At 39.8% G+C, this 209,261-nt stretch overlaps 2 protein-coding genes across 4 annotated transcripts; both read left to right on the forward strand.

The window, feature by feature from the left end:
- Nucleotides 1-42,857: 42,857 nt before the first annotated feature.
- Nucleotides 42,858-182,056, forward strand: BRWD1 (bromodomain and WD repeat domain containing 1). Of its 3 annotated transcripts, XM_007493084.3 has the most exons (41): nucleotides 42,858-44,807; nucleotides 44,977-45,035; nucleotides 45,219-45,248; nucleotides 45,401-45,460; nucleotides 61,881-62,031; nucleotides 66,629-66,727; nucleotides 70,015-70,175; nucleotides 71,180-71,401; nucleotides 83,940-84,040; nucleotides 84,577-84,647; nucleotides 85,423-85,523; nucleotides 86,032-86,072; nucleotides 96,586-96,684; nucleotides 109,901-110,051; nucleotides 110,356-110,490; nucleotides 118,150-118,278; nucleotides 118,780-119,005; nucleotides 120,582-120,770; nucleotides 125,665-125,848; nucleotides 127,254-127,347; nucleotides 135,441-135,572; nucleotides 140,678-140,793; nucleotides 141,656-141,845; nucleotides 143,743-143,868; nucleotides 143,969-144,076; nucleotides 144,551-144,675; nucleotides 145,118-145,200; nucleotides 148,847-148,958; nucleotides 150,660-150,721; nucleotides 155,258-155,413; nucleotides 155,736-155,856; nucleotides 156,945-157,070; nucleotides 160,599-160,680; nucleotides 163,457-163,498; nucleotides 166,094-166,240; nucleotides 168,218-168,370; nucleotides 169,080-169,243; nucleotides 172,312-172,559; nucleotides 177,274-177,402; nucleotides 177,562-178,467; nucleotides 180,300-182,056. In XM_007493084.3, the coding sequence occupies exons 1-41, from the start codon at nucleotides 44,759-44,761 to the stop codon at nucleotides 181,457-181,459; spliced, it is 6,840 nt and encodes a 2,279-aa protein (XP_007493146.2). In that variant the 5' UTR covers nucleotides 42,858-44,758; the 3' UTR covers nucleotides 181,460-182,056. The 3 variants fall into 3 exon arrangements, with proteins under 3 accessions (XP_007493146.2, XP_056681944.1, XP_056681945.1); XM_056825966.1 differs by lacking the exons at nucleotides 144,551-144,675; nucleotides 145,118-145,200; nucleotides 148,847-148,958; ... (11 more) ...; nucleotides 177,562-178,467; nucleotides 180,300-182,056 and having other exon boundaries at nucleotides 143,822-143,868; nucleotides 143,969-144,075; XM_056825967.1 differs by lacking the exons at nucleotides 109,901-110,051; nucleotides 110,356-110,490; nucleotides 118,150-118,278; ... (23 more) ...; nucleotides 177,562-178,467; nucleotides 180,300-182,056 and adding an exon at nucleotides 98,083-100,784.
- LOC103097593 (ran-specific GTPase-activating protein-like) lies at nucleotides 89,078-91,351 on the forward strand. The gene has a single exon (XM_056825969.1). The coding sequence runs from the start codon at nucleotides 90,328-90,330 to the stop codon at nucleotides 91,198-91,200; it is 873 nt and encodes a 290-aa protein (XP_056681947.1). The 5' UTR covers nucleotides 89,078-90,327; the 3' UTR covers nucleotides 91,201-91,351.
- Nucleotides 182,057-209,261: the final 27,205 nt, after the last annotated feature.

Genomic DNA, 209,261 nt, shown 5'->3' on the forward strand with positions numbered 1-209,261 from the left:
TGTATTATATTCTGATTTGCAGGGACTTACTTTCTTTTTGACTTAAGAAATTTATCATTGGGGAATTTCCTTTGATTGCTTCTTTTGATAGTGGATATTGCAGTATAGACAGAGGTAGACCACCTCTCGTTCTAATTTGAACCAGAACCGCTGATTTCAGCAAGCCTACATCTGTAGAAGGTATAGCCCATAGAGCCTCAGGTATGTCTCTTGGTATTTTGAAGGTTGGAGTTTTATCCACCTCCCGATTATCTAAAGAGTTCTAGGAACAAATTTAAAGATTCTTCAGGTAGTTCTAGTGTTGTAATATCACTGTCCTGAGTACATATTATTGTGGCTCTTAATTTACACAACAGATCTCCCTAACAAATTCCTAAGGGAGTTAGGCATTAGCAGGAACAAATGCTCCACGGATAAAGGTCCAACAGACACCATTTGTGGTGAAAGCTTTTGGACTTCTGAAGGTGTTCCAGACACTGACGATACTAATAGAACCAATAAAATTGCAATTGGGATCAGGTATACTCATTAGCACAGATCTTGATACCTCAGTATCTAGAAGACAATCATATAACATTACTTTCAGTGTTACATGTGGTTCATTGCTATCAAGGGGAGAATGGACTGGGATAAGTGGTGAAATTATTTCTGGGTGTAGGAAATCTAATGTTTCACTTATTTGATTCCAAAATCCCTTATTCCCTGGCAAACCTTCATAAAGGACCATGTACACCTCTCTGAGATTCCTCTTGATGAGGATTTACATTTTGGCTATTGTGTGGACATACCCCATTACAAATATATTGCAACAAGTCATTTGCCTCACTTTGGTTACTGTTTATAATTCCCATGATTTTCAAAATTCTTATTTTGGAAGTTGTTTCTGTTATTATTATTTCTAGTATAGTTGTTCCTAGAATAGTTATTCCTAAAGTTCCCACTATTATTTCTAAAATTGCTGAATATTTGATTCCAGCATCTGCAATTTATCATCAGGTGTCCCCTTTTTCCACACAAGTAGCACCTTGGTCTCTGGTTCATATATTCTCTTTGGGTTGTATATTCTTGCATTGGAGCCATAGCTACTCCAAAACTATATCACCTTTTTCAAGTTTTATCAATTTTTCACTTTAATGCTTTTATCTCCTTACCGCATCCACCAAATCACTATCATCAACATCTTTCATTTCATACCCATTATAAACACTCTCTTTAATTCCAGTTAGGACAACTGGTTTTGAAATAGTCCTCGACTACTTTGCAACGATTTTTTACAAACTGCCTTCTCACTTGTCTAATTGTCTCTTGTTAAGTCAGTGTCTACGTATCTTCCTTCCAGTTCTATCAGTTTGTCCATGAACTAAGAAGGATTTTCTATCACTTGCTTTAAATTTTCCATTTTTGCCAAGTACCAGGTCTATCTGAACATGCTTTCATTGCATTCAGAACTGCCTCCCTAGCATGACATAATCTCTCATAGTCTTTTTCATCATTAATGCCCAATGAGGGTCATTCTCAGGCCAGTGAGCTGCACCCCACTCCTCATTGGTTAGCTTGATAACTTTATCCTTTTCTCTTTTAGTTAGTAACTCATCTCGAAAATATTCAAAATCAATCCAGGTTGAATCAAATTACCTGCATATATCTTCTCTAGCTTTTTAATCACAGCTATGGGCTCCCTCCTCAAAGGAAGGAATGTTGCATTTAAATCCTTCCATATCCTGAGGGGTAAATGGTTTGTGGTGCCTAATATTTATGAACACCCTCTTCTTTGAATTAAAAGTTGGTACTTCTCTTAAAGGGAATAGATTAGAGTTTGTATCTTCTTTTCAGTTTTAGTTTTAGCAGTCTTGGTGGAAGAATCAGAAACATTAGGAGAGTTAGTTTGCATCAAGCGAGAGATAGTTTCATTTTGTTGTGTAATAGTTTTAGTCAATGGTGAAATACTATCTTCAACTTTAGAGATAGTTTGAGTTTGGTAGGCAGTAGTTGTAGTCAATGGTGAGATATAATCTTCACAATATACAACTCTAGTCTACACTAATCTCTCTTTTAGTTGTTTCCTTTTCTTAGTAAGGATTAAACTAAATACTTGATATAGATAGTACCCTTGAAACAATGCAGACAGCACAAATATTCCATAAGTCGTACTAACTGGAGACAATCAAAAACTGAGATTTGAAATCTCAGTGAAGGTCCCAGGAATTGGGAGTTTTCACCACCTCGTTCACTACCTGTACCATTTATGGTTATAATCCTATGCATTTCCTAATATTGGAAAGAATAGAAGATCAATAGATTAATCAAATTCCTACCTGGCTTGCCAGGCTGTGAAGGGTTAAATTTATGGGATAGGAATTTGAACCAAAGTCAGGAGAGCAGTATCTTAAACACAAAACACTTAGTTTATTATTAGGAAAATATGGATAGGAAATAAAAAGGAGGAAAGCGAGAGGAATCCTATAATAGCTTATAACTTTATCTAAGATCCCAATCTCAAATAAAATTTTTCTTAAAAAAACCTAAATCTATCTGCCTTTGTGGGCAGTGTCTTCTGCCAGAGCCAGGCTCTGGCCAACTTTTCTACTAGTTAAACCAAACATTTATTTAAATAGCACATTTTTTATTTTAAAATAATAATAGTAGGTAGCATCAATAATAACACCCAATAACCCTGAGGTAGCTTCTATTATCCTATTTTACAGATGAGGAACCTGAATGAGAAGCCAAATGACTTGCCAAAGGGATATGCTAATCCCTCCATACTCCCCTATTCCCAACTTTTCTACTTTTATGATTTGAGGTACCATCTTGTCAATAACGATAGTCCTAAGGCCTCTAATTGTAAAAATTAGTTTGATTTACTAAAAGGGAAGCTGCTCAGCATAAAGGTATAAAAAGGATGGTATGATTAAATTAAGTTTAGATAATGATTGTGGAAAAGATATTAATGATATCAGGATTAAAAGAATGTAAAAATGATATAATAATGAACTAATGTAAATAATGAAATTAATGAGGAAATAATGCAGAAAATAATATAGATAATAATGAAAATGTAAATGTGGGCAATGGAAATGTAGAGACCAATGGAAGATGGAGTGAGTCACAAAAATCCAAAATCCTGGCAAAATGATAATACTGGAGGACCAGAGGAAGACAAGGATGCAAAAGTAAATGAGGAAGTAGAAGGTGATGGACAGGAACTAGGGCTGCAGTTTTCTGATCCAGATGTGCTGGATCCTATTATTCAAACTCATTCCCCACTGAGCAACACAGAGCCTCATGTTACTCTGAAACTGGGGGAACAGATTTATGATTGTCTTATGGACACAGGGGCTTCTAAATCTGTTCTGCAAACATCCCCAGGAGAGTATAAGGCAATGGGAACTATGGAGGTGGTAGGAGACCACAAAAGGATAAAGAAGTTGCAACCAAAAATGGTATCGTTGGGGCCCAGTTCACAGGTAGCATTCTAAAACAAGTGTATGAGAACTTGGGAATCTCAGCAAAGTTTCATGTTCCATACCATCCACAAATTCAGGTCAAGTAGAAAGACTGAATAGAGAAATAAAGACTATGACAGGGAAATTTTGTAGCAAGACACATCTGAAATGGCCAGACATCTTACCCCTGGTGTTATTCTATATCCATACTAGATCAAGGACTGATATGTGTCTCCATTTGACATGTTTTATGGTCATCTACCTTTGCAAGTAAAGACTTGTACAACTGCCTATGCATCAATGTTGGGGGATGACATCCAGATAGCATCCTATATAAGTTCCTTACAACAGAGATTTAGAGAACTGAAGGATATGGAACTATTAGTTCAGAGTGGTCCTCTGGATTATTCATTACATAATATCAATCCAGATGACTCAGTTTACATAAAGAATTTTAATAAAACATCAGCACCACAACAATCATGGGTTGGTTCATTTATGTAATTTTAACTTCACCTTCCTCAATAAAAGTGTAAGAAAAAGAGTCATGGTTCCATTGCTCTCATGTTAAAAAAAATATTCCTAGAATGATAGGAGGAGAAGAATACAGAGATCTAAAAGAAGAAGAAGATGGAGAGATAGTTGAAAGATTATCATCAGACAACATGTCTGCAGGCAAAAAGATCAGGGAATAGGACAACCGATCAGATGGAGAGGGCTGAAGAAAGAAGACATCATGAAAGGATCACAGAGGAAGTAAAGCAGACTGGACATTGAAAAACTAATAGACTTTTTTAACCTAAGGATCTACTACAGAAGAGGATAATGGATTGCTCTGGTTTGATTTGTAAGAATTTGTAAAGGTTTCATATCATTTTGTACACAACACAATTTCAGTATAGTTACATGCATCAGTACATATCATAGCACTGAAAGAAGGAGGAGGAAGGAAGAGGAAGAAGATAGAGAGATAACAGACAACAAGGGAAGAGGAATATCTGAAGATGAAGCTGGTGAGTAGAGTTTCATCCAACATATACATTTTGGATACATTAATAAAAGTGATTCATATTAGTTCTATGGGGCCTTACCTGGATGAAATGTATTTGGGATATTTCACTTGGGAATAACATCAGGATACATATAAGATTATATAGATGTTTTGTTTTGTTTGGGGGTTTTATTTTTTAGTATTATCAGAGGGTAGTGATTTTCTTACACAAACATACATATTTGTAAAATATTTTTATATATTTGCAAACATTTTGTATCTAGGAATTGTATTATAGTTTAATGTAGGGTAAATGAGTGTGTAAATATGTAAATAGTATAAATGTATAAGTATAAATTATATAAATGTGTAAATAGGTGTGTAAAAGTATAGATATTATAGATTTGGTGTAAATTTTTATATATTCTTGTATATTCCTATATATTTATGTAAATTTGAGTGTTAATAGTTGTACAAGTGAAAAATTTATATTCTTATATTCTGTGTATATTTGTAAATTTGTACAGAAATTTTTTTCTACAAATCTGTAAAATAGATGTGTATAGTTACAGGTTCCAAAGATAGGATGTTAGGATAAAATATTTAGTTTATAGTTTTATGTAAACAGTTTTGTTTTCTGTATTATTATAAGGTATAGCATAAAGAAAAGTTTTATTTTGCAATTGTTTCAACTAAGAGTTTTAAGATATATTTTGTATAAGTTATTTGTATGGATAGATAGTTTTCTTTAATGTAAAAGCCTTTGTTATATTGTATTATCTGTAACTTTATCTTTTCAGTTTTTGGTTACATTCTGTTTGCTGAGTTTTGCTATTGTTGTTGTAATTTTTATATTTGTTTTCTTTTATTTAATTCTTTTTATAAATCCCTCATTCCCGAATTCTTAGTGTTAGGTAGTGTTAGAGAGGAATAGTTAGATAAGTTTTAGATAAGAACTGTTTGTTGTGGGATTAGATAAGTAAGATAGAATAGTTTAAAATAAGGGGGATTTATATAGTGGTGAGCTTATGACAAAACTGTAGATTTGGTCAGATGTTCAGAGGGCAAATGTAGGAATTAGTTAGGGTTTTCTAGGGTTATTGGAAAGAAGGGAATTTTAAGCAAAGCCCTAGGAAAAGGATTCTGAGTAGCAAGGAATTATGGGAGTCTAAAACGGAAACTTTTACTTTACTTCCTTCTTGGATATAATCTGAGCTGAGAGTGGGTTTTGTCTGTTCCTACAATTCCAAAATGAAGGAGAAGTTTTGCTCTAAGAGATTCTCCCTAGACAGTCAGAATTTTCATTGAGAAAATCTTTGGCATCCAGGGAGAGGATTTACCTGTAGAAAACTAATTTCCCTGAGACCAGTCATCTGGCAGTGATCTATCTACCACAATTCATATTGGCCAAAGTAATTCAAAGCTTTCCACCGATAACTTTGAGTGGAAAAGTAAGCTGTTTGTGATAATATGTATATGATGATATACAACATATGATGTGTATGTAAATATGATAATATGGAATGATATGATGTATATGCATATGAATGACATGTAAAAATCAATCAAGGCCTGAAAAAGCAGATCACACTGAGAGAAAAGGGAAAGGAGAGATAGAATGGAATAAATTATATAATTTAAAGAGGCAAGAAAAATCAATACAGAGAGGAGAGGATAAGGATGGCGACAGGCAATTTTTAAACTTTACTCTCATTGTAACTGGCTGAGAGAGAGAAAAACGAGTATACTCATTTGGGTATACAGTTCTATCAACCTACAGAGGAGTAGAAGGGGAATAAGACAAGGAAAGGGAATGGCAATTGAAAGGAGGGGGGATTGGTAGGGGGTGAAGCAAAACACTGGTGAGGAGAAACAGAATGAAAGGGAATAGAGCAGGATCTAAAGGGGATAATACTATCGAGGGCAATGCACAGTAGTAATCATAACATTGACTGAATGAGATGAATTCACCCATTAAATGGAAGCAGATAGCAGAGTGGATTAAAAAACAATCCTATTATATGGTATTTATAAGAAACACATTTGAGGCAGGGTGACACACAGATTCAAGATTTAATTTCAATTTCAGATTCAAGATTCAAATTTAAAAGTTTTTGTACAAACAAAACCAATGCAACCAAAATTAGAAGAAAAGCATCAAACTGGGATTACATTTTTTGTAAGAAAACTCTGACAAAGGTTTAATTTCTCAAACATATAAGGAACTAAGTCAAATTTACAACAACAACAAAAAAACCAAGCCCTTTTCCAACTGACAAATGGTCAAGGGACATGAATAGGCAGTTTTCACACAATGAAATCAAAACTATCAATAAGCACATGAAAAAGTGGCAAATTAAAACAACTCTGTGGTACCACCTTTCACCTAGTGGACTGACCAACATAACAGCAAAGGAAAGTGATAAATGTTGGAGGGGATGTGTCAAAATTGGTGCTGGTGGAGTTGTGAATTGGGGTAACCATTCTGAAGGACAATTGGAATTATGCCCAAAGGGCTTTAAAAGAATGCATGCTCTTTGACTCAGCCATATGACTATTGGGTTGTGCCCCAAAGAGATAATAAGGAAAAGAAAATTTGTATAAAAATATTTATAACTGTACTGTTTGTGGTGGCAAAAAATTGGAAAATGGGGGGAGGGTGTCCACCAATTGGAGAATGGCTAAAAAAAAATTGTGGTATGTGATGTTGATGGAATATTATTGTGTTGAAAGGAATAATGAATTGGAGCAATTCCATGTGAACTGGAAAGACCTCCAGTAATTGATGCAGAGCGAAAGGAGCAGAATCAGGAGAACATTGTACACAGATGGATACACTGTGGAACAATCAAATGTAACTGACTTTTCTTCTAGCAGCAATGCAATGACCCAGAAAAATCCAGAGGAACTTATGAGAAAGAATGCTATCCACATCCAGAGAAAGAACGGGAGCAAAAATGCAGAAGAAAAGCATATGATCGATCACATAGCTTGATATGGATATGATTAGTTGTTTTTTTCCTGAGTCCCATATATACTTTACTTTTTTAATTAATTAATTTAGTCAATTTAGAACATTATTCCTTGATTACAAGAATCACATTCTTTCCCTCCGATCACTCACCCCACCCTTCCATAGCTGCCGCACAATTTCACTGGGTATTACATGTGTCATTGATCAAAATCTATTTCCATGTTGATGTTTGCACCAGGATGATCATTTAGAGTCTACATCCCCAATCACATCCCCTCGATCCATGTAATCAAGCAGTTGTTTTTCTTCTCTGTTTCTACTCACACAGTTTTTCCTCTGAATGTGGATAGTGATCTTTCTTGTAGATCCCTCCGAGTTGTTCAGGATCACTGCATTGCCACTAATGGAGAAGTCCATTACATTCTATTGTACCACAGTATATCAGTCTCTGTACAATGTTCTCCTGGTTCTGTTCCTTTCACTCTGCATCACTTCCTGGAGGTCATTCCAGTTCACATGGAATTCCTCCACTGTATTATTCCTTTGGGCACAATAGTATTCCATCACCAACAGATACTTTTCCAATTTTTTGCCACCACAAAGGGCGCATCTATGAATAATTTTGTACATGTCTTTTTCCTTATTATCTCTGTGGGGTACAAACTCAGCAGTGCTTTGGCTGGATCAAAGGGCAGACAGTCTTTTAGCACCTTTTGGGCATAGTTCCAAATTGCCCTCCAGAATGGTTGGATCAATTCACAACTCCACCAGTAATGCATTAATGTCCTGACTTTGCCACATCCCCTCCAGCATTCATTACTTTCCTTTGCTGTCATGTTAGCCAATCTGCTAGGTGTGAGGTGATACCTCAGAGTTGTTTTGATTTGCATCTCTCTGATTATAAGAGATTTAGAACACTTTTTCATGTGCTTATTAATAGTTTTGATTTCTTTGTCTGAAAATTGCCTATTCATGTTCCTTGCCCATTTATCAATTGGAAAATGGCTTAATTTTTTTTTGTACAATTGATTTAGCTCTTTATAAATTTGAGTAATTAGACCTTTATCAGAGGTTTTTGTAATGAAGATTGTTTCCCAATTTGTTGCTTCCCTTCTAATTTTGTATGCATTAATTTTGTTTGTACAAAACCTTTTTAATTTGATATCATCAAAATTATTGATTTTACATTTTGTGATTTTTTTCTAGCTCTTCCTTGGTTTTAAAGTCTTTCCTTTCCCAAATATCTGACATGTATACTATTCTGTGTTCACTTAATTTGCTTGTAATTTCCTTCTATTATATTCAAGTCATTCACCCATTCTGGGTTTATTTTGGTGTAGGGTGTGAGATGTTGATCCAAACCTAAACTCTTTCATATTATTGCCTTCCAATTTTCCCACAAGTTTTTATCAAATAGTGCATTTTGGTCCCAAAAGCTGGGATCATTGGGCTTATCATAGACTGTCTTGCTGAGGTCAGTTACCCCAAGTCTATTCCACTGATCCTCCTTTCTGTCTCTTAGCCAGTACCAAATTGTTTTGATGACCACTGCTTTATAGTATAGTTTGAGATCTGGGACTGCAAGTCCTCCTTCCTTCTGATTTTTTTTCATGATTTTCCTGGATATCCTTGATCTTTTGTTCTTCCAAATGAACTTTGTTATGGTTTTTTTCTAATTCAGTAAAAAAGTTTCTTGGTAGTTCGACGGGTATGGCACTAAATAAATAAGTTTGGGTAGGATGGTCATTTTTATTATGTTAGCTCTTCCTACTGTAAAAGATAATGTTAGCATTGTGACTTAAAATCTATTTAATTTGGTTACCAGGGAAAATTCCAAAATGATAAAATACCCAAGTCAGCTGAAATTGTGGCGATTTAATTAATATAGAGAGAAGGAATTAAGGAAGAGAGAGAGAGAGAGAGAGAGAGAGAGAGAGAGAGAGAGAGAGAGAGAGAGAGAGAGAGAGAGAGAAGAGTTCATTTAAACTGCTCCGACTCAGGCTGAGCCAGGCAGTAGTTAAAGGCCTCGGCCAAAGTGGCCTCCCTGAGCCCAAGGGAAAGGGACTCAGTCTTATCACTCACCACGAGACAGTCTCCAGGAAGCTGTCTGAGTGAGTTCCTCCCAGCTCAGTTCCAGTCCTGAACTGCCTGAATTCAATTGCCTCAACTGACTTTTCTAGCCTCCTTTTAAAGAAATTTTTCTCTTATGTCACCTCCCCTAAATTTTCACATCTACCAATCACAGTAGATGCTTTCTCCAGGACTACCCATTCTTTAGTTCTCACCTTCTCCTGTTAGAGTATATCTTCTGAGGTACTTCACACTTCTTTGTTAAGTTCACCTTTTGTGAGTTACTTGACCTTTTGTGATTAATTTAACCTTTATAGGTACTTAACACCTTTTTTGTATTAGATCTAAAAATAGACAGTTTAAGTCTTAGCTTCACTATAAGGTATGAGTTAAGTACCTTCATTGTTCAATCAGGAGTTTACAACTTTATCTTCCCCTAAAGTATGTCTAATTAGGGTGGAGTAATTTTAAAATTCACACTACCCATGAGCAATCAATGTTTCATGGGAAATTATTCTAAATTTTAAAAAGGGGAAAAATTAGTTACAATTTCAAGATAGACCTTTGAACATCTTTGCAAAAATTCCTTTCATTGTATACCTATTTATATTAGTAATGTTATTTGTTATTACCGGAACATGAAATTGTAGTCAGCAACCTCAAGGGAATTCATGTTTAGTGATACTTTTTTCAGCACTACTCACTTCCCACTGACTGCACATAAACACTAGAATGCTCCCTTGCAAAATCTTAGTAGACACAAACCTGTTGGCTAACGATGTTGGCTTCATTGTTCTTTAGTCACTACTTCAGTCCCATGAAGTCACAGTGCAGTGATCAGAAATCTTGATTCAATGTTGTCTTTTACACTTTTGTAAGCACTAGCAAATTGCTTTTATTCTGTTTACTTAGCTCTATATCAGTTCATACAAAATCCCAAGTTTCTCTGAATTCTTTATCTTTGTCATTAACATAACACATTCATAACTAATAACTTTGTTGGGGGAACAAAATCCAAAAGCATTACTTGTCCCTGATATATCTAAACTAGCAGTTTGTATTAAATAGCTTTGAGTGGAGCAACCACGGTACTAGATTCAAATATGAACCCATTAAATGAACTCAATCGGAACTTTTTTCCTCAGTTTTTTAGACAAAAGCAAATAGCAAGAAAAAACCAGCGTTGATTGAGGGTTGTTTTTTTAAGTAACTTGTCCTCTCCATTTTAAGGTCTCCACTTAATAAATGTCCTCATTCTACACATCTACAACTGTAATACCCTACAGTGATCGTTGATGTCAGAATAATCCTCCTCTCTGGAAATGGCAAGGGCTTTCTCTTATGGAAATTATGTCGGCTGGAAATATCAAAAGGCAGCAAAACCATAAACTAGACGATACTTTAATAAGCTTATTTGAAGAAGCTCTTAGAAAGACAAGCCTTTGGGGTTCTTCCCAACTGTGACAGGCCAGTTAACACCGAGAGCCGGTTGTGCGGCTTATTTTTGTCAGTCAAAACCGTAGTGTGCCGGATCCAGCTCAAACCAGCTTTTCAGTGTCAATCCTTAAATTTTCAGTGCGAACATTTTGGGGAATGTTACAAATTGGGGTTTGATTTATTCTGTTTAGACTTGAGAAGCTGGAGATACTAGTATGAATGTGGAGCTCAGTACAATAGTGTCATGTGTACGTTCCCAGCGCACACACACGCACACACACGCACACAGCTCGTCGTTGAACACGTACCTGCACGCCCTTGAATGGGCCCTGCATGACTCGCCTCCCATGTCCGTATGCTGACTTTTTTATATAATAAAATTCAGGGCATTTGAAACTTGTTCGTATGAAGCCAGACGTGTCTGATCATCACGAGGTGTTGCTGATCTGAAATGACTTCTCAGCACAGATTATACGATCAAGCAATACACATTCAAAGGCAGGAGTAAAAGTCCTTGTCCTGGAGGAGGAGGAGAAATCCCTGAGATGAAGGTTCCTCTGTGGAGAGATAAGAAACCTTGGCAGAGGGCTGGCTGGGAGATGGGATTGGGTGGGATCCACTGAATTATTTGGGGCCAACATGCCAGGCAGCCTGGCCCAGCACGCAGATGACCGAAGTCACCGTAGCTGGGAAGCGTATTTCATTTCCAAAGGGAGAAGGTGAAGAGGGAGAGGGGGAATCCCTGACACTAATTTTACGAGCTCAGCACCCAAATCTAAAGCCTTCTCGTGGAGGATCCTCAGAGAGCTCATTTCCTGCTCCTCTCTCCCTGTAGAAGCCCAGACCCTGTTCTAGATGTCTTCTTGGTTGTGACTGGAGATGCTGGTCCACCACAAATCAGGCCAACCTCTGCTTCCTGACAGCTTGATGTTGATGCGGGATAGCGACAGGCTCGTAAGACCTCCTTCCAGGACACACAGCCCATGGACAGCAACACCGGCAGCAATAAGAGAGGGTCAGCCCCCAGGACTGGGCATCCTCGCCCCCAGGTTCAAATCCAGAGCCAGACTCCTCAACAGTCTCTGAGTTTCCAGCTTAAACCCCCTCCCCCTGCAGCATTCCAGAATCTCTCATGTCTCTGCCCTGTGCAAACCTTCATTTTCCTTAGGACAACATGCAAGCTAATCTGGGGGGAAGCTCTGGGAGCTGGCGAATTTGGGAAGGTGTCAGGAAAGGCTTCCTTTAGACGGCAGCCTTTGAAGTGAATTTTGAATGAATTAGCAATTCCAAGAAGTGAGGAAGAGAACATTGTGGATATCAGGGAAACAGATATATGTGAGGAACATTAAGGCTTATTTAGCTGGACTGGACTGTACAGGATGGAGAGTAATATAGAAAGAAGATTGAAAAGGTAGATAGATGGTGGCCAGGTTGTAGTAGGCTCTAAATGTCTGGCAGGGTTTTAGATTTAATCCTCAAGATAAAAGGAAGCCAGGGGCAGCTGGGTGGGCTCAGTGGATTGAGAGCCAGACCTAGAGATGGGAGGTCCCAAGTTCAAATCTGACCTCAGACACTTCCCAGCTGTGTGATCCTAGGCAAGTCACTTAACCCTCATTGCCTAGCCCTTACCGCTCTTCTGCCTTGGAGCCAATACACAGCATTGGTTCTAAGACAGAAGGGGAGGGGTTAAAAAAATGTTTTTAAGATAAAAGGAAGCCACTAGAATTTATTCAATAGTGATTTAAAGATCATTTAATCCAATTCTCATTTTACAGTTGGGGAAGCAGAAGTATCAGAAGTGAAGTGATTTGCCCAAGGATGTGAATCAATGCCTATTCCGTGGTACATTATCATTCTGATTTATATATGAATTGACTCAGTTTCATGTTTAAAAGGTTTTTTTATTCTGAATTTAACCCTGAACAAAAAGGGGGGATTGTACATGAAATTGTGAATTCCTATTATGTTGAGCTTAACTATACAATAAATTCATCCTATAACTTTCGAAGCTCTAGTCCTTGCTTAAGATTGTTCTGGATTTTCTTCTGTTCTAATTTTCATAATCCTGCCCCCAACCTTCCTTTCCCCTGTTTTCCTCTCTCCTAACAATGAAAAGAAAAGGAAAATCCTTGTATGTGAAGATAAAATATGGGGTTACAAAGACAAAATGGAAACAAAGAGTAGATTGTTATTGTTTGTCCTTCACTTTCAAAGAGGACCAGTGACATTACAGGGCCCAGCCTCTCTTGTCCTGCATCAGCTAAACAGGAAGGCCATTGGAAGCAGCTGTTCTCATCTACCCATTTCACATCTTCACAGACGTCTCTCCCCCTTTGTCACTGATGGGTTTGAGGCTTGTAGGACAGTCCCAACCTCGTTTAGCTTGTGATACGGATGCTACAGGCTCTTGGCACCACGGGTGAGGACTGCGTAGATACCAAAGGTGGATGCAGAGAAAAGGGCTCAGCAAGGCTCACACCAGAGGTGTCAGTCCTCCCTATACACCTCATACACCCCTAGATGATAGATAACTATACATATATGCATGTATATCCTGAGCAGCTAGGTGATGCAGTGGATGGAACACCAAGCCTAGAGTCAGGAAGACTCAGTTTTCTAAGTTCAAGTATGCCCTCAGGCACTTCTTAGTTATGTGACCTTAGACAAGTCATTTAACCCTCAGTTTCCTCAGTCTGAAAAGAAAAAGGAACTGGAAAAGGAAATGGCAAACTACTCCAGTATTTCTGCCAAGAAAACCCTAAGTGAGATCACCGGTAGTCAGCCATGACTGAGCACTGACAGTGATGATACATATCTTGGAGAGGCAAAGAAAAAGAACAGTTCAACTTCATTAAGCAAATATTTAAGTGGATGCCATGTGCAAGACTCTGCCTGATGGGTGCTGAGAATCCAAGGACAAAAACAAATCTTTACTTGCCTTTTAACACATATAGTCAAGCAAAACAAAATCTTACAATAACCATGTCCAGAATGTATGTCTCATTCTGCATCATGTGAAGATTGCATTTGGCTCTCTTGATTGTGACAATGAAGGTATTTAGCTCTTCCTGGATTGTGAAGATTGAATGGTAATTCCTGGTCTATTTTTAGATTTTAATCCCCAAAGTGTAAACACAATACTTAAAGTTGAGTATGGAGATCTGCCCATTTGGGATTTTAACCACAAAAAGGTGTGAACACCCATTTCATACATTGAGTGGGAGGTCTGTGACCCACGTGTGAAAGAGTGGGCAGTCCTGGAAAGGAGCGTCAGCTGTGATTGGTAGATGTGAAATTTAGGGGAAGTGACACAAGAGAAAAAGGTCTTTAAAAGTGAAAACAGAGACACAGAGTCACTTGGAGTGAAGAGAGACACTTGGAGTTTGAAAGAGACTCACTTGGAGTGGAGCCTGCTGGAGTTGAGGCTGATGAATGAGTCTGCTGATTGAACTGACAACGTGGTGAGTGTAAAGGCTGACTTCCTTCCTTGCCCTTTCTGGAGGCATGAGCCTCTGGGAAAGGCCCATCGCCTGAAGACTCTTTTCCCCTGGATGGTGCCTTAGAATTTCTACTTGACTCAAAGGAAGCTGGAGCACTCTCTCTCTCTCTCTCTCTCTCTCTCTCTCTCTCTCTCTCTCTCTCTCTCTCTCTCTCTCCCCCTCCCTCTCTCTCTCTCTCTCTCTCTCTCTCTCTCTCTCTCTCTCTCTCTCTCTCTCTCTCTCTCTCTCTCCCTCTCTCTCTATCTCTCTCTCTCTCCCTCTTTCGCTCCCTCTCTCTCTCTCTCCCTCTCTCTCCCTCTCTCTCTCTGTCTCTCTCCCCCCTTTTCTCTCTTCCTTAATATCTTTCTTTTATTGTAAAAATAAACTACCATAAATTCCATTTTACTTCAGTAATTAATTTTTGGGATTTAGAAATTAAATCCCTGGTGACCAATTAGATATTTCAGTTCAATCATAAATTTAACAATCATGAATCAGATTCTTCTTGTCAGGTAGTGGACAACATGCTTAATCATTGGCAGTTTACACTCATGAATGATCATTAGACCTGAGTCCTACATCTTATAGTCTCTTAAGGGCCTGCATAAAGAGCCAGCTGAAAAGCCAGGAAGACCTATACCCAATCCCTGCCTCTGACATATGTGACACAGTAATTGTGAGACCCTGGAAAAGTTACAGCAGCTTTCTAACTTGCATCAACAAAAAAGACTTTACTTACCTAGGCGGTCCCTATGCAAATGAAATATACAAGAGAAAAGTCTAGTCCTATCCCTATTCTGTTTAGTGTGCATTGTTTTTCATAGATTACTCTTTATTCAAATGATAGGATAATCTTCAACAAAAAATGAACTCTTGGGTGCCTTCTGATAACTACTGAAAATTCACATTCCATGGAGAAAACTCTGCAGAGCCATCATGTAAAAATACTTTTTTTAATTTTTAAAAATTTTATTCCAGTGACCAATTTACACACAAGTTTTCCAAGGTTACATGATTTGTGTTGTCTCACTCCCCTCTTCACTTCCCCCTCCCAGAGGTGAACACAATTCTGAGTTGCACATGTGTTATCACACAAAACCTGTTTCCATATTATTCATTTTGGTTAGAGAGTAATCTTAGAATAAACCCCTAAATCATATACTCAAATAAACAAGTGATAAATTATATATTTTCTTCTGCATTTGTACTCCCACTGTTCTTTTTGGGGAGGTGGATAGCATTACTCTTCCTCAATCCCTCAGAATTGTCCTACATCGTTGTATTGCTGTTAGTAAGTCACAAAGTCTATTACATGAAAAGACTTTTTAAAAAATGTCTCAATATTTTCAAATATTCATTTCTTTGTGACTGTTTTCACTGTGGGTTTGCCAGGCACCAACTAAGTGAGGAAATTCCTATATTGTTATCAGTCAGAAGTTTGTGCCTGGAGGGACTAATTAGACAATTTTATCAGCAATGAGTCTGGATGAGGCAGCCAGATTGTATTATGGGTTATGAAGATCAAATAAAGAAATATCTGTCAAGTGTTTTGCAAATTTTGAGGTATTGTATAAATGCTATTCTGATCATATTGAGATATGAATGATCACATTCCCTGTCCAGAGGCAAATCTTTATTAGGCATTTTAGAACTGGAGCTGCACAAAAGGTACCAAATGATTAAAATGTGTATAGCATATATCCCTAGTTTTCTTAGCTAAGATTACCTGTTACTTTTTCTACATAGTTAGAAAACTAGGGTTTGTATCCCAGCTCTTCAGTGAAATACATTGCAACACAAAAGAGATGAAATATTAAAAAAATTGAAATGGAAAACAATAAAAAATGTATATTAAATATAATACATAAATTGTTTTATAAGAGAAATCAACAAATATTTATTAAGTGCCTCCTCTGTGCCAGTCACTCTGGTAGGCCCCCAGGATATAGACAAAAAGTGAAATAGTGGAGAGTAATAAATATACATACATATCTTGGACAAGCAAAGGAAAATTTCATTCCATTCCACAAATATCATTTAAGTGGATAATATGCTGAAGATATTGTGCCAAGAGGGCACCAAGGATATGTAATTTTGAGGGGGACACACCTCTTGGATGGAGAAATGAGGGTTTAAGGCAGTGAGGAAAGGGTTGATGAAAATGGCTTCCCTCACTACTCCCTCCCAGAGTCCCTGAATTACTTGAGGGAGACAAAATGGAGATCTCCCTTGGTGAAGGCTTGCCCCTTGGTGGCTGTGCTCAAGGGCTGTGGGGAAGTCTTCTCTTCAAGGAGAGGTATGAGGGACCTCAATCTGGATAGGTGCTGCTTTAGGGCACTCACAAGCCTCCCCCTCATGTCTTCTTGAAAACTGGCAACAAGATGGAGTCTGCCAATGGGCTCACTCTCTAGCTGTAAATAAAGGAGATTGAATTAGCTGTCTGGCTGCTTGTGAGATTTCATTGTTGATTGGGGCAAAGGGTCGAGGTTAGAGGGTTCTGGTTGCCCTAAAGCAGAGAGCGCTGCTCTCCAATTTGAGTCCAGTATCTCAATAGTTCATGGAAATGAATGTCTGAAGAAATTAGGTTTCTTGACAGGACCCAGCAATGTTTAAACAGGAATCCTTGGCATTAGGATTTCTGTCTGTGACAGAAATCTCCACAGATGTCTTGAATGGCCCCAAGAAACAGCTCCTCCTGCCACTCCCTTCTGTGTCCCAGCCCTCAAGACTCAGAGAATTTCCCAGAAGTCCTTCTTCAGTTCCCAACTGTCATCCTTGCCTCATGCAACTGTGGATCCTCAATATTTCATTCAGCCCCAGAGTTCCTACTCCCCCCTCATTACAGATAGAAAGACAGAACTAAACGAATCCATGAACTTCCCGGAGATGTACAGCATATACCCAGAGAGGTAAACGCATTGTACTTTGGAGAATTAAGGAGGCAGAAGGTAGAATGGGAAGAGTAGCAACAAGGAGGACTCGGAAAAACCTAATGTAGGGAGGTGGCACCAACTTGGACCTTGAAGCAACCAAGGAATTCCAAGAGCCTGGGACAAGGAGAAAGAATATTCTGGCACAGGAAACAACCTGAAGAGATGGAAGCTGGAAGTGACTCCCTATTATCTGGGCTGAAGAAAACCATAAAAGGAAATGATATTATCTACATTTGGAAGCAGAGGCTGAAGCCAGATTGTAGAGGATGTTAAATGCTATAATGAGTAGTTTGTATTCGTCCTAGAGACAAAAAGAAGCCACCAAAGATTTTTAAATAGGGAAATAATCTATCAGGTGTTGGCTTGACTATAAATTTTATCAGCTATATGAAGGACTTTTTAAAAGTCGATTAAGAACAGAAATTACCGTTGAACCCTTAATTGCCCAATCCAACGGCCTTTTCTCAACCTTCATTCGTCTTGACATTTCTGTTTGGGTGATACCATGGACAACGTACACATGACCAACCTAAAATTGCAGCCCTGAGAGTATGGCAAGAGCAAGGATCCAAGAAAACAAAATATTGCTGCAGAAGCATTCTCTGCTTATGACCGTTTGGGGAGACTCATGAGTTAAATATTCCACGAATACATTTCTGACCTTCTACCTGTAAGAAAGAGCTGGTGGGCACCAGGTGCCCTCATACACCCCAAGTTCCTAGAGAAACCACAGGTCAAAGATGGCGGGAGGAATTCCACCCTTGAGTGCTGGCAGCCAGATGGACCAAGGATCCTTTACCTCTAAGCTTATATGTGTTTGCTCTAGTTTTAAGTTAAGGGTCTTTGCACAAGGAGAGGCCTATTTGCACCTCAAAGATCACCAGATTTCACAAAATAGGTGACCCCCACCTTTATGATCAGGATGACATAAGCGAGGTATACTTGTGCTCAGGCCCCCACCATCAGAAGCCCTTTACTATGTCTCTTGGATGTTCTCTCCGGTTGCTCCTCTTGCTCATCCAGCTCTGCTCCTTGCCCATAAATACATTCATGAGCTTAACTGTAAGAAGGATTTGGCAGACCCTCGTTTAATCGGATTTTGTTGCTATCTCAAAAGGATGCCTTTGAAGTCACCATCTGTATTGCTTCCCCTTGCCCGTCACTCACTTGTGCGCAGTGATTGACTTCCTCACATCCAACACCTAGTGCCATGCCCTGATTGTCTAATACAAGCGCGCTGCAGCCTCGCTACATCACTATCGGCCTACTCAGACTGCGCATTCGGTCCATGAGCGGTGACGAAGCTGTTCCGCTGCAGGGATCTTGCCCTGCCCCCTTCCTTGACTGCTCTGGCCATCGCATTTCTGCAGCTTTTACCACTGCAGCTTTTACTACCAGGAAGGCAGGCTTCAAGACACACACAGGGAAAGGATTTGAGCAGCGGAAAGCCGAGGAGAGCAGTTTAGAAGTGACAGTGCTAGAGTGGAACACAGCGTAAGGGTTAAAAATGAAAGGGCCCGACTAACTTTATGAGCGTGCTCACCGGAAATTATTACTCAAGTCAGAGTGACTCAATAGCCATTTATTTAGAAAATGGAGGGAAAGCGTGAAAGGCAGGAAATGAGAGACAGCAGATATTTACGCCAGCTCAGTCCAAATCAGGCAGGGCTTCAGAGGCGCCAGCGGTAAATGAAACAAGGGTTCTAGCCAGAGGCCTCCTCCAAGAAAAGGGGCTTCTCCGGTGGCAGCGGTGGCTAGTACCTCCAGAATAACCAGGAAAGGGAGGCAGCATTTGTCATGCACCCACATGCTAAGGGGAAACTGAAGAACAGTTCGAGGTCCCCAGCTGGAGCTCCTTCAAAGTCAAGTTCCAAGGTGAGAGATCTGGTCACAGGAAGTTCTTGGCACCTTTAAAGACCCTCCTTCCATCACTTCCTGTGCCTTCCTTCCACTTTACATGGACCAATTGCAGCTTTAGCTTTGCTTGGGACTGCCCAGGAGGCAGTTGGTGTGTTTCTGATTCATCACCCATGGGTCACAGACCTCCCCCACTTCAGGATGAGTGGGGTGCACATGCTTCTAAAAACAGGCAGGAGAGAGTTAATCCCATCTTCACAAGAGTTGGCCCTTCCTGTCTGCAAGGGTGGAGGAAAGGCAGCTTGTCCGAGCTTTGCTACTTCCACCTTACTGTGGAGGAGAAACCCCTAAATCATCTTTGGAGGTACCTGTTTGACTGGGGAACATCTAGAAAAGGATCTGACCAGACCTGCTAGGCTTCCCAGGAGGTTTTATCTAAAAATCCTGTGAGATCAGCTTTGAGGTTTTTTGAGGGGTCAAACTCTCCCCCACCCCCCCCCCCAGGGTGGACATAGCCATTTGAGAGCAATCATAACGGGCTTTGGAGACAGCTTTGGAACTAAATCTAACCCACTACTGAGGGTCATAGATAGGTAGCTTTTGGGGAACACCTAGATAGAAATAGGAAGCTGATAAGTCAGCTGGAAGACTCAAAGGCTCCCTCTTGTGAGGGACACAGAAGGTTGTGGGGTGAGTAGCTAGATCCCTTAGAGTTAGGGATCCCATGTTCTGATCCTCACTTTGTATGCCCTCTTATAATAAAAGATATTGGTTTTATGCATCAACTGGCCCAGTGAGAGAAAGTGATTCTGCTTCCCTCTCACTAACCTGAGGTTAGGATACCCAGAGATCACAGGGGGGTATTCAGGGAGCTCTCTAAGTGCAAAAGACTATTCACTTTGGGTCTCTCCCCCTTATGATCTTTTTTTTTAACTTTATGCCATTTCAGTTAGTGATTTTATCAATGAAAAAAATATTTGTAAAGCATTTGAGCAGTTGGCACAGAATAGTGTTAGGATAGGATTTTTGATAAGGGAAACAAGAGAAAAAAACAAAAATCTACTTTATTGTTTTGGAAGGGAAAAGAATAAGGGCTTAGGGATTTACTTCTGCTTATTCTTATTTAAAAACCTAACTAACTATGCTAACTAGGTTACTAAACTAAAAGAACTTAACAAAATACCCAAATCTCACAGCAGGGGGCCAAAGCCAGTTAGAACCAGGATCTGGTGTTGGAAGCATGATTTCTGAATCTGTGCACAACCTAAAATACTTACCAGTTACCTACACTAAGACATCTACCCAAACAACAAACCACCTACACTCAGCTATCGTCCTCTAACTTACACTAGTCTATTCTAAGGAATTGTAACAAGGGGAAAAGGAAAACAAAGTAAATGATGAACAAGCACAAAAGTCAAACAGAACAGCAAACAACATCAAACAGATGAACATAACTTCCATGCAAATAGCAAACTTAAAATACTCTCATCAGCTAAAACAGAACAATGTACTAGCATTGCAGTACATTCCCATTTAACTTAGAGAAAAACTTGAAAATCACAATAAACACAACATTGCATAAGTTTTACAATGAAAATTAAACCAAACAATAAACTCACTTATGCAAATACATGTGACAGTGAGCTATGTACACAATTTACATGTATACATAGAGTACACACATACAATATATACATGTATGCGATACACATGCACATATACACACTTATGTACACTTCATATTTATACATAGTTTACATATCTACATACACTATAATGCAATTAATTTACAATCCTATTATACACCCTATTTACATTTATTTACATATTTATTTACAATTTTGTTTGCTATGTGATGTCATATGTTGTTTGTGTTGTGTAACGTATGATGCAGTGCAAGGCAGTATCTAATTTTCTTACCTAATCTTACTTAATTTTACCTGACATCAAACTTCTTCTCCTAACTAAATTTCTATACCTAAACTAAATCTAAGTATGTAACTATATTTTGTTAGTAAATAACATATCTATAGCGAATCATAACACTGTTAGTGCCCTAACTATACATTGTTTCACTCATTTAAGTAGTGATTCAATGTAACCTAACCATGTTTATGTTTTATGTTGTTACTTTTGTTATATCATGTTGTTTTGCTATTCAAATGTCAGTGTTACTGTTATATAAGAGTTATGTTACTGTTGCATGCAACATACTTACCCCTACTTCCTTTCACTTGAATATCCTTCTGCAATTCCATAGTAGTAAATATATTTGCATTTGTATGTGAATAAATGCTATGTTACTATATACTATAATACATTACCCAAAGTATAAAATCATTAGTCCATTTATCCTGTAATCCTCTTCATTGCAAATTTCACAAAGTCTTTTAAATTTATAAGTTCTCAGTCTTTCATCAATGTCCACTAATTCCTGAATTCTCCTCTTCATCTTCGTTGTCCTCTTCTATCCTCTTCCGCAGCAATGGTCCTCCCCTTACTGATCTTTATGACTGCAGACTCAAATTGACTGATGACTCTATCTTTCTGCAATCTCTTCTTCATTTCCTTCTTCTTCAATGAGTTGTACATTTTCATTATTTATACCATGTGCTAATTTTATATGTGAACAATGACATCAAGAATCTCTACCCAAAACTTTTACTGAAGATGGAGAAACCAACACAATAGTGTGAGGACCTAACCAATTTTCCCATGTTGTTGATGTTTTAGCAAAATTTTTTACATATACCATATCTCCTGACTCAAAATTAGGAAGAGAATAATCCAAAGGACCAGTTTGAATTAATACTCCTATTTCATGTAATTCTTTTAGTCTTTGTTGTAAAGCACTTAAGTAAGAAGCAAGTTGACAATCTCCTCCTAAGAGAGATGTATAGACTGTCTTACAAGTTTTTGCTTCTAGTGGAGCATGTCCAAAGAGCATTTCATAGGATGACATATGCAAATCTGCTCTTGGCCTTATACGTAATTAAAACAAAGCCATGGGAAGAATCTCTGGCCATTTGAAATGAGTTTCAGCACAGAGCTTCCCTACCATAGTCTTTATTGACTTATTCATGTCCTCAAATTGGCCTGAACTTTGGGGATGATATGGCACATGATATTTTGGTGTTATTCCTAGATTTTCTTAGACTCTTTTCAGGATGTCATGAGTGAAATGCGATCCTTTGTCAGAGTCTATTGTTAGTGGTATTCCAAATCTAGGTATAATTTCCCTAATCAACACATTTACCACAAAGCTAGCTGTGTTTGTATTTGATGGAAAAGCTTCAAGCCATTTAGTTAATCTATCAACAATTACCAAGCAAAACTTGTATCTTCCAGCTTTTGGCATGCTGATATAATCAATCTGCAGACTCTCAAATGTCGATTACAGCTTGACTACCAAAATGACCTTTTGTGTGAATGGCTTGACACAAATAGGTATACAGTATACAGGTCTTTAGATAACAGCAGCTTTCTTTTATCTGTTAACCATATACCATGTTCTTTTCTAGCTCCAAACTTCTCTTTCCATTTTTGTATTTCTGAGTCTACATCAGCTTTTTCTAGATCATCAGATTCTATAGTTGATAACTTCATAATATACACTGGAGCATTTCTGGCTGCAAATTTTGCCAATGTATCAGCTATAGAGATTTCCTTTAGAAACAGAATCTCTTCTATTATCATGATTCTACAATGGATTACCACTAGCTGTTTAGGCTTCTGGATAGCATCCAACAACTCAGTTATTATTTCTGCATGAGCAATTGGTTTTCCCAATGCAGTAATAAAACCTCGTTGTTTCCAGATCTTTCCTATAGCATGACACACTGAAAAAGCATAATGAGAGTCTGTGTAAATGTTTGCACTTTTACCAGCTGCCAAAAGAAATGCTTGCTTTAAAGCGATTAACTCTGCAGTTGGTGCACTAAGGTTACTAGGTAACAATCCATACCACAGTGTCTCAAATTCAGTGACAACTGCAGCACCTGTACATCGAATTCCATTACACAAATATGAAGATCCATCCGTGAATAAAACCAAATCTGTATTTTCGATTGGAGTGTCTTTTAAATCCATCCTTGGCATATTCACTAGATTTACCACTTCTAAGCATTCATGTAATGGTTCACTGTTCTTTGATAAATCCGGAAGAAGTATAGCTGGGTTTAATATACTACACCTTTTCAATGTGATGTTTTCACTACCTAGAAGTATAATTTCATACTTAGATATTTGTTGGTCTGAATATACTTGAGTATGAAATTTCTTCATTAGTTCTTCTATTTGATGTGAACAGAATTCTGTCAATGGACATCCCAAAACTAATTCTGATGACTTTTGAACTAACCCAGCTGCAGCAGCTACCCCCCTTAAACAAGGAACTGTACCTGCAGCAATTGGACAATAACTTTGTCCTAAAGTCTGTGTCAGTACACCAGATGCAATACCTTTGGTTTCATGCACAAACTATTTAAAAGGTTTAGTATAGTCTGGGATTCCAAGAGCTGGTACAGATAAAATCGCTTCCTTAAGTTTACTTAAGGCTTGCAGATGTTTAGGTTTGAGTTTCAGAGGTTCTGGTTCTGTATTCCTAGTTAGATCTGTTAAACATTTAGTAATTTCACTATACCCAAGTATCCATTGTCTACAAAAACCAGTTGTTCCAAGAACAGCTCTGAGTTGCTTCTTGGTCTTAGGTGCACTCAGTTTCTGGATATCAGCTATTCTTTTCTTGGTGATACTTCTGGAACCCTCTGACAACACAAAACCAAGATATTCAACCCATGACAAAACCCACTCAAGTTTTGCTTTAGAGATTTTATGTCCACGTTCATATAATTCAATCAAAAGAATCTTGCTATCTCTCAAACACACTTTAGCAGATGGAAATTCTAGGAGGATATCATCTACAAAATGCACTATTTTACTTTCCTTGAATGATATTGTTTTAAGGTCTCTGTTCAAAATTTGAGAGAATTGGCTTGGGTTGTCACAGAATCCCCGTGGAAGATGAGTGAATGTCCACTGGGCACTGTCCCATGTGAAAGCAAAGATCTTTTGAGAATCCTTGTGAATTGGTATCGAGAAAAATGCTGAACATAAATCTATCATGGTGAAATATCTTGCTTGACTTGGTATGGATGATATTATAATAGTGGGGCTTGGTACTACAGGATGAGTCTTAATTACATGATCATTTACAGCTCTTAAATCCAGTATGAATCTATAGACAACTTTGCCTTCTTGATCAAGCTTTTGTTTCTTCATTGGCAGTATGGGAGTATTGTGGAAACCTTTCCATCCTTTATCACACACCTCACACCTATCAGATTGAGCAATCTGACAGTAAAGTATAATGATAAATGTTGAAGGGAATGTGGCAAAATTGGGACCTAATATGTTGCTAGTGGAGTTGTAAACTGATCCAACCATTCTGGAGGTCAATTTGGAATTAAGCCCAAAGGGCTATAAAAGAATGTATACCTTTTGATTCAGTAATACCACTACTGGGTCTATATACCAAGGGGATTTTTAAAAATGGGAAAGGACATATTTGTACAAAAATATTTATAACTTCTTTTTGTGGTGGCAAAGAATTGGAAACTAAAAGGATGTCCCTCAGTTGGGAAATAACTGAACAAATTCTGGTATATAATGGTGATGGAATACTATTGTGCTATAAAGAATGATGAACAGGATGTTTTCAGAAAGAGCTGGAGAAACTTACATGAACTGATGCATAGTGAAATAAGCAGAACCAGATCATTATATACAGCAAATGCAATATTGTGGAATGATCAAATGTGATAGATTTTTCTACTAATAGCAATTCAATGATCCAGGATAATTCTGAGGACTTATGAAAAAGAATGCTATCCACAACTAGATAAAAAAATTTAGAGTAGAAATGCAGATAAATGCATATGAATCATCACTTGTTCATCTAGGTATATGTTTTGGGGTTTTGGGTCTATAAGATTACTTAAAAATGAATACTATGAAAATGTGCTTTCATGATAATAGATGTGTAACCTAGAAAAAAATTAAGTAAAATAACTACAGACAATATCAAATATTTGGGAGCCCACCTGCCAAAACAAAACAAACCCAGGAACTATATGATGACAGCTACAAAGTACTTTTCACACAAATAAAGTCATATTTAAACAATTGGGAAAACATTAATTGCTCCTAGATAAGCTGAACCAATATAATAAAAATGAATATTCTCTCTAAATTGATTCGTTTTAGTGTCATACCAATTAAACTACCCAAAAATTATTTTATAAAACAAGAAAAAACAATATTAGGTGTGTGACCCTGGGCAAGTCACTTGACCCCAAATGTCTAACAGTTACCACTCTTCTGCCTTAGAAGAAAGTAGGGGTACAAAAAAAAGAAGAAAATAATAAAATTCATCTGGAAGAACAAAAGGTCAACAATATCAAGTTAATTAATGAAAAAACTTTGAAGTATGGAAGTTTAGCTGTATTAGGTCTCAAACTGTATTATAAAGTAGCAAACATCAAAATAATCTGCTACTGGCTAAGAAATAGAATAGTAGATCAGTTGAATCAATTAGGCACTCAATATGCTGTAGTAAATGGCCATGATCACAGTGTTTGACAAACTCAAAGACATAGGTTTTTGGAAAAATATCTCACTATTCAACAAAAAATACTAGGAAAACTGGTATGACAGAAACTAGGCACAGTTGAATACCTTGCACCGTAAAGTCAAAATGGATGCACGATTTAGAAATATAGAATGAAACCATAAACAAATTAAATAGTTTACCTGCTGATCTATGGATTAGGGAAAAATTTCTATCCAAAAAAGACCTGGAGAACAAAATAAGATGTGAAATAGATAACTTGGACCACATTAAATTAAAAGTTTTGCACAAACAAAAACAAAGCAACCAAGATTAGAAGGGAAACAACAAACTGGGAAAAATTTTTTTTAGAACAAGTACTTTGATAAAGGCCTCCTTTCTCTAATATATAGAGAACGGAGTCACATTTATAAGAATACAAAGTATTCCCAATTATCAAGTAGTAAAAGGATATGAACAGGTGAATCTTAGGTGAAATTAAAACTATCTTTTGCCATATGAAAAAAATGCTCCAAATCACCATTAATTAGAGAAATGCAAATTAAAACAGCTCTGAGGTACCACCTCACATCTATCAGACTGGCTAATATGATGAAAAAGTGAAATTATAAATGTTGGAGGGGATGTGGAAAAATTGGGACACTAATACAGTGTTGATGCATTTCTCAACTGATTACAACCATTATAGACAGTAATATGGAATCATGCTCAAAGGGCCATCAAACTGTGCATATCCTTTGAAATAAGTAATCTGAAATAATATATAAATATAACTACAATAATAGCTTATTTTAAGATAAAGGAAGGAGTTTCCCTTTAATACCTTTGACCCAGAAATAACTTTACTAAGTCTATATCCCAAAGAAATCAGAGATGGGAGAAAGGAATTTACTAGTACAAAAAATATTTATAGCTGCTCTTCTTGTGGTAGCAAAGAACTGTAAACTGAAAGGATGCCCATCAATTGGTGAATGACTGAACAAGTTGTGGTATATGACTGTAATGGGATACTATTGCCCTCTAAGAAATAATCAGCAAGATGATCACAAAAAAGACTATGAAAAGATTTATATGAAATTTTGCAAAGTGAAGTGAGAAGAACCAGGAGAATTTTGTACACAATAACAGCAATAAAGTGGGATGATCAACTGTGAATGACTTAACTCTTCTCCGCAAGGGAAGGATCCAGGATACCTCCAAGGGCTTCATGACAAAAAAAGGCTACCCACTGCTATGAAAAGAACTGATGGAGTCTGAATGCAGATCGAAGCATGCCTTCTTCCCTTTTATTTCCTGCATGAATTTTTCTCAAGTGTAAGTAATATGTGTCTTCTTTCGCAACATACTGAATATGAAAATAGGTATTGTAGTCACATGTGTACAACCATCCTGAGGAAGGGTGAAGTATGAGAGGGAAGGAGAGAGCATGGATCAAAAAATGTCAGAAAACAATTATTATTTTTTTAAAATTCTTACCTTCCATCTTGGAATCAATACTGTGTATTGACTCTAAGTCAGAAGAGTGGTAAGGGGTAGGCAATGGGGGTTAAGTGACTTGCCCAGGGTCACACAGCTGGGAAGTGTCTAAGGCCAGATTTAAACCCAAGACCTCCTGTCTCTGGGCCTGGCTCTCAAACCACTGAACCATCCATCTACTCCCAGAAAACAATTATTTTTAAATTGTACTGACATAATCGGGAAAAATAACAATAAAAACTTAAAAAAAAAAAGAATATTAGTGAGTCCAGCAGGCTGAAGTAAAAAGGAAGAACATCCAGACATTGGAGACTTGTTATTCAAAGGCATAGAATAAGCAGAGATCTAGAATAGCATAGGATAAGGTAGGAAAGGGTACTTTATTATTTTGGGGGGAGTAGATCAGAAAATAGGAAAAATAGAGCAATGGTAAGTTATATTTAAGTTTTGCTCCAACCTTTAATTCCAACCTTGTGAGTGTCTACTGAAATAAAGAAGGTAAATTGAGGAAATTATTTCGTATTGAAATAACAAGGTAAACTGAGGGAAACTGTTTCTTCTGCAATGACTGCTGTTCTCTGGCTTTTGACTAGAGAGAGCTGCTAAGGGAACTTAAAACTGCTTATTTGTAATGGAGGTAGGAATGAGAAATGCTGAGGGATGCTGCCACACAGGGATGCTGATACACAGGGGAACGGCTACACAAGGGAATTGCTCTGGGGTTTACTCTGGGGCTTGCCTACTAATCTGCATTGATGACTGATGTATCAGTATATCTTTCTAACCTCCTCCCCCCTTCACTCCCTCCCTTTTCCAACCGTCTCTTCCCAGTTCTTCTTGAAGCCTTTGGCTTCTTCCCTCCCCCCGAGTGAACTATAAAGATACTCTTTTCTTTTCCTCTTTCAAGTCAAGGGGTTTATTGGGATAACAGGATGGGAAACTGAGGTGAGAGGGATGAGGATGTCCCTAATCAAGGGTTTGAGAAAGTAGTCCAGTCACAAGCTGTGACTCTAAGACTTTTAGGGAGATGAAAGACAACAGCTGTTCAAAATCTTCTTTCTTCTTCACAAAATCATCAATCATCAAGGTCTCTCAGCTTAACCCCAGAGAGAAACAAAGTTAAAAATCTCTCCTTCATCCTGGCTTGTCTCCTTTCTCCGCTTCAACCCCAAAGAAAAACAAAGTTCAAAGTCTCTCAGTTTCTCCTGGTCAGCTCAACTCTTAAATAGACCACCAACTCAAAAGACAAGTTCCTCCTTCTTGTCTACTTCAACTGTCCAAAGCCAGAGAACCCCAAAACCAAGTCAGCCCCACCAGGGTCTTTCAGCCAGGTTCAACCTCCAGGTACAGTGACTCCAAGTCCAGTCCCCTCCCCCTGGTCAGCTCAACTGCCAACTCCTGGGAACATTCCATTTGGAAACTCCTTCTTGATTGACAGGCAGGATAGGTCCCCAGTTTCTTGCATCTTGGTTTACAATTTCTCTCTCTCTCCATGCCTCTATTACACTACCCACCTCAGGTGTGTTTCTTGTAGACAACATATGGTAGTATTTTGGATTCTAATCCACTCTCCTATTTGTTTTTGTTTTATGGGTGAGTTCATACCATTCATGTTCAAAGTTATGATTGTCAATTGTGTATTCCCCAGCATTTTGATATCTTCTCTTAGTTCTGTCCTTTCTTCTTTTGCTATATCCTTTTAAACCAGTGGTTTGCTTTTAATCAATCCCCCCAATCCCCTCTCTTGATATGCTTCCCTTTCTATCCCCTCCCTTTTTGTTCCCTCTGTTAAGTTCCCTCCTCCCTCTCTTTCCTTCCCTTTTTGTACTCCCTCCCCCCCTCCCCCCCCCCTGCTCCTTAGTTTTCCCTTCTCACTTTCCCTGTAGGATAAGATAGAATTCAAGACCCCAATGGATTAGATGCTCTTCCCTCTCAGAATTGATTTCACTGAGAGTAAGATTTAAGTATTACCTTTTAGCACTCTCTTCCTTTCCTTCTTATAAGAGTATTCTTCCCCTCCCCTTTCCAGGCATATCTTTGTGTGATAAAGATTATCCTATTTATTTTATTTTTTCAAGTATCTCTTGGTGCCATTTTTGATTCCCCCTTCCCTTTTTCTTTTTTTCGTTTATCATTTTATAGCACTTATTACCCCAATCTCTTCCTGTGAATGATTCTTTTAATTACTATAAAAGGGAATACAATTTTTGAGAACCACAAATAACATTGTCCCCTTATATTAATATATAATTTGATCTTATTGTAGCCCTTAAAGAAGAAAGTTTGATTTAAAAAACTTTTCCCCCCTTTTCCTCTCTTTCTTATTTACCTTTTCATGTTTCTCTTGATCTTTTTGTTTGGATATCAAACTTTCCACTTAGTTCTGGTCTTTTCTTTACAAATACTTGGAAATCTTCTATTTTGTTGAATACCCATACTTTCCACTGGAAGTATATAGTCAGTTTTGATGGATAGGTGATCCTTGGTTGAAGACCCAATTCTCTTGCCTTTCTGTATATCATATTCCAAGCCTTGTGGTCCTTTTGTGTGGAAGCTGCCAGGTGTGATCCTGATTGCTTCTCTTTGTTATCTGAATTGTCTCTTTTTGGCTTCTTGTAGAATTTTCTCCTTAGCTTGAAAGCTTTTGAATTTGGCAATTACATTCCTGGGAATTGTCTGTTGAGGAGTTAGTGTAGAGTGTGTTCTATGAATTCTTTCAATGTCTATTTTGCCCTCTTGTTCAAGAACATCAGGGCAAGGGGCAGAGTCAAGATGACGGCATAGAAGCAGCAAAAGTTCAGACCTCTGAATACCCTTCCTTACCAATTACAAACTAAATGCTCCTAGGGGACTAAAAATTAAACCTAACAACAAGGCAGAGTCAAGGAACCCTCTTGCTGGACTCAATCCAAAAGGTACACCTCCCCCCCCCAAATCCAGAATTTGAGAACACTCAGGTTTAAGGGGAAGGCAGAAGGAAGGTCCCAGGACCCCTCCCCCCACCTAGAGTGCAAAGCCGCCAGCAGCAGCAGGTACCTCTGGGTGGGCAAAGACTCTTGTCTGGAGGGTGTATCTTGCAAGCAGGGCTGTGCCATTCTCAGTGTGATGAACACAGGTGGTGGGGAAGGAGCTGGAGAGGGAGAGAAGACCAGGCATCCTGGTCACAGTGGTGGAGACCCTCCATATTGCTCCAGGCTTCCAGGAGGTTTTGGACTCAGGGCACACCTAGTCCACCCCAGCTGAACTTAATCTCATCAAAAGTCTTCAGAGGTCAGAGAAACTCAAGCTCCAACACACCTCCCCTACAGGCTGCTAGACATTAATCCAATCAAAAGCCTCCAGAGGACAAGGAAGCTCAAACTCCAACACCCCTCCCCCACAGACTTCACAGAGAGATCTTCTGTAAATGCTCCAAGAGGGGAGACTGACAGAAAACCCCCAAACAAAAAAATGAGAGGAGCAAGAGCACAGACAAATATGGGGAGTAAAGAAGGGGGTAAATATGAGCAAACAACAGAAAAATAAGAAAGAAATTAAAATAGACAGCTTCTATAAGGCAACGAACAAAGATCAAATAGAACAGAGGAGGAGGGATCATCAAATGATAAATCAGAAATCCTAGTGAATTGGATACATGCTTTGGAAGAACGCAAAGTGCAATTCAAAACACAATTAAGAGAGGCTGAAGACAATTGGGAAAAGAACTTATATACTAAGACAAGTCATCTGGTAACAGAAAATAGTGTCTTAAAATCCAAAATAAACCAGCTTGAAAATGAGGCAAAGGAGATGAAAGATGAGGCAAAGGAAATGAGAGATGAGGTAAAGAGGATGAAAGATGACCTCCAAAGAAAATCAGACCAGAAGGATAAGGATGACCAAACAGCCAGGGATGAAATCCAGTCTTAAAGAACCAGAATACAACAACTAGAATTAAGTGACCTCACAAGGCAGCAGGACACTATAAAACAAAACCAAAAGAATGAAAAAATTGAGGAAAATATGAAGCATCTCATTCACAAAACAGAAGAAAGAAAGAAAAAACATCAGGGCAGTTTTCTTGGATGATTTCTTGTAGCATGATGTCAAGATTTTTGTTTATTTCTGGCTTTTCAGGTAGGCCAATGGTTCTCAAATTGTCTCTCCTTGTTCTGTTTTCCTGATCTGTCATCTTCTCAGTGAGATATTTTATGTTTTCTTCTATTTTGTCAGTCTTTTGACATTGATTTATTAATTCTTGTTGTTTTCCAAGATCATTTTCTTCCAATTGCCTAATTCTGGATTTTAAAGACTGGTTTTCCTTTTCAGTTTGGTCTATCCTGCTTTTCATGGCTTCCAGCTGTTTCTCCAATTGGGAGTTCTTATCCTTTAAACTTTTATTTTCTCTTTGAACTATTTCCCACTTTTCTTGACAGAAGGCTCCCATCTTTTTGATAAGGTCCAATTTAAAATTTTCAAGAGCTTCTGGACAATTTCCTTTTTTTTTTTTGGAAGGTTTTGGTGCATTTATTTGAATTTCTTCTTCTATTTCCTCTGTAGCCTGGGTTTTTCCTCTGTAAAAAATTTCCAGGGTCAATCCCTTCTTGTTTTTCTTGGAGGGAGGTTGTTGTTCCTGGGCACTATTTGCCAGCACTGTGGAGGTTTTCCCTTCCCTTTTTAGTCAGAAATCTGAGTGAGATGGGCAAGGCTCTCTGTGTATGGAGTTAAGGAACAAGGATTTTGCCTGAGGAAAGCTCTTGAATCTCCACAGCTTCTGCTGTTTGCTGCCCTTCTCTGTGTAATCTTACTGTGAGAGCCCATGGTCTGAGCTCTTCAGCTTGCTGGGGTTTCAGGTCTAGCTGATCTCAGGGGTAGGTCCTTGGTGGTCTCAGTCAGCTGCCAAGGACCTAGAGGTGCCCCTCACTCACTCTAAAGGTGCCTCTTACTTACTCACTGATTCTGGCACACACTGGCTCTGAATCTGGCTTGGTAGGCGGGGTGGAGGGAGGGTAGGTCAGCTCACGTTTTGGTGGGAGCTTTTTCACACCCTTATGGTGTGGAAATGCCCAAATCCCATGTACCTTCAATGATGTGCCCTACTGTAGTGTCCCTTTGTTCTTATGAATTTGTTTTTTTGATCTTTTGAGGTAGTCTATATTGGTGGGTGCTGAGGAGAGGAAGAGCCCTGCATCTAGACTGCTGCCATGTTTACCTGCAAATTCTCTATTTCTTGATCTGCTGATTTATATATTTTATGTTTTATAAATATATATTCACTTTAATTTGTCAGTTAAATTAGATAAAATTATTTGTAACAATATTTTTACTAATTTATTATGAATTTTCCATGTTAATTTTTGATACTGGTAATTTGGCTTTCCTTTTTTCTTTTTCATTAGGGTAGTTAATGAATTATATCTTTTTAAACTGCTTTTAGTTTTATTTATCAATTCATTGGGTTTTTTGTTTTCAATTGTGTTTATCTCTTTGATTTTCAAGATTTTTACTTAGTCATTTGGGTTTTTAATTTATCTTTTCTAGTTTTAGTTGCATATTGACTTTATATATCTTTTTTCACTTTTGTTGATGAAGGTGTTTAGAGATATAAAATTTCCCTTAAGAATTGCCTTGCCTGAATGCCCAAAATTTTGGTGTATGATCTAATTATTGTCATATCCCTAATGAAATTATGTATTTTTTCTGATTTTTTCTTTGACCACTAATTTTCTAATATTAGGTTATTTTGTTGTCATTCAGTCATATCAGTTATGTCTAGCTCTTCGTGACCCCATTTGGAATTTTCTTGGAAAAGATACTGCCATTTTCTTCTCTAGCTCATTTTACATATAAGGAAATTGAGACAAACTATTCCTAAATAAATTCTCAGGGTCACACAGCTAGATTGGTCTTCCTGACTCCAGGCAGTGTACTGGCACAGTCTATACTGTGCACCTAGTTGCTCCTTAAGTTATTTAAGCCTCTGGTTGATTTTCTATCCTTTTTTCTACTGAAACACCACATAGAAGAGTAAGACAATCCCTTTTCTTAAGAAGCTCATATTCTAAAACCTTTCACATTTTATAAACTTTGGTATACTGATTATATGAAATATTAAGTTCCTTCACTTTTCCCCTTTTTCCCCCTTGAGTATTTTCTTCCCTCTCCTTTTCATTTCTTCTTTCAAGATCAAAAAACATAAAAACACTTCTAGATCTTCAAAGGTCTTATTTAACTCCCTCAGTTACCCTTAAAGACAATAGGATTTTGAGAAGACATATCATCTCTCTCCCCTCTATTAGAATATAAATAGTTTATGCTACAAAGTCCTTTTTCATTGCTCACTTATGCTTATCTTTTTATATTTCTTAATGTCCATGTTTGATTTAAACTTATCTATTTAGTTCTCATCTTTTCATCAGGAATGACTGAAAGTCCTTTATTTTCATTCAAGATCCACTTTTCCCCCATAGAATTATTATATTCAATTTTGCTATGTGATTATTTTTCATTGTGAATCTACAGAATTTGCCTTTTGAAATATATTCCAAACTCTCTAATCATATATGGGGATAGTTGTTAAATCTTGTGTTTTTCTGACTGGTGTACTTGAATTCTTTCTCTCTTGCTGCTTGCAAAATTTTTTCTTTGATCTGGAAGCTCTGTATTTTGTCTCCAATGTTTCTATGAATTTTTATTTGGGGGTTTCATCCAGAAAGTGACTGGTATATTTTTTCTTTTCTTTTTTTCCCTTTTTTCTTTTCTGTTTTGTTCTAATATGTCTCAGCAGGTTTTTTGTTTTTTTTTACTATGTAATGAAAGATCCAGGCCTTTTTTTTTTTGTCATAACTTTCAGGAAGTCCAGTGATTCTTATTTCTTCTTGATCTGGTTGTTTCCTAAGTCAGTAATTTTTGAGGTAACTCATATTTTTCTTTATCCCCCCTCCCTAATTTTTTTACTTTGTTTCAGTATTTCTTGCCTCATTGAGTCATTAACTTTTGTCTTTTCATTCTAATTTTTTGAGAATTAATTCTTTTTTCAAGTCTTCTATGTTTTCATTTCCTTTCCAATTTTTCCCTATATCACTCTCATTTCATTTATAATAAAATTTTAATGTTCCTTTTTTATAGTTCTTACATTATTTCTTCCTGGATATCTAACTAATCTTGTGCTCAAGCTGTGTTTTTCTCTGAGGCTTTGCATATAGGAGTTTGGAAACTGCTATCTTTCCCTGGCTTTTTGTCTTTGGTATTTCTTGGCATCCTAATAGCTCTTTTAAAAAAACCTTTAAAAATTTTATTGATATTTTCTGTTTCTTATATCACCTGATATTCCATGTATCTTTCCTCTATCCCTCTCTGAGAGCCATCCTATGTGACAAATAGTATTTTTTTTAGAGAGAGAAAAAGTGTTTGCACAACTGATTGATACATCAAGAAAATCTACAAAATATCTTACACATGCACAATGTATAACATCTCTGAACCATTTGCCTCCACAAAGGGGTAGGTTGAGGAAGTCCTCTCATATCTTTTCATTTGAGTCCCATTTGATCTTTTATCATTTTTTCACACATTTACATTTCTCAATGTGTTGGTTTTTTATTTAAATTATTATGGTTACTATATATATTGTTCTCTTGGCTCTGCTTATTTCATTTTGTATCAGTTCATTATAGATAAGGAATATTAATTTCTACCCTTTTCCCTTGACATCCTTTATTCCACCTGTAAGGTTAAAAATGGTTTGACTAAATTTATGAGTTAAAAAGAATTGTTGTGGTCACTGTTTATAAAATTAACTATTAAGTTAGGAGACTGATTAGTAGCTTTATTACAGCAAAATAGTGATAGTAAGAAAGGGAAATGTAGGAAGGAAGTAGAAAACACTGCCTAGCTAAATACCCTATAATTGCTGATCTGAAGAAATCCAGCTCAACCCTGACAAAGGCTCCCTCAGGTCCCCAATCGCCAACCAGGGGTTATGGTAGTCTCATCAGCAAGAGTCTTACCATGGCAGAATCAATCTCCACCGCTGAAGTTTAAGGCAGAAGAAACCCTCCAATGCAGAAACACCAACGCAGAAGTCCTCTCTCAGCAAGAGCCACCAAGGCAGCAGAATGAATGAAGAATGCCCTCTACTGGCTTTTATAAGTAGTTTTCTCCACACTTCCTGTCTCTCTGGTTTCTTCTTCCTTTCACTGTGGACTGGTCTATCACATCTCAGAAACCAATCAAAGTTTCTCAATTTGCCTAGCACTTGGGGTGGGGGAAGGCAAGGCTTGTGGTCTTTTAGACTAAAGTGTTAATGACTAAGTAAGTGTGAACTCTCTTTGTTAAGTAGGGGTACTTCAAGATCCTGATTAATTATCTTAAAACAGACAAAGGGAATAAAAAATTCCCTTTCACACATGATTTTTTTTTCATCCATAAAAGGGATGGGCTAAATTGTGCCCATCTGTACTGCAACATTTCCAATAGCTCTTATACAGGGTATCAGATAGTGTGCCTTTTGGGTGCCAAATTCAGAGTCAAAAGTGCCAATCTATATGTGCTACCAATGTGTAAAACAAAACAAATCCAAGAGTTTGAAGGAGAAAAGCACTACTTGTAAAAAGAGCTCATAATCTCCTGAACCCTAACTAGAAAGAAGCCTGGCTCTTAAATGCCTTTTTTTTTTTAATTAAAGGGGGTGATGTCCTTTAGAAACCATTCCTAAAAACTAGGAGAGGGTGGGATAGGGCTTAAGATGTTGGGGTGCAGGGGGAATGGAGAGAGAAATCTGATCATTCCTCAGTGCTACCTATTTCTGTCGTCTGTGTGGGCTGCTCAGCTATAGACAGCAGGAGAGTAAAGTACACAGAACTGTTTAAAAATGTTTCACTGTACATCATTTCTTATACTACCCTAGTATTACATTCACATACCACAATTTGTGTAGACACTCCCCAATTGCATCTACTTTTTCGCCAAATTTTTAGCCTTTACAAAAAGTGTTGCTCTGCTTTATGATACCTTCGTTGTTTTTGTTGTTGTTCATTTGTTCCAATCATGTCTAAGTCTTCATGACCTAGTATGGAATTCTCTTGGCGAAGATATTGGAGTGGTTTGCCATTTCCTTCTCAAGCTCATAGTATATAGGTACTTTTTTTCTCATTGCTTGGGTACTAACTAGATGGTCTGTATCCAAAGACATCAAAGAAAAGGAAAACAGACCCATATGTATAAAAATACTTATAGCATCCCTTTTTGTGGTGGCAAAGAATTGGAAATTGGGGGGTATGCCCATTAATTGGAGAATGGCTAAAGAAGCAGTAGAATATGACTGTGATTGAATACTATTGTGCTATAAGAACTGATGAACAAGATGCTTTCAGAAAAACCTGGAAAGATTTACATGAACTGATGTAAAGTGAAATGAACAGAACCAGGAGAACATTGTAAATATTAATAACAGTTTGTACAATGATCAGCTGTGAATGACTTAGCTATTATGAGCAATACAATGATCCAAAAAAATTCCAAAGGACCCATGATTGAAAGGGGTCCTAAGTTGATGAAGGGGATAAAGTCCCTTGCCTGAAGTCAGGAAGCCCCTTCTAGATTCAAATCTTGCCTGAGACATTGGCTAACTGTGTGAACCTGAGCAAGTCACTTAACCCTGTTTGTCTCCATTTCCTCATCTAAAAATTGAGCTTGAGAAGGAAATGGCAAACCACTCTAGTATCTCTGCCAAGAAAATCCCAAATTGGGTCAGGAAGAGTCAGACACAACGGAACAACACTACCATGATGAAAAATGCTATCCTCTGCCAGAGAGATTGAGGCAGAGTTTTTTCACTTTCTTTGAGATTTTTTTTTGGCTTTCTTTCTTCAGCATGGCTAATATGAAAATATGTGTTATGTAACTTCACATGTATAATCAATATCATATCTCTCTTGCCCTCTCAATAAGTGTGGGATGAAAAGAAGGAAGAGGATTTGAAATGGAAAAATTTGAAAAAGTGGATGTTAAAAAAAAAAGAAATGCTAGCTATAGCAATAAAGGGGGGGGGGGAAGCAAAATCAAAACCCACAATAAAATGGCTGTACCATTTCACATTTCCACCAACCCCCTCCAACATTTTCTGTTGCCATTTTTGGGTGATTTTTGCCAACTTTAAGGGTGTGAGGTGAAACATCAGATTTGTTTTGATTTGCATTTCTCTTTTTCATGAATTGGAACATTTTTTTCATATGTTTGTAAATACTTTACAGTTCCTTTGACAAGTATTTGTTCATATCTTTTGACCATGTATCTATTGGAGAATGGCTGTTAGTTTTCTATATGTTTATTAATTATTTATGTATCCTGGATCCTAAATTGGATACTTTATTAGAGAAATTTGATATACAGATTTTCCCCCATTCAACTGCTTTCTATATATACATATGTATACATACATTACATAATGCATCCTACATGCATTAATGTTGCCTGTGCAGAAGGTTTTGAATTTCAAGTAATCAAAATTTTCTATTTTGTCTTTTATAATTGCCTCCATTTCTTGTTTGGTTAAGAATACATCTCTTAGCCATAACTGTGAGAGGTGAATGATCTTTTACTCTTCTAATTTCTTAATAGTATAGTCTTTTATATTAATATTATACATCCATTTAAAATGTACTGTGAAGTGTAGTGTGAGATATTAGTCTAAACCTAATTTCTCCAAGACTACATTCTACTTTTCTCAGCAATTTATTTGTCAAAGAGGGAGTTTCTTTTCTAGGTAAGTTATGTGTTCTACTTTATTAAATTCTATTGTTTCTGAATCTCCCATATCTAATTTGTTCCACTGATCTCTCTCTATTCTTTAATCAATATGAAATAGTTTCCATGATAGCTGCTTTATAATACAGTATGAGGTTGGAAGTGCTATTCCTTCTTTATTCTCGCTTCATTTTGATCATTTTCCTTGATATTCTAGATTTGTTGTTTTCCCAAATAAATTGCTATTTCACTAAATTCTGGAAAGTATTCTCTTGGTGTAAGGGTTAAATGGTAGGAGTCTGACAAAAGTTAGGAGAGCAGTTTGATAAAATAGTTTAATTTGAGAAGTATAGATAGAAAATAGAAAGGAGGAAAGAGATTATTATTCTAATACCCTATGACTCTACCTAAATTCCCAATACTAACTAAAAATTAAAAAACCCTACTTCTGTCTTCTGAGGACAGGCGCTTCTCACCTGTCCAGACCAGGACTATCTAACCTAACTACCTAAATTTGATTCACTAACTACCTAGCTACACTAATAAATCAACAGTGACCACCCATGACCTCCTTAAATCAGGTTTTACCCTCCAACTGTCAGTAGTAAACTGCCAGTAGTAGCCCCATGCCATGCCTTAGAAACAGACCTCCTCTTCTCTTGAGATCTAAAGGTAAAAGCTTCAACTGCCAACCTGGTAACAGAATCTTCAGCTCTGGCACACAGACTCCTATCAGCTCTGCTCCATTTGGAAATCTTTCTGCTCTCTTGCCTCTTAAAGAGACAGAAGGAGAACCTTAAGAAAACCCCTTCAACTTTGGTAATTTGATTAGTATAGCATTAATAGCATAAATTGATTTTAGTACCATTGTAATTTTTGTTATATTGTCAAGGTCTAGCTATGAACACAGAATTTTCCTTCAGGTTTAGACTCTTTAATTCTTTATGGACCACTTTGTAATTGAATCTATACAAGTATTTTGTGTGCTTTGAGAGACTGATCTCTAGATACGTTATACATATTATAGTTATTCAGAATAGGATTTCCCTTCCTAGTATTGCTTCTTATGTTTTGTTAGTATTCTATAGAATTTTTATAGAATATATTTGAGGATTTCTTTTGTAGCCTACCACTTTTACTGAAGCTATTATCTCAATTTGAATCTTTGGGGTTCCCTGGGGTTTTCCAAGTAAACCATCATAGCATTAGCAAACAGGGATGATTTTATCTCCTCTTTACTGTTATAGCTAATAAATATTTATAGTCAAGCTGTTATGGGTGAACATTCTTGGTGGGAGTTCAATGAAGTTGCAAAGGGCAGTTTGGTAAACCTGTGTCCTTATTTATTTGGAGTGTGAAGATGGGATTAACTCTCTCCTTCTCATTTTAAGATTTAATCACCAGAAGTGTGTACATTCCACTTACATGAGCGGAAGAGGTCTGTGACCCATGTCTGCAAAAGTGGGTGATGAATCAGAAACCATTGACTGCCCTCTGGGCAGTCCTAATCAAAACTATAGACTATAATTTGTCCATGTAAAAAGTAGAGGAAGGCACAGGAAGTGACACAAAGAAGCGTCTTTAAAACTTGTAACTTCCTATGAGATTAATTCTTCATTCTTCAGAATTCTGAATTCAAGTTGGAGGCTGGTGGAGAATCTACTTACTAGACTTGAGACCTTGGACTTTGTGAGAAGGTTCTTAAATCTCTCCCTTTGCACTACCATGTGGGTGAGTGAAAAATGCTGACTCCTTTCTTGGATTTTCTGAAGGGACTAGCCTCAGGAGAGGCTTCCTCTCTTGAGAGAGACTTCATGACTGAAGCCCTTGCTTTATTTATCCCCAGGCCCTTGGCTCAAGGTTAAGACCTATCCTGCTGAGGGCTAATTAGCCCTGCCTGGGTTGAGCCAGAGGCTGCAGCAAAAATACTTAGTGTGTTAGGTTAGAAATCTTACCCTACCCCTCTCTCTGATTTTTTACTTTCACTTTTTCTCCTTTTGTAAATAAATTACCATAAAAAAAATCATTTGGAATTAAGTAATTAATTCCTGGTGACCATACTGTTAAATAATTTAGTCCAACCCTTTTATTTTAACCCCTTACATTCTGGCCCTTACAGGAGGAAAGCTAGGGATAGGAAATAGAAGGTAGGAAATTGAAGATTATAACTCATATCTTTATACTAAATCTAAACACAAACCCTATACTAAAATCTCTAATAACCATACTTCTAACTGCCTTTCTTGGCAGGATCTTCTTGCCTGGCAAAGCAGGCCTCTTCTGGCCTACTCTGTCTAACTTATATTAAATTCACCATCTATCTTAACTAATTGATGAACATTAAATTGATAACAAACTCCTTAAAGTAATAAATGAACTCAAACTGTCAGATAAAACGATGAGATTCTCTTGACAGAAACTGACGCAGCTCTGTTCTCTCCAAAGCCAGAGGAGACAAGCCCCTCCGATAGCTTCTTCTCCCTCTAGGACAAAAGCTCTCAGAAGTCAAACTCTTTCTCCAATTCGTATTGTGTACCTCAACCTCTCAAAAGTAACTGTAAGATCTTGTCTTCGAGAGTGACCCAGGGACCCTGCTCCCAAGGAAGTCAGAGAAAATGCTTTTTCCTTTTATAGAGGGTCTCTTGAAGAGACAGAAGGAGATTGTACAAAACTCCCAACCTGTCCTAAATAAAACTCCTAAATAAAAAGAGGGTTATTAAGAAATTTCTATTAACATTACAAATCTTTATTCCTTTCCTCTTGTCTGATTACTACTGTTAGCATTTCCACAACTATATCACATAATAGTGGGGAGAATAGATATCCTTGATTCACTCTCATATTTATTGGAAAGGATTGTACCATATCTCCATTAAATATGACACTTGCTTTTGCTTTAAGAGACACTTTATGATATGAAAACAAGATCCCTCTCTGCCTGTACACTGTAGAGTTTTTAGCATAAAACTTTTCGAAGGCTTTTTCTGTGGCTATCTGAGATGATCATGTGGTTTTGGATGTTTTGGCTTTTCATATGATTAATTATAGTGATTATTTTCCCATTACTGAATTATCCTTCCATCCCTGGTATAAATCTCACTTAATCATAACGAATGATTTCTTGGATAAATCACTGTAATCATTTCAATACGATTTTGTTTGAAATTTTTGAGTCAATGTTAATTAATGAGATTGGCCTATAGTTTTCTCTCTGTGTTTTATCTTTCCCTGGTTTAGGGATTAGGATTATATTTATCTCACAAAAGGATCCTGGTAGGTTTTTTCTCAATTTTTGAGAATAATTTGTGAAATATGGATACTGTTATATTTTTTGAAGGTTGTGCAGTTGTAAGTTTAGAAGATTTTTTTTGTGGGGATTAGTAGTTTTTTCAGTTTATTTAGGGGGAATATTAATGGGGGTTGGTTATACTGCTGCTATGTCTATGTAGGAGTATCCCGAGACTTGAATGGGAAATATTGTAGCTTTTAGTATATTATTATTTGCTTTTTTAGTGGAATTTGTATGAGATATAATGTCTGGTGAGGTTGGGGTAAGTATGGCTATTGAGTTATTTGATTCTGTGGGTTTTTTTTGTAGAAAATAACCAAATTGTGGAATTTCTCTATTTCTTTAGTGCTTTCAATTTTATTAGCCTATAACTATACCTAACATATTCTGATTATCCTTTTTTATTTCTTCTAGTTATACTGTGATTTCCTCATATTCATTTTCTATCATACTGATTTTTTGCCCTCTTATGTTATATATATTATATTATATATTAGAAGCTTATCTAAGGGTTTATAAATTTTATTAGTCTTTTCTTTTTAAAATCCTTGTCTTCTGTCTTAGAATCAATACTAAATACTAGTTCTAATGCACTCAAGTGGTAAGGCCAGGCAAATGGAGTTTCATACGATTAATTATAGTGATTTTTTTCTGGAAATCAGTTTGGAACTATGCTTGAGAACCTACCCTTTGACTAGTGAGACTGCTAGTAGAGATTAGAAAGGAAAAAGAACACTATGTACAGAAACAATTATAGCAGCTCTTTTTGTGGTGACAAAACAGTGGAAACTATAAAGGGATGTCCATTAACTGGGGAATGGCTGAACAAGTTATGTATGGTCATGAACATGATGGAATATTGTTATATAATATCATGCTATAAAAAATGATGAAGAGGCTGGACTCAGAAAAAACTAGGAAAACGTGTATGGAAGGATACAAAGAGAAGCAATCAGCACTGGGAACATGATTTACATAGTAACAGCAATACTGTAAAGATAATCTGCTGTGAAAGACAGTAACGGATCAACACAATGACCAACCACAATTTCAAAAGATTTATGTTGAATTATACTATCTACTCCCAGAGAGAGAGCTGAAATTGTACTTGGGATACATATTGAACCATTTTTATTTTTCTCTTGCTTTTCTATTTTTGGATATAACTAATTCAAGAATTTGTCTTTCATGACCATATAAGGGGTCTAAATTTTCTTGCCATCTCAATGTAGGGGATATGATTGAGGAAAAGAGACAATTTGGAACTGAAAATAGTTACTGGGAGAAAAAAATGTTTGAGTTTCCATTATGTATAGCTCTTAGTTTTAGATTGATATTTGAGTCCCACTAAGAAAGTTTTTTCAATGCATTTTAGCATCTTTATTTTTTTACCCACATATATGCTTCTTGTATTGTCAAACTTCTGCATACATTTATATTAATTCCTTTATAGTCATACTTAGTAATCACCAGAGATCTAATATATTTATGTATATATGTATAATTTTCTCAATATTCTATTCAGATTCTTAACTTCTTTCTCTTTCTTTATCTTTTTTGTTAGAATTGCCTAAGTCTGAAAGGGTTCCCTAACAAGGTTCTAAACAATATCATATTTAGAGCTGGAAGGAAATTTTAGAAATGCAGAACAGATAAAATATTTGCCTACTGTCCTAATACTAAGTATAAAACTTGAATCCGGATCCTGTTTCTAAATTTGGTGCTCTTTACAATTTATCAAGCTACCCAATGGTGCTGGTTGATCTTGTTCAAGGCTTTCCTTCCTCATGTTAATCTTTTCCATATCCTCCCCCTTTTTAGCTTCCTTTAAAGCTCAGAGAGCCATTAAAAAAAAAAATCTCTGCAGGTGACAGTGCTTCCCACATTCATACACCTTCCTTTTCCTGTAGTAGAATGGAACTCAAATACATTGAATTGGAGGGTGTCTTACTTGGTAACTTTTTAAAAAAAATAAAATCCACTCACTTCTGGGTAGAAATCAAACCTAATCAGTTTCGTTTGTACCTAGTAAATAGTGTTTGGGTGGGTTTCAAGACAATAATAGCTAATAGATAACATTCATATAGGCACTGTGCTAAGCCCTTAACAAGTATGATTTTATTTAATTTCACTTATTTCTACTATTTATCCTTAAATAATCTAAAATTTTAAATATTTGCAGGACCAAATCTAAGCAATGAATTAATTACTCCCATAAGGTAGTTTATACAGTGCTGAAGTACATTTGACAACAGCATCATTTTACAGAGAAACAAGATTTGAAACTAAAGTAGTATTCTCTCATCACCTTATTATCACAAGCATTTGTAAACCAAAGATAAGATACATAAGGCATAAATACAAAAAAAATACATAAAGCGAATCCGTGGATTTGAATTATGTAAAATCATTAACCGAATATACTGATTTTTTAAGCGAAAAAGGTTCCATTTACAGAATCTTTCATAGTGGCTTTTTAAACTTTAAAGAGCTGTCATTGACTTTGAGCCTTGACAATGAACTAAGCGGATTGTCCAGGCAGCAAGACGGTTTTCTCGGTCTTTTATATTCAGGCAACAACCAAAGTCGCACAGAGACCAAAAAGTCCAAGATAATATCACTCGATGTATTCGAATAATCAAGTCTTGGCTATAGATTCATTGGCTCATTTTTGCATTTCCCCTCACGCTCCTTCATCCAAAAGACTACTGGGTTTCTTGGAACCGAGATCAAAAATCGTAGGAAACCCATTTCACTTTTCACGGACCGGGAAGGTTTTCAATTTTGAATTTCCGTACCCATTTAGGTCAGGATAGTCACGTGGTCTGTCACGTGTCCGAAAACTTCGTTCCAATGCTCCAACTGCTTGGAGCAAGGAGCTCGGTAAGGTCAGAGTTACCCTTACAACTGCCTCCCTTCGAGAACCGAATGGAAACGACACTCTCCAGATTCCGAACACCAATTTTTCTACAAACCTCCTCTACGGCAGCTCTGGCTCAGCCCAAGCAAAAACTACAGCTAAAGAGAAGGAGGAGTCTCTTCTCGCGCGCACTGATTCCAAAATTGTCTGTGCTGCCTCCTCCCCTTCTCTCTTCCAAGGCAGGAAGCTAAAAAGAAAACTTTTCCCAAACATCCCCAAATATGCTTTTATCTCTAAAGAAGAAGTCGCTTTTACTTCCAAGTAGGGGCTTTGGTCACTGCTCTTTTCTCCCCTCAAGTACTTCAAAAGCAGAACTACTTTTTTGTCTTCTCACTCCGCTTGGACTGCGGCAGTTACGCCGTCATCAGCGTCGGAAACGTCACGACGTCGTGAGGTCGCTACGCTGCATGGCTACAGGAAAGAGTCGGAGTTAGGAGGAGGGGGAGGGCTGGACCCTAAAGTGAATATCTCCGTTAGGCCCCACCGCGGCCTAGGGCAGTCCACCTTTTGGAAGCTTTCCCTCTCGGGTTATGGCTGAACACTCGGCTTCCAGACATCCTGTGCCTCCCATTGAGTCGGGTAAGAGGAGGCGGGAGTTCCCATTTACAGCTCTAGTGGCCGGAGCTCCCTGGGCGCCTTCTTTACAGTCCCTTTCCCTGCGACTGACCGTTTTCCCTGTAATTCTACCCCCAACCGGCGCGCTCCCTGTCCGGCCCGGCTGAGCTCTGGTTTTCTCTTCTTCCCGCAGAACTCTATTTCCTCATCGCTCGGTACCTGTCTGCCGGTCCTTGCAGGAGAGCAGCCCAGGTGAGTGAAGGGGGCAGGCGGCGGATCCCTCCCCACCGTTTCCTCTCACGCTGGATGCTCGCATTTCTTGCTGCATCTCTTTCCAGTTCTTCGAGTTGGGAGGTGGCGATGTTTGGTGGAATCTGGTCTCAAATTGCCTTTTCTCCCCCCAGTTTCCTAACTTGTGTGTCTTGTTTACTTCAGGTGCTGGTACAGGAACTGGAACAGTACCAGGTTTGTACTTTTCTTCTGCCCTTTCTCTCCCTCCCCTGCTGTTTCCCCTCCCCCATTCTTGCCCGGAGAGTGCTTCATTCTCTTTTTTACTCATTTTATCCGGTTGTCCCAAGTTGAAATTTTAGTGATAGATGTGCGTTTTGTTTTTCTAGTTGTTGCCGAAGAGACTGGATTGGGAAGGCAATGAATATGACTGGAAATATGAAGACTTGGTGAGGTTTTGCGTTTTTTATGTATATTTATATATTTTACAGTTTTGTTTTGTTTTTTAAATCTTAACCCCCCGCCCCCCCCAACCTTTTTAAACAAACCGAAACTATGAAAAACTACAATTTCTCTGAAATGGGTTTCCTCTTGTTTTAGTTGAGTATTTGTTTTGGTAATTCAGTAAAGAAACTTTTGTGAGTTTGAAGTTGTGGGTGGTTTGTATGTGTATATACATGTAGGTGGTTTTATTGGCATTTTGATCATGGAACTTTGGCCATTATCTCATGTATCTTTACCTATTCTTAGCTGCTCGTTGACTAGTAGAAGTCCGGGACCTTGAAATTGTGGAATAATTAGGATATCTGTTTAACATTCTTGGCATTATTTTAACTCCTTTGTGAAGATTCTAGAAGGTGGGACCCTGAAAATTGACTTCATTGTAATGCTACATTTTATGCCTTTAATGTACAGTGCTTTTGAGCAAGACTAAAGTTCTAGGTTATATTTTCTTTTCTTCCCTTATTAAGGGACTTCAAGTCCTTATTTTGAGATAGTGGCACTTATGTAGCACTAAATTATGAAGTTTCTGTGCCTGCACAGTCTTAGGTTCACTTATTAGCGGTGTGACCCTGGGGCAAGTCATTTAAACTCTGTTGCTTTATTAGTCTACTGGAGAAGGAATTAGCAAAATACTCCTTGCATTATCCTTGCTAAGGCTATGACCACGAACACACCACCACATCATGCTTGCAAAATCTTGTTGGTGCTAAGCAGTTTGTATAGGAGACTAAGATCATTCTTGTAAAGAGTAGTCAGTCTGGGCTGGGGATATGGCTCAGGGGATGGAGAGCCAGGTCCAATCTGGCCTCTGATATTTCCTAGCCCTGTGACCCTGGGCAAATCACTTAACCCCAAATGCCTAGCCTTTACTGATCTAAGATAAAAAGTAAGGGTGGGTTTTGTTTTTTTTTCCTTTTTAAGTGTAGTCAGCTTTGGGGAGCAGCTAGGTGGTACAGTGGGTAGTGCTGGGCAGAAGGAAGACTCATCTTATTTAGTTTAAATCTAGCCTCAGACATTTACTAGTTGTGGGACCCTTGGCATATTCTTAGTATCTCTGCCAAGAAAAACCTAAATGCCCAAAGAATCAGACTTGATTAAAATGACTGAACCACAAAGTCAGCTTTATGTTGGGAAAGTGGTCAAGCTTTTTTAGGGAGTGAGGGAGAAATTCCTAGAAAATAACCTCGAATTAAATATTTAAAGGAACTATTTGGGGAAATAGATTTAATCTTTGGTCATTTCTCCCCATGTGAATCACCTATATGAAGTCTTTCTTAAAAAAATATTTCATTGATGTGTTTTTGTCTTTATATCAGTCATTTTAACTTTATACTCTTTCCAGATTGTTTCTTCCTTTAATACAAAGAAAAATTAAGAAAATACATCTGATATAATAATCATATTTGAAGATGTATACCTTATTCTGCTTTAGTAGTTTTACCTGTCTCTGCTGTTAGTGAAGTTATTTGATTATTTGTTGGTGGCTGTAGGAAGTTGTAATTGTTTAGTCTTTTTTGTTGTTTTGTTTTTTTGCTCTTCACAACACAGACTGCCAAGCAAGCTCAAATCATGGGGGAAGAGGGAATGTGTGAAGTACAATGCTAAGCTCTTTTTACGAGTATTTTCTGATTCCCACCACAATTCTTTGAAGTAGGTTTTAATATCTCCATTTCACAGTTAAGGAGACGGGATAGAAACAGGAGGTCTTAGCTGTAGCTCTGCTGTTAGGAACATGTGGTGAAGAAGTGTGCTTTGTATTGCTCGGGTATTGGGTTTGAGGCCTAACTTTTTCTTATTCCCTTTTTCAGCTCCTCACCCTCTTCCCAGTCTATTGCTTTAGAATCTTCCCTGACAGTATACCATCTGTAGTCTGACATCCTACAATAGCCAGAAAACCCAAGAAGGTTCGTTATGACCAAATCTTCCTAAGAACCTCTTTTATTCATTTCTCTATCTAGATTCCTAGAAGATTTGGACTCCAACTTCTTTCAGGGACAAAATTTGGAAGTTTTTTTTTTTTTTGGTTAGAGTTTTTGGGAGACTGTATCTTTTTTGTTCTTGAACAATGTTCTAACTAGAGGTTCTTTAACTTGAAGCTTGTGAATTTTTTTTGAAACTAATTTGATAATTGTATTTTAATAAAAATAGTATTTTAAGAGGTCCATGATTTCACAAGATTCCCCCTAAAAAAAAATCTATGACCCCAAAAGTCAAGATTCTTCTGTAATCTTTGCTACTTACCACCTCGCACCAAAGGACTAGATGTAGAAATCTTGTTCTGTCATAACTGCCACACCTGGAGGACACATCTTCCACCTTGTTCACTAAATTGTTTGAGAAAAGTAATAACACCTTGGCAGCCACCTGTCAGTCAGTTACTAGACTTCAGAAGTCTAGCAGAGAGTCAAAGTAGGAATCAAGGACGTTTTTCACAGACAGTATATTTTCTGACTAGGCATTATCTCCTGTCATTGTGGAAAAGGAAAAGAACTGGTGCTTAATGTGAGTTCATTTACGTCTCAGAGGACCTCTCTGTTTTTCCTACTGTTTGAAGGATAATCGGTTTCTTCCATACTTCCATCTCATTGGGCCCTTAAAAAATAGCCATATTCAGTTCACCCTTCCCCTTCTTGTGGCTACCAAATTTTCACTTTATCCTTCTATAAAACATTTGTTAACAACCTACTATGCGTTATGATCTGGGCTGGACACTGGGGCTATAAAAACAAAAGGGAGAGAGTCACAATCAAGGCACATGCATTCTGCTAAGGGGATAAAACTTGTTAGGTGGCAGAGACTGTAAAAAAAACTTTAGACTAGCCAGTTTCACAGAGATTGGAGGAGGACTGGCACTGAGGTGTCGTAGAAACTTCGTTAAAGAAAAGAGAATGATCCGCAGTGTTACAGTCTTCAGAGAAGCCAAGAGGGTGAGAGTAGACCGTTGGATCTGGCCGTTAAGAAATCATTGGTGACTTTGGAGATAGCAGTTTCAGGTAATTGGTGAAGTGGAAAATCAGATTGTAGAGAGTTATGAAGAGAGGGAGGAAAAAAAGGAAGAAAGGAAACAAGCATTTATTAAGCACCTCCTATAGGGCTCTGTTACGTGATTTACAGATATTTGATCCTGTGTTATTATCACCATTTTATAGTAGAGGAAACTGAGGCAGTGGGGCTTAGGTGAATTGTTCAGGTTCACACACATATAAGTTTCTGAGGCTGGATTTGACGTCTTCCCTGATACCTACTCTCTAGTATTCTATTCACCGTGCCACTTCGATGAAAGGAATCGGAGGGGAGCTGTTGTAGATAGCCTTTTCCAGGAGTTTAGACATACAAAGGAGGAAGACACATGAGATTACAGGTAGTGGAGATTTTTGAGAAGGGAGGAAACATATAATAGTAAAGTCAAGGAGAGAGAGAATGGGGATGAGGCTAGACTGGGATTTCATGCACAGAAGGAGGTTTCCCTTGCCATGGAGAAGGGCAGGTACTACTTCATGTGAGACAGGTAAAGAAGCGGATTGTAGTAGAAGGCATGGGAGATAAGGAAGGAGGGAGAAAACTATTTTAGATTTTTTTTGTCCTTTTGAGAACTTGAAGAAATTTGGTGTCTTCTAGAAGACATATCTTGTGTTCACTGAACCCATCTGACTTAGCTACTAACAAAACGACTTAAGAATAGTTTAGAGAGAGTAAAAAGTAAAGAGAATGTAGAAGAGGAGAGCATTCATCAAATCTTTACGATCACCAAACTGTAATAATTAAAATTATGAGGCTGAGAGGAGTTTAATGATTTTGTTAAAGTAATCATAGTAGTAAAGAGAGGTTAAGTTAAGAAAGAAGTAGAGAGATACTTAACTTTCTAATCTATTGGTCACCATGATGGGGCCGGGGCCAGACTCCCTTAAGGGTTCCTTCAGCTCTCCATACTCTAGCCAGAAGACCCAGACAGGCTCCTGGTCTGACCTTATAAGTGCTTTTCTTCACCCACTCACTCTCACACGTCACATCTCAGGAACCACCCATAGTTTCTTAATTTGCCTGGGTTGCTCAGGGGGGCAGGGCCTATGGAATCAGTTTCCTGTCTCGTTGGTCCCTTGGTTCTTTAACTTCTTTGTTCTGAGGGTTTATCTATACCTGAATTTATTCAGTGGTCTTTGACCTCCAGGTCACTGAGAGATGATATTAAAAAAAGCGACCGAGAGAGAAATTTGCTTCCAACAATATATTCCTTAGACATTAACATTTCCAAACCATTTGTCTGCTAGTCTTTTTTTTTTTAACCCTTACCTTTTGTCTTAGAATCAATACTGTGTATTGGTTCTAAGGCAAAAGAGTGGTAAGGGCTAGGCAATGGAGGTTAAGTGACTTGCCCAGGGTCACACAGCTGGGAGGCGTTTGAGATCAGATTTGAACCCAGGACCTCCCATCTCTAGGCCTGGCCTCTCAATCTATTGAGCTACCTAGCTTCCCCCCATTGTCTCTTTAAGATTTACTCTATTGGATGGTATCTGAATTTAGTTCCTTTTCATCTACAAGGATCCTGACCTCCCCAACCTCATTTTCCTTCCTTTTTTCAAGTCAGTACATGACCTACAATCTGTTACTGTACCCTGAATGTTGCTCTCAGATTTGGGGACTTAAGTCTAACCAATGATGACCTGTCAAACACCCTGGCCTCCTGGTTAATTAACCTCATTCCCCTACATTTATCCTCAAGGATGGTTATATCTAAACTATCTTGGAATTCTGAAATTACTCTGATCCCAGTCTCTTCTACCCTTATTTCTGCTTCCATTTTCCCCAATTCTGTTCTTCAAAACCAGTAAAATCAGCAGTCATTTTGAAGTCATCTTTCTTACTCCAACCTTTTTATTCTCTTCATTGTTTTGACCATGCAGTTAATGAACCCTCGTCTTCTAAACTGAAATTGCTTGTTCCCCAAATCAAGTTGCCTGTCTTTGACTGCCAAAAAACAGCTTGGGTTAATTTTGACCAATTTCTTTCTCCACTTGCTTACTGGTAAGTGATGTTAGAGGAAGCTACATCTGTACCACCTGGTTCCACTGAAAATTTAAAGGACCCTCACTAGAACATGGGAATGGTTTTTTTTCCCCTTGCCTGATTCTTTACAGCTACTGCTACAAAATTGTACTCTTCTGTTCTTTACTACCTATAAATTCTTTCAGGGCGTGACCTCCAAAAATTGGGGTCATTTGTTAGAGTTTTCTTTAATTCTCTGAGCTGCCTATCAAAACCCTTCAAAGCTTTCCATTCTCTCATTGCATCTAATCTCTGAGGAAGAGGAAGACGTAGGATCCTTCTTGCTAAGAACAATCCTACTTGTGTCCTTTTCCTATTCTTTCCTTCTTTTAGAAGTTTACAGTTTTTATTTCCTTTTATCATTTCTCTCCATTGGCTATAAACACGCGGCATCTCCTTCATCCTCGGGGGGAAGGACTACAGAACAACCACCCCCACATTCCCATGAGAAAGTCTGTACCACATAAGCACAGATTTGAAGAGTTGAAAGGGTCCTCGTGTACTTGATAAGTGAATCACCCCCCAACTGCTAATAGGAAGGAATCTCACTATCGTGTAATCCGTAGGTCCAGCCTTGGCGTGAAGATTTCCAATGAATTGTGAAACTCTTTCTCTTTTTTCTACTTTTGAATAGCTCGAATTGCAAGTTTTTCCTGATGTCATACCTATACTTGGGTTTTGACATCTCATTGTTTCTGTTCTTGGGCTAATCAGAACAAATCTAATTCCTCTTCCAGAAGAAAGCTCTTCAGACATTTGTGCACAGCTGTGAAACTAAATGCCCAGTTTGGCAACTGTCATTGACTCAAAGCAATCCACCATCCTAGGTACCCTCCTCTGGAAACTCCCAATTTATTAATATCCTTCATACTCTGACAAACTGAACACAATATTCCGCAGATGTGCAAAAGGCCTGGTGCAACGTGTCTCTCAGCTTCCTGTTCCTGGAACCTAGTCTCCTCAGTGCCGCCCAAGAAGGCATTAACTTTCTTGGCTGCCCCATCACCCTGCTAACTGAGACAGCTAAAATTAACTCCTAAACCTGTTTCACACAACACTTGTTCTCCATTCATAGTATCTCTCCCACTTTGTACTTGTGGAGCTATTGGTTTATGCCCAAGTGTAAAACTTTACATTTATTTCCATCGAATTTGACTTTATATCGACCTCCGTGACGTAGCGTCTCAAGATCTTTCTGCAGCCCCTTTGCCGGTGTAATAGCTCTCCCTCCCTCCCAATTCTGCCATCTGCAACTACCACAAGCCCTGTATGTTTTCATGCTTGCCAGGAAGGCTGTGACTTGCTCAAGATGACCGAACCAACCCATGTGTTCTTATGCCAGTAATGGTATCACCGAATGGAAGTGCCTTGTTAAGAGAAAATGCTAATGATTTTCTAAGTGAAAGTTAAATAATATGGGAAATTATAATAGTCAGCATTCATGAGGCCTACTTGATCTCACAACGAAACACAACTCTATAAATGTGATCCCTTGTATAATTTTGAACCTTCAAATGCTTCATTTTTTTGGAGAAATATGAGCACGGATTTGTAGTTTTTCAAGTTGTTAAACGTTTCTGATTGTTTCAAGTTGTTGAGAATCTGAAAATTGCAAAGAATTTTGTTAATAAAGTTTGTGATTTTATTAAGATTGTTACAATACATTTTTTACATTTTATTTGGATTAAATATGCCCAAAGAGGATTATTTGTAGGTTTTTATAAAAATGAAAAGTCAGGATAAAAGTTTTTATGTGAAAAGGGACAACCTTGCTTCATGAAAAAGAGCATTGCTTTACTGCTTGTAAGAGCTTCCAGTGAAGGGGAAAGTTGGCACTTTTTAAAGGTCTACTCAGCAACAACTGGCGCTTACTTGCCCAGGTGCTCTGTATGACAGCTGAGACTAGGATAGACGAGAACTTGCTTAAGTTCACCTACGTAGCCATGTAGCAGGTGGTGCCATTGCTTTCTTAAAAGTAAGGATTCATTTCAACTACTATTAAATGCCTGGGGGGGTGTATACAAGAAACAGCTCGAATAATCCATACCCTGAGAGAAGGGAAGGGGCCTTATCAGGCAAATTATTTACATGCTGTAGTGGAGGTTAGGCTTGAGTTGAGACAAGTGCAAGTGATCTGTCTGGGTATCGCTGACCATTGTGTGGCTCCATCTACTCCAAGTTATGGTCTGCTTTCACTTCCTAAGAAGGCTTTAAAAATTTTGATTGATCTTTTTTTTTCACATGTCATTTTGTGACAGCCTCCTTTCAATTGAACCCTTCCTTGCGACAGAAAAAATGATAATGCAGCCAGCCCTCCTAGTGTATGCAACATTGTGCCTTCAGTCTTCTCTTTCTCACGTGTAAAATGAGTGTTGATCTCTAAGGGGCCCTCTAATTCTAGACCTGTGACTAATTCCTTTATCCAAAACTAAGTGAATATAACTTTGTATGCATTTTCAGTCTTTCTGAGCTGTTTCTGTTGCTTCATTTTTAGTTAATTGTGAACTTCTAAGAATTGAAGGGTTGATTAACGAGATTATGAATATGTTTCTCTAACCTTTGATATTCTTATTTTTCATTTAGAATGAGTCCTTAGAAGTTTGTGTCAGCTTCGTGTTTTTATAGAGGATAGAAGAGTCTGAAGGAGATCAGAAGCAAAGAGGGTCAAGAATATTAAGTTCTGTAACTGCACTCAATAGACATTTCTGGGCACTGTACTTCAGTTTGTCATCCCTTAAAAATATTCTGTCCTTTGGGTTTTACGGGGCTATGGTTTATTAGTCAATTTATAGCTAGCATCTCATAAGCTTGGGTATGTTTTGCTATTAATTACATTCTATAGATCTTCCAGAATGCCTAATATTGAGATAATTAAGCCGTTTTAACAACAGATGTCAGTAATACCTAGTATTTATATGGGATTTTAAGGTTTGTAAAATGCCTTAAAAATATTAATCTCATTTGACCCTCACAGGAACCAATTTTACAGGTGAGCAAATTAGGCAGACAGAGGTTGAGTGATTTGCCCAGGGTCACACAGATAATAAGTTGGGATTTGAGCACCTCTTTTTGACTGGATCCAGTACTGTGTCTGCTTTTTTTTTTAATCTAGTTGCTTAGATTTAGGCGATGGGATGTATTCTTATTATTCTTTTGTGCATATTATCTATCTATCATTATCGATGTTGCTTTTCTCCTTTTAGTCATAAAATCCAGTGTTTATGGTGGTGGATTTACCTGTAAACTCTTCAAAAAACCTATCAGGATGAACCTGTCTCCTAATCCCTACTTAATTGTTGCTGAAAGCCCAAGTTCCAGCAGTTCATGGCACAGGATTTGGAGATTTCATTGTTGTTGGTCTGTGGTTTCAGTCAAGTCTGGCTCTTCATGACCCCTTTTGGGATTTTCTTGGCAAAAAACTGGAGTGGTTTCCCATTTCCTTCTCCAGCTCGCTTAATAGATGAGGAAGTTGAGGTGTACAGGGTCAAGTGATTGGCTCACAGTCATAGGGGTCTGAGGCCAGATTTGAACTCAGCAAGATTTTTTTCCTGACTCCAGGCCCAGACTTCCTATACCACCTAGTTGTCCAGGACTGGACATGTTGTTGGTCTGGAGGTCATGAAAACACTAGCATTCCATAAGAATTCACATAGTGGATCCTGATCTGCTCTCAAGTACCTGCTTTAATTAAGATTCTCTAAAATAAGGGGTTGAGATGTGAGAGCTCTGTTCTTTCTATGATCCCATTTCTATATGCAGGTTTAGTCTTCATTGTATAGAGCATATTTATTTATGGGAGGAATATAGACAAAAGCTGTACAGGATGAAAAGTTATGTGCGGGGCTTGAGCCATGCACTTGAAGAGTGTAGGGCCATTCTTTGATCAAAGCACAACTGCCTTGCGTTTTCCCTTTTAGTTTATGTTGACTCATAATGAGATGCTTACTCGGGCTTGTTCCTTGATAGTTTTAGATTAAATAGTGGATGGAAATTTAGACTTTTGTAAAAATAAGATGCTGGAAGACCCTTCTGCGGTAAAGATTTGGCTTTATTGTGCAGAGAATTGGGTCAGAGGTCTGCAGATTCCGCACTGGAGCCTGAACGACTCAACACCCCCCATTTTTATGGTTTCGTGTTGGTCTCCGAGAGGTCTTGGAGATGCTGCTAGACTCCCTGGTCTTTGAGGCCATTTCTGTGCCTCCTCATCCTCCCGACCTTTTGAAGGGCCTCCTGGTCCCTGTAAGTTCTTAAATGAATTGGTGTGATAGGAGTCCAGTGGTTCACAGCCTTGGGGTTAACAGAAGAATGTACTTGGGCTTAATGTGACAACACACACGTGGGGTCAAAATCACTCTAACAATATACTTTAAATCGCAGCGCGGTTATCCTGGGACCACATTCCTAGTCTGGTCACATGCACAGACTCTCGCTTGGGTCTGTATTACTACAATTCACAGTTACAAGCTCTCAAACTAAAGCGATTCTTAAGTTAAGACAAATGAGAGGCTGCTTAATTGAATTTTCTTCTTATACATTTTAACAGTTAACAAAAGAGATTTATTTGCCTCTAGCAGGAGAAGGATATTCTTTAAGGAGAGACATTGAGGATACCTTATATATTATCAGAGTGAAGCTCCCTCACCACTTGTGATCTACTAAACCGTATCAGCAAGCATTTATTAGTGCTTATTGTATGCCGGGTGTTTTAATAAGTGCTGGGAATACAAGTACAAACAAAAAGGAAGACAATCCTTGTCTTTAAGGAGCATATATTGGAATAGAGGAAGACCACACATCCATAAAAGCGATCTGAAGAGTCACTGGTCTAAGCCCTGCCAACAAGCAAGTCTCAAGAAATTTCTCATTACATTAAACATTTTTTTGATTGATATCTTTATTTATCATCCCATAGTTTTCTTCAGTATTTCTTCCTCTCTCCTTACAGAGCCAGTTTGTGTAAAAAATGGTATTTCTTAAGGAAGAAAAAGGAAAAGAAATAGGAAAAGTGGGAGTGGGAAGCAGCGTAATTCATGGACATATCAAAAAATCTGATATGTGTGATGTGCAATGCTTGTGGACTTCCCATCTCTAGAAAGTGGTAGGGTGGGACTTCTGGAGGCAAGATGGTAGAGTAAGGAAGGCTTGAACCTTACTCTCATTGAAATTGGCTCAAAGAGGGAATAACAACCACATTCAGTTCGATATAGAAAACTTGATCATATCCTGCTGGGAAGTAGGAGGGGAGGGATAGTTGATTGAAGAGAGGGTGGATTGGGGGAGCTGGTGGTCAGAAGCAGAACAGTGGTGGGGAAAAGGAGAGGGAGAAATAAATGGGAGACAAATGGGATGGAGAGAAATACTCAATATTCATAACAGAATGGGATGAACTCAGTCATAATGGAAGTGGATGAAAAACCAGAACCCTCTAGGATGCTAGTTATAAGGAACACGTGTGAAGTAGGGAGACACATGAAGTAGGGAGGAAAGGTAAAGGGCAGGACTAAAGTTGATTGTACTTCAGCTAGAGTAAAAAAGCAGGGGTGGCCATCATGATCTTTGACGATCTTGATCTTAAACAAAAACATCTCAAAAGACAAGTGAGGCAACTACATCTTGATAAAAGGTACCATAGACAATGAAGAAAGAGCAGTGCTAAACATACACACACACCAAATGGCATAGCATCCACATTATTAAAGAAGTTGGTTATAGGAGGAAATAGTACAATTGTACTATTGAGGGACCTCAACTTTACCCTCTTAGAATAAATAGTAAGATGGAAGTTTAGGAGATGAATGGAATTTTAGAGAAGTTGGAGATGCTAGATTCCCATTGAATGGGAATAGAAAGAAAGACTTTTTTTCTTGGTGGTGCATGACGCCTATACAAAAATTGGCTAATGTGTTGGAGCATAAAAACCTTACAATAAAATGCAGAAAAATATTAATTGCATACTTTTTAGACCACGATGTGGTCAAAATCAGTTTGCAAAAAGAGCTGAGAAAAGATATATTAAAAATTAATTGGAGAAGCAATTCTTGGTCAATGGCTTAATTTTTTTTTTTAAATGAGGCAGTCAAGTTATGTATTAGTCAAGGTTCTTAGCTGACAAGATTAAGGAGAGGTGCCATGGATAGAAAGGGTTTGGAGTAGCTGTTGTGGTGAGTATCAATTGATTAGGAAGGTATAAAAGGATTGCCTTGCTATAGTGATGGTCTGGTTGGAATTATAGAATGCAACTTTGTATTAATTTATCAATAATGCTCAGACATGGCAGCAGTTTCATGGCTTTCTCCAATTCTTTTCAGCAGCATAATTCATATCGGATATTTCAGAGTGCATGTTTTAGAGGTATCTAAAACTGAACATAGCTGAACATCAACTCTTTTTGTTCCTGCATCTCTTATCCTTGATTCCTCATCTTTACTCCATTCAGTGAATGAAATTTGTATTACTCTCTTTGCAACAGTTTTTGTGTATGCCCCTTTTTTCTCATGCAATTACTACCATAGTTCAGTACCTTTTCACCTCTCCCTTGAAGTATTGTAGTAGTAGTAGCTTTCTAATTGGTCTCCTTGCTTCAAGTCTCCCCATTTAAATCTTCATTTAGTAAATGATTTTCCTAAAGCACAGGTCTGACCCTGTCACTTCCTAAGCTCTTGTGACTCCCTACTTCCTTTAGGATCAAATGCAAATTCTGTTTATCTTTTAAAGTTGTTCATAATGTGGTCCCTTGATACGTCTCCAGTGTTTTTACTTACTCTGTGATCTAGTCAGAATGTGCAGTGGCCGTACTCCCTGAGCCTTGCCTTCCTCTGCCTCCACTACTAACCTCCCTGTTTGCCTTTACGTCTCGACTAAAATCACACCTTCCGCTTCCCAAATCATCTTGATTGTAGTGCCTTTCCTCCATTCCTGTTTCTCTTGTTTGTATAGAGCTTGTTTTGTGCATATTTGACCGTGCCTGGCACACAGTAGCAACTTAATCAGTTTCATTGAATTGATTTATATTGGCCATGTTCATATATAAACTATTGTTTGTAACTGCTTTTGCATTGACTCTTCCCGGAATATTTTTTACCTATCTAGACTGTAGAATCTCTGACATACTTAAAGAATCAACCTAAATGAGACCTTGGGCAGTAGATCTTTTCTGATTCTCCCACATTCGTGCCTTCCCCATTAAGGTCGCTTTCTGTCTATTCTTGCATCTACTAGCACATGTGTATATCTTGTTTCTTTATAGTATAAGCTTTTAGAAGTCAGGGACCATTTTTGAAGTTTTCTTTGTATCCTCAGAGCTTAGCATGGTGCTTGGCACATGATAATTGTTTAATAAATGCTTTTTAAAAAATCTTTATTGATAGCTTTTGTTTTTACATTGCCTAAAATTTTCTCCTGAAGTATTTTTAAAAGAAAAGTGGAAAAAATACCAAAACAGATCAGTAAATGAAATATATGTGTGTATCTGCATATGTATGTACAATATTCCAGATCTTCACATAGGTAAAGCTGTTGGAATGGTCTTTTCATATGTCTTCTTTTAGGCCCCAGTTGTTATTTATAATTTTGCAATATTAACTTTTGATTATTATTTTTTTTTGGTTCTTGGCTCCACCTACATCATTCTATATCAGTTCATGTAAGTCTTTCCATGCTTTTCTGTTCATCATATTAATTTTTTCTTAGAGCAATAATATTCCATTAAATTTATGTACCATAATATGTTCATAGATTCTCCAATTCATGGATATCTATTTGTTTCTAGTTTTTTGTTCCCACAAAAAGTGCTGCTTATAGATTTTAGTGTGAATCTTTCATTACCAATTCCTTGAGTTATATGCCTAATAATGGAATTTCTGGGTATGGCTATCTTCATTAATTTTTTGTCCATAATTTCAATTTGCTTTCCAAAATACTTGTACTAATTCATAGCTCCAACAGTAACTAGTGTGAAGTGTCTGTTGGTTGATTGATCTCTTCCATCCTCTTAAGTTTTCTTTTTAATTTCTGCTTTTCAAACTTGGGTGTTTCTCTGTGCCAAGTAGAATTTGTGAGTTATTTCCATATGCTGCTTTCTGCCTAATCAACTGCTGCTGCCTAGATGTCCTTGTGTGTGTTCACTACAAAATTTATTTTTTACAAAAATTAACAATGATTTTAGTCAGAACTAACAGCCTTCTAGATCCAAAAAATATTTTCACTAGCCAAAGTGTAAGTAAAACAAGGTTTTTTAAGTGTTGAGGGATAGCCTATTAGTGATGATTAATCAAATGACAGAAGAACTAGCAATATGACTGAATTATTCAAAAGTTAACAAAGCTCTTAGTACATTAGATTACTTTTTGGGCTAGTGGCTTTTAAAGATTTTCATTTTATAATTGCTCCCATACAGATGGAAATAGATAACAAAATAATCATTACAAGGGACTTTAATTTTTCCCTCAGAACTAGAAACCTAACCGAAAAATACATAGGAAAGAAATTAGGTAGATGACTAGGACCTTCAATAAATTAAATATGATACGTATCTAGAGAGTCCCCACATACCTAAATGAGGTTAGTAGTAGATCTAAGCCTGGGCATAGCCATATCCAAACAGTTTCTGGTGGGACAACATAAATATTCTGCAAAAACGTTACTTTAACACTCATACGATGAAGGTAATCCTGCTTTTCTGAGGAGTTGTGGTATTAAAACAAAAAGTTCCACTGAGTATAACTAAATTGAAAAGACTTGGTTTTGGAAAAAATGTAATCTTGGCAACTGATTGTGTCAGCTGTCTAAGGACCAATCTAGCTAAATATAGTCCTGGTAAAGCATGTTAACTGAGAACCAGATGGGTTAAGTTGATCAGATTAAGTGCTGATAGGAACATGAACAAACAGGCCCAATATTACATTATTAGAGCAACTTTGGATTTTTTTAGAAAATAAAATGGAGATATATATTAAGGGCTGAAAAGCTATTCATGCTCATTGACCTAGGGATCCCATTACTAACCATAGCAGCATTATCGAAAGGGTAAAAAGCTGTATATATGAAAATATTCATAGAAGCTTTGTTCATAATGACAATAACTGGAAATGACACAAACACAATGAATGGGAGAAATTGCAGAAGACATGATATTTGGATGTAATATGGATTGTATTAATGTTATTAGAAATAAATTGGCAATATAGGGAAAAAGTAAAAGATATAAAGAGAAGAAAAGAGAATAAGAATAATACATATTATAATTATATATGTTTTTTAAATGCCACAAAATCAAGAGGACAAAGTATCCAAGTAAAACAAATCCAAAGGGAACTCAAAAAACAGTATATTATATTAGCACATATATAATTTCCAAATTTTTTAGCAGATTGTAAACTGTGACATTTGTGATTTTGCATATTTTTAATGCATTTGTTTAGTTAGTTAAATATTTTTGTTGGTGGTAGTTATTGAGTATATAATTTTAGAAAATTGGAAAAAGACGACTCAACAGATTTTTAACAAATCAATAACTGCGCTTTCCGAATTCTTCCCCTTTCTCTAGTCTCTACTCCTTCATTTCTATGCCCTTGAGAAGAAGTTAGTAATATCCTGCATTTCAGAAATAACAAGGCTTTCCTAGGAGCTTTCACTTATTTATGAGTGGGTCAAGGGCAAGGAAGCCTCAGTAGCTAACACTAGACTTTGAGAGAAAGAGGTATTTACGAGGGAAGAAATAAGTGTTATAGTACAAGATTCTGTTCTTTGGTCTCTGAAATTTCTTACGTCAAAGAAATAATAATACTGAGTTTCAGAAACTTTAGGTTTAAAAAAAAGGTCAGCTCCATAAATCATCAGCATTCACTGCTAAACTTATATATGTATTCTTTAAAGAAATTTCCTAAAGCATGCTCTTTAAAAAAGAAGAATAACATTTATGTGGTGTATTACTTTATCATTGAATCCTTACAACAGATCTGTGAGGTAAGTGTTCCTGTTATCCTACTCTTACAAATGAGCAAGACGAAGATGTGATATTAAGTGCTTTTTGCCTAGTTTCACAGAAGTATTAAATGTCTGAGGGAGGATTTGAACTCAGGTTTTCTTGACTTGAAGTCTAGCACTCCTCCACTGCACCACAGTTTCCCATGTGTTGCATTTGGCTATAATAGAAAAGTACACATTTCGTTCCTTTTTGTTGACTGCTATAAAAATTTTCTGAGGAAGCGATTTAAAATCAGAGTTTTATATTTTGTTTTCAGTGTTCAAATAATAGAAGTATTTATATTTTGCCGTAATAATAGCATTATTGTAAAGTTTACATTCATTCTTAATAGGGTTCCCCAACCGTTTCCTCCTTAACTAGTTGCTGGGATGTCTAGATAGATACCAAGACAAGTCTTGGCCTTCATGAAGCCTACAGTACAGTAAAGGGAGAAAGTGTTCACAGAGGACTCAAGTAACCTGTAGAGGCGCACCCTAAAAGTAGGACCAGAGGCCCTTCAGTTGAGGCGCTTTTTTATGGGAGCAGCAGTGCTGCTGGGAAAACCCTGGGCGAATGGCAGAGCCGAGAGGCCGTTCTCATTCAGGGGGCCGTAGAGTTTGCGAGAACTCTGCCTGAGAGTGTGGAGCAGAAGATAGGGAAAGAAGGCTAGAGAAGGGAAGCAAGCCATAAACATGCACTTTTGTATGCCGCATGTTGTGCTAAACATTGCTTTACCTGCAAGGTAGGTGCCCTTATCCTCGATTGCCAGGGAGGACATGGAGGCAAACAGGTGAAGTGACTTGCCCAGGGTCCTACCACTCATGTGCTAAAGGCTGGATTTCAACTTGTGTCTTCTGTCTCCAGGTCCAGCATTCTATCCACTGAGCTCCCAGCTGCCCCTGGAAAGAGGAATTGAAGCCCTATTTTGGATGAACTTGAATGTTAGGCTGAGCTGTGTGTGCTTATTTGTCAGGCTATGAAAACCAGAGTTTTTTTAAAAGAAAAGTAGGATCCGTACCTTTATTTAAAACTGTGAAGACTAGATTTGAGGGAAGAGTCTCAAGGCAGTGGTCTTAGTGGTACAAATTAGGAGGCGGGATGGCTTGAAAGTAAATAGCATCAGTTCATCAAGAAGCTCATTAAGCACCAATTATCTATCATGTGCCAGACAAAGCTTCGCTGGGCGTGGGAAACAGGCAACATTAACACTTTTCTTCCCTCAAGGAGCTTACATTCTATTGTGGGGTACATGTATATCTACAGGAACTACAATATTGCATTCCAAGAAAGCTATAATTTAATAGAAATCTATTAACGTTCTCAACTTAGACTACCCTTTAAATTTTTATCCCAATTAGGTCTTGTCAAATAAGCATGTGGCACCTGATCATCTGTTGCAAATCTGTCAGCGTATTGGCCCTATACTGGATAAAGAAATTCCACCTTGTATTTCCAGAGTTACATCTTTACTTGGTGCAGGAAGGCAGTCTTTGCTACGTACTGCAAAAGGTATCTTGTTTTAAGAAGTTTGGGGTTATATTGCATAGATTTAGTAAGCTGTATAACTTGTGAAGTAACAAACATTTGTGAAGTAAATGGTTACAGATATTACGAAATAATTGTTGGTTTTTAGCTTGAACCTGAAATGACAAGTTATTGGGCCCTTTGTGATGCGCTTACGTCTTGCCTTACATTTAAAATCTATGGGATGAAAGATGACAGCGTCAGACTCCTGAAAGTGAGGTTTGATTTTGTAAAGGCGCTTTTCTGAGAACTTTATAAACTTGGGGAGCAGAAATCTAGTTTCTCCTTAAATTTTATAATTGAAGTGTTTCTTCTTTGCTATTCAAGTTCAGGTTATCCTTTGACATCTGATAACCGAATAGCATGATTACAAGATTTCAAAAAAAGTAATCTTTTAAACATTGCCAAAAGTTTATACCCTGTGTATATTTTTTTTCAAAACTAGATCATCTTTTCTAAAAACTGTTCTGGTAAAATGAATGAAATTCTTTTTCTTAGTTTGGCACAAATTATTTTTTTTTTCAAAAAAATAACCTTTACTTTCTGTCTTAGTAACAACCCTTAAGACTAAAGGGCAAGGGGTTGGAAAATGGTCTTGACTTGTCCAGATTTGAACCCATGTCCTCCCAACTCCAGACTTGGCGCTCTGTCCACTATACTACCTAGTTGCATCAGCATAAATTACTTTGCCAATCAGCTGAGTGGTTTATTAGCTATCTTCAAGTCTATTAAATAGAAATTCCACAAAAAATAACATAGATTAAAATACTTGTTGAATTTACCTTTAAGTTTTGTTTTATCTATTTAGCATCCCTGTATATGGAACTGTGTCACTGTATGCATGCTGCATATATGGCATGTCCAAAAAAGTCTTAGTGCAGTTTTAAGCTTTGATAACTTCATAAGTTTAAATACTTCTGTTGTTGTTTGGTCATTTTAAAGCCAGGTCTGACTCTTGTGCCCTTAGTTGGAGTTTTCCTGACAAAAGATGTGGAAGTGGTTTGACATTTCCTTCTCCAGCTTATTTTACAGATGAGGAAACTGAGACAAACAGGGTTAAAAGACTTGCCCATTGGGCAGCTGGGTGGCTCAGTAGATTGAGAGCCAGGCTTAGAGATGGGAAGTCCTGGGTTCAAATGTGGCCTCAGACATTTCCTAGCTGTGGGACCCTGGGGAAGTCACTTAACACCCATTGCCTAGCCCTTACTACTTTTTTGCCTCAGAACCAATGCATAGTATTGCTTCTAAGGTGGGAGGTAAAGGTTAAAAAAAAAAAAGCCTCGTCCAGGCCAGATTAGAACTCGAGAAGATGTGTCTTCTTGATTCCAGGTGTGGTACTCTATCCAGTGCACCAGTTGTAGTCTTGGGAAAAATAACATTTGCAAGGTTAATTATTTAAAGGATAATTTTTGATGTTTCTTAAAATTCAACACAATCACCGTGTTTTGCTATAGATTCATAGCTTTAGTTGATTTTCAAATTTGTAAAAACTTTACCCAGCTTCTAGGCTGTGATTGAAAGGCTGACATTTGTAGTCCTGGCCATAAGATCACCCAAAGAATGAGGCTTTTGGTGAATGTATGACAGTTGTCATATGACCAGCAAAAAGAAGTCTGTAGAGATCAGGTGACTGAGCTTAAAATGGAAAGAAATCAATTAGCTAAGCAAGAAAGTGCCTTTCAGAGGGTGTTGGAGATGCAGTGCCTGACGACAGAATTTCCTACCCAGGTTCCCAAAACAAAGAAGCACAATAAATATGAATCATTAAACTTCACAGTAATTTGGGGTAAGTTTTCAGTATCGAAGCTTAAAATGGCACTAAGACTTTTGAGGCCTTCTGTCCCTGCTAGTGCTGGGAAGGAGTGATTAGCCCGGACCCTTTCGCTGAGGTTTGAGGGATTGTTTGAATCTTTTCACACATGTTAGTGGCTGGCAAGTTAGCATCTAGCAAACAGGGTGAACAGTTGTCAGTCGTTCCTTCAGTGAGATGGTCTTTGCCATATTCTAGTTATTCCGAATCATCTGGCTTTTCTTTTTGATTCATACTCTGATTCTTTTTAACTTCGACCACTGGGTAGAGTGGGTAGTTTTCCCTCTTACTTTGTGTAGTTGCTGTGTTAAGAGTTGAGGATACAAATAGAAAAACGGGATCATCCCCCCTTTCAGGAAGCTTACGTTGGGCAGCTCGGTGGCACCATAAGTAGATCTTCAGTCTTGGAGTCGAGAGAACAGTGTTCAAATCTGGCCTCGGCCACTTCCTAGCTCTGTGGCCCCGGACAGGTCATGAATCCTTAGCCAAACCCTGCCGCCCTTTTGTCTTCGTATGGACAGAAGGTCTGCGGTTTTTAAGTTCATTTGCGGGCAGGGCAACAGTAGCCAACAGCTTTGCCCTCATTCCTTTCCTTGACCTCATTGTGAGCGTCACCGTCCCGATTTCCTTAACTGATCCTTGTGTGGCGTAATTGCTTATCAGAGACGTTACAGCTTGGCCCTAAGACAGGCTCCACTTTCCGATACCTTTCCTGAGCCGTGAGCGGCAGCGCTGGGAGAGGCCTCTGCTTGGAGGCAGCCTTGATTCCAGACCTGGCTCTGCTTTCCATTGCTCGCCCACTTTCGGTGGCCCCCTTCCCCCACCTCTCACCTGTGGTCCAAGAAGCTGGGGCTTGTCCACCAGCCACACCTGGTAGTGGCACATGGATTGAGCCGGGTCATGGACAGGCCTCAAACCCACCAGTGCTTCCGGGACTGCCGGCCTCCAGCATGTGAAGACCAGTCTGTTGGCATGCCTGAAGGTAGCTGAAGCCGCAGCCCTGGAGGACTTGGTCAGATAGCTGACATGCCAAACTCCTCCATCATAGCCTGGGTCATTACTGGTAGACTTTTGCTTTGCCGCGGACGCCTGATGACTGGAAGAGAAGGTAAGGCCGACCACCTCGGGGCAGCTGCTTCACTTAAACGTCAAGTTCACGTGCAGCTCGCGAGATCACCTCCTGACATCAAAGGATGAGCCACTTAGCCTCTCGGGGACTGTTTGATTCCGCAGTGTTACAGTCATGACCACTAACACGAGCTGCCTGCTCCTGGGTGGTGATGTCCTTGTGGAGGAAGTCGGTCAGGGATGGGTTGGATTAAGTGACCTCGGCAGTCCCTTCCAACTCAGATCTGTGACACGGAAAGATTTGAGCGGCTCAAATGATAATGTGTTTAAACTGTAATCGTTCCAGATGCCTGGCTACAGGGTTTTACAGTGGTTTTCCCCTCCTCATTTTTCAGTGTTTCTATAATTATAGCCTAAAATCACACTGAATAGTTTGTCTTACATCTTTTAGTTTCATCGATTTTTTTTAAGACAGCTAAATCCCATTTTGTATTTATACATTTTCCCCCCTTAAAAACACAGACATTTACCTTTACCCCTATTACATTTCTTCTTCTTAGATTTGGCCCATTATCTCATTTGTCAAAATGTTTTTGAATTTTGGTTCTGCCACAGTTTTAGAACTGGAAGGGACCTGGGAGATCACTGAATTTAGTACCCTTACTCAGAGAAATTAATTAATTTGCCCAGTCACATAGCTAACAAGTGTCTGAAGCTGGGCTATCTCTTGGTTTTTAGTTAATTAAAGATTTTATAATCATGGTATATATACACATTAGTGAATTATTATTTCCTGGTTTGAGCTCATTTGAATTCTTTCTTTTTCATTAGTGATTGTAATCATGTATGCTAGTTTTTGTTTGTGACATTACCTCTTAGCTTTAGGAGACATTTTAGAACAAAAAAAGAATACATTTTCCTTTTTGCTTTATGCAGAATGGCCTGCTACTACCCTGCAGTCTTTTAAAGTTGTTTCCTAGTCATCCGTAATAGTTATGTTTCCTGTATTTCTGACCCAATAAATGGTTCTTATCTACCCTTACCGCTGCTTTCCTCAATATTCCATTTCAGCTTATTATATTTTGTTGGTCTCCTGATTTCAACATAGGCCCATTCCAGTATAATTGGGTTGGATAAATATTGCTTCAAAGTCTAATAGATTGATTACATTTCAAGATGTTGGTAATTGTGTCATCTTGGGTTACTTGCTCTGTATCAGTACTGTGAAGTATATCTTGCACATAGTACATCATCATTGTGATGGCAGTAATGATTCCATTTATGTAAAACATAATTTTTCTTCTGTGTTGGGAAGAATCTAACCTCAGTGGAATTTTTTTCACCAAGCCTTTATTTTACTTTTCCTAGTTCTCAAATTGAAGTTGCTACTCTTGTCATCATGGGGTCTGTTAAAAACCTTCAGAAGAGAAATTTTTTTTTCTTTAAATATTTAGTGCTTCTTTTAAGTGTTGTTGCCCCTTCTGTATCTGGAAGAATGAGAAGGGGAATCGTTTTTAGACTAAGTCATTATGTTCTTTGTTTTGTCATAGAAAATTTAAAATTTTAAAAATGATTATAAAACATCTCTTTGATTTGTGGGTACTTTAAGCTTTTAAATACAAGAAACATTATGGAAATCTATAAAAAACTTTGGCTTAGGGAATAATTTTCATTGTCTTTTGACCTTTAAAATTAATTTTAAAGATTGCCGGGATACAGTTTGGAAGGGCTCTGCTTTTGCTGCTCTTCATAGAGGAAGACCACCTGAAATGCCGGTAAATTATGGTTCTCCACCAAACCTTGGTAAGTTTATCTTTTAGCCATTAGTTGAATTTTTAAACAAATTTAGTTACACATACATAAATAAATTGTGTGTATGTGCGCGCTAAATGCAGTATGAGATTTGTTTTTTAATAGTAGAAAATTTATATTTTAAAGAAATGGTGATTATTCTTATCTGAACTAGTCAAAAGGGGTTGAATACATACACATGTAGAAATACTTTAAATTCCATAAGAAACAGTTGAGAAAAGGTGTAAAACTAGTATCAAGAGAGGAGTGGGAATAGACAATTCAATTATAGATACATTTTACTGCCTTTTCCTGTTTAAAAAGAGAGGGGCAAAGAGAGGAATAAATAAGGAAAACAACTTTGAAAGGCTTAACTCTGACAAAAGGTAGAAGATAAGACATACACTCTTAGTCTTGGCCAGTGTATGAGTTTATTTTGCTTGATGATGGCATTTTGGTAATAGTAAGGGCTTTTTTTAGTTTTATTTTTTTGCTGTGGGGATGGGGCAGGTGGGAAGGGCCAGCCTGAAGGGGCAATAGAAGAGTAGTTGATAGTGCTGCCAAATAAAAAGACAAAGAAAAGATTAACATTGAAGTGATATGAGAATTGAAAAATGTTTGGAAGGGGACTTAGGTAGGCTAGTGTTGATGCTTCTTGTTAAATTTAACATATGTAGTTTTAAAAATATTTACTGTTATATTTGGAAATTTTTTTGATGTTAAGATTTCTAACAAAAAAGAATAAAGGTAATTATAAGAAGGCTATGATCTTATCATTAGTACTGTAGACATATTTCATGTTTTAAAATTTTTTTATTGATACCTGTAGTTTTTTACATTTCAGTCCTTGACCAATATCCTCACTTCCACCACAGACATTGCCCATCTAGAGGCCTTTGAAGCCTCAATTGCTTGATGGTAACATAGAAAAAAAAGTTACATAAAAACAGTTAATGCTCTTCAACTCTCAGATAGCATGTGTAGTATTTTACATTTGGAGTTCTCTCATTAGTTTCCTGAAAAGGAGGGCAGTGTTTCATAATTTGTTCTCTGATTCTAGTCTTAAACAAAAAGACTCAAACCCCGCTTAGTATTCTAGTGATAGTTTTATGCTGTATTTTTGTGACTTGTAAAATAATTTGTTTTCATCCCATACAACATAGTAGTTAGAAAGAAAGTCGTCTGGTTTAAGAGCTGAAAAGTTAGTGCATTTAAAAGGAGATTGATTTAAGATAAATATTTCCAATTTTGATGTTTTTCTTAAATTTTTGTATGTCACTGGAGTAAAATGAATAATATTGACCACTCAATATTTAAAAGTTTTGCACAAGTTAAACTAGTGTAGCAAAAATTAGAAGACTATCAGGAAATGGGAAAAATCCTTGCAGTGCTTTTCTCTGATAGATGTCTCATTTCTCAAATATATAAAGATGGATCCCGAAATAGAGGGAGTTTGCGGGATGGGATTGGATGCTAATTTAGGCCAGTATCAGAAGAGTAACCTGGTTTTGGGAAGGCCACCCAAGCCCAGTGCAAGCAGAATCAGATCCTGAGATGAGACACACACAGAATCCTATGTTATAAAATAACAATTGTTTAATAAAATAGGGACAGGTTAGAAGGGATTTGGATATAACTTACTCTAATCATAACACCTCCCCAGATCTACACATCTCTTCACAGAGATTGCTTCTGAGTGTCTCTTTAATTCCAAATTACTATTCTCAGCTGAGCTAACACTAAAACCCCTTTTAGATAAACTAAGGAAAAGGGTCTGTGTGCAAGGTTGACAGGGCCCCATGATGGTCTCATGATTAGCTGTCATTTGTCACAAGAGCAGCACAGGAGCTCCGCAGATGTCAAACTAGCCAACAGGGTAATAGGATAATCCAAACAGCACTAGGATGTGAAGAACAAGCAGTCCAATGCCACAGGGAAAAAGCTAATCTCCTCAGGTCCACCCAGAGAGAGAGAAAAGCCATAGCCCCAGGCTCAACTGTCTCTCTCCAACTGCAGCTGCTCTGTCCCAGAATTCCAGAACTCTGCACTCTGCTGTCCTTCTGCAAACTCACACACCTCACTTGACTTTCCTATAACAATCCAGATTTATAAGAATAAGTTATTCGTTGTTTTGTAATTGGCAAAGGGAGGAAGAAATCAAAGCTAGTATATGAAACAATGCTCTGAAGCACAGGGTGTTATTTTTTGTACTGAAAAGCCAAAAAATGACATCACTAGGTAGGGATTAATATACCATGTGTTCAGCTGTGACTCCTCAGACCATTCATTACAAGCTCAGAAGATTGTTGGGAAGAAATAGGCCCCTTTTTGCAATGGAGAAGTCTCTGAATTTAGCCACCTCACGTTTCTTTAGTGCCAGTGCGATTTTGCTTTGCTTATAGAGCACAGAGTCTTATTTAATGCAGGCAGGTTGGTTCTGTGCCAGTGTCTTCCATGTCTCACTATTGATACTGAAGTTCTTCAGTTCTTCTAAGTCCTTAATTGAATAGAGAAATGCAAATTAAACCAACTCTGCGAGTACTTCATATCCATCAGATGGGCTAAGATAGCAGAAAAAACAAAAGACAAATGCTAGAGGGGATGTGTGAAAATAGGCATACTGTCCGCTATTGACGGAGTTTCCTCAAAGGGCTATAAAAGTATGCCAACCCTTAGTAATACTCCCACTTGGTCTGTACCACAGCGAGATCAAAGAAAAAAGGGAAAGGACCCGGATCACAGCTCTACAGTGGCAAAGAATTGGAAACTGAGGGGGATGCCCATGGATTGAGGAATGGCTAAAAAAATGATAGTGTATGAATGTGAGCTGTAAAAAATGATACAGGAGATGGTTTCAGAAAGACTTGCAAACTATTCTAAGTGAGCAGAAGCAGAAGAGCAATTTATCCAATAGAAGGAGTATCATAAAAAGAATCAATTGTGTCACAGTTCTACTTAGGCACTTAGTAAACTGATCAATACAGTGATCTGTCAAATTTAGACCATTCATCATGAAACATACTATCCACTTGTAGATGGATATGGGTATGCAGATATTTTTTCCTCTTTTAATTTTTTTTGTTATCCTTTCCTTTCTCTCCCCTCAACATGGCTAAGTGGAAGTTTTCCCAACTTCATGTATGTAATAGATATTTATTTCTTGCCTTCTTAGTAGGTGGGATTGGAGGAAGGGGGAATTAAGAACTGAAAAGACCATGAATTCCGAATTGAAAATAAAATTTAATAAGATTTTGTATGTGTGACTTCTCCTTAACCATTTTAATTGTTTTATTTTGTAGTGGAGATAAATTATGCAAGACAACTTACGGGATGTGCCTCGTTTAGCATGGCATTTCCAGGAAGTATGTATCAACACATTAAAATGCACAGGAGGATTTTGGGACATCTCTCTGCTGTTTACTGTGTTGCATTTGATAGAACAGGACACAGAATCTTTACTGTGAGTTAATATTCTAAGCTTAATGTCGTATTTTCTGTAAAATTTTACTATTTAAAAATGATTGGACAAATTGAATGTAGCCATTTGGAATACTGTTCATTATCAATATTGTTAATATAGGGTTTTAAGAGAAAACTGGGTTGGGTGTGTTATGTTAAGTACTTTTTAAAAAAGTATTTGGTAGAATTTTAGGGAATAAAAGTGGCTGATCCTTTAAATTGAGGAAGAGTGGTGAACTATTTAAAATGAAATTCCATCAGTTTATAGATGAGTAATACATTTTATAGCAGGAAGGAAATTTAAGGCATCAATCATCTAGACCAGTTCCCACCTTCAGATAAGTAAAAGATACCGTAACATTTTTTTTAACAGATGAAATTACTGAAGCCAAGGGAGATTCTTTGTAATCTTTAAAGAAGATTTAGCCCCTCAATTTAAGTCTGCAGAATATGGATTTTATTTTGTTGGAAACAAACTTGGAAGTTTTTACTGGAATTTTCTATCCATTATCTGAAATAAGTGGGGCACAAAGTAGATGGAAGTCCATGAACTTAAAATGAATTAAAATCATATTTTTATTTTAACTTGTCTCTAACTGAATTTTAGCTTTTTCTTCTTTGAATGTAGGAAACACATAATACTGAGAAAGGTCCATAATATAAAAAGATTAAAAATTCTTGGCTTATGACTTGGAATTCCATGACAATAAATAAAAGTTATGCTAGCTCAAATATTTGACCTAATAATGCTACATCCTGTGCTGGATACCTTCTGAAGATATGTGATGAAGTGTTATGTAGATGAAAAATATAATGGCTCAAGTAACTTTTATTCATTGATATTAAAATTTCATTATTTGGCATGCTATTTTTAGAGGCAAAGAGGTATGGAGAAGGAAATTATTATACATTTAATTCTATAAACAAAACAATTTCTTTTAAAATTATTTAGACAAACTTAATGTGCTAATTTAAATTGATTTTGAGGGCTTTTTTTTTTTTTAGGGTTCAGATGATTGTTTGGTAAAGATATGGTCAACACATAATGGCAGGTTGTTGGCCACATTGAGAGGCCATTCCGCAGAAATTTCTGATATGGCTGTGAACTATGAAAATACTATGATCGCTGCAGGAAGTTGTGATAAAATAATTAGAGTGTGGTGCTTGAGAACTTGCGCCCCAGTTGCTGTGCTTCAGGGGCACACTGGATCAATTACATCTTTACAGGTAAAATTGATTGTCTTTGTTTTGGTGTAATAATATCCTTTTTTTGCGTGAACATAGTAGTTAAATGTGATGCTTTTACAATCTTGTGGGAATATAAAAATGTGTACTCTGTTAGGACAGGAACTCTTTCTGTTTTTATCTTTGTATTCCCAGCCCATAGTTCAATGCCTGGCCACACAGTAGACATGAATTAAAGGCTATTTGAATAAACAAATTTATCATATATATGTATATATTAAATTGAATTTATTTTATATATTAAATTTTTATAAATTTATTATAAATTATATGTGTATATATACAAATTTAAATAAAAGGTAAATTAATAAAGGTCATGAAAATAGGTAAATTTTTCTGTTCTTACGTACTTGGTTTTAGTTCATTCAGTGCTTTTTAATTATTCCTATTACTTTAAGAACTTAAGTCTTTCTAAACTAATAAAAATTGAGAATTATATTATTGAGTAAATAAACTCATCATGATTCAGAAAGGTAGGGCAGAATGGCTTAACAAAATATCTGATGTAGAGTTTGACATCTGAAATTACATCCAGATTTAATTATACTTCAGTGTTGTTTTAAGGTCATTCAAGTCTGATCCTATTTCAAAAGGAATACCCTTTTTTCTAGTTTTACGCTTTCTGGATTTGGGGGAATTGTTGGAAAACTCAAAAAGCTTGGGCAAGATTGATCAGATCCGTTTCAGTAATAGAATCGTTTTGATTCTGAATCTCTAATGGGTCATGATATTCATATTTATTGGATCCTTAGGAGGTGGTATGTATTGTGTAGAGAAGAAAAAAAGCAAATCAGAGGTTCCTGATTCCATATCAGTGCTTTTCCACTTTCTACAAATAAGACCCTGGACAAGCCTATAATGTATTTGTAAAGTAAAGGAATAGAAAATTGTTCCAATTGTAAATCTTTTTAATAATAATTCAATCATTTGGATTGTTTTTCAGACATTTTCTTCAAAAGTTGCATGCAATTTACTTATTGTGTTAATTACAAAATAAGTTTTCCTTTAAAATATGGAGATTATTCCTATTTTTGATAGGTAAAAGTTATACTTTTTAAATGTCATTAAATTGAAGAATACTAGAAAGTTTTTGCTTACTCTTAGGGAGTATAACTTTAATTACTAAAAATTTGTTATAGGGACGGAGCACATCTTTGAAGGCTCTTGTGTTTATCTTTTAATCCTAATTTTTCTCATGTCTATCCACGCTTGTTAATTGATACAGAATTGTGGCAAAACAGTTTAAAAATCAATCAGAAATCATTTACATATCTAATATTGCCATATGTCAGGGATGCACAGGTAGTATCTTTCTTCAGTGAGCTTATATTGTCCTGGATGGATTCAAAATGTACAGAGAGAAGTAAATCAAAGTTTTTACAAAGTAAATTGTCTATGGCTTGAGACTTCCAAAGACTGAGGACACATAGACTGTGACCAGAGTTGAGGCCTTTACCTCAAAGGGTCATTGTTTCTTTTGGGCTTATTCTCCTTATCCCAAGTTTTCGTTTAGTTAATTTCAGTGGTATCCAAATCTCCATGGATATTTGAGGTCTTCTTGGCAAAGATCCTGGAGTGGTCTGGCATTTCCTTTTCTAGCTCATTTTGTAGATGAGGAAACTGAGGCAAAAAAAAAAAGATTAAGTGACTTGCCTGGAGTCACATAGCTAGTAAGGGTCTGAGGTTATATTTGAAATCAGGAAGAGAGATAATCCTCCTGACTTCAGACCCTACACTATCCCCTGAGCCACCTAGCTTGTCTCTTGTCTTAAGTACTGTAGGGAAGTCTCTAATTAACTTCATGGTATAGCTTATGTCTAGATTTCTCCAGATGTTGGTTCCAGGTACCACAATTCCTGTTTAGGTAGGCATCAGACAGCCTTTTTTTTGTCTTTCACTGAGATTTAAAGAACTCCCCCATGAATTAATACTAAAATATGTCAAGAACTCAAAGTAGCTTTTTCTAGGTGGAACTGAAATTTTCGTTGCCATTAGGGAATCACTATGTTACTAGTTAGTGAAATTTCCCCCTCCCAAAGGGTTGGGTTACAATAGTCACTTTCTGTTTTAGACTCTGAAAAAGTAAATGTACTTTAGGAGCTGCTGAAACAAGAATCCCCTCCCATGACTGCCCTAATCGGTTCTCTACCTTTACATAAATTCAAAGTAATTTCACAGAGAGGAGGCATTAATAACTAGGGGATGTAGGAAGAGCCCTTTGAAGAAGGAGGCAGTTAGCATTTATGATAAAAATTGAAGGAGAATAACAAATAGAAGAAAAGTGGAAAAGATCTGCAAAGATCACATTTTGACTCAACATTACAGTTTCAGATGTGCCTATACAGTAAATAGAAATGGTAAGAGAACAAAGGCAAGAAAAGCAGCTTAATTAGACCAGAGAGAGAGAGAGAGAGAGAGAGAGAGAGAGGATACTCTATGCTGGAAATGGCAGTTGTGAGAGTATTAATAGATCAATACAGTCTTATGATTAGAGATTTAAACCTAGAAGGGGGACATTTAGTTCAGCCCCCTCATTTTACAAATGAGGAAACTGAAGCAAACCAAGGTCATGCCCAATGTACACTTCAGAAATGAGTTTGGCTCCTCTCTCTTTTGGCTATAATCCCCCATCTTCCCCTATACAATGATCAGAAGGAGGGAAAGAAACCAAAGGAATTTTAAAAATCCTTGGACCTCATATATACTGAAAGAAAGACATCCAAGAGAACATCAGTGAATCATCTGTATACCTATTTTTCCATCTCTTCAAAATATCTGCGACGGAGACAAATGTTTCCAATACATGTATTGGATTTCCTGACTCCAAGTGCAGCATTCTATTAATCGAGCCACTTACCTATCTAGGGTGGGTATTGATAGGGAACAGGACATTTCTATAATAGAACTTGACTGAAAGACTGAAAAGATGGGATGCAGCTGTGCTTATTGTTTGACAATTAAAAAAGCCATTTAACAATAACAAAAACAGTTAACCAGTAAGCTTCTCAGAGCAAGGTTTGTTTTGTTTTTTTCTTTATATCACTAATACTTAATGTTTTTTTTTTTTGGAATTTTATTTAATTAGTTAATTTAGAATATTTTTTCATGGTTATAAGATTCATGTTCTTTCCCTCCCCTCCTGTAGCTGACACCCAATTCCACTGGGTTTTACATGTGTCATTGCTCAAGGCCTATTTCCATATTATCGATATTTGTACTAGAGTGATCATTTAGAGTCTGTATCCCTAATCATATCCCCATCCACCCACGTATCACTAATACTTAGCATTAAATCCAGCACATGGTATCCATTTCATTTCCTAACCGCTTCTCTGCTTTGTTTTTAACTCCATGAACATTATTTCTCCCCTAGGATGAACTTTATCATCTCAAATCTAATATTCATGGAGATTGATTCAGCTTTAATGCTCAACACCTAAGTCACCCTCACTTGCTTCTCTGCTCTGATAGGAGGGCAGAGCAAGAAACTCCCAAAGACTCCCTATATAGTTGGTTCAGAATCTTTCTGCTTACTTCATTTCCCATCAGCGGTTCTGCTTGGTTTTGACTTGACAAACATCACGCACTGGTTACTGGTACCCTTTGGTGGCATCCCTCCTGTCCCCCCTTTCAAAAGGCTTCCTTTTGTGCACTCTTTCCCCATTAGATTGCAAGCTTCTTGAGGAGACAGAGACTATCTTTATTTGTGTGCCCAGTTCTCGGCACAATGGCTAGCACATAGTAGGTGTTTAAAAATGTTTATTGACTATTGATTAGTTAAATTGACAGAGAAGTACTACACCTCAGAGGCTTCATTCCATTGGTGTTCCATCCAGATACCTTGAAAGACCAAAGAAATAATCATATTCAATGAACCTCCAACATGTTTCCCAAATGTTTTTCAATGTGATGGAGATCAAAGGCCAGAGTCTAACTTGAAAGGGGATTTCCTATGGATGGTGAAGTCCTTCAAGTGATATTTTTGTTCCAGCACAGTGAAAATATTTGCAAAATCTCTTTCATCTGGAACCATTCAAAAGAATTTGGCCTGATAACACATGTTTTTTTTTTTTTGTAAAAGTGACATTATGATATAGTTTTCTGGACAAACAGTAGCTAGAACAGACAGTTAAAATTTTCCATAATTAAATACAGATGAAAACTGGCTGGATTGCCTTCAGAAAATTGTTAACCTACTATAATGACTCCAACCTTTTCCCAGAAACCAAAGCCCATCATATTAATGCTTGTATTCTCCTATTTTTGTATGCCTATGAGAAATGGAATTCAACAGTGTCTGAAGAATTCAAAGTAAATGTCATATAGGCTACAACATGTTACAAATAAGCGACTTCACACAACAAATTGTCTTAATTTCTTTATCTGAAAACTACCTATTCATGTTCTTACCCATTTATCAGTTGGGAATGGCTTGGATTTTTTTTTTTTTGTATAATTACTTCAACTCCTTATACATTTCAGAAATCTGACCTTAGTCAGAGGTTTTTGTTATAAAGATTTCCCCCCAATTTGTTGCTTCCCTTCTAATTTTGGTTGCATTGGTTTTGTTTGTACAAAACCTTTTTTTATTTAATGTAATCAAAATTAATTCATTTTATGTTTTGTGATATTCTTTATCTCTAATTCTTTCCTTTCTCATAGATCTGACAGGTATACTATTCCATGTTCACCTAATTTACTTGTAATTTCCTTCTTTATATTTAAGTCATGAATTTATCTTGGTATAGGGTGTGAGATGTTGATCTAAATCTAGTCTCTTCCATACTGTTTTACAGTTTTTCCAGCAGTTTTTGTCAAATGGTGGGTTCTTGTCCTAAAAGCTGGGATCTTTGGGTTTATCGTACACTATCTTGCTGAGGTCATTTACCCCAAGTCTACTGCATTCATCCTCCCTTCCGTCTCTTAGCCAGTACCATATTGTTTTGATGACCACTGCTTTATAGTACAGTTTAAGATCTGGTTAACACCTGGAAAACACCTTCACAGTGTTTTCATTATTTCCCTTGATATTCTTAATCTTTTGGTCTTCCAAATGAACTTTGTTATAATGGTTTCAACTTCAATAAAAAAAAAGTTTCTTGGTAGTTTGATAGGTATGGCACTGAATAAGTGAATTAATTTGGTTAGGATTGTCATTTTTATTTCATTAGCTCTCCTACCCACGAGCAATTAATGTTTTTCCAATTAGATCTATTTTTAATTGTGTGGAAAATATTTTGTAGTTGTGTTCATATGATTCCTGTGTTTGTCTTGGCAAATAGAATCCTAAACTATTTTATATTGTCTAGAGTGATTTTTAAAAACTTTATTTATTTAATTTAGAATATTTTTCCATGGTTACATGATTCGTATTCTTTCCTTCCCCTCCTCCCACCTCCCTCTCATAGTCAATGAGCAGTTCAACTTGGTTTTACATATATCATTGATCAAGACCTATTTCCATATTATTAATATTTGCAATAGAGTGATCATTTAGAGTCTACATCCCCAGTCATGTCTTCTTCGAACCACGTGATCAGGGGGGTGTTTTTCTTCCGTATTTCTATCCCCACAGTTCTTTTTCTGGGTGTGGATAGCATTCTTTCTCATAAGTCCCTCAGAATTGTCCTCTATCTTTGCATTGCTGGTAGTAGAGAAGTCCATTATGTTCAATTGTGCCATAGTGTATCAGTCTCTGTGTACAATGCTCTCCTGGTTTTTCTCCTTTTGCTCTGCATCAATTCCTGGAGGCCGTGGCAGTTCACATGGAATTCCTCCAGTTCATTATTACTTTTAGCACAGTAATATTCCATCACCAATAGATGCCACAATTGGTTCAGCCATTCCCCAATTGATGGACTCCCCCCCCCCCCCCCCCATTTTCCAATTTTTTGCCACCACAAAGAACGAGGCTATAAAAATTTTTGTGCATGTATTTTTTCCCATTATCTCTTTGGGATACAAATCCAGCAGAGTTATGGAGGGTGATTTTTAAATGGAATTTCTCTTAACTCTTGCTGCTGAGTTGTGTTGGAAATATATAGAAATGCTAATGATTTGTGTGGGTTTATTTTGTATGCTGCAGCTTTGCTTAAGTTGTTGATTATTTCCACTAGCTTTTTAGTTGATTCTCTAGGATTCTTTAAGTAGACCAATATATCATCTGCAAAGAGTGATGGTTTATTCTCCTCGTTGCCTATTTTAATTCCTCCAGTTCCTTTTCTTCTCTAATTGCTACTGCTAGCGTTTCTAGTACAGTGTTAAATAATAGAGGTGATAATGGGCATCCTTGCTTCACTCCTGGTCTTATTGGGAAAGCTTCTAACTTAACCCCATTGTGGATGATACTTGCTGATGGTTTTAAATATATACTGTTTATTATTTTTAGGTAAGGCTTATCTATTCCTATACTTTAGTGTTTTCAATAGGAATGAGTGCTGTATTTTGTCAGGTTTATTCTTCATCTGTTGAGATAGTCATGTGATTTCTGTTGGTTTGGTTGTCAATTTTGTGAATGGTTTTCCTAATATTAAGCCATCTTGTGTTCCTGGTATAAATCCCACCTGATCTTAGTGAATAATCCTTGTAATAACTTGCTGGAGTCTTTTTGCTAGTATTCTAAGTTTTTTGCGGCTATATTCATTAAGGAGATTGGTCTGTAACTCTCTTTCTCTGTTTTTGGTCTGCCTGGCTTTGGAATCAGTACCATATTTGCTTCATAAAAGGAATTTGGTAAAACTCCTTCTTTCCTTATTTTGTTAAATAATTTGTATAGTTTGGGGATTAGTTGTTCTTTAAATGTTTGATAGAATTCACTTGTGAATCCATCTGGCCCTGGGGATTTTTTTATTTGGAAGTTCTTTGATGTCTTGTTCAATTTCTTTTTCTGATATGGGATTATTTAAGGATTCTCTTTCTTCCTTTGTTAATCTAGGAAATTTATATATTTGTAAATCTTCACCCATTTCACCTAGATTGTCATATTTAGTGCCATATAATTGAGCAAAATAGTTCTTAATAATTACCTTGATTTCCTCTTCATTAGAGGTGAGGTCGCCCTTTTCATCCTTGCTACTGTTAATTTGATCTTCTTTCTTTTTTTATTAGATTAACCAGTACTTTATTTTATTTATTCTTTGAGAGTACCAGCTCTTCGTCTTATTTATTAGTTCAATAGTTTTTTTTTTACTTTCAGTTTTATTAGTTTCTCCTTTGATTTTAATGATTTCCAACTTAGTTTTTTTGTCTGGGGATTTTTAATTTGTTCCCTTTCTAGTTTTTTAAGTTGCATGCCCAATTCATTGACCTCTTCCCTCTCTGACTTGTTGATATGTACTCAGAGATATAAATTTTTCCCAGAGTACTGCTTTGGCTGCATCCCAAAGATTTTGATAAGTTGTTTCTTCATTGTCATTCTCTTCAATGAAATCAGTAATTGTTCCTTTGATTTGTTCTTTGATCCACCAGTTTTGAAGAATTAGCTAATTTGATTTCCAATTCATTTTCAGTTTGCCTTTCTACAATTCCTTATTGATTAAAAATTGCATTTATTATTTCTGCTTTTTTATATTTGTTTGCAATGTTTTTATGCCCCATTACATGGTTAATCTTTGTATATGTGTGCCATGTTCTGCTAAAACTTATAATCCTTTTATCCCTATTTATTTTTCTCCAGATATCTATTAGCTCCAATTTTTCTAATTTTTCATTCACTTTCCTTAGTTCTTTGTTATTTGTTTTTTTTGGTTCGATTTATCTAGTTCTGATAGAGGAAGTTTCAGGCCCTTCTCTAGTATGGTTTTATTATCTATTTCCTCCTTAAGCTCCTTTAGAAATCTGAATGCTCTACCATTTGGTGTATATATGTTGAAAAATATACTGCCTTTCATCAAGATGTAATTGCCTTCTTTTTTTCTTTTAATAAGATATTTTTGCTTTAGCTTTTTCTGAAGATCATAATTGCTACCCCTGCCTTCTTTGTCTCAGTTGCAACCCAGTAAATTTTGGTCTAACCTTTTACCTTTACCCTGTGTATGTCTAGTTCCTGTTTTTAATCCATTCTGCTATCTGCTTCCTTTTTATTAGTGGGTTCATCCCATTCATATTCACAGTTATGATTACTCTCTATGTATTCCCTTCCCTTTTGACTTGCTCCTTTTATTCTGCCTTTTCTCTTACTCTCCCCTCCAGCTTTTTGCTTTGTCAGTCTCTCTCCTTTCTCCTCCTTAATGATACTCCCCTTCCCACCCCCTCCCTTCTTATTTATTCCTCTCTTGATATAGTGCCTTTTAAATGACCCCTAACCTCTCCCCCCCTTGTATTGCTCCCCTCCCCACCAGATTATTTATTATCCTTCTGCTTCTCTGTAGGGCATGATATAATCCTCTGCTTCAATGGATCTGATCTTCCCTCTCTGAGTCAATTTCATTGAGGATAAGATTATTGGATTACCTGTCTCCAACCTCTTCCATCTTCTATTGTATTGGTCTTCTACCCCACTTCCCCCATGGGCTTCTTTATGAAATATATAATTACCCCATTTTATCTCTTTTCCCATTTCTCTTAGTATTATCCTCTTTTTTACCTCTAGGTTTTTATGTATTTTTTGACATATCATCCTCTATAGTTTGTCACTGTATCCTTAACTTTTAACTACCCTGATGATAATAACAATTATTAAGGGTTACCAAAATCATCTTTTCTTAAAGGACTATAAATCATTTGGAATTATTGGGTTCCTTTAATTATATATGTGTGTGTGTGTGTGTGTGTGTGTTTGTATTCTTCTCCCACCCCCCTTCTTAATTACTTTTTGATGATTCTCATGAGTTCTGTGTTTGGGCATCAGATTTTCTGTTTAATTCAGATCTTTTCTTTAGGAATGCTAGAAAGTCTTCTGTGTTATTAAGTGGCCATACTTTCCCTTGCAAGAATATAGTACAGTTTTCTGGGTAGTGGATTCTTGGTTGTAATCTCAGTTCCCTTGCTTTCTGGTCCTTTAGTGTGGATGCAGCTAGGTCCTGTATTATCCTAACTGTGGCTCCATGACATCTGAATGGTTTCTTTTTAGCAGTTTGTAGTATCTTTTCCTTGGTCTGGAAATTCTTGAACTTGACTATAACATTCCTGAGAGTGTTAATTGAGGATTTAATACAGGAGGTGACCTGTGGATTCTTTCAATCTCTACTTTACTCTCTTGTTCAAGAATGTCAGGGTAGTTTTCTTGGATAATTTCCTGTAAAATGATGTCCAGGCTTTTTCTTTTGTCATTATTTTCCAGTAGTTCAATAATTCTTAAGTTGTCTCTCCAGGTCTGTTGTTTTATCAATGAAGTGTTTCATATTTTTCTCAATTTATAGACTCTTGCTGCTTTCTGAAGTTATTTGCTTCTAATTGTTAAATTGTTAATTGTCAATTTCATCCCTGGCTTTTTGGTCATCCTTTTCTGTTTGGTCTGTTTTTCTTTGTAGGTCATCTTTCACTTTCTGTCTCATTTTCAATTTGGTCAATTTTTGCTTTATGACAGTATTTTCTTGTTTTAGTTCATGTGCCTCTGTTTCCAGATGACCTATTTTGCTTTTTAAGTCCTTTTCTCAATTGTCTTCAGCCTCTCTTGTATTTTTTAATTGTATTTTAAGTTTTTCCAAAGCCTGTGTCTCATTTGCTGGAGTTCCTGAGTTTTTGCTTGATGTTTGTTGGTACTTTTCCACTTGTTTTTTGTTCATTACCTGGATAGAAGCTGTTGATTGTAATTTCTTTTTTCTTTTTCTGTTATTTAATCATATTTTCTCCCCACTCCCCTTCTTGCTCCTCTGTTTATTTGCTGGATCTGTGGGTTTGGACTATTCTGTCTGGAAGGGGCTTCTTCTCTGCTCTACTGATTAATTAGATTAGGCTGATTGAGTATTAATGAGCCCTGTGGCCAGATCTTCCCCATGTAAACCTTAAAATTTCTTAGACTTATAAATGTTGGAAATTTCACCATTGGGAAATTTCATACTTGGAAAATTTCTTACTGATAGTCTATTGGAATGTGAACCCCATTGGCATGGGAGGTTCCTCCTCCTCCCTTCTTAAGATTACTTGAGGACAGAAACCTTTTGCTGAACAATGGAAAGGGCTTTGACCTATGCTTAAGCATAGAACAGGAAGTTCTTTGAGTCATGATTGATTTTAGAATTGATACAATAGAGATACTTGGAATGACAGAACCAGGTCTTGGAAATTACAATCTCCACCCTACTCAGTCCTAACAGGATTTAGGAAGGGCTGCAGCAAAGGATCAAGATTTAATTATTTGAGAATATGACCTTCAACAGACATGTGCAAAGCCACAGACCTCTGGGTGGTCCTGGGTTAAGCTAGAGCCACCATTGGCACAGGGAAGACATGGACAGTGATTGGTAGATGTGAGAACTGAGGGGAGGGAACTTGGATGGTTTCCTTAAAGATAGAGGGGTCTGAGGACTGAGGGGTGGTTGGTTGGAGAGGTTGTTCTCTGAGAAGCTTGCTCTGAAGGAAGCTGGAGGTGGAGGCCCCTGAGACTGTTTCTCCATTTTGGTCACGTGAGTGATAGGGACTGATCTCTTTTCTTTGCCTCAGCTATCTAAGGGCTTGGGCCTTTTGGCCCAGCCTAAACAGAGAGGGTATTTAAGCCCTATTCCCTTCTCTCCCCTCTCTCTCTCTCTCTCTCTCTCTCTCTCTCTCTCTCTCTCTCCCTCTCTCTCTCTATCTCTAATACCTTTCTTCCTCCTGTTTGTAATTAAACTCCATAAAAGGTTGACTGCTGACTTGAGTTTTCATTAAGGAATTACATAGCTGAATTCCTTGGCGACCTTAAATTAATATATATCAGTCTTTTAAAGTGATTTCCTTGTCACACCCAGCTGCCTGCTGAAGCTGAAGGTGTGGACGCTGAAGTTAGTTACCCATGTCCTCCTCTCTTGCTTTCTGCCTGCCATATCCCTGTCAGCTGTCAGGTCAGTGCCCTGACCTTCCTGTGGTGGTACTAATGTACTCTGTTCAGGTTGCAACCTTAGTCCTGGGTTCCTGGTCAGCCAGATTCTTACTGTGGGTCTCAGAGCAGTAGGTGGGTGAGGGGTGTTGGAGATTGAGCTAGAAGCCTTCTGAAGGCTCCTTATCTGCACTATTGATAAACTGGATTAAGCCAGTTAAGGTGATCTGCAGACCTGGATGTGCCCTGAGGCTAGAACCTGCAGAGGCAGAAGCCCAAGATGTAGGAGTGGTGACTAAAGACTGTCACCAGGCTGCCCTCCTCTTTGCCTCTCTCCTCCAGCTGCCTCCCTGCCAGCTATAGTCAAAGCCCTGAGCCTCAAGTAGCTGTGGTAGCAAGGCACTCCCTCTGGGCTAGAGCCCTCACCCTGAGATCCCAGCAATTCCTGGAGTCTCAGCACAGTAGGTGTGGGAAGGAAGGGCCCTGGAACTTTCCTTCTTTCTTTCCCTTAAGCCTGAGAATTCAGCCTTTTAAGTTGAATCGAGCAGGAGGGACCCCAGGCTCTGCCCTGTTGTTGGACTTCGTTTTGTCCCCCTCAAAACACAGACTCGACTTTTTGCTGTTTCTAAGCCACCATCTTCTCGATATTTTCTTGACCGGAGTAATTCTTAGAATAGTTTTATTTATTCAGTCCTTCCTATTTATATTACCTTCTTTCCTTTTATTCATAGCCTACGTTTCCTTCAAGCCCCAGATCAAATCTTCCGTTCTGTAGAATTTCCATGGGATTTCATCCCATATTTTGCCTTTTTTTGGTACCAGATATCTAAACTGAACAATTGTAATTTCTACCATTTATTAGTTTTACTATGTAAATATTTACTTTTCCCATTAAAAACTCTGTGTGGCTAAAGTATAATGTTATTACACTTTATCATTCTTTTACACTTAGAATTCCAGTTCTGAAGTAGGCCCTCAATTTTGGTGTTTTGTAGGTATTTCAGCTAGAAGAGTTATGGTAGTTATTAATGACTCAGTTTGATGCCTGAATAAAAGAATAAAGATGATTCTGCCTCCTACCCAGCAAAGCCACTGACCAGTCTTTTGCTCTTATCTGCCCCAGAGACTTTGGACACCCAATATGTTGTATTCGTTTGTATAAGAAAATTGCAAAAAAGAAAGCTTGAAATTACTTTGTATTTTTCTAGATAATTAAAATCATTCCATTTTGATTTATCTCTTTTTTTTAAAGCTTTCATAAGAGTCTTTGCCTCAAAGTTAATTCACTAAAGTTTTTTCATTCATTCATTCATTCATTTTTATTGATTGGAATTAGAATCTTCAACTCACTTCTACTCTACAGGTATTTATTAAACATCTGCTATGTTCAAGGCATCATGTTAGTCACTAGGGATACAAAGACAAAAACTTTGAAGAGCTGTTTTCCTTGCGGGATTTGTACGGAGGTCAACTTTGAAATGTTAATGTCTTTCAAAATAAGTTATGAAGTTTTTTTTAAGTAATAAAGTTCTAGAAACTGAATGCATCTCTTGTTGTTTATTTTAGTTTAGTCCAAAGGCTAATGGTTCTGAGAGATACATGGTGTCTACTGGTGCAGATGGAACGGTTTGCTTTTGGCAGTGGGACTTAAATTCCATGAAATTCAGGTTAGTGCCTCATTTTAAAATTAGATACATGCCTTTTTTTCTTCATCAGTATTGTCAAAAGAGGCAAGCCTGAAGAGTGGATAGAGTGCTGGACTTTGTTTGGAAGTCATGGCTTCAAAGACACTAAAAGCTGTGACTGTCAGCAAGTTCCTTTACTTTTTTGCCCCATAATTTATTTTCTCATCTTTAAATTGAGGGAGTTGGATTTATTGCCCTCCAACATCCCCATCTGTCATTAAATCAATGGTCTTATGATCCTATGATATAGTCTTAATTGATTGGAGATATTTGTAAATGGGGCAGTGTGGGTTCCCTGTTAATCCCTGAATTCTAAAATTGCAATTTGTCCTTCCATATATTCCATATACAAGCTGAATGCTCTTCTGTGTAGACTTATTGTTAGGAAATTTGGATTATAATCACATATAATTTGTCTTAGAAATACTTTTAGAATCCAGGTTTTTATTTAAGTATATTAAAGTGATTGTATGTGTCAGTTAATAATTTAATTTCTTAACATTTTTATTTTTTAAAAGTAATCGTCCTTTGAAATTCACTGAAAAACCTAGACCTGGGGTTCAAATGCTTTGTTCATCTTTTAGTGTTGGTAAGGTAACTTATTTCAATATCATTTTAAATTTACATTAAAGACAATTTCCCCCCTATTTATTGAGTGCCCCTTAGATTGTTAAACTGTGAGAAAAATGGCGGCATTTGCCTGTGTATTTATGTTTAAAATTCTTCCCTTTGTGTCCTCATGGAGATATCAAAAACTGGTGGAGGAATAAGAAATATAGCTTACCTTCTTCTCTCATAAAGCTGGAGCAACCCCAAAGGCAAATGCTCCATAGCTCTGGGTTATTAATTGAACAATATATTATGGGAAAGTTAGGTTTCATTTGATATTTTACTTGAAACTAATTGGATGAGCTACATAATTCTTTTGTAATATAATTGATTTCCTTCCACACCAAAGACTTATTTGAGTAGCTTTATTCTTTTTCTTTGCAGATTTTCTTTTTAATAATAGTCTAGAACTACTAAACAACTAGTCAGTTAAATGTGCTTAGCTTATGCAGATTAAAATTGGAACTGGTGGCTTCTCTCTTTTAATGCCAAAAATTGTAGAATAACTAAGGATGCTAAGTATTTTCATATCCCATTAAGCTTTTTTAAAGTTTGCATTGCATGATTGCCTTTTTAAAAAATGCTAGCAATTAAAACTAGCAAGAAATTTTATTTGTTGGAAACTGGATCTTAATGAAAAAGTTTTCTAAGTGTTAGGGGAATGAAGAGTTTGAGTTGGGAATTTTTGAAATGCATATTAATAAGTATTTTTAAAACTTAACTATATTTCAGCATTTTGTGATTTTGATTTTTAGGTGGCATGTTCTTAGCAACAGGTAGTACTGATCATGTAATCAGAATGTATTTTTTGGGCTTCGAAATGCCTGAAAAAATAGCAGAACTTGAAAGCCACACTGTAAGTACTATTTGTGTTTTTTAATATATGAATTTATTTATTGAAAATATTAGTAAGTATTCAAAATTTTGCTCATTTGGCTATGGAGCTGCTGTTCATTATGCATAATTTTTTTAACATTTTAAATGTTACGGTAATTTTGTTGAAGTTTAATTTTTAGAATAAGTGATTATTTCATTTTTAAAAGTCTTAGATTATTATAGTAATTATTTTAACTGATTAGAAATATTCATTCTTTATAGGTCCTGATTTAAACATTGTACGAATTGAATTTGTTTTTAGGTACTTGACATAAATGCTTTCTTTAGAAGTTATCTTGCTTTTATCGTATAATTCTTCTACTCTTTATTGTAATGAATAGACAGAATTCTTGTACTGATTAAGGAATGAAATTTGGAAAGATTCTTGCATTTTAAATTTCTCACATTGAATTATTTTGCAAATCATATCAGGAAAATAGGTGTTTGAGTAAAAGGTTGAATCATTTTAATATTTTTTCTTTTTGTAGGACAAAGTTGATAGCATCCAGTTTTCTAACAATGGTGATCGGTATGTTTTATAAAAATTAAGCTTCCAATTTATATATGTATCTGTATATCTTGTGCACATACATGCTAAAATCTTGGCTTGCCATCATGAAATTTAATGTTACTTTACTCTCTTTGTATCCCTTCTCATCTGCCTCCTTTCTCCCATAACTTCTTTCTGTCTGCTATTGGCTCCTGACAAACAAGCTTTGTGAAGGATTTATTTCCATTAATAGTTAACATTTTTAATATTTCAAATATTAAAAGGTATATTTACTTTTATAGTCACATTTTCCTAGTCTATAGACTTTTGAGACACCCTATATTTGTTTTTTAGTAGTTAGTGTTTGCATTTTTCTGTAAATAAATTTATCTTGTTCTTTTTTAATATATGTCTTGACTATTTGAACTTTAATTTTTTGTGCCATAATTTCTCTAAGGAATTGTGCTTTTCCCTGTCTTATTTGACCCTTTTTTAAAGACAAAAAAATTTACCTTCCATGTTTAAGGTATAGTATGAAATGAATCCAATGATGCCAGACCTACATATTAATATTAGAACTGTTACTTCTGTTGTGTTCTCCTGGATTTCTTTTAATTATTGGGGTTTTTTTTTTATCCCTTTCTCTCTATTCTGTTTTCTTATCCACTATTTAAGTTTGTAGTTGTTTTCACAGAACCAATTAAATATCAGCATATCCCTGGTTTTGCCCAAATGAGTACCACAAAGGGCATTTTTAGATGAACTATAACCAAGTTCATTAGAATTTTAGAAAATTTAAAGTCAGGTAGAGTTGTAATTTTATATTCTTATAGGGCATAACAGGGGGCAGCTAAGTAGCTCCGTGGATTGAGAGCCAGGCCCAGGGACGGGAGGTCCTCGGTTCACATATGATCTTGGGCACTTCATAGCCATGTATCCCTGGGCAAGTCACTCTATTGCCTAGTCCTTACCACTGTTCTGCCTTGGAACTAACACATGGTGTGTTTCTAAGATGGAAGGTAAGGGTTAGAAAAGATATAACATTCCACATGAACGAAGATGTGGTTCTTTAGTTAATGGAACATTTCTTTCCACACCAAAGAACACCTGAGTTAACTGTAAGGGGGAGAACAGGGGTTCTTATAAAGGTTTGACTGGATCTTTCTAGAGTAGGGTCCCCAGGAATTGTAATTAATTCCAAGAGACTTATTTAACAATTTATTTACAAACTATAAAAGGAGTGAAGTAAGAAAATCAGAGAGGATGGGGTAAGATATCTAGTCTACGCACTACGTATTTTGCTCCAACCCCTGGCTTAATCCAGGCAGGGGAGTTTAATCCTTAGCCGGAGAGGCCTCGGCCTTGAGCCGAGGACCTGGGAATGCAGGGAGCCTCTCTCGAGAGGGGAGGCCTCTCCTGAGGCTGGTCCCTTCAGAAGATCCAGGAAAGGCGTCAGGTCTTTTCACTCACCACATGTCAGTCCAAAGGAGAGATTCAAGGACAGTCTCACCAAGTACAGGGTCTCAGGTCCAGTCAGCAGATTCTTCACCAGCCTCCAACTCGAGCTCAGAACTCCAGAAGAAGTTTTGCAAGAAGTACCCAAAGGAAGTTGTCACTCCCTTTTAAAGACACTTTCTTTGGCGTCACTTCCTGTGCCTTTCCTCCACTTGTCTACCAATTATAGTTGAAGCTTTGCTTTGGACTCCCTAGGGGGCAGTCAGCTTTATTCTGATTCATCACCCACCAGCCCCACTATTGCACATGTGGGTTTCAGACCTCCCCCACTCAGGTGTGAATGGGGTGTTTACACTTTTGGTGATTAAATCTAAAAAATGGGCAGGGGAGTTAATTTAATCTTCACAATCAGGGAAGAGATTTAATTTAATCTTCATAATTTTGCACTATTGTGTTTGTGTTTTAGTTAAATTAATGGAAAATGTGTCGTGCTAGATGGTGGAGGCATGGAATAGATCTTAAGACTCAAGGATTATGAAATCTAGTAATGGAGAAAGACACTAAAACATTTCTAGTAGGGAAGCTAGTACTGCACCTATGCTACTTTGTGTTAGCGGTTAATACATGTAGTTGTGGGACCTGGAGTGTTAAGAAGCCACCAGTCTAATTGGGGGAGGGGAGTGTCCTGTGCTACCTTTTCAGATGTATATTCCGCACTTTTCCACAGACGCCACCATAGGATGTAGGAGGAATTAATGTAATGAAATAGAGCTACGACCTTGTTCTCCCCCCTCCCCTTTGGGAAGAGCTAGACGCTTCTGATTGTTAATTCAGTTTGTGAATACCCATGTTTTCCTTGGACTTTAGTCCATGATGATTGAGTACCAACAGGTTGCTTTCAGATCAGGTGAACCAGATAATAACCTTGGGTTAATCAGGAAAGATTTCAAGAGAAAAAGGACATTTAATGTAATTTTTGAAAGATTAGTAAGATTTTTAGCACATGATAATGGAGAACAAGGTTTTCTAGTCACAGGAAATTGTATAAATTAATATATGGATGTGGAAAAGCACAAGACTTATTTGTGGAACATTGACTAATCTAGTTTGTATTGCACAGAGAATGTGGAAGTGAAGTAGAAAGAGTATATATTGGAGCCAGCTGGCTAGTACAAAGCCAGCGCAAGATATTTATCTATGAGCAGGTAGCCAAGGGGGGAGAGCCTTTGAAGGTAGATGGAGAAGAAAGAAGAGATCAAGCAGATCAGTGAGCAGGCTGTTAGAGAGACGTAATGACAACATGTACTCTGCTTGTGGCATTGGCAGTGGGGGGGAGACATGGAGAAGAAGCTGCGTGGAGTCGATAGAGGGAATGTCCGTTATGGGAGGGGAGGATGAGTCAAGATTACTATGTTAAAAACAGCTAACAGAGAATACATGTAGTGTAGCTATGGAATCAGGAGGAAGAGAAATGTATTTAGAGTGCTTCACAAAAGTGTCCATGTGGGTCACAGGGGTGGTGCTATGCCAGTAGGGAAGAGGGTCAGATTTGTAGTCATCTACATAGAAAGTGATAGGTGAAGTCAAGAGGAAATGAACAAAAGAGGAGAGGCCAAAGACGACACCTTGGTGAATGCCTGAGCTACAAAAATAACTGGGGAGAATGAAGCAGCCGAGCTTGAAGAAATGTTCATTAGGGTTAAGACAAAATTCTCCCTGATAAAATCCATCCCCTACTCCGTCATCAGTGTGATTTTGCCTAAATCATGGGCCTGATCATGTTACCTCCCTAACTCCATAAACTCCAGAATGAAATACAAACTGCTATTTTTGGCACTTGATAGTAGTCTCTCACCCCTTCCTTCTTACTTTTCCAGGCTTCTTACACTTTACTTATTTTCATGTACCCTTCAGTCCGGTGTCTAGCCTTTGGGCTAGTCCATCTCTTGTCTCCAGTTTTCTCTGGCCATCCCTCTTGCTTGGAATGGCCTCTTTCCTCAGCTCAGCATGCTCAATTCCCTGGCTCCCTCTAAGTCCCCACTGAAGCCTGGTTTTTGACAGAAAGCCTTCCCCAACCTCTCTTTAATTCTCATACCTTCTCTCTCCTAGCTTGTTTTGTATATTTTTGCTATCTTCATTGTGTAAAGATTGAAATTTAGGGGGAGACTGAGGCAGGTAGAAATTAGTTTCTCTCTGCAAAGAGTATTATGTTTTTTATGAGGTTTATTAAGGATTAAAGAAAGTACAGGATAAGAAAACATGTGTCTAGGCCTCTGGCCTAGACACCTCCCCTACATTATGAAAAGAGCCACCTCTGCTCCAAAACGGAAGTCCGGAAGTCCAAAAGACCCCTCAGTAGGCGGAGAACTCCTTTAAATAATCATTTGTGTTCTTGCCCAGGCGAGAATTCAGTGTGGTTACAAAGCACTCTGGGGAAGTGGAGCAAAGGATTCTGGGGATTGGAGTCCTGAATCCGAGTATTTTTACAATTGGCTTGCTAGTCACTTGAGGGCGGGGACCATCTTTGACTACCTCAGCTTCACACGGGGTACCACCAAGCCTCGATCTGATGGATTTTAAGATAACGAACGAAGGGGGGTGGGAGGTGGCGGGGCCGTGTTTCCCGTCGCTGCCAGGGTCAAGGGGCTGGGGTCGCACACGCAAGCGTAGCAAGACTGAGCTAAAGTAAGCACGGGGCAAGGAGGTACCAGCACCAGATGAGGACGAATCGAGCGTCACTGCCACCGCCACCACCACCACCACCGCTGCCTTCACCTTCACATCATCGGGACCAGCCATCTCTGCCGCCTCCGTCGCATCGCGCCCCCACCCCGCTCTGATGGCGACTACTGAGGATTCTCAGGAGCATGATTCGACCAGCGAGGGCATGGATGATAGCAACCATGATCCCCAGTTTGAGCCCATTGTCTCTCTGCCGGAGCAGGAGATTAAGACGCTGGAGGAAGATGAAGAAGAGCTCTTAAAGATGCGAGCAAAGCTGTTGCGATTTGCATCTGAGAATGACCTTCCAGAGTGGAAAGAGCGAGGGACAGGTGATGTGAAGCTACTGAGACACAAGGAGAAAGGGACAATTCGCCTCCTCATGAGGCGGGACAAGACTGAAGATCTGTGCGAATCACTAAATAACCCCCTGATGGAGCGGAAGCCCAATGCAGGCAGTGACAGGGCTTGGGTTTGGAACACACATGCTGCCTTTGCCGATGAAAGTCCAAAGCCAGAGCTGCTGGCCATCCGATTCCTGAATGCAGAAAATGCCCAGAAGTTTAAGGCAGAATTCGAAGAATGCAAGGAAGAGCTAAAAAACCAAGAAAATAAAGTAAAAAATGAAGAACCAAAAATAGAACTGAAAGAAGAATCTGTAGAACCGAAAGAAGAGAAAGCAGGAATAGTTAAAGAGAGAAGTTCTGACCAAATGGCTAAGAAGTTAGAGGCACTCTCAGTGAAGGATGGTGACCCAGAGTCCAACCAAGAGATCCAGGTGCAGAAGGCGGCGCTTGAGACCCAGGAGGCCCAAGAGGAACAGAAGCCCAAGGCCCAGGATAAGGACACTGAGCAGCAATACGTCATCTCACCATGGGCCTCACATTCTTTCCTAATTTTTTCCTTTTATTTTCTTTATTTTTGTTCATTTTTTTTTTTACAAGGGACTTTATATAAAGAACTGAATTCTAGCCTCCAGGTTGTTTTCTAAGCTTTTACCCTTTTGAAGATGTCTTCTTCTTCAGCAGACCCATTCCCCAGTCCAATGTACTGCGCTCATGCCATTCTTTTCCATAGTGGAAACACTTATTTATAGTACATCCAAAAGAGTGAATAAAACATTTCAAAGCTGGAAAAAAAAAGATAACGAATGAAGAATTGGTAAGGGAGAGAGAATGCTTAGAAGAGACCTCGGGAGTGATGGACAGTAGGGATGGGATTGGTAGTTTAGCTAGGGTCAGGGGTCACCTGTGGATAGCAACAGCTCCCTTCTCACTAGAGCAGATGGTAAGTGCCATGAGGGGATTGGAGAGAGAAATGAGTCGTCCTTGCAAGTTCATACCGCATGCAAAGTGCTGTGCGGAGAGACTCCTGCTTTCCCTCCTGTGGGGATGGCCCAGGAGAGGTTGGAGGGTCCCAGCTTCTTCGCAGATGTCGGTGTCTCTTGCGGAATGCCACGACACAGGCACCATCAGGGGCTTTCGTGGCCAATCATTTGAAAGTGCTCAAGACTTCGGTGGCGAGAATCTTCAGTAGGTTAGCCCCTACACGAGCCTTGCCAAGCTGGGTAGGCCCTGGGCTTGTCGCCTCGATTAGTGACTGGAAGGCTTCGTGCCGGTCTTCAGCAGGATGGCAAAGAAGACAATGGACGGCGTTCGGGTGCCTGGCCCGCGGGTGCCTGGCCCGCACTTTTTCTTGGTTCCCCTTGTGGGTGCTTTTCTGCTGTCATCAGCAGTGGTGGCAGATAAAAAGATGGCTGAGGTTCCGCTAAGGTGGTATTGCATTGATCTAGAATCAATGAATTGAAGTATTTGTGGATATATCTTGTGGGATTCATGTGGGGAATAATAGTAGAGAGGCCAAAGGGGTGAGGGATTTGGTGGTGTTCGGACTGGAAATGATGAATTGGGATAGGTTGGGTACCAAGAGGTAAGTAAAGCAGAGTGGCGGGGACTAGGCATGGGATCTTCATACAGCCTACTTGTGCTCGTTGTTACTAGGCCAGAACTTCCTCCTTCTACCTGGCAACCCTTCTGACACCGGGAGGCAGCGCCATGTCTTTTCTTTAGGCCACACCTCCAATTGCTTCAGTTAATCCTTATATGACAAATCTTGACTTTTTCATTTGTCATTGTTGGCCTCCTCTGTCAGATGTGGCACTGAAAGCCGTACACATTACAGATCACCTCCCTAGTCCTTTTTTTAAACCCTCGCCGGCCGTCTTGGGATCAGTTTCTTTTGATTGCCGTACCAGGTGATGGGTTTAGCCTGAGTTTGTAGTTTCCTAAAACAAAACTGACCAAGGGGCTTCCTCAGTCTTTACCATCATGTGTGCGTCCCCTGGTGGTGTTTGACTTACTCGAAGGACCGCATTTGTCCCAGCAAAGTTAAGTTTCATGTTACTAGGCTCAGTTCGAGCTTTATGAAAGTCCAGGTAGACGTCAGTAATATTTCTGTGGCCAAAGAAGCCCCCTCCTCACCCTAACTATTCGCAAACCATCCCGTGAATTAATGTTCTAGAATTTTCAGGAAAGAGTTTTCAGGTTCCGATTGTACAAATGAGGAAATGAAATGGAGAGTAGAACATGATCTATTCTTGCTGCTGGCTCTGTGATACCACTTTTTCTTTTTTCTCAAATGTATGTCATACTGAAGCCAAGTGGTTGGTCACTGCAGCGCCAGAGAAGCTAGCAGTCTCTTCAGCTCAGAAAGAATTAAGTGTCAGTGTGATGGACTCCTAGTAGCTTTGGGAGCCACCAAGGAGAGAAGAAAGAAAGGGAGGAAAATGCAAGAACACGCGCAACTGAAAACAGTCCTTAAGCTATTTCCACTACGTCCTTTTGTCGTCTATGTATTTAAAAAAAAACATTTCATGGATGTTTTTCCCCATCACTATTATTTCCCCCCTCCCCCATAAAAGCCTCCTTTCTACCAATACCTTTCCCATTAACTAGAAAAACATAGCTTTTTTTACACACAATTAGTTCATCACCTCTAAGGTAAGATGTGAGAAGTATGCTTCATTACCATTCAGTCTTCGGGGGCAGCTAGGCTGCTCAGTGGATAGGGAGCCAGGCCTAGAGATGGAGGGTCCTGGGTTCAAATTTGGCCTCGGATACTTCTTGGCTGTGTGACCCTGGGCAAATCACCTAACTTTTACTATTTTTCTGCCTTGATAACAATATTCAGTATTGAATCTAAGATGGAAGATAAGGATTTTTTTTTTAAAGTGCTCAGCAGCTATGATTGATCAGAGCTTGAAATGTTTCAAATTTATTTTCCTTTATATTATGATCGTCATGTAAATTGATTGTCCTCCTGGTTCAGCTTGCTAATTTTGTATTGGTTGATATGTTGTCCCAAATCTTTTTGACTCTTAAAGTGTAATAATATTCTATTACATTTCCTATGCCAAAATTTATTGAGCCATGTCCCAATTGTTGCTCCCAGTCTTTGATAAAACAAAAGAAGCTTATTTTTGCCATTATTGCTGCATACTTCTCTGAATGTTTACTATGTCTTTACAGTATATTCTAGAATTTTTTCAGGAGTAAAAAGTCAAGCTCTGTGGACTAAATTTGTAGGCTCATGTGGAAATTGTGATTTTTTTCTTTTACCCTTCAATTTTGTAGCTTCTCTTCCTTTTTCCATTTTAAGGATCAGTGACAATAGCTCGGAAATCCCAGCCTCTAGTGTTTTAGTGTTTTTTATTATCTACAATGTGATTTTGCTCTTTACCTCTTTTTTAAACCTCTTCTGTTTTGTTTGAATAAAGCTTATTACTCTTTTTTAATCATATTCTAGTCATCAGCCCCATTCCATCAAATATAATTGATATTTGATCATATCATATAAATCCCATTGCATTAGTATCTTATTTTGTCCATTTGTATAAAGATTCTTGAGAATCTAGATTGTATTGTTGGCTCCTCTCTTGGATTTTGTCTCTTAATTTTTTACTGTTTCTTTTGCTATACGTAGGCAGCTAAGGTCTAGTGAATAGAACAACAGGCCTGGTCTTAGGAAGACCCGAGTTCAAATATGACCTCAGACGTTTAGTAGATGTGTGACCCTGGACAAGTCACTTAACCTTTTTTTACCTCAGTTTCTTCTTCTATAAAATGAGAATAATAATAGCACCTACCTTTGCGGATTGTTATGACAATCCGTTGAGATAATTGTAAATAAACACTTATCACAGTCCCTGGCACACAGTTAACACTATATAGATGTTACCTGCTGTTGTTGTTGGTACTGTTATCTATAATGACTATTGCCATATTGGTATACATAGGCAATTTCCAGTTTTCTTTTTGCTTTTTTCCATTTAGAGCCCTTTCAGTTAGATTTGCAAGGGCAGACTGGTACATTCTTACCATCCTTCAATTAGTTACACCCAGAAATTCTAATCTCCATTCTCTGACAAAATCTTCTCAACTGTATACTTCCCTTATTTACTCTGACTTTGACAACACTGTCTCTACCCTTAGCCGAGATGTAATGATTCTTATTAATGTTTTCTGAATATTTTTTGGATGTTTCATTAAACATCCTTCAGAAGGTAGCAGATCTTGCTATTGACCGTGTTAAGAGTGTGAGAAGCTAAGGAAAACTTCGTACATTTTGATGAAATTAAAGATTTGGGAGTTGATATACAGACTAGGGAATTTGAGAGTATAAACAGGATAAAGCTGTTTAGTGAAGTGGTGGACTGGAGCATGGAAGAGGTCTTGGATTCAGAATTCTGCCTCTGCTGATTAATGCCAGTATGACACTGGGTAAATCATTTAACGTGCCAGGGCTTCCGTTTCCTAATCTGTAAAATGCGGTGGTTGAACTAGAGATCCCTTTGATTTTTCTTCTTCCTCTAGTCTAGGTCTTTGATCCTAGGAAGTCCACTGTGTCCTTGCTTTATTGGCAATGGGTATTTATTATGGTAGCTCAGGATGTCAGAGATAGGTGTAAATCTGAGAAAGAGAAAGAGTGTTCCACAGAGATAACTAGATCCATGTCGGGGTGACGTTCATTATAGTATAAGCTGTATTTGTAACATTTAAAATTTTTTATTTAAACATTTTGTCGTGACTTTAATTTTTTTTTAAAAAGCATTTCCAAACAAAAACCAGGCGTCCCCCCAAAATACATTCTCCAAAACCAGTTTTTTGATTATTAACAAAAAGCACGTGTGTGTGTGCATATGTATATATTAGCCTGTAACTTTGATATGGTATTAACATTGACCATTGAATTGTATCAGTTTTGTTTGCTCTATTCTGATTATAGTTATGATGATGTCATTGTGTATGTCCTTTTTGGTTCTACTTTCTTCAATCTGCATAATTTTTATGCAAACATGTTTTTCAGAAACATGAAGTTCTTCATCTCTTCTATTATAAGGAACAATTCAGTTGTCACATTCATATACCATAATTTGTGCAGCTCTTCTTTAGTCCTTGTGTTTATTTTAGTTTTAGCTTTCTGTTTTCTCAAATAATGCTGTTATGAGTATTAGTTTATATGTTTGTGTGCGTCTTGCAGTCTGTTTAGTAATCTCCCTGGAAAATAGCCCCACCAGTTTAATTTCTGGCATGATTCTAAATTGTTTTCCAGAATGTTTGAGATACTTAAAGTTTAATAGTTTGTGGTCACTTGAATTTTTAAGGAATAGTGGTTGAGTTGCAGTACAACTTTTTATTTTGGGTGAGGTTTAATGCAATCTTGCTATCAAAAATTTTGGAGGGGATTCTTAAGATATCATATAAGGAAGGAAGATAGGCAGTATGGTATAACTGAAAGAGTGCTATATTTGGAAGTCTAGAACCTGGTTCAAACTCTAACTGTTAATTACTACTTAGGAGAACTTTGGAAAATCACTTGATTTTTCTAGTCTTTGTTTTCTCACCTCTTAAGTGCGGGTGTTGGACTGAGTGGTGTCTGTAATATCTTCCATCTCTAAACCTGTTGTCCTGTGAAAAAATTTTAACTATTTATAATACTACTTTAGAATGGTTTTTAGCAAATGTATTGGTAGGCAGGGTAGTTAGTATAGCAGAAAGAACCCTGAGACATCAACTCTTGAAAAGAGAGATCGTTTCATTTTTGTCTTTGCATTCCATTGCCTAACGTACTGTCTGGCACATGATTAATGCTTATTTTTTGTTTGGAGTGTTCTAATCATGGCCCCTTTGTAGCTTCTTTATTATGATGGTCTGGACTCTTATTCTCTCAAGGCTTATATAAAAAGGCAGTGGAATACATAGCCTTTCTAAGTTCTCTTCTAGTTCTAAATCTATATTACTAAGATCTTCAGTGTAATGAAATGAAATTTTACTCTCAAAAATGTGAGTATAATACCTTTCTTAATATTTATTTTTAGCTTCTTAAGTGGTAGCAGAGATGGAACAGCAAGAATTTGGAAATTTGAACAACCAGAATGGAAAAGTATTTTACTGGATATGGCAACAAGATTGTCACGGTAAGTTGGGGTGATTTATTGATCAGATAGGGATAAATAATTGGTTAATAGAAATTATTAATCTGTGTTTAAAGGGCTTGGTGGTATACTTCATAAGCTGTTTTATTAAATAGCTCATTATAAATTTGTCAAATACCTAGGATTCATTATAATCAGAAAGAATTGGGTATGATTATTTTAAAAGTATTTTCTTGGATCTGGCACTTTATATTTTCTGACATTTCCTCTATCAGGAGATTGCAGTATATTTCCCTGCATTCTTAGCCTCTGATTCCTGTTCATAAACTTTCAGATACCTTCCTCAAATTCCTTTTTCTTCTTGTAATCAATGAGCAAGAAATAGGATTTTGTATTTTTTTTAAAGCCTTATCTTCCATGTTGGAATCAATACTGAGAGAGAGAAGGGGGGGTGGGGCGGGGGATAGGAGAGAGAGAGAGAGAGAGAGAGAGAGAGAGAGAGAGAGAGAGAGAGAGAGAGAGAGAGAGAGAGAGAGAGAGAGAGAGAGAGAGAGAGAGAGAGAGAGAGAGAGAGAGAGAGAGAGAGAGAGAGAGAGAAAATGGGTGTTCACACCTTTTGTAGTTCGTTAATACCTCTTTCTGGTTAGTTAACACCTTTTTTGGTTAGTTAAAATGGGTAGATCTACTTTAAATACTGAGTTAACACTTTGGGGATTAAAATCTAAAAATAGACAGGGGATTACAATTTAATCTTCACAATAAAGGAAGAGCAAAGTACCTTCATTTTTACAGTCAGGAGATAGCCAAATCAAATCTTCACAAGCTTCACTGTGCCTGTAGTCCTTCATCTGTAAATAAGATAGCCCTGAGATCCTTTCCAACTCTATATCTAGGATCCTATGATACTTTTTTTTCTTCGCCACAGGAATTTCCCAGACAATAAGCTGTTTTCTTTCTTTGATTTGTATCCCTAAGCATTCAACCCATAGTAGGTGTCACAGGTTGATAACTCTGGGTCCATCTAAGATAAATATCTGAGGGCCCTTGTCAGAGGTTGAGATCTCACAGTCTGAGAACGGGTCCAAGTGCCCTTGCTTCCATCATCGTTTAGTTTCCCATAACAATATTGTTGACCATTCCATGAACCCAGGATGATTCCTGGAACCATTATCATCTTACCCCAGGTGCCCTATGTTAATTCTTGTTACACTTTCCTATGGACTTTTCTCACAGGCGATTGTTTTTTATTCCTGTGATTTTTACCTTTAAAGGTTGTTCCCAACTTGCAATAAACTGTATTCACCTGCAACCAGCAAGGTGGAACCTTTCTGACCCCACACTGCATCTGTTATCTTTTGATTCTTATCTTTTCCCCTCACCCTTATCTATAAGTGAGGCCCTTCTAACTACCTTTGTATTTCCTCTTATTATTTTCCCCAGCCTTACCTGCGGAACTCTGGTCCCAGTTCTGCCCCTTCTGGGGCCTTTTACAAGTAGGTGTTCAGTAACTTTTTATTCATTGATTGATTCTCCCAATCCCATACCTCATTCTCTTCTATTCCCTTAATCACCAAAGAAATAAAAACCAGTTAATTCACAGGCACAGCAACCATGTCTTGACTATTTTATGAATTTTCACATCTCTAGGCTCTTCTCTATTACAAAGAGTCAAGAGATGTGCTAATCCAAATTCAATTGCCTTTTAGTGTTAATTTAATTAGCATTATTTTAGTCATTGTGTATATTCATTTTCTTTTCAGTTTTCCAAGTCTTCTCATTTAAAAGATTTCTAACTATCTTTCCTTTTTAATGCCATTTTAGTATTTCATTATATTTACATATCACAATTTGTTCTTTGCTTCTAGTTTTTGCTGCAAAAAAAGTCTGCTGTGAATTGGTTGGTATATTTGGAAGTATCTCCTCCAGTTTTTTGGTTCAAAAATACTCTTGATAATCAGTCTAGGTTATTCTTATAAAGAAGAGAAATTAGATGTGTGAACCAATAAAGTTATTGGCCTTTTGGAAATAGTAATAGTAATATCTATGAATTTTTTCCATGCTTTTGGTAGCTTACCTTTCCTGAGATACAATTAAAAGCTTTCTTTGGTACTTTTTAAGATTGCATTACTTCCAGCATTGGTTTTCATGGCATTTACTTAATTTGTTCAGTTGTTCGTCCTAATGGAAGTTTTAAGTACTTGAGATTTTGACTGAGATTTTTTGGTCCAAATGAAGTGAATATCCCTTTGTTGCTGATGGTGAAAACAGGACATTATGGAAAGGATAGATTTGTTCCATCTAAAGTTTGTTATTCTCTAAATAAAGTGGCTCAGATGAGTCTTCATTCAGTCAAGTGATGCAAGTGTGCATCAGTTAGTCTAGATCTGGTTGGAGATTTCAGATGTTTCATTCTGGAAAAAGTCTGTTCACAGACATAAGTGCTGCCAAAGATGGTTGCCATTTTGAGTGCAGGGTTCCTGTGATTAGGATATGTCTCAGAGGGGAGAGATGCATAGAAATTAGGCAAGCTCTTGACTTGAATGCATCTTTCAAAGAGTCACAATTCTACAGTTCAGCCAGTTCCATTTGGTACATTGTGTCCACATTTTCAATGTCAAGAGAAAATGGGTTACAGAAAAGCTGTATACCCTGTTCATGGAGATGAAGTTCTTTAAATCTGAATTGGAACCCCTTTTGCAACTTTTCCAATGAATCCACATGTTTCTTTTGGGAATGCAATCAAAGATTTTTCCACTAACAGATTTTGAGTTAAGGGGAGATGGCAGAAATTTTCCTCCTTCATTTGTTTGATAAGGAGGCCCAATTTTACTTCAAATGCTTTCACATGTGATTGCACATCACGGATGAGCTTCCCTTTTCCTTGAAGTTGCACATTGAAACTGTTGAGTAGCTCTGTTACATCTGTCAGAAAGGCGAGGTGTCATTTCCATTCTGCATCATTGAGCTCTGGTACTTCTTTGTTTTTTGAAAGCATAAAAGCTGTAATCTGTGCAAGTAAGTCATAGAAATGTCTCAAAACTCTCCCTCAACTCAGCCAATGGACTTCTGTGTGGTACAGAACATCTTCATAGGCAACATTTAGCTCAGACAGAAATTCCTGAAATTGTCTGTGGTTTAGTGCATTAGCTCTAATGAAGTTAAAACAAGATACCACAATTTTCCTAACAGAGTCCCGCTTCAATGATTTACTACATAGCAGTGCTTGTTGGTGGATGAGGCAGTGTATGGCTATTGGATGAGAATGGTTACATTTGTCCATCTCTTGGTTAACGCGAGCAATTACTCTCCTTTCTTAGAGCCCACCATGCTAGGAGCACCATCAATTGTCACCCTGGCTAGTTTAGCTCAGTCCAGCTCCAAATCCTTCACAGTTTGGGAAAACTTTCCATAGATATCCTCTCCTGTAGTTGTTCCTTTGATGCTTTGCAGGGCAGCAAGCTCTTCTGTGACTTTGAAATTGTCATTCGTCCCACAAATAAAAATTAGAAGTTGTGCAGAATCACGAACATCATTGCTCTTGTCGAGTGCCAAGGAAAAATGGGAAAGTTTTCTTGTGGAGTTTTACAAATGTTGATGCAAATTGTCTCCCATTTCTTTAATCCTTTGTGTGACTGTAGATCCTGAAAGACTAACTGTGCTAAATAAGCCTGCCTTTTCTGGACACATCTCTTCGGCAACAGAAAGAAGGCACTCTTTAACAAAGTCTCCCTCCACGAATGGTCTGCCAGGGCACGCTATTTATTAGCTTGGCAACTTGAAAGCTTGCTCGCAGTGATGAAATATTTAGCTGCTTCTGCTTCACACAAGTATTTTGCTGACTTGTCGATGTATTTTTCAGTTTTAATATTTTCTTTTCTCACATCTCTGACCAAACAATCATATTTATCTTTATGTTGAGTTTGGTAGTGTCAATGCAAGTTGTATTCTTTGAACACAAACACTATATCTGGCCTATCAAACACACAGCTCTTTCCTTGTACTGCATGAAAAAGTAATCGTAAGTCCACTGTTCTTTGAATATCCTACAGTCCGAGTCCATTTTTCTTTCTTGACGTCATTGTTTCCTAGGGATTCCAAATTGCTACTAGTAAAGTACCAAAAGACAGACAGACAGACACACACACACACACACACACACACACACACACACACACACACACACACACACACACACACACACACACACACACCTCTACAAAAACAACATACCAACAATAATTTTGCCCACACAGAGGCATACATACTGCACTGCCCATCAATGCAGCCTTCCCAGTGCACATCATTTCAGCCTCACCAGTGGCCATATTGGTGGAACTTCACTTTTACCTCAGGCTCACACTGGTGCAGTGCAGGAACCTTTCCAGTTCACACTAGCCTGTGCGAACTGCGCTGTGATCTGTGAACTCACACAGGAATCTGATCGCTTGGGTAAGAGCCATGGAAAAAAGAAGACACCGCACTAGTGAGTGTCCTTGAGGTCCATATTTATGGATCTGTAATTATAGACTGTGATAAGAACAACGCAGCCTTACTTCCTAATGGCCCCTCTAACCTCCCTTTGCCCAAAGGTCTCTCCCCACATTACTACACAGTACAATGGCCCCTTATGTTGTGCATCTGGGGTGGATGAGGGCCATTGTACTACCATGTTTCCCCCAAAATCAGACGCTGGCTTATATTAATTGAACCTCCAAAAACAGGGGGTGTCTTATAAAACACCACTCTGTGGCAGTGGTGGGCTTCTCACAGTAGAGGCCAGATCACCGCTTTCCAATGCCTGTTTGCAGTACTGGAGGCAGTGCTGGGCCTGTGACACTGTCTGGTTGGGATAGTGGAGGCTGGCTGGGATAGCGGAGGCTGCAGAGCTGGCTGGGATGGGCCTGTCCCACCTTGCACAGGCCCATCCCCACCACCACTATACCGGGCAGCCGTAGACAGTGTGGAATCCCCTCCCCCAGATTGCCACTCACCCTGCTGACGTCTTCCATGGTGCAGCCACATAATCCTTTGTGTGGCGCCTCGTTCTCCTTCAGCTACTCTCAGAACAAGATGCCACACAAAGGATGACGTCACCGGAAGTAGTGCTGTACGTGAGCAACACCTCACTTTGAGACTCCGCCACATTCAGTGCTCCTCTCACTGATCACCAGTGAAAGAGGTGCCCTTCCGGAAGTACAGTGGGGGCCGGATACATGGCCTCAGGGGGCCACATGTGGCACGCAGGCCGTCGTTTGGGGACCCCTGTGCTAGACTCTATGCTAAGCTCTGGAAATGGAAAAAAGACAAAAGACAATCCTTGTCCTCAAGTAGTTCACAATATTATGAGACAGACAAAAAACAAATATATACCAAAAAAAGCAATATATAGGTTAAATAGGGAATAATTCACAAAAGGAAGTCACTAGAATTAAGGGTTGGGAAAGGCTTCTTATAAAAGATGGATTTTTGTTGGGACTTGGGGGAAGCCAGTAGTTGAAGATGAGAAGGGAGACCCTTGCTGGCATGGAGGACAAACAGAAAATGCCCAGATTCTGCAGATGGAGTGTCTTTTTTGTACAACAGCCAGGAGGCCAGTGACACTGGATTGAAGATTATGTGGCACAGAGTAAGGTGTTAAGAAGACTGGAAAAGTAAGAGGAGGCTAGGTTGTGAAGGGCTTTGATTTTGTTTTTGATCTAGAAGTAATGGCACATTACTTTGGGCACATTAATGAAACTGTTTCTGAAAAGTCTTGCCTTCTAAGGAGAACCTATAAATCATCCTTATATTTAGCTAAAACTTCCTCATTAATGTAATTTGGTTCATGTATTATTAAATATTATTTTATTTCCCAAAGGTTGTTTTTGATTCAGATCAGACATTTAATCCCCATTCTGTGTCAGGCACTGTTTTAGGCACTGAGGATACAACGGCAAAAAAAGACAGTACTCCCTGTTTTCATATATCTTGCATTCTTTAGGGGTTATGGAAGACAACTTATACACAGCTAAGTAAAGGAGTGCGTATGGTTTTCTAGACCTGTGATTTTGTTGGAGTTGGAAACTCCTGGTCCAGAAATATTCCCCCCTCCTGGAAATCGGCGAATGTTACCGGTTCTCAACATTAGAGTCCGTTGTAGCGGCGTGTGGTGGTGTATACACAAAAAGTCAGTTCAAACCAACTTTTGGAGGAGAATTGGTACCAACTTGTGGGGCGGCCTGGATCAGACCGTTCGGCTGGTGAAGGTAGAAATTCCAGGAAGGAGAGGTAGGGAAAGGAAACATTTCAGGATCACGAGGCTTAGGATAGCCTGTACAAATACTTGGAAGTGGGAAATAGAATAGAGTGCTTTCTGGAAGGAAATAATGTAAAGTATGCTAAAAAGTTAAGTTGATTATCAGTAGTTTGGAACTAGATTGTGAAGGGTTTTATCTATCCTTTAGGCACAGGAATTTACATGTTGCCTTTGACGAAATAGGAAGTCACTGAGCCTTTTTGGGCCGTGTAGTGGCAGAGTTATACCCGTGCTCAAGGAAAATCAGTTTGGCCTCTTCACAGAGATGAAAAGCCATTTGATTCTTGAAGTAATGGGCTCTAGAAGTAATTTTGCCATGAAGTGATGAAGACCTGACGTCGGCTAGTTAAATTCACAGAAGACGCTAGATAAAGATGGAACTGGCGGTGCCGGGCACTTGATTGTTCAGCTAGTATAAGACAGACGGAAGAGTTGAAGATGGTTTTGAGATCCGTAGTGAACTCTCAGCAGCGTTTGGCCTTGGTGATTGCGTTCTCCTATGGATAGGGCTTTTGGACTCCTGATTCCGTTCTTACCTGTCTTGCGTGCGTGCGCACTAGTTTGTAATCCACGTAATGACCATTAACTGAGTGTCTTCCAAGATTTTGTCCTTGACCCCGTTGCCTTTTCATTTGTGTTCTGTCGGTCTCCCTCTGCTTCCACGAGTTGTTATCATTCCTGTGCGGTTCTCCCAGGTCGAACATCCAGCCCTCGTCGTCTTCCTGAGCTCCAGGCCCACCCGCCCTTTGGACAGCTGTTAAAAACCAGATCCACAACAGAGCTCTGCGTTTCCCATCCAGCATCTCCTTTTCTGCACTTCCCTTTTACGAGTTAGAGAACACAGACCTCTGAATGTTCTTACTCCTGACTCGAATCCGCCATCCATATCTGCTCTTGTGCCAAATCTTTGTCATTTCTGCCTTCACAAATAAGTGGCATCTGTCCCCTCCTCTACCGCCTTGATGGCCCTGGTCATCACGCCTCTGGCAGGTGCCACAGTGAAGGGCGACGGGCCAGGAAGACTTGGATTGGAATTCTGTCTCGGCCAAGTCAGTGAATCTGTTCTTCAGTTCTCTCATCAGTCAAATGTGGATAATCCTAGAACCCACCTCAAGATGTTCTAAGGATCATGATGACATACATAACGTGCTCGGCAAACCCTAAAGCACTGTGTGCTAGCTAGTTGTCTGAAACATTCAGAGTCATTCAAGCTTACCCCACTTTTCTGTGATGCTCTGCTGCTAAGCTTGAGATGTGACAGCAACATTGATCTTAATTTCACTAGTGCCCAGGAGGTCAAAGTCAAGTGATTGTTCTTTTTTTTTTTTTAACCCTTGCCTTCCGACTTGGAGTTACTGGGTATTGGCTCCAAGGCAGAAGAGTGGTAAGGGCTAGCCCATGGGGGTCAAGTGACTTGCCCAGGGTCACCCAGCTGGGAAGTGTCTGAGGCCAGATTGGAACCCAGGACCTCCCATCTCTAGGCCTGGCTCTCCATCCACTGAGCTACCCAGCTGCTTCCTCAAGTGATTTTTCTTGAACAATTCCAGCTTCCCAGAAATTCATAGCTCTGCCAACAAATGTGGCTGTCATTATTCAAACCTCCCTCATTCCGTCCCTTTAATCTGCTTCCTCCCCAACATCCTGAAGTTGCTCACCGCTTCCAATATGCTCTGGGATGCCTGTTCAGTAACTGATAGTATTTGCTCTCCATCCTAAGCCTTCACTGAGACTTGAATCTGCCATGAGTTTCCTTGGTCATCATTTCCAATGTTGACTGCCCTTTAACTCTACATTTTTGTAACACTTTTTTCTCTTGGGACTTACCTGGCTGCTATTTTTTTCCACTCGCTGAGTGTCTCACAGGCTCTATCCTGGACTTTATTCCCTTCTGCTCCTGTATTGCTTCTGTTCGTGATCTCAAAAACTCTTCTAAATGCATTTGTTGTTTCTAAGCTAGGGATTCTGGATTTATTCATGCAGTTCTTGCCTGTCTACCGACTCCTAGAACTCATTATCTGTTCCAAACTTCCCTGTTACCGTGAAGGGTGCTATCATCCTTCTTGTCCCCTTGGCTTGTGTTTCTCTACTCTCGTTCTCCATATTTAATCATTTGTCAAATCCTGCCTTCTCTCCTCTGGGACTTGAGCGACTCTGGTTTTAGCTCTCCGCAGCAGGCTAGTTTGTGTCTCTGTTCCAAATCCCTTCGGACACTGCTCTCCAGTGACTTTCTAAAGTTCTGGTGTGACCATTGTGTGGACAGAATTTGCTCCCCAGGACTCTGTTAGCCAGCACCCCTCGTGTGAACCCTGAGTGTGTAAATATGTGGGGTGCTGGCTGACAGAGTCCTGGGGAGCAAATTCTGTCCACACACCATCGTACGCCTTCCTTTAGTACACTCCTGTGGTTCCCCTTTGCCTCCAGGATCGATTCTATCATCCTTCCTTTGTCTTTAAAGCCTTCATACCCTCACGCACGCCTTACCTTTCGAATCTTCATAAACCTTTCTCTCCTCTATGTTCTTTCCATCTGTGAGCTCCTTGAGAGCAAGGCCTTCGTCTTTTCTTTCTTTCCTTGTAGCCTCAGATCTTAGCCCAGTGCCTGGCATATAGGAGCTGCTTAAGAAATGTCACTGATACAATGTCAGTTCCTGGAGGCAAGAGACTTTTCATCTTTTTATCCTTAGCACAATGTCTGGCTCATAGTAAGCACTTAGAAATGCTTTTATTGTGTAAGAAGGATGGTTCTGAATGAGGGGAAAATGCCCTCTGCTGAAATCTCATTCATTAGGTAGGTGGGTTCTAGGAGAATGAACAAATTTAATTTTGAAGTTGTTGAAATTCCTTTGTCATAAAGACTGATTCTTAGTACACTCTACTCCTAGCCATCCGTTTCCCCTCATTTACTACTAAAGGCTTAAGAGGACTTGAGATATTGTTTGTTTCCTTGGTTACTTTGTCCATTAAGTTCCATCATGTCATGTTAGACCTTCTAATAAAGGACTTCTCAGTTTTCCTGAAAAAGGAAAGCAGAGTTTCTAGGAATATATTTGTGTCCTTTCTGTTAAGGTTCAGTGAAACCTACTGTAGCTCACACTTCCATTGTGTTTGAAGTATCAGAGTAGGATTTTTGAAGAGAAATAAAACTGATTTCCCCCCCAAGCATATATTAATTTTGTAAATGTAATTTCAATGGTGTAGGGAATTGTCAGGGGGAGATGGTGTTGCAGATAAGAAATTATAATGCACTGTACAATTTTGGTGCTTTTTCCTTGCTAGGTCTTGAAGGAAGTCTTACAAATCTATTATCTTATCTCAACTGGCTTCTTATTTTAGCAAGACCATCCTTGTGTTCCTCTGATCAATTGTTCCTAATCTGATCACATTCTGCACCAGGAGTTTTTTCAGACCTTCTTTTTTCTTCTAAATTATCTCATAACACCATCTTTGCTCTCTACCCCGTACACTCCAATCAGATGATTTTGTCTATGCTTGGCTGAGGAAATAGTTTATTTGTTGAGAGCTCCTACTTTTTCCTTATACTGTATCTCAGAAAATACTTTATGTCATTCTCCTACTTCCTCTTTCTGTATAGCATATAGAACATACAACATACAATTTGAAAATAAAATCTATAAATCACATGTATAATTAAAAAGGGTCTTTACACCAGGGCCAACTTGTACTTTTTCATTCTCTCTACTCAGCAGATTGCTCTCTAAAAGTCTTATCTTTCTAACTCTCTAATATCTCTCAAATATACCACTGGCCTCAATTTTAGAATCCTCCTTGACTTTTCAAACATTTTTGAATCTACCTATCTAATTAGTTGCCAATTTTTATTGATTGAAGCCACCACATCCTTCTCATCCATGTATGATTCTCGCCCTAGTTTAGACTTGCATCACCTTTCATCTTGACTGTTGCACTAATCTCCTAAGACATCAATTTTCTCAAATCTCTCCCCACTTCAATAAGTTCTGTACATAGTTGCCCAGTAACTTCAGGAATGCACAGATTTGACCATGTCCTCTTCTCAATAAATGACTGCTAGAGTGATTCTATTTCTTCCTAGATAATGTACAAATAATCTCTTTTTGTCATTTAATTCAGTCTTTTTGTCTGTCTATTCTGACTTTCATATTCTAAAATAAATATTTGTTGAAAGAATTTAAAAAATTAATTTAGTAAGCATTTGTTTCTGTACTGAATCCTAGGGGTACAAATAGGCAAAAAAGGTCGTTTCTGCTCTCAGAATTTGCTTTTTTAAAAAACAAACACACTCTTACATTCTATCTTAATAACAAGTCTTAAGACAGAAGGGCAAAGACCAGGCAAACAAGGTCACACAGCTAGGAAGTGTCTTGAGGCCCAATTTGAACCCAGGTCCTTCCAACTCCAGGCCTAGTACTGCCTGATAGTTCCACTTGCTGCCTCCTATCTCTTCTGGGAACACCCTGTATGTGCCAGGCGTTGTATTAGCTGTATGTAATCGTGCTCTCTTGCCTTTGCATAGATTACTTCCCTCTCTACACATGGTGTAGTCATGCTGGCTCGCCTTCCTACACTTCCCATGACATTTCCTTACTTGTCCTTAAAACTTTTTAATGGAAAAGTAATTTACAGCGAAAGATAGCCAATTAGAGCATAATAATGCCTGACCTAGTTCATAAATTGACCTGAAGGCAGTTCTTATGGAATTCCAAAGCTTGGGCAATGGAAGCATTTGTAAAGTTTTACTTCTTTAAAGGCTGGTAGTCATTTGTCAGTAACAACTGCTAGCTTCAGTGATCCCATCATCAAGCTTTTGTTTCTTTTTACTGTCTCATTTGTGTTTAACTGCCCTGAAGCCCTGCTCTTCATTGGGGGGTGCAAGCATGGCTGTCATTCCCAGAAGGTTATGTCAGCGGAGCCCACACCTGAAACACGTTTCCCCCAAGTTCTCTCCCATTTAGGCATCCAGATTGCTTTGGGTTCCTTGAAAAGTGGAATGGATTTATTTTGACATGATTCTAAAGCAGCAAGTGAAGATTGATACAGCCGTTCACTAAATGTCTTCTGCACTGTTCTGTGTGCCCTTCCCATTACACTACCCAGGACCCCTCTTGACCATCGCTTCTAGTCGCTTCTAATCTTGGCCATTGTCCAGCCTTCACTCTCTTCTTCAGGTGCCCAGGGTCAGAGCGTTATTGCCCCTTCCTTGGGAAGAAGGGGTGGTGCTGCCCCCTACAAGCAGAGGCGGCCTCATTCTAGGAGAGAAAGGGGGCCACCGCTTCGGGTGTGAGAATGTCCGTTCTTAAGAAGCAAGCATCTGGGGCCCTCAGCAGATCCCCTCCTCCTTGGGAAATGCCGGCGGCCCGCTGCTGAGTTGCCGCCTTTGCTCAGAAGTTCCGAGATCCCTGACTGTAGGAGTGTTTTCCGTTAATCAGGTCTAAGAAGAGGATTGGTGGCGCTCCCTGCCCGTCCAGCGGGGCTCCTGTGCGACTTGATGTATGGCAGAGAGAAACTTGGTGTGCGGAGAGAGTTTAGGCGGGATGTTATCTGCTAGCCTGGGATGAAAGGGAGCGCTGTTAAGTTGAGAGCTGCACCCCAGATATTATTTCATCTGGGCGGGATCTACCGTCCTGCCCTCTTCTGCTTTCCACATCCCTGAATGACAAGGCGGAGTCATCCTTATTCCTCCCTTACTCTAAGGCCCTCCAGTTTCTCGCCCGCCGACAGTTGAAGCCATAGATTGGAGACGTCCAGGCTATGATTGAACTCCACGGAGCCCATAAACTCCCCCTTTCTGAGCCTCTTGTGGTGTTCTGGCTGTTCTTCTAAGGGTTCCCAGTATGTAAGAAAGCAGAGAAGTAGCCGGGTGCTTTAGTAACAGAGTCCCTTTTGGAAACCAAATGAGTGACTGAGCTTACCGTTCATCCCTCTGGATTTATCCCTGACCCAGGAACTCCCATCATCACACAAGCTCTGTGAAATGTATGAGTTGTCTGGACAGGCTCTGTAGCCCCTTGTCATTTGTACGGTGGTAGAAGTGAGGTTCTGGAGGTAGCCCTAGAAAGAAAAGTATGATGTAATAAAGACAATTCTCTCAGAGTTGGAGGACCTGGATTTGAACGCTCCCTTTCCTACTGTTTACCAGCTTTGTGACCTTGGCCTGATAACATCTTAAAAAGGAAGACAAGGATTTGTACTGCATCCATGCCCCGTTTCCATTGTTTTGAGGACGGCACTTTATAGAAATTAGTATTAAAAGTTAGTATTAAAAGAGTATAACTTCCAAAGGTGCGGTAGATAGGAAGTTTTTAGACCAGTTTCTGTTATGACATCATCATGTTGTTGTTTTTTTAAGGTTGCCAACTAAGGAGACATTTCTTCATTAAGCCCTTTCTTGGGGAAAAGCAAAAAAGGACCAAAACCTAGAAAGGAAAAAAGGAAGATAAAATTTTTTAGGTTATGTAGTAAATAGAGTCTTGGATCTGGAGTCAGGAAGACCTGAATTCAAATTTTAACTGTAGTAAACCGGGGAAGTCACCTAACCTCTATAAGATAGAGATGATAATAATAGTACCTACCTTACAGGGTTGTGAAGACTATTGAAATGATATTTGTAAAGTGCTGAGCAGGCACTTTATTATTATTTATTTTTTTTTATAAAATAAAATATTATTTATTATATATATAATACTTTTATTATATTATATAAATAAAATATTATTTATTAAAGTGCTCCATGAATGCCGGCTCTTCTTATTAATCGTCCCTTTCTATCATCTCTTTAAAGGACTTGCTTCTTCAGGACTTTTGCCCAGCCATGATGATTGATAGTTGATAAAATGAGTTTTCTACAATACTGTATTGTTATATTGTATATCCTGAATTTCTTTAGCTATTTGACTGCTAGTTTAAGAGCACAGAATATCGTATTACTTTACCATCTGAATGAATATTTGAATTTAATTTTTCTTAGCGACTTATGTTCTGAGGAAGAGAAATTTATGAAACCTAAAGTAACAATGATAGCTTGGAACCGGAATGATACCCTTGTTGTCACTGCTGTAAACGACCATGTACTCAAAGTATGGGATTCTCATACTGGACAGCTACTTCATAACTTGGTGGTATGTGAATTTTGAATCTCATTTTAAAATGTCAAAGTAATCTAATATAGATCAACTATTTAGATTTAATAATATCAACTATGTGAATTAGAGGAAATGTATGGTGCAAGCCGAATAGTTTAGTTGGAATTTTTGTTTTAACATACATGTTATAGGAATTATGTTCTATAACGAAAGTTTAAATTTATATTTTCTTAATACCTGCTTTTAAAAACAACACAGAAATTAACACTATTAAAATCTTTGTTAAAAAAATCTTTGGTCTTAAAAAACTTTTTAACCTTGCTTTGAATATTCAATAAAGGGACATACAGATGAAGTATTTGTTTTGGAGACACATCCCTTTGATTCCCGGATTATGCTATCTGCAGGTCATGATGGAAATATATTTATATGGGATATTACAAAAGGCATTAAGACAAAGCATTACTTCAATATGGTAAGTTTTTTTTTAACCATCCATGACAAAAAAAACAAGTTCATAAACTACCGTCAGAGCTGTGTGTTTTGGTATCATCTTAATTAAGATAATAAGCCAAATAAATAATTTCCTTAAAATAACTATTCAAATACTTCTTCCCATCCAAATAACTTCTGTATATGTTTCCCTCCCCAATTCCTAATTTCATTTTGATGAAAACTTCATTGTGCGTTTAGTTAAACATTTTCTTTCCTGTCATATCTGTATTTTAATCATCTGTATTCTTTACCATACAGATAGTTGATTCCATTTTTAGATTATGACCCAAAACTAGTCAACTACTGATGCATATTGTATTTAGTGTCTTAAGAGTAAATTTCTTGTTAGAATTTTCCTTTTCTGTTTTTATTACCATATTCTTTCTCTTCTTATCATCATCACCCTCATCAGCAACCACCACAATAGTAGTAACAATAATGGTAGTTGTTGTCATAATAGTAAGTATAATAATAAAACCATTTATATGGTACTTACTATGTACCAGCCATTGTGCTAAGCACTTTATAGTTGTTTTGTTTGATCCTCAGAATAACCTTAGCAGGTTAAGTTCTATTATTATCCCCATTTTGCAAATGAGGAAGCCGAAGCAAACAAGTGAATTGTCCCAGGTCTCACAGTTAGTAAGTTTCTGAATCCAGATTTGAATTCAAAATTTTCTGATGCTAGGCCTAGAGCTCTAACCTTTTATATGGGTAAATTTATAACTTTCCTTACATTAACACTGTAATCTCCAATTAATAAATGTATATTTATCCTTAATTTAAAATAATTTTAATAGTTTCTTTTGTCTATTATGTAGTCATTCTGTATATCTCTATCTTGCATATTTTTTCCTATTTCTCCTGTGTTTATTTTGCTTTGTCACAGTTAAATGACACCCAAATAGTAAAATAACATTAGCACACTACAAACTTACATTGTCTTAAAGTATTGGTCATATCATTGCAATATTTTTTTTATTTTCAGTAATACAGTAAGATCTAGTCTGAGTAATGGTTTTAGGTCAGAAGATATTATTAATTCTACAATCAATTTGCCAGATTTCTCTTCAAAAAGTTATACCAATAAATACTTCCATATACAACATTTTTTTATTTTTTTACAGCCCTTCCAAAAATACAATCTTATGTTGTTAACTATTTTAGTTTTAGTTTGCATTTTTCTTTTTATTAGAACAGCTCATCAGTTTTTCAGTAATTATTGTTTCCTCCAAAAATTGTTTTATTTTTAGGTTTTTTTTCCTGTTGCAAATAATTTTAATTTTTATCAAAAGGCCAAATTCAGCCCTGTCCCTGTTTTTTTTTGTTTTTAGCCTTTAAGCTGAATGGTTTTTACATACGTAAATACAATAAAACTTTGTTTTAAAGAGTAAAATTTATTCTTTGCTCACAGATCATACAAAAACAATTGGTAGATTAACTCCATTGATTTTTGTCTGAAAAATTTTCAGTTTGTTTGAGAATTTCTGTAGATTAATTATTTAAATACTTTTTGCATATGCCAATTATGGAAAATAGCAAGTTTTATTATCCTCTTTTTTTTCTCCTCTTAACACTAATATGTTCCTCCTTTTAACTTCTCTTTCCTCTCAAAACCCTAGAATAGAACCAAACAATTCTGGGATGATTACTTTTCTTTATACTTTATTCTAGAAGCATGGTGCAGTTAATTTGATTGAGTAACCTCAGTCATAATTAGATCTGGATTTGGGCAGCAAGGTGTAGGATTGACAATGGTGGAGAGAAATTTATCAAGGAGACCTATCAGGAGGTTGTAACAGTTAACCTAGGTAGGTAAGAGGTGATGAAGCTCTGAATTAAGTCTGGTAGCTATGTGAGAGAAGAGAAGAGGTCAGATGTGAGAGAGATTGTAAAGGCAGAAATGGCAAAATTTTGGCAATTGATTGGATATATGGAGTGAAGGGGATTAAGGGAAAGTATGGAGCTAAACCGAGACTGATGTTGGTGCCTTTGTCGTTTCATTTGAAAAAGTTAGAAGCCAGACTGCAAGAGGGCTTAAAAGATAGTGAGGGGAGGTCAAATGGAGCTACCAGTTATCGGTATCTTTCAATCTCGAGTAACTTAGGCAAGAGATATGTAAGATGATAGCTAGTTGGGATGGTTCTATCAAGTGAGAATTTTTCATGGGTAAAAGATATGAGCATATTTGTAAGTAGAAGAAAAGAAGTTAGTGGAAAGAGAGAGATTGTTAAACATCATTGAGAGATTGGAGATGAAGAGGGGGACAGTCTCCTAGACACCATAAGATGGAATAGCATCACATGGGTATTTAGAGGGGAGGGGTTTATCTTTTTTTTTTTTTTTAGGTCATTTTCAAACATTATTCATTGGAAACAAAGATCATTTTTTTTCCTCCCCCACCCTCCCACCACCCCTCCCATAGCCAGCACGTGATTCTTCTGGGTATTCCATGTGTCCTTGATCTGAACCCATTTCCATGTTGTGGGTATTTGCATTAGGGTGTTCATTTAGAGTTTCTCCTCAGTCATTTCCCCTCAACCCCTGTAGTCAAGCAGTCACTTTTGCTCATTGTTTTTATTCCCACTGTTTGTCCTCTGCTTGTGGGTAGTGTTTTTCTCCTAGATCCCTGCAGATTGTTCAGGATCACTGCATTGCCACTAATGGAGAAGTCCATTACATTCGATTGTACCACAGGGTATCAGTCTCTGAGTACAATGTTCTCCTGGTTCTGCTCCTCTCGCTCTGCATCAGTTCCTGGAGGTTGTTCCAGTCTCCGTGGAATTCCTCCACTTTATTATTCCTTTGAGCACAATAGTATTCCATCACCAACAGATACCACAATCTGTTCAGCCATTCTCCAATTGAAGGGCAGCCCCTCATTTTCCAACTTTTGGCCACCACAAAGAGCGCAGCTATGAATATTCTTGTACAAGTCTTTTTCCTTATTATCTCTTTGGGGTACAGACCCAGCAGTGCTATGACTGGATCAAAGGGCAGACAGTCTTTTATCACCCTTTGGGCATAGTTCCAAATTGCCCTCCAGAATGGTTGGATCAATTCACCAGCAATGAATTAATGTCCCAACTTTGCCACATTCCCTCCAGCATTCATTGCTTTCCATTGCTGTCATGTTAGCCAATCTTCTAGGTGTGAGGTGATACCTCAGTGTTGTTTGGATTTGCATCTCTCTTATTATAAGGGATTTAGAACACTTTTTCATGTGCTTGTTAATAGTTTTGATTTCTTTATCTGAAAATTGCCTGTTCATGTCCCTTTTGCCCATTTATCAATTGGAGAATGGCTTGATTTTTTGTACAATTGGTTTAGTTCTTTTTAAATTTGAGTAATTAGACCTTTGTCAGAGGTTTTTGTTATGAAGATTGTTTCCCAATTTGTTGCTTCCCTTCTAATTTTGGTTACATTGGTTTTGTTTGTACAAAACCTTTTTAATTTGATGTAATCAAAATTATTTAGTTTACATTTTGTGACTCTTTCTAAGTCTTGCTTGGTTTTAAAATCTTTCCCTTCCCAAAGGTCTGACATGTGTACTATTCTGTGTTCACTAATTTACTTAGAGCTTCCTTCTTTATATTCAAGTCATTCACCCATTCTGAGTTCATCTTGGTGTGGGGTGTGAGGTGTTAATCCAAACCTAATCTTTTCCACACTGTCCTCCAATTTTCCCAGCAGTTTTTATCAAATAGTGGATTTTTGTCCCAAAAGCTGGGGTCTTTGGGTTTGTCATAGACTGTCTTACTGGGGTCACTTACCCCAAGTCTATTCCACTGATCCTCCTTTCTGTAGAGGGGAGGGCTTGATCTTATCAAGAAGTAGGATCACTCTTTCATTCAAGACAAGAATTAATGAGATAGTGGGGGAAGATAGTAGAATGCTAAGAGATGAGGAAGAAGGAAGAGGGAGCCCTTGGCGACTAACTCAAATTTTTTTAAAGTTAAGTTTGAGACAAGGTTCTCAAACTGAGAGATTGGGGTTAAGTGGAGGCAAAAAAAACCAAGAGAGGTTTTTGAGGGGAGGAAAATGATTTGCAATTATTTTTGCAGTGGTCAGGGTAGTGATTTTTTTTAAGGAAGGTATAAAAGATTTGAGGGTCCAGTTGTGATTATGAATCAGTATATAGTGGTCCCTTTTGGCATAGTTTCATGATTTTCCTCTAGCTCCTTTCTGCAGCATGTGAACTGAAGCTGGGTGAGTTATCCAAGGTTACGATTTGATGCAAAAGTATGACAAAATAAGGAGATAAAGAACTCTCTGCAAAGAATACTGTTAAGCATCATGTGAAGTAATCCAAGATTGAGGGATTAGCGGAATATGATTGGCTGGGTGAAGCAGTGGATGAAATGCTGGACCTGGAACCCCAGTGGTAAGGTCAGGAGCTGGGGAGGAGTGAAAGCCTGTGATCGAAAGGTGGAATTGATTGAGGAAGGACAGTGGTCTAGCATTTGTAGGTAATCGCTCCCACAGTCTTGCTTTGGTCATAAGTATGGATTAAGTGAGTCAAAGCAGGAGAGGTTATTGTGGTGGTAGAGGGAGAGACTGAACGTGACCATGGAGAGGCCTCCACCATGACCTTTCAACTTCAACGGCTTTTCCTCCTTTCTTTCCCAGTTGAGTTGGATGTATATCTGCTCCAAATGCTGTGTGTGTATTCAATTCATCTTTGCCTGTTTTACATAAAAAGAGTTTACTTGAAATTTTATATATTTTTAGTCACCCTCGTTGTGAAAAGGAGCAAGTTCCATGACCTCCTTTTCCCTTGTTTTTACTCTATTTTATCTTCCTCCTCTTAGTCGTGGTGATAAGAGCACTATCCTTCCTCAATGCACGTTGGGCTACTTTTGCCTAAAAGGTATTGAATCCATCCTTCAAATTTGGTTGCGGCAGGATATCAGTCTCAGACCAGTCATATCACTGGTCACCTGAATAAGTCGTTCTCTAAACCTTTAGCAAGGAAACTGTCCACAGTGCCTGCCTTGGTTGAATATCCTTCTCCTGCGAAGAAAAAAACATTTTTTTTTTTGGTTAACGGGTGTTTCATTTTCTTCTGATATTGGACTGAAAGTACATGTGAAACGGAGCCAAGCTCGGCCCAGACCAGCACAACTGGAGTATTGCTGCAGGATCGTAATAACGATGAGCTCCTTCCCCTGAGGAGCCGAGAAAGAGGAGCCTGGGGTGGCCTCTGAGGATGACTGTTGCTCGAGTGGGGCTTCCTCCCGCTACCGCGAGATTAGAATAAACTACCCATGTTCCGGCGAGGAATGAATATGTGAGAATATTGTGCGTCCTTCAGGGTCGTACTTTGAAAATAATGGTGATGAGCTTGTTTCAAGCCTCTCCGTCATGAGAGCCAGGCTTTCTACCTAGTCATTTAAGTCTCTTCCGCATTCTGCTCGGGATTTCCTGGCAGTTCAGTTGGATTAGACCACAGCAGCAACGACGAACGGACCAGCTGGCGTGTAGAGCTTGCGGTTGCCTTTGGGGACGCCTCCACCTCGAAGGGGCCTCACGCTTGTGTGGCCGTGGATGTTCTGTTTGGCTTTGGGTTCACAGAGCCGGCGTTGCCGGTAACCTGGCCAGAGAGAGCCCAGCCCCGGCGCCACTGAGGTCGCCTCGCCAGGGCTGCTGCAGGACAGGCTGCAGTGTGAGCGACCGCGCGGGAGGAGGCCGCCTGCGCCCAGCTGCCAGCTCCTCCTCTTGGCCTCTTCTGGGGAGGGCCCTGCCTGGCGATTGGAGCCAAACGCCTGTTCTGTGGCCTGTCTCGCTGTGTGCCTCTCCCCAGCGGTCGGCCCGTCTGCAGCCTTCCTGGGGGGGCAGGGCGGCCGTGTGCTGTCGGGGATGGCTTGGCCATCGCACAGCGGAGTCCGGCGCCAGCGGGGGCCGCACGGCAGGCATCAGACCCTCCAGCCGGCTTCGGCGCGAGCCTTGGGAGTGATCGCAGCCGTCAGCGCGTGCCGTCCCAGCTGTATCCTCCAGGCTGCGCATCGCCACAAACAAGGGGCGCGAAGACGTGTTCCCGCACGGGGGAGGAAGGGGCGGCCAAGTGAGTCCTCACCCGGGGCGAGCGTCGTCCTGACCCTCGGCGGCCGGGCCTTGGCCTTCCCCTCTTCCAGTCGTTACCCCTGTGGATGGGCAGCTCGCCTGCTCCTGGGAGGGAGGCCAACGAGCGCACCGCCCTACTGTCTACAGCCGTCCTGCCCACACAGAGCTCCTCTCTAAAGTGGGGTCTCGCCGCCGCTTCTCCCATCGCCCCGAGGCGCCGGGAAGAGGAGGACGCGGGCCTCCCTGGGACTCTGCAGACTCCCTGCGCCCCTCGTTGTCCTTCAGCAGTGGAGTGAGGGCCGCGGAGAGCAGCTCGTGCCCCTTTTCATGGTAGAGAGAAGGGCCACTGCCAGGCCCGGCACTGTCAGACCTTCTGGTGTGTGCGTTAAGGGAGGTCCAAGACATGCTGCAGAAAGAGAGAGTCCTGTTGGCTCTCCCACAAGGGGAGAGATGCGAGCCATGAATACAAAGAAGTCACAAGATAAGGCCGCTGGGAGGCCACTGAATTTGGCTGACTGAGGTGCTTCCCTCTCGTGAAAGAAGGATGTCTTGGGGTAGGGAAGGGAGCGTACAAAGAATGCTTGGAAAATTCTTAGAGTCCGTTTCATTCTGTTGATAGCTGTGATCAAATTGGTGTATCTTAGGGTTGTATGTTGCCAGTCACTGTTCCCATCAGTATTTATTCAGTAACTTCCCTCGGCTGTGTGCTGTACATAAATTTATTCAACACCAGAATTCAGTATTCCTTTGATGTTATTTTTGCTTTGTTCTGTTCTTCTGCTCTAATTCTTCCATTTTTTTTCCTTTACCAGCTAGTTTTCATGAGAATTACTTTTGAGATGACAGAGGGCAATTTTAATAACAATCTAAAATATTTTATCCCTAAGAACCAAGAATGACTCATTAACTCTTCAGGTGCTTTGAAACTTGACAATTCTGTAGCTTGACGTTGTTTGGAAATACAAATCAACTAATGATATTTAATGTGAAACCTGTTTTTTTTAATCTTCCAAAGTATCACATTAATTACGTGTCAATGTTTTCTGTACTGTATAATTAGAATCTACTCCCCAGAACTTGTCAATTTAAAAATTGATATTCAATACTCCAAGTATTCTATTTAATAATAGGTATTAAATTTAACTTGAAGCAAAGGGAAAGTAGAAGTCTAGAGAAGCCCAGAGAGCTCTCCCACCTCCACTTGGAACAGAAAGGGTGTGGGCAGGCAGAACCAAAACTTAAAATACCATACGAACATAAAGGAAGTCCAGGAAAGGGGAAAGGGAATTGTGGGAAATGTAGTCCAAGGGTTCATACAAACTCTAAATCCCAGCATCCCCCTTTCCTTCTCATGTTATGGCCGTACATTTTGGAGATAAAGTTTGTGTGTGACTCTGCCCCTCCCTTCTTGTCCCGAGAACACAGACTGGGCAAACTTTTCTTTACTCAGCTTTTTACTTTTGTTCTTCTTATTTCTTTTACTTCAATGGATTGTTAATAAATCTTATAAAATATAATACTTGGAGTTATTGGATATTTTCATCTTACATTGTCATTCTCAAATTCTGTTTTCTAGATTGAGGGACAAGGACATGGAGCTGTATTTGACTGTAAATTTTCATCAGATGGGCAGCATTTTGCTTGTACAGATTCTCATGGACATTTGCTGATTTTTGGATTTGGATGCAGTAAACCTTATGAGAAGGTCACTTAAACTTTGTATACAGAATAGTTGGTGGTGGCGGCTGGGGTTTTTTCATCGTGTGGTCATATAATAAGTTTGTATTTTCTTATTTTCAGTACTCTTTTTTTTTCAAACCCTTACCTTCCATCTTGGAGTCAATACTGGGTATTGGTTCCAAGGCAGAAGAGTGGTCAGGGCTAGTCAATGGGGATTAAGTGACTTGCCCAGGGTCACACAGCTGGGAAGTATCTGAGGCCAGACTTGAACCCAGGACCTCCCGTCTCTAGGCCTGACTCAATCTACTGAGCTACCCAGCTGCCCCCATTTTCAGTACTCTTAAGACATTCAAAGTATATTTTTCATATTGTAGTTAACAATGTGCTTTCTCAGATGATGTGTTTCTGGTTTATAGAGAAATAGTTTCTTTGTATTGGTATTTATGATTGAACTTTTTCTTATTGTTCAATCTCAACCTTCCATTATTTAATTGCACATGCTAGAGTGTAATCTTTGTTCTTCTAGATTCCTGATCAGATGTTCTTTCATACTGACTACCGACCCTTGATTCGTGATTCAAACAATTATGTCTTAGATGAACAGACCCAACAGGCTCCTCATCTTATGCCTCCTCCATTTTTGGTGGATGTAGATGGCAATCCTCACCCAACTAAATATCAAAGATTAGTACCAGGAAGAGAGAATTCCGCAGATGAACATTTAGTTCCTCAGCTTGGATATGTGGCAACAAGTAAGATTTTAAAAAAGCTTTTGATTTTTAAATAAGCTTACTCTCTTCTTTCTTTCACACTTCCTTTTTAGCATTTATGTGGTGCTTTCAAGGTTGGAAAATGCTTTACAAATACTTCATTTGATCCTCACAATAACCCTAGGTGATAGGTGCTATTATCCCCATTTACAGATGGGGAAACCAAGGCAGACCAATTCGGTGATTTTTGCCCAGAGTCATGCAACTCATCTTAGTCCTAAATCTCGATATGAACTCAATCAGATCTTCCTGATTCTAGACCCAGTACTCTCCAGGATCATATAATTACTAAATATCTGCACGATTTGAATTCAAATGACTCTAGATTCCATGCTCTGACCATCGTGCCACCTACTTACTCTTTTGTTTTTAGTACAGATTCTTTCTTTTCTAGGAATCATCAAACATTTGATTAAAAAAAGAATCCCTTTGGATGAGAAAATAATACACTACCAGTGTAACACCATTTAAAATTTAAATTCCAATTTTGCAGAAGAGAGTGTAGTTACTTCTACATTGACTGTCTGTCTTTAAGATGTTATTTTTATTTTTCAAGTACTAACATACTTTTTAATAGAAATTATAAATATGGATTTTTGGGTCCAATCTTGAGAAAAATTCTGTTGCCATCTTTTATTTTTCTATTACCTACACTTCCCAGTGAATCTTTCCCTGTCAGCTATTACTTATAACAGAATTTTTAAAATCCAGGTAAAACTAAGCACTATAGTAAAAATTCTGACACATACATGTTCATTTCTCTTCTTCGGGGTTTGATGTGATGGTTTTATTACGACAGCATTCAGTTTTGATAATTTTGTTCTTTAAATTTATTTTATCTAATTTTTTTATATAGTTGACCAGCTTTTGCTTCCTTTTCACTTGTTTGTCTTCTGCTTCTGCATAGTTGTCATATTTATCTTCTATTACATTACAAAAATATGTTCATTTACCACATTACATGACTATACAATCAACTTTTCCCCCCTTTTTTGGTCATTCTGCTATCTAAGGATGTATACTTTTTCATGTTTTTCTATTAGAAACAATTGCCTCAAATATTTTGATATACGGTAGTCCTTTTTCTTTAGCACTTATATCATTAGGAGATATCTCCTTAGCCGTGGGATCTTTGAGTGTAATGGACAGTAGGGAGATTTGGGTCAAAGAATAGGAACAGTAACTTTAAAGTAATTCCACACTTTGTCCCCAGAACATTTAGAAATATAAAACTCCACTAACAGTGTTCTTTACTTCCCACAATACTAGTTTTGTCTTTTATCTTCTTAGACAGTTTGAGTGAGGGGTAGGAAATGAAACCTCTGAGTTGTTTTAATTCATATTTCTTTTATAAGTGGTTTAGGCTATTGTTTTCCTCTACATTGTTGGATTGATGAGTTTCTTTGTTTCTGTCTGTCTTCCCATCTGTAGGAGCGTGTAACTCATTAACATATTTGAAAGTATAAATTCGGGCTTATCATTTACTCTTTACATTTTGTGAAGCAAATTGTGTTTTTCTGATTAAATATTAAAAATTCTTCCTCATTGTACCTATAAGGTGATGGAGAGGTCATTGAACAGATAATAAGCCAACATACCAATGATGTGGATGAACAAAACCCAGAAGCCAGAGTTGTTCTTGATGGAATGATAAGACAGTTACAACAACAGCAAGATCAGAGAATAGGAGCAAACCAAGATGTTTTTCGAAATGATTTTCCAGATGGGGAAGAAACACCGAGAAGAGGTAATACTTATAGGAAGAAATAGTATTATTATTGTTATTTTTAAATTTGTTTTTTTTTTCTTCTAAATTTTGCAAAACCAAATAAAATGAGCATTTCTATATATAAAGAAAAAAAGATTGTACCTTCATGTCTACATAATAAATCCCATCCATAAGTGTCTTAGCCCTCCCCACCTTCCCCATCCAGGAGACCAGCATATTCATATAAATTAAGTCTTCCGTGTTATCACTTTTTAGTTCACTCTCTAGAGGTTCACAATTTATTCTTCCAGTGTTCTGTAGCTCTGCATGTATAGTGTTCTCTTGGTTCTTCTCCTTTCATTGCCCCGTATAATTCTTTCCAAGTTTTAAAAAACATATCCTCCTCATTGCTTCTTACAAGCACAGGAATATTCCAGTACAACCATATACTACAATTTGGGTAGCACTTCTCCAGTTGAGGGGCAACCACCGAAATCTAATTCTTTGCCAAGCAATATTATTTTTAAGATAGATAACATTGAAATAAAGCAATTTATTCAACGATAAGTTGATGCACATTGGAAAAGCTTCGGGCCTTGATTTCAATAGCTGGTTGGGATGATTTTGTGGAGTTATGTTCTCATCAATACCCTGAAATGGATCCTTTAGAACCTTTAGTAAACTTCAATTAAAATAGCCAATTAAATGTAAAGATGTTTTATAAGTGAGCATTTTCCAAAGTATTCAAGAGATCTTATTTTGTTGACTGATATTCTTAGCTGTTGTGCAATGGCTTTGTTTCCAAAGAGTTTTAAATGTTAATGATCAATATTTTGTAGTAATTAATGTTCCTGATTCAATATTATTATTTCTCAAATGGAATAATCCTTTTTAAAAGTAAAAGTAAATCTACAATGCTAGTTATTTGTCATTTTATGCTAACCAGTTTTACACATTTCAAAGCTTTTTCCCCCACTTTATTTTTCCAATTACATATAAAATTTTCCCACATTAACTTTTCAGATTTGAGATTCAAATTCTCTGTCTTCTTCCTTTCCCCCTCATTGAGAAGGCAATGTTATTTATATATGTTCAGTCATGCAAAATATTTCCATTTCAGTCGTGGTTGAAAGAAAACAGAACAAAAAACCTAAGAAAAGTTAAGTTAAAAAAGTATGTTTCAATCTTCGTCCACACTCCATCAGTTCTTTCTCTGGAGGTGAATAGCATCTGTTGCTGGGTCAAAGGGTGCAATTTTATAGCCTTTCAGTTCCCAAGAGACATCCAGCATGCTTAGATCAGTTAAAGCTTTTTAATAGTTTAAAAACATAATTTTCTGTGTGGAATTTATCCTATTGGCCAGTGGTAACTACTAGAAAATTATTAAGCAAGCATTGACCTACATTCTTTGTAAGCACCAGAAGCAAATTAGGGAGAAGACCATTTAAGATCTCCTTGACCTGGAGTTATTGGAAAGACTCTCTGTCATTTATGGAAAACTTGGGGGAAATTCTACAAATTCCCTTCTGTTTGCTACAATTGCCAGGAAAAATGCTACAAGGTTTCGATATTCGCTGCAAAAACATAGTTAGTCCTCCTTTTAGTTTTGTCCGGCCTGTGCCTTCGTCAACATAGAGAGCCTCCTTAGCGCGAAATTCCCTTTCCCGTGCAGATTTGCCAGTGTTCTACTCGTGAGAACCTTGGAGCATTCCGGGGGGCACTGAGGCACTGGCGTTTGCCAGGGCCAGGCGTGGTCAGCGACTGCGTTTGAGCCTGGTGTAAGCACAGAAAATGTCTGAAATTGTGAACACATTGGCCTACCTGGGCAGCCCCCCTCCCCCCGGGCAAAATGTTTTATCCCAGCAGACAACGTATAGAAACCCAAGAACATTGTGGACCAGAACCACACAGTGGAGGGGGCCGACTTCTGCCGCCCCTTCTCATCGTTTTTGTTTTCTCGCGAGTAAGAGGGACGCGCGCCTTCCCTTGGAGAAGCGCACTGCTCGGGCATGCCGTCCCCGTCGTCACCCCTAAATCATCTTCGAATGACCGGTGCCGTTTAATCCCAGGCCCACCGTCCTTGGGCAGGCTCTGCCCATCTTGTCGCTCCCAGTGTGAGGTTTCTGCCCATTTTTGATACGACACGTTGCTTTCTGGGAGAAAAGTAAGTCCCTTCCTAGCGCCACCAGCAGCGAACTCACGGCTGTTTTCTGCTAACACTGAGTGGTACCATTTTACCGTCTTTGCCAGTTTGGATGACTCTAAGGTGATATCTTACCTGTAGGGGTGGATGCTCTGTGGAGCTTTATGGGAAATGTGGACAAGAACTGCAGAGAATTAGAGCGTGTAAGTAGAGTGCTGCCTGGACACGTCCCTTCGAGAACGGGAACAAGTCGATGGGTCCCGTTGTTCCTGATCTGCATTTCTGGAATCAGTCTTGGTTTTGATGCATTGAGATGACTCGATATTTTATTTCTTCTTCTGAAAATTCTGTCTTTTTTGACAGACCGTTCTTAATGTTCTAGATCTGTGTCAATTCTCTATGTTAGAGATATAAGAGCAGAAACGATTGGTATAGACTCGTCTGCATCTTTTCCCCAGCACGGGCTCATGGCGTTAGATCAGCTCTCTGATCCAACTTAAGCCACAGTCAGATATTTAGTGAGTGCTTGCCGTGTGAATAACTCTGTGGTAGGTGATGAGTACTCCGTACAAAGAAGGAAGCATCTTTGGGCTCATATTGCAAGATTCAATGTACCTGGCCACGTTCATGCAGGATAACTCTAAAGAGAAGAAAATAAAGGCTGCCTCTATGACGTCATTGGCATAGGGAGCTTGTGCATGAAGAGGATTCCTCTGCTAGGGGAACTTAGGGCCTTCTTACCCCTTAGAGAGTTCTCGAGGACACTTGAGAAATGGCGTGACTTGTCCATTCTCATTATGTGCCACAGCTCGGCTTTACATCGAAGTCTTCCTGACTTTGAGGTGGCCATTCTAGCCACTATGTGGTGCTGCCTCTTAAGAAAGAATACATTCAAAGTATTTAAATTCGATTACTAGGGAGGGATGGGAGGGAGGGTGGGGGGTGAAGAAAGGCTTGTTATAAAAGGTGATGCTTGAGTTCCATCTCATAGGGAGGGAGAGATTTTATGATGAGAGGAGACTGAGGACCAGAATTTAAAAGATTGGTCCAGTTTCATAGGGAGCAGTGGTAGAATTAGAATCCAGGTCTTCTGATTCAAGGACTAGTGTTCATTGTGGGATTTCATGCTTTTGCCTTCTTCCCTTACCCCTTCTCAGAAATGAAAGTAATGATTGACAATTATATAGCACTCTAAAGTTTGCTAAATGCTTTATATACATGAACTTGGCTCACAACCCCATGAGAAAATTTAATATATTGTATTTCCTTTGTAAAATAAAAGGATAATCTGGGGATCAGAGAGTTGTTCATGGTTACACAACTAATAAACATAAGAGGGAAGATTTGAATCTATGTCTTTCTGACTTTGAGTCTAGCATTCAAAAGACCCCCCCCCCAAAAAAAACCCAATAACAGTGACAAAACTTGTTTGTAATATTGTATGAAGAGGTGCAGACAATACAAACATTTGTTTTTATTATTGTCTCCTTTAAAAATCATGCCATTACACTGTCTTTGAGGAGCTATGAAGTGCTTTTTTGCCTTTGGGAAAAGTTAACTATATCAGAGGTTCCATTTTGAGACCATTTCCCAAGGTCACTGTGACAAAAGGTTTTCTGTTATTTGCAAAAATGTTTATGGCAGCATCATTAGCGATAAAGAGATTATGCACGTGTCTGATGTCTGGAGACTTGCGAATCAGCTGAAAATTAATTTAAGGATATTGACTGCCATAAAGAAGGTTGAACATGAAGAATTTAGAAAATTACAGGAAGCTTTATTAGAAGTAATGCAGTGTGAGGAAAGAGCCAACTATAGTAGAAATGCAGTTAACGCTGAGAAGCCACGGCGTCCGGCAAAGTACGGTGGTTAGTGTTAGTGCCCCTCGAGCATTCTTGTGGTCGCTTTGCTTTTGGGCATAAAATATGAGCCCCCCCCATCCTATCAGGCCATTCGTCTAGAATGTATTGTTGCTAGTCGCTTCCCGAGAACCCTTCTCCATCCCAAAAAACTTTGTCGTCTGTCTATTGCATGCCCATAAGATGCGTAAATGTTGTCATTAAGAACAAGACATTATTCACAGATATTAGCCACGTAGCTGACTTTGCTGGAGCACATCTATTGAGCGAAAGTGACCCTCCTTTTGAAAAGAAAATGGCTTTGGAAATAAGCTGGTGTCCCTTACGTTATTAGAAATGAATGTATGGTCACATGACGTTAGGGGCATTCATTGTATTCTTTGATTTGGAATTGTGCTAGCAACATTTTTTGTCACCCGGGAAGCTCTTTCGCTTCGTTTTCCTTTACTATCTAGAGTCTTGGAGCAAACAAGGAAATAACAGATTAGAATTATTTTTTTATATGGGGATATACAAATGAAAATTGTCCCAGTAAAGTTTACATTGTTAAATAACCATATATCGAGATTTTGGGGGATGGCTTTTAAAGATGTTGCGTTTGTGAATGGTTGTGCGTGTTGTATATGTTAACCAAAAACATCCTTTAGCAAAAAATCAAAATTGTCGTATTAGTTTGTGACTTGGTATTATATAGTATTGAATTTAGTGATGATTCTTATTTCAGTATTTTGGTAAATTAAGGTTTGGTATAAGATAAATATTTTCTTATTTTGGTCTTACACAAACACTCGGGTATTTGTGTATGTTTTTGTAGAATTCCGCAGATTTAGTTCTGGCATGACTTTTTATAGAAACTGTATTTTCTTGGTCATTATTTTACTTTAAGGTACAGTGTTTGACTAACAAACTTGCACTCACGATCTCCCTCTAGGTTTTAGAAGACTAAGTTTAGATGTTCAGTCCCCTCCAAACATTGGCCTACGTCGTAGTGGGCAAGTTGAAGGCGTCCGTCAGATGCATCAGAACGCGCCCCGGAGTCAGATCGCCACGGAACGGGACCTGCAAGCTTGGAAACGAAGGGTGGTCGTGCCCGAAGTGCCGCTGAGTATATTTCGGTCGGTTTGCACGTTCGCTTGGGGGCGGGCCCGCGCTTTTGCCGACTGGGTGTGCATTGTGTGTGTTGGGTAGAACCACGTAGTGTAGTTCCCTCGTTCTGCCTCCTAGACTTTGGCAGTTCCCTCTGAATGGCTACAGCCACAAAAGCCGCAGACAAAGATCTGTAAGGCTAGGTAGGCAGGGTCGTGGTGTGGAGAGCCTGGCTTGGAGTCAGCAGACCTGCGTTCGGATCCTTCCGGGGGAGCCCCAGTGGCGACTCCCTGAAGCTTTGTGTGCTTCAGGGAGCTCCGGAGAGTTCCCAGGTGCATGAAATCGGTCTGTTTCCAAAATGTGCATTTTGAAGTTCCTTTAGAAAGACATAGGAAGCTGCCTTTACTTGTGAGGGATCTATCCAGGCAGTTGAAAGTAGCCCTCAGTACGAAGGAAGGGTCCTTTTCAAATCTGAATTTGGACGTTTCTCAATACTCATTTTTATTGTTTCAAGGTACTAGAATTGTCCGTGTCATTTTGAAAATAGCCAGTCCCTGAGATGGGAGGTCCTGGGTTCAAATGTGACCTCAGCCCCTAGCCGTGTGACCCCAGGCAAGTCACTTAATCCCCATTGCCTAGTCTTTAACACTTTTCTGCCTTAGAATCAATACGCCGTATTGATTCTAAATGGAAGGTAAGGGTTTTTTTAAGAAGTAGCTGTTCCCCTTTTGAAAGTCAAAGCTTTCTAGTGCCTGGTAGAACAAGTACACTTAATAGTAAGGTTAGATATTCTAGTTATTTCAAATGTTTCATATGGATTTGCTTATTCATTTGTTTTCTGCTTGCTTTTTAAGTAAAATGAATTCTTCATATCATTTCCTAAATTATGCTGATGGAACATAAGGAATAATGTAGAGTAACAGTATTTTATAATAGCGAATATTGCAGGAGAAATCACAGATTTATTAGGTAGAATTTACTTTTCTCTTCTCCCTAATGATTTGTTGAGTTTTTCTTTTCAGAGAGAAAAATAATTATGCTCAAAAATTCATTGAGAAGAGCCTAATTTGGTTGCCTACTGATCATTTTAAAAACCATTATAAAGAAAGAAAATCTTTCTGAGCATTGTTCTCAAGGGCAGTTAAAAAGCAGAAGAATGGTGTATTTTTTCCCTATCCAAAAAAAGCAGACATATTAGCTGTGCTTACGGTTTTCATAGTTGAAATAAAATTCTGGATTTAAAAAATGGTTTTTTACTTGTAGTTCAGTTTCCCTTTTAACTTATAGAGGAAAATTCAATTTTTTTAATTTGTGTTTTTTATCTAATTGAATCTTTTAGTTTTACAATATTTTTAAAACAATTATGTCAGAAAAGTTTGGGGGACGTTTGAAAGCCTAGTATTGAAACTAAATGTTGATGAACTCTTTTTACAGAAAGCTGGAAGACTATAGAATTGGAAAAGGTGAGGAAGAGAGAAATCTTTATATAACAGAAAGAAAAAGGAAGCCTCTTCAGCTAACTCAAAAGGTATTGTAGCAGTTAAGTATTTTTAAAGTATGGAACAAGTTGGATATTTTATAAATTCAAATTTGTATGTAACTTTGTATTTTAAATGATTTTCTAAATGTATTCTTTTGAAGTCAGACTACATAGAGAATCACATTTAGTGTTAGGGCACACGCACGCACACTCACGTGTATAATCAACTTCTACTTTTTCCTTAAGTCAAGCATAAGTTTACTTCTTTGCAAGTTCTACTCATTGTTCTTTGCTGTCTCCTCTGTGGACAAAAAGAACTCATTAAACTCATATATTTGAAGAGATAGTATGTGCTTGCATGACTTCTGTTTTTCAGGCTGAAAATTCCCAGTTGCTCCAAATAAGAGCAATTTGAACTCCTAGATCTTTTGAAGTCCAATTTCTGTGTGGCAGTGCCTCCCCTGTTTTGTAATTGAGAAGTTTAATGTTTTCATTTTACCCAGGTGTATGATTTTACATTGATTGTACTTTAGATGTCCTGTTAGGTTTGAATGAAGGGTCTAGCCTCCGAAGACCTTTTTGAATGCTGATTGTTTAATTCACTGGTTTAGCTTTCCCTCCTGATTTTGTCACTTCCTCGAATTCTGTGAGCTACTTTCTCTTAGCCTTTATCTCAAGTTACTGAGAAATTATGTTAAGTCACTTAGTACCAAGCATGGATCCCACTATGACTCTACTGGAGATCTCCTTCTAAACTCACACAGAGCCATCAGTGACATATAGTGAGCCTGGAATGATTCAGATTTTACTGTTTTCTAGCCTATAGAGCTCCTGCTTCCCCTCCCAAGAATAGTGTGGATTTGTTAGATATTTTGTTAAAATTTAAATGAACTTTAAGCTTTCTTCTGATTGTATTGAGCGCCCTGCCAAAAACTGTACCTAGGTTAGTATGATGTGTTTTTGATTATCCAGTCTGTCTTTGAATGATATTCTAGATATTCACTATTTTGCCTGGAGTACAAATCAAGCTTACACTTGTATAGTTGGCAACTATATATTTTTCCTTTTTTTCCCTTAAAAATCTAGCAGTTCTTCCTTCCTCAATCCTTATCAACCTTTCCTATGCTAGAATCTTTAAAAGTGTTGACAGTGGTTCAGTAACATGTTTGCCCACTTTTGGGGAAGTAATCCACAAACTTTTTTGTGCTTTTACTCTATTCCAGGGACTGTGTGGTGGGTGCTTGGGATACAAAGGTGCTTCCAAAGGAGCCTTATGGTCTTATTCACATACATAGTTACAGTTAGATACAAAATAGAAGGTGTTTTTTGAGGAGGAAAAGCACGAATAACTAGAAGATTACTAGGAAAGATTTTGTTTAAAAGGCGGCTCGTGAGTTTAAGCCTTGAAAACTCTCGGATCGAAGAGACAGATGCGGAAAGAATGTGTTCCGGGGATGGCTAATTTAGAGGCCCCCAGATAGAAGACAGTGTCGTGTTTGAGGGACAGAAATGGGACCCAACTGCCTGGGTGGATATCAGCTAGCCTGTGACATGTCACATCGAGAAGTTTGCATTTGCCTCTCTAAGGAACATGGAGCCGCCCCGCTTGAAGAGGCGCGACCTGAATTTTAGAAGACAGCCTGGAAGCTGTATGAAGCGTGGCAAAAGCCGCTGCTCTTGCTCTTTCTTCCTTGTTTCTCCGTTTAGCATTGGGGTTGTGCCGGGGAGAATTGGAGAGAAATGGTGGCTGTGGAAGGAGACAGCGGACATGCTCAGGCTGGAAGATGCAGGTGTGCCGGGGGACGGAGAATGACGAGACCAGGACGGGCCTGCCAGGGCAAGCCTTGTGGCTCTGAAGAATAATGTGCCACCCTTGACGTCCTTGGCACACCGGAGGAGAGGAGAACTGGGGAGAAAAGACAGTCCGTGCTCTTCCGGCACGCTGAATTTGGGACGAAGGTCCCCAGAGAGCCTGGGGCTGGCTGTCTCTATTTAGGTCAGCAGCCCGGCACAGTGGGAAGAGGTACAGAGGCCCCGCAGAGAGCTTTGGGGAGCCGTATTTGCGCAGTCAAGAGCCAGGTCAGCAAAGGAAACCAGTCGAAGGAACTGTCATTTCTTACTCGGCCTCATGGGGCCAGTTGGCTTTTGCCTTTGGTACTCATCGTAGTTTATGCCTGCACTCAAGAGCGTCGGCCTTTCCATGGTGAATATTTTCTTCAGCAGTAGAACGGGAAATGCTGTGCCTAGTGGGGAGCATCCACTTTTGTCATTAAAAATGAGGAGGAATATTTTAAACAGGAAACTCTTTTTACAAACTTCAATTTTTTTACCACATCATCATCTTTACCCCAATTTTAAACCCTTATTCTCTGTAGTTCCCTACCTTGTAGCAGTGAACAAAACACTGAACTGAAGCCAAGTGACCCGGGGATACATTAGTCATCTCAGTAAATCAGAGTCGGCTTCCTTTTAGGTTGTCGTTTATTTTATTGTCGTCTCAGTGTGCTATTTTTCCCACTAACTTCATGCTGCATCAATTTGTCAACTCTTCCTATGCTTCTTTGAGATCATATTTATAGCTTCTTACAGTGTAACAGAATGTTCTCTTCGCCAACTATCGCTTTTCCATTCATTCCCCAGTAGATGGGCATTGAGTTTGTTTCCGGGGGGCGAGGGGGGGCAGTAGTCGTTTTAGAATCAGAATCAGTTGGTGGATTATTGACTGACGAGAGCAACGGCCAAAATGAGTACTGAATGAGGACAAAAAGGAAAACGGTAAGAAGACAGTCTTCAGTACAGCTTGTTGTATCTACTCCAAAAGTAGGACATGAGTCAGAATGTGGACACGTCTCTCCATTGGCTATTACAATTTCTGAGAGCATTTTGCTTGTACAACGAACAGCCCCTCTGAATCGTCCCGTTCAATATGGTGTTAGTCAAGAGCGTGATTGTTGTGGAAGCGCCCATGCTCGTTGCCACACAGACTCTTTGCAGATGACATGATGGTCCGTATACGGAAAGCACGTTATCTGCGAGGCAGTAAGAATGAGTGTGGATCCTTAACACAGTGAAGAAATTGGGGGGGGGGGGTCCTGCATGAAAACTGTGTGGCAGCATTCTGAAGGCATTTGTGAATTAAATTACGGGGAGGAAAACAATTTGAGGCCAGCGGTGTTGGTTTGGAAAGAGTTGCCCAGGTAACAAATGGTAGACCTTGGATTCCCTCGAAGTACACAGGCAATGCAAAACGAATGGGATACGTGCCACAGGAAGTACACGTCCCGGAAAAGAAACCATTTGAAAGGCACTCAGACTCTTCAAGCTATATGGGTTACATCAAAGTTCTCAGAAAATGGAAACGTGTAACACGGAGCTTGGCGGGGGGAACGTGGTGACTTCGTCCGTGTCTCATCTCTGAAGAGCCTGAAGAACGGTCTGCACACACAGAGAGGGTATTTTTGAGAAAAGCATGAGAAGCGAGGAGCTTTAGCAGGTACTTTGGACAGGAAACCTCTATCGGTTTCAGGGAATAGGAAAACCTTTTATGTCAGGTTTATTTTGAAAAAACATTTTTCTTGGTAGGACAAAATAAAGTCTTAAAGCTTCTTAGCCATGGCCTGTGCATGTGCTAAGATCATATAAGATTCAAAGATGGAGTCAGTCGTGGAGGGCTGCCTAACAGTGTCCATCTAGGCATAAAGCAGAACTGGCGGTTTGCAGAGGGCACGTAGAAGAAGACTTGAAACTCTGCAGATGCTTTTTAGGGTGTCTTTCGTCTTTTCTGTGGATCCCGAGATGTTTTGTACATTAAATGTTTACTAACTGCCTGTGTCAAGTCTTGCTTTAACACAAGGCCTCTTATGGCATCTGTGGGCATTTGAAAGAGAGAAGCTTTAAAATGTACCCCTAAAAGCTCGTCGCCCCCAAGTGACAACATACAGCTGACTATCACTTCATAGACTCAGAGAGGGATAATACATTTGGGTGCAGAATTGAATAGAGGAGTACTTTTAGTGATCTCAAGCCGTTGGTCAGCCATCATTATTTTTGATAGCATTCTGTTACTGTGGAGTTTGCACGTACCTATGGTTCTATTTCAAGTGATCCAAAAGACTGGAAAAATGCACGATAGGTGTAAGTAGACTGAAGCATGTTAGCTGTGATAGTGCATATTCTGATTGGCATAAAATATCAAGCACACATGGGCCTTATGACTGGAAAAAACGGGAATGTAATATTGATGAGTAGGTTTTACTGTCATTTATGTTGAAATCTTAGCTTACTACTAAGTCTCTTGCACATAGTAGGGGCTTAATAAATGTTTGGAATGAACTGATGCTATTGGGTGACCATACCTTTTTTGCTAACCTCCCGAAGTATTTTCCCAGTTTTCTTACATTTTTATATTTGACCTATAATGGCATTACTTCATTTGCTCTTAAAATAATGTATTTTTCTGACAGTTTAATTTCCTTTGGGGGGGGGTAACCCTTACATTCTGTCTCAGAATCAATTCAAAGTATTAATTTCAAGGCAGAAGAGTAGTCAGGCTAGGCAATTGGGATTAAGCGACTTGCCCAGGGTCACACAGCTAAGAGGTGTTAGAGGTCAAATTTGAACCCAGGACCTCCTGTCTCTAAGCCTGTCTGTATCCACTGCACAACCTCACTTGCTATTTTAATTTTTAACTAGTTTTTTTTTTTTAAAGAAATGTAGGATCTTGCTGATTTCACATTGTAGATTCAAGGATTCCATAAAGCAGTGGAGGAAGAAGCCATTTAAATGTGAGCAGGATAGACTATGCAAGCTATCCTAAAGGATTATAGGAAATACTTTTTGCCTTTTTTTATAAGTCCTATGATACTAAATTTTTTGAATTAAAATTTGACTCACTAATAAAAAGTTAACAAGCTTTTGTTTTCAGGAATGTTTAAATGCTTTGCTCTTAAATGAACTCTTTTCTTTGTGCATCTTTGCTCTTAAAGGACTTCTTTATCTTTGAAGAATTTAATGCATTTTCCATTATCTTAGTGTCAAACTGTATTATGGGCTTTTCTGGATTTAGGTGTGTTTGACCAGAAAGTAGAAAAGGAAAAGCTAAAGGCAGTAATAATAATATCCCTTTTATTTTGGAGAGAATTTGCCTATATGTTTTTAAAAGAGAAGTGCAGTCTCTCAGTCTTTTGCCTTACTTTCCTTTTCAGATACTATGTTTCACAGATATTCCAAAGTATGAATCGGTACTATATTGTTCTTTTAATATAGACATTTCGCCTTTTTCTTCCTTGCCTTCACATTGGCAAGCAGAAGATAGTATGGGTCAGATTAGTTTCTACCTACCCCTGGTGTGCTTCCATTCTTTCTTCCTTTAGATTACCATATCACTTGTTTATTTGTGTACCTGTTGTAATCTGTGCTTCTTAGTAGAATATAGAGTTTTGAAGGAGAGGAGCAATTTTATTTTTGTCTCTATAATTGTGCATAATAGCTTCACAAATTTTTGTGGAATTGAATAATATGTTGCTCGTTAGATTCATTAGCTCCCATGGGTTAATTTGGCATCTTTTAAGACAGTAATTCTCAGCTCTATATACTACATAGCCCTAGCTGCTCTGAATTTCACGGTTTTGATCATCCCAAACTGGATGTCCCATAAACATCTCAATCTCAAGTTGTCTACAGATAATGCATCCTCTAATTGTGGTCTTTCCTTTTCCCTTACTCGTGTAGCCAGGACCCTTATTCAGATTCTCATCATTCCACTTCTGCGTCTAGAGGTGGCACACATCTCTAGTCCATTGTCCAGCTATTACCCCAATTTATATTTTCCTTCTAGGCTTTATTTCTAGCTATGTTAAACATCTCAAATGGGATATTCTCCTAGTTTAGCGTGTCTAAAACAACTCCATTTTTAACCCCCAAACTCTTCTTACTTGTTATTTCTATTAATAGCACCACATTATTTTTGATTCCTTCTTTTCCAGGAATGTGCTGGAACCAGTTCAGATTGACTTTTGAAAGCAAATTTAAAATACTTTCGTGTGAACAGTTGCTCCTTGGAAATTGATAAATGCTAGAAATCATGATGATTTTTTTTTTGCTAATTGTCTAGATTTTAAAAAGTGATGGGAGAAAATGTTAGTAATGCACATTAGAGTGTATAAATGAAAGTGAATTAGGGGGCGTGCATCCCCACCATCACCCCCTTTTTTAGAGTTGTTTGTTAAACAATTATCAGCACATCCCTGCTCCTTTCCCTTAACTCCCATATTCATAGTTATCAAATCCTTTCTGTACTCTCCCCATGTAAGGGTTAAAATTAAAAGGTGAGACTAAAAATGTGGTTGCCAAAAATGTATTACTCAAGTTAGAATAACTTTTTATGGGAGTTTATTTACAAAAGGAGAAAGAGTGTACGTAAGGGAAATAAGAGAGAGAGTAAATTACTGTGATGTGGTCTGAACCAGGCAGGGCTCCAGAGGCCCCAGCAAAGAGGGTTCTAACCACAAGGCGTCCTCCAAAACGAGGTGCCTCTCTGGAGGGCAGTACCTCCAGAAAAGGAGTCAGCCATGTGGCAGCCCTAAGGGAAGATCCAAGGGCAGTCTTACCAGAAACAGTCCAAGGTCCCAAGCTGGAGCTCCTCCAAGGCCAAGTTCAAAGGAGAAAAAGCTGGTCACAGGAAGTTACCACCATTTTTAAAGAGAGTTCTTTGTGTAACTTCCTGTGCCTTCCTTCCACTTTACATGGACCAATTGCAGCTTTAGCTTTTCTTTGGACTGCCCAGGGGGAAGTGAGTCGGTTTTGATTTGTCATTCACTATCACACATAGGTCATAGGCTCCCCCAGCCCCCAATTTAAGGATTAAGGGCTAGGAGAGGGTCAATCCCACCTACACGCCTCACTCCCCTTTTCTCTCTCTCTTGGCCCTCTTTTCTTCCCCTCCTTTTCATTCCCAGTTACAGTGACCTAATGTAAGCCCCTTCTCTTTCTCTTTTGGGCTGTTAGAAGCTTCACCTCCATGGCAGGTCTGCCTCCAGTTTACCTTGCCCTTATTTAGGGTGTATCCTAATTCTCCGCTCTAACTATATAACTGTTCTGCCTTTTTTTTTAAACCCTTACCTTTCACCATGGAGTCAGTACTATGTATTGGCTCCAAGGCAGAAGAGTGGTAAGGAGTAGGCAATCTGACTTGCCCAGGGTCACCCAGCTGGGAAGTGTCTGAGGTCACATTTGAACCCAGGACCTCCCGTCTCTAGGCCTGGCTCTCAGTCCACTGAGCCGCCCAGCTGCCCCCTTAACCTGCTTTTAAAAGTCCTTTGGTACTGCCTCTTCCATTGTCTTCAGAATAAAGTTTAAACTTGTTGCCCTTTCGGAGGCAGCTGAGTGGCTCAATGGATGGAGAGCCAGGCCTAGAGACAGGAGGTCCTGGGTTCAAATGTGACCTCAGACACTTCCCAGCTGGGTGACCCTGGGCAAGTCACGTGATCCCCATGGCCTCACCCTGACCGCTCTTCTGCCTTGGAGCCAATACACAGCATTGACTCCAAGATGTAAAGTGAGGGTTTAAAACAAAACAAAACAAAAAAAACTCGTTGCCCTTTCATTTAATGTTTTCCAAAGTCTGGATCCCCACTTATCTTTCAAGCGTCTTTTTCTATTTCCTTTTTCACCTAGCCAAATTGTAATATTCAGTATTCTTCGAGCTCTTTTCACCTTTTATTACTTCTGCTTTTGTTTTTATCTCTAAGGTATACTGTCTTGTTATTTCTTTGAATCCTAGACACATTGTAACTTGAATAAACTTTATTAGAGACTGATTCTATAGGATTTAGTCTTAAGAATCAATCTAAAGGGATATTCGTAACATATTTTGATTTGGCGGAAAAACATAAAATTTCTAGAAGAAAATGCAAGTAAATGTAATTTGGGGGGAATATTGATTCGGAAAAATATTTTTCATAGTATATAAAGCGACCCCACCTTAATTTACTTATAACCAATTTGTTTTGTTAGAAATGTTAATTAAACTCTGTTAAAATAGTAGTAGAGAATAAAATGTTTAGCATACTTAGTATCATAAATATCTTATTTAGTTTTCTATTTTCATTTTTTTAATGCATTCATTCATTCATTTATATTAGATGATCTCAGTGTCTCAGTCTAGAAAACGGATTTCTAGATCTAAATATTCAGATTATGACATAAAAAATAATTTTGGACAACTTGAATCATCATCTGAAGAAGGAAATGAATCCCTTAACTTCATAAGACAGGTAAGTAATCAAATATTAAAGTGTGTAACTTAATTGTGAATAATATTGGTTCTTTTTATTTTGGACCAGCCATGTATTCACTGAGACAAAATTAGCAAATTCAAAAGAAACAAAAATACTTTGAATTTGATCATTGTTAGTTTTTCATGTTTAATTGGCTTTGAATAACCCAAGTAAGTCCCACAGTCAAAGGTTTATTGAACATCTATATGTATATTATTGTATAAATATTGTGTGTATTCTTGACAACTTAATTTTGAAATTTCAAGGTTAAATATTAACATTTTTAATTTTAACATAATTTAATTTTAGTAGTATTTAGATCATTTGGCATTGCTGGGAAAATGAGAAGAAAATTTCTGATTTACTTTTAAGTTGTCTTTTTTAGCACCAAAACTTATATCAGCATTTCCTCTAAATTTATCATACCTTCCTTCCTTTTAAACAATTCTGAACACATACAGAAAAGTCTTTAGTGAGCCGTTAATGAGTCAGGTTCATTCAAGTGCCTTGAACTGGACTTTTGCTTTTTATTCTACTTGTAGCATTTTTTTACTAATTCCTCACATTGATTTTTTCTTCCTTTAAGAAAATATGCAAGGTATTCCAGAAGTCTTAATGCAGTTGTCAGCTATTCAGTTCCTAAAACTTAAAACTGCACTAAGCCTTTCGGGATACCCTCTATTTATTGATTCCTTTTCTTACTGTCATGATCTCTTGTGGGTATTCCACCTTTTCCCCTGCTACCCCAATTTGGAATTTGCATTTCCCTTGTCACAAAGAAATAGTTAAAGAGATCGGTCAGTGACTTTGTCTCACGGTGTATGCAACTTTCTGTGCTTGTTGTCCTTTTGTGTCTCTTCGGAGAGAAGGGGAAAATGTTTAATTCTCTCTGTTTCAGGATGGAGATTGGTCATTATAATTCTCAGGCTTTGGATTTCTTTTAGTGTTCTTTTCCTTGACATTATTTTGGATAATTTGGATGTATTGTTTTTTTGGTTCTTCATTGTCCAGTAGGAATTCCCCCACTAACTTTTTTGTTTTTAAACATGTTTTCAAACACCCAGCTGTAGTTTTTAAAATTGCTTTTGGTTTTTGCTTAGATAGTATGTTCCAGTGTCATAGTTTTTTTTTTATTTTTTTAAACTATTATCCATTAAGGGCAAGCATTTGTGCAAAGTAGTAGGAACATAGAAAGAAAAATGAAAATCCTACCCATGGCATATACATCACAGAATCTTATATTTTGGAATTGGCAAGGACCTCGGCTCCAAAACCTTTCCATCCCTGAACTCCTCCCCACCTCAAGAGATGGGCAAGAAATACAGTACCTATGTTGTCTGTCTTTTGGGGGGAGATTCTAAAATAGAGAGAAATAGACTCAGTTGAAGCATATCCGTTCAGGAGAATACTGTACACAATGACAGTCATATTGCAAAGATAATCAGTTGTGAAAGATTTAGCAACTGATCAATGCAAGGATCCTTGATCATTGCAGAGGATTCCTGTTGGAAAAAAATGTATTGATTAGAATTGTATTGTTGAGAATTGCCAAGTTATTCATAGTTGTTCCTTTTATAGTTCATTTCATTCTGCTTCAGTTGAGGTCAGTTTTTCCAGGTTTTTCTGAGCTCCTCCTGCTCATCATTTCTTACAGCACACTGCATTGCGATCATATTCTGCACCTTATTCAGCCATTCTCCTATTGAAGGGTATTCCCCTCAGCAGGTTATTTACCTCCACAAAAAGAGCTGCTTTCAATATTTTCATATTTGTATCCTTCCCTTTTTAAATTTTTATCTCTGTGGGATACAATCTTAGTCATGGTGTTGCAGGGTCAAAGGGTATGTACTGTTTCATAGCTCTTAGCCATAAGTCCACATTGCTATCTTGAATGGTTGAAACAATTCACAAATCCCCCAACAATTCATTAGTGTCTCAATTTTCCCATTTTCCTTCCAAGTTTTGTCATTCTCCTTTTCTGTCCGAATAACCAGTCTGATTGATGGGGGGGTGATAGCTCAATGTTGCTTTAATTTGCATTTTTCTAATAGTGATTTAGAATATTTTTGTCCATGACTAGAGAGATTTAATTATTTTGTTCTGAGAACCACCTATTCTTGTCCTCTGACTACTTATCTATTGGGAATGACTTGTATTCATATACATTTGACTCATTTTTCTATGTAATCAAGAAATGAGGTCTTTATTAGAGATTTTTTAAAATTTCTGCACCATTATGATTACTGGGTATTAGTCTCCATCCTATTTTCCTGTATTTAGTTTCTGACCACTGCCTTCCCCAATTTGCCCTTTTTTCTATCAGCCCCATTCCCCTTTTATCCCCTTCCCCTCCTACTTTCCTATAGAGTAAGATAGATTTCTAGACCCAATTGATTGTATACATATGTTCTTACCTCATTGAACCAATTACAGTGAGAGTAAGGTTCATGCCCCCTCTCTACCTCCACTGTAAAAAAACCCATTCCATGTGTCTTTTATATACAATAATTTACTTCATTCTATTTTTCCTTTCCCTTTTCTCCCAGTGCATTCATCTTTCTCATGCCTTAATTTTATTTTGTTTTTTGTATCATCCCATCATATTCAACTAAAACCCTTGTCCTTTGGCTGTGTATATTCCTATTGCCCTAATAATGATAACATTCTTAGGAGTTATAGGAATCATCTTCCTACATAGACATATAAAAATTGAACTTTATTGAATGTCTTTTGATCTCTTTCCTATTTACATTTTTATGTTTATCTTAAGTCTTTTATTTGAGAGTATAATTTTCCGTTCGGCTCTTTTCTTTTCATCAGGAATATTTGAAAGTCCTCTATTCATTGATTCAACTGTCAAATTGATCTTCTAAAGATCAAATCTGACTGTGTTAACCTCCTTCCTTACTAAAAACTTCAATGACTTCCTATTACTTAAAAGATCAAATATAAAGACTTCTGTTGGTTTTTAAAGTCTGTTATAACAGGGTTCCTTTCCAATTGTTCTACACTGTTTTTGTCCATGTATTCTGTGATCTAGTGTCATTTACTTCCTTTTTGTCCCTTGCACAGGGTCTTCTATCTCTTGACTTTGGGCATTTTTGCTGGCTCTCCTTCATGCTTAGAATTTTCTCCCTCCTCATCTCTTATGGCTTTCCTGGATTCCTTTGAATCAAAATCCCACCTCTTGTTGCAAGAAACTTTTTTTGACCCCCTCTTCATGCTAAGACTTTCTCTTTTTGGATTCTCTCCTATTCATCCAGATATATCTTGCTTTTACCAATGGTTTGTATGTTGCTCCTGTCTTAGACTATGAGCTCTTTGAGAGCCGGGAAAGCAGTACCTGGCACGTAGCAGATGAATGCTTGTTGGTTTTATTAGAGAAGAGAATAAGATCTATCAGATTGCCAAATGGATATGTGACCCAAAATAGTTAAGTATCCCTGCATTCGAGGCCGTTTGGAGTAACCATCTCATTTTCTACATAAGAAAATTAAAGACAAAAGAGATTAATGACTTGTCTAAGATCTAACAGCTAGGATGTTCAGAGGCAGGATTGGAATGCTTTTCTCTGGCTCTACAACTATCTTCTCTGCATATCCAGTATACATAGTTGTAGAATATTATACCTAAATAATTATTGAAATCAAAATTGTTTTCTCCTCGAATTCCTGAAAAAAGTGATTAATACCTTTGTTAAATGAAAGTTGTGGAATTTGAACTACTTTCTTTACCAAATCTTAACAGATCATCTCATTTTCACTTAATTTCTGAAGTTCTTTTTAAAGAATTGTTTATAACTTGAGTAACCTATGAATGTCTTTGGCATTATCAGTAGTAGGGAATAAGATTTGTTAACTGCTCATTGTATATAGGCCCCTCTTCTACTTTCCAATTTTAGCTAGTTATCCCTCACTAATATTAAAACAAGAAAAAGGTTTATAGCAGTGACGGCTAATGTCTTAGAACCTTTTAGAGACTGTGTTACAGACAAAAGAGTGGTTTTCATAAACGGTGACCGCGAAAATGTGTAAATGGCCAAACTGCAAGGTTTGGCCACACTGGCAAAGATAAATTTTAGTGTCTTGATTTTATATTAAAAATAAAGTGGTCGCCATGGGGAAAATTCCCAAATATGAAATACCCAAGTCAGCTGGGTTTTATGGAGATTTTAATTAATACAAATTAAGGAATTAAGGAAAGGGAGAGACACAGAGTAAGAGGGAATAGTAGGGAAAAGCCTAGGCCAGCGTAGGTTTTAAGCCTTAAGAGAGACCAGTCAGTCTGTAATCACAAGATCCTTCCAAGCAAAAGAGATCATCTATAATCCCACCATCGAGTATAAATTAGCATTATTGCCTCTTCTTCTTCCTCTTTTTTTAATCAGTGGCCAGAGTTTACTGTTTAAGGCTGTTCCAGCTCGTGATCAGCTAAACTAGGCATTATATGGCATCTGACAGTGCAGTTAAATTCGTCGTCCTTATTCTGCTTTGAATTAGACTCCACTGACAAAATGATCTATTCATCATTTTCTTTTGCTGCCTTGTAGAAATCTGATCCTCTTGGAGGCAGTAGGAACAATATTCAGTGTACACTAAGACCTTCACAGTGTTGATAGAATGTTCACAAAGTTTGAAAAGGGGCCTGTTTCATTGGAATGGGGGGACGTGAAGAGGTAGCCTTTTATTTTGAGGATCGGAGGCTTATTACCAGATTTATGTGCCTGTTTTAGTACAGAGAGTAGGGGGGGGGCGGGGGAAGGAGACCAGCCTTTCTAACCCTAGGGCAAACTTCATTTCCCCATTTGAGCTGGATGACTGAGGCCAAGGCTGGCCAGAGATGGCAAATGAGATAAGAGAAAAGACGGGTCTGCTTCCGGAGCTTCCCTCTGGGGTGATGTGGTGCTGGCTCTGGCCGGCACTGACCTTTCCAGGACACGGCATCCGAGCGTCAGAAGCCTGCCCTAGTGACCCCTGGGCATAAAGCTGGAGGGGAGGGCCCCTACCTGGTTACTTCATGCCACCTGTTTGTAGTCTTTCTCCCCTCCAAGAATAAAACCTTTGCTGCGTTTTGTCCTCTCTGTGCCCCGTTGTTTGAATCAGGACACTTCGACTCCAGATCAAAGTGAGGATTCTGGCAGTTCTGAAGAAGACGAGGAAGAGGAAGAGGAAGAGGAAGAATGGAAAAGTGAAGGGAAAAGTGAAAGTGACAGTTCCAGGTATGTCAGGTAATGGTGGTCCAAGCTGGAGGCCAGTGTCTGGTCCGCACCTGAGGAGGAGCCCCCGTCTAGAACCTCATCAATCTTCACGTGAAGATTGATGACCAAAAATGAGAGGGGACTAGCATGGTGCAATATTTGATCGTCACAGTAAGCCTATGAGGTGGTTGTATCCTTACTTGACAGCGGAGGAAATTGAGGCAAATAGGATTGATATGCCAGGACGCGATTCCTCTTCTGGTTTTAAATCTGTGCTCTTAGGAAATCTGATCGCTTTTCCCCTATCATCAAACTCGAGTGAATCGGCAAATACTTGTCTAGAACGAGGCCCTGTTGTTAGCTGTCGGGCTGTCCTAGAGGAACGCTTCCCCGACAGCTCCAGTTTCTTCAGGTTATTCTCCTGCAGAGCATGCAGACCCTTCATCCTCGTAGCTGCCCTCCTTGGGATGCATTCTTCCCAAATGCTGAAGTTCAGCTTAGCTTTTGGGGGTGTCACGTAGCGGGCTTCTTATTCCTGTAGTTGCCCTCTTAGATTGTTTTCTGAAAGCATTTTATTAGAGAGAGTTTGAGGAGCTCCGAGTAGGCCGCTGCTCTTGAAGAATGTCGACTGAGGACCATTTGCGCCTTCTCTGTCTTAGCATGGGGCTTACAACACCGTATCCATGGTCACATAGCTTGTATGTGTCCCAGGCGGGACTGGAACCCGAGTCTCCCTGTGCTGACATCAACTTTCCATCTGTGTTGTGCTGCCTTTGCCATTATTACTGTCCTACTTAAACTTTTCCGATGTAGATCAATTCAGAACTAATCATCCGTTTTTATGGCAGCCTTGCCGATCTCATTTACTTACTTCTTTTGGTAGTGATTCTTCAGCCAGATACTCTGATTGGAGGGCTGATGTTGGCCTTAATCTCCAGCCTCCTTTGAGAACCTCGTCTCGCCGTAGAATTATACGGTACTGCAGTAGCTCCGAAGATGAAGTGTCCTTTGAGAAGTTATCTACTCCAAAGAGAAGACGAAAGAGAAGGAAAAAATGTAAACCTAAGAAGTCGGTATGGAAAACAATCTATGCTTGATTTTTTAAAAATTATTTTTCCTGTTTCATAAGCATTTATTTTTATTTTTTCTCCTCATAACCTCCTTCAGAGTGGAAAAAGGAAAACAAAATTGATGTAACATATATATATAGAAAAGAAAAAAAAAACCTCCTACATGAACTATGCCTAAAAGACAGGTTGCATTTTCAATGTTCAGTCAACTCTCTGTCACAAGATGATGATGCTAACCTAATTCATTTTGACCCCTTAAATCCTGATTATTTATTGTGTTGATAAGAAATCCTAAATCTTTCAAAATTGTTAATGCATGCAATGTTATCGTGTAGTGTTCTTTTCTTTCTGGTTTGTTTTTTTTTGTTTACTTCCATTTGTATCAGGTATTTATAGGTTTCCCTAGTATCTTATTACATTAATAAGCCAGAATTTGTTTAGTGTTCAGTTCTTTACCACTTTAAAAAAGAGTTGATATGAATTTTTTTTTGCATTAGGGTCCTTTTAATCTTTCTTTGATCTCTTTGTAGTATAAGTTAAGTAAAGGTATCCCTGGGCCAAAGGCTATGCACAGTTTGGTGGTTTGGAGACGATTGTTCCAAATTACTTTCCAGAATGTCTGAGAAAGGAGGCCACTAAACTGAGAGCCAGGCCTGGAGACAGGAAGTCTTGGGATCAAATCTTGCCTCAGACACTTCCCAGCTGGGTGATCCTGGGCAAGTCATTTGACCCCCAGTGCCTAGCCCTTACCCCTCTTCTGCCTTGGAATCAATACACAGTATTGACTCCAAGACGGAAGGTGAGGATTTAAAAAAAATAAAGACTGAGAAAAATCTTTTCTTTCTCCCAGCTCCCTCTGTATTTTTTTAACTAAACTTTACCAATCAACAAGTAGAAATGCAGCTGCTTTAATTCTAATTTTTTTGGAATTATTAATGCTTTGTAGCACTTTTTCATATGACTTCTGGTAGCTTGGATTTCTTCCTTTGAATATACTAATTCATTTCCTGTGTCCCCTTCACCGAATGGAATAGCTTTTTTCCCTACATAATTAACTTAATTTCTATAAATGCATACTATAATTCTATAAATTTAATGTAATTCATATAAATTAAAGTCATTTATATACCTTAAAAATAAGAATAGTGTCAAAGAAACTTATTCCAAATTTTTTTCTCCATTTTTTCCCCTTATAATTTTAGCTGTATTGGTTTTGCTCCTGTAACCCCTTTTTGTTTTATGTAATCAAATTTTTCCATTTTGTCTTCTTCGATCCTCTCTAACCTTTGCTTATTTATGATCCATAAATCTGAAAGGAGAAATATCTTCCTTGGTCCTCTGACTTATTTGTGGTGTGACCTTTTATATCTAAATCTTGAATGGAGCGTATCTGTTATTTGTTATGAGGCTGTAGTCCCAAAACAATTTCTCCCACACCATTGTCCTATTTTCCAACATTTTAGTCCTAGTAAACCAATAGCTGGGATCTTTGGATTTATCAAACTCTAGGCTACTAGGTTCATCGAATTCTGTATAATGTGTAGCTAATTTATTCTATTAGTGAACCTTTCTCTTAACCAGCACCAAACTGTTTTGATGATCACTGCTTTGTGGTTTCATTTGAAAACTGGTACTGCTGGTTCCCCTTTCCCCGTTTTGTCTCCCATCATTTCTCTTGAGATTCTTGACTTTGGGTTCTGCTATATTAATTTTAGTAACTTCTTTGGGGATATTTTGATTAGTAAATTTAGTTAGTGTTGTGTCAGTTTCATTCTGTTGGCTCAGTTTATCAATGAACGATCAACACGTCCCCCGTCGGTGAAGTCCATCTCTTTTTCTAAAGAACGTTTTGCATTCATATAGTTTGGGACACTGATATTTTGGGTTTTTCACTGTGTAGAATTTGCAGAGGATGACTCCAGCTGAGCTTGCAAATATTGAACATTTATATGAATTTCATCCCCCTGTTTGGATAACAGATACTACCCTGAGGAAATCTCCATTTGTTCCCCAGATGGGTGATGAGGTGAGAGTCGATAAATGTTTTGTAGCTGTAAGGAATTTTAGCAGGTAATAAAATTCGTTTTATTATTTCAGTTTCAGATGCCTTCATTTTCTTTTTGTAGGTAATCTATTTTCGACAAGGTCATGAAGCTTATATTGAGGCAGTTAGGAGAAATAATATTTATGAACTGAACCCCAGCAAGGAGCCATGGAAGAAGATGGATCTCAGAGTAAGTTTTATTCTTTTTTGTGGAAAAAAGCTTTATCTTTGCATCCTAGCACTTAACATATGCAGGGCCTATAGTAAGTACTTAACAAATGCTTGCTTACGTGACCATAATTAGTTTATAGGTTCATTTTTACAATCTTTTGGGAACAGTAGATATGATTAGTCATATAAGTTTCCATTTATTATTCTCACTGAGGCAAGTTCTTACAAAAGCTTTACTATTTTCTTCTAAACCTTAAGATTTAATCTGGGCATTAACGTGAAGACAAGTATTATAATAAAAGGTTTCAAATGCTAGTGTCATACATATGAAAATTACAGTGTCACTTGTTGCCTATTCAAATTGAACACTGCCATTGGGAGTAGGGTAAATGGGTAGTCCTATACGTAGAGGAGGAGGTACAGAGTCTTCAAGAGATTGTTTAATAATGCTTTTACAATGCCATTCAAGTAACTCTTTAAAAATCTCTTGAAGGATCAAGAATTGGTAAAAATAGTTGGGATGCGGTATGAGGTTGGTCCCCCTACACTCTGTTGCCTTAAGCTCGCTTTTATAGATCCAGCCACTGGAAAGCTTCTGGACAAGTCCTTCTCTCTTAAGTATGTATTTTTTTGTTTGTTTAGTTATGAACTAAATTTTGATATGTCACAGATGAGCGTTATTCTGCAGTATTGGGTTGGTGCTAATAGCAGAGCCTTGATTTTCAAAAGGGATGAAAAACTTTGTGATAGCTTTTTTTTCTAGTTGAAAGAATAAATAGCCAAGAATTATGGGTATTTGGTGATTGTTCATAGTTGGACCCAAGCCTAGCAGGGAGGGGGCACGGCACGTGGGTTTTAAAATATAGTAGTAGTGTCCGAGTTGGGTCTCGGGTTTGATATTCCGGCCTACCATTGTCAAATGTTCTGAGAATTGCTGACTTATAAGAGAAATTTATTCTAGCCCTTTTTTTTTTTTGTAAGGGGAGCATGTATTAGGCAGCAAGGAATTCTGTTGTCTGCAATAATTATGGAATAAAATTAATAAAATGTATTATTTTAGATATCATGATATGCCAGATGTTATTGACTTTCTTGTACTGCGTCAATTTTACGACGAAGCACGTCAGAGGAATTGGCAAGCTCGTAAGTCTTGAATTGGAAACTCCTTTGTTAGAGTACATTATATGATGTAATTGAGTAATGTTGATTTTGTAGTATTTACATTCAATGATAAGTTCTCAGAATTAGTAGACTAATGAATGTTCAATTCACTAAACATTTAGTGTCTACTATTTGTAGTACATTATTTAGTAGATTTTTTTTTCAAATAAGTGTTTAAATGATTCCTTGTGAAGATTAAATCTTTTTTTTTGTTAGTAGATACAGGTTTGTAGCATACGTATTAAAATTATAGAATATAATTGACCTGATAATTCCTTAGGTTGCAAACTGAAACTGTTTAAATAATTAAGACTGGACAGACAGGTATGTTTACTGCCCGTTTCTTTAATCAAATATAGGAAATAAAGAGTGAATTACAAGAAAACCTTTGGGGTAAGACTTTCTTTTACAGATTTTTTTTGTTATCCCAAGTTGTTGCATAAATGTTGACTTGACCCTGACCGCCCAAAATACAACTTGGTGTATCACCTCATTGTTCCTTACTATTTAGTGTATATAGTTAGGTGCTCTCAGCTGTGTGGAGAAACAGGTAAGAGAAAATCATTTTACATTGAGTTTAGTTTATAGCAGAGTTCATCTTTCTTCCATTGAGTCTTGGTCTCATCTGAAAAAAATTCCCTTTCAGGCAGCATCTAAAATAAGCACTGAATAAGGCATTTTAAAAGCCCTTATTATAACAGATCTTCCCAGTTTCTGCACTAGGAAGAGGTAAAATCCTTTGAAATACAAGATGATGAAAGAGCATAGTTGCTCTTAATATACTATTCTTCATGGTAATACCTGCACAGGTTTAAAGGATTGTTCGGGGACTAGAGGTAGGGGAAGTTTTTCTTGAAGAAAAACATCTGGCCAAAAGGGGAAAAAAAATAAGGCAGTTGACAGATGTGAGGGTTAACAGTCAATACGCCCAAGTCCTAAAGAAATAAGGCTGCCATCCACTATGTTTTTGGAATCCTTAGAGACCTAAGTTAAAAGGTATTGTTTTATTTTCCCCTGTCCATGTGGTTAAAAATTTTTTTTCGTTCTATACAAATAATCGTGTGAAGACTATATTCCAGTACTTTCTTGGGACTTAAGTTCAAGAGCCTTGTGGCTGAGATTCTCGTACCACATCAGTTTTCCATAGCTTCAGTTCAAATGTTAGTTCATTTCAGGGCAACGTATTACTGTACTTGTGATCTTTTGATTTTTTTTTTGAAACTAAAAAGGTTTGTTTTCTTCTGTAACTACATTAAAAAAAAAGAAAATCAAACAGGCTCCAAAACAGTTAGTTAATATGGCATTTCAGCTAGAATTTACAAATGCTGTCATGTTCTTCCTTTTTTTATGAAATGTGCCTTTTCTGTTTCAGTTGTTGGTCTTGAACTGAAAAGATTTTGTGTTTTATGCTTTGGGGGGATTTTTTGCTTAAAGAATAGAGAAAATTTTTCTTGGGCAAAAAGAAGAAACTGCTACAAGAGTAATTGCTATCTTCAAAGTATATGGGTCCTTAACCAAGATGATTCATTAAAATGTTAAGAAATATTGCCGCTTTTCTGTTTTTAACTACTCTAGTCTTCCCTGAATTGTTTTAGTGCCATAATATTACCAAAATTACTTATTATGGAGTATAAAGAAATTTCTTCATAACTTTTTCTGCTTTTCCTCTTATATCACTAGCATACTTTCATTTGCATCATTTTCTTCTGGTTGTTCGTTTTGCTAGGAAGTTGCAGTTTTGCTTTATAAATTTTCTCTAGGGTGAGATGGTTTGTAAACATAGACTGTTCATAGTGATATATAGCTAATGATATTGTTTAGTTCTCTATTGGCATCTGATGTTCTTAGTGGATTTCAGAAATACCATAAGTTTTATTCTATTTTATTTTATTTATTTATTTTAAGCTCTCACCTTTCGTCTTGAAGTCAATATTGTGTATTGGCTCCAAGGCAGAAGAATGGTATGGGCTAGGCAATGGGGGTCAAGTGACTTGCCCAGGGTCACCCAGCTGGGATGGTCATATTTGAACCTAGGACCTCCCGTCTCTAGGCCTGGCTCTCAATCCACTGAGCTACCCAGCTGCCCCCTAAATACCATAAATTTAGTAGTTGTAACATGGTTAATTTAAGGCATTTTAGAATATTTGAGTCAGTCAATAAGCATTTATTATGGGCCTAATTTTTAAAAACTTGGTTGATGAGGACTTGTATTTATAAGGTAGCTATGATTCTGTTATGTTTTCTAAATTCCATCAGATAACTGGAAAGTTTGGCTTCATATAGCCTCCCTTTTGAGTTTCATCAAGCTAGAGTGGTATACTCCATATAAAATTGACATTGACTTTTATAAATATTCATAGAGTACAACTAGGTGCCTCACCCCAGTTTAGTTCTAGGAAAATATTTAAACCAGAAATTTATAACCTTATCAACTTTGTTCGTGTCATTTTTTTAATCATGCATAATTATATTGTCTTTCATCCTTCATAAACATTTATATATGTTTCCATGGTGTCAAATGTGGTAGATATTTAATATTTTATCCTTTTTATTGATAAATTTAGGTTTTTGTGACAATGATAGGTAGGCTTCATTTAAGTCTCATAGCCATCTTGGAGGGTATTCTTATCTTATTATTCATATTTTATAGATAAGGAAATTGAAGCCAAGGAGTTAAAATGACTTGCCTAAGGTTATACAGCTAGTGTCTGAGGCAGGATTAGAACTGTTTCCTTCTCATGATTCCAAGTCCAGTGTTCCATCTACTGTATCAGCTAGATGATTCTTAGAGGCATTATCTTAAGAGTCAAATTATTATTGCTAATTTAGTTCTTTCTAATTAAATAATAGCTAACATTTATATATGATGCAGCTAGGTTAAATAGTGGATAAAGTGCTAGACCAGGAGACAGGAAGACCTGAGTTCATATCCTGTCTCTTCCTAGATGCTTAAAACCTGTATGAACAGGATAGCCTGTCTGACTCTTAACAGCACCTAATTCCTAAGATTATTGTGAGGATATACGAAGAGAACTTTTAAAGTGCTTAGTAAACCTTAAAGCACTGTGTAGCTGCTCTCGTCGTTATTATAGATCACTGTAAAGTTGGTAACGCGTTTTATGTTAATTTTACCAGTTGGGCAGTAACAGTGAACTTTAGAATGAGTGGTAAAGTTCTAGCTTACCACGGGCTTTTATGATTGTGGGTTTGTTTGTTTTTCCTTTTTACCGTGGCATGTATTAATTTGGGTACCTGAACTAGAAAAATACGTTCTGATTTAGGTTATGTTCCAAGAATGTATCTATTTGTTGTTTGATGTTTTCGTAGCTTTATTGATGCAAGCGTCAAAAATTGTCTTAGGCAGAACTTCTAGACTCAGTAAGTTTTTTTGTATAGTAATGAAATACATTATAGCCACTAAACAGTCATATTTAGTTATGGAGCTTTCTGGTCATCAATATGGTAATTTCATTAACTCAGTAGGATCAAAATAAGTAATTTTAACTAGAAATTTTTATAGAAAGTAAGTATTAAAGTAATGTTATTCATTATGTACGCTGTATGGTTTTTTAAAAATTCTGGTAGTTATGTGTTATAAAAAGTAGTTAAATTGTTCATTCTATTACAGGTGACAGATTTCGGTCCATAATCGATGATGCTTGGTGGTTTGGAACAGTGTTAAGTCAAGAACCCTTTCAGCCACAATATCCAGATAGTCATTTCCAGTGTTACAATGTTAAGTATGTATAAATATTTATGTTTCACATTCATTCTACATCAATTAAGTATCCAGTATGTGCATGTACCGTTCTATTTCCTTGTGGTGTTAGAACATTATATATGACACAGATTTTAGAAAGCTGAGTACAGAAATAATTGTTACAGAGGAGATCAGTGGATTAGGCAGAGGGGGTCACCCTTTTTACTGATGCAGACAAGCGGTATCTGGAAGAGAAAGTATGTCTAAGATGGAGCTTGAAGAAAATGAAGTGCGGGAAGAGGAGAGAGCAGGATGGAACAAAGAATGGGAAAAAACCCAGTTTGCGGGTCATACTGAGTATTTGAAGAATAGGACACTTTTGTGTAGTGATTTGCTATTTCTAAAGGGCAACACAATGGGAAATAATATAAGATCATGGTAGGAAGAAATCAGATCGTAGAGGACCTTGAGCTTATGCTTCATTTAGCCAGTATTGGAAAACCCCTGAAGGTTTTTGTATGGACTGGTAGTGTAGCCAGGACTATGCATTAGGGTGCTTACTTTTATAACGAGGATCTCTGGGGGGGAGGGAGAGAGAGACAAAGACAGATTCATAATTAGAATATTAAAATAGAGGTTTTTTATATTTGGAGATGCGGGGGAAAGGCCTAGACCTAAAGCAGACTTTAACAACGCTTTTACCTGGTTGGATTTTTGGGGTAGGGTTAAACATGGTCAGAGATTCTTAACTTGGGATCCCTAAACTGGCTTTTTAAAAATTTCTATTGTTTTTCAACATAACTGTTTTTCTGGTGGGCTTCATATGTTTTATTTTTCACATTTTAAAAACATTATTCCGAGGAAACCATAAATTTCACCAACTTCCAAAAGATCCTTGGCTGTACATAATTAAACAGAAAATTCGGAAAAGGAATAGCTTTGAGGAGAAGCAAATTGATTTATTTTTCTACATAATGAATTTAAAGCTTGTGGGCCCCTCTGATGAGCCTAGCCAGCTGACATTTGGAAACATGGGTTATGGGAGTCTGAAGATTGGGAGACACTGATTTGAGAATCATCTACATTGAGGGTTGTAATTGGAGTTTTGGAAGTAGGTGAGCTCCTGGCGGGAGAAATTTTAATGGGAAAGGAGAGCCAAAACCATGGATTGGGGTAGAGAATGAAGAGTCTGCAAGGCAGATGGAAGAGTGGGAAAAGAGGTAAAGAGTTAGTGCCGCAGAAGCTCAAGGAAAAGAGGATATTCAAGGGAGGTTACACCAGTCAGAACAAGGAAGATGTTTTTAAGTTTAAAACTGAGATGAGGTTTGGGGGCTCTTGCTTATAATGTAGAAGAATTATGTTGTCTCCCCTTATCAAATCTCAGCTCCTTGAAGGCAGAGGCTAACATGTTTTCATATTTATATCCATAGAGCTTGGCATGTAGTACGCATTTATTCAGTCTCTTGAAGGACATTTTTTAAAAATTAATTTAATTTAGGCTTATGTTAAATATTCATTATCGTAAAAATTAGAAGATGGGTTGATATTGATTTGACTTTATAGAATGCCATTTTAAACAATGCAGCTCGTTTTTACAGTTTGCTTTCTAGATAATGAATATCTTGGGTTACTAGTCTTGTTCCTTTGTAAAAATCTGCTACTGATGGCTAGCCCAGCCATCAAATAAAGTGCTTTTACAGAGGCTAACTCTCTCCTTTTCTCTGACCTACTGATTTAACAGGTGGGACAATACTGAAATAGAAAAGCTTAGTCCATGGGATATGGAGCCAATTCCTGATAATGGTATGTGGCACTTAACTAAACTATGAAGAATCAAAGAATTTTAGATCCAGAAGGAGGCCTTTGGGATTACGGTCGGTCTTCTCGATTACGCATGAGCCAGCAAGCCCCAGAGGGAAGATGGCTTGCCTTAGACCTCAATAGTTTATTGCTAGAAGTCAAGATAGTACCTAGGTAGCCTTACTTCTAGTCCATTTTCTTTTTATTACATAATTTCCTGTTTACTTTTATGTTACTACATGAGACTGACAGCATAGTAATCTATTAGAATTTGTTTGACTCTTTAGAATTTACAATATTGTACAAGAAGAGAGTGTTAAACCATTTTTAATTTTTGGCCTGGTCCTGTGATTTCATCAGTGTGATATGGAACTCCTTCCTCCAGTGTAATCTTAATGAGTTACCTTTGGCTTTGAGAGTTTAAGTGCTTTGTTTACACAGTAGTATGTGAGAGTCACGATTTGAACTCGGGTCTTCCTGGCTGAAGCTGCCCCTTTATTTAGTGTGCCATGCTTCCTATGAAGTTTACTTCCATTTTATATGTGGAAGATCTAAGACCCAGAGACCCTTGCCTCATTTTTCATTGAAAAAGTTGAGGCCATTTGCTGAAAACTCCCTGTTCTTATTTTTCCCTTGTCCCACATCACTCACATGCCTTCTACCACTGTCTACTCCTTCCATCTTTGTTTCACCAAAAAAAAGACCCTTCTTGCCAAGGCGAACCTCTCATTATGCCCAAAGAATCTCATTCCATCCTGTCTTCTCCAGTATATTCCTGCTTTTTGTCCTCCCTCCCTACTCATTCATTTTCATCTTCTCTCTTCCTGTCGCTTCCCACAAATATGCTAGTGTTTCTCCTATCCTCAAGTCCTTATTTAAAATCTCTCTCCTTCCCCTGGCTGTTACCCTATATCTATCTTCTCTCCAAAGGCCACCTACAAAGGAACCTTCTATTTCCTTTTCTCCTCTTAACTTTGCAGCTTGGCTCTCTGGGTTCGTTTAATGGAAGCGTCTCTTCCCAACGCTCCTCATGAGTTGTTAGTTGCCGTGTCTGAGGGCCTTTTCTCAGTCCTCGTCTTTCTTGACCTCCCTGCCATCTTTGCCCTGGCCGTCAGCCTCTTCTCCTCCCTCCTCCGTCCTTTGAGGTTTTTGTTCTGGTCCTCCTCGGCACTGTTTACTTTGTGTCTGCTAAATCTTCTGTCGCCCCCAGAGCCCGGCTGGGAGTCTCCACTCTCTCTCGGTGATCTCCTCAGCTCCTCTGGTGTCGGTTATCCTCCCGGGGTCCATCCTCGCCCTTTCTCCGAACCTTGAGACCTTCCCTCTGCAACTGTGTATTCAGCACGTTGGACCTCTCGAACGTCCCCAACGTTATTGAGGGCGCCGCCAGCCTCCGAGGCTCTGGATCCCCGTGTCAGTCTCCCGGCTGCCTTGTTCAGGCTCTTGGCTCGTCCCGCCTTCTTGTTGAGCTTCTATTCCAACTCGGCTGCCAAGTGGAGTTTCCTAGAATGCACGTGTGGCCGCGTCACTACTCCGCTGCGGCAGTGGCTCCCTCTTGGCCTCCGTGACCAAATATAAAGTCCGATTTGGCTTTCAAGCTGGTTGTCACCTGGCTTCTTCCTCCCCTCCCAGTGATCTTAATGAACCCGTTAAACGTTCTGTAATTCAGTGATGCTCCTTAATGTTCTGATCAGTCTTCCAGAATCTAAGCGTTTTCCGTGTTGAGATTGATTTATTGGGCATTTATTGCCCCAGCCTCGAATTCTCGTTTTCCTCGTCTCTTGGCTTCTAGCTTCCCTGACTTCCATCAGGTCTCAACGAAAGTTCTACCGTCTGTATGAAACCCTTCCCCGTTTTCTGTCATTTCTTCTGACCTCTCAATGCCATTCATTTACCCTTCATCTGTCTTAGTTGTATGTGGTTCTTTGTGCACCATTTCCCCCATTTTACCAGACACTGAGAGCAGGACTCTTGGTTATTGGCTTCATTCAGCACATTGCCTGGTACCTGGTGGGTGCTCAATAAATGTTGGTGGCCTGACTAATTTGTCCATCATCATTTCACCTTTTTTATTGTATCTTTTCTTATTCCCTAAGCATAATCTTCCATTATTGCTGCTTCTGTAGTCCATATTTATGGTGGTCTACTTTGCCTCCTTAATCAAAAGGATGGACCCCCCTCTGTAACGTCTGAGAAGTTGTCCCTTTCTCTCCAGAACTTCTTTGGCACCCGCTGATGCTCCTCCTACGCTTCCCCTACCTAATCTCTGAGTGTCTTCTCAAGAGCTTGCCATTTTTAAACCGACAAAATCTTTGACCCTGCAAACAAGGTGGCTGCGTTCCTTGGACCTTTCCCTGCCAGACCTCCGCACTGAACCTGGAGTAGTTCTAAAGGCGTTTGCTGTCGTTAGCCACTTGAGCTGCTTGCCTCTTTGCTTGCTTTTATTTCTGTCATTGTGTCTCTTGGCATCGTGAATGCTTAGTTCAGGGAACGCATCCTCTCTTTCATACCTTTAACAATACCTTTATTTTATCACGTTCTTTCCATTTTACTTTGAAAGTCAACACGCCTTCAGAAAGTTTCTATTTAGGCTCCGTATGACCTGACCAGATTCATTTCTAAAACTGAACGTGGCATTTTATCATTTCTTTTCATGACATCAGCTTTTTTTTTTAGGCTTGGAATCTTGGCTTTATTTTCACTTCTTATTACATCCCTCAGTTATTAATTCCTATCACTTCTTACTATGTATGTATTGTCCTTCCTGTAGTATTAGTATATACTCTAAGCTGGATATCCCTATCATGTTACTGTGAATTTTTGTGAATTTTTTCCTAACTTGTTTTTCTTTTCCTTCTTCTTTCCATTATTCTCTTCAGCCTGTTTTCTATATTCTGAACAGATTGCAGAAATTTAGTAGATTTTTGGTCCAGTCAATGTATATTCTCCCTTCAGTGATATAGTTTATAAGAAACAGGATGTTGCTTATTCTTTGTGGACTTCTACATTCACCCAACATTGGGGAAACTTTCCTTGCAACTTTCTGGACAAATTCCTTTTCTTTTTCAATTAAAACTAAAACTTAATTGCACTTAGAAGTAAACGAGTAATTTATGAAGACTGCTTCTGTGGCATGCCATGCCATTCATTAAATGTGCAATAATCCAGTGTTGTTTTCATTACTGACAGTATTTCAAAATATTCTGTATCCAGTGACATCACGTTTTTACTGTGATTCTAAAGAAATCCCAAGCATCTCAATGACTAATATTAATATGTATTATACAAATCGGAGAAATTCGGGCTCCATTTTTCCCCCCTAAATGTATTCCTTTGGTTTCTTATTTTTCAAATATTTCAAATATCAAATAATCATCAAAAAGTATGAAGAAATAGTTGAATAAAATCTCAATCCAGAAGGTGTAAGAATTCATACATTGAGTAGAATTAGCTTTTATTATTACTTTTTTCAGGACAGATTTTAAGTGTCCTTTTTGGAAATGTATTCTTATATGCATTTATATTGTCTCCAATTTCCCCCATCTTTAATTAGTCCAAAAGAAAAGAAAACAAAAACCCTTATTAAAAACATCCATAGTCGATTGAAAGAGATCCCTCCTTGGGCCATGTCTGGAAAATGCATGGTCCTCTTTAAGCCCCGAGTGCTTCGCCTTTATGACAAGGTGAGATGGCGTTTTTTGCCTTCAGCCTTGTGTACGGGTCGTTTTTTGTTGATCAGAGCTCAAAAGTCTTCTGGTTCACATTTGGACAGCTTACATTGCTTAACAGTATTGCTCTTAAAACGATCCCCGCCTACCCCAGGACGGTCCTACGACGCCTTCCTGAACTTTGCCAGGCGTACGTCTCAAGTCCCAGCCCATCTTCCCTAGCTTTCCAATTCTGTTCCTAACCGTATGAGGTAGGGCCGCCCTCTGGAAGAGCCACTACTGAAGTTGAAATTGCAGTGAAGAAAAACCTCTTGTACCTCATGTAGGCGGCTCAGTAAATAGGGCGCTCTACCTGGAGTCGAGCAGAACCGAGTTCAACTAGGGCCACAGCTGTGTGATTCTGGGCACGTCACTTTCTCTCTTTGCCTTAGTCTCCTCCGCCGAGTCATCTCCAAAAAGGTAGTCATTTTAAAGCAGTTCCTGCTGAGACACGTATTAACTATCATTATCGCAATTGTGACTTGCCCAAAATGCTGAGCACTGTGCTTAATACACAGTAGGAGCTCTATAAAAGCTCCGTCTGTTCCCTACCCCTTCTTGCCCTTCTGCTCATCCTACGCTGACTCTTTGAAAGTATCCATAAAGGTTTGACTCTTGAAATTGTACAGTGCTTATCATAACAGAATTGGAATAAAACTTGATCAAATTTAATTAGATCGACACTGAAAGGTTGCTTTTGAAGATAGATTCTATTTGTTGTGCTTTGGGGGGTATTTTATGATATAAACAAAGGGTCAAGGGGTTCTTAAAAAGTGGACTGTTTATTTTTCTGTTCGTTCTCTTTGTGTGTGTGTCCTTTTTCATTTTTATGTAGTTGATCCACCTGAAGAATTGGGAGCTAGTATCTCAGTGACTTCAGATGAGCTAGAGAAGTTGTTATACAAACCCCAGATTGGTGAATGGGGTAAAAAATCCCGGGACGAAGAATGTGAAAGAATCATCAATGGCATTGATCAGCTTTTGAATCTTGGTAACAGTTTACATTTCATTAGAAATATTACAGAATACCCACCATCAACTCAAATCATCAAAATAATTATGAAATACATTGCTTGCTAATAGTGTGAATTAGTCTTTTGGTTTTACTATTTATCTTCATTTGACTCTTTCCTAAATTCTTTTGAGAGAAAGAACATGATTTAATTTCTTTTTAAAATAAGTTTTATTGATATCTTTTGTTTTTATATTTTTCATTCCTGGAAATCTCTCCACTTCCTATTTTGCAGATAAGAAAAAAAAGTTCACTTTAATTTAATTTTTCTCTTTAATAGCTTTTTTTTTCCTCACAACAGATATGGCTGCAGCTTTTGCAGGTCCAGTTGATCTGTGTACATACCCAAAGTATTGTACAGTGGTAGCCTATCCAACAGATCTTTACACAATTCGGATGAGACTTGTCCATCGATTTTACAGGTCAGTCGCTTAAAAAGGAATTTAATTTTAATATGTGCTTCTTCCTTCTTCCCACCCACCATGTTTATTATAAACAAGGAGATGAAGATGTTTATTTTACAGGAACAAAAAATTGTGTGGATGTAAGCTATATTAACTAGATGGCATTTCAGATTAGTTTCTAGTATTAGCATGTTAGCCTACTAATTAAATGATTTTATTCTTAAGGTGTTTTTATTTTTTTTATTTCTAATTATGTTCCAGTTTAATAAATATTGAGTATTATTGAACACTAGACATGACTTTGTACCTGGATCAACTCTAGAATGTCTAGAAATAAAACCATTATAATTTATAGTTACAGTATTAAACAGACAATATTTGCAAAGCACTTTTATACAGTGCCTGGCATATAGTAGATACTATATAAATGCTTTCCCCCTTTCCCTTTGCCTTTTCACGTTTATTACCAATTAGTGAGGTTTTCAACATTATTTTTCCATTTTAAGACCCAACTTGTATAAAGTTACTGTAAACAACATCTATACTAATTTCAATTCATTTGGTAAAAATGAGATTACACGTAGTATAGTTTTAGAGCAGAGGGGGGCAGCAGAAAGACCGAAGGGCCAGTCTCTTGACTTTTCACTTCCCCAGACTGTTCTCTGTAATGGAGATGTCAGATTCCAAGGCCTTAAGTGACGCGTCCTCTGAGACCAGATTAAAATATACTTGGGAAATGTTTAGCAGAATAAATAAAAATAAAATACAAAAGTAGATCCTGTTAATTTGGGGTTTTCTGAGATAGGTGCCCTACCAGAATCCACCTCTATTTGAGTTTGATTTGGGAAATAAAAGATGCAGACATGACTTTCCTTTCTAGTTCATGTCTCCATCGATGAGACAAGACATTTGAGTCCTCTTTGCCTCAAACTGATATGATCAGTCATTATTATTACAGAGTTCATAGTACTAGAGGTGGTTCATAATGTTTTTGTACATTTATCTTGGCATCATAAGCATAATTTTGTTATTTAATTCCACTTTTTCATTTTCTAGTCCTAAATTTACCAGCTTCTCAGTGTTATTCTATTTACCTTTTTTAAAAGGAGGATTTCTGCCTTAGTCTGGGAAGTAAGGTATATAGAACATAATGCCAGAACCTTTAATGAGCCTGAAAGTGCTATTGCAAGATCAGCTAAGAAGATCACGGACCAACTTCTAAAATTCATTAAGTAAGTAGTAGTTGGCGTCGTACTACATGTTATAGAATATTTTCTTTCTACTGAATATTTTTGCCTTTGAAGCATAACTTATTACTTTAATTGACAGACGTCAGCAGTGTTCTTTGCAGTGATTGAAAAAGATGCCAGTTAAAATTTTTTATACTATATTGTAAATTGGATGTCAAATTGAAGGCGACATTCATTCCAAACAGCAACCAAGTTGTTAGAATCTTTATGACAGCTTGAGAGGCCTTTTGATTTAACATCTCTTCCCTGTCACCTCCTTGTCTCCTTTTTTCATTGTTTGCTTTTCTTCTTTTGAAAACGGATTATTCATATCTTTTGATCACATTCATTAGGAAATAGTTCCTCCAGATTATTTGTATCAAGTCTGGCTTCTTTGAGAAAAGAATTATTTCATCCTTTGTATTTGTGTCCCTAGCTCCTGATACACTGCTTGAGACATAGCAAGTGCTTAATAAATGTTTCATGTTATCTGAATTGCCTTTTTTCTTTTATGACGATATACCTAAAATTTTTCTCCCTAGTTATAGCGCAAAGTACTTCCATTCTGTCTGTCTGTCTGTCTCTCTCTCTGCCTCTGTCTCTGTCTCTCTTCTCTCCCTCCCTCCTTTATCTTCTGTCTTAGAATACATACTGTGTATTGGTAGAAGTGATCAGGGCTAAGTAATGGGGTTTAAGTGACTTGACCAGGGTCTCACAGCTAGGAAATGTCTGGGCCCATATTTAAACCCAGGACTTTCCATCTCTAGGTCTGGTTCTCAGTCCACTAAGCTTCCCAGCTCCCCCCTCCAGTTTAAAAAAAGACAGTGATTTGACCTCTCTTTGGCGCATAACTTCATTTGTAACTTCCTGTGTCATACCAAGAGATGTTGTTAGGCCTTTCTCAGCTATGTCTGACTTCTTTGTTACCCTATTTGGGATTTTCTTGGCAATGACACTGGCATGTTTGCCACTTCCTTCCATGGCTAGATTTTACAGATGAGGAAAATGAGGCAAACAGGTTTAATTGACTTGCCCAGGGTCACACATCTAGTCAAGTCAAATTCTGAGATATATCTTTCTGCCTCTAAGCTCAGCTCTCTATACACTGTACCACTTTGCTGCCCATCCCAGGAGACGTTGGCTTCGTGTTTGGATATTGTGTGAGATGTGGGCATAAACCTAATTTCTGCCGAACTATTTTATAGTTTTCCCAGAAAACTCCCCTCTAGTGGCTTTGCCAAGACAATCCCAAACAGATTCATGAAAAGCCAGATGTGACTGAAACAGCTGAACAACAGCTTTGACAGTGATAACTTTCTAGTGCAGTTGGAGAGCCAGTCATTCTAGTCTGTGTCTATCATCTTTCTTAGATTCCTTTTCTTTTTTAAGACTTTCCATTACGATTTCCTGAACTTTTGTTTCACCAGTTGGATTGTTTTGTTTTGTGATTTGGTGGCTCCGTGGTAGTTTGATATTGTGCATCACTTAGGAAACAAATTAGCTATTTGTCATTTTTGTTCAATTGATAGAGTCTACCACAAACAGTAAACATATCTCTTTTTCAGCCTTCCTTATTTTTGCGAAGTGCCTTTTACAGTTTATTTATCTAGGTCTTGAACTTGTTTAATATGTCAATTCCCAGATGTGTGCATTTTGCGTTTTTTTTTTAATAAATTTTATATTTTATTACGAATATGAGCATTTCAGTTCACAACAAAGAGGAAAAAAGATTTGTATATGAAAATGTGAACATTAGTGACAGTTTTTTAAGATGTATATTAAATTCTGATCTTATTTCTTTGGTTTTTTGTCTCATTGATGGTTGTCTTTCTTTTTTATATCTTTATGGCCAGTCATGAACTCTACCCCCCTTCTTTCCAAGTACATTTTCTAGTTATTTCGAATGGAATTTTTTTCCTGCTGGATTTTATTAATAGCATAAAGAAAGACTAATGATTGTTATAGCTTTATTTTCCCTCCTACTTTACTAAATTCATTAATGTTTCATTAAAAAAATTTAATTTCAGAGCTTCTTTAATCTGAAAATACCTAAGTTTTCCTCTTTACATTACCTTATTTCCTTGATTTCTTTTTTCTTAGAACTATTGCTAGCATTTCTAGAATTATCTTAAATTCTAGAATTCCTGCCTAGGTACTAAAGATCCACACTGACTGTGTGACCTACAACAAGTCATATAAATTCTCAATATCTTCCTCAGGCAACTCACTAATAATTTTAAGTCATAAAATAATTACCTGTTTGCGGGGAGGGGGGCCGGGGGGGGTTACTCCTCAGGAATTGCCTATCCCAATAAAGTTACAGGTTTAAACCAAAAAAAGTTAAAAAACGAAACAGCTGAAACTGACATCTCCGAAGCCAGCTGCTGCCCCTGGGATTCCGCCCTCTGGAGGGAGGTGGAAGGTGGAAGGGTGGGTGTTGGAGGATTTTCTTTACCCTGTACTATTTAAAAGAGATCTAGATGAATTCATGGATTTCGTGATGTTCAGAAATTCATTGTTCTGCAATACGAAATCAACTTCTTTGAAACTCACACTTCTTCAAATCATTTCCCACCCTGCCCACAAAAATTAATTGTGCTCTTATTCCTAGTCATCACTTTTCCTCTCCCTCATTCCTCATTTTCCCCCCCTTAAACCCTCACCTTCTGTCTTAGAGTCAATACTGTGTATTAGTTCCAAGGCAGAATCACAGTAAGGCCTATGCATGGGGTTTAAGTGACTTGTCCAGGGTCACACTGGTAGGAAGTGTCTGAGGTCAGATTTGAACCCAAGACATCCTGTTTCTTGCCCTGGCTCTCAGTCCACTGAATCTCCTAACTGCCTCCTCTCACTTCTATCTTTTCACCTTTTTATGTCTAATCTTTAACCATTAGATTATGAACTCATTGATGGCATACTTCTCCTTTTATCTTCATTGTTTTAAAGCACAGTGCCTGGCACATAGTAGATAACTCCATAAATGTTTATTTATTGACTTTTAAATAATAACAATAATAATAAATATACTTATTTTACTCTGATCTTATTTGAAGAAACTTAAAAGTGTCAATTGTAAATAATACTATCTCTTGGTTTATGGTATATAATGTTTGCTATTATTAATAAAACATCCATGATTTGGGGGAAAACATGATAGGAATTCTTTTTTTCTATTTAAAATGCCCATTTTTCTAGCTTGGGCAATACAAAAAGCTACTTTGCTAAAAAAGCACCTTTTAACTTTTTTCCCCCAGAGGATCCTGACTCTATCTGGAATAGAGACTATGACTTTGTTTTACAGTCTGGGGAGAACAGACATTGGCTCTCTGTGCTGTCTTCCATAGTTTTTAGAGATTGAATTCAGACATGTTTGTAGGTCTCGTTACCTACCCTGATACCCACTTTTGCTTGGAACTTTACTGGATGGTCACTTATCTCTGTGGATCATCTCTGATGTCCTATGAAACTAGAATCACAGAAGCAACCGTCATTGTATATTTTCTAATTGAAGTAACCTATTTTTTTTTTCAGCAATCAAGACTGCACAAATATTTCTGAGTTTTATAATACTACTGAAGATGACATGCAAAGCTGCACAGATGCTGATGATTTGGTATAAAACTCTTTTGTAACTAATTTTACAATTCTTCCCTAAAAAGTATGGTGATGGTTACCTCTGTTTATAGGAAAAACTTTGTCCTAACCTAAAATCAAAAGAGAAAATCACTTTTTAGTTTTAACTAGTTAAAACTAATTTAAAGTACTCTCTCTGTACTTGTCATCAAAACATCTATTTCTGACCCCCACACACAGATAGATAAATACAACCCCCCCCCCCCTTTGAACAGAATAGGTGTAATCTTGCCTAAATGGCAATGAGTTGTGGCTAAAAAATTATTCTGCTTATCATTTAGGTACTGAAAGGCATACAGGCTTTCTTAATCTTTATTATCTTCAGTTATCTTTTAGTGAAATAATCATTTATACGTGACTATTTAAAGGAGGTGGAATTGGAAGTTTTCATCCATTATCACTAATTGAATGCTTTATCCATTGTTGCATAGCAACATCCCTGAAACCTGATGTGTTAGAATTATTTGGAAACTGGTTCTCTGCCTATTTTTGAGGCCGTGGGGGTAGGATCTGTTGGCCTTCAGGTGAGGAGGCGCCTTGGGCAGCGACTCCTAAAAGCAAACGGTAGGCCCGGCGCCGTCTGCGTTGATGACTGGTTGTCTGGAGAGCGCGCCAGCATCGGAGGGGGAGCTGTGGACGCTGGGCGCCGGGTGCTGGAGCTTTCCCGACTCCTCCCCTGACTGAGGGGCGCTGTCGGCAGAAGGGCTTCTCCTTAGGCGCGCTGTAGCAGAGCGGAGGCCGCCCAGGAGGGAGCCAGAGCTCCGGGGTGCAGCTTGTGGCCCTCCCTGCCCTTGTGGCCACTGCTTCTCTCTGGCCTGGACGCAGGCATTCCCGAGGTCGTGGGCAAGCCCCGATGTCCGTCTTCGTTCCTAATAGGAAACCCAGAGGGCTTGGATTGGCTCAAAGCCGGGTGCAGGTGACCCTGTCATCCTGCTACTGGCTCGAAGGGGCTCGAGCCAGTCCAGGCCGTAAGCTTTAGCGAAACAAGAATCCCCTTTCGAATGTCCCAGCAATGGCCCTGCAGCCTTCATCTGAAGGCTTTGAGTAAGGAAAAACCTCGGCCTTTCTGGCGGCCCGCTCTGCTGTCGATAGCCGCCGTGTTCGAGGTTTTGTTTTCACGTCAAGCCCGAGGCCTGCCTCTGGGACCTCTCCTCGTTCTTCTTGGTTTTGCCCGAAGTGGGGGACGGGGCCAGGACAAGACAGCACAGCTTAAAGGCGGGCTAGCTGGACTGAGAGCCAGGCCTAGAGCCGGGGGGTCCCCCTGGGCACGGCACTTAGCCCCCATTGCCTAGGCCTTGCCACCCTTCAGAAGGTAAGGGTTTAAAAAACCAACAGCTCAAAGGTGCCCCTGTTACATTCCTCTAACGCTTTTCATTCCACGCTAGAGATCCTTGAATTTGTGATTATTTGGCTTATTGTCAAAGCATTTTACCATCCTATTCTCACTCTTCTGAACGTTATCCCACTTCTTATTATCCTGCCCAAAATGTAGCCCATCAGACGTGTTCTAGGACAAAGTACAGTGAAGCTGTCATTTCCTTTGTTCTAGAAATGACCCTTTTTAGCTTTTCTCAGTCTGTTATATTGCTGATTTATATTTACTTCTCATCCCACTAAAGATTGCCCTACCGTTTTCAGATGAACTGCCATCTCCCCATCTTAGACTTGGGGAGGTTTATTTCTTGACCCACAAACTATTTTTATAGTTAGTACATCTCATATTTCAGAAATTGGGCCAATATTCTTTGCTGTCCTGATCAAGGATCTTTCTGAATTCTGACACGATCATTTTATGTGTTTGCTCCCACGCTTGTGTCGTCCGAAAACTCAATGAGAAAATGATCCAGGCTTCCATTCAGGTGTTCATTGAGAATAGGGACTAGTGTAATCTCATACGGCCGTGTAAGATTCCACTAGCCATCTTCTGCCGATTAGCATTATTCAGTCAGTCATCTATTGCATTGTCTCCCTAACTTTATTACCTCGCCTACACTGGCATCAGGCGAGCGTGAAAGAAGCTGTTAAGTGCTTTAGGATGGCTGCTCAGAGATACTCACAGATTTTCCCCTAGAACAGATAGATGGAGTTTTAACGGTCAGTTTTTTTCAGATGAGCAGATTGAGATAAAATGATCTATTGATATCACATTAGTGACTAAATTAGGATTTAGAAACTGGACCTATGAGTGAAGGACTACTGCCGTTTTATCATACTCACTACTAGCTATCACTTTTTCTTACGATGTTCAACTATAGCTGTGTTTTAAAGTTAATTAAATTAATACTATGAAATGCTGACTTTACAATTTATGATGTTCAATATGCAAAATCGTTGAACATCATTAATTATTTCCTTATGGTAAAGAAGCCTCCAAGCAATTTTTCCCATGAATTATACTTTTTTGTTTCAATGTGTATATGCAGTGGCTTAGACCAAGGTTTGATTTTGTTTTTTAAACCCTTACCTTTCATCTTAGAATCAATATTGGGTATTGGTTCTAAGAAGAGTGGTAAGGACTAGGCAGTGGGGGTTAAGTGACTTGCCCAGGGTCACACAGCTAGGAAGTGTCTGAGGCCAGATTTGAACCCAAGACCTCCCATCTCTGGGCCTGGATCTCAATCCACTGAGCCAGCTACTTGCCCCTGCCAGGTTTGATTCTTGATTGACATGAGCATTTATTAAGCTCTAAAATTAAGATTTTCACTGAGGGGGGAAAAGAGAAACTTTTGAGCAATCTAATTTCTGTTTCTTTTTAGGATGAGCATGATCTTCCTAAATCCTCTTCTGGAAGAATAAGAGTGAGTTATCCACAATTTTTAACATGCTGTTGACTTTTTATAAGGAATTATGCTAATTAAATTCTGGTTTAAGGTTTTCTTTTTCTTGAAATAGATATTTTTCTGAGTTCCTGCACTGTCCTCAAGAGGGTGCCGGCTCTAAATTAGTCTTTCTTAAGAAAATTAAAAAACTATTTAGGATTAAGTGTTGATTAAACTCAAGATGAAGTTCAGCATGAATTGAAGGAGGTAGACTTAAAAAAAAATTAAAGCAGGGGTCATGTGGGGGGTAAAGGGAGAAAGGGAAAACCTGAACTAGTAATAAGCAGTGTACGTTGCTATGGAATAGAAGACAGGCCTGACCTAATTGGATAAGTGCAGCCAGTGATGGCAGTCTTGAAAATGGGTAGAGGAGTTTGGATTGGGTGTTTTAGGGGAAAGGGAGCGTCGAACTGTGGAATGACATTTCGAGGGGGCACTTCAGAAAGCCTGCTGTGGAAGCCTCGTTTCTTTGGTAGTCGTATGAATAGGGTTCATCAGCTAGAAGGCATTGTCTGCAGCCCAAGGTGACAGGATGAACATGGAATCCGTCATTTTCCTAAGAAGCAGTAAGCAGCTGCCGTGACATTTCAGGGGTCTGCTGAGACACAGAATTAAGGACTAGCAGGCGTGAGTTGGAGTCTGTGTGTCCAGAAGAAAATGAGTCATCGACAGGGAACAGAAGGGCACGCACTGCAGTCTGAATACTTGATCATGAATTGGTTTCTTAAATGGGAATTTATTTTCTCCTGATCCAATCTTGCCAGTCATGGGGGGAGAGAAAAGAATCTTTGTCATAATTGTATTGTACTGTAATGCCCTGAAGCAAACCCTATTCCACGTCCATCCACGTGTGCTTCGGCAGCATCTTGCGTTTGTTACTTCTCTGTCACGTGTGAGGGGAGTATTTTCATCCTCAGTGCTTGGAATCCTAGTCGGTCACTATGTCACTTCTAAATCCCTCAGTTGTTGGCTTTGCCTCCTTAATTCTGCCCCAGTTTGGACAATTTCCAGAATATTTCGTAGACAGCCATTGGCTTGGACGTTCCCCAGTTGATAGACAGCCCCTTCGTTTCCAGGCTTTTGCTTCTACAGAAAGAACTCCCATAAATAGTTTTGAACACAGCGTTCCTTTTTCTCCTCTTTTTTTATCTCTTGAGTTTAGGCCTAATAGTGAGATCATTACATCAAAATTGACACACAGTTAGTGAAAATGGGGATTTGGTTCCACGGGTCTTTATAGAATGGCTGAAGCAATTTATAGCTCCACCAATAGCGTAGTGGTGTTCGTGTTTTCTTGTAGCCCTTCCATTATGTGTCAGTTTTGCCAGGTTATAGGCGGTGAAGTCTTAGTTGCTTTAATTTGCATTTCTCTTAATTATTAGTGATTTGAAACATTTTTTCGTATGATTATTGGAGCATGGATTCCTCCCTTGCAAACTGCTTGCTCGTCTACTTGGACCATTTATCAATTGGTGAAGGACTCTTATTCTCATTCATTCTAGTCAGGTTCTTAGTATCTATTGTGGAAAGTAAATGCTTATTAGACATGCTGCAAAGGGTTGTTTTTTGTTCCGTTTCGTTTCTAGTTGACTGTTTCCCTTCTAATGTTAGCTGCATTGGATTTGTTGGTGCAGAAATTTTAAATGTTTACATGATCCAAGTTGTCTTTATCTTCTGTGATCTGTCTTAGGTTTATGAATTCTTCCCCTCTCCATAGATCTAAAAGATCATTTTCTTCCTTGCTCTTGTAATTTGTTTATGCTATGACCTTTGGAGCTTATCTTGGTATTTGATGTATTTGTGCCACAGTTCTGGACTTTTATTTTTGTTTTTGTTTTGTTTGGTCCGTTTTCTTTCAGTTTCCTCTGTGGTTTTTGTTCTTACCCCAGAACTAGGATCTTTAGATGTATTGCATACTGGGCTCCTTGGTTTGATTCCCTCTGTATATATATTGTGCACCTAATCTGTTGATTTGGAGTATAATTTGATATTTTATCCTGCTGGGCCTCCTTCCTTCTCTCTTTTTTCTCTCTAGATCCTTGACCCTTTTCCCTTTCAGATGAATTGGTAGAGAACTGAACAAGTAAATTAATTTATGGGGTACTGTTACTTTTATTATGACTTGACATAACCATGGGCAATGCACATTTTTCCAGTTGAAGTCTCAAAGACTTTAATTGTGAATACGTTTTATAGCATTTTAGTAGAGCCTAATGTTCTTCAGCTTTAAAAACATAGGCTTCTGTTTTCTATCATCTCCAAAGCAATCTCTTAGTCACTGGTTTGTGTTATTTTCCAGCATGGAGTTTAGATTATATTCTACAGTTTTGTTATTAGATAAATACCCAAGAATCAAGTATAGTTTTTATAGTTAATCCTAGGGTATTGCATATTATTAGATCATTTGGCACTCCAGATCATTTGTGAAAGTTTTTAAAATTGTAATAATGATAGTTTCATATGATCTAATGATAGGGTGATGGTTTCTTTAGTATGTAATTTATCAAGGATAGAGTCTCCTTTCCTAGGCGCAGTTAATGGTTTTTAGAAACTGATGTTATAACTATGTTTTAGGAGCATCATTGGAAGAAAAGGAACAGCAATAAAACTAAATATGATAAAAATAACTGGCAGAGACAATGTAAAGAACTAGTGGACTTAATTTTCCAGTGTGAAGATTCTGAGCCATTTAGACATCCAGTTGATTTGGTTGAGTATCCAGTAAGTTAATATTTTTTACATTTTTGTTTTGGGGGCAATGGCATATAATTGATGGGTCTTTAAAAATTAAACTTGTAATGTACAAGATATACTCTCAGTTTCTGGTGTGTGCAAGATGTTAATAACTACATTTTTTTTTGACAAAATCATGTTTGAAAAGGAATTTGAAATGTTTGCATTGTAAAAATTAATTGTCTTAATAATCTGCACCAATTCAACAAATGTTTATTAAGCTTAATGACTGTGCTCTTCATAAATTCAAGGTATGTTTCTAGATGCTGAAAATACAAAGACATTATAACAATAAAAAGCAATAGCCTGTGTTGTGGGACTTAGTTTGTATAGATGGGATAATACATACACTCAAGAATGTAACAAAGGAGGTCATATGACAGATGCATGATGGTTGCGAAGATCAAATGATGAGATCGTGTGTTAAGCTCTATAATTGTAAAGTGCTGCTTAGATGTTACTTTTTCAATGCCAGGATTTCGCTCCATTGACGTTCTTATAGATCCCTCTTTGATGTCATATATGTTCATAAATAACACAGTAGTTCTTTTTCTGCGGACACTTTAATACCAAGAAAACAAATTAAAATTGAGAATTTTGGTACCGGGAGTTTTTCCAGAAACTCTCGTTCTCTGTTGATTATAGTTTGAAAAACGCATCAGAGCCTTTCACTGATTATAGTTATGTTAGTCTGAACAGGCTTTTGCTTCAGTACAGTGTGAAGAGCAGAGACTAGAGTCAGAGGGACCTGCCTCTCCTGGTCACTGTGGTGTGAACTCAGACAAATTGCTGTCCCCAAATCTGTCCTCCCTCGCCAGTAACGGATTGTACAAGGTCTTCTGGTTCAAGTTGGCGGTGTTCCGTACCAGAGATCCTGTGCATGAGCCATTGCTTCTCCAAAGAGTTCATCCTTAAATTTCAGAACAAAGCCCAAAGCAGTGAGTTTTCCACTCCGATTGGAATATAAATGTAGTTCTGTGCCTAATCTGCAAACGAACACACATTAGCCAATATCAAGTGAAAACTATTAGCCAGGTTAAATAGAAAAGTAACAGGTGATCGAGCCAATAGTCCATTTCCAAGGACTAGGCATGGCCGTGCTAGAGGCAGCTAGGTGATACGTCGAATAAACTCTAAGCCTAGAAGACCCAAATTCAGATCCTGCTCAAGGTGCTTGCTAGCTGCATGACATTGGGCAAGTCACTTCATCTTCGTTTGCTTAGATTTCCTTAACTGTAAAATAGGGATGATAATAATAATGATGACCTTCCAGAGTTGTTGTGAAGATCGAACGAAGTGATAATTATAAAATACTTAGCACTGTGCCTGACACATAGGAAGCATTATATAAATGTTAACTGTATTGTAATGACTGCCTAAGCACCCATACCATTATACTAAGTTGATTATTCTTATTAACTATTATTTTTAACTTAACCTATAATTTTATTGGTATTAGATTCTCCCAGCAAGGAAACTCCTCCAGCCAGTACAGATAGTCACCTATTCTACAGGCTATAGTTACCTGCCTTGGCATCCTGAAAAATTAAATTATTTGCCCAGGATCAGTCCATATATGTCCGATGGATCTAAGGACTTCCGGACTGGCTCTCTATCCATTACTACATGATACCTCTTACTACCCATTTACTTAGAATACCAAAAATAAACTTTTAAGTTTAGCATTGGTTCTATTGTTTGTAAGCAAACGTACCCACAGGCTTCTTAATTTTAATCCAAAGTCATAGACTGAAACAAAATTACTTTTGAAAACTAAATTCTTTTTCGTATGTTAGGAAGTGTTTGAGTACAGTCCTGAATGGAACCAGAGATGAACTGTGTAGCTTCTAAGGATTTCTTTATAGATTTACCATTCTGATCTTTTTAATTTGAAAATGTTTTTAAAACTGGCTTTCTGTATTTGTAAGAATATTTGTTGAATGACTTTTTTTTTTCCCAACCTAGGACTATAGAGATATTATAGACACTCCAATGGACTTTGGGACAGTGAGGGAGACGCTAGAAGCAGGAAATTATGACAACCCGCTGGAATTTTGCAAAGATATTCGATTAATATTTAGTAATGCTAAAGCATATACACCAAACAAAAGGTCAAAGGTAATTTTTAGTACATTTTTAAAACAAACAAAATGGAGGGATCTATAATCATAACCTGCAGGTTAGCACATGCTAGTCAGTGGTGAGTAGAAGAGCTACCCCAGGTAAGTGAAAATTCCTTTGTAACCATCCGCCTAAAACCTTTGGTAACATTTTCAGATACAGCATATTGGTGCTGGGGTGTAATTCACAGCTGTCAGGCACAGAAGTGTTTAGGATGTGGTTCTCTTTGTTGCCTCTGTTTTTCCACATGTATGTGGGGTGGTAGAGTAGTACGCGTTTGGGGCTCTCGGTTACACGTGCACTCGCGTAAATACTGCTTCGTGAAGATCTCCAGAATTTGCTTTGAGGACCCAACCCCGAAGGGAGGGCCTTTATTGCTTTCTGACTCAGCCTTAGCCATCAGGAGTAGAGACCACCATTAAGCTTTTCTTACCCTTGATTTGTTTTTTTTAAGTCACTTTCCACTGGTCTCCATCCCAGCCCCCTCAGAACTGCTGTTTGTGTCTGTAAATTTATCTCGTTCTGTATCTTTATTGCACGCTTTAATAAATAGCGTTTAGGGGAAAGATTTGAAATTAATGAATAATTTCCATTGACAACCAGATAAAAATAAGTGGCCAAGACCTTTTTTGTTAGTAAAATCTGGAGATTACTTTTGAAGTCTTTTTTCTAATTAATTTTGCTTCTTTTTTCATTTTCTTTGTAGATTTACAGCATGACTCTTAGATTATCTGCATTATTTGAGGAAAAAATAAGGAGAATTTCCTCTGATTTTAAAATTGGGCAAAAATATAATGAAAAATTGCGAAGAAGTCAACGGTGTAAGAAAAGGCAAGGTTCTACATGTGGCTACCCGTCGAGCAAATTCAGGTGAATCGGTGATGGCAAGTTGTAGATAACTTTTGAATGCTTTGATGTTTTAGTATATGAATTAGATATAGGTATCGACTGATTTGAAAAGACTTTGAGGGAATACAAGGTGCTTCCAATCTTTGGTAATTGTATTAAAGCAAAATTCTGCAAAATAGGTTTTTTGATCAGTGTAACAAAATATGCCTCCATTCATGGAGGGTATCAATGAATTTCTCCATAACTGGTAAATCGACAAGGCGTCAGCATGGGAAAATGTAACCAGAGACGTGTGCAGCCACAGTGACTTGTAAAGTGCAGGTTAAATCGTAGCACGTCCCCCCCTGCCGTGGTGCACTCACCCGCCAGCAAGTAAACAGCAGCAGGGCCTGCTTCGCGCGGCCCCGCTTCTCCCACGAGTGCTGCGAGCACTCCACGAGGGAGGACCGTCTTTGCCCTCGGTGGCATCGGAGACAACGTCGAGCAAGTGCACCGGAAGACTAAATGCAGGCGAACTAGCACAGAATTGGCCAAAGGCTGCCCGTGGGGTACCGGCTGGGGCTGAAAGGCGGTCCGGGAGCTCAGCGTCTAGGAAGGAGGCGGCCGGAGAGAGGGACCAGAGCCCGCCGGTGGCGAGTCTTGTTCGGGGAACAGCTAGGCTTGCCGGGGACTCAGGAGCGGCCTGGGTGCGAGAGGATGCACAAGGAGCACCCTGCCTTCGCTCCTGGAGGCTGCAGGAAGTCCCGGCCTTTGTGGTGAGGGAAGGCGAGGGCCGTGATCCGGGCGACCGCTTCTGTGACCGTCGGGGAGCATGAGGTGGACTCCACGCCATTGCTTGGCCTTGTCGAGGGAGAATCCGATTGCAAGCTTTGGCGATCGAAGAGGAGAGCTCCGACTATAGAATTACTCCGAGGTTGTCGGCTGGAGGGACTGAAAGGACGCCTAGAGACGGGGGTCCTGGGTTCAAACCTGACCAGACCCTTCCTGGCTGTGTGACCCTGGGCAAGTCACTTGGCCCCCCGCTGCCTAGCCTGTATCACTCTTCTGCCATTCTAAGACGGAAGGGAAGGCTTTCTTAAAAAAAGAATAGGTAAGGTAGGAGGGGAGAGAGTTTGTGGGTAGAAATAGTGAATTCCATTGGGACACGTTGAGTTTAAAATAGATAAAATCAAATAAATAAAAAAAAGATAAAATAAAACAAAACTGGACGTTCCATTGGAAATGTGAAAGACAGTTGGAGATGAGAGGCGCAGACTAGATGGATGGGCCATCCGCCATTCCTCTCGGCCAGTGGGTGAGATCCCTGCTGACCACAGCAGTTGTGGCACGAGGGGACCCTGAGACAAGACTCACGGGGGGAAGCGCAGCTGCCGTACTGAAGCTTCGCAGAGGTCCGGAGTTGGCAACTGAGTGCAGCCCCCGGGCCGGAAGCCGGGTGGCCAGGAGACGCCTGGGAAGGGGACTCGGGCTCATGTGACCATGCAGACGGAGAGCAGGGGCGCAGGTGGAAGGCCAGCTACGTGGGCGGTTCCCTGAAGTGGATGGACGGAGGGACTGGGCCGAGGACCTGGGGGTACTTCCGGGAGAGCCAGGATGTGGGTTGAAATCGTCCAGTGTGGCGGCGGGGGTGGTAGTGGAGGGGAAGTTCCTTGCAGGAGGAAGAGTGACCCAGGGTTCTGCAAGCAGCTACCAGGGCTTCGGGGGCCGCTGGACACGGATAGCATGACCCTTGAGGGCAGAGGTAGTCCTTTAACCCCACCTCCCGTCTTCAAGCGGCTCCGGGGCAGAAGAGTGCTCAGGGCTAGGCCATGGGGTCACCCAGCTGGCACGTGGCCGAGGCTGGAGTGGAACCCAGGACTCCGGCTGCCTCTCCAGCCACTGAGCCACCCAGCTGCTCCTTTTTTGGGTGGAGAAGGGGGAGAACCTGCAAATGTTGGGAAGCACGGAGTGTGTGAGGGCACGTGCGGTCAGTGCTAGAAAAGGTGGCAGGCATTGGTCGGGAGGGCAGCTTTCCCTGGCACCCAGAAAGGAGAGCGGCGAGCTCCCAGCTGCGAGGTGCCCTGCGGTGGTGCAGGAAACGTATGGAAGTGGCCGCTTGGAGACAGCTGAAAGATGCCCATCCCGGTCTTGGCCTTGGCTGTGCGGACAGAGAGACCCCGCGCTTGGCAGGCGCCCGGAACTCGCGGCAGCTCGTCTCTGCCCTGTGCAGTCCGGCTCTCCAGGTTTGGGTAGCGCCGGGGTGAGAGCTGTTGACGCGCATCGCATCGTCACTCGTCTGATGCCCCGGCGCCCGACAGTGTAAGGGAGACGCGAAGGAAGGTCCAAGACAAAATCGGTAAGGGACGGACATTCAGGCCTTGCCCAGGCGTACAGTTAGGGTCTGCCGGAAACCAGATTTGCACCCAAGATCTCCGCCCTGGGTCTCTACTGAGCCATCTCCTTGCCCCCAGCGCTGCAGGGTTCAAAAAAGATTCCTCTGCTTCTGCGCGGCACGTACCTCCTCACGCGCTGTGGAATCGAGGGAGTCGCGTCATTCCCTGCTCTCCTCCCAAGTCAGCCTGCCAAGAGCCCAGGACTGCGGCGTTGGGATCCGCTGCCTTGTGTTCGTGTCTGCCTTCTCCATCCCGGAACACAGCGAAGGGGAAAAGGAAGCCAACGGCAAGAGAAGCGTGGCGCCTTGGGGTCGCAAGGCCTGGGCGCGCGCGTCTCCATCACCTGTCGTCGGGATTGCTGGGCCCGCCCCACGCCGCCCCTTCCTGCCCCCGTGCCTCTGCACGACCCCGTCGCGAGAGCTGTCCCGCCGGCATCCCTTATGCGCTTGCTGACTGCCGAGGCTCCTCTCTTAGTCGTCCTTCCGTGCTGACTCCTTTAGGGATCTTTTCTCTCCGATTTTTAGCAGCGGCTTTTTGTCACTGTGCTGACCGTTCCATTAAGGGATTCTGCCTCTTGGAACCAGCTGAATGCAAAATAGAGGATAATTCTGTAGCATGCCCGTGTGACTTTCTTGTGGTCCGTGTCACATTCGGGGCTTTGTTCTCCTTCCGAAATGCTTCTGTACTCACGTCTGGTTTCTCTCCCTCTTTGAGCAGGCGAGGGAGGCACGAGCCATCGACGTCCCAGGCCCGCGCCAGGCCCGAGGTGGAGGGCTCTCCTACTCAGTCTACCTCCAACAGGGCCGCTTGGTCTTCGAGCCAGAAGACTGCCGTGAGCTTCTCCGCCAACGGGACTTCTAGCGATTCATCTGACTCTTCTTCATCATCATCATCATCGTCGTCTTCATCGGAGAAAAGGAGACGCGCCAGACCCGCCACGCCCACCAGTTCCACCGTGTTAACTGGTAAGGCGTGAAACGTGCTGGCGATCTGGCGGTGGGAGTCGCCTCCCTGCCTGATGGTTTGGGTCACTTAGATGTGTTGTAAGACACGGCGCCCGGCGGGGAGAGACCCAGGAAGCCCCGAACTTGTACTTCTGATCTAAGGGGCCAGTTGGGCCGGGAAAGGAGCCGGCACGTAAGGGCGGGCAGGAGGAGCGGGATCTTTCTTGTTTGGCCACAGACTCGCCGCTTTTGTGATTCTTTACGCTATGACTTAAGATTGAGGTAATATCCACTTGGAACTTACTGTGCTGTACATGCAGCGAAAGGCTGTCTAAAACTAATTTTTGCCAGGCTCCTTCTCTAATTGTTTTTATGCTTTTCCTCCCCAAGTCTTACAAAGTAAGCTTTTGTGAATAGACAAGTGATTTTAGTCATATAACGTAGCCCAGCCATTCAGTTCATCCCTTGTGGATTATTTAAGTGAAGTCTTCAGTGTGTGCAAAAATGGTGCTAAATATTGAGGACTGAGATAGAAAAAGACGACATTTCCTGCTCTCAAAGATACCACGGGCTACAGGAGAGGCAGCACACATGGGGAAGCGCCACGGCCTTCAGGGTGTCGTGGTAACGGCGACCTTTTGTAATGTCATTTTCATTATAGAATTTTGCCTCTTTCTGCTGATGTTGAACCATTCAATATTGCCAAGAACTTTGGGGGAAACAACTTTCTTTTCTAAGTCTTCAACAGACAAAGCTCCAAATGTCACTTCCCAAGATGAACTAACCCTTCCCATCTTCCTATTCCCAGAAAAAAGAGAGAGAAAAACAAAATTCTCGTAATACGTATTCACATTCAAGCAAAACAGATCCTGTGTGGGCCAGGATTCGCTGTCTCTCGCATCTTGATTCGGTCCCATCTCTCAAGTGGTGGGGAACAGTTCTCATCATCCGTTCTTGGAGTAATTGACTTCATTCTGTCTGTAGAAATGTTCAGTTTCACTGATGGACGCTCTCTCTGTCGTTGCCATCGTCCCTGCCCTGCGGCTGTGGGAAGCCGGTGAGCTGCTTCTCTTCCCGTTCAGGTTCCTGATAGTAACACCTCGGGTCCACTTAGGCTGTGCGCGGCGTCAGTCCCTGGGAACGGATACGTCAGGGGCTTGTTTTATAGGCAGCCTTTGGGCAGAATTGCTGTCTCAGGAGCATTGCTGATTCCCTAGAATTTTCCAGTTTACCATCGGATCAGCAGATCAGTCTGCCAGGCTTCTTAAGCCTTTGACTTCTTTCTCTTATTGCTATTGCTAGCATTTCCGACTTACATCAAGTGATAGTGGGAAGAGAGGATATCCCTGCATTGCTGCCACGCTTGCTGTAGCATGTAATGAATAGGCCCCTTTTTAAGGATCTCTGAGCTGGCTCAGTTGCTCGAGAGTCAGAGAGGGGAGATCCTGGGTCAGACCCTTCGTGGGTACGGGCCCCCAGTCAGGTCACTTAGCCCCAGGGACCCACCTTCTCAGACTTGGGATCCTTCTGAGGCAGAAGAAGGGCTCTTTTTAAACCGTCCACCTGTGCCTGTACGCTGCAGGGTCTTCGGGGTCCTGTAGCGCTGCCCTTTGTCAGAGACTTTCTCTGCATATGATTGAGATGATCATGTTTTAGATGCTTTTGTTTTTTAAATGCTTAAGTGCGTTGATTGTTTTCCTGATGTTGTTCTGTCCCTGGTTCCAGCCCATGTTGATGATGATAAATGATGTCTTGAATAAATTAATAGAAGATATTTCACAGAATCAATCCTTTTTTTAAAGATTTCATCAGTGTTAATGGTATTGGTCTTTCTGTCTTTACTCATTATCTTTCCCTGATTTTCATATGAAGACAATATTGACCTTATAAAAGAATTCTTGTAGGGTGCTTCCTGTCTCAGTTTTTGACATTCCTTCGGATGGGTACTAATTGATAAAATTCTCTAAATTGATCAGGTCCAAGAGTTTTTTTTTCCTTTGCTATTTCCTTTACAATTAGTTCTAGTTCCTCTTCTGAGGTCAGGTTGTAGATATCTTCTTTTTTGCTTATGTTATTCTAATTTTTAAAGATGCATATTCAGTTCTTTAATTCTCTCTGTACCTTTTTTGTTAATTTATGTTTATAGGCATGATTTCCCCCTCAAAGGACTATCTTATCTTCATCTCGGAAATTTTTGAATGTTATCTCATCATTATTTTCTTTCACATAATTGTTTCTTTGGTTTCTTTTTTTCACTTATTAATTATAGTTTCATTGTGTGTTCTTTAGCAGTCCCATTTAAGTCTTTTAACTCTAGTTTCTCCAGTGTTTTATTCCATTCTGTATTTTCCCTTTTGTTTTTCTTTGTTAGACTTATCCAGAATTTACTATCACTATCAAAATACCACCTGTGTCTTCTCGTAGCTTAGTTAATGTTTCCTTTTATGATTGCTAAAGCATTTGCAACACGAGTTGAAATTTTATTTTGGTTCTTTTTAGCATAGTATAGTTTTCCTTTTTATAACTTGTGTTTTGAATGTTTTGTCTTCCTTTCTCTGATAGCATAATTGCATTCAATTTTTGCTTTTTGGGATTCATTTGATGCATTAGTAAATTTTTATACAGCCCCAGATTTTTTATCAGATTTTTTATTCAGTGTGTTCCTTTGCTTAATGTTTCTTATAAGCATCAGATTGTGGGGCTTTGTCTTTTTATCCAATCTATTGGTTTTTTTGGTTGGATTTTTTTATTCCATTCACATTTTAAGTTATTAGAGTTAAGTTTTTGTTTCCTCCTTTTTTATCTTTTTTATTCCTGATTTAGAATTCCCTCCCTCTTCTATAAACACTGTACTATGTCCTTACACATTTATAAAAACAAAATAGAGTACATTATTTCTTAAGATATTTTCGTTTAATATGTTCTCTTACACTCACTCTCAAGGTGCCCCCCCCCACCCCCCGCTCCCATTTGATAGACCTTTCCCAAGTTTTGGAGTTTGATTACTAGTTCTTTTTTCTTTCTTTTACCTAATGATTTAATCTTACCACTCAGTTAAGTAGTCAAATAGAACCTTCCTCTCTTCCCCTTCAATTTGTTTTGTTCATTAGTTTTTAAATGTTGATTTTCTGCTCCTTTTTTCTGAGAAAGGACTTCTTTTCCTCATTCTTCTTATTCTCTATTTTTCTGGGAATTCTATATTGTTATTGTTTAATTTATAGCCAAAAATTATTCTCTATTTCCCTCCTCACCCATACGACTTTAGGCCCTCAGAAGAGAATGTACAGAATTCTCCTATATTATTTGTCTTTAACTTGATTAGGATATTACACGCCTTCCCCCCTTTTTCCTTTCTTTACCTCTTTTCTGAACTTTGTTATTCTGTAATTTAATTTCACAAAAATATTTTTCTTGTTGACGGAGTATTGTGAGGTTTTTAGGCCCTTTTTGTACCTTGTCATATATATTTTTTACTTTTGCTTTTGCCATTTTCTCTTCATATACATGTAAAAAGAAATTTCCAAGTAGTCTCTGTTATTTCGCTGTCTTTGGTATTTATAGTTGTTTGCCCTTCTTGTATTACTGTTGTCCCTGATACTTGAGAAACAATTTCTTCAGGCCTGGTATTCTTTCAGGGAATGTTTTAAATGCCTCTTTTATTGGTCTTCCTAGCTTTTTCCATTTATGATTAGGTTTAGATTTGCAGGGCAGATACATTGGGTTGTATTATATGTGCTTGTACTATTCAGAATTATTATTATTATTGCCTTATTTCTGTTATTTCTGAACACTAAAGAATATCCTTATGTTATTTAAGTTTTATTTTTGAATGTCTATACTGATGATCAGTTTGGAACTTTTGTCACTGGAATTTTTGAATTTAGGCAATATTCGTTCTGGAGTTTGCAGTTGAGGATTTTTGGGGGGTTTTTTTCTGATTAATTTTGACTTCTTTCATTTGACTCTTTATCTTCTGTTTTAAGAAGTTCAGTTCTGGCTAAGTTTTATATTACATCATCATGTTTAGGTTTTTAAACGGGTCATATTGTTTTGGAAGAATTATAATCATTCGGTTGTTTTTGCATATCCCATCTTTGAGAATACTATGTTCTGCTTGTATCTGTGTCATGTTTTTTGGGGGGGGGGGTTGCTTCTTCAGTGTATTTGCATTACTAGTTTTCCTCTCTTTTATTTCTTTAGTATTTCTTTAGCAAAATTCAGTGCTATGCTATGAATTGAGGTTTGTTGTTTTGGTGGGTGGGTTGCCAGTTATTTCTGCTGTATAGGTTGTTGATTCTGCTTTCACAATTCTTATATCCCTACTGAATCAATCTTCTGTTCATCAGGTGTTGATTCATGATAGTCTCTTTGGGATTGGGTTTGAGGGTCTTTTGGTGAAGTTTTGGGGAAATAGGGGACAGGTGTTTTGCTCTTGCATTATTTCTTTTGAGACTTGGGAGAATAATAATCATGTCAATTCATAGGTGAGGGGCATGGATGAAAGAAGTCATGCAAAGGGGAATAGAGTGGGCAGTCACATCCCACCAAGGACCACTCTGTGGCCTCCTTAGCTACCACGTGTGACTCTGTCAGAGCGTCGTGGCCTGATGGCTCCCAGCAAATGTTCATACTTTTTGTTATGTCATTTAATAAAATCCATTGTGCTGATTGGAATCTTTTTGAGAAAAACTTAATTATTTCAAATATGGCAATGATTCTTTTTCTGCTTTGCCAGCTTCCAGTAGTTCGGAAGAAAGTAGAGAGAACTCTGAAACTAATAAACTCTTACTACGAAACGGGATCAACAAAGGCAGAAGCAGAAACTTCATTGCAACTAGAAATAGAACTTCCCAAAGGAAAAATGGTAAGATGAGCACTTGAAAATAATGTATTTCAGGGGAACATTGAACGCAAAGTAAAAATTTGATTGACCAATTTCGTGTACTCACCATTAATTTCCTTTTTTATTTGTTTCCTACTGTAGGAAATAAGACGTGTTCACTGTTCATTCCTTTTCTTTCAGGTTCTGTCTTAGAAAATGGTTGTGGTAGAAAAGCTATACGCAAAAGGGTTTACTTAAGTGACTCTGATAATTCGGTGCCGACTAGTGAAACGATCAAAAACAAATCTGGAAGTCACCGCAAAATCCCCCGCAAGTGTGCTGCTGTTGCTGCTAATAAGATAAAACTAATGAGTGATGCAGAAGAAGATTTGAGCTCAGGAAGTATTTGCTCTATGAGCAAAAACAGCAGGAAATTGCCTCACCGAAATGCCTCTGCTGCAGCTAAAAAAAAGTTGTTGTATAATTCTGAGGATGATCAAAGTTTAAAGACAGGAAGCGAAAAAGAACTAAAACACCCAAATCAGCCAGCACTAGAGTCGTATTCTGGTGCTGCTCGGAAAAGCGTCCGTGAAGCTGAAAATGGCAGTTCTGAGTCTGAAAATAATTCAGCGGTGTCCCAGAAGAATTGGCAGGCTAATGGTTATAAAGCTCACGCTGCCACGGGAGGTCCGACAAAGTTTCCCTTAATCGAATCTTCTGAAGATTCCGAAGGCTATAATTCAGGAAACAACAGTAAGAGAACTCCTGGTCCATCCACTTCGACTCAGAAATCCAAGGCCAGGAGGAGCTCTAGGGAGAATGTGGATTCTGAGCCAGGTGAATGGAGTGGCCGACGGTGCAAGAGAGCGTGTGCCGTATTCAGGAAAGCCAAAGTCCTAAGTGACTCGGAGGACTCGGCGGAGGAGCAAAGAGGCGGCAAAGAAGCCGAACTGGGGAGCACATCTCGGAACTCGCGGGAGCTGAGGGACGCGCCTCTCGCTGTCTCCAGGCCCTATTTGGAGCATGAATCTGAAACAGATTTGGATTCTGACCACAGTTACCGGGGCGGCGCAGGAGCCCGTAAAAGGACCGCAGATGCCATGACAGGTAACGGCAGTGACCTCCCTTGGGCTTTCACCGGTTCCCCCAACCCACCCGTGACTTTACCAAGCGCTCCTCGTTCACCCCTGCGCTCCGCCACTTGCTCCGGCCAGCCAGGCGCGTTTTCTCTCCTATACTTTGGGAGGACTTAGGGAAGTTAGGAAATCCGAGCGCTGTGCTGGGAACCAGCGGGACGGACTTGGGAGCCAAGAAAGGGCCGTTTTCAGACAGGTGGTTTTGGCGGAAGATTTGTGACGGGCGGGCTGGTGTCACGTGTGGCGTTCCTTACAAACGTGGGTTGTTGGGTCTTAATTAGGCTCCTCGCAGCACGGTAGCACTTGGACTTTTCCTCAGTTGAATCTTCCTAGCTCTCCCACAATAGCTGTCCCAGCTTCCCTTGCCCTGATCTTGCTTCAGATTTCACTGAGAAAACTGAAAACCATCTGACTTAACCTCCAACCTCTCCCCTGCTTTACATCTCAAAATCTTAATAGCATCCCCAGTTTTCTCTTTTTCCAGTCTTCGTTAAAAGATTCCCCATAGGGGGCAGCTGGGTGGCTCAGTGGATGGAGAGCCAGGCCTAGAGACGGGAGGTCCCAGGTTCAAATGTGACCTCAGACACTTCCCAGTTGTGTGACCCTGGGCCAGTCCCTTGACCCCCACGGCCTAGCCCTGACCCCTCGTCTGCCTTGGAGCCAACACACAGGATTGACTCTAAGACGGACGGTTAGGGTTTAAAAGAAAAAAAAAAGATTCCCCATACCCTTCACCCTACCGATTCCCCTTGACTCCAAGTGATTTTCCCCTTTCCTGTTCTTCCACTTCCCCTCTTCTATTGTCTTTTTCCTTACTCCTTTCTCCCTCCTCCTCCACTTTCTAGCTGTGCCTTTCTTTCCTCCCTCTCATTTATTTCCAATATTTTTCTCTTCCACTCCTCTCTCCTCTCCCGTCTCTCTCTTTGGCCTCTCGTTTCCAATCTCTCCCTATATTTGATGCCTACAAGTATTCTTGGTTCTTCATCTTTAAAAAAAAACACAAAAAACACATGACAATGATGATGACGATTAGCATTTATGTAGTGCTTTTCAATTATTACTTCATTTAAAATTTCTCACATAAATAATATTTTTATGAAGAATAACTTCTCTTAAACGAACCCTCTCAAAAAGGTGGAAAACAGCATTCTTTTTGCAAATCTCTTTAATGCCTAGTTTAATGGAAGATTACTGGATTCTTGTATATGTTTCTGCATTCAGACTGTGCTGATAAGGTATTTTAATTGAAGTAGAAGAAGAAAACCCAGCATCACACATATCTATCGTTATAAAAGGGCAAGTATATCTTAATATTATCCTGAAAGTATTGGGGATTCCGCAGTTCAGCTCAGGTACCATTTTCCATCTGCTAATGCCTAACCACTTCATTTTGTATTTACTTGATAAATACGTGTATGTCCACGTTGTTTCCCCCAGTAGAATAGAGGGAAAGACCTCTTGGCTTTTGTCTTGGAATCCCCAGCATCTCTCTTAGTGCCTGGCACGTCAAGGTACTTATAAATACTTGTTGGTCCATTGGTCGACAAACTGATCCAGTCTCTGATGGGGAGGGGTCACATTAAAGACGGCCACGTAATAGATCCTGCCGAAAGATAAAAAGGCCTGTTGGATTTCTAATATCATGATTTGGCCTTAGAATTTCTGAGCAAGTTCCCAAGAGACTTTAGGTCATGTTTCTACTAGGAATTGGACTCTCTTCTTTTCAACCTTATACTAATAGGAATGATCATTTGCTTTGTTGTTGTTGTTGACCTTTAAAGGGCTCTTTTCTCCTCTTCCCAGATTCAGTATCCCAAGAAAATGGACATAGTGGAAAAGCTTCTAGGAAAAGGATATGCTCCAGCGACTCAGACAGCAATTCGGAAGAAGTTAAACCATCAAAAGGGAAAATTGGTTTCCGAAGGATTCCACGAAGATGTGCTGCAATGGCTGCCAATAAAATAAGGTTAATGAGTGATGAAGAAGATTTTAATTCTGAACATTTGTGCACCAGAAGCAACGGGTACAGGAAAAAGGCCCTTAACTGTGCTTCCACGAAACCGAAGGCTACATCGGATGGCTCTGAAGGAAATGCGAGTTTAAAGAGCGAAACACTGTCCAATGAACAGAGTACCTCTGAAGATCAGCTCCTTGATACTGGCTCGGATAGTAGCAGGAAAAATGTCGGTGAGTCTGTCCACGAGGACTTGGACTCGGAGAGCAGTCCGACGTGGCGTAGCGCTCGCCTGCAGCCCAGCAGTGCTGCATCTCACGCAATAAAAAATGCTCTGCTTGAATCTTCACATGGAAGCTCCAAAAGCCATCAGCCAGAAGATGCTAATAGCAGGAAAGGTCCTTACCAGTCGACTTTGGCACAGAGATCCACTTCAGAGAACAGTGTTGAAGAGGAGATGGGTTCTGGGGTAGGAAAGTGGAGAGGTAAAAGGACCCGAAGGAAAACGAGTCAGAAGGTCCTTTTCAGAAAGGCAAAGGTTCCTCGTGGTTTGCAAGACACAACAGAGTCTGAAAAGGGGAGGAAGAGAAAGTGCTCTGAATCGGAAATACTGGAAGCGTCTGAAAAAACAAGCAGCTCAAAGACTAGTCCCAAATGTGAATCAGACTTGGGAACAGAAACCGATTCAGATACTACCTATAGTGATAACGTACAAACAAACAAGAGAAAAAGGAATAGGAAAGCAAATGTCCTTAGAAGAGGTGGTAATACCTTTAAAGGGAACCTGTCGAAGCCAATGAGGTTACTGAGAAAAAGCAAGCGACCGAGGTTAAGGCTAGATGATAATGACTGGGAGGATTTGGACTATGCAAAAACTCAAAGAGCTCCACGGCGTTCAAAAATAAGAACAAGAAATCAGGGTAGAAGAACTGTAAGATACAATTATGGGGATGATGACAGAGTTTTAGATGTAGAAAATGTTTTTGATACAGGTGATTGCACCTTATGACCTTGAGGAAAACCAGTTCATTTTTTAGAGGAATTGAACTGGAATTCGTGGTGAATTTTGGCTGTTCCGGTGATTTTTTTTTTTTTTTGGTTCTATGATTCAGGGAATATATTTATATTTTTCTATGAAAAAGTTATGAATGTCACTAAATCATGACTGTCCTTTTCCTTATTTTTCTTTGACTTTGCTTAGGTAGCAGCATTTAGCACAGGTGCCAAAATAAGTTTCATTTGGGGGCAGCTCTCAATTTTGACTCTATGTGACTACATACAGCAAGACTATAAAGTCTGTTTTATGTCTATAATAAACACTAGACAGCTGACTAGTATTAAATGATCATTATTTTCACAGTACAAGTTAACACTTTGCATATAGTTACTACTTTATTAAATTCTTCAGTAGGTCTTAGTTTCTGTTCTCGTTTGGGTAACAATTTCACGTGAGGGTTTACAGATAACTCTTCACGAGAGCAGACTGACATTAAGATCATGGGAAGAGGAACTCTTGACTAGGTAGACTGATCCTTTAACCATTTTGTTTTGGTTCTTGTTAGAAACTCTTCTTGCCACCGCAGTTCAATACAGAATATCAGCTTGATTCATTGTAGTTGTTTCCGTGTTCCTTTTTAAATGGTGTCTGTTTGTCCGTTTGTTTTTTAAATATTTTTTTATTTCTACATGTAAACTTGAACTTAGAAACTACTGGTAAATTGTTTTATCTAGTCTTTTTTGTTTAAATGTTGAACATGTTTGGTTTTTTGGATTCTAAATAAGATGAGAGCCATAGCCTGTATGTTGTCCTTTTCCTTTACCATCTGCACTAAGGTATACATGCTGTAAAGCTTGCTTCTTGGCCACCTGGAAGATGGTGTTTTTTAAACATTAATGTATTAATAATAACCAAAGTGAATTTGTATTCTTAACTGCCTCATCCTTTGAAACGAAAGGGTGTGCCCTTGGTTCAGGAAGATGCTCCTCTTCGCTCATTTCCCTGGCCATTTCCGTCTGGGTGAGCAAGCCTTTCGCCCCACTCTTCAGGCGACAGGGAGACTTCCGCCAGGAAATGAGGCGAACCTTGCGCCCTCTGGTCGTTGGGATTGCTTGGACGCCCTTCTGGGCTCCCCCAGGGACCTGCCAGGAGGCACGGCCCTGGCCCTGCCGTGGACGCTTGTACCTGCCAAACCACCGCGAGAGGCTGGCACCCGAACGCTCCGTGTATGCAGTCGTGTGTTCGCCGGGCCGCCTCACGGAGCTCTCCTGGGCCTGCGACAGGGCTTCCCCTCCGTCCCCCCGGCTGGCTTTAACTCTCTCTCGTCTCTCCACAGACCCTTGTGCTGCCACCCTCTCCTCTCCCGCTAGTGCAGGGTTGTTCTGCTCAGAGCTACCTCCACGGCCTGGGGGAGTAAAGTGCCCCGCCGAGAGCCCGAGGGCTCCTTGGGCGTCCCCCGAGGGAAATCCTTGTGGCTCTGCTCCGGCCTCCCTGGACTCTTGAGCTTTCTTCCGCGTTCCCCGTGGAGTCGGGCCGTGCAGGGGCTCCGTCGTCCCTCAGTGCGGCCAGTGGTTCAGGCCCTCGTCGACAAGGGAGACCCCAATAAAGCAAGAAGGCGGTTCCTCCGGGCTCGGCTCTGCACGTGCCTGGGAGAGAGCGGCGACGGCGGCTGCGGTGTTGGCCCGAGCGCGCGCGCCCCCTCCCTAGGGGGTTCACTTACTTGTTTACAGAAAGGCCAGGGGGCGCCTCCTCCTGAGCTGGCCTTGTGCGCTGTGACGCGCAGGCAAGCGAGGTTGCTGTGAGCGGCTTCAGACTTTGGAAAGCTGCTTCGCTCTGTCTTTGGGTGATCTTGAGCCGTCCGTCCTCCCAGCGTACCTCGGTGACGTCCCTGTGCCTACTTCACGGAAGCAGAGTCCCTCCGTACTTATCTTCTCCTTTTTACAGACAATGTAGCCCTTTGTTTTCCTTTTCCTTTTTTAACCCTCCCCTTCCCTCGTGGAGTCACTGCCGTGTATTGGCGTCAGGGCGAGGCCATGGGGGTCTTGCCCAGGGTCACCCAGCTGGGAAGGGTCTGAGGCCGGATTGGAACCCAGGACCTCCCCTCTCTAGGCCTGGCTCTCCACCCGCTGAGCCACCCGGCTGCCCCTTTTCCATTTTTCCTGATGAATGTTGATAGGTTTCCATATAAGGAGGCATAAAGAATTCACTTGATTATCTTTTATCCTGATTCTGTTCACCCAAAAAACGTTTTCACAAAATAGCGCTGTATGACCTCCGAAGTGGAACGTCGTCGTCGTCCCATTTCATGTAGGAAAAATGGACATCTGAAACGAGGCTGGATTTCCAAATACAAGATGCGAGTTTTAGTTGACAAAAAGGCTGTCGGTGGGCGGAAACACTAGAAAGGACCCCAGAATCTCCAGTTTGTGTCAGGAGGAGCTTCTGTTGAAAGCCCCTCTCGGGGCCGTTCAGCACAAACCTTTCGATTCCGCCCTCCCGCGGCCTAGGATTGCTGCTGCATCCATGGCTCCGGCTGCTGCACCGTCCATGCCAAAAGAGACCTTTTAGGACGATGTCGTGAGAGGCCGTGGAGGCCCTGAAGAAAGCCGTGTGGCCATCGTGTGGGAGCGCCTAGGAAGGGCAGAGTCCAGGCAAAGCGTGGCGAGGCCCGAGACGCGGCAGCACTTGGCGGGACGGCGAACAGGCCAGCCACGAGCGAGGACTTCCTGTGCCCTCCTCGGCCAAGGGACGTCGGGAAGGGCGGTGGAAGGGGAGAGTGAAGACGCCGGCGATGCGGCTCCCCGAGGAGAGGCTGGTGTGTGGCCCAGCCGTGACCGGGCTGTGACGGAGGGAAGACCGGGCAGGCCCGCTGCGCGGAGGCTCGGCCAGAGCGCACACGAGCCCTCGTCAGCGGGGCCGCCGTGCAGGCTCGCAGGCGTGCTCGGATTGCAGAGCCGGCCAAGAGGGAGCCGAGAGGCAAATGGACTCGAGTGGAGCCGAGAGGAGCGGCCGGGGGAGGCCTGTGTGTCTGGGGAAAGAAGTCCAGGAGCGCCGTCAGCCCCCCAAAAGGCTCCGCTGTGACCACGGCCAGTCCTAGCCTGTTCGGTCCCCAACAGGGAAAACATCCCGCTGGCGTGTTTGTCTCACGCGTGCCAGAAGCACCGTTTCCTCCCTAGTCGAAGAGGCGCGTTTCCAATGTGTTGGCCAGAGCCGGCGTGTTCAGAGCAGGGAAGCCGTAGGAGGAGCCGCGTGAGAGTCTGCGACACGCTGCGTCTCCCCAGGGGAGGGAGCCCCAAACAGGACGAGCCCCCGGAGCTGCCTAGAACAGGCGCATCAGAGGCGTCCGGTGCTTCCGGGCTGGCTTTGCTCTCCCGAGGTGCCGTCCGACTAGCCTTGGAGGCTGCCCCGTGTCCCCGAGACGCCTCCAAAGACTGCGGGTCCCACACGGCCGAAGCGCGCCGGTCGCGGATGTCTCGGTGGGATTCGGCCGAGCCTCGCCTCGTTGTGGCTGCCGTTCCGAACTCCGCACGGTCTGCGGGCTCGTAAGCGACGTCGGGCCCCGAGGGCGACTCGCGTCGCTCTTGTCGAGCTCGGCCTCTGGCGGTCTCCTGACAGACTGCTTCAGCTCCGTCTTCTTTTCCCCGAGAGCTCTGGGAGAACCTGCTGTTCGCCCCAGGCTCCCTGGTGGCACCCTCCGTTCCCGTGAAGCATCCCTTCCGCTTCGGGACACCCGCCCAGGGCCCCGGGCACCCCCGGCAGGTTTGAGCCTCGACCCGTCTCCGACCCAGGCTACCTCTTCAGTGGGTCACCGTCATTCTTCAGCCATTACAGCCGCCACTTCTTTAATACTCAAGAATGTAAAAAGATATTTTCTGGGAAAGCCATCAATAAAACTCCCCACGGGTGGATGGGAAAGAGCCGGGCGCAGGAGCTTCACGAGGGAATCCTCCGGAACAGCATTACTGGAGTCGTGTGTTGTCGTACAGTATTATACAGAGTGTTTGCTGTGTTTCCACGGCACAGACACGATCTTGTGGCCTCTTCAGGGTCTTCTTGGCAAAGATGCTGGAAGAGTCGCCGTTCTGCAGATGAGGAAGCGGGTGAGCAGGTCAGTGACTGCCCACTTGGGCAGAGGAGCGTAACGAAGTCCAGGCTCGCCACGATCCGCTAGTCGGGCCCGAATGATGGAGGACGTGGGAACAAGATCCCCGGACCGTGCAGACACATTTCTGAGCAGCAGCTCTCCTGCAGCCCAGTTACCTCAAACGGACACCGGTGCCAAAACGTTAAATACTAGCAAAGGGGCGAAAAGAGCCCACGGGCCACCATTCCTACGACGTCCGTGTGCCAGGCGCCGTCCCAAGCGCTACCTGATCTCGGCTACCGTAGCAGCGAGAGCCTTTGTCGCTCTGCATGAGGAATTGAGGCAAACGCGACGTGCCCAAGATCTGTTGGTGTCTGTAAGGCTCGATTTGAATTCCTCTTCCACCCTCCAAGCCCGGAGTGCGAGAGCCACCTCGTTAGTTGCCTGATATCATACAAAGTCTACACTCATCAGAAAGGGTATTTACCCAGAATGTAGGGTGTTTGTTATGGTTTATTTTAGCTTTTACCTTCTGTCTTAGAATTGCATCAATTCCAAGGCAGAAAAGGGCTAGGTAATTGGGGTGAAGTGACTTGTCTGGGGTCACACGGCCAAGAAGTGTTTGAGGTCAGATTTGAACCCAGGTCACTTCTGGCCTGACTCTCAACTGAGCCATCTAGCTGCCCTGGGTTCAAATTAAAATAAGTACGGACATAATTAACCATATTAATAACAAAAGCATGTTCATGCAGAAAAAGTTTTGCAAAATATATCACCCATTTTTACTAAAAACACTAGAAAACAGGAATGGGTCTCCTTAATCTGGTAAATGGTATAAACCTAAAACCATGAGCTAGCGTCCTTTCCTCTAAGGAGATGAGTAAGCCAAAAACGGTAAGAACGAAGCGCGCTTTTTGCATGTGGTGAGTCGGCAAAAATTAGTCGCAACAAGAAAAGATAAAATTAAAAATGGATAGAAATCGGCATTTTTGTAAAGTCCAATAGAAATGCAATTACAAAACATCTAGGAGACATCTAAGTCAATGGAATCTTGTTGCTCAAAGTAGAGTGCTTCTACTGAACGACCAAAGCTTAGTCTGGAGCCCACTGGAGAAATGAAAGGGAGGAAAAACTGAAAAACAGCGAGTTGCTAGTTTAAAAAAATAGGTGGGCTAGATAAGCATTAACACACAGAACCTGGTGTTTGATAAGCCTGAAGACTAGTTGGTGGGGCAAAAACGGGGACCGCATCGGAGCAGAAATGGAGACATCCCCAACACTTCTTCGGAAGAGACGCTCCAAACGTAAAGTGGCAGCAATACAGGAAACGTAGGGTTGCTCTCCAGATCTAAAGGGAAGGCCAAGGTAATGGATCGTTTCAATTACATAAAGCTTTAAAGTATCCAATAAAGCATCCAATAAAGCTAATACTAAAAGGGAAACGATGGGGGGAGGGGGGGGATTGGCTACAGGTTCTTCTTGTGAAGGTCTCGTTTTTGAAACGGTTCGTGTAAGGGCTGTTTTCCAGTTGGTCCACGGAGATCAACAGTGGCAAAACGTGAAGTGTCGATAGAGGGAGGCTGGGTGTCCAATGCTGAACCCTGGAAGAGGAAAGCAGCCCGACCAGCGTCACAGACGAAGGATGGCAGGACTGTGGCGTCTTCCCGGCAGACAGGTTGGAGAAGTAGAGGTGGTGGGAAGGAGCAGCCCCTCGTGAGCAGGCTCTCCCTGGTTCACCCGGGACCTGGATGAAAGCACAGCCGGGCGGGATCAGGAGACGGGGATGGTCCCTCTCCGCTCAGTTCCTCCCAGGCATGTGTGCGAAGCGCAGCCCTTCTTACCATTTAGTGGTGTTGACAATAGCGAAAGCTTCTGAAATGGTAGAATCCCTCGAGCGCTGCCTCCTGAGCGGCTGCAAACGGTGTCTGACGAGACGTTTGACACCGACGTCGACAGTCACGCGCTGTGTTCCGGGCACTGAGCAAAGGCATTGTTAGCAGAATGGCAGGAAAGTCGTCTGTGCTCGACAACGTGACCTCGCCTCCGAGTTGCCCCCTGTGTTCTTAAGCAGTTTGCCGTTCTTTCTATGATGAAAATAAAGTACTTTATTTAAAAGCTCCGTTTTCAGCTGGTTTATGAATAAGTCCTCTCTTCGCTCACATGTTCAGTTTACTTCTGGTATCCTTGTAGGTGCCCTTTTTATTTCCCTTCTGTGATACGAGATGCTTGTGGAAGCTACTTAGCGTAGAAGAATTGTAACCGGCTTGGTTTCCAGCGCTTATCTCTGCCTAATGTCTCCTTACAAAGCTCGAGTTCTGTCTTACTAAGTCTAGTTTGTTTCCCTACAGTGAGGACTAATGGCAGCACCTGGCGCCAAAGTAATCTTAAAATATCAAATTGTCCGATTGAATTGGGCCAATTAACTACTTTCATATTCCATCTCAGCATCGTCAAAGGGAAATCTAGGTAAAAGCTGGATCTTTGAACATACCGTCACATGGAGAGTTTTGCTTTCATGGGCTGTTGTAATATATGCAACTGGACCTGATCAGGTGAGAGTCAATTATAAAATGTCCATTTTCCATGTCAGTATTTTAAATGAACTCCTCAGATGCTGGATTTATTAGAAAAACAAACCGTGACCTACCCAATCCAGAAAACACGTGCAGGTTGATTAAAGGCCCAGTTCTAAAATAGGAAGTCCACAGTTAGGATTTTCTCAGGCACTGCATTGGAACTCTGAGATTGATGAGCACAAAGTAAACCAGGAGAAATGCCTGCACTAAAGGAGAGACAATCTGTCCGTACATTCCATTTCAGATAGGGAAGGGAGTGTGATAGAAGTATTTTTTTTTTGCTTAAAATGAGTAGAAATAGTAAGTCAATATACCAGGTATCATGCTAAACCCCAGATATATGAAGGGGAAAGCCAGTCTTCTCCCAAGAACCTCACAATCTGTGGGGAAAACAACACACAAACAACTATACTCCGTGCACATAGGATAAGCAAGAGAAATTGGCAGTTAGGTGATAGAGGACAGAATGCTCAAATTGACATTTGGGAGTTCAAATTCTACCTGAAGACATTAGCTGGCAGCCCTGAGGCAAGCGACTTAGTCTTGTTTTCTCCTCTCTAATGTGGGGATAACAGCATCTCATTCCTAGGGTGGTTGTGAGGATGAAATGAAATAGCCATGAAGCCCATTGCAAAGCTTAGAGGTGCTGCCGAAATCCTGGCCGTTTCTCAGAAGGGAGGCGTTAAGGAGAAAATGCTTGTGGAGAAGTTTGAAGTGATTCAGAAGGTGTAAACGCGTGGAGGGAGTTTCAGACATGGGAGAAAATGTGGCCTTGAATCTTGGAGGAAGTCGGGGTGAAGAATATATACAAAGACGAGATAAACGTTGATGTTTGAACCTGGAGATGGTAGAGAAGCTCTGGGGTTGATGAGGGTCAGAGTTGTGTTTCCGAAAGATCAATCTGACCGCTGAGTGGAGGACGGTCTGTGATGGAGAGAATTGTGATACAGGCAGAGCCAAGCCAAAGACTACGATATTGCAGTGGTCCGGATGTGAGGTGGTGTCAGAAGCCGTTTAGGAGCCATACTACAAAGGAAGAAATGATGGCGACAGATTCGATAGTGGAGGTGTGCGAGAGCAGGGAGCCGAGTGTGCCGCGGGGACTTGAGATGGTGATACCTAGACAGGAAGGAATTTGGGAAAGGAGAGGACGTGAAGAGAAAGGCCATTTGAGTTTGGGGAAAGTTTACAGTGGCAAAATGTTAGTATTAGAACCTAATTCAAGCGTTAGAAAGGTCAGCTGCCAAGTATTGCTATTTTATTGAACTGAGAGGTCACGTACTTCATTCCACATCATCTACAGCATTATTCCGTGGGCATTAAAGTGATATATGTAGACTATAGATTGCCAGTAACGCACTCAAGAACTAGTACTTGTGCTCTGCTGAGTAGTTGGTTTCTTAAGTGGTTCAAGTAAAAGGGGAAAAAAAGTTCTTTAAACTTGACCCCCCCAATTCAACCACTTACTCCCTTTGCCGGCTTCAATGTCTTTCCACAATATGAAGAGTTAAAGGTAACAACAAATTTAAATGGGCTGCAGCTTGATCAAATGCCACTTTCGAGGCAGCTGCAGGAGTTCAGAGTTGTCGGCCAGCCGAGCCAGTACATACTCTTCAGATGAAGAGGTCGTGTGAGAACCCCTGGAAGGCTCCGACTAGTCAGTCCACACATATAGAAAAAGACCCCGAGTAGAAAAAGTGATGAAGAAATTCATTCGGCTCAGTCCCGGGGCCGTCGGGAGTTAAGATGAATAGGCAGAAGCCTGATGGCTCTCCGCCCAGGGCTAGACAGAAGGATCGGAAGGCCATTCGGATGGAGCCAGAAGCCTACCAGCTGGCTCTGCGAGGGCCGACCCGTTCTGAGCAAGCAGAGACCTGTGAAGGGAACTCTGGAGATTCGGGTTAAGCGGAAAGAGGAGTCCAGCTCTCTCTCGCACACGTACTCGGGCGGGAGATACGAGTAAATAGAGCAAATGCAAACATCGAGAAGGAACGACAGGCTCATAGGAAAGCGTGAAGATTTGGGTCTCTCCTGGAAACTTGCACTTCCGCTGGGGAGAGGTAGAGCTGGAGCACACGTGGTCGCACATCACTTAGTGACTTCCCCATTATGGTTCACTCAGTGGCCCAGGCTAAAGTCTGGTATGGGCCTCAGGACACGCCCCTTCCTCAATGAACTTAGCCTCTAATTCTTTCCTGCTCAGCTTACCCGTCTTACATGACCTGTTCCTCCATCCCACTTCATTGGCACACACGGGTGGTTCTCTTGTTCTTGCCATCACCCTCTGCCAAGTTTATAAACGGAAATGCCTTTATCTAACCAGACTTGCCATCCTACCACTTCCCTGCCTTGCAGCTGCCCTCTTCATCCTCCTCGAAGTAGTCGCCCCACCTTCTGCCTTTCCTTTTACGGATGCGCCTGGAGAAAGTGATTAAATCACTCTCCTGCCAGCTCTGGGGGCCCCTAATCAGAGTCCAGTTGCTGAAGCCAAGGTCATAGGTCAAGGGTCATAGGAAAAATCCTGCCGAGCCATCCTGCTGTTTAGCATGGTATTGGGGGACCGTCATGCGCACAGGATTCGTGGAAACGTCTGTCTACAAGATAGCTTGTGTTTATGGGGAGTTAATAAACATTCTTGGCGCCTCCCAATGTCTGAAGCTATTTCCAGGGGCCAGAAGTTCCTCTCAGAGAATTGCCTGAGACTGTGTGAACAAGATCTGCCTTGCAGGGACCTTGGACAGCACAGAAACGTCTCCCTGAGAATTTCCTTGTGCTTCCTTTCCCAATGGGCCCCACGGCACCGGGCGTCTCCCCCTTTTCATTTTATTTTGTGGCTGAATCTCAGACGGAGGAGAATCTTTTCTAAACCGTTAGCAGTGAGTAGGATACTTCACAGTAAAAAAAAAGCTAAATATACGTATGGAAGGGTTAGCCCAAAGCAGGCAGAACGCGCACCAGGCACCGAACATAAGTCACTGCCGTGTTGGGCAGTGTCGTGGGCAGCCCCGCCTTAGTCTGCTGCTGCAGCTGGGCTCGCCCCTCGGGCAGGACGTTTCTATAATCCGTTTGTTCAGAGGGAGACATAACACCTACACAAGGACGTTGAAGGGATGCATTTGGAGGGTCTCCCACTCGGCTTCCCGACACACATCTCATCCGCTTCAGCAGCTGAGTCCTTGTTGGTGCTTTCCTGAACAGAGACATGATGGCACATTTCTAGGTCGTCTCAGGCTGCACATTAAGAGCAGTTGTAGGTAGAAGGAAGCCAAAGAGAGAAATGATAGCCAGCACAAACGTTCCTGAGGCTGCTGCGGGGCTCCAGTGACTCCCAGCAGGTGATTCCGGCAGAAATGGGATGTGCCAGGAGCAGAGCAAATGCGGGGTGTTCAACCAACGATGTGTATTTGCCGGAACTAGTAATACACTGGGTCGCTGCAACTCCCATTCCAGAGCACCCCCTGGCGCCTCAAATGGATCCCGCTGCTCTTGGAGCGATGCCCATTGTCCATTGTTTCAGTGACAAGAAGCAGCCTGAGGGGCAAACGGGATTGGTTGGCTGGCTGGAACGTCCCCCTTTCTATACAGCCAGGTCATACAAGATGGCTTATGTGGCCTAAGGTGGCAAAGGCTTCCCATAGCGTGTTTTCTAAGGAAGTGTGAAAAATCCGCTCCTTGGAGTCCTCGCCCCGGTCTGGATAACCGAGCTTCCTAGAAGAGTCGGAGGAAATGCAGCGAGTGGACCACGGAGGTCGCAGCTCCCAGCCAGGAGATGAATTTTCACAGAAAGGGGCCTTTGGCTAAAAGGCGTCATTTTGGGTTTCAAACCCTAGTCGAGAGTTTTTGACTCCTCCACCACCATCCAGCCTTGCTATGTTTATCCTGGATCTGTTGGGTCTTAGCCTGCGGCTGGAGGCTACGGCTGATGGATTACATGTCAGAGCGGTGGTTATAACCTCTTCATCTTTCACCCCCTACTAATAGCGAGTTATTAGCCCCAACTTCACCCATTTTGTCAAAACACGTGGGGTCTTTCCCGTGGCGGAAAAGGTCGGGGAGCCTATCTATGCACACTCAGTGGTGCCCCCAGGACATTGCCAGAAGCACCCTTTCTGGTGTCCCACTCCATCCTGGAGTCTGAGCCCTCTGCACAGCTCGACGTGGTCCCACGTGGGAATCTGCTTCTTGGCTCCTCTCCCTGCTGGTCTTTCAGCTTCTCGGTGAGAGAAGCCTAGGCCCTGACAGACTTCTGGGGTACCCCTACGGGCTTCTCTACTGACTCTGGAAATAAATGTACAAGTGAACCCTGTACCCCAAATTAATACGGGGCAGGTGGCCAGTGAGTGGCTCCTTCCACATAGCATATTCCTTACTCCTTTTTGAATCATGAAAATGTCTCCTGGCAGCATTTTGATTGCTATCAAAAATGAGTGTAAATATAACATTATCTTGTTTTCCTTGTGGGTATGCAGCCAGATTCCCCCTTTTTGCTTTTTGAATTAAGATTTGATGTCAGAATTTTTTTACCCAACTATAGCTTGTCCAGGTGGATTAAATGGATCTTGAGGGGTGCCGTGAACAGGATATGTTGAGCTGGGGGCATAAGCAGGGGCATTATCTGTCTGGGATGATTTGGGAATTCCAGGAATGGAAAAACGTGGTGAAAGGGGAGTGATGACATTTTCGGTGGCTTCACCAGCTAAAGGAGCAGCAATTGCAAATGAAGAGTATGAACCAACAGTGACATGTACAGAAGATAATTTACCAAAGGATGGAATGTGAGTAATATCCATCTGCCAGATACAATTAGGCTGGAGTCCTCAGGGGCTAACTGAGCTACAGGAAGTATGTGTGAAAGGCAGGCACGCTAAACAGGATTTGACTATCGCCTTGCCTGTTCCCTAGTGAGATGGTTCTATAACCAGAGAGTTCGCCCATTTGGGTGAAAATGGCCATGAGATTTTTTTGGCAGTGTTTATATGGAGTGTCAGCACAGTAGGTTTGACTAAAGCCTTGTCTATGCATCCATTGCCTGCTGCTAATGGTCCTGGAAGAGCTGAAGGAGAGCAGATATGAGCAACATAAAAGGGATTCATTCATGATCCCATTTTTGGGGTAGTGAAATAAACATTGGATATACTTTAGAGTAGGAGCCTTGCTTTACGCAGACTGTCTGTTAATGTATTGACAGGCCAAGAAAAAATCAGCAAATACCATTAATACTGCTGATAACTTAGCTATGGGCTGAGATTGGTTTCCCATGAACTACCCTCTATGTTTCTGGAAGCTTGTAATGACCAAAGCTTCCTTGAGAAGGTGAAAACATCAAGAGCCTCCAGGAGGGCTGTGGCTGGTGTGATGTTAGGAAATATCCAAGAATATTGAGTAGCAACTTCTTGCTAGGATTTGGATTATCACTAGGAACAGGGAAGTTGATATCAGGATTTGCCAGTCCTGATCATTTTGAAGAGCATCTAATTGTTTGGACGTTAGTGGCCGATGTAAAACTACAGGGACTTTCTCCATGAGAGCAACTGCAATTCGAGTTGGATATGGGATGATAATAGAGGTTGGCTGACATGCTGGGTTCATCCATTCTAATATGCCATGGGGTTGGTATAGAGTCCCCATGGGAACAGTGGGGGTGGCAGCCCCACAGCAGATGCAGAAATATGAGCATCCATCCAAGCTAGGGAGGCAGAACTAATTTGTTACTTCTTCATTCTGAAGAGTTAGAGCCTGGGGCATTTGAGATGAGGACCCCCTGGAGGGTTTCAGATAGGTAAGAGCTCACTAGGAGGAATAGCAAACATCGGACATATCCAATTGATATCTTCTAACAATGTTTGAAAATCATTAAGGGTACATAAAGAATCTCTGCAGAGTCATTTTTGTGCTGTAACAGTGTCAGGAGACAACCTGTATCCTAAATAAGAATAAGGTGGTTTTGTTTGAACTTTATCAGGATCAACGACCAGTCCATAAGTTGTTAATGACACAAGATGTCATCCATGTACTGAAAGGTTTTTGACTTGAGGATATTTAGTTCTAACTGGGTCTATTGCCCTACTAACAAATTTCTGACACATAGTAGGACTATTTTTCATTCCCTGTGGTTAACACTTTACACTGATACCTTTTACCTGGTTCCTCAATATTAACAGAAAGCATAAAACATGTGAATCATTTTTTATCTTGAGGTGTAAGAGCTATAGCCGGTGATGGGAGACCAGGCAGCAGGACTCCCATGGAAATCATTGTCTTATTTACTGCCCTCAAATCATGTAACAGTCTCTATTTTACAGATTTTTTTTCTTAACAAAAACTAGAGAATTCCAGGACTATTGATTTCTTCTATATAATTATTAGCTAATTGCTCTTTCACTAATTGTTGCAGAGTTTGTATTTTTTCTAATGTAAGGGGTCTAATGTAATTGCTCTGTCCAGACAGGCACATCTGAAGCCTACTTAAAGGGGTCAGCATGATGCTGGCAGTTCTGCTCAGCAATAGCCCCAATTAAAAATCTGGGACAGTACATTGTGTGATAATGTAGAGTGGAAATTGAGAAAGTGTGTCCCTGCCCCATAGGTTAAATTTGAATCCTTTTAGCACATAAGGCTGGAAAGTTCCCCTTCTGGCATATTTCCAAGTAAATAGGCTGCTACTTTGAGCTGGCAGTTCTACTGCCTCAATGCCTTCTAGTGCATTATACCTTGGTGTAATGGCCATGTTTTAGGCCAATTTTTTTGTGCTATGACATCAGTTGACACCAGTATTAATAATGCCACAAAAGTATTTGCCATCCATGAAAAGTTCCAAATTTGGTTTCTCATTATCTGTTTTAGCTTGGATCATGTATTAAAAAAAAAAAAGGGGGAAGTTTTGTGCCCCGAGGGAAGCTTGGACTTTCGGTATGGAAAGGGGGAAAGGGAGAACCCCCTTCTCAAAGTGGGGTTCAGGACAGACAGCAGATGTAATGGGTTGGCTCAGAGAGAGGAGAGGGGGTTTAAAGATTTTCCCCCTTCTGCCTTCCTTCCTTAGCTAAAGCTGCTCTCCTCAATTTGCTTTTGTCCCTCTTGTCCCCCCTCCACTACTCGAGACCAAAAGGTCTCCTCTTTTTTTTTTTTTTAAACCCTTACCTTCCGTCTTGGAGTCAATACTGTGTATTGGCTCCAAGGCAGAAGAGTGGTAAGGGCTAGGCAATGGGGGTCAAGTGACTTGCCCAGGGTCACACAGCTGGGAAGTGTCTGAGGCCAGATTTGAACCTAGGACCTCCCATCTCTAGGCCTGGCTCTCAATCCACTGAGCTACCCAGCTGCCCCCCAAAAGGTCTCCTCTTGATCCATTCACTCACACTCAACTTGGGGAACAGATAACTTTTAATGTTAACTCAATCAGATAATACAAAGGAATAATGGATAGGGAAGAATGGGAGAAGGAAAGTGGGGAAAAGGGGTCCCTATCTCTATCTAAGCCCTTTCCTCTCCCTCCTCAAGTCTGGGGAGAACTCGGGCCTTGGCAGCTTGAGCCCCCTGAGAGAAAGTCAGGTTGACTCACCCCTGGGCAACAGGAGCTAAGGTAAAGTCTGCTCAGGTTTCTCTTTAGAAAGTCTCTTCAATTGGGAAGTGCTGGGGGGAAAAGATTTCTAGTCACCAGCAGGAAAAATGGGTAACCCTCAGGAGAAAGTCTTTTTCCCAACTTCTCTCTTTGGCTTCTCAAGACCGAGAGCCCCTCACTATCCTCCCAGTCAGAGTCTTCTCTTCCTCCGGATTTCACTCCTTGGTTCCCTCCCCCATCGAGGTGATCAATTTCACATACTTATCAGCTTGTCACTTTTTCTCTAGTGCCAGCCTTTGTCACAGTCAGAAACACAGAGGTTCCTGAACTACCAAGCCCTGGGTTTAGCAGAGACTAATTAATTGAGTGCTCCTTTCCCCTCTTTTTCAAATATCTTTTGTGCTCAAGCCAAAATGTAAATTTCTCCCATATAGTAACTATATAGTAGCAGGGGCTATCCAGAGCCCTTGGAGTGTTTTTCCATTTCTTCCTGTGATTAATACTACAGTTCCCTCAGGGAATAGGCTAAATAATCCAATAGGAATCTTTTACACACCCATTTCTGGAGTAAAAATGAATCTGTTTGTGGATACCAAATTGAGCTCTGTGCTGCCATCATAACTGACAGATGGTATTATTCCTGCCAGTTGGTTGTTTACTCGCAATTGTTTGAGGGGCCTGTGGCTGGCTCTGAAAGGAGCTTCCCACCTGATGTCCCTTAAATCCCTTCTGTGCAACCCTAGGAAGCCCGGTGATATCCTTTTCTACACAGAGGACAGGGCTGTAAAGGTTTGATATTCTTCCCTTCTTGAGCCCTGCCTTTTTCCCTGCAATCTAGAACTAGATGTCTTGGCCCTCCTCAATTAAAAGTTTCTTCTAGGGGATGAGGAATTCACAGCAACCACCACTATGGCTGCAATATAATCAGGGATCCCTACTCTTTGATATCTCCTGATCATATCAGTAACACTCCCTGTTGTCCTGATCCCCACTAATAGCTTTTTACATGCTGAGTTGGCGTTATCATAGAATTGTTTTACTATAACATTGGCAGCTGTGTGGTCAATTATTTCCCTTTGAATAACCATAGTTAGCTGACTGACAAATTGTTCGAAAGGCTCACTGGGACCTTGAAAATTTTTGTAAAAGTCGCAGTCCCTTCACTTTTTGCAGGCAGTTTTCTCCAGGCTTGCCATGCCGCTGCAGTCACTTGAAGTTTTGCCTGGCTTGTCCAGCTTAGTTGTTGATCAGTTGAACATAAATTTTAAAAATAAATTGAAGCAACTGAAAAAAAAAAAAGTGTGATCCCTTTCCTTGTCAAGGCAAATCCCTCTCTCTGTTCAGATGATCCCATTCCATTCCAATTTTCCAGCAGATTTCCTCTTCTATCATATCTATTCTTTTCTATTGAATTTCTTCCTGTCTAGTGACTTCTCTGCTTTCTACACTCTTATTTCTTCTCCATACTCAAAACAAACAAAATCTATTTTATAGCTATTATCCAATTATGATTACATTCCTTAAGAATTTAATCCTCTGCTTCCTTTTCTTTCACTTCCTTTTTACCTGTCTTCAGTCTGGTTTTTGACTTCATCATTTAACTGAAACTGCTCTCTGAAGTAGAAACTAATGACCTCTGAATGATCAAATCTGAGAGCCTTTTCTTAATTCTTTACTTTCTTGACCCTCTCTACAGCCTGTGACACTGTCAGTCATCCTCTTCTTAATACTCTCTTCTCTCTGGGTTTTTGTGATATTGTTCATTTCTTCACTATCTCCTGAAGTCTGTCCAAACTCATGTTTGTTGCTTCCATGATATTATCTATCCATCACATCCTCTGCTGTCTTCTTTTGCCTTCTATCTTTCCCAATATCAGTGTCTTTTCCAGTGAGTGTCTTCTCATTAAGTGGCCAAAGTGTTTAAACTTCAGCTTCATTGTCCTTCCAATGAGAAGTTTAAATTTCTCAAAATATTGACTAATTTGATCTTCTTGCTATCCAAGAGACTTTCAAAGATCTTTTCTAAAACTATTTTTTAAAAAGCATCAAAGGGCTATAAAACAATGCTTGCCCTTTGATCCAGTAATACCACTACTAGGTCTTTTTATCTCACAAAGAGATTTTTTTAAATGGAAAAGGATCTGCTTGCACAAAAATATTTATAGGTGCTCTTTTTGTGGTGGCAAAGAATTAGAAACTGAAGGAATTGTTCATCAATTGGGGAATGCCTGAACAAATTGTGGTATTTGATGGTGATGGAATACTATTGTGCTGTAAGGAATGGTGAACAGGATGGTTGCAGAAAGAGATGGAAAGACCTTCATGGTTGTTTGCCAGGAAATGATGGGACCAGATGGAATCTTAGTTTTTTTCAATGTTAAGCATTAAGTCAGCTTTTACCCTCTCTTCCTTCACCCTCATTAAGAGGTTTCCTAATTCTTCTTGACTTTCTGCCACAAGAGTATCATCTGTATGTCTAAGATTGTTGATATTTCTCTCAACCACCATAATTCAGGCTTTTGATTCATCCACTCTGGCATTTCACTTGATGTATTTTGCATAAATATTAAATAAGGACATAATACAACTTTGTACTCTTTTCCCAATCTTGAACCAATTGGTTGTTCCATATTCAGTTCTAACTGAAATGGTGCTTCTTGACCCATATAGAGGTTCTTCACGAGATAAGTAAGATGATCTGGTACTTCCATCTCTTTGAGGAACTGCCACATTTTGTTGTAATCCACACAATGGCTTTAGTGTAGTAAATGAAGTAGATTTTTTCTTAAATTTCCTTGCATTTTCCATAATACAGTGAATGTTGGCAATTTGGTCTCTAGTTCCTCTGCCTCTTTGTAAAACATCCTTCACTTCTGATAAATCTTGTTTTATATATTTGTAAGAAATATGTTTGCCTTCATCTGAAAATGTTCCCAATGGTCATGGTCAAGGCTTCCAGAAGGATCTGTTGATAGTCTTATGTTCTCACAAATTTTAAAACAAGATTTACCTCATTTTTCAGGAGAGCTATATGTGGACGATCTGTGCTTGGCTGCACCAAATATGACAGTGTGCCAAGAAGACAGTAAGCATCTTCTCTTAGATCTACAGAGAAGAGGCATCAAGATCTCTAAGGCAAAGGTTCAGTGGTGTCTCCTTAAAGTAGAAGATCTAGATTTTGTTCTAACTGCCAGAGCCTATTCCATTTCCCCTAAGTGCATTGAGACAATTCAGAAATTGACTGACCACCCCTCCACTGAAGCAGTTGAGGACTGTTTTAGAAGCAATGGGGTTTTGTAGGCAATGGGTTCCTTGCTAGGGAGAAATTACTAAACCCATAATGTAAGAATTAAAATTAAGTCTCTGTTCCCTAGAATTTTATGTTTATTAGAATTACTTGGATAGGTAAAAGCAGAGAGATAGAGAAAAAAGGCCTAGTCTAGCTAGCCACGTGGCTTCTATAGCAGCACCCCAGCACTTGGCAGGATGCCAGAGATAAAGAGAAGGGACACTTCCTAGATCATTTCTTTTATATCTTCTTTTTACAGCTGGGTCAAATTCAGAACCATGTTGAGACCAAATGCATAGGTCACAGTCCCATGACCCACGCCAGGCGACGTAGGTGACACAAACTCACACAGACTCAAGTGACCCGTATTTAACCAATGATTTCCCTCACACTGTTCTGGCTTCCAGGTCAAATATTTGGCAGAAGATGAGGTCAAGGTGAAACCCTGGAAAAGCCAATTTCCTTCACACATATTGCTGAAGCCTGGCTTGTAGAATCTTAAGCCTTACCTTGCTGGTAGTTGAAATAAATAAGAGTTGTTGGGAATTTTGAATATTCTTTGTCATTTCCCTTCTTTAGATTTGGGTAATAAACTGATATTTTCCAATCTAGTGGCCACTGTTTAGTTTTTAGATTTGTAGGCATATTGAGTGCAGCAATTTAATAGCATAATCATTTAGGATTTTAAACAGTTCTGCTGGAATTGTGTTACCTCCACTAATCTTATCATTGACAATATTGTTGGCCTTCTTGACTGCATTCTTCAGGATGTAGGCTCTAGATCAGTAATCATCATCAGACGACTACCATCCTTGTCATCAATATTGTTAAGATCTTTTTTGTATGGTTCTTCTATATATTCTTGCCACCTCTTTTTAATCTCTTTTACTTCTAAGTCCCTACCATTTTTTCCATCATTTTCCATCATGTCCATTTTTGCATGAAACATTTCCTTGATAGCTCTAATTTTCTTGAAGAGATCTAGCATTTCTCATCTATCATTTTCTTCTCTTTACATTGCTCATTTAAGAAAACTTTCTTATCTCTCCTTCCTATTCTCTGAAACTATACATTCTTTCTTTTTCCTTTTCCTTCCCCTCTTACCTCAGCTATTCACAAATTCTCATGAAACAGCCATTTTGCTTTTTTTTGTTCTTTTTATTTGTGATTTTTTAATTGCTGCTTCCTGTAAATATTGTAACCCTCTGCTCATAGTTCTTAGGGCACTGTATCTAACAGATCCCTTAGATCTAGTCATTATTTACTTTTTTTATTTATTCATATATTTATTCATAAGGTATGCTATTTAGATAATATCTATAGAATCTGGTGGTTTTCCCTCATTTGTTCAATTTAAGTCTGAACTTTTCAATAAGAACTGCTCATGATTTGATCCACAGTTAGCTCCAGGTCTTGTTTTAACTGATTGTTTAGAGCTTCTCCAGCTTTGGGTGCAAGTTATATAATCAACCTGATTTCTATATCAATCTCTGGTGATGTCCATTTGTAGAGTTGCCTTTTGGATTGTTGAAAAAGAGTGTTTGCTGTGGCCAGCACGTTATCTTGGCAAAACTCAGTTTCTTCCCTGTTTCATTTTGTACTCCAAGGTCAAATTTACCTGTTCTTCTAGTTATCTTTAGCATTCCAATCCCCTACGCTGAATGTGACTTTTTTTAATATTATCTTTGAAAATGTTGTTGGTCTTCAGAAAACTGAACTTTGGCCTCTTTGGCATCAATAGTTGGAACATAGACTTGTATTACTCTGTTAAGTGACTGACATTATTCTATTCATTTTGAGATTATACCCCCCCACACACACTGCTTTTATCACCCCTTTATTGACTATGAGGGCTCCTCCATTTCTTCTAAAGGATACTGTCCACAGTAGTATATGTAATGATCACCTGAATGGAATTCACCCATTCCCGTCCATTTAAGTTCACTGATAGCCAACAGGTTGATATTTCAATATTTTCTTCCCCAGTTTGGCCACGTCCAGCTTACCCTGGGTCTTAAACACAGTATCAGGCTGTCTTGTCATCACCAGACACACCCAAACCTGAGTCACCTTTTGGCTTTGACCCAGCCATTTCATTCTTTCTAGAGTTCTTGTAGTTCTCAATTCCTTCCCACCTGAGGAGTTCAACTTTTGGTATCATCTTTTATAATTTTAATACTCTCAATGGGATTTTCTTGGCAAAAATACTGGAGAGGTTTGCCATTTCCTTCTCCAGTAGATCATCTTTTGTCAGAACTCCCCATTGTGAAGTCCATCATGGGTAACTCTGCATGGCAATCGGCAGTCATTTTTCAGTAATGTCTGACTCTTCATGACCCCATTTGGCTTTTTGGGGTTGTTTTTGCCATTTTCTTTTCTAGCTCATTTTACAGAGGATCAAACCGAGGTAAGCGGTGTTAAGTGACTTGCCTAGGGTCACACAACTACGAAGAGTCTGAGACAAGATTTGAAATAAGGAAGATGAGTTTTCTATACTCCAGTCCTGTCACTCTATCCATGGTGCCACTTTTATATTATTGGCTCGTTTCTCCTGACTCTGGTTGTTGAGTTACCTTTACTGAATCTTTATCTCTGTCGTGTCCCTCTATATTTTATCACTCGGTGACCCTATCACCTTCCATGAATTCAATGATTCTTTCTATGATGATGATTCTCAGATCTCCAATGGCACACCACAATGAAACTGCCCCACATTTGAGACAAGTTTTTGACTTAACTTTCAGCCAAATGTTAGTGAAAACACCCGCCCGAATTGTAACAGCCCTGCCCAAACTATGCCTAAACCTAACTGTAAGCCTAATCCAAAGCTCAGCTCTCATGCTATCCTGATCTTGACCATATCCCAATACTAATCCTCTCTCTATATTCCCGCCCATTCTGGCCCTAACCCTACCACTAATGCTAACACTAGCAGTGACCCACACTGGCCCCCACTGGCCCTTTCCCTAAATTGGAGCTGATGCTAACCGAAATCCCAACATTTACCCTCACAATGAACCTCGCCATAACACTGTTCCAAACCCTTCCCCTAACCCTAAGTCAAATGTGCCTCATCTTAGCTCCAACCCCAAACTGAAGGCTCACTTTATTCCTCAACCCAAAGCACCAGGTAGCCTAACCCTATGGCGGATTCTCATGGGGAGTGGAATGGACCCATTCCTAACCCTGACCTTTGCTCTAACTCTGAGTCAGTGAAGTCAGTCACTGTCATGCCCACTTGATTCCCGACCCTCACCCTGATCTGAGCACAAATCCCAATAGGAGCCACCCAAACCGTGGGGTTCCGGATAACCCTGACCGGAACAACCATGATAAAGGGATGCCAAACGGAGCATGAACGGCAACCCTCGTGCTTAAAACAAGCCTATCCCGACCCTGACACTCACCTTCAGGATGAAACCAAAGCAAACAGGAACACCCCCAAGAAGCTGATTCCACGGCTGTCGCCCACCCTGACCGCAGTGCTCGACGTCCCCAATAACCCATCCCCGACCCTCAGAGACCCTCACCGTGACCCTGTCCTGAACCCCACAAAACCTGTACCCACACTGCAGCTGTAACCAGAGGCTAACCCTGAGCCTCGCTTTGCCCCAACAGTACCCTGATCCCTAAATGAGAGCCACCCTCACCTTAGCCCAAATCCGTATTTTGTGCTAAAACAAAGCATGCGGGAACACTAACGCCAACCCTGTCCCTGCCCAACCTGGATGATAAACGAAGGCAAACAGGAGCCTTACTGTGGACCCTGCTCCGGCCCACCGTCCATCCGGCCCTGACCCGAGGCCGAGCCCCAGCGAGCCCGACACCACGACGAAACGCCCTCTGTTGGAGAAGGGGCAGATCGCGGTCCGTGCTTGGGTGAAGAGCTCATGGATCTGCCCAAGGAGGGGCACCAAGTCCACAGGCAACCCTGCGGCCCCCGGGCCAACCTCAGTAGATGCACCTTGCGGGGCTTCTCTGGTTCCTGCGGCTGCCTTCAGCAACTTCCCCCAAGAGGGTCCGCTTTGCCCCATTGGGCAGCCGGGCAGATTGTGGCAGGTTCAGAGGAAGGGCTGGGGCTGACCCAGGGCAGGGGAAAGGCTGGATGCAGCCAATCGCTGCCTGCACAAGAGGATGTCCGTGTGTGGGGGGGAGGGGGGTGTTGGTTCTCTGTGGATTCACCTTTGCTGTGACTTCTGCCAAGGATGGATGTTGACAGCAGAAGAGTGTGTGGGAAGAAGGGACAGTCAGGATTTGCTTATGACCACAGAGTTACCCCTAGATCCCTGGAAGTCACAACAGCCACCTCCATCTTGGGAGCCAATGGTGAGTGCTAGCCCCAAGGTGACACATAACAGAGGCCAACTATACCAAAGCTGGGTAATTCTTAAAAACTGGTATGTATATATGGTTATACCCACCATCCGTCAATGCATTCTTTTATGCATAGTGAACAGAACTAGAATAATTAATGCAATAACAAAATTTTATAGAAAATCAACCTTTGACTGTGTGACCCTGGGCAAGTCACTTGACCCCCATGGCCTAGCCCTTACCACGCTTCTGCCTTGGAGCCAATACATAGTATTGACTCCAAGACGGAAGGTGAGGGCTTAAAAAAAAAAAAGAAAATCAACCTTTGAAAGATTTTAGAACTCTGATCAATGCAACGAATAAGCATTTTTCCTGAGAACTAATAATGAAGCATGATTATCTTCCTCCTAATAAAGATGTCATGAACTCAAGCTACATGAACAATATATGAATTAGTTTTGTTTGACTATATTTGTTATACTTTTTTAATTTTATTTTTTGATTGTTCAGTGGGGAGGGGGAAGAAGGAAGGAGAGAAAATAAAAGCTTGTTAGAAAAAAAATTCTGCAATATTTCACAAAGAAAAAATTCAGGGCCTACACAAAAAGCATAAATTGTAGCGATTGCCATAGTAAAAAGCATAAAATAAAAGGGGAAGCCGTCCAAGAATATTACCAAGGCGAGGCGTCACGTGTCACCGTGGCAGAAGCATCTTGAAAACATCATTGAAGAGCTGAGGAAAGATATTGGAAGATTATATCCAAGTCTAGGCAGAATAAATCGATAACGTGACACCGCATCAGTCAGTGAAAGGCAACGAGAAAGAAATACACACATAATGGAATCTGGAAAGCAGGCGCACGTCAGACACTCTCGATCCCTGGAGTCACAGATTAAGGAGGACATAATTGGAGCCATTAAAGACTACGTTATAGCAGCCTTAACCTATATTTTTAAAAAGGTGTGTGTGTGTGTGTGTGTGTGTGTGTGTGTGTGTGTGTGTGTTACAGCTGGGTGTCTCAGTGGATGGAGAGCCAGGTCTAGAGACGGGAGGTCCTGGGTTCCAATCTGGCCTCAGACCCTTCCCAGCTGGGTGACCCTGGGCCAGTCACTTGACCCCTCTTCTGCCTTGGAGCCAATACACAGGATTGATGCCAAGGAAAGGGCTTAAAAAAGCCCAACAAAACCCCCACATCTTCACCCTTATAAAACGTACCAAAACGGATCTAGAACGTACCTAAATAAAAACCCGTACAATGTTATGATGGCAAGCACTTCCTCTGAATGGCAGGAAAAGACGGAAAGAGGTTCTTACTTATGCATGATGAGAAGCTGACAAAAACCTTTTAAAACAAACAGCAATGCTAAAGGTGGACGATGAGTACAGGCCACTCGAGTTGCCAAATGGAACCAAGGAACTGGCTCCCCTCCAGACAGAGCCAATGAAAGACCTTCCACAGAGAACACCTTCATGCAGGCCAATAATGTCACCAAAGGAGCATCAGACAAACGCTGCGTCGTGCCCATTATTTAGAGACGCGAAAGAATGCCATTCCAGATCCGGTCAACAAAAAGGACGCGAGATTTGCTGACCTTTTTGGATTTTGCAATAAAGTGGTCAAAAAAGTGCCATCTCTCACTGTAGATGACAGTCCCTCAGTGTCCGCTGGATACTTCCATAAGCTCGGCACTGGAATGATTGAGCCCGAGATGGCCTTCCCTTGATTACTAAGGGACACTAAACCCCACACTACGAACAGCAATCCTCAATATCCTTCAGCAATCAGCAGGGGAAGTGGAATAGTACAAAAGTGGCTGCTGATTGCCCACAACTTCCCAGTGATCTGTTCCCTGAAAAGTAGGAACATTTAATGAAAATAAGGTGATTGTTATAAGAAATAATGAACAAAAAATTAATAAAAGTAAGAATTATTTAATTAACATACTAAATACTCAATTTCCAAGACATTTAGGATGAAAATCTTTCCAGATATAAAGACATTAAAAGCGTATGGGGAAAACCAGATCTATGATGTCCCCACCATCCATCTAAATGCTTTCAGCCTCTTTAAGTCAACTGCAAAAGGACAAAAGACTTTGGACAGTTACTAAAGCTTTAAGGAAAAGGTAGAAAACCTGGCGATTGACGGTTTAGCTGAAGTGACCGAAGGGATCTGTGGGAGCCCTCGAGAGAAGACTGACAGAACTTCATGTCTGAGGATGCAAATCTCTTTAGAGGAAGTCTGTGAGAGACTCGATCGTTAACTCTTTGAGAAGACACTCCGCGGAAGATGACTGAGCAGAACTAAATGAGTTTAACTGAGATCCGGGTAAGAACTTCATGGAGTTCAACTTTATTCTACAGAGAAAGCAGTGAACTGGAATTGTTGAGGAGAATGAAGTAAAATCCGATTCTGGAAGAAAGCGAGTGAACTACAACCTAAAAAGGACTTATTCGTCCGACTGGGTCCAGGGTTCTGGAGGAGTTGGCCGTTGATGATAAAGTGAAGAATGAGTCAATAGCTTCTTCTTTCCCCTTTCTCAGATGCCTCATTACAGCCATAGATAGTTTGTGCATTTTTCTATGGTTTTGAAGAATTATATATTAGTCTGGGGGGGGGGGGGCTGGTCCACATGCTCAGGATCTTAAAGAATACCATCAAATCAAAACTAGACGATGGACCTCGTTAGAAACGCATTATCTTTTCAGCCAACTCTTCTCTCTCATAGCCAAGTACTATAAACTACTATGCAAACTATCCTGAACCCTAAATATGAAAATGTTGACCTAAAACCATATCTGTACTTATCAAGAGTCTATTTTTCAAAGCAATGACATTTTTATAGGTCATTTATTGTGATTTAGGTCACTAATAATAGGTCACTATTACGATTTATATTATGACCAGAATCTCTCAATAAAACAAAACTATAGAGGAAAACAATAGACTGGCCTCTAATAATCAGAACAAGGAGCTATACAGGTCTTTGGTTCCATTAATTGTTACAAAATTTCTTCATTTTATCTTAATTGACTTACTCATAACGTGATGAGAATGAAGTACAGGAACAAAACCACTGGTTGTTTCCAAAGATCTTTGATTCTCCTCTACTATCATCCCAAAATAATTATTATGCCTATAAACATTACTTCATGAACATTTTCAGTGAAAACACTTATTAGAGATGAAAATTCATAGGAATTCTCAACTTATATCCAGGAATTTTTTTTTAAGGACAAAAGACTACAATTATCAACTGTGCCTTCTCCCCCCTTCAAAAAAAATTAGCACAGACTAATCATCTATTTTCTCAGTTTTATAAAGTTTAATCCCAATTTCTTTTTTTTTCACCCTTACCTTCCATCTTGGAATCAATACTGTGTATTGGCTCCAAGGCAGAAGAGGGGTAAGGGCTAGGCCATGGGGGTTAAGTGACTTGCCCAGGGTCACACAGCTAGAAAGTGTCTGAGGCCAGATTTGAACCCAGGACCCCCATCTCTAGGCCTGGCTCTCCATCCACTGAGCCACCCAGCTGCCCCCTCAATCCCAATTTCAAGAAAAAATAAGCAAAATGAGTTTATCAAAGCAACAAGTGTCATGAATCTATCTACATTTTATTGCTGGACTCAAGCTTTTTTTCTATAAAATTTAACCTGCTTATTAAGTGCTCTGAGATCATCTATCAATATTCATTTTTAAATGATTATATTCCATATGTTATTTGACCCCCCTGAACCTCAGTTTTCCCTCATAAAAGGAGGAAATTATACTACAGTATCTTCCAGCTTTAAATTTCTATAATTCTAGGATATTTACTCAGCGTGACAGAGAAAATCTTTTTTTTTACTTTAAGAAAAATGAATGAACATGTAAAGGTTGTTGCACGAGTAAGCTTTGTGAGATTAAAATGAATATCTCCAGGTTCCTATTTTCCATAACGTTTGTGAATCAGCACTTGAAATAGAGAAAGCGGATCAGCATAGATTTGAAGTCTCTTTCCTACTCGGAGTCTGACCACGGAGCTCCTGCAGCTCAGCCGTGTTCAGGGAAGTAGACATGGACACGGACATGGACATGGACCAATGGGACAGCGCAGGTCAGCAACCCACGAGGGGAAGGGGATGAAACTCCCTCTACACAGCTTTTGCTCTTCAATGTTGGAGAGACGCACCAAAAGCCGATCAGTAGAAATAGTTTACTTACGTTTCACAACAAACAGGCCATTCCGAACAGTTTTAAATTATTTTATATATACCTTTAAATATATAATGTGTATAAATATATAAAATATAACTATATACAACTTTATGTGTAATTTATATATAATATATAACTTCAGATACAAGTCCTAGATACTTTTTTCCTTACTTTGGCATTGTGAATGATTGGAACTAGAAGTCTGAACTACGTGTGATTGGCAGGAAACTAAGTCAAAGGCAAAGCCAAGGGAAGCCAGGGCTGGGCTCCCGGCTTCTTCCGAAAAGGCGCCTCCGGCGCGGTGCTTCCGGTCAAAGCCTCTCCTAGTCCCCGGCCAGTCGAAAGCAGATTACAAGCACCCGAATTTCCCCGCGTGGCTGCTTCCTCCCCCCAGTCTTCCTAGTCCTCGCTTTATCTTCAGGCCCGGCTTTGGCTAACTGTATCTCGTCCTTTTCCCCGGTCAGCGGCCGGCCCAGAGCCTCGGCAAAGGCCGGACTGGAATCCTCTGTCCGTTGTGCTACGTCGCTGCCCCCGACCCTGGTACCGCCCCTTTGTGCCGGCAGCCAGAGTATTCCGGGTCTACTTACTGCCAGCATCATACCAAGGAGGGAGCAGACACTTGGGCCCAACTCGAATCCAGCTGCCTCCGCGCTGACCCGCGAGAGGACGCCGCAACAGCCGTTCACAGAGTCCGCCACGGGTGTGCCCGCGCGGGAAAGGAGAGGCGGCGGGGCGAGGACGCAGAGAGGGCGGCGGGACTTGTGACTGGAGTTTTCGGCCGGGCTCTCGTCCCAGAAATCGCTGGCGAACATGCCCCGGCTCAGGGGGCCCTGCCCGCACAATTGCCCACCCGGCGCCTGGCACAAACTCGCCGGGCGGGGAGTTTCCGTAACACAGACTGCAGCGTCGCAGGCGGCTCCAGGCGGGCGCAAGCGCGAGGAAACCCGATCCCTTCGGCCACCGCCTCCGAGGCTGGCAGAGGTTATCCCCACCCTCCTGCTCGTGCCCGGGCTGCTCCGGAATCACTGCTCCCTCTGGGACTCGGACAGAAAGTAACCCCAGCCTGCGAGGAACAAGCTTGATGCCGCAGCACACCGCCTCACCCAGCCCTCTGGCCGCTGCTTCGCCAAATTGCTCCAGAGTAAACAGAGCCTCCCCTCCTGGCAGGCTCCACCTCCTTGATCCCACTGCGCATGCGCCCATTGCTGCGCAAGCCCTCCAGCTCTGAAATCTAGCCCGGGTTTTCTCCCCAGCTGCTCGCTGTTCGCGTGTTCCTTCCACAGAGGGCCCCTTACTAGACTTAAGCTGCACTGCACACAGAAGAGTGACCCCACCAATAGAGCGGCTGCGCTTTCTCGGCTGTAGTCACCCACCTCACGGGCGCGGCTTTAGAAAGAAAACCCCCGGAGGTCACCTCCCGGGTGTTGGGTGTCATTTCTAACGCTCCTAGCCCCGAGCCCGCCCCTCCCACCACCGCTATCCCAAACGTCATTCACGTGGTCCGGAGGCTCCCGGTCTCTTCACGACCCGGACCACGGCCAGAGAAGACTGGAGGAAGGCAGTGAACTAGCTCGTCCACCTCCTCCGCTGTCCTTTCTTCTGCCTAGTTATTGCTGGAGCCGCTGTTTAAAGGATGTTCCCTACCTCCAACACTGGAGACCCTCAGAAGGCTGCCCTAGAGTCTTGGGGTGCCGCCAGAAAGGCAGCTCCCAAGCGCACGGGTTTAGAAAGCCCAGAGCGCCAGGACTCCGTGCCCCTGGCCGCACCCCCGCCCTTGGACAAGGAGGGGCGGGAGAG

The sequence above is a fragment of the Monodelphis domestica genome, chromosome 4 (genome assembly GCF_027887165.1).
Source record: "Monodelphis domestica isolate mMonDom1 chromosome 4, mMonDom1.pri, whole genome shotgun sequence".
In the NCBI taxonomy this organism is placed as follows: Eukaryota; Metazoa; Chordata; class Mammalia; order Didelphimorphia; family Didelphidae; genus Monodelphis; species Monodelphis domestica.

Bases quoted from the DNA above. Each gene is read 5' to 3' on its own strand.
- BRWD1 (XM_007493084.3), top strand. From the start codon at position 44,759: ATGGCTGAACACTCGGCTTCCAGACATCCTGTGCCTCCCATTGAGTCG. The intron at 45,249-45,400 runs GTTTGTACTTTT...TTGTTTTTCTAG, and splicing joins AGGAACTGGAACAGTACCAG to TTGTTGCCGAAGAGACTGGA. The intron at 66,728-70,014 runs GTAAGTTTATCT...TTTATTTTGTAG, and splicing joins TGGTTCTCCACCAAACCTTG to TGGAGATAAATTATGCAAGA.
- LOC103097593 (XM_056825969.1), top strand. From the start codon at position 90,328: ATGGCGACTACTGAGGATTCTCAGGAGCATGATTCGACCAGCGAGGGC.